A 265,742-nucleotide genomic window follows, 5' to 3' on the forward strand; every position below is an offset into this window, starting at 1 on the left:
TAAATATCATGCAGGACATGTGGGTTATACCATCAAGCGATATGCTTGCAAATCACTATTCTACAAAATAGTTTGTATTATTCTATGGATAATTCCAGAAGTTAATGCAGAAAGAACCAATGGCCACGTCTGTGGGCATAAAAATGAACCTCAACCTAAACTTCATGCTTTTCACAAACAAGAATTCAAAATGGACCACAGATTTAAACAGAAAATGTAGAACTATAAGACTTTTCAGAGCTAACATAGGAGAAAATCTTCAGGAAATGGGGCTTGGATGGGTGAAAGAGTTCTTTGCTATGACACCAGAAGCCTGATCCACAAAAGAAAAATATATCTTTAAATTGACTTCGTCGTAATTAAAAACATTTGCTTGTGGAAGATCTGTTAAAAGGATGAAAAGATAGGCTACAGAGTGGGAGGAAATATTTTGCAAACGCCTATCTGATGAAAGACTAGCATTTAGAATGTATGACGTGCTCTCAAAATCCAACAGTAAAAATACAAATAACCCATTCAGAAAATGAGCATAAGAGATGAAGACTACATTTCACCGAATAAGATATACATATGGTAAAAAAGCATGTGAAATGATGTTCAACATCATTTAGGCATCAGAGAAATGCAAAACCACCGTGAGCCGTCACTACCAGAACGGCTAAAATAAAAAACGGTGATGATGCTAAATGCTGGTGAGGATGTGGAGAAACTGGATCACTCATACATTGCTGGTGGGAATGTAAAAGGGTACAGCCGCTCTGGAAAACAGTTGGGTGGTTTGTAAAGAAAACTAAACAACTGCATTCTTGTGTATTTATCTCAGAGAAATGCAAAACTCAGGTCCAGACAAAAACCTTTACATGACTGTTCGGAGCTGCTTTGAGGCCAGAACAGGAAACAACACAGATGTCCTTCACTGAGTAAATGGTCAGACAGGCTGCGGTCCACCCATGCCACGGAATACTACTCGGCAAGGAAAAGGAACTGTTGATAACACACAGCAACCTGGGTAGATCTCACGGGCGTTACACTGAGATAAAAGACAACCTCAAAAGGTCACCATATGATTCCATTTATGTAACATTCCTTTTCTTCTTGGCTGAACCGAGTGGCTTGCGGGATCTTAGTTCCCCGACCAGGGATCAAATCCAGGTCCCCAGCAAGGGAAGTGCAGAGTCCTAACCACTGGACCACCAGGGAATTCCCTATGTAGCATTCTTTATTTTTTTTTTTTTTTTTTGGTACGCGGGCCTCTCACTGTTGTGGCCTCTCCCGTCGTGGAGCACAGGCTCCGGATGTGCAGGCTCAGTGGCCATGGCTCACAGCACTAGCAGCTCCACAGCATGTGGGACCTTCCTGGACCAGGGCACAAACCCGTGTCCCCTGCAGCTGCAGGCGGACTCTCAACCACTGTGCCACCAGTGAAGCCCTGTAGCATTCTTGAAATGACAAAATTATAGAGATAGAGAAAAGATTTGTGGTTGCTGGAGTTATCAGTGGATGGGGCGGGGTGGGTGCATGAAGAGTGGGTGAGAATATAATGCAGAAGTTCAAGGGCAATCTGTGGTGATGGAACAGTCCTGGATCTTGAGGGAAGTGGTGGCTGTGGGAATCTACACATGTAATAAAATGGCATTGGACCAGACTCACATATTGTCCAGATAACAATTTCCTCGTTTTGACATCCTATTATATTGTAGTTACAAAGAAGTAACCAGTGGGGGAAACTGCGTGAGGGGTACACGTGACCTCTCTGTACCACCTTTGCAATTTCCTGTGAATTTGTAATGATTTCAAAAGAAAAAGTGTGAAACAAACAAAAGCATCACCACCAACAACAAAAAAAGAAAGAACACTCATGCCCAAAGTCGTAAACAGCTCTGGCTGCCATAATAAAATAACAGATTGGGTGGCTTAAACAATAGAAATTTATGTCTTACAGTCCTGGAGGCTGGGAAGTCCAAGACTAAGGTGCCAGTAGTTTCGGCCTTTGCTGAGGGCTTCAGATGGCCACCTTCTTGCTGGGTCCTTACATGGTAGAGAGAGTGCGAACAAGCTATCTAAGGTTTTTTCTTATAAGGGCACTAATCCCATCATGGGGGCCCCAACCTCATGACCTCATCTACTCCAATCACCTTGCAAAGGCCCCACCTCCTATTACCATCACGCTGGGGGGTTAGGGATGCAACATGGGAATTTGGGGGGAACACAATTCAGACCAGAACACAGTGAATAAAGCCGTGTTTCCTGCGAACTCATTTAATTCCAGAGCTTCTCTTATCACTCACTGGACACCTCAGCAGAAAGAACAAGCAGACTTCCTCTTTCTTCTCTCCCTTCATCTCTTAGAGGGAAGGCCAAAGGGCACAGCCTCTTAAGCAGAATTCCTGCAGAAGGTGATGGACACTCAACCGAGACCTCAGAGAGCAGTTCTGATGGTCAAGGAGGAGGGTCTGGGAATAGTGCTTTATAAGAAAGCACGCTTGGAGACATTCAGAGAGGGTTACAATGAAAACGAGAAATGCCCGACGACCTCATGGCGAGTCACCATAATTTGGGAGAAGAGACTGTGAGAGTATAAAAAGTAATGAGAGGGACTTCCCTGGTGGTCCAGAGGGGAGGACTTGGTGCTTCCACTGCAGGGGGCATGGGCTTGATGCCTGGTTGGGGAACTAAGATCCCACAAGCTTCGCAGTGTGGCCAAAAAAAAAAAAAAAAGAGCCACCCAACAGGATGTGGGGCTGCTCCACTGAGAGTGGCCAAATGCAAGACTTTGTCCTGGCTGGAAACCTGGGGACTTCATGCAGAAGCCTCTGCCAGGGGCCACCATGTAAAAGAGAAATGCACAAAGGTGTGGATGGTAAGAAATTATACCTGGCTCAGAGAGCTGCCAGACGGCCCTAGGCCAGTCATCCCTGCCTGTCCCTGACCTCATGGGAGAATCTGCCCTTATTGAGTAAATCCCCAACATCACCGCAAGACATAGAAAAAATTCACTTTGGGGACTTCCCTGGTGGCGCAGTGGTTAAGAATCTGCCTGCCAATGCAGGGGACACGGATTCAAGCCCTGGTCTGGGAAGTTCCCACATGCCGTGGAGCAACTAAGCCTGTGCACCATAACTACTGAGCCTGTGCTCTAGAGCCCGCGAGCCACAACTACTGAGCCCGCGAGCCACAACTATTGCGCCCACGCGCCACAACTACTGAAGTCCGCACACCTAGAGCCTGTGCTCCGCAACAAGAGAAGCCACCATAATGAGAAGCCTGTACTCTGCAACGAAGAGTAGCCCCTGCTCGCCGCAACTAGAGAAAGCCTGCATGCAGCAACGAAGACCCAACGCAGCCAAAAATAAATTTAAATAAATAAATAAATAAATTTTTAAAAAAAAAAAATTTACTTTGTTATTAGCATGAATGCTAAATACAGTCAGCCCTCGGTATCCGGAGGGGATTGGTTCCAGGGCCTCTAAGGATGCCAAAATTCCAAACTCCAGGATGCTCAAGTCCCTCACATGAAATGGAAAAGCATCAATACAGTTGACCCTTGAACAACACGGGTTTGAACTGTGCAGGTCCACTTACAGCGGATTTTTTTTTTCCCACTAAATATGTGCTATAGTTCTATACAATCCGTGGTTGGTTGAATCTGAGGCTGTGGAGCCACAGATATAAAGGGCCAACTATAAAGTTCTACTCAGATTTTCCACTGCACAGAGGGTCAGCGCCCCTACCCCCCACCCCCGCACTGTTCAGGGGTCAGCTGAATCTGCATAGAACCTATGCACACCCTCAGGTATACTTTAAATCATCTCAAGGTTACTTATCATACCTAATACGATGTAAATGCTAGGTAAATAGTTGGCTGTGAGCGCAGCAAATTCAAGTTTTGCTTTCTGGAAGTTTCTGGAGTATTTTTGATCCTTGGTTGGCTGAATCAAGGATGTGGAACCTGTGGATATGGGGGGGGCGCAACTGTACCTTGTCTGCTTAGCTAAGAAACTGTGCCCAACTCACTGTCTGCCTGTGTCTAGAGAAAAGGGAACTGCGTGATCTTTTATGCGTGTGTATCTTGCTGAAAATTAATCTGAGTAAAAGATTTTTGGAAAGCTCAGGGCTGAAATGACATTTCGCTGGGTACACCCGACGTTTGTGAATGTTACGTTACTGAACGGGGCCTGCAACTTAGGAAGCATATGTACCTTAAAATTAAAACAAAAACAATAACAAAAATGAATGGCCAAGGAGCTTCCTCTCTCTGAAATGGGTTGGTTGGCAGATAACCTGGAGGTTCATCACCTGAATGGCATTTTCCTTTTCTCCAATGATATCAATGAATATGTTGGTACCAAAATGCAGTAATGTTTTATAATGAGTAGATGCCTACCTATTGTGATTATAGATAATTCCTCCTTTGTTTGGTTTTGTGTTAAGAGTTTACTTTTGAGAAGAAGAAAAGAGGTGTTTATTTCAAAGACCTGATATCTGAGATTAAAGGGGGAAGGGGAGGCGTCTTAAAAATTTGGAAAATGAACCCAGACAAAACTATAATTCAAAAAGATACATGCACCCCAATGTTCGTAGCAGCACTGTTCACAATAGCCAAGACATGGAAGCAACCAATATGTCCACTGACAGAGGAATGGATAAAGAAGATGTGGTACACATACACAATGGAATACTACTCAGCCATAAAAAAAGAATGACATAATGCCATTTGCAGCAACATGGATGGACTTAGAGATTATCACACTCAGCGAAGTAAGTCAGACAGAGAAAGACAAATACCATATGATATCACTTACAGGTGGAATCTAAAATACGACGTAAATGAACATACCTACAAAACAAAAACAGACTCACAGACATATAGAACAGAATGGGGGGTGGGGGTGGGGGAGGGATGGATTGGGAGTTTGGGATTAGCAGATGCAAACTAGTATATACAGGATGGATGAACAACAAGGTCCTACTGTGTAGCGCAGGGAACTATATCCAATACCCTGATAAACCATAATGGAAAAGAATATAAAAGGAAGGGCTTCCCTGGTGGCGCAGTGCTTGAGAGTCCGCCTGCCGATGCAGGGGACGCGGGTTCGTGCCCCGGTCCAGGAAGATCCCATGTGCCGCGGAGCAGCTGGGCCCGTGAGCCATGGCCGCTGAGCCTGAGCGTCCGGAGCCTGTGCTCCGCAACGGGAGAGGCCACGACAGTGAGAGGCCCGTCTACCGCAAAAAAAAAAAAAAAAAGAATATAAAAAGAATATATATATATATATATAAATAAAAATAACTGAGTCACTTTGCTGTACAGCAAAAATTAACACAACATTGTAAATCAACTACACTTCAATAAAATAAAAAATTTGGAACATGATTTGATGAAGAATCATGAGGAGTAAGGAAAGGGGGCAGGATCTGAAGGAGGAGGATGAGGGGCTGCCATGGAAGACCACCAAGTTCAGATTTTCAAAGGCTGGTTATTAGAATTGGACGATGCTTAACTGCAAAGGATGACAACATCAGGGAAGCAGCTCAAAAGTGAAATCCGCTAAGCGCAATGTGGGCTCCTGGGCTGGACCGTGGCACAGAAAACCTGGTGAAACCTGAATAAAGTACAGAGTTTTTAGTCAACAGTAATGTGAACATCGGGGGAAACTATGTGGCGGGGGTGGGGGTATAAGGAAACTCCGTACTCTCTTTGCAAGTTTTTTATAAACTGAAAACTATTCTCAAATGAAAGTTTCCTTTTTTTTAAAAAAAGTTAAGTTCGGGAGGAACTGAGCCTTGTTAAAAACAAAAGAATAACATTTGAAAAGGTATGTGTGTGCGGGTGCTCCGAGTTATGTTTCAAAAGGGCAGGAGTGGGCCAGGCCCCTCTTGGGACAGAGGGAGGGAAGTGACAAATAATCAAAAATATTTAGGGACACCCATGTTTGTAGCAGCATTAATAGCCAAAAGGTAGAAGCAACTCAAATGTCCATGGATGGATGAATGGATGGATAAACAAAATGTGGTCCTTTCGTAACACTGGAATATTATTCAGCCCTAAAAAGGAAGGAGATTCTGACACCTGCTACAACATGGATGAACCTTGAGGACATTATCCTCAGTGAAATAAGTCAGACACAAAAGCACAAATACTGTGTGATTCCACTCATGTAAGGTCCCTAAATGAGTCACATCCACAGAGACCGGAAGTAAATGGTGAGTGTCAGGGGCTGAGGGTGGGGTATGAGGAGTCAGTGTTTCATGGGGACAGCGTTTCAGTTTGGGAAGATGAGAAAGTTCTGGAGATGGACGGTGGGGATGCTTGCACAACAATGTGAATGTACTTAATGCCACTGGGCTGTGCACTTACGATGGTTAAGATGATAAAGCTTTTGCACAGCAAAGGAAACCATAAAGAAAACGAAAAGACAGCCTACGAAGTGCGAGAAAATATTTGCAAATGATGCGACTGATAAGGGCTTAATTTCCAAAATATACAAACAGCTCACACAATTCAATAACAAAAACCCCCAAAAAACCCAATCAAAAAATGGGCAGAAGACCAAAATAAACATTTCTCCAAAGACATACAGATGGTCAACAGGCACATGGAAAGATGCTCAACATTGCTCATTATTAGCGAAATGCAAATCAAAACTACAGTGGGGTACCACCTCACACAGTTCAGAATAGCCATCATTAAAAAGTCTACAAATAATAAATGCTGGAGAGGGTGTACAGAAAAGGGAACCTTCTTACACTGTTGGTGGGAATGTAAATTGGTGCAGCCACTATGGAAAACAGTGTGGAGGTTCCTCAAAAAACTAAAAACAGAGTTGTCATATGGTCCAACAATTACAGTCCTGGGCATACACACAGACAAAACTATAATTTGAAAATACACATGCGCCCCTAGGTTGATAGCAGCACTATTCACAATAGCCAAGACATGGAAACAACCTAAATGTACATCGACAGATGAATGGATAAAGAAGATGTGGTATACATATACAGACTATTTCTCAGTCATTTAAAAATAATGAAATAATGCCATTTGCAGTAACATGGATGGACCTAGAGATTATCATACTAAGTGAAGTAAGTCAGACAGAGAAAGACAAACACCATGTGATATCACTTACATGTGGAATCTAAAATATGACACAAATGACTCCCCCCCATTTTTTTGGGCCACACCGCGTGGCTTGTGGGATCTCAGTTCAGGGATTGAACCCGGGCCACAGCAGTGAAAGCCTGGGATCCTAGCCACTAGGCCACCAGGGGACTCCCTAAAACGAGACTGTTTAACCATGGTTTCCTTCTGTCTCCTCTGTTGGTGAGATGGCACTTGGACCAAGAAGGATCAGAGAAAACACGTTGAGAATGGCGTCGAAGCTCAGTGCAGGACGAGGGACATGTAGCTGACCTCAACTCCTCAGTACCTGGCACATGGCTGTCCAGGGACACAGATGGCACCAACTAAAGTCGCCAGATCGGACAACATTTGCGTCAGACACGGAGACAGTTGGCTGAGCCTGTGTGGAGTGCCTTTGGGGAGCCGGGGAGCACAGAGTGACAGAAAACAACAGAAGGGCAAAGTGATCCTGATTGGAAAAGAGGAAGGAAGTTAATCGTACAAACTCGATGTTAATCTCTGGCAAAAAATGGCTTATGGGCTGTGGGGATGGGAAATAGGCCGTGAATTCTGGGTTTCCCGTTTCCTGGAACAAATCAAGACTAAACTCTGAGAGATGTGCTTTGCAGCCCTACAGGAGAGTAGACAGAGTGAAGGTGTTTACAGCCACTACAGCAAATGGGTCGCTAATCCTCGTGGCTCTGGGCACAGTGGGGAGACAGAGTGGATACGGGCCCCTGGGGTATCAGCTAGGTGCTGGCTGAATCCCTGATGACATCCTTGTAAATTCCAGGGGGTATTAAGAACTGATGAGTGCAGGTTGGGCGACTTTAAAATTTACTGGGCATCCACACTCAAGCTTGTTGCGTAGAAAGAGGGTCTCTAGTGGAATGCCAAAGGGCTCTGTCCTTGGTCTTGCCTGAGATGAGACCATAGGAGGCTCGCTTATCAAATTCACAGATGACATGGAGCAGAGAAGCTGCCCCAGATTTTGTTTGGAAATAAAGACAGAGAGATGAATTAACACAAAGGTTTTTTTTGGGGGGGGGGTCGCCCCACGTGGCATGCGGGATCCCCGACCGCTGATGGAACCTGGGCCCCCTGCGGTAGAAGTGCTGAGTCCTGACCGCTGGACCGCCAGGGAGTTCCCAAACACAAAACCATCTTGATAGGCTACTATGGAGGAAATATCAAGAGATTCAGCAAAGATGGGGGGCATGGGAGGTTCCCACCTGTAGCAGCAGCACAGGTGAGAAAACCAAAGGGGTTTTTGGTGCCTGCAGGCAGGCTCAATAAACCAACAGTGTGGTGCACACAGGGCTGGGTCATCTTAGGTCACAGCAGTATCAGTGCGATAACCAGAGCTAGGAGGGCCAAACTGCTGGCCGGCCAAGCCTGCCCTGGAGTTTATCTAGGGCCTGGGCCAAGTTCAGTGAGTTCATTGGCTGGAAGCGGCACCTAGAAAGCTGTGTTCTAATAAGTACCATGGAGGGTCGGATGTAGGCGGACTGAGGCCCCCATCAGGGCCAACTCGGGCTGAGAGGGGTATGCCCTGGAGAGTTTATAGAACTACCTAGGGGTCCCAGCCGTGACTTGAGAGGAAGGGGCCGAAGGATGGGGGTGATGCTTGGAGGAAAGGAAGTCCAGGATGGCGGTCCCCATGAACGGCTGGCTCATGGGCGGGTGTGGAAGTGGGCTCTCCTGGGGGGTCCCCTATGTAACAGGTGACGTTAACGCAGACGAGGGATTTCTAGTTTTCCATAATAATTAAATAGCAACCGCCTGGGATTTCACAAACCAGACAGAACCACTGCTCCTGTTTTAGCACATTCCTTTCCATTCTTATTTCTGTTCATTTCAATGAGGTCACACGGTTGCCAACCATCAACCATTTCTGACCTACAAAAATGACTATTTCCCACGGTTTGACCTAATACATGGGTGAGCTCCTGCCCAAACTTAATTTTACATCCTGCCTTTCTGCTTAAGATGTGTCATAAACATTCTGCCAGCCTGTCAAATATATTGTGTAAAGCCTTTACAACAGCTTTCTTATGGAAATCTTTTGCAATGGCTGTAAAATCACTTATTAAACACGACCATTCCTCTAATGTCGTGTTCTTGGGGTATTTCCAACGTTTCCCGTGGTTGTAAATTAAACTGTGATGGACATCTGCGTGACATACTTCATCAGCAATGGATACTCTCCTGGGATAAATTCTTAGCAGCTGGGTCCCCCACCCCTCGTTTCCACAGTCCATCTTCCCCCACCATAGCACAGACTGTCTGGAAGCTTCCTGAGAGCAGGCCACTGTCTGGTCGACCACTCTATCCCCAGCTGCTGGGGAGCTTAGTGGGTCGCACTCTGCAAGCAGGGTCGAGGGTCTGGATTCTCAGATACTTTAGATCCACTCAAAAGAGCTCTTCTGGCGGCAGGGGGAAGGGATAAATTGGGAGATTGGGATTGACATAGACGCACTACTATATATAAAATAGATAACTAATAAGGACCTACTGTATAGCACAGGGAACTCTACTCAGTACTCTGTAATGACCCATGTGGGAAAACAATCTAAAAAAGAGTGGATATAGGTATATGTATAACTGATTCACTTTGCTGTAGAGCAGAAACTAACACAATGCTGTAAATCAACTCTACTCCAAAAAAAAAAAAAAAAAAGAGCTCTGATGAGCACCGTGGTGAGCTGGGAGCACGTGACCTCCCCCCACCAGGGAACTTGGACGTGACACACTTCCCAGGAGAGGTGGCTTCCCCTCCGCCCACACTCATTCTCTCCCTGCATTGTCCCCGGGGCTCCTACCCCACGCTCTCCGGGAGCCTCCTCCCCTCTGTGCAGGGCCCTCCCTCTGTGCCAGCGGGACAAGTCCTGGCCCTTGAGCCACGGCTGTGACCTCCTTGGCTGACTGCCCATCCAGACTTGCCACCCCGGTCCCTCCCCACCTGCTGCCTGTGCAGCTTCCCACACACCTGATCAGCGTCCCCATGGCTTCGGTATAAAGTCCTAACTCCCTGGCCTGCTTGTGCCGGACTCTCCAGGGTTCAGGCCCCTCCCAGGCCTCACCTCTTGCCACCAATTGCACCCTGTACCCCAACTGTGCTGTCATGCAGCACTGGGGCGCCCTGGAGGCCCTGGCCCAGGTGCCCCTTTGCTCGGCCAGCTTTGGGGCCAGGTCAGAGTCCCTCTGGGTTGCCCTGCCCTGCTCCCCACCCCCGTGGTCCAGGCCTTCCAGTGCGCTTCCGTTACCTGCCCCCCATCCCCCTACACACACTGCTTTCATCTCATTGCCTCAGGCCCCATCAAACCTTGACCTCGTCAGGGTGAGGGGCCGGTGTCACTCATCTCTGAGTGACATCACCGGCCATCTCTGTGCGCATGGCACAGGTACACAGGAAGACCTGGTCCCTGCCAGGAAGGTCAAGGGCAGACACCCAAGGGTGAGGCCTGCAGGGGTCGGGTGCGAGCCCGTCCTTGGCTATTTCACTTTAAAGACAACTTGTCATCTTTCCACTTAAGAAACAAAAAAATCTCCACGGAACAGACTGGGCTCTGCTGGAAGGTGGGGGAACGAAATGAGGGTCTGTCAACCCTCACGGCTCCTCTCTTGATGAACTCCCTGTCCACCGCGCCCCCCACCCCAGGTGCACTTTCTCACCCCCAGAACTGTCGTTTACTGAGCCAGCATCACCCCGACAGGACCTGTCCCGTCCTGTGCGCCCTGAAAGTTGACCTCCCCCTGCCCAAGCCCACTCTTCTCCTGGGGTCTCCGTGGCCCTCTTGCTACCCTGGCTGACTTCATGAGGACAGCTCTCCTCCTCTGCACGGTGCCCAGAGACATTCCCACCCTTGGGAACTGGGCAGACACAACTGCCCTTGGCCCCAGAGGGTGGGCTTTCCTAGCAGAGTTTATTTATTTTTATTTTTATCTATTTATTTATTTAGGCCACACTGTGTGGCTTGTGGGATCTTAGTTCCCCGACCAGGGATCGACCCCGGGCCTTTGGCAGTGAAAGCTCAGAGTCCTAACCACTGGACCGCCAGGGAATTCCCTCCTGGCAGGTTTTAAAGTTCTGTGTCTGCAAGCAGGCCAGACGGAACCCCACTACCCGACTGGAAGCGGGGAGATGGGCCAGGTGGCCTCTAGCTTGTCAGGGGAAAGATGAGGGCGGGGCCGTGAGTGGTCTCATCTCTAACCGCCCAGATCAGGACCCAGTCTCCCTCGGGCTCCTCCAGCCCCAGAATCCTGAGAGACGCAGAAGGCTCTTCAGAACCTTTCCACACTGCGAGGTGACCTCTGATTAAAAAGTTCTGATGGCACACTAAGGAAAAACTCAGATGCGTGGGGAGAAACCACACCCCTCCATGAAAACTGTTCGAAGCTGCTTTTTCTTCCAGGACATCTAAGAGTCAGGGACACTTCACGGCACAAAATATACGCTAACTGGAACTATTCATGTGAGACCTTTATCCCGGCAGAAATGGGCCAATCAGTCCCCATGATACGTCAAGCAGTCTAGCATAATTTCGGTGACAAGATGTGTAGAAAAATATTACTCTGATTTTGCATAAGGGAAAAAATGAGGTTGGCATGGGACAGTCAGGCAGAGAGCTAGATTTTAGTGCCCAAATCACTAGATGTCAATTAAGTAGCTGGTGTACTGCCCAGGAGTGAATTCTTAGTGAGTGTTCTTTTTTTAAAAATAAATTTATTTATTTATTTATTATTTATTTTTGGCTGCATTGGGTCTTCGCTGCTGCGTGCGGCTTTCTCTAGCTGCGGTGAGCAGGGGCCACTCCTCACCGCAGTGCATGGGCCTCTCACTGCGGTGGCCTCTCCCGCTGCAGAGCTTGGGCTCCAGCCGCACGGGCCTCAGTAGCTGTGGCCTGAGGGCTGTAGAGCGCAGGCTCAGTAGTGGCGCACGGGCCCAGCCGCTCCGCGGCATGTGGGATCTTCCCGGACCAGGGCTCGAACCCATGTCCCCCACACTGGCAGGCGGACTCCCAACCACTGCGCCACCAGGGAAGCCCTTAGCGAGCGTTCTTAAGAAACCTTAACCTCAAAGGTTTTTTTGGGGGGGAGGGGGCGGGTGGGCACTGGCTTAATTAGTCCATCGATAAATAAGGCACATCTCTGATTAATATCTAATGCCAAGATGGTGTTTTTTAAAATTATTCTTCTTTAATAAAGGTAAGAACTAACTGAGGCGAACTGCTAGTGGTGAGTCGTCTGAGGGGCAAAAAAAAAAAGAACAAAGCGGAACATTCTTGGGCATAAACCCAGCCAGCTGCATGTTATGGTCCTGAAGAACAAATGTGGTACAAACTCTTCACCTGCAAAGAGTCCTGGCTGATAAGAAACGGCCCTTATGAAACACTAGTAAGGGCTCATGAAAAAATGTCACCTATGTCACTGTTACCTGAATTTGATCCCTCAATTATTAGTACAGGAGTGAACTTAAAAATTTTTTTAAAGGAAAAATTAAAAGAAAAGGAAAATTGGCCAATATTCTTGCCATCGTTTACAAATGTCACTGTGCCCCGATCTTTATTTGCCTGGGTATATACGATGACAGTTGTCATCACGGTGAATATACCAACGTTCCACGTTTTGCATGCTGCTATGGTCTTTGTAAGTATTGCTTTAATCATTTCCCTGTTGTCAGATGTATGCATTCCAATCACACACACACACACACACACACACACACACACACACACACACATCTCAAAGGGACAGAATTGCGGAGGCAAAGGTTAGAAATGCTTTATGATTTTAGATATGCATCATCAAACTGCTTTTTCAAATGATTGTACCGACAAGGACAACCCTGCAGGAAAACAGGGGTAAAGAAAGAAAATCCTGAGAGGTGATACAACAAAATGAAAATTAACTGTAGCTGCAAGGGATTTTGGATGTTTTCCCCCATTTTTCTATTTTCCAAATTTTCTGCAATGGTCATATGACATTTATAATTAAAACAAAAAAAGTTAACGCTAGGAAGCTGGGTGCAGGGTATATGGGAAGTCTCTGCACCATCTTTTTTCTTTTTGGCTGTGCCACGTGGCTTACAGGATCCTAGTTCCCTGACCAGGGATCGAACCTGGGTCCCAGCAGTGAAAGCATCAAGTCCCAACCACTGGACTGCCAGGGAATACCTGCATGATCTCTTTTTTTTTAACCCTTCGTAAATCTAAAATTATTTCAAAGGATTCAGCAGTTGGATGGCCGGACGTTTCTTTAAATTTCTGATTAAATGGAAATTAGAGAGCAGAGTCTCTACCATAGGTCTGGTTTCAAGAAACGTGACAAATTTCCATCGGTGGAAAGGCTGTTGGATCTACACCAAAAGACAGGCAAATAAAAGTACATTTATCTACTTTAAGCTAACTACTGAAGGCATATGACTTTTAGAAATAAATGCTGGCCTTTTGTCATGAGTTGATCATCTCTGAGTGCTCACAGGCTGGAGGTGAGGCCTTGGGCTGGGCTCGGGCCTCCAGCGGGCAGCCACCTATCATGCCGTGTATGGAGTTCAGAAAACCCGTACTGACAAGGTAAGGACCACCAGGGCAGGCTCTGCCCCAGATCTCCCGTGTGACTCATTCATGTCCCACACCTGTACACCCCAGCTGGCTGGTCCAGAGCATGGGGAAAAGCTGGGGTGGCTCCTTGAAATGAGGAGTCCTGAGTGAAAAGGGGCTTGGAGGAGCAAGGGTCAGGAGAGTAAGACATGGAGACAGATGCCTGTCCTGCAGCAGGCATGGCAGGGCCTCCAATTCAGGGCAAGGGTGTGCTCCCGAGACAGGCTGGGGATGAGGAGTTCCCTGTACAGTGGCTGGGGATCCCAGGCTGCAGATGCCTCTGGGGTGCAGGGGACAAATGTGGTTGGAGAGAAGACACACCTGCAGGGCAGAAGTGAAGGGGAAGGTCAAGGAGGCCCAATCTGGGAGGTTTCTGCACCCACTCGTGCACTGGTTACGTCTATAAAGTTGTTGCGAACACTGAGTTAGTGGTTACCGAGCCGTTGCTTCTAGGGCAAATCTGGGGTTAGATTCCAAGAGCCTCTGGTCATATTTTCATCAAGCCATTAATACAGAATCTTGTGTGATGTGTGTTTCTGTTGAAAGGCGACTTACTGAATATGTATCTCTGACTCATTAACACTGAACTCGTGGCCAACAGCTCTGTAACTCACAGAGCTCGTGGAACACACGTGTTTTCCCCAAGAGGGAGCGTCGCAGCCTCCCTGGGCTTAGGACACTAGACAGCGCTTCAGCCCTAGGCTTGGGGGCCATTTTCAAAACAGCGCAATTGCCAACAGAAAGCACAAGAATGCAGAAAATGTGGCGCTAAATACACCACAAAAAGGATGCTTGTTTACAGAACAAGCTGAGACGGCAGAAGGCGGGAAGGGGAAGTCGGGAAGGAGTGCGCGGTCCAGCCTCAGCCCGGAGCGCTGTTGAATGGCGGAGAAAGCTCTGTGAGCACTGACTTGGGGGGATTCCAGACAACCTTTAGCCAGCAGGCGAATTCGTGAATACAGAATCCACAAATAATGAGGAGGGTACTGCATTTTCATGTTTTACTTAGGAAACTCCACGCAGGTGGGGATCTCTGTGTTGTCGGTTATGGGCACAGGGCCTGGTGCAGGGTGGATGCCCAATAAATATTTGTTCGAGGGAGGGAGAGAGAGGCAGGCAAGTAAGGGAGATACCTGGTCTGAGGTTTAGAAGAGGAGAAACGAGGAGAAACAAAGTGGGGTGGAGGGGCAGTCGGGGAGGGGATGCCTTGTGCTCAACGGTTCTGTGGTGGGCCTTAGGGGGCCCCTGGGGGTTATACTTTATCCTTGAAACTGAAGCTACAGAAAGGTTTATGCATGAGGTTATTAGTTCAGATTTGCCTCTGGAAGCAGCGGATGCAACCGGGCAGCAGACTGGAAGGGGCCGAGGGTGGAGGGTGCCAGGACCACTGACCTGGGGGTGGGGGACAGGCAGGGCAGACTTGGGGCCGGGGGCGGGGGAGCAGTGGCGGGTTTGACCCAAGCTGCTTGGGAGGACTCGGGGTGATGGCAGGTGGCAGCTAGACACAGGAGTGGGGCACTCAGGAGACAGGTCTAGAAGAGGGATGGAGATTTGGGTAGAGGACGGTACCCGAAGCCAAGGAGTTTACAAGATTCCAGGGCTAGGGAGACTGCTTTGCAGAGCTGCCTGGGGACTGAATGGGACAAGACACAGAAATTACAGCCCTGAGGGGCCCTGCTTTGTTGCAGGTAGTACCGGAACAGGAAAGGGGGGTGAGGAGTAGTTCATCTCAGAACCACTGGTTCAAACTATTATTATTATTATCAACTGAAATCTCTAGGTTGTTTTCTCACAGGCTGTCATTCAGTCCTATTTTCCCATCCTATATTTCCATAGTTGCTTATTGAGACCAGTGGTTGATTCAGATCCCTGGGAGACATCTGGCAGCATCTGGACACATTTTTGATCATTACTACCAGGGGTTATGGGGGGTGCTCCTGACATCGAGTGGGTCACCACCAAGGATGCTGTTCAGCATCCCAACCACGGAGAATCAGCTGGCCCCCAATGTCCATGGCGCCCAGGCCAGGAAATGCCGAGTTAGATCCAGGCATGGGAATCGAAACATTCCTTGCCCCGAAGCCCACCTTGCTGGCTTCGGCTAACTATTTCAGTCGCTGAGATTTGGGGGCCCCGATTCTATGACACAGAGATGGAGGCCACCCCTCCAGCTTTGATAAGCAAACTTTCCACATCTTTGCTTTTCTAAATGACATGGTAAGGACTTCCCCGGTGGTCCAGTGGTAGAGAATCTGCCTTCCAATGCAGGGGACGTGGGGTCGATCCCTGGTCAGGGAACTAAAAGCCCGCATGCCGCAACAAAGACCAGACACAGCCAAAATAAATTAAAAAAAAAAATTACATGGTAAATGACTGGTGGACAGAGCAGAGGATGGAACCCGGGGGGCCATCTCCCTCTAATTAACTCACTAATTAACGCCGTTTGGGAACTTTCACCCAACTAGTTATAAGCCTGGCTAAATGGTGATTAGCTCAGAATTATCTTAACATCTCTGTGTGCTTCTCACTTCTGCCCCCAAGAATGATGTCCAGGACCCGATCTGACGCTTCCCATCTCCCCACGTTCCACCCCGTTTTCCTGGTCTACTGACTAGACGGTCACCTGCCAGAAGAGGAAATGAGGCTGATGTGATACCATTTCTTCCTAATGATTCATGCTGGCTTTCAGGCTCATGACTTCAGCTCTGATAACCTACTCTTCTGGGGGACAGGGGGATGACAGCGGGTTGGCTGGTCTCTAGTTGGGCGACTGCCCTGGGCCAATTTTTCTGCTTCCTTCCCAGGCCTGGGACCACACTTACCAGACACCAGTCTTCTGGTGGAATGCCTGGAGATGTCAGAGGTCATGGGTATCTAAGACTTGCTTTTAAGTTCTTACAACCCTCTGGTGTCAGATGCAATGAGTGTAGAGAAGTCTTACCATTTAGCGATTAAAAAACAATCTGATTCAGAAATGGGTACAACCCTCTGGTGTCAGATTCAATGAGTGTAGAGAAGTCTTACCATTTAACGATTAAAAAACAAACAATCTGATTCAGAAATGGGTAAAGGGCGCGAATAGACATTTCTCTAAAGAAGATACAGACATGGCCAATAAGCACGTGCAAAGATGCTCAACATCCTTACTGCTAGGAAAATGCAAATCAAAACCACGAGGGGCTTCCCTGGTGGCGCAGTGATTGAGAGTCCGCCTGCCGATGCAGGGGACGCGGGTTCGTGCCCCGGTACAGGAGGATCCCACATGCCGTGGAGCGGCTGGGCCCGTGAGCCATGGCCGCTGAGTCTGCGCGTCCGGAGCCTGTGCTCCGCAACGGGAGAGGCCACAGCAGTGAGAGGCCCGTGTAACGCAAAAAATAAATAAATTAATTAATTAAAATGCCAACCCTGGGGAGGGTTCGGTTTTAAAAAAAAAAAAAAAACCACAATGAGATGCCACTTCAAACCCACTAGGATGGTACAATGGAAAGTAACAAGGGTTGGTGAGGATGTAGAGGAACTAGAATCCTCATGTGTTGACGGTGGTGCAGCTGCTATGGAAAAGTGTGGCAGTTCCTCAGAAAAGTCAAACATAGAATTACCATATGATCCAACAATTCCACTTCTGGGTATGGACCCGAAAGAACTGAAAGAAGAGACTCAAATAGATACTTGCACACCCATGTTCATAGCAGCATAATTCACAGTACTCAAAAGGTGGAAGCAACCCAAGTGTCCGTTGACAGATGAATGGATAAACAAAATGTGATATATCAGTAAAATGTAATATTATCCAGCCTTAAAAAGGAAGGAAATTCTCATACCTGCTACACCTGGGTGAGGACATCATGCTCCGTGAAATGAGCCGGTCACAAAAGGACAAATACTGCATGATTTTATGTATACGAGGGACTCAGTGTCGTCAAATTCTTAGAGGCAGAAAGTAGAATGGTGGGGGACAGGGGCCTGGGGAGCCAGTGTTTAATGGGGACAGAATTTGGGAAGATGAGAAAGTCCAGGAGATGGGTGGAGGGGATGGATGTACAGCAATGTGAATCTATACTTAAAAATGGTTAAAACGTTTTCTTAAAAAAAAAAAAAAGCACAACTAGAGCTGCAGGAGACACTCAAACAGCACTTAAGAGCTTCACTCCTCCTTCTCTACTGACAGCTGTCCTGCGTGACGGTTGGGACCCTGAGAGCTTCGTCGAGGAACACCCAGGGACCCCCATAGTGTTCTGTAAGTGGCCTGGACGGCACCCTGTGGTGCTCGCTCCTCACAGCTCCCTTAGCATTTGGCAAGGATGGGTCATGGAAATAAGGGGGGAAAATCGCTCCATTTAGTGTTGTGAGGCATTCCGATGAACTAGTTTAACCACTGCATGGGGGGGAGCGGGGAGGTGGGGGTGTCCCTGGAACTTTTCACCAAGAGTAAACTAGCAGTTACCATATGATCCAGCAATCCCACTCCTGGGCATATATCCAGAGAAAAGTCTAATTCGAAAAGATGCGTGCACCCCAATGTTCACAGCAGCACTATTTACAATAGCCAGGACATGGAAGCAACCCAAGTGCCCATCAACAGATGAACGGATAAAGAAGATGTGAGATACACACACACACACACACACACACACACACATACATATGAAATAGAATATTACTCAGTCATAAAAAGAATGAAATAATGCCATGTGTAGCAACATGGATGGACCTAGAGATTATCACACTAAGTGAAGTAAGCCAGACAGAGAAAGACAAATATCATATGATATTGTTTATATGTGGAATCTAAAAAAAATGATACAAGTGATCTAATTTACAAAACAGAAACAGACTCACAGACATAGAAAACAAACTTATGGTTACCAAAGGGGAGAGTGGGGGGGAAGGAGAGATAAATTAGGAGTTTGGGATTAACATATACACACTACTATATGTAAAACAGGTAAACAACAAGGACCTACTGTATAGCACCGGGAACTATACTCGATATCTTGTAATAATCCATAATGGAAAAGAATCTGAAAAAGAATACACACACACACACACACACACACACACATATTTCTGAATCACTTTGCTGTACACCTGGAGCTAACAGAATATTGTAAATTAACTATACTTCAATTAAAAAGAAATTCTATAGTGATTTAAAAAAAAAAAAGAGTAAACTAGTAAGAATCACACCTAAAGGATGACATTGACCACCAACAGAAATGGCCTTCCAACATGAGGTTGAAAAAGGGCAAATCTGGTCGGGAGGACAGAGGTATGACCTTGACACTTTGGTAAGAACACAGCTGGGAAAGAACATGAGGAAGACACCCCTGCGCTGTCCAGGCTTGTCCCAGAGCTTATCCACTCCCCTTTGCTCCATTTCACACTACTTTCTGGTGTCAGGAAGGAGGCACCTTCAGTCTCATCCACAGGGAGTTCAGACCCTAAGAAAGCATATGCCTCGTGGGTAAGTATTTCTCGTCCCTCTGAGTACAAGGCCAGATGCTTGTACCGGCCCCAGCAAAACCATTCCATCCCCTTAGGCCCCGCCAGGAAGGGCAGCCGGCTTTTCATCACTGGCGTGTTTTAAACAATTATGTTAATTCAACTGACTGTCCAGAAATCAAAATGACATGACTGAAAAACATGTCAATGAAAACAGATGATTTTGAAAAGATTAATTCAGGTGTAGCTACTACACATCTGAAATCTTCCAGAAAACCCCAACTGGCCTTATTATATATTATTACTATTTTCAAAACCTTCAATGCAGGAAACACAGAGCAAATGTTAGCAGAGGTGGCTGGAAGGAGGGCAGAGGAAATCAAACACTTGACAGAGGCCAGTGGGTTTCTCTTTCAGCAGATAAAAAGCATTCTGTTAAAGGCGGAAGGGAGGAAAGAAAAACTTGCACCTACAATGCCAGGAAAAAAAAAAACAAAACCTGTTTGCTTGCAATGGCCTGGGAAATTATTCAAGGGCGCTGCATTTCTGTCACAGGACAACCAAAATGGTGTGAGGGGTAAGTGAGGCTTAGCAAGACCCTCCATGGGGAGTTCTCAGTGTAAACTCACACCTGCGAGGAACTCCTGTCCCCCCTGCACCTGTGTCCCTCACCAAATTTACAAGATCAGAGTCATGGGCCTAGAAAGAGAACAGGAAAAGTCATGAGTCTATTGTAGTGGGTGGCAGACTCTGGCCTGTGGGCCAGCCACCTGTTTTTGTAAATAAAGTTTTACTGACTCCCAGCCATGCCCACTTATTTCCGCGTAGTCTGGGGCTGCCTTAGTAAGTTGGGTAGCTGTGACCGAGGCTGTGTGACCTGCAGAGACTATAGTATATACTATCGGGCTCTTTACAGAAAAAGTCTGCTGAGCCCGGGTCTACTGTATCTAATTGGTTTGTTTTGGAACCGAGGGCCTATTCCCAACAATCAAGATGCACCCAGCAGGGCTCATGGGGCATGGGAAGCTCCCATTTTTAATCCCCGACACACACAAGGGAATGGAATAAAGGAAGCAGCAAAGTGGCTTAACTGTTTGGAGTCATTACTGAATTCCAGAGCCCTGAAATAGCCCATGCTGGCAGCAAACAGGTATGAGGTGGGTTTCTGAGCATCTCAAGATCCTCACCGTCCTAAGAATGCCAGCTCTAACCAGCTCCTATATTAGGAAAATTCCAGAACCTTGCAAAACCTTCATTAGTATTCCTTTTAGTGCTGCAACGGTGTGAGCTCGAATATATTTGAATATATCTCATGTCTCAAGGTCAGGAAGAAAACACTTTCATGTACTTATGTAAGCTAGGTGCAGGGCTAGGCAGACGGAACATTCTTTTCCCTCTCTAAGGTACAAGAGTTGTGTATTTGATGAGGGTGGTATTGGAACGCACGGAGAAGGAGGAGTTATTCAGAGTACAGGCAACTAGCCAAACATTTTGACCCACTGTAACATATTAGGCACCTATTTATACTTTGTAGCAAATTATATTCACAGCAGATTCAGATTTAGAAGCTGCCAAGCAAGGAACTAGTTTTCCTGAAGATCTCCTCTTTCCTCTTCTTACTTACTGGGTTCCTGAGAGTGAGCCGAAGTTCAACACTTAGCTTTAAAATACCTGAAAATTACAATGTGTTCTAAAGAATGTAAGAATGAAGTACTAATAACCCCTGTAAACTTGTTCTCATTTACACGTCACTGGAAATAGAAAGTTCCTGAGGGGCATGGAATAGGGTCCCCCCCAGATTCATGTCCACCCGGAACCTCAGAATGTGGCCTTATTTGGAAACGGGGTCTTTGCAGATGTAATCAAGTCAAGGATCTCAAGATGAGATCATCCTGGATTTAGGGTGGGCCCTCCTAGATCCAAAGGATGGTGTCTTTATAAGGGAAAGAAGAGGGAGATTTGGACGCAGAGAGACACACCGATACAGAGACAGACAGACACACAGAGAGGAGAAGGCCATGTGAAGATGGAGGCAGGGGCTTCCCTGGTGGCGCAGTGGTTAAGAATCTGCCTGCCAATGCAGGGGACACGGGTTCGAGCCCTGGTCCGGGAAGATTCCATATGCTGCAGAGCAAATAAGCCCGGGCGCCACAACTACTGAGCCTGCGAGTCACAACTACTGAGCCCACGTGCCACAACTACTGAGCCTGCGTTTCACAACTACTGAGCCCATGTGCCTAGAGCCTGTGCTCTGCAACAAGAGAAGCTACCGCGGGGCTTCCCTGGTGGCGCAGTGGTTGAGAGTCCGCCTGCCAATGCAGGGGACACGGGTTCGTGCCCCGGTCCAGGAAGATCCCACATGCTGCGGAGCAGCTAGGCCTGTGAGCCATGGCCGCTGAGCCTGCGCGCCATGGCTGCTGAGCCTGCGCTTCTGGAGCCTGTGCTCCACAACGGAGAGGCCACAACAGTGAGAGGCCCGCGTACCTCAAAAAAAAAAGAGAAGCCACCACAATGAGAAGCCTGCGCACTGCAACGAAAAGTAGCCCCTGCTCGCCACAACTAGAGAAAAACCGCACGCAGCAATGAAGACCCAACACAGCCAAAAATAAAAATACATAAAATATATTTATTTTTTAAAAAAAGATGGAGGCAGAAGGATGGATAAACAACAAGGTCCTACTGTATAGCACAGGGAACTATATCCAATATCCTGTGATAAACCATATGGAAAAGAATATGAAAAAGAATGTATACATATGTATAACTGAATCACTTTGCTGTACAGTAGAAATGAATACAACATTGTAAATCAACTATATTTCAATTCAAAAAAAAAAAAAAGATGGCCAAAGCCAAAGATCGCCTCTGGCCACCTCTAGAAGCTGAAAGAGTCCATCAAAAGGAAGGATCCTTCCCTAAAGCCTTCTGAAGAAGAATGGCCCTGCACACACCTTGATTTCAGACTTCTGGCCTTCAGAACCACGAAAGAATATATTTCTGTCATTTTAAACCACCCATTTTGTAGTCATTTGTTACAGTAACCCTAGGAAACTAATACAGTTCCTCAAAAGTCAGAGTTATTGTGTCACCAAGTGCTTCATCCTTTTCTAAACATTTTTTTACCGTCTGGTGCACTGGGACCCGGGTGTGGCATTCTGACATTGAGGACCAGTTGAGGACCAGGCCCATTCATGAGTTGGGAAGACAGCTTATAATAAAATAGAGTAGAAACTACCAGAGTAAAACTTTGGATCCCATGGTGTGTGTGTGTGTGTGTGCGTGTCTATGCATGTGTGCGCATGCTTATGGCATCACTGTGTAAAATGGTAGTTTTCACTATGATCGTGGTCAAAACCAAACACACAATAGCGTCCCAGAAGCCCCCATATCCAGGCCCATCTACAAGGCGAACCTTCCAGACCAACAGAAAGCAACCCCAGTTTTTAAAAATCTCCGGGGACAGTGTTTAGTTTTACCATCTAGAAGGCCTTCAGATTTCACCTTAACTCCGTTTCTGCTTTTTGTTTGTTTATCTTTTGGCCTTGCCTTGCGGCATGTGGGATCTTAGTTCCCCGACCAGGGATGGAACCCGCGCCCCCTGCAGTGTAAGCGAGGAGTCTGAACCACTGGACCGCCAGAGAATTCCCTCTGCTTACTGACTAGAGATCAGTTGTCCAGGCAAAATCCATAGAGACAGGAAACAGATGTGTGCCTGGGGACAGGGAAATGGGGGGTGACTGCTACTGAGTAGGAGATTTCCTTTTCCAGTGATGAGAATGTTCTGGAATTAGTGGTGATGGTTACACAACTCTGTGACTATATTAAAAACCACTGACTCATACACTTTAGGAGGGTGAATGCTATGGTATATGAATTATAATATCCCAATTTAAAAAAGCAGCAGCAGAACGGCTGACCCTGTGGATGGCAGAGCTCTCCCCAGCAGGTGGAGAAGCTGGGGGCCTTCCCCTTGGATCAGAGCTCTGGGAATATTCTAGAAGAGGGAGAAACACCACAAGGAAGGTTTTAGCTTCCTGATCATAAGCGGGGAGGGGGTGCAGGGGGAACCTGGTGACAAATTTAGAAGCACTGATTTACCAGGTGTGACTTATAATTGGGCCTCGGATTTCTGGAGGAGACCACTGTGGTTGTACTTCGTTCAAAAAAGTAGATATATATTTGTTATGAAAGAAGTTATTTAAAAAAAAAAAAAAGCAAAGTTGTGTTTGCTGTTGTAACCCTAGGACCTGGTTCACAGAGGGTGCCGGGTAAAAATCTGCTCAATGAATTCATAAAGGAATGAACGAACACACGCAAACACTGCAGAAGCACTCCACACGCAATGACAGCCCTAGGAAATGAGGAGTGGTATTATGCTTCTAATTTGATAGACAGGAAACTGAGTATTAGAGAGTTTTAGCTGCACTTCCAATATCACGGAAGCAGAACTGAGCTCCCTGCTGCCACCTCTGTGTTCACGGTGCTCACGGCTATTAGTGCAGAGAAGGAGCTGCAGGGCAGGCCAGCGAAGGTGGGGTGACAGCGGCTTGCTGGGGAATGTTAAAAGCTTCCGTGGTAGAAGGACAGACGGAAAGGGAAATGAGATGGCGCAGGGGTGTGCATAGGAGGCTCCCAAGTCAAATGAGAAGGAAAACCAGGTGCACGAGTTTCCTATTGCTTCTGTAACAAACTACCACAAACGCTGGCTGAGAACAACAGAAATCTATTCTCTTTCGGTTCTGGAGGTCCGAAGTCTAAAACAGGTCAAGGGTTTCCCTGGTGGCACAGTGGTTAAGAATCCGCCTGCCAATGCAGGGGACACGGGTTTGATCCCTGCTCTGGGAAAATCTCACGTGCCGCGAAGCAACTAGGCCCGTGCGCCACAACTACTGAGCCCATGCGCCACAACTACTGAGCCCATGCAGCGCAACTACTGAGCCTGCATGCTTCAACTACTGAAGCCGGTGCGCCTAGAGCCCGTGATCCGTAACACGAGAAGCCATCGCAATGAGTAGCCCCTGCTTGCTGCAACTAGAGAAAGCTCCGTGCAACAACAAACGCAGCCATTAAAAAAAAATAAAAACAAAATAAAATAAAATGTAACCACCCACAATGCGCTAACCGTAAATACTCTAAATTAAACCTTTAGAACATTATTTTTTCAAGATACCATGGCAAGTCGGCTGTGTATTTGCTACTTTGAACGTAACCAAACACTACTTTAATCTCGGTGGAAACTATGAATCTACTTAAGAACAAAAGCAAAGAAACGCCAGTAGAATTTAGTTTACACCCAAGGCAATTTTAACCACACAAAAAATGAGCATAGCTGCAGGGGTCCTTTCCCTGAGACCTCCACAAGGACATTATTTTAATCACTCTGCCCCTCCCCCGTCAGCCACATTCCTCCTCCAAAAAAATTCCTACCAGCCGCTCCAGAACTGTGACTGGAATTGTTTTGCACCTGGAGAGAGGGTTTTCAAAACAGAGCGGCTCTTCGCCACTTTCAGGGGAAAAGTTTAACTAACAAAGAAACAGTGATTGGGCTGGACGTAACAAAGACCTCTGGGCTTAAAATGACTTAAGAGAGTCCCGATGAAAATATTTAGATGAAAATGTTTAAAAAGTCATCGATGGAATTTGAGGAAATGGAAACAGGACCCAGGATGAGTGAAGAAAAATGAAGGAGACCTTGACACAAGGATCAGAAATATGCTAAACACGTGGAAGGTAAACACCCAGGGAGGCACAGCTGGTGACCACAGCCCTAGTCCCGGGCGCTGGTGACATGGGCAACGGGCCCTGCAGCCAGCTGTAATCGTTACTGTGTGACAAGAATGAAAATTATACCACAGTTTCTGCCAGGAAAAACGTACATGCCACCACAACTTTCAGCGTGGGGGCATTCTCAAGTCGACTGAAGGAAAAAAGAGAAAGAAAGGAATCAAAGAATCCCTTTCTCCTTTCTCTCAGGTATGCCATTGAAAAGGGATATAAGCAATACAAACCCCAAACAAGTTAAATTTACAAGAATTAAATTTAGTATGCCTGCCGGCTGTATGCTCTTACTGGATTTAGAGCAACCTTTTTTTTTTTTCTTTCCCACTCAAAAGGGCTTGACCCATAGAGCTAGCAAGCTACTGATAAAGCATAAAACTCTGACCCAGTCCACACAACCAAGATGCTCAAACTTTCCAGACTCTTTATTACTTGGAATGTCAACTTAAAAATACAGGCCTGGGATGGAAGGAAGGAAGGAAGGAAGGAAGGAAGGAAGGAAGAAATAATGCCATTTGCAGCAACAGGGATAGACCTAGAGAATATCATATTTAAGTGAAGTAAGTCAGAAAGAGAAAGACAGGGCTTCCCTGGTGGCACAGTGGTTAAGAATCCGCCTGCCAATGCAGGGGACACGGGTTCGAACCCTGGTCCGGGAAGATCCCACATGCCGCTGAGCAACTAAGCCCGTGCGCCACAACTACTGAGCCCGTGCGCCTAGAGTCCATGCTCTGCAACAAAAGAAGCCACCACAATGAAGCCCGCGCACTGCAATGACGAGTAGCGCCCGCTCGCCGCAACTAGAGAAAGCCCGTGCGCAGCAACGAAGACCCAACACAGCCAAAAATAAATGATAATAAATAAAATAAACATTAAAAAAATCTTATCTATAAAAAAAGACAAATATCGCATATCATTTATATGTGGAATCTAAAAAAAAAATGATACAAATGAACTTATCTACGAGGCAGAAATAGACTCACAGACATAGGAAACGAACTTATGGTTACCAAAGGGGATGGCGGGGGTGGGGGATAAACCAGGAATTTGGGATTAACATATACACCCCTGTTGTTTACCTGTTTGTATATGAAGCAGGTAAACAAAAGGATTTACTGTATAGCACAGGGAACTATACTCAATATCTTGTAATAACCTATAATGGAAAAGAATCTGAAAAAGAATATATATAACTGAATCACTCTGCTGTACACTTGAAACTAACACAACTTTGTAAATCAACTGTACTTCAAAAAAATTTACAATTAAAATACAGGCCTGGGGGCATACCATATGCACGGAGTATGTAACATGTATTGAGCATTCACCATGTGCTAGGCGCTGTGCCATGCACCTTACACATATGATCCCATCAAATCCCCAACCAATCCTTATTCCCGGTTTAAAGGTGGGGAGACTGAGACTTAGTGGTGGAAACTGGCACCAGAACCCAGATCTGATTTGACACTCAAGCCTGGGCTCTGGACACTTCTCCGTACAGCTCCAGAATTACTCATTCACCCGGATACCTGCAAAATCATCCCCAGATCGCCCTTGGCCATAGGGCTGTTCACCTGTCCTGAACTCTCTCTGGTCAACAAGAAGGGACCCGCCCTTCCTCGCTCCTGGCTGGAGTTCCACTCTCCCCGAACGGAGGCAAAAGGGGGAAAAGCTGTGTTCTTCGCTTCTGTGGTAAAACTTCGCGAACACTTTTGACCCCTTCGGCCAGCCATCTCCTCTACCGCTTCGATCTCAACAGAGCACCAGGTAGAAAAGACAAGAAGACAGCTACAACAAACCGTGCAAGGACCAAGGGCCTCTCATTCCTGCACCGCACCATCTAAATTCTCCCACAAGAGAGAAACTGGAGAGATAACTAAGAAAGACCCAAAGCACACACACTTCGTATGTTTTTGTTACCCCAACGATCAATTGTCAGGAGGACGTCTGCTCCGCGGAATAAGTGCTGCTCGGAGGCTTCAAGTCCCCCCGGTGCTGGGTATTTTTATGGTTATCGCCACATCCCAGGTCCTGCCCCGGGGAGCTCCAGAACCTGGAACCCGTGTCCTTTCCCGGCTGAACCACGGAGGTTGCACCGCCCAAGCGCTGGGGGTCGGACAGAACCGGCGGGCATCGTCTGCACTCTGCATTCGCCAAACACAGCCCACATGCACGAAAGGGGCAGCCTGCACTGCAGGACCCGCCCGCCAGTTTGGACGAGCCCACGGGGGCCGGGCCCGAAGCCCAGGCAGCCCCGGGGGTCCAGCGCCCGACGCCGCCCCCGGGCCCCGACGGCGCCTCCTCGGGGCCCGAACCCCATTCTCCTCAGCCCCGCCCCGCCGGCCTCACCTCGGTCCCCCGCTGGTCACTCGCCGCCCGCAGCTTCGTTAGTGTCCCGGCCGCCTCTGCCGCCCGGCCTCCCGGGATCCACTGCCGCCCTCAGCCCGGAGCCGGAAGCGGGAAGCCGCGCGGGCGAGGTGCGCACGCGCCGCTCCGCCCCGGAGGGCGGACTAGAGGGTGTGGGCCCGGAAGGGGGCGTGGCCGCGAGGATCGGTCGGTCCCGGTAACTAAGGACTTGGGTTGAAGCTGTACCTGGGGCCTCAGGCAGGGGTCGTTCGCTCGGGTTTACGCGGGGCGAGGGGACTGAAGAGTATTTGCTAGGAGGGTGAGAGTGATCCTTGAGGGGCGGGTTAGTGGAGCAGGGGGGCTACGGGCGATCCTGAGGGGAAATCCGCGGGGTGGGGGGCTTTTTTGGGGAGGGGGTCAGTGGGGCGCTGGGGTATCTGTGGGACTGGGGGGCGCTTAGAGGGGATCTTAAGGAGAGATCAGTGGGGTTGGGGGGCGTTTTGTGGGGTCAACGGGGGCCTGGGTGATTAGCGGGACCGGGAGGGGATTCCTGGGAGAAGATAGCAGTACTGGGGGGGGGGCTTGGGGAATTGGGGGTGTCTGGATGCGGGAGTTGGGGTACAGTGGAAGCCTGGGGACATCTAAGGGGGATGAGTCCGGGGGCGAGAAGTTTGAGAGGGGAGAGTACAAGAAATGGAGAGAACAGGTCTGTCTCCTGTGAAGAAGTGGTAGCATAGATTACAGGAAATGAAGATTACAGGTCTTGGAAAAATGAGTCATATATCTCTCAAGTGGTCCCAGACACCCCAGTATAGGTACCACCAGATACCCCAAACACATACCAGACACCCAGGCAGATGCCATCAGATACTCACTTTCAGGCACCCTCAAATAGGTCAGACACCCACGTAGGTCTGTTAAATGCCCCCAAACTATTCAAAATCTGAAAAACATGCCAAATATCTCAAAAGTACCGGACACCTTCATCCAGGAGCCATCAGACATCCCCAAACAGGCTTTCAGACACCCAGAAACATACCAGAGACCCCACATGGACACTTTCAGACACCCTCCAACACAGATGCTATCAGATGCCCCCAAACAGGTGTTCAGAGTCTGAAACATGCCAGACACCCCCACACAGATGTTTTTAGACACCTGTAGCCACGCCAGATGTCTCTCCAAGTGTCAGCACCCCTCAGGTGCCATCAGCCATCCGGGTCCTGAGGCTTCTTGTCTAACCCAGGTCCCCCATAAGTGGAGGGGGTGGGCAGGAACCAGGAGAGAAGCCAAGCACCTTTCACCTAAGGCCGAAGTTGTTCAACCAGGTCAAACCAAACTCACCTCAAAACACACACAATCTGTGGTTGAGAGCTCTCAGTTCAGAAACTGGGTGGCAAAGTTCCCAAGTGACCTGCCTTCACTTTAAGTTTAGGCTTCATGATCAAGAGAGGGAGCATGTCCAGGGAGTTGGGGAGCCCAGAAGTGCAAGAACCCCACCCCAGTTGAGGCCATCAGATACCCCACCCCAACTGAGGTCAGAAGCCCAGACACAGGCATTTCGAGGTCTCGATGGAACTGTAAATGTTCACTCTCTGAATTGCTATGACTTTTGGACTTTATCCCAAAGGCAATGGGGAGCCATTGACGATTCTAAGCAGGAAGAATGGCATGAACCTTATTTCTATAGCCCCCTGGGTTATAGAAACCTTCAGGTTGACAAAGTTCTCCCTAAAACCTTTCCAAGGGGCCTATCAGGAAGGAGAGGTATCTCTTGTCTTCCTTTTATCCATCCAACCATTTTCTGCATGTTTTTGAGTCCTTATCATGGGCCAGGGACTCTGCTAAGAGCTAAGGAGCTATATGTCTATAGCTGCATTTCCCAGTCTTGGCACTAATGACAATGGGGGCTGGATAATTCTCTGTCGTCAGGGGCTTCTGTGCATCAGAGGATATTGAACATCCCTGGTCTCTTCCCATTAGATGCAGTAGCACTCCTAATCCTGACAGCCAAAAATGTCTCCAGATATTGCCAAATGTTCTTTAGGGGGACAAAATGGCCCTTGACTGACAGCAATTGGCCTCAGAGACGCTCAGAACCTACAGTCACCTAATGCCAGCTTCCTGGGGAGGTGGCCCTTCGCTTTGTTTTAGAGAGTGAGTAAGAGTTATGTGGCAGAGGGAGTTCCAGGAACAGCGCTGAATGAGCAAGGTGCAGGTGATGGGCACAGGCAGCCACAAGACTTCAGGGTGGCTGCGGCGGGCAATCCCGGTGGCTGAGTAGTGGGAGAGAAGGGTGGAGGGGTAGCCGGGGTCAGACCACGGAGGGACCTCAGAGGTCAAGGCTAGGAACAGGACTGTCTGGAATTGTGTTCCATCAGCGGGGCTGGTCTCTAGGAAAGCATCTCAGCTTTACCCTGGAGACGCACCTTCCATAATTACCTGGAGCGTGACTCATTCACTGTTCTGTTTAACTTACTGTGGGGCTGTTTCCTTAAGTCAGTAACATCTGGCTTTGAATACCTGCGATGGGAGGTAGGCTTGTGACGAGTTATACCTGGGCAGTGCCTGCTCTCCACCTGCTGGGAGCGAGACACAGCTGTTCTGGCCTCACATGCTTCCTTAGACAGGTGTGGGGCTGTGGTCAGAGCCCAGGGTTAGGGTCTGTGATTTAGATGCTAGCTTTGCCTCCTCAACAACAAGAAATAATGATGATGTCAGTAGGTGCTAGCATTGCCTGTAAGTACCAGGCGCCACGCTGAGTGCTAGCCACATCATTTCTGTGACACGAGCTCCAATCTTCCTTGACCTCAAAGGGTTGTCCCAAAAGTCAAACGATGTTTCCAGGAGGTGGAACTTGACTCCTGCCATCCTGAGAGTAGGCTGGATTGAGGGACTCGCTTCCAAAGAAGAGAGTAGGGAAACGGGAAAAATAGTAACCCGGCAGATGTTACCTTAACCAGGTGTTAAAGGTGAACATCTTCACGGATGTCATGTCAATAGCACGTTCCCCAGATCTGATGAGCCAGGAAGGTTCCCCAAATCCATAACCCCTTTCTAATTATAAGAAAACATGAGACAAACCCAGATTAAAGGACATCGTACAAGACACCTGGGTAACATTTCTCAAGACTGTCAAGGTCATGAACAATAAGAAGAGATGGAGAAATCCTCAAAGACCAGAGAGACTGGGAAGACAGGGTGATTGAAGATAATGTAGTATCTGAATTGGATCCTGAAACAGAAGGAGAACACTAATGGAAAAAAAAAAAAACCCCAAACTGGTGAAATCTGAATTAAGTCTGGAGTTTGGTCAATAGTACTGTACCAATGTTGGTTCCTAAATTGTGACAAACATATTGTGGTCATATAAGATATTAACATGAGGGGAAGCTAGGTGAACCACGTAAGGGGGCTCTCTCTGCACTTTTCTGTAAATCTAAAGTGAAAGTACTTCCCTGGTGGCGCAGTGGTTAAGAATCCGCCTGCCAATGCTGGGGACACGGGTTCGAGCCGTGGTCCGGGAAGATCCCACATGCCACGGAGCAATTAAGCCCGAGCGCCACAACTACTGAGCCTGCGCTGTAGAGCCCACGAGCCACAACTACGGAAGCCCACGTGCTCTAGAGCCCGTGCTCCGCAACAAGAGAAGGCACCGCAATGAAGCCCGCGCACCGCAACGAAGAGTAGCCCCCGCTCACTGCAACTAGAGAAACCCCTCATGCAGCAATGAAGACCCAGCGCAGCCAAAAAAAAAAAAAAAAAAAAAAAATTAAGAAAAATTTAAAAAGTTTCGGGGAGAAAAGGGATCTGCCGCCCACTGGAGGGTTAGGGGAGTCCTCAGATAGATAGTTGTATACTCTAAGTTAGGGTATAATGCCAAAATGCAGCAAAAGATTCCACTTACAAGTCCCAGGTCTGGTCTTTTTGAAGTAACAAAACATTTAAGTTATCCCTCCTGCCTGCCTTGCATTGCATTCTACGCGTGGTAATTCGTTGCTTTATGCTAGCCACGGACAGCAATCCACAACAGTTTCATGCTTATACCAAAGAATGGAATCTGATCCTTAGTACCTGGTATTTTGCTTGTAAGTCTACTGATAAAAGATTATTGGAAGCCAGTCACAGAATCTGAAAATAAACTCTAGTCTCTCGTTTACTATTTTAGGGCTTTCATAGAAGCCAAGGACTCATTGCAAAACATTTTTGCAAGGATGACCGCTTGTATTCCATCCAGCAACAATACATTTTTGCCTGGTTTAGAATTACCGGTAGCTTATTTCAAAGCGAAGGAAAACCAACTGAGCACGTGTCTGCTGTCTCTAGAACAGCTGGCAAAAATATGGTATGAAAGTGTTTTCATCTTCCTATTACTCTAAATATTATTGTACAGAGCTATTATTAACGCCGTTCTTTGGTGGGAAAACCTTAAAAATTGCCCCAAATATTGACATTAAGCGCGTCAAGTAACAGAGTGTCTTTGGTATATTAAACTTTTGGTTTTCATGTATCTGTAATTTAATTTTCCTTTAAACTATAAAATTTTGCCTTTGGTACAACTAAAAGAATTAAAAATTAATTTTATTAAACAAAAAATAGGGACTTCTCTGGCGCTCCAGTGGTTAAGACTTCCTCTTCCATTGCAGGGGGTGCGGGATTGATCCCTGGTCGGGGAGCTAAGATCCCACATGCCTCGCGGCCAAAACACCAAAACATAAAACAGAAGCAACATTGTAACAAATTCAATAAAAACTTTAAAAACAGTCCACATCAAAAAAAAAAAGTTAAAAAAATATTAAATGGCGTCATGTGGCAGTGGATTGGTGATCAGGGGCTCAGTCTCTGAGTTCAGACCCTGCTGTGTGACCTTTGGTGAGAACTTAACTCCTTTGGGCCTCAGATTCCTCATCTGTAGAAAGGGGGAATACTAGCGCCTATCTTACAGAGTTGTGAAGATTAATGAGGAAATCTGTTTAAAGGACTTGGTGTTTGGGATATTGTATCTGCTCAGTATAGTAATGTTACTCTCTATTTGTACAAAGTCTTCTGTGATTGTAAAGTGACCTTCAGGAAATGAGTCCCTGTTGGAACCCTCATCTTCAAGGTCAGATGTGTAAGGGGTTCATTGATCTGTTGGCTACTGTAAGTCACTTCTCTGGGCCTTCCTTGCTGCTGGGAAAGCTAGCTCGGGGATCGGCAAACTTTGGCTATAAAGAGCCGTAAGGTAAATATTTTCAGCTTTGAGAACATGCTGCAAAATACTCAACCCTGCCATTATAGCGTGGATGCATTTCTGTACTGTCCGTGGCCCAGTCCCGGACCTTTGACCTCATTCTTCCTCCTGCCAACCTCCCACTTGCCCCTTGAATTTGATGCCTCAGATACAGCTCCGTGGGGGCTTGATCCTGGCCCTCCAGGGAAGTCCCTGTATCCAGCAGACCTCACCCCCGACCCCCAGAAGAAGAGATTAGGAAGTCAACAGAAACAGGAAGTCACCTGCTGCTTAAAAGGACTTTAAGATGCTGAAGACTTGGCAAAGCCCAGGTGGCCTCAGCTGAAAACTGAGGCCATGTGTCAGAAAGCGGGTTGGAAATCTTCCAATGCAGAGAAAGCTCCGAAGGGGACACCCCTGAGAAGAGCAGGCAACAGTCCCACCACCAGCAAAAACAGTGCTCCGGAAAGAGGGAGGAATCAGGAAGAAGGAAGATGCCCATGTGTGGGGCCGGGCAAGGAGGAAATGCAAAACCTGTGGCTCAGGTCACAGGGAGGCACCTGCCCTGCAGGTGGAGGGACAGCTCTCATGGCACAGCCCATCCTGGGGCCAGTTCTCTACTGCACTCCGCAGTGATTCTCACTGGGGACAATCCTAGCCCCCAGGGGACACTTGGCCACATCTAGAGACATTTTTGGTTGTCATGACTCATGGGATGGGGGGGGGGGTAATAGGTATCTAGTAGGTGGAGACCAGGGATGCCGGTCAACATCCTCCAATGCACAAAACAGCTCCCCCTTCCCCCAACAAAGAATCACTAGGCCTCAAATAGCAATTGGGCCAAGGTTGAGGAACCCTGCACTAGCCTGAATTTGCAACTAACAAGCAGTTGCCGGTGCCTCTTCTCTCTCCCTTACAAAGCCCGATTTGTTTTCAAAAAGGTGATACGCTAAATCTCAGAGAAGGCCAGAGTCATCTCCCTCCAAGGCCTCTGGATCCCAGTACTTTTTCCTGAGCAGACACCATTACCCCCCAGACAGCCCCGGGAGGCAGAAAATTGCCTGTTCTGGGCTGATCACGCCTCCCCCAACCAACCCCAATTCATATGTTATAGTCCTAACCCCCCCTCAGTACATCAGAAGGTGGTCTTATTTGGAAATAGGGTCATTGCCATTTTATTTAGTTCAATGTGATCATACTACGGTAGGGTCAGCCCCTAATACAATGTGACTGACGTCCTTAGGAAAGGGGGAATTTCAGACGTAGACAGGCATACAGGGACAATGCCATGTGAAGATTATAGTTCTGCTGGCACAAGCCACCAGAATCCCAGAAGCCAGGAGAGACACCTGGGGTGGACCCTTCCCTAGCACCTTCAGAGGGAGCCTGGCCCTGCTGACACCTTGATGTCGAACTTCTTCAGAACTGTGAGACAATGCATTTCTGTGGTTTAAGCCAACCAGATGGTGTTACTTTGTTACGCAGCCCTAGCTAACTAATATACTGCCCGAGTCTGGATTTTGCCAAAGGATTTTTGCAACGACAAAAGCTGAGACTCAAAGGGAATTTGGCGGCGGCGGCGGTGGGGGGGTGGGGCCCAAGCTAACCAAATGGTCCCTGCTCTTAGGGATGGATTCCTGGTGAACATCCAGGAAGCCAGGGTTGGTTCGAGCTTAGAAAGGGTGAAATAGGACGAGGATGCAAAGAGAGAAGGATACCATGAGAATGATTTAGGGGAAGTGAAGGAGAGGAAGTGGCTGCCGTCCAGGGGGATGGGCTGGGCCACCAGACTTACCAGAGTTCAGAAAAGGTTTGCCACACAGCGGGCAGCTGGAGTGGCCAGAGAAGGTTCCTTGAGCCAGCTGGTGCCCGTTGACACATTCCTTCCGCTCTCGAGCATCCTGTCCTTTGTCTTTCAGAAGCACTGGGCTCTTCCCCTGTTGGGGACAGAGGTGGGCCTTAGAATGCCCTGTGCATCCAGTCTCGCCTCGAATCATAGAGATCTGGAGCCAGGGGCACCCTGACAAGCAGCGGAAGGCAGAGGGGGATTCCCCCCCCGCACCTCCGGCCCGGCCCCCTGACCTTCTCCTTCTGCCTGGTGACTCGACATCGGAGGGAACTCAGTCTGCGCTTCACCCTGGCACTCCTGTCACTTCTCTCCATCTTCCCCGCTCTGTCCTCGCTCCTGAGGGGCAGAAAATTTGGTGAGGAGAGCGCAGCAGACCCAGAAGGCCCTTCTGAGCCAGTCCTGCAGGTCGCTTCTGGGATCCACCTGGAATCTGTCTCCCTGAGGCCCCTTCATCCTGTTTCACCCCTGCTGTGGTCCCTAACTCTCTCCCCCCTTCTCTCACTCACTCATTCAGTGAACAAACATTTACAGAGGTTTGCAAATTTCAGGAACCTTGGGGACCAGGTTTACAGAGGGGAAGGTGAGATGGTCTCCAACTTGAGGTCCCTTGATGGGCCCTGTCCATCTCAGTCTCCTCCCTCTGATTCATGCCCCCTTCCTATCTCCATCAGCCTAAAATCCTGCCCATTCTTCCTGTGGGATATCTGTCAAACCCGGCTTCCCTCTTCCCATCCAATGCTCCAGCCCCAGATCGTGCCTCTCCTGGATGGCTGGCACACCCTCATTTAATAAATATGTATTAAGCCATTGACAAAGAAACCCAGCCCCCGCAGAATCTAGTCCCTGGCGGGAGATTCCATACCTCCAGTCTGTACCCCTCAGTGCTTACCATCATCGCTCACCACAGAGCTGTGCTCCTTTGCTTCCCAGGTGTGATCTGGCCTCTGCTGACTACCCCCCTCCCTCCCCTCCTCCCAGCCCCACCCCGACACTGTTCCTGAGGAAGGCACTGATTTCTTTTCCCCATCCTCATTTCTTCGTATTGGTGAACTCCTACTGTTCCATCGGAATCCAGCTCAAGCTGTCACCTCCTCCAAGAAGCCCTCCTCTGCCCTCCCAGGGCATATGAGGAGCCCCCCTACCACCCCTACCGTTGCCCTGGCGGTTCCAGTGAGAGGACGGGGCCCCCAGCTCAGGGCCCACGGTAACCTCTTGTGGGAATCCAGTGGCAGCCCGCCAGCAGCTCTGCGTACTCACTCGGACAGGAACTCAAACCAGGTGAGGTTTGAGTGGGCTTCTCCGGGGCTGATGGACAAGCGAGCCCTCTCCCGGGCCCTGCAGGATCAGAGGGGACAGACACAACAGCCCTTTCTTCCTCCCGCAGATGCCCCCTCTAGTGCCCCTCTCCCTCTGGGCTCCTGTGGCTAGGTGTGCCACCCGTGCCATGTCTGAGATCCCACCATCCCTCCACATGTGGGCTTATATACATGGTCATTGCGATGGGTTTTCCAGCAGAGGGTGATAACAGGTCTTGGTCAAACAAAATCTGCATGTCAGGACGTTTTCCTAACAGATGGCAGTATTTTGGGAAAGAGGTACCTTTTCCCATTTGGACAAAGGTAGTGCATGGACTGGTGGCGGCTTGCTTCTGCATCCTGCCCTTTCCCACACCTGGGCGTCCTCCCACCTCTCCTGTCACCGTTTTCCTCCCATTTCTCCTTGTCTTCACACCATGCCTGTTCACCCCTATACCTGTCCCCCTACACTTTCCCCCTACACCTGTCCTCCGCATCTGTCCTCACATACCTGTTGCCTCACATCTAGCCCCCTTTCCACTTACCCATGGTACTGTCGGAGTTCTTGAAGCACCTGCTGGACAATTAGCCTGCAATGGCAGATAAAAACAGCCCACAGCTGCCCCACATGACAGATATTCCCCAAGGCGAGCTGTGATTGCCTGACCCGGTCCCGGGTCCTGATGCAGCCCCTAAACTGGGTCCCCAGCCCCTCCCCATGCTGTCGAGGGGTCTGGGTCCCTCTCTGGGGAGAAGGATGGTGTGGTAGAGAAGATCGAGATTATTATAGGGGGACAGTGGCTGGTCACTTACAGACAGTGATGCTACACCCTGCCTCCCTCCTCCCTAAGCCTTGACTCCTTGGCTGTCCAGGGGGTCCCTCCCTGACCCAGAGGTGGACACTCACACATGATCTGGCTCCACGTGGTCCTTTTCCATGCACTCCAGCACCGGTGGATCCAGGCCTGGAATCAGCCCCCACCCCAAGAGGCACAGGCGTGAAGGGGGCCCTGGGGCAGGACCAGCCCTGCATGGCGCCCCCTGAACCCACCCCTGCAGAAATGGAGACTGTCCAGATGTGGCTTGCCACTCTCGGGGAGGAGAGGTGAAAAGAGGGCAGAGAGCCAGGGATGGAAGTGTCCCCGGCGTGTCATGAGTGCTTACGACTGGCTAAACGCTTTACACATATGCGGTCAGTGAACCCTCCAAGCGACCCTAAGGAGATACAGTAATTGTTCCATTCTCCGTGAGAAGGTTAAGAAGACTTAGAGACTTGCTAGAAAGTGGTAGATTCTGGTTTGGCCTGTAGGTCTGTCTGACACCAGAGGGACACAAGCTCTTCAGATAGAGATTCAGAGACAAAGAAGGAGATAAAGAAAGAGACAGAGCCAGAGGGAGAAGAGGGAGCCCTGCGGGTCATTGCAGTGTTGTGTCCACCTTGGCTGGAGGATCCTGGGGGTGGGGTGGGGGGGTAGGGGTGGGGGAAGGGCAGATGATGCAGGAATCCCCCCCACCCCCTCAACATTCTGCCCAGTTCCTGTCCAGGAGACCCTAAGCCCCCTCCACCAGCCCCACCCAGGGGACCCTCCAGCAGAAACCCCCTACTCCACTTAGTTTGAATGAAGGAAACCCCCAGCCTGGGCTACCTTGAACCGCTGGAGCAGGCACTTCCAAATCCGGAAAGATTTCCAGGGAGCTGATCTCATCGAAGGACACGGGAACCGACCGTGACCTCACTCTTTTTTCGGGGCTGTCACATTCCTGCAGGGAATAAGCATCTCGCTAAGCCTGGAGACAGCCCAGGTTGCAGGCAGGCTCGCTGGGTCGAGGGTCCCCAGCCTTCAGCTGCAGACAGGGGCTGCCCCCAGCCATGGGGCATGAGCACAGCGTTGGGACTCCATAGCAGCTGAGAGCTGGAGCCATACCCTCCCCAGCCATGGGCTGCAATCCTGCCAAGGACCACCAGCTCCCCACCCCAGCTGTGGGCTGCAGCTCTGGAATTCTGAGCCACAAATTCCAGCCGTGGCCAGTAATTTCCCCCCAGGTCATGGTCATGGGCAAAGATGCCCCAGGCAGAGGCAACAGCTCCGAGCATGCATTCCCCAGTTTGGGGCTAAAATCCCAGACCTCAGACGAGCCCTCCCTACTTCCAAACTCCAGTCATAGGCAGCACCTCCTTCCAGCTGCAAAGATGAGGAGACGTGCCTCTGCTCCCCAGCCCAGGGGTGAAATTATGGCCAAGGATCCCAGCCCAGCAAAGGACCTTCAGGTCTGGGCTGCAATCTCAGGACCCAGAGCTTCCCCAGTCACGGGCTATACCTGCCATGATAAAGCAGTCCCCCCAGCTATGGGCGAGGCACTCCTTGGAACCTGCAGAGACAGTGCCTGGGCCCACAGGTGTGTTATCATCCGGGGTGGCTGCAGGTTGCACCCACCTTGTTTTGTGCCTCTGGGGGGGTTCCACCCCCAGACAGACACCCTTTGGTCCAGGCCTGCAGGCCCTCTCCTGGCAAGTTCAGAGCAAGGCTGGCCAGTGTCCGAGGGAGACAGGGCCCCTCATTTGCAGCTGAGGCTTCGAGGCTGAGCCTGGTGGAGGAAGGGAGGGAGTCGGGTCTCTTCCACCTGGTTGCTGCCCCAGCTCCAGCATGTGAAGCATGGGGGCCTGGAGGGAACCCGTGGGTAGCCCTCTGGGGGGACAGGGCACAGAGAGGGGTCCAGCTCTCCCAGTACCAGAGAGGCGGGTGGGGAGTCTGGCTGGGGGATTTGATGCTGAAGTTCCATTTGCATCGCGGGCCCACTGTTTTTTGTGTTATGTGTTTTTTTACCTTTTTTTTGGCCCAGCGGCATGTGGTATTAACTTAGTTCCCCGACCAGGGATCAAACCCATGCCCCTGGATTGGAAGCTCAGAGTCTTAACCACTGGACCACCAGGGAAGTCCTCCCTCCCACTGTTTTTTTTTTTAACACAGACTGGATTTCTATCTGGGGGGACCTGTGAGGGGTGGAGGGGGCCGCTAAAACACCCCTCTCTACTGTTTGGGGCTGCCACTGTGGTTTGTGGGTGGCACTGAGCACGCATCTGTGTTTTGATCACAAGTGCATCTGTGGCTTTGTGCACGCAAGTGCAAGTGACATGTTTACGCGTCCCTGGGTTTGAGCAGGGAGAGGATGCATGCCCGCGTGTTGAACGTGGGCGTGTACGCCCAGGGTGCACGGGCGGGTGTGCACATCTAGGTGTGAGCCTGCCGGCTGGGTTCACACAGTTCCAGTCTGGGCTGGTGCACGCTCCTTCAGCGTGTGCGTGCTTACCCATGCACACGGATTCATGTGCCCTCGTGAGCTCTGTGTGCAGGCCTGCATCTCCGGAGAGGGCCTTTGGGGCTGCCTTCTGACAGTGCAGACACCTCTGGTGGCCCTTGAGCTAGATGACTGAGAGGCAGGGGGGCAGCGTAGCCTGGCCGCCCTGGGGGTGTGTCCCGGAAGGCATTGGGGGCGGGTGGGGCGGGACTGACCTCTGCCAGGTCTCAGAGCAGCTCCGCGACCTCTCCCAGCTGCGTCTTCGAAGCAGGCCCTGGGACCCTGCCAGGCTGGAGAAGGGCGAGTCTTCTCCGGATTCTTCGCTAGGGGGCCCACTGCCCCTGGCCCCCCTAGGCTGGTTTTGTGAAGGGACCTCAAGGCCCAGGTCCTGGATATACTCACTGCCCTGAAGGTCCCCCAAGTCCAGGCTGAAGTCCTCCGAGCTCTCGCCATTGCCGAGCAGCCCTGGAATTCCATCCTCCTGGAGATGGATGGGGAAAAGGCATTGACCCGAGGGCAGCAGAGGCCCCCAACTCGCAGACCCTGCCTATCCCCCTCCCATCCAACCTGGGTTCAGCGCCCATCTAGTGGCAGGTGGGGTAGAATGGGGGTGGTCCCCTCGGTGTAATGTCTAACCCAGGCCTTCAAGGCTTTATCCCCCCAAAAGGGGTCAGAAATCTGGGCTGGCAGACCTGATTCCACCTCCCTTACTGAATTTCTGTCTGATGGTCTTATGAAACAGACAAAATAACCTCTGTCCTGTCGGCTCACCCAGCTTGTTTTAAGCCCCACGTAAGATCATGCCTGTGAGCGCAATTTGTAAAAGCGCTGCACGGAGGTAAATTATCCTTGGTGCTACTGCTACTGGTGGAATTTCAGGCAGTGTCAGGGCTCGTAGTCTTTTTTTTTTTTTTTTTGGCCGCACTGCGCGGCATGCGCTATCTTCATTCCCCCACCCGGGATTGGACCCGCACCCCCTGCAGTGGAAGCGCGGAGTCTTAACCACTGAACTACCAGGGAAGTCCCAAGAGGCTCCTAGTCTTTTCCCGGGGCTGCTTAGGGTGTGTACCCATGGGTCTCCTGTACCCTAAGTCTCCCTCCCAGGCCTAGGGGGAGGCAAGTGAGGCACTCACCTCGGACACAAAATTGTAAGGGGTGCCCCAAAACTCAGGAATAAAGAAAATCATACTTTAATATAATATTAAAAAAAAGAACTCAATACAGTGCAAAGAGTTCCGTGATGAGCAAATTATAAAAATGTTAAGACATGACAGTTTCGGACCCCGCACCTCGCTTGCCTCCCCCTATTTCCGGCCCTGCTCCGTCCTACCAGAGGGTAGCCTGGAACCTCTGCGCTCCTAAATCCCCTGCAATAACTTCCGCTCCCGGACAGCAGAAGCCTGAGCTGGTGAGCACAGTGCAAAGGGCTCCAGGGTAGGCTGCCTCCCGCTTCTGGCCCGTCTGCAGCCTCACGTCGCAACCCACCCACGAGGCATCGATGTGCCAGGCGCTGTTAGACACGGAAGATACACAGGGGTGGACGATGATTGCCACATCCACCAAAGCAGCAACCAGTCTGCACCCAGAACTACATGGGTGTTAGCCCTAATCTCACAGAAGCTCCACCAGGGGGAGCTGTTGTCCCACTTTCCAGATCAGGAGACAGGCTCAGGGAGGAGAAAGGACCACACAGTCCTGGGCCACACAGTCAGTAACCCGCAGAGCCAGACCCAAACTCAGATCTGTCTGGATCCAAAGCTCTATCCTCTTTCTTACCCTTGTTACTCTTCTATTTCTTTTTCCCCTCTCTCCCTCCCAGTCATTCTATTTGTCATTTATTTACCCCCCAGACAGAGCACCTGCTTTTTCCTTTCCTTGGAGAACCTCTTCTCCCAAGCCACCCAGAGGCAGCCTGGTGAACTCCTATTCACCCGTCAAAACCCAGCTTGGGCATGCCCTCCAGGCTGCCTTCCTGACTCCTCCAGTCTAAATAAGGTGTCCCGCCTTTGGGCTGTCAGGATCTGCAGGACAGGGACTGTCCTTTTCCAGGCCTTTGTTAGCACTGTCCTCAGACAGGGTTTTGTGGGTAGGTGGGAAGTCCTCTACAAGTGCTCCAGGCAAAACCAACCCTGAGATGTGACCCCAGACATCTATGTGAGCTCAGGCAGCCCTTGATGGACTGTCCCAATTGGTGGCCTGAAGGGCCCACTGAGCAGACCTGGCCCCCTTCATGAGCTCTATAAGAGGCCCCAGGATAGGACTGTCAGATAAAATGCAGGACGCCCAGTGAAATTCCAATTTCATATAAACAACGAATTTTTTTTCTAGTGTAAGTAGATTCCAAACATTACAATATTCAAGTCTAACTGCGCATCCTTTAATTTTATCTTCTCAGTATTGCAATCCTATTTATCCCTGGACCATTTGGCCGGTCGTGGCCAGTCTTTACTAGGGGAGGGGTAACAGGAAGGTCCCTGCTAACACTTGGTGTGGGGAATTTTCAGAGAAGCAGCCAATTGAAAGTGGAAAACACCTGCCAGCCAAGAGCCACGCTCTTGGTCGGCTGCAGGTCTTGGCTTGCAGGACGCAGGTGGCAGTGTCCACACCTGCCGTGGAATGAGGGTGCAAGAGCTATGCAGGGTCTGGCTTTTTCTCTCACCTCCCCCACTTGGAGCTTTCTACAGTTTTGACACCTTCCTTCTTTTTTAAAATCGTAGTAAAGTATACATAACATAGAATTCACCATTTTAAGCATTTTAAAGTATACAACTCAGTGGCATTAAGTACATTTACACTGTTGTACAATCGTCACCACTGTCCTTCTCCAGAACTTTTTTTCATCTTCCTCCACATAAGGTTTGTACCCATTAAACAGTAACTCCCCATTCTCACCTCCTTGAGCCTCTGGTCACCTCGAATCTACTGCGTCTTATTGAATTTGCCTATTCTAGGGACTTCGTATAAGTGGAATCATACAATCTTTGTCCTCTTGTGTCCAGTTTATTTCACTTAGCATAGTGTTTTCAAGTTCATCCGTATTTTAGCATGGGTCAGAATTTCCTTCCTTTTAAAGGCTAACGTTCCATTGTATGGATGGACCATATTGTATGGATATAAACAAAACTACATTTTGTTTATCCATTCAGTCTTTGATGGACATTTGGGTTGCTTCCACCTTTTGGTTCTTGTGGATTATGCTGCTATGAATATGGGATGTACAATGTCTGTCTGAGTCCCTGCTTTCACCTCTTTTGGGTAGATCTGCAGAAGTGGGGTTGCTGGATGGTACGGCAATTCTCTGATTGGCTTTTTGAACCCTGGCCATAGCGGGGGGCTGCACTGCGTGGCACGTGGGATCTTAGTTCCTCGACCAGGGATCGAACCCATGTCCCCTGCAATGGAAGTGCAGAGTCTTAACCACTGGACTGCCAGGGAAGTGCCTGTACCCACTGATCTTTCTCACCCCAACCTCCCTGGCTGCTTCTTCTCTGCCTGCTGCTTCCTCCCTGTATCTTTCATATACCAGGGTCCCTCTTCTTCAGTCTCCGTCCAAAAAACCCACACCCCTGGCCCTGGCTGGTCCAGGTTCCCCTGGTTCTCCTATGACTTCAGCGGCAGCCTTCCCGAGATCACTCCAATCCCATCTCTGGTGCCTTGGTAACCTCTGCCAATTCCTGTCTCCTCTGCCACGGCCCCAAAAGTTTCCTTGCCTCTCTGGTTTTCATCCTCCTATAAATATAAATACATCAGGACAGCCTCTTGGCCTGGGCCGGGCCCTCCCCACCCCCTCTCCTATCTGGCCTCCCTCACAGGAGGCAGAAGTGGGAACCCCGCCAGAGCTTTGGGTGGAAGGGGATGGTGGGCAGCTGTGGCAGGTACAGAGATGGAGGGGGGAGGGAGGGGGCTTTGTCCTTTGCTGGGGAACTTGTATCTTTCCTCCAACATTTCCTGGGTCAGAAATGGGAGCTGGCCCACTGAGGGCCTTCCCAGGCTTCTCCCTAAACATTTGTATGTTGGCCCTGATGCCCCAGAGAGGATACAGTAAATCCAGGTTCCCGCTCCCAGAACCCTGGGGAACCTTGAGGGATGGGTCCCCCCTCAATGGCAGACCCAGAGACGAGATGTCCCAGGAATCCCACTCTACCAAAGGGCTTGCTGCGTGCAGATTGAGATAGTACATGGATCCACGTTTTTAAAAAATGTAAATAGTTATTTATCTCCTTGTATATTAAGAAAAAATAGCACACCAAAGCAACTTCAAGCATATCATTTCTCTGGTTCCATTTCATCGTGTAAAAAGGGAATTGATTTCAAACAAAAGAGCAAATAAATAACAGGGACAGACAGTTTTCGGATGGCTGGAATGATAGAAAGGCCTTAGTCAAGGTTTGCATCCCTCGCATGTCTTTTATTAGCTCAGTGTGACCTCAGGCAAGTTTCTAAACCTCTCTGGGCCTCAGTCTTCTCACCTCTAAAATGGGTGTGATGCTGCCTTCTTGTAGGATTGCTGGGCAGGTAGAATGAGATGACGCTTACACGTTGCAAGCCCTCGATCAATAGAAGTAGATATTGGTTGTTGCAACCATGGTTATTGTTTTTATACTTCAGGAGTCAGGGCCCTTCCTCTGGGCAAATTGATGACCCTGCCAGATGGAGCTAAGTGGAGTAGACTGACAACTAAGTCCAGCGATTATAATCAAGGATTAGTGAATGATCTAGAAAATGGGCTGGAGAAGAACTGAAGGGGGGCCAGCTGACCCTGTTTTAAGGGACAGGAATTCTGGTTTGGAGTTATCCTTAGAAAATCCCTTTTTTGTTATTATTTTAAGCCTAAATTTAATTTTTTTAAGTTTGAAAAATAAGATTTATTCTAAGCCAGATCATATAGAAAATTCCTTTTTAAGAAAAGGACAAACCCTGGGGTAATCATTGGTGTGCAAAATCGACTAAGGACAACTCAACTAGGACAGGTTAGACCATCTTTAGACAGTTTCCGTAACAAAATAAAACCCCAAAACCCTACTTCCAACCACATAAAATAGTGTCTATGTGACACGTAAATGATTTCTTGAGCTGGCTATATAGGTCAAGTTGCATATATTTTAAAATAATTTACATCTTATCAGTATATATATCTTTTTCAATGAAAAGTCCTACTGAGTGTTTTAAAAACAAAAAGACAGAAAGAAGGAAAGAAAGAAAGAAAGGAAGAAGAAGGGAAGAAAGGAAGGAAGGAAGGAAGAAATCAGGGAGGGTTTCCTGGAGGAAGTGACAGTGAGAGAAGCCCTGAGGAATGAGTAGGAGTTAGCTAGGTAGAGGCTCTGGGTGAGGGCATTCCAGGCCTTAAGAGAACAGGATGTTCAGAAGCCTGCTGGCTTGAGAGCTCACGGTGCTTTCGCCACAAACTGGCAAGATTTCCTTATGGCTGAAGGGGTTTGTGTTGGGGAGGGAATGGGGTTGGATCAGCAGGCCTGGTAGGCCAAGGAAGGATTTAATCTCTAAGTTCCAAACAATAGTGGTATGGAGGCCAGGGGGCTGTGATTTGCCTTCAGAAAGATTATGCAAGATGCAGAGCCCAGATAGGCTTGGACAGGGGCAGGGCTGTTGGAGCAGTGAAGACACTTGTGCAAATCACCTGGGTGAGCAATTACAGTGGCCTCCACCAGGGCAGTGGAGAAGGAAGGAGAGACATGGACAGAATTGAGGGTTGTACAGGTGAAGTGTTCACAGGGCTTGGGGAGGGAGGGGCAAGGCAAGGATGTTGCCTTCTGCTGCTTCCAGCTCTGGTGACCAACTAGATAAGGACACGATGTGAGTGGCAGGGCTTATTTGGTGGTGGTGGGGTAGAGCCTCCCCGTATATACCCAGGGCTCCCTGCTTCTCCAGGTACACGCTTCCTCCATTGCCGTCCTATCTGCCCAATTGCCTGCAGCCCAGCGTTCCCATTCCAAGAGGTCCAGAGCCCTGGAAGGTCCAGAGCTGAACTTAAGTCCTGGTCTTGTCTTCATGTACCCTGAATTCTCCCTGACACCTAGGCCAATTCTTTCCCTGCTTGGACCCCAGTATGCTCTTCTGTAAAATGATAGGGGCAGATACACAGAATTTCCTACATGTGGTTTGACTGTAATGGACCCTCCTTCCTTAGTGTGGTGGGCGTTATAAAATGCCACCCAGACCCCCGCTTCAGTGAGGATGGGCTGCCCCAGATGCTGGATGAGGGCTGCCAGCAGATGGCTGTCGGCTGTCAGTCTCCTTCTGGTAAGTCACGTCCCTTCCTGGGCAGTCCACAGGCCACTACTGATTGATGTGGGGACGTAATGGCTTGGCCATCTCAGCCTGATTTAGGACCACTCTGCAGGGCTGTTCTAGCTCAGAGGTGCCCATGGTAGCTTTTTCTTCCTTTTTCATTGATTGTTCTACCCACCCATGCACCCATCTAGCCACCCTTCCCTCCTCCCTCCCTCCCTTCCCTCCATTCTTTCATCCATCCATCCATCTCTTCTGTCAATCCTTCCTTCCTTCCATCCATCCGTCAACCCTCCCCTCTACTCATCCCACCCTCCCTCCCCTTGTTCCAGAAAGCATTCATTTCCTCATCTGTAGAATGGGATAATAACTACTCTGCCATGTCTTGAGGAGAGTTCCCTGAAATTATGCACACAATGTTCCTGCAGGTGCTAAAAATGTGTACTTGCTGCCACAGGCGTCATCAGCTCCTGCCCGTCTCAGCAGTCAGACACATGCCTGCTCATCCCCCATGGCGGGGAAGTCTGGGTCCTCAGGCCTCCAGGGTCCACCGCTGCTCTTGGTGGCTGAGTCTGCAGCTCCAGAGTCAAAGGGCTGGACATATGGCTTGGGCTCAGAGCCTGTGGGGAAAGGAGGGACAAGGTGTCACGGCTGAGTGGGAGGCCTGGAGAGTCAGGGCCTGAGTGCCGCATCTGGGCCTCAGTTTTCTCATCTGTAAAATGGGATGGCAGGGGAGGATGGTCCCAATGATCTTTTTTTTTTTTTTTGGCCACACCCTGTGGCTTGTGGGCTCTTAGTTCCCTGACCGGGGATCGAATCCAGGCCCTCGGCAGTGAAAGAGTGAGTCTTAACCACTGGACCGCCAGGGAATTCCCTCTTTAAGCCAACATACACGACACCACTCGACACCACTCGTGCTGAGCCTGGGACAGATATTTCTATTCAATCCCAGGGCTCTTTCTTCCTGAGCCACGGTCCCCTCGGAATGCTTCCCACTGCATCATTTTTGGAAGCCATCTCCAGCTGATCTGAGTTAGCTCATGAGAAGAAACCAATCTGTCAGGCCTGCTCTAGCAAAAAGCCCTCATTTGCTAGAATGGGTCCCTAAGACCAAATACAAGTACCCAGTGCCCACATTTAGAGGGTCTCTAATGGTAGAACTTCAGGCTGTCTCTGTCCCTATATTGTACTTTGAGTTCCAGGGACCCCTGGGTGGCGTGGTATAGAGGAGAAAACAAGGGGTTTGGGGTCACCCAGACTGTGTCCTTGCCTGGACCTGCCCCTAATGGCTGCAGACCTTTGGGGAAGTCACCTCTCTGAGGCTCAGTTTCTTCACCTGGAAGGTGGGTGTGATGGTGCCCACATTTCAGGGCCCGATCCTGGGGTGCTTGGTCACCTTCCTTGCCTTCCAGGTCAGGAGGGTGCCCTGGCTTGATCTTGGGCGTTGGATGGAGCCTTTTGCCGAGGGAGAAACAGGCACGCCCGACCCTCTCCCGCTGCCCCTTACACTGCAGCTAGAGCGCATCACCCCTGCGTATCCGAATCCCCACGGAGGTTACCCACCGCCTGCAGGAAGAAGGTCAAATGTCTTGGTCCAGCCACTGGTGTCCACCGGGATCTTCCTCCTGTGCCTTGTCCCTGCCGCTGCAGGACCCACTGCCTAAGAGCCCCCCATTCCTGTTGTAGGGCCACCTGCCTAAAGACCTCATCCTGTTCGCTCCAGAAACCTTTGTCCACGCCCCCATCTACGGTGCCTGTCTCCTGTGCATTGCACTACACAGCATTGCCTTGGCATCTGGACCCCCTTCACTCCTCCACACCCCCTGCAAAAACATCCTGGGTCCTGCTGCAACCAGGCAGCTGAGGGGAGAGTGCCTGGAGGTGAAGCTGGAGGATATGCGTGAAGGTGGAGGCGAGGAATCCGACAGAGGTGATACCCAGAGAGACTGACCAGCACGTTTGCGGTAAGAGCGATAGCAGCTTCAGAAAAGGCCAAGGTGGGGGTGGGGAGAGGGATGGCGATGCCTTTGGACAGTGGCAGTTAGGTCCTCATCCAGTCCTTAGCTTGGGTCCCCTGTGGCTGGGTGACCCCATGTCTCAGCTTGCTGGGGACAGTCCTGGTTTATGCTACTGAGTCAAGTAATGACTAACAGTAGCCCACTTTCACCCTCCAAAGGGTACAGGTGGGGCGATCTATTTTGTGACCACTCTGCCTATAACCGTTGCAGCTGGCAGAGGGGAAGGGGTGACGCTGTCCTTTTCTATCCCAACATGGGGTGAGCTGTCTGTACCCACTTATGTTCCCTCTCCTCCCAGCTGTGTAAATACAAACACTGCCCCAAGTTTTGGGGGTGCTGACAGTTGTATAATTTGGGGAGCCTTCTTTAAGAAAACAAATACAAAATTGTGAATGCAAAATTGCTGGGGCTTTTGGAAGGTAAAAAGAACAGCAGAAAATAGCCAAGGCAGAAATAAACACATTTCATAAACAGATGAATGAAAAGGTATCACATGGGCATAAAAAACTCAAGGCGTCTGGAAAACATTTTGGCAATTCTTCAAAAAATTAAGCATAGAGTTGCCATACGACCCAGCCATTCCACTCCTAGGTCTATACCCAAGAGAATGGAAAACATAGATCCACCCAAAAGCTTGTACATGACAGTTCACGGCAGTATTATTCTCAATAGCCAAAAGGTGGAAACAACCCAAATGTCTGTAAACAGATGAATGGATACACAAAATGTGGTCCATCCATACAGTGGAATATTATTCAGTCATAATAAGGAATGGAGTCCTGGGAGTTCCCTGGCTGTCCAGTGGTTAGGACTTGCGCTTTCGCTGCCAAAGGCCTGGGGTTCAATCCCTGGTTGGGGAGCTAAGATCCCACAAGCCGCACAGCACAGCAAAAAAAAAAGAAGGAATGGAGTTCTGACACCTGCTATACCATGAATGAACCTTAAAGACATGATGTGACATCACAGAAGTCAGCCACCAAAGACCACATGCTATGTGATTCCATTTATATGAAATGTTCAGAATGGGTGAATCCATAGAGGCAGAAAATAGATTAATGATTGTCTAAGGCTGGGGAGAAATGGGAAACTTTGGGGTATGCCTAAAGGATACAGATTTCTTTTGGGGGTGATGAAAATGTTCTAAAATGGATTGTGGTGGTGGTTGCCCAGCACACGGCTTGTGGGATCTCAGTTCCCTGATCAGGGATGGAACCCGGACCTGGCAGTGAAAGCGAAAGCACCAAGTCCTAACCACCGAACCGCCAGGGAATTCCCATCACTGCGAATATTCTAGAAACCATCACTACTTCCCCAGCCACTCTCCCAGCCTGGTTGAGGGCCTCTGTTCTGCTGCCCTCATTCAAATTTGCATCTCCCGTGAGGCAGCTTCTATGACTCAGGGAGATATAGGACACGACAAGCAGCCTGTGAAGGACGAGAAAAGCCAGATGCGGGGTTGGGTCCTGGAGGCTGATGGGAGCTTGCAAGGGGAGGGGGAGCCGCCTGGAGGAGCCACCCCATCCCTCAGCCAAGGCCCCAGGGGGTCTCAGGAGAGGATGCAGGGTCTGCCTGCTTCCCTGGGCAGGGACCTCACAGAGGCCTGAGGCCTCCTGCAGCCTGTAGAGGCCAAAGGCAGAACCTTATGCCTTGCATCTGTGACCCTAAGAGTCTGGGATCCAAAGGCTAAAGGTGAAAGGCCAGGGCTGAGTTTATTCTTTGCATGGAAGTTTCTGACCCAGGAACAGGCCTGGCTTGACCCTGATGACAGACTCCATTCTGATCCCAGTGTCACATGTTGAGCCTCAAACTTTGTGTCACAGACTGAGCCCCTAACCCAGTGTCATAGACTGAACATCAACCTGATGTCACTGACGGAGCCCTGACTTTGGTGTCATGGACTGACTCCTGATCCTGGTGTCATGGGTTGAGCCCTGATCCTGGTGTCATGGACTGAGCCCTGATCCTGGTGTCATGGACTGAGCCCTGATCCTGGTGTCATGGACTGACTCCTGATCCTGGTGTCATGGACTGAGCCCTGATCCTGGTGTCATGGACTGAGCCCTGATCCTGGTGTCATGGACTGACTCCTGATCCTGGTGTCATGGACTGAGCCCTGATCCTGGTGTCATAGACTGGGTTCCCATCCTAGAGCCACAACCTGAACCCCAACCCTCATCACGTGCTGAACCCTGACCCCAGGTACAGACTGAGCCTTAGTTCTGGTGACAGATTATCTCCTCCAAGCTCCAGACTTTGTCTCCAATGGCCTCTGCCTTTGTCTCCAGTGGTGACTGTCTGATATTCCCACCCGCGCTCCAATCTCAAGTTGTCAAGGCCAAACGCCTTGTTTTCCTTCCTCCTTCTGTGTCCCCATATCAGTGTGACTGCACCGTCTTCCCAGTGACCCTGCCAGAGACCCGGAGATGAGCCTTGCCTCCTTACTACCCCGCAGGACACAAAGCCCTGTCAATTTCACCTCCACGACATTTCTCTACTCCATCCTCTTTTCTTTTTGCCTCTGCTACTATCTTAATGTCAGCCTCCGTTATAGCTCTTTCTACACAACCACAACTCTTGTCGGGATTTTCCTGCACAAACAATTGCCAACCACAGTTGGCTTCTTCTGTCGCAGTAGCTGGTATGTCTTCTTGGCATGACATTTCAGAGAGTCACCCCCCTTCCTCTGGTCCTTACCCCTGGACTCCCCTTAGAATGACATTCGAGCCCTTTTCAGTCTACCCTCTCAACTCCCCCCACACACCTGAGCCCCTAACTCAGTATTCTCCTGTGTGCCTCTGTGCTGTTCCCACCACCCTTTTCCACTCTTCCTGCCTTGGCAACCGAGGACTTTTTCTCTAATCCTCTGCAGACCGTCTTAGCCAGAGGACTTTGGATTCGTCCGCACCACTTTTCTACTCCCTGTTGTACTTTAACTGGCTTACTTGTTCGCTTCTAGACCAGGAGTTTCACAGGCCAAATCTGACTCAACACCTGATTTTGTAAATAAAGTTTTAATAGCACACGGCCACACCCATTCGTGTCCGTATCGTCTGACTGCTTTCATGCTACAACTGCCGAGTTCAGTAGTTGTATCAGAGACCATATGACCTGCAAATCTGAAGACACTTACTCTCTGGCCTTTTACAGAAAAAGTTTGCTGTCCCCCGCTCCAGATCGTGAGGCAAGTTCTGGATCCAACCCACTTTTACACCCCCCAAGTCCCAAGTGGTAAAATCTTACATGTGTGGATCCGTTCCAATATGCCTTGTCTTGTGCTAAGCCTGTCATGTTCTTTGCATTCTTCTATCCTCACAACAGCCCTCTGAGTCCCCACATTATGGAAGGGGAAACTGAGGCTCAGAGAGATGTACTGACTCATCCAAGGTCATACTGGACTGGCAAGAGGCAGAGTTGGGATGTGAACCCAGGTATTTCTTGCTCCAAAGCAAGGGCTCACAACCACAGAGCTATCCCGTGGTGAGCAGATGAACGGATAGATGGGTGAATATATGGTTGGATGGAAGCGTGGATGGTTGTACGGATGAATGAATGAATTGTTGAATAGATGGACGAGTGGTTGGATAGTTGGCTAGCTGGCTGCCTGGCTGAAGGGAAAGTTGTCTGGCTGGGTGGTTGGATGAATGGATGGTTAAATAAATGGATGGATGGGTGGTTAGATGGAGGGGTGGATGCATCGATGCGTGGATGGATAGTTGGGTGGCTGGCTGGTTGGATGGATGGATGAGTAGATATTTAGGTGGATGAATAGGTGGGTGGTTAGATGGATGGATGGTTAGATGGATGGATGGGTGGATGGATGGATGAGTAGATATTTAGGTGGATGAATAGGTGGGTGGTTAGATGGATGGACGGTTAGATGGATGGATGGGTGGATGGATGGATGAGTAGATATTTAGGTGGATGAATAGGTGGGTGGTTAGATGGATGGACGGTTAGATGGATGGATGGGTGGATGGATGGATGAGTAGATATTTAGGTGGATGAATAGGTGGGTGGTTAGATGGATGGATGGTTAGATGGATGGATGGGTGGATGGATGGATGGATAGTTGACTGTCTGTCTGGTTGAACAGATGAATGGGTAGGTGGTTGGATGGATGGACGAGTAGATGGACCAATGGATGTATGTATGTGTGGATGCAGGGACGGATGAATGGGTGGATGGTTGGGATAAGTGGTGTGTCAGTGTCCAGTGGCAGTGATGCATTACTTGGTATTCTGAGGGGATGAAGAGGGGAGAAACGTAGATGGAAAGAGGCAGAATTGTGGCAGAGAAGCCAGGCAAGAAGGAAACCAAGTTGAGACACAGAATGCACACATTATATATACACTTATTATGTACTAGGGAATGAGTGAAAAAGTATGGCCGAAATGGGTAATTGAGCAACTGAGAGGAAGGGCCAGTGGGGCTCTGCCCCAGGGAACTTCCTGCAGGTCCCATCCCCACTTCCATCGTCTTGTCTGCCTCTCCAAATCCACTCCATTATTTTCCCAGGAGGTCCCATCTGGTGCCCAGACAGCCAGTTACAGAGGTTAAGAAGGGCACAGAAAGGCGAAAGAATGGAAGGACTCGGTTAGGGAGTCCCTCTCTGCGCCCCACCCCCATGCTTCTCGCCTAGGAGCCGCCTCTCAGCCTGTATTCAAGTTCTAGGCAGCCTCTTCCAACAGCAGCCCCTGCAGCATCAGCCATAAAAGGGTTTAAGAGTTACCACTGGTTCCCACAGCTCACTCCCCAACCCGTCGGCCTATAGGTCAGAGCTTCAACCTTCCCGGGCAGGGAGACAGGGTGGGCTGGGCGGCCAAGAGTGGGTAGACCTTCGTAAGGATCTGGGTCCCAGGTGGGATCCGTGGCTGATACCCTAATTCTCTAACATTACCATCCACTGGTGGATTAAAAAACCCTCCCCAAGCCCTCCAGCCGCCCACACTGGTAGCTTTGTTCACTGGTCAGAACACACCACAGAGGTAGCCTTGAGACACACCTGGTTTCAGATCCTGGCTCCCTCAGCATGTACTTGTGTGTGACCCTGAGATCATCACTCCTCCGTTCTGAGCTGAACCTCGCAAGGGCTCAGTAACTGACAGCAATTTCCACCATTATGACTGCTCTTCCGTTGCATCTCAGTCCGCACGCCACCGTCTCCCTCCCCAGCCCCAGCCTCCAAGTCCCCCGATATTCTCAATAGTCCAGTCTCCTCCAGCACGGTGCCTGGCGCACGACAGGTCCTCAACCAGAGCGTATGTAATCAACAAGCTAATGAATCTTCTTATTGACTGCTCTCCTGCATGGAAACTCATTCATGAACAGGTACTCGGCTTATGCAGGGGGTACAGGGGGCTCCTATCACGCTATCCCCCGTGCCCCATAGCCTTGGACACCATCTGGCTATCTTCCAGGACTAAACTCCTGCCGAGATTTAAGAAATGCCTTTTTGCAAAAGCAATTCACCCAGACCTTGGGGGATATGATACAAGGGTCTCTCCAGCCGCCACGTAGTAAACTGAAGTCCTGGGACCCAGGGGGCTACCAGCCAATGTGTGTGTGTGTGTGTGTGTGTGTGTGTGTGTGTGTGTGTTCTAGGGAGGTGTCTACCAGAATTTCTGGAAGTCTCAAACCTCCTTCCTTTTGCTGCCTCTCTGAACCTCTGTCCTGCAGCCATCCGGGAACATGTCGCGTCAGGAACCCCCAGGAAGCCACCAGGCTACCCCAGTTCTAGGCTGGATTCTCCTTCTACAAATTTATCTCCTAAGACATGTTCCTGGCTGAGCCTGGGGACATGTTTCCTCTGAGACAAGAGGGACCCCACAAGTCTGTGATGTTCTTTTGGGGTCCCAGGGAACCAGAGATCATGAAATTTGGGGCTGGTTCAGGCAGACTCTGTGCCCCTGGGCTGAGGAAAGGCTTGGGGTGGGATGGTTGGGCAGGCTGTCCAGGGAGCCCTGCCTGGGTGGCCGGTACCCACTGCTCACTGCCTGCCCCCTTACCTCTCTTGAAGGCCCACCGCTTCAGCCAGAGCTTGGAGAGGGCCGGCCAGGAGTGGTTGAGCGCTGAGCTAGCCATGGGGGCCGTGTGTGCGAGCATGTGAGTGAACAGCAGGATGAAGAAGGCGATCGGCTGGGAATATCTGCCAGGACGGGCCTGCCAGCAAGAGGGGCGGAGCCTGTCTGCAGGGGCTGCCAGATACATCAGCTGATGGGAGCTTGGGGCTGGGGCAGGGGGGGCCCCAGGGACTCCAGCCTTGGAGGAGGCCAAGTCCTTAGTACTAACCCCCACCTCCCCTGCCCTATAAGCTTTTCACCCTGGCTGGACAAGACATTCCCAGGAGGAGCTGAAGGGTGCAGTGAGGGGTCCTCAGGAAACAAGTATAGACTGGGTCCTGAGGTGGACCTGGGTATGCGTGAATGTCTGAGCGTTTGTGTGTGTGTGTGTTTCATTGTCTCTGTGCTTCTGACAGTGTATTTGTGTGTTAGCACAGAGTGTGTGTTTTCAAGTCTTGAGTGTCAACTTGTCTATGGGGGGGTGTGTATATAAGCATTTTAGGGGTTTTTCCCCCGGTTTCATTGCGACATAATTGACATACAGCACCGTATAAGTTGAAGGTTAGAGCATAACGACTTGACTTACATATGTGGTGCAATGATTACTACAGTAAGTGTAGTTAACTCCCATCATCTCATACAGATACCAAAAAAAACAAAAAAGAGAGAAAATAATGTTTTGTTGCTGTTGTTCTGAGGAGAACTCTTAGGATTTACTGTCTTAGCAACTTTCAAACACGCCATGCAGCAGTGTAAACTATAGTCACTATGCTGTACATTACATCCCCAGGACTTATCTATCTTGTAACTAGAAGTTGATACATTTTGACCCTCTTTATCCAATTCCCCCACCCCCACCCCCTGCCTCTGATAACCACAATTCTGATCTCTTTTTCTATGAGTTTGGTGGTGTTGTTTTTTTTTAATTTAATTAATTAATTAGTTTATTTATTTATTTTTGGCTGTGTTGGGTCTTCGTTGCTGTGTGCGGGCTTTCTCTAGTGGCGAGTGGGGGCTACTCTTGGTTGCGGTGCGCGGGCTTCTCATTGCGGTGGCTTCTCTTGTTGCAGAGCATGGGCTGTAGGTGCGTGGGCTTCAGTAGTTGTGGCGCATGGGCTCAGTAGTTGTGGCTCGTGAGCTCTAGAGTGCAGGCTCAGTAGTTGTGGCCTACGGGCTTGGTTGCTCCGTGGCATGTGGGATCTTCCCAGATCAGGGCTCGAACCCGTGTCCCCTGCATTGGCAGGTGGATTCTTAACCACTGTGCCACCAGGGAAGTCCCTGGTGGTGGTGGTTTTTTTTAGATTCCACATCTAAATGAGATCACACAGTATTTGTCTTTCTCTGTCTGACTTATTTCACTTAGCATAATGCCCTCAAAGTCTATCCATGTTGTTACAAATGGCAAGATTCCCTTCCTTTTTTTATGGCTGAATAATATTATCCACGCAGTTTTAAAAATCTCTGTGATCGTGTGTGTGTGTGTGTGTGTGTGTGTGTGTGTGTGTCTGTGTGTGTATCTGAATGCCCATCAGTATCTGTGGGGTTGGATCTACATGACTCATCTGGGACTTGGGGAGATCTGAATCCGGTATTTGTGGGGGTTTTTGTATCTGCCTGGGTTTCTTTGTGTCTACTTTTGTGTCTTTATCTCTGTGTGCATCTGTGTGGGTGCCAGCCAGCGCCTGTCTGTACAAGTGCTGCCGCCTGGTGGCGGAAGCCTCCTTACTTGCATTTTCACTAATGTCTGAAAAATTCCTGGCTGTCCCTTCTCTCTTCAGTGACCTCTCAGCCTCCACCCTCCCTTCTCAAAGGGTTAGCCACAAGTCTGTCTTTACCTATACATACCTACTCGACTTCATCATCCACTGAAGTCTTTTTTTTTTTTTTTTTTTTTTTTTTTGCGGTACGTGGGCCTCTCACTGTCGCGGCCCCTCCCGTTGCGGAGCACAGGCTCCGGACGCGCAGGCTCAGCGGCCATGGCTCACGGGCCCAGCCGCTCCGCGGCATGTGGGATCTTCCCGGACCGGGGCACGAACCCGTGTCCCCTGCATCGGCAGGCGGACTCCCAACCACTGCGCCACCAGGGAAGCCCCACTGAAGTCTTATTTCCATCCCCTCCAGTCTTTTAGCTCTCCCTGGGGCTAAATCTAATGGGCACTTTTCAGTTTCCCCTTTACTGGACAAGTATGACCACTTTCTTCTTGAAATCCATTCCTCTCATGCCTTTTCTTCTTCTGTCTGCTCCTTCTCAGTATCCCTTCCTGACTCGGCTCCTCTTCCTTTCTCTGCCTGACCTTTAAACTCTGTGTTCCCAGGGCTCTGTCCTTAGCCACTTCATGGTCTCCCCACTGGCCTTGATGACCCCATCTGCACCTCTCTCATCACTTCCGCTATCCTATTATGAGTAGGTGGCCTCCACATCTTTCACTCACAAAAAGACATAAAGACACACACTCTATACACCAACACCATCCGATACACTTCCCAGTGCATGTAGACAATGGCAAACATACACACGCAAATAGTCAGACATACGTTCACACACACACAATTATACACAAACAGCCACATACATACATAGAAATCCAGATACCGGCTCAGGGAGAGTTAAAAAATCACCTACTCTGCTGTGCTCCAGGGTTCAATTCCTCATCTCCCACCACATACTTTTCCCTGGACAGACTACAAATGCCTCTTGGATCTTCCAGACCTTTGGGTGGAGAGCAGATATGAGAACTTCAGGGAAATTAAAAGCAGTGAGAAGCCAGGAGGGACCTCCATCAAACTGATGGCAACAAAGACAGGGACCCAGGAGCCCAGGAACAGAGAAACGCAGCGAGTCAAACACAGCCGTGGAGGCTTGATAAAAATCTTGTGTTAAAAATACAACAGGGATACCTATTTCTAACGATGGCAGGCTACCTTATTGCAGATTTACCTTTCCACCAGGGTAAATCCAGCTAAAAAATCTGGATAAAATCAGAAGAAGAAAAAAAAAAAACACCTTCAATTTGAAGGCATTGGCAGCCAAGGTTTGAGGTGTCAGAATCCTAGAGAGGTGAGGTAGACATAATGCAATGCTGGGTGGGTTTTTTTTTCCTTACAAGCGAATTGTTGATATAAATGCAGTTCTTAAGTGTGAAGCAGACCAGAAAGGGGCTGAGAAACTGAGTGTAACTTCTGGCGATCTTCTGGGGCTGGAGAAATGGACGTTGGGAATTCAGGGCTCACAAAGAGGAGAGAGCTGGGGTCACCAAAGACTATACCCTAGGAGCAAGGGGAGACCAGAAATGGACCAACCTTCACCCAGACCAAAATAGCTTCAAGTCAGTTTAATCCCTGATTAAAGTCACCTGCCTTTACTTTCACTCCCTTCCAGAAGCAAAAAGTAAAACCTCTCTGGAGGGAAATAACACCATGAAGAACCACCAATGATATCTACAGTTTTTCATAAACGTTATCAGGCATTCAATAAAGATTGAAGCGCAGCAGAAGATAGAATCTCGTGACCTAAAATCAGAAGAAAAACCGACAATAGCAACAGACCCATAGAAGATACAGATACTGCAGTGAAAAGTACAGCAGAATGTGGCACAGGGATGGGGTTGGTCTGGTGTAAAACATCACGGGGAAGGGATATTTCCAAGTATCCTCTCCACGGGCAGTATCAAGGGTACCCACTTAGGGGAAAGTTCTGATATACAACCATCCCTCGGTACCTGCATGGGATTGGTTCCAGGACCTGCGGTGAATACCAAAATCCTCAGATCTTCAAGTCCCATAGCTGGCCCTCCGCATCTACGGATTCAACCAACCGCAGGTCATAAACATAGCACATGCTCCGCAGTTAATTGAATCCACAGGTGCAGAACCTGTAGATACGGAGGGTTGACTATGTAGTGAGTAGAAGTGGGAGGTGACTTCTACTGTGGTTAACCCCCCGATTTCTCTTATTTCACCAGGGCCAGAGTTGACCATGGTGTTGCTTGAGTCCTAGGTTAGGAACCAGTGGTTCCCACCTTGCGCTGTCGAGCTGATTGTGATGTTGTGGGGAGGGGAGGAAGGCTGGGTGGATTTGCATGTGTGGGAGTCATTAGAGGCAGAGGGCCAAGTGACCTTGAATGGCTCAGGTTAAAGTGTTCTGATTTTATTGTGTGCCTGTGCCAGAAGGAGGCTCTGATGGCATTTACCACTTGGATTGCCTCCTCTAACCTGACGCTAGTTCCTGTGAGTTGTAAATAGCCCCTTGGCCTGCCAAAGGGTGGTCTTCTGGTCCTGGATGGTAATAGTAGAAAGAGCTGGTGGAGAGTTTGAATGGAGGTGCAGGGTATGGAATGTGTTCCATCTTTTTTCTTAAAGATTCTCTTTTTGACGTGGACAATTTTCTAATTTTTTAAAATTTTATTATTATTTCTTTTTTTTTTTTTTTGCCGTACGCGGGCCTCTCACTGTTGTGGCCTCTCCTGTTGCGGATCACAGGCTCCAGACGCGCAGGCTCAGCGGCCATGGCTCACGGGCCCAGCCGCTCCGCAGCATGTGGGATCTTCCCGGACTGGGGCACGAACCCGTGTCCCCTGCATCGGCAGGCGGACTCTCAACCACTGCGCCACCAGGGAAGCCCTATTATTATTATTTTAAAATTTATTTTATTTACTTTTGGCCGCATTGGGTCTTCGTTGCTGCGTGCGGGCTTTCTCTAGTTGCGGCGAGCGAGGGCTACTCTTTGTTGTGGTGCGCGGACTTCTTATTGCAGTGGCTTCTCTTGTTGAGGAGCACGGGCTCTAGGTGTGTGGACTTCAGTAGTTGTGGCGCACGGGCTTAGCTGCTTGGCGGCATGTGGGATCTTCCTGGACCAAGGATCAAACCCGTGTCCTCTGCATTGGCAGGTGGACTGTTAACCACTGCACCACCAGGGAAGTCCCTGGACCATTTTTTTTTAAAGTCTTTATTGAATTTGCTACAATATTGCTTCTGTTCTATGTTTTTGGCTTTTTGGCCACGAGGTATGTGGGATCTCAGCTCCTGACCAGGGACTAGAACCCATACCCACCCCCAGCATCGGAAGGCGAAGTCTTAACCACTAGACCACCAGGGAAGTCCCAGAATGTGTTCTATCTTTATCAAAGTATCTGCCATCTTGGCAAGGATAGCCTCCATATTGGTGAGGGGATCTGTCATCTTGGTGAGAGTCTCCGCCATTTTAGTGAGGTCTTTTACCATCTTGTTGATGGGGACTGCCATCTTGGTAAGGGTACCCTTGGTAAGAGTACTCTCTTGACACAACGGTGTCCTGACCCCTAGAAAGGGCAGATTCCAGGGAAGCCTCCATGACAGTGTCCCATGAATCCATTAGTGAACCCAGCAGAGATTGGCTGAGGCAAGAAGAACCACGCAGCTGACCCAACAAATCACGAGCTAAACAATTGGATGAAATCAGTCAAAAGATACAAACTTCAGCTGTAAGATGAATCAGTACTACTAGGGATGTAATGTACAACATGATAAATACAATGAACACTGTTGTACGTTATACATGGAAGCTGTCAAGAGAGTAAATCCTAAGCATTCTCATCACAAAAAAATTATTTTTCTATTTCTTTTTTTTTTTTTTTTTTGCGGTACGCGGGCCTCTCACCGCTGTGGCCTCTCCCGTTGCGGAGCACAGGCTCCGGACGCGCAGGCTCAGCGGCCATGGCTCACGGGCCCAGCCGCTCCGCGGCGTGTGGGATCCTCCCGGACCGGGGCACGAACCCGTGTGCCCTGCATCGGCAGGCGGACTCTCAACCACTGCGCCACCAGCCCCTTATTTTTCTATTTCTTTAACTTTGTATCTGTATGAGATGATGGATGCTCATTAAACGTATTGTGAAAATCATTTCATTATGTAAGTCAAATCATAATGCTGTACATCTTAAACATAGGTAGGGCTCTATGTTAATTATGTCTCAATAAAACTGGAAGAAAAAAAGTCAGGAACTTGGGAGTTCCCTCGTGGTTTACTGGTTAGGATTCCGGGCTTTCACTGCAGTGGTCCAGGGTTCAATCCCTGGTCGGGGAACTGAGATCTCACAAGCTGCATGGCATGGCAAGAAACCAAAAAACCAAAAAAAAAAAACCCATGAGCTAAATAAGTCGCTATTGTTTGAAGCTACTATGTTTTGGGGGTGCCATGCAGGGTGCTGTGGTTATTCCCTGTTGCATAACCAATCACCCCCAAACCTAGTGGATTAAAACAACAACAATCATTTATTATTTCTCAAGGTTTCCATGGAACAGGAATTTAGAAGTAAGTGGCCTGACTGGGTGGTTTTTGGTGTGGGGTCACCCATGAGATCCTAGCCAGACATGGGCTGGGGCTAGGCCATCAAGAAGGCATCTTTGCTCACACAGTTGGGAAAACTCAAAGAGCTGGGGTTCCATGGGCATCTCTTTTCGTCTCTATGTGGTCTTTTCTCATAGTCTCTTCTGCATGTCATCCTCAGGGAAGCCAGATTTCTCACTTGGAGGCTCAGGGCTCCCAAGGGGAGAGAGAGAGAGAGAGAGACAGAGACAGAGAGAGAGAGAGAGAGAGAGAGAGAGAGAGAGAGAGAGAGCTATAGCCAGTTATAATTGGCCTTGTCTTTTACGATCTCGCATTGCTTCTGCTAGACTTTATTAGTTGAGGGACCCATGAAGGTCTGCCCAAGTCCAGGCACAAGGGACTCCACCTTGATTCCACCTCTTGATGTGGAGAGGCGAGATTCTGGAAGAGCATGTGGGCCTGGAGTCCATGTGGGCAGGTGTAGGGACAGGTTAAGATGATGGGTATTGGGAGGGGGTGCCAACTAGGGGGCCAGCTGTGTGGGTCACGCCAGTCTAAAGGCCAGGGATGAAGTAACAGCAACCCAAGCCAACATTTAACAAGAGCTTGTGTTGTGCCAGGCTCCAGTCCAAAGGTTTTACATCAACAGCTCATTTAGTCTTCTCAGCCACTCTATGGTGGGATGATGGTAGTGACACTTCCATCACTCCCATTGTCCAAATGAGGAAACCGAGACACAAGGAGGGTAAGTAACAAACATCTTAAACACAGCTTCTTCTCAAATCACCTCCATCCCCTCATTCGAGTGGAAATCAGCACCGTGTCCTGGATTCCCTCTTAGCCTGAACCCCATCTAGAGCCACCAAATGGTCCCCAAGTCCTGTCCCTGGTCCTCCTCCTGCATCTGTATCCTTCTTGCCCTGACCTAGTCCAGCCACCTTCATCTCCTGAGAGGGTCTCCCTACCCCCAGTATATCCCCTTCCACTCAGTTGCTTCTCCATGGAGGTGTGGTCCCAAGGGATCTTCTAAAATGAACCTCACTGCTGTGTTCCGATGCTTCTGTGGATGCTAAAACCCCACCCCTCTTGAGGAAGAGCCCACCTCAAGCAGAGTCCAAGGAGGTGGTTGCCATGTTTTTTACAAGTCTACCCCACATACTTGATAGAGATTGAGACCCACCATTAGTCCCTCTTTCTAGGTGTGGCACAGAAAGTTCCTGAGGTTGCACACTTGTGGCATGGGCAGGGATTGCTCAGGGAAGCCAGGTTTGGGGACAGAGACAGAATAAGAGAGAACAGGCAAGGCTGACAATGTTTCAGAGCACCTACTGCATGCCAGGCACTGTGCCATGATTTCACATGCAAGGTCTACAACGACCCTTTTACAGAGGAACAAACGGAAGCCCAGAGTGGTGACAGTGATGTCCTGACCAACACCCACTCCCTGGGATGTGAAACTTACATGTCAGAGACCTGCCCCAGACTATAACTGATGGGAAAAGTGGAGCTCCAGGGAGGATTTTAATTCACTGTTAAAGGCAAAGAAAGATTCGATTTTGTGATGGAGCTCCTCCGCCGTTTAAGTCAGTATTGAGTGCTGTGTCAGGGGCTGGGGGGCCAGGGTGCATGCGGGGAATGTCCCAGACTAGATACACTGATGGGTTTGCAGTTGACATTCCACTGGTGCTTCAAGGTCCAGTGAAAAAGCCTGCCTCTGCCAGGAAGCCTTCCCACAGGGACTCACTTGCGGTGGTGGCCAGAGAGCTCAAAGGTGGCTGGGAGTAGGGACGGCATTCCCTTGGCTGTCACTGATTGTCAAACCCTTTCCTTAGAACCGCGGGTGACCCAGCCAGTGGAATTCTCCGTGGAGAGTCCACTCTCTGAGTGCGGGCTTCAGGGCCTTCCCCGATGTGCCCCCTAGGCTAACCCCACCAGCTCCATCGTCCTTGGCCCCAGCCGTCCAGTCCAATTCACCCTCTCCTGGCTGTTCCTGGGCCACCTTCCCTGACCCCAGAGTGCCTGAAACCCGCCTGATGGCCTTGTTGGCAACCAGGGCAGGGAGGAAGCTGCAGGCCTGGGTGTGCCCTGCAGAAACCACAACCTTCCCTACTCTACCTCGCCCCACCCCAGGCAGCCGGGTGAGTGAGACTCCCCTCGGTGGGCCACCGGGAGGGCTCCAACCAGGAGGGCTGCCCGGGGGGAGGGTCCTCCTTCTTGGATGACCTTGGAAGATCAGGGTGAGGCTGTCCTCAGGACTGGCTCTCAGACCTCAGTCTTAAGCGGGAATTTGTTTTGAATGTCAAACTCCCCAGCGCCACTCTTCGGATTCTGTTTCAGGGAGATCTGTGACCTCTCTCTTCACGCCAAATCTCTAGTTTAAGAAGCAAAGCGCCCCTGGAGACTCTGCCACAGGGAGCCTAATCCACCAACCCCCCCACCCCCCCCCCCCCCACCATTCATCCCCTGTCCCTTGTTCCCTGTGCAGACTTTGGTTACAAGGGGCTCCATCTTTCTGTCTGGCTTTGTTGCCCATCATGGACCCCACCCCCCTGAGGTATAAGTTCTTGCGACCACAGACTTTTGCAGAAGAGAAAGCAGCCTCCCCCTACCCACTCGGGAAGTGGGCTGACCGGAAGGTGGACAGAAATCGTGGATGGTCTGTCTGTGGCCCCTCAGGCCTCCCCCGCAGACCCCACTGCCGCTCTGTCCCCGTTGGTCCACCTGTCCCCCACTCCCCAGTGATGGTCACTCACCAGATGGAGCCTTGCCCTCACTGCTGTGGGTATCCAGCTTGGCTACAAGCTCCTGCATCCTCCAGGACCCATGGCTTGGGCTTTGATCCTGGGGGGGAGCATCTGTGGGCCAGAGCCCAGGGTAAACCGCAGGGTGACCCAACTCTGCCCTAACTTCCTCTTCCACAATTGCCGCCTGCCTGGCGGGCGCCTCCATTCCCAGCCGGGGGCTGAGGCCGGGGTCTGCGTACAGCACAGGACTGGTTTTAGAAGAGGGAGCCCTCCTCTTTCGCCCAGACCTGTGCATGCAGGTGTCTCGAGGAGCTGGGGTAGGGGACGGGGCGGGGGGTGGGGGGGAGCCTCAGAACCCTCCCCCCACCCAGACAACTTCCTGCGGAACCAACTGCCGAAGAGGTACGGGGTGCTGGGGCCTCACCCGAGCACGTGGGTACACACACAGAGATGCACGGGGACACACCAGTCATGTGGATTCACGGAGACACAGGCACTCGTGCACACCCATGAACAGGCACTGGCGTGTGGGCACGCACAAGGTTCCATGGGGCACATGGGTCCCCATGGTGTGTTGGTAAAGGGTTAACAACCACCTCTCTTGACCACACACAGAAAAAGAGCCATGATGTGAGCATTTGCAGATCCCTGTGGTGTAAATACTCCCATCGTGGCTGATTTCAACTGCCAACCTGATGTTATTTGGTGTGGGGTTACGAAGAGATGCTCAGACTTGCCTCCCGCACGCCACTGGAGTGGGTACCCAGGCAAGTGGATTCTTTTGGAGAGACACGGGCCCCCAAACTCACAGGTGCATAGATAACTGTGGGTCTCGAAGACATGGGGGTGTGCAGACAGAGTGGTCTGTCTGCAGACACACCTGGGTGAGTGCAAGGCACACCTAGGCTCTTTTGCACTCAGAGACATGTGGGTGCATAGGCTCACACAACATAGTCATGGAGAGTCCGGGAACCACTCACGTGGGGACACACACCTGGATGCTGAGGCTAGAAGGAGCCTGTGACGGGACATGCTGGGCCAGCTGTCCTGGCTCACAGGAGCCTGTTCTTAAATGTTTAGGAATTTTGCCAGCTAGTTGTTAAAGACAGGCATCATAAAAATTTAATGATATGAATTTATGGTTAAATAAATTCTGTTCAGAACAAAAGTAAGAACCACTAAATCCATCACCTCGTACTTAATGCCACTGAACTGCATGCTTCAAAATGGTTAAAGTGGTACATTTTGTGTCACACCGTTTTACCGCAATAAAATAAAAACTCATCACTTCCTAATTATTTTGCTACATTTTTCTCTTACTTATGCTCTCTCTTTTTTTTAAACATCTTTATTGGAGTATAATCGCTTTACAATGGTGTGCTAGTTTCTGCTGTACAACAAAGTGATCAGCTATATGTACACATATATCCCCATATCCCCTCCCTCTTGCGTCTCCCTCCAGCCCTCCCTATCCCACCCCTCTAGATGGACACAAAGCACTGAGCTGATCTCCCTGTGCTATGCGGCCGCTTCCCACTAGCTATCTGGTAGTGTTTATATGGCCATGCCACTCTCTCACTTCATCCCAGCTTACCCTTCCCCCTCCCTGTGTCCTCAAGTCCATTCTTTACATCTGCATCTTTATTCCTGTCCTGCCCCTAGGTTCTTCAGAACCTTTTTTTTTTTTTAAGATTCCATATATATGTGTTAGCATATGGTACTTGTTTTTCTCTTTCTGACTTACTTCACTCTGTATGACAGACTCTAGGTCCATCCACCTCACTACAAATAACTCAATTTTGTTTCTTTTTATGGCTGAGTAATATTACATTGTACATATGTACCACATCTTCTTCATCCATTCATCTGTCGATGGACACTTAGGTTGCTTCCATGTCCTGGCTATTGTAAATAGAGCTGCAATGAACATTGTGGTACATGACTCATTTTGAATTATGGTTTTCTCAGGGTATATGCCCAGTAGTGGGGTTACTGGGTCATATGGTAGTTCTATTTTTAGTTTTTTAAGGAATCTCCATACTGTTCTCCATAGTGGCTGTATCAATTTACATTCCCACCAACAGTGCAAGAGGGTTCCCTTTTCTCCATGCCCTCTCCAGCATTTATTGTTTTAGATTTTTTGATGATGGCCATTCTGACCAGTGTGAGATGATACTGCATTGTAGTTTTGATTTGCATTTCTCTAATGATTAGTGATGTTGAGCATCCTTTCATATGTTCGTTGGCAGTCTGTATATCTTCTTTGGAGAGATGTCTATCTAGGTCATCTGCCCATTTTTGGATTGGGTTGTTTGTTTTTTTGATATTGAGCTGCATGAGCTGCTTGTAAACTTTGGAGATTAATCCTTTGTCATTTGCTTCATTTGCAAATATTTTCTCCCATTCTGAGGGCTGTCTTTTCGTCTGGTTTATGTTTTCCTCTGCTGTGCAAAAGTTTTAAATTTCATTAGGTCCCATTTGTTTATTTTTGTTTTTATTTCCATTTCTCTAGGAGGTGGGTCAAAAAGGATCTTGCTGTGATTGATGTCATAGAGTGTTCTTCCTATGTTTTCCTCTGAGAGTTTTATAGTGTCTGGCCTTACATTTTGGTCTTTAATCCATTTTGAGTTTACTTTTGTGTATGGTGTTAGGGAGTGTTCTAATGTCATTCTTTTACATATAGCTCTCCAGTTTTCCCAGCACCACTTATTGAAGAAGCTGTCTTTTCTCCATTGTATATTCTTGTCTCCTTTATCAAAAATAAGGTGACCATTTGCGTGTGGGTTTATCTCTGGGCTTTCTATCCTGTTCCATTGATCTATAGTTCTGTTTTTGTTGCTGTACCGTACTGTCTTAATTACTGTAGCTTTGTAGTATAGTCTGAAGTCCAGGAGCCTGATTCCTCCAGCTCTGTTTTTCTTCCTCAGGATTGCTTTGGCTATTCGGGGTCTTTTGTGTTTCCATACAAATTGTGAAATTTTTTCTTCTAGTTCTGTGAAAAATGCCCTTGGTAGTTTGATAGGGATTGCATTGAATCTGTAGATTGCTTTGGGTGGTACAGTCATTTTCACAATGTTGATTCTTCCAGTCCAAGAACATGGTATATCTCTCCATCTGTTTGCATCATCTTTAATTTCTTTCATCAGTGTCATAGTTTTCTGCATACATGTCTTTTGTCTCCTTAGGTAGGTTTATTCCTAGGTATTTTATTCTTTTTGTTGCAATGGTAAATGGGAGTGTTTCCTTAATTTCTCTTTCGGATTTTTCATCATTAGTGTATAGGAATGCAAGAGATTTCTGTGCATTAATTTTGTATCCTGCTACTTTACCAAATTCATTGATTAGCTCTAGCAGTTTTCTGGTAGCATCTTTAGGATTCTCTATGTATAACATCATGTCATCTGCAAACAGTGACAGCTTTACTTCTTCTTTTCTGATTTGGAGTCCTTTTATTTCTTTTTCCTCTCTGACTGTTGTAGCTAAAACTTCCAAAACTATGTTGAATAATAGTGGTGAGAGTGGACAGCCTTGTCTTGGTCCTGGTCTCAGAGGAAATGGTTTCAGTTTTTCACCATCGAGAAGGATGTTGGCTGTGGGTTCGTTATATATAGCCTTTATTATGTTGTCTCAGTCATGCTCTTGAGGTTATTTATATCTACTGAAACTGCTTGATGGAAATAGTATATAAAGGCGTTATATAATATTCCATATCTATATAGATCTATCATCTATCTATCAAGATATACATTTGCATACTGGACTGTATCTTTGCAATTCTGTATTTGGTGACATCACATTGGTACTTTGAAGTTGATCATGGTGAGGGTATTTACACCACGCAAATGGGCAAATCAGCGTCCTCCGCTCGAGAGCCAGCTGTTCGCCATTTACTAGCACACCACTGCACCTGCACGTGTGACACCTCATACATGAATGCAGGAGCCCCCCCTTCCCCCACAGGACACCAGAGACACACACAGGCACAGCAGGCTCCTGGACTCCTGGAAACATGAACCTGCAGAGATGCATCCAGAGGGGGGCAGGCAAGGAGATACTAACACAGACCACTGTGCTCACGCACACGTGGTCACACATGAGCACGTGCCATCACGCGAACACTCAGGATGGACATGAGGACATACACACAGAGTGCACACCCCTGGACGCACATGGGGCCACATAATGACTCACACACACATACATGCACACAAGGGCAGATGCTGGGCACCTGTGAGAACACACGTGGAGACACGGACACACTGGTTGTCTTGTGACACAACCCCCCCCCCACACACACAAAAGCCACAAGTACACAGACCCAGGGGCCTTCAACACAAACCCTTGCTGACTGAGAACCTCTGCTTGTCCTCTGGGACCCACACACGACGGTCCACAGAAACGTGCAAATGCAAGATACACCTGGAACCAAGGAGACACGAAGGCATACAGATTCACGTGCACGACACATCCTGCAACCAGTTGATTATTTGTTTAATGCAGCACGCATTGATTGAGCGCCTACTGTATGCTGGGCACTTTTTTTTTTTTTAATTTTTTATTATTTTGCGGTACGTGGGCCTCTCACTGTTGTGGATTCTCCCGTTGCGGAGCACAGGCTCCGGATGCGCAGGCTCAGCGGCCATGGCTCCCGGGCCCAGCTGCTCCGCGGCATGTGGGATCCTCCTGGACCGGGGCACGAACCCGCGTCCCCTGCATTGGCAGGCGGACTCCCAACCACTGCGCCACCAGGGAAGCCCTGCTGGGCACTTTTGTAGGCGTGGGATTATGGTGAAAAAGACAGAAGCAGCCCCCTGTTCTGGGGAAGCTCACGGTTCATTGGGGAAAACAAACTGTGAACCAGGAAACAGACCCGCAAGGTAACTTCAGATGTTGTTAACTGCTGTGACAGGAAGTAAACATCGTGATGTGACAGAAATTGGGTGGGGGTGGTGGCTGCTTTAGCTGGGCACAGGGGGAAGGGCGTCAGGGAAGACCATGGGAGCTGAGACCTGAGTGCCCAGGAGCCAGGCGTATAAATGAAGGTCTGGGGAAAGGGCATTCTAGGTGGCAGGAATTCCCTCCTCTTTCGTTCTCTTGCTGTCTCTCTCTCCTGTACCTTGATTTTCTCTCCACCTCTCTTCTTACTCTTCTCTTCCTGGGCTCCCCCTCCTCCAGAGTTTAAACTCTCTCAGGCTTGTCCCCTGACTCCACTGCCCTCTCCCTGCCACCCTGCCCTGCTGCCCTCTCTTATGGCCCAAGTGCTTGAGAAGGTTGTAGACTCTCAGTCTCCATCCTCATGGCCCCATGTCCTCCCTGCTGAGGTCCCCACTGACCTCCTGGATGCTGACCCCTCAGCCGTGTGCCCCTGGCTCCCCTCTCCCCACCCACTACCCTGTCTCACCTGCAGGAGGCTGAGGCTTTCCCCGCGCCCCCCCACCCCGCCCCCCGCCTGTGCTACCCTTTCCTGCTTGCCTTGGTGAAATATACATAACATAAGATTTACCATGCAAACCTTTTTTTTTTTGCTTTTTACGCGGGCCTCTCACTGCTGTGGCCTCTCCCGTCGCGGAGCACAGGCTCCGGACTCGCAGGCTCAGCGGCCATGGCCCACGGGCCCAGCCGCTCCGCGGCATGTGGGATCTTCCCGGACCGGGGCACGAACCCGTGTCCCCTGCATCGGCAGGCGGACTCCCAACCACTACGCCACCAGGGAAGCCCCATGCCAACCATTTTAAAGTGCACAGCTCAGTGGCATCAAGTTCCTTCCCATTGTTGGGCAACCATCCCCACCAGACACTTCCAGAACTTTCTCATCTTCCCAAACTGAAACTCTGTCCCCATGAAACACTGACTTTCCATCCCCTCCCCTAGCCCTGGAACCCACCATTCTACTTTCTTTCCTTTTTTTTTTTTTTTTTTTTTTTTTTGCGGTACGCGGGCCTCTCACTGTTGTGGCCTCTCCCGTTGCGGAGCACAGGCTCCGGGCGTGCAGGCTCAGCGGCCATGGCTCACGGGCCCAGCCGCTCCGTGGCATGTGGGATCTTCCCGGACCGGGGCACGAACCCGTGCCCCCTGCATCGGCAGGCGGACTCTCAACCACTGCGCCACCAGGGAAGCCCCTCTTATTTTTTTTTAAGATTTTTTTTGATGTGGACCATTTTTTAAAAAAGTCTTCATTGAATTTGCTTCTGTTTTATGGTTTGTTTTTTGGCCATGAGGCGTGTGGGATCTTAGCTCCCCAACCAGGGATCGAACCCATACCCCCTGCATTGGAAGGGGAAGTCCCCCACCATCCTACTTTCTGTCTCTATGGATTTGACTCCTCTAGGGACCTCATATAAGTGGAATTCGTCCTTTTGTGTCTGGTTTATTTCACTGAGTTTCATGTCCTCGAGTATCACCACGTTGGGACTTCCCTGGCAGTGCAATGGTTGAGAATCCGCCTGCCAATGCAGGGGACACAGGTTTGATCTCTGGTCCGGGAAGATCCCACATGCCACGGAGCAATTAAGCCAGTGTATCACAACTACTGAGCCCGCGTGCCACAACTACTGAAGCCCGCGTGCCTAGAGCCCATGCTCTGCAACAAGAGAAGCCACCACAATGAGAAGCCCATGCACTGCAACAAAGAGTAGTCCCCGCTCGCCACAACTAGAGAAAGCCCGCGCACAGCAATGAAGACCCAACTCAGCCAAAAGAAAAAGTTTCATCCTGTCGTAGCCTGTGCCAGGATTTCCTTCCTTTTAAAGGATGAATAATATTCCATGTGTGTGTGGAGAACATTTTGTTTATTCATTCGTCTGTCAATGGACGCTTGAGTTGTTTCCACCTTTTGGCTACTGTGATAACGCTGCTGTGAACACGGGTGTACAAATACCTGTCTGAGTCCTTAACTTCAATCCTTTTGGTATCTGCTGCTGGAGAGTTTTAAGCCCAGGCATGTGAATAGATCCTGCTTTTAGCTTTAAGAGATGGCTTTTTCTTCAGGATGTGGGTGCTATCACTTTGATAGCCAATAGAAGGCAGTGCTTCCCCGGGGCTTCTCTGGCTGAGCTAAGACCACAGAGAGATGAAAAAGGAAAAACCAGACCAGGGATAGAACACCCGAGGCCAAGGGGCCAGACCATGGCTGAGTTAGTGAGGGACATGGGTGTGGAACACACGTGGACCTTAGGTTTACCTTTCTTTCTCCCACTGTTCATAGAAATGTGATTGAGTGAAATACTTCTGTGCTGCAGAAAAATCCAGAAGGGCTAAAGATAAAATGTAAAAACAAAACAAAACCGAGGGACTTCCCTGGTGGTTCAGTGGTTAAGACTCCACGCTCCCAATGCAGGGGGCCCAGGTTCGATCCCTGGTCTGGGAACTAGATCCTACATGCACGCCAAAACTAAAGATCCCAAAGGCAGCAGAGAAGATCCTTTGAGCCACAACTAGGACCCGGCGCAGCCAAATAAATAAATATTAAACAAACAAACAAAAAAACCAAAAACGAGAAACCCAACAAATGTGGTAGAATGAATTTCAAAGCTACTTTTACAACTTAGGGCTAAAAACTGTTTTTTTGTTTTGTTTCGTTTTTTAAACTAAGACAGGAAACTTGGAAGGCATAAATGAAAGAAATATATGATTATATATAAACCTACAAAATTTTAGGGAATTGATATTATAAACAAAACCAATAAGTAAAAATCAATTAGTCTGAGAAGGGTTAGACTTTCATATATAAATATAAAGAGTTTCTACACATTGATAAGAAAAAGACAAAGAACGTAAACAGAAAATTTAGAAAGGATGTGAACAGGTACTTCTCAGACCCAAGAGCCAAAGTATATGAGAAAATAAAATCCCTGGGAGCCCAGAGAGTGCAAATTTCAGTAACAATGAGCTATCACTTCACACCCAAGTGAGGGGCAAAAACAACAACCAAAAAGAGGGAAAAACATGTATTTGATTATCATCTTATTGTAGTTAAATTGTGGTGGAAATCAGAAAATTTGTGAAATTCTACAGGTTTAACTTGTCTATGTTATGGAAAATCCAATATTTTCTAAAACTGAGCAAAAAAATTTTCAAACAATTGTCCTAAAATATTTAAAAAGTGATAACACCTACTGCTGACAGAGATGCAGAGAAAAGGGTACTGGCACATCTATCATATGTTTAGTTACTCTTCCTCTAACATGTATAGACCATAAACAATCACAGCTGAGGCTGCCCATTTGAAAATTAATAAACAGAAGTCTCATTAAAAATGGAGTCAGATAGAGAACAGATGTGTGGTTGCCAAGGGTGGGTGGGTGTGGGAGAGGGATGGATTGGGAGTTTGGTAGGCATCCTCTTTCTCTAGCCCTGAAAGTCACTGATTTCTTTGTCCCTATAGTTTTGTCTTTTCCAGACTATTAAATAAACGGAATCATTCAGCTTTTTAGCCTTGAGTCTGACCTTTTCCACTCATGCATTCAAGATTCATCCGGATTGTTGTATCAGTGATTCCTTTCTGTCTCTGAGAAGTACTCCATTGTATGATATATACCACTGTTTGTTTATCCATTCACCCACTGAAGGTCATTTAAATTGTATCTAGTTGTTGGCAATTATGAATAATGCCACAATAAACACTTATGTCAAAGTTTCTGTGTGAAGACAAGTTTTCATTTCTCTTGGGACAATATCTAGACATGGCATTGCTGGGAGTCATATGGTAAATGTGTATTTACCTCCATAAGAAAGATGTAAACTGTTTTACAAAATAGTGTTAATAATACACCATTTTGCATTCCCACCAGCAACATTTGAGAGTTCTGGTTGCTCCAAGCCCTTGACAACACTTAGTGTTGTCATTTACTAATTTTAGCCATTCCAGTTGGTGTGTAGTGGTCTCTCATTGTGTTAGGGCCCCTTTATAACATCAGAAAAAATTTTAATAGCTACATTGTTACCAATGTTGATTTCCTTCCTTTTTTTATTGAGGTATAGTTGACTTACAATATTATATTAGTTTCAGGTGTACAACATAGGGATTCAACATTTTTATAGATTATACTCCACTTAAAGTCATTATAAAATATTGGCTATATTCCCTGTGCTGTACAATGTATCCTTGTAGACTATTTTATTTATTTATTTTAAAAAATATTTATTTATTTATCTTTGGCTGCATTGGGTCTTAGTTGCTGCACGAGGGCCCTCTCCAGCTGCGGCGAGCGGGGGCCACTCTTTGCTGTGGTGTGCAGACCCCTCACTACGGTGGCCCCTCCCGTTGCGGAGCATGGGCTCCAGGCTTGCGGGCTTCAGTAGTTGTGGCACGTGGGCTCAGTAGTTGTGGCTCACGGGCTCTAGAGCGCAGGCTCAGTAGTTGTGGGGCACAGGCTTAGTTGCTCCGTGGCATGTGGGATCTTCCTGGACCAGGGCTCAAACCCATGTTCCCTGCATTGGCAGGTGGATTCTTAACCAATGAGCCATCGGGGAAACCCCAGGTTATTTATTTTATACATAGTAGTTTGTACCTCTTAATCCCTTACCACTATCTTGCCCTTCCCCCTTCCCTTCCCCAACTGGTAACCACTAGTTTGTTGTCTATATTTGTAACATCAGAAAATTGGATGATTGCTCTTGGGGCTTTTACTATCCCTGGATGGAAAGTGGAGGTGATAGGATCTGCAGGGGCTAAGAGTGTGGGGTCTGGATTCAATTCCTGATTCTGCCAATGATTTGCTGTGTGAACAAGCACCTACATCTGTCTGTGCTACAATCCCGCCTCTGTAACAGAGGTTTAGATGAGGTGATGCAGGTAAAGGACTCAGAACAGGATATCGTACACCGTAGGCACCAGGTGGGTTTTCTCTCCACTTCTGCCAATAGCTTTCCAGCCTCAGGGCCTTTGCACCTGCAGATCCCTCTGTTGGAATAGTCCTCTTCTGGTGCCCTTTTAACTACATAACCCTGTGTGTGTGCGTGTGTGTGTGTGTAGGCAAAAAGCTATGATTATTTCATTAATGCCTTTAATCCATTTGTATTTTTAAAGCAAAACCGTACCTGCCCCTTTACAAAGAGACCTACCTATATGCAGGGCACATAGTTTATTCAGGCAGGAGGGGCTTCCTAGCATACCTGTATACTCAGGCTTGCCAAATAAAATAGAGGCCACTGGACATTATATATATATATATAATATTTATTTAGTTTTGACCACACAGCGTGGCATGTGGGATCTTATACAATAGCTTCCCGGCCAGAAATCGAACCCCCACCTCCTGCATAGGAAGCGTGGAGTCTTAACCACCGGACGGCCAGGGAAGTCCCCGGACATCTTATATTTTTATTTGTGAATTGTGGCAACCCTATTCAGGGACCATTTGGGGTCCCCCTGGGGGCTGAATTCTGAGTTCAGACAGCAACACGAGGTAGGGAGAGGCTGGGTCCCTTCTCATGCCCACTCCTTACTGAGGACCTTCTCCTTCCCCTCCTGTTGAACCCCCGGAGAAACCACAGAGGACATGAGAGGCTCCAACAGGAAAACCGCATCTTAATATAACCCAAGAACCCAACGTTCTCACAATGAGATGCCCACAGAAGCACAGCATCATTTCCTTACATACTTCCAATTGTAAGCTGAGTCCTGAAATGGATAGCCCTGCCTGTCTCTGCTAGTTACCTGGACACGTGAGTCCTGTGCCTTCTTCCAGCCCAAGCTCCCTCTTGAGGTGTGTCTATGGTGGGGCAGGGGTCATCCTCCACTGCATCCTCCACTGCTGGGTGGGGTGCACAGAGGCTCGGGAGAGATGGTGCCAGAACCTGCCTCCTCATGGTTAGGGTCATCAATGGTGAGAGGTAGTGAGCACCCCAACACCAGGGTTAATCAAGCCCCCCCTGCTAGGGAAAGTTAAGCTTTGAACGTTTAGATGCTGATTCTGCCCTGGGCACCACTGAGAAAGTTTCTTTTTTTGGCCCATGAAGCTCGTCTTGGCTAAGAGAGCAGAGGAAATGATCACCTATGTCCACCCTCCGTGTGAACCATGAAGAATTACTAGTAAGTGCCTGGTGACCACTCATCCATCTCAACCATGGAACAGTGGTTAGGACAGCAGCAGGCTGTCCCCTGCCTGGCCCAGTCTCCTGAAACCCACCTTCCTGTACAAGACATCTTGTGTTATCTGTTAGGCATCTATTTTGAACCAGACATCGTGCCAGGTGTGGGAGGCCCCTGCAGAGCTCAAGTCTGCTGGGGAGACAGAGACACGGGTAAGAACAAAGCAATATGGCCTGTGCTCTAGCGGGAGCCCAGGTGGACTTGGACTTGGGAGTCCAGGAAGCCATCCTCAGGAAGCGATGTTCAGCAGACCCTTGAAGGATGGGGGAGGCTGGGGGACCCAGTGACAAAGCTGCAGGGGAACCCAAAGTGATTCCACCTGTCTGCTGCAAGCAGAACCACGAAGGGGAGAGGCTATAACGAAGGATGCTAGAGACAGAGGCCATGGTGTGCTGGGTTGGAGGTCGTGGGTTTGGAAAGAGTTTAGGCTTGGCTCCAAGGGCAATGGGGAGCCATGGGAGGATTTATGCTGGGGGCAGGTGGCAAGGTCTGGGGTTTGTTTTAGAAAGAAATCCCTTTGGCTGGGGCTGGGTGGGGGCAGAATGGAGAGAGGGTGCAACCAGCAGGATGGAAAGCGGGTCGGTGGCGGGGTGGGGAGAGGGTGGTTGCTTGGCCAGGGCACAGGAGGGAGAGAAACCGGTGGCTTTGAGGGGGATTCAGGAAGCAGAATGAGCTGGATTGGATGTAGATATGGAGGGAGGGTATGGAGTGAGGATGCCTCCTGGATATCAGCCTGGTTCCCTAGCAGACAGGCCCTGGGAGAGGCTCCGGGACTCTGCACTTGGGACGCATGGCTTCACTTCCCACCAGTCTATGGGTGTAACGTCCCTGCCTGCTTCCCGCCATTTGTCCGTTTCTATTTCCCATGCTTGGAATTTTCCAGCAACCCCTCTGGCCACCCTGGAGGGGAGAGTGCTGGGAAGAAGTTCCCCCACCCCAGTGGCTGGCCCACCCGACAAGGGAGAGGCTGCCCCGGGGCTGACGCTCTTCCTTTTCCTTCCTGGGGAGCCCACTGGCAGGGCGTCTTGGAACCTGGAGGAAGGGCGGGGCATCCCAGCCATGGGGACCTCTTTTCCCACGCCCTCAAGGACTTAGGGGTCAAAGAAGCCCAGGTCTGCGGTGAGGGGCCCGGGAGCTGGTTATCTGGACACGTGTGTGTGCATGTTGCCCTGGGGGTGTGTCTTGCGTGCTGGAGCACGTGTTTCTGCTGTGTGCATTCCTTCCTTCCTTCATTCGCCCATCACAGCTGGAATTGAAATGACAGCGCCAGCCTGACTTAAAGTGGTCGTCTTCCCATCTTTCCGCTACTCTGCCTCTCCCCCTCCCAGTCTCCAGACTCACTCCCTGTTTTATTTTCTCGATGGTCTGCATTTTCTTGCCACTTTCTGAAATCATATTTTTTGCACTCTTTAGATTGGACTTAATTAAAATTTTTTCATTGGTATATAGTTGATTTACAATGTTGTGTTAGTTCCAGGTGTACGACAAAGTGAATCAGATGATCACAGCTCTAAGGCTGGCAGATACTCTTCCGTACCTTCACTGGGTGCTTTATTACATTTTATGACGGCATGACTTAGTTCCTTCAGCCAAAAAATAAATTGAAAACATTAACAAAACAAAAACAAAACAAACAAAAAACCCAAAAGTGAATCAGTTATACACATACATATATCCACTCTTTTGTTTTTTAGATTCTTTTCCCATTACAGAGTATTGAGTAGAGTTCCCTGTGCTATACAGCAGGTTCTTATTAGTTATCTATTTTATATATATATATATATATATATATATATATATGTTGATTTACAAAGTTGTGTTAGTTTCTGCTGTATCTGAAATCATTTCTTGCTCTGCACACATTGACCTGCCTTCTTGAATGCAAGTTTTTTGGGAGCAGGGATTTTCATCTATTTCCTTTGCCCGCTAGGCACATAGTAGGTGCTCAATAAACACTTGTTAAAAGAAAGGAGGAGAAAGCCCTCATCCCCAGGGGAGTGAAAGACAGATAGTAGATAGGTTAATAACAGCAACAATGATCTCTAACGTTTACGCAGCTTTAAGGGATATTCATGGAATACGTACTGTGCACCCACACCATTTGGAACGGAGACACCAGCAGAGCATGAAGCCCACAGACATCCTTGTCTGGAGTGACCTTTCAAGTGGCAGGGGACAGAGAACAGACATGAAGACCGAAGGAGGTTAAGGGAGTGAGACTGAATATCAGGGAGAAGAGCTGTCTGGGCAGAGGGCGCAGCCCGCGCAAAGGCCCTGGGGCAGTGCTGTGCCCACCTTGTTGGATGAACAACAAGGAGGCCTGCGTGGCTGGAGCAGAGTGAGCGAGGCGGAGAGAGGCAGGAGGTGAGGTCAGGGAGGAGACAGGAGCAGGCCGTGCAGGACCTTGTGGGCCACGGGGAGGACTTGGGCTTTTACCCCAGGGAGGTGGGAGCCCTGGTGGGCTGTGGGCAGAGGAGGGACGCGACCTGAGTCGGGGGCTCACAGGCGCCCTCTGGTGGCGGCTACGGAGAGGACAGACTGTGAGGGCGAGAGTGGGAGCCGGGGTCGAGGGCTGAGGGGACTGCAGGGGTCCAGGTGAGCGATGCTGGGGTCAGACCGGGTGAGGGAGCGTGGGAAAAGGAAGTGGTTGGATTCTGGGTATATTTTGAAGACTGAGCAGGTGGTGAGATTTGAGGTCGGCTATAGTTCAAGATGGAGGGCAGACAGTTGGGGGGCGAAAGAACGTTTGGTGGAGGCAAGGATGAACCTGAGAGTTTTGGCTGCGAGGAATGTCAGATCCTGAGTGTGAGCGTGTTGGGTGCCAGACACTCCCGAGACCCCGACTTCGGGGTGCCGAGGAGGCGGGAGAACCCACGAGATGGAGGCTGGGGAGAGGCCTGGAGTTGCTTCCCTGTGAGTCGTCCCCCCCACCCCCACCCCCACCCCCACCCCCACCCCCGCCCCACGTGAGTCCTCCGGGCTGCTTCTCTTTACTTTGGGGATAAATATCGTGTGGGGTGGGCCTGGGGGAATGCAGGGGCGCGAGGGAGGTGGGGATGCAAGCTTGTGTGTGCCCTCCAGTGTAAGCACGTGTCCCCGGTGTGGCATGTGTGAGTGTGTCAGCAAAACACACCATCTGTCAAAGTCTTGCTCCCGCATCACCTTTCCTGACTCCCAAATCGAGTTTGGGTCTCCTGCCATGCCCCGACCCTGCCACCTCTGTGGAACTCTGGGAACCCAGGAACTCTGGGAACCCACATGTTCCCCAGACATTTCTCCCCGCTTCAAGTCTGTTTTGGCAGGTGGCTGGATTTGAGCTTTGGGCTCCCCTCTGGTCTCTCTACTCCTGCAGGGCAAGACCCGCTTGTTTGTTTGTTTTTCTTTCTTTTTTACTGACGTGTAGTTGGCTTACAATATTGTGTTAGTTTCAGGTGTGGAGCAAAGCGATTCATATATATATTCAGATATATATATATATATTTTTTTTTTCTGATTCTTTTTCATTATGGGTTATTCCAAGATATTGAGTATAGTTCCCTGTGCTATCTAGTAAATACTTGTTGCTTAGTTATTTTATATATAGTAGTATCTGTTAATCCCATACTCCTAATTTATCCTTCCTCCTTTTCCCCTTTGGTGACCATAAGTTTGTTTTCTACGTCTATGAGTCTGTTTCTGTTTTTTGAAATAAATGTACTTATTTTTGGCTGTACTGGGTCTCCATTGCTTCGCGCGGGCTTTCTCTAGTTGCGGCGAGCGGGAGCTGCTCTTTGTTGCGGTGCACGGGCTTCCCACTGTGGTGGCTTCTCTTGTTGCGGCTCACGGGCTCTAGAGCACAGGCTCAGTAGTTGTGCACGGCCTTAGTTGCTCTGCGGCACGTGGGATCTTCCCGGACCAGGGCTCGAACCCATGTCCCCTGCATTGGCAGGCGGATTCTTAACCATTGCACCACCAGAGGAGCCCTGTTTCTGTTTTGTATATAAGTTTATTTGTATTATTTTTTAGATTCCACGTATAAGTGATATCATATGGTATTTGCCTTTCTTTTTCTGACTTACTTCACTTAGTATGATAATCTCTAGGTCCATCCATGTTGCTGCAAATGGCATTATTTCATTCTTTTTTATGGCTGAGTAGTATTCCATTGTATATATGTACCACAACTTCTTTAGCTATTCATCTGTTGATGGACTTTTAGGTTGCTTCCATGTCTTGACTTTTGTAAATAGTAAGACCAGTTTGTTTTTTTTAAGTCCCCACTGGATCCCAAGAGCAGAGCACAGACCGCCCCCCTCCATACACAAGGTACTCAGTAGACATTTGTTGATTGAATCTGACAAGTGTATATGCAGCGGGGCACTGGGGGTAGTGGCATGAGCAAACAGGATGTGGGTGACACTGTGCTGGTCTGTGCATGGGTCTGAACACATCTCTGCATGCGTCCCGCATGTGTTTGCATGTGCCACGTATGTACCGGCATGTGCTGAGCACATCTGTATGTGTGCCCGAGGCTGTGTAAGGTGCATGCCCACCCAAGTCCCTGTGCGCCATCCCACACGGGTGTACCTTGCACATAGGAATCTGTGCACATCTGCCCAACAGGCACACGCACATACCTGATCACACCTGTGTGTGCGCCCATGTCGGTGTGTTGGAGCATATCTGTGAGTGTGTGATTACACGGGTGTCCACATGCCCCTGAGCACGTGGGTGTGTGTGTTTGCATGGGTGTTTTGGAGCGTATTCTTGCCTATGTGCTTCCTGATGCACAGACGTATGCTTGAGCATGTCTGCACATGTGCCCACACGAACACACGTGTGTCCCCAACATGCCTGCGTGTGTACCCAGGTCTGAGCGTGTCCATGCATGGTGCCCATGCGCCTTCAGAGCTAGCCTGTCCTGAGCTAAGGGATCTCCCGACGCCCTCAGATTGAGAGAAGAGCTTGACAGGCCCTGACTTCCTCTGTCCCCCAGCCTTGACTCTGAACCTTCTGGCTATCCCCCAAGCCAAACTCGCCTTCAGAGAACCAGGATGCACTGGAGGAAATTCCTCCCTGCGGCTTCCAGGCCTCCCTGTGGTTCCCATGGAGGGATCCAGAGCTGTCTGGAGTGGTAACAATCTTCTTGGACGGGGGCCCCGGCTCCCAGGGGGCAAGAGCTGGGACCACAAATTCTGGGATGTTCAGGGTCTGATTCTGCTGGCAGGATCCAGCTCCATGAATTCACTGCTGAGTTCACACGTGGAACTAGACGATACTTAACCAAACAGAGGTGATCTATTGGGCAGCCAGTGGGTACCTGGACGGTGCACCTGGAGGCCATGGTGCCAAACCCTCAGCACACCCTGAAGGGCATTGTCAGTAGTGTCCAAATTTCAGAGCTAGGGAGACCCAGAGGGATTTAATCCAGTGGGCCTTAACTGCAGAGTGACTTTGCCCCCAGGGGACATTGTTCAACATCTAGGGGTGTTTTTGATTGTCACTCCCATGGAGTGGGGTGCTACCCTCATCTAGTGAGTAGAGGCCACAGATGCTGCTAAACGTCCTACAAGGCACAGGACAGCACACTGCCTTCCCCATGGCAAAGAATGAGCCAGCCCCTAATATCAGCAGTGCTGAGGCTGAGAAACTCTCCTGTAAGTCTTTTTGGGGACAGACAGGATCCTCAAGCATGGGCTGAACTTAGAGATATAAAAGGTGTCTCAGGTGCGAAAGACTTGACAGATGCTTCAGAGCAAAAGAACAGATGAATAGCCAAGAGCCCACGAAAATATGCCCAGCATCCTCAGTGATCAGATGCTTAAGAACAAAAGGACAGATGAATAGCCAGTGAGCCCCTGAAAAGATGTGCAGTGTCCTCAGCCATCACAGATTAGAACCACCGTGAGGTACCACAACACACCCACCAGAATGGCCAAAGTGGAAATTTCCGACGATACCAAATGTTGACAAAATCATGGAGCAACTGGAACTCTCCGTACTTTTGCTAGTGGAACATTAGATGGTACAACCACATTCTATTGGTCAGACCAAGTCATGACGTCACACAACCGGCCCAGCTTCCAGGTCTGGGGAAGTGGATTCCTCTTCCTAACAGACTTGCAAAGAATTACAGTCATATTTTCTGATCAAGCCGAGTAGCCCTGTGCAGCCTCAAGACCAGGGGCTTAGGGTTCATGGTGCTTCCCACTGGAAGGAGGAACCCAGCTCAAAGGCCATGATTCAGGATTTTAAGTCCCTGGTAGACACAAGCATCCGGAAAACCCTGCCCTGATCATCAATCATCGCAGTGTGCTTTAAATACAGTTAATACCTACAAGCATTTTGAGTAAAGATGAATTTTGAACAAAGCTGCCTCCCTCCCTCCCCCCTCCCTCCCTCCCTCCCTCCCTTCCTCCCTCCCCCCTCCCTCCCTCCCTCCCTTCCTCCCTCCCTCCCTCCCTCCTTCCCTCCCTTCCTCCCTCCCTCCTTCCCTCCCTTCTTCCCTCCCTTCTTCCCTCCCTTCCTTCCTTCCTTGCTTCCTTCCTCTCTTTCTTTCTTTTTTTCATTTTTTAATATTTTGGCCACACCGCATAGCATGTGGGGTCTTAGCTGTCTGACGCCATTGAACCCATGCCCCCTGCATTGGGAGCATGGAGCCTCAACCACTGGATCGCCAGGGAAGTCTCTCTTTCTTTCCTTCCTTCTTTCTTTCCTTTTTCCTTCCTTCCTCCCTTCTCTTCCTTTCTTTCTTTCTTTTCTTTTCTTTTTCTTTCTTTCTTTTCTTTTCTTTCTTTCTTTCTCTTTCTTTCCTTTCTTTCTTTCTTTCTTTCTTTCTTTCTTTCTTTCTTTCTTTCCTTCTTTCTTTCTTTCTTTTCTTTTCTTTCTTTCTCTCTCACTCTCTCTCTTTCTTTCTTTTTTCTTCCTCTTCTTCTTCTCCCACCCTCTCCCCTTCCCCCTCCTTCTTCTCCGTCTTCTTTTTGGTTGTTCCTTTCCTCGGTTTCACTATTGTGTGAAAAAGAGTCACTGACCTCTGACGGAGGCGTCTTGGGAGAGTGGGAAGTTGGTGCTGACTCTCCAGCCCTGTTCCTGGCAGGTGGGTGTGGGTGACCTCAGGGCAGTGTTTGAGGACTTGGGAAGAATGATGCACTGACTGGTCAGGGCTTCCCAGGCAGGGTGTTCCCGAGCTAGGCCTTGGAGAGGTTCCCATGGCTGACACTTGTGCCTCAGCCACACCTAAAGGCCAGGGAACTTCCCAAAGTTCAGCCTCTGAGACAACAAAGGCAGCTCCTACCTCTTTGAATGCAGTCAGAACAATCGTGACATTTATTGAGTGTGGGCTGTGTGTCAGGCCCAGGGCTGAGATGCTATAAATGCTGTTTTTTATTTTCCTCCCAATAACTTGGACCCCTCTCCTCTTGCTCACAGCCCTCCAGACACACCAGCTACATTTTTGTCCTTTGCACGCACCTTTCTCCAGCCTCAGGGCCTTTGCACTTGCTGTTTTTGCTCCCTGGTACTCTCTTCCCTCCTAGATCTTTATGGCTAGTCCCTTCTCATTCTCTGTGTCTTAGGTCAAATGCTACCTCCCTTCCAAAGTGAACCCCCCACCACCACCCCATCACTCACTATCACATCACTTGACTTTATTTTCTTTATTATGTTTATGACACTCTTTGAGTTTCTTTCTTGTTACTGGGCTTATTTTTTCTCTCTCTGCAATTAGAGAATGGAAACTTGTGTGGTCAGGGTCCTATCTGGTCTATTTCCAACTGAATCTCATACTCCATTACTTACCATCCATGTGGGCAAGCACTTTAACATCTCTGTGCCTCCTTTTTCTGGTCTATAAAATGGGTATGATAATATTTCTTAATTCAGAGTAAAGCCATGGGAAGTGCTTAGAATATGGTGTCTGGCACATGTGGGCTCAAAAGTTATCCATTATTATTATCAAGTGCTCAAAAAAATCTTACTAGAAGGAGGGAAGGAAGGAAGATTCCCTGGGCATACAGCTCCATTAATGCAAAGATTCATTCATTCAACAAATGTTAGTTGAGAACCTGCTATGTGTCAACTGTAAAAGAGAGGCACAGACCGGTAAGCTCACACCGTAGAGGCTGAAGTTAAAAAATAATAGTAATCATGATACCAGTGAATATTTGCTGAGCACATACTATATGCCTGTCTCATTGAACTTTCATTCCCTCTTTGGGAGGTATTTTCATTTTCCAGGTCAGGTTGCCGAGGCTCAGAGAAGGTAGGTATTTCCCCCTATCATACAGTCCGTAGCTGGCTCAGACCCTCTCTATTTAACTCCCTTTCAACGTGCTGTTTTCCCTTGTCAAAACTGAGGTTTGTAAAACAAAAACAAAAACTGAATCAAAACAATCTGATATAAAAAAAATGGGTAGAGGAACTAACTAGACAGTTTTCCAAAGAAGACATATAGATGGCCAGGAGGTGCAGGAGAATGTGCTCTGCAGAGTTAATCATCAGGGAAATGCAAAACAAAACCACAATGAGATCATCTCACACCTGTCAGAATGGCTGTTATCAAAAAGATAAGAGACAGCAAGTGTTGACCAGGATGTGGAGAAAAGGGAACCTTCCTGCACTGTTGGTGGGATATCAAATTGGTACAGCCACTATGGAAAAATGTATGGAGATTCCTCAAAAAGTAAAAGTAGAACTACCATATGATCCAGCAATCCCACTCCTGGGTATATTCCCAAAGGAAATAAAAATAAAATATAAAAGAGGTATCTGCACTCCCCTGTTTATTGCAGCACTATTCACAATAGTCAAGATATGGAAAATCTAAGTACCCATCAATGGATGAATGGATAAAGAGATGTGGAATAAAAATACGCTATTCATCCATGAGAAAGAAGGACATCTTCTCATGTACCGCAACATGCATGGACCTTGAACACATTATGCTAAGTGAGATAAATCAGAGAAAGACAAGTACTATATGATATCACTTATACGTGGAATCTTAAAAAGCCAAACTGGGGCTTCCCTGGTGGCGCAGTGGTTAAGAATCCGCCTGCCAATGCAGGGGACACGGGTTCGAGCCCTGGTCTGGGAAGATCCCACATGCCGCGGGACAACTGGGTCTGTGAGCCACAACTACTGAGCCTGCGCGTCTGGAGCCTGTGCTCCCCAACAAGAGAGGCCGCGACAGTGAGAGGCCCGTGCACCGCGATGAAGAGTGGCCCCCGCTCGCTGCAACTAGAGAAAGCCCTCGCACAGAAACGAAGACCCAACACAGCCAAAAAAAAAAAAAAAAAAAAAAAAAAAAAAAATTAAAAAAAAGCCAAACTGGAACTTCCCTGGTGGTCCAGTGGTTAAGACTCCATGCTTCCACCGTAGGGGGCATGGGTTCGATCCCTGGTTGGGGAACTAAGGTCCCACATGCCATGCAGCACAGCCAAAAAAATTTAATAAAAAAACAAAACATAAATAAAAAAGCCAAATTTGTAAAAACAGAGAGTAGAATGGTGGTTACCAGGGGATGGGGGGGATGGGAGGATAGGACAGATGGTGTTCAAGGGTAAAAACTTGCAACAAGTAGTAAGTAAAAGTCCTAGGACCCTAATGCGTGGTATAGTGAATATAGACAACTATATTATATTATAATCATTAAAAATATGTAGATTTACATATTCACCATAGCCAAAAAGTGGAAGCAACTCAAATGGCCATTGATGGGTGAGTGGATAAACGAAATGTGATACACATACAATGGAATATTATTCCGTATTAAAAAGGAGGGAAATTCTGACACCTGCTATAACATGGATGAATCTTGAAGACATCATGCTCAGTGAAATAAGCCAGACACAAAAAAGAAAAATAGGGCTTCCCTGGTGGCGCAGTGGTTGAGAGTCCACCTGCCGATGCAGGGGACACGGGTTCGTGCCCCGGTCCGGGAAGATCCCACATGCCGCGGAGCGGCTGGGCCCGTGAGCCATGGCCGCTGAGCCTGAGCGTCCGGAGCCTGTGCTCCGCAACGGGAGAGGCCACAACAGTGAGAGGCCCGCGTACCGCAAAAACAAAAATAAAAACAAACAAACAAAAAAAAACAGAAAAGAAAAATACTGTGTGATTACACTTATATGAGGTCCGGAGAAGAACCAAATTCATAGAGACAGAAGGTTTCAGGGTGGGTACCAAGGGCTGGGAGGGGGGTGTTAGTGTTTCATGGGGACAGAGTTTCAGTTTGGGGAGATGAGGTAGCTCTGGAGATGATGGTGGGGATGGTTACTCAACAATGTGAATGTAACTTAAAGCCACTGAGCTGTGCACTTAAAAATGGCTGTAATGGTAAATTTCACTTTATGTGTATTTATTTTCCCAGAATTAAAAAAACAGAGCAAATCAGAATGGGGAGGTATTCTGGCCCAGGTTCCTGGGTCTGCCCCTTCAGGAAGCTTCTTTGATATCTCATTCTGGGATGTGACTTGAGTCTGGGGGTGTGGTCCAGAGCTGTACACCCATGGCTTTGCTGGATGTGTAAGGTTAGAGCTAATTTCATATTGACCCCCATCACCGCGGGGCTGAGTGAGTCAGCTGGGCCAGGGTTGGAGGCCAAATCAAAACTCCCAGGTCGGGGAGCTGGGGTTGAGCTCAGGAAGATGGTTCTGACGGAGGGTCCCAACAGGGTCATTGTGTGGACAGAGTAGGAGCAGGGCAAGTGCAGAGAGGAAAAGGCTTTTAGCCCCTCTGAGGAGCGTCTGAGACCAGCTCAGAAAATGCTCATTGACACTTCTTCCCACCACGGTTGGGAGGGGCACTGGACATCAGGGAAGTCTTCTTGGAGGAGGAAGCTACAACTGGACCAGCTTGGTGTAGCATATTGTGATATGATAAGACATATATATTTGGGGGACTTCCCTGGCGGTCCAGTGGTTAGGACTCCACGCTCTCACTGCCGAGGGCCCGGGTTCAACCCCCGGTCGGGGAACTGAGATCCCGCAAGCCGAGTGGGGCAGCCAAAAAAAAAAAGAAGTATGTATTTGGTCTTCATCCCTTGTTCTGGCACAGAGCTCCTAGAATGCCTGGAATTTCTCAAGTGCTGAGAGAGACAAAGGTGTCTTTTGTTATGTTAATGAAGTGCTTTTTGGGAAGCCTCCCAGGTTACCTAAGGATGGGGCTGATCACCAGGGGAACCAATTCTGTGATGAGAAGTTTGGAACTTTCACCCCCTGACCTCTGGGGAGGAAAGACAGGCTGGAGGTTGAGTCAGTCACCAGTGGGCAATAATGTAATCAACCATGCCTGTGTAATGACGCCTCCACAGACCGAAAAGGATGGGGTTCAGAGAGCTTCCGAGTTGGTGAACACGTGGAGGTGCTGGGAAGGTGGTGCTCCTGGAGAGGTCATGGAAGTTCCGCCCCCTCCCCCATGGCTTGCCCTGTGCATCTCGTCCATCCGGCTGCTCCTAAGTTACTTTTTATTTTTTCTGTATTCAGTAATAGATATATTAAAAAAATTTTTTCTCAGTGCACAGATTTCAAATCTTAAAAATAAAAACTAACTTTGGCCCTATTCTGAGACATATTGTGAGTTGACATAAAACTTGCCTTTGTTATGAATGTTGGTAGGCTAAAGTTCAATGAAGAAAGTTTTAGAATGGTTAAGAGAGATTTATCTAGAATTCATTACATTTTTTTTTCCCAAAGAAAGAAAATGAAAATGTATTCAGGTAATTATATAAATTTCACATTTTGACTGGGTAGGCAAGACACAAGAAGAAAACTTCCACCCCTATATTAATCCTGTTCTAACTTTTCTTTTTTTTTCTGTTTCTTTTTTAAATTAATTTTTATTGGAGTATAGTTGCTTTACAATGTTGTGTTAGTTTCTGCCGTACAGCAAAGTGAATCAGCTATACGTATACATAGATCCCCTCATTTTTGGATTTCCTTCCCATTTAGATCACCACAGAGCATTATGTAGAGTTCCCTGTGCTATACAGTAGGTTCTCATTAGTTACCTATTTTATATATAGTAGTGTGTATGTGTCAGTCCCAATCTCCCAATTCATCACCCGCCCCCCCCCCCCGAATTATCTCCTTTTATAATAAACTAGTAATCTAGTAAGTAAACTGTTTCTCTGAGTTCTGTGAGGGGATCCAGCAAATTAATCGAACCTAAGGAGGGGGTCGTGGGAACCTCCTATTTATACACTGATGGGTCAGAAGCACAAGTGACAGCCTGGACTTGCAATTGGCATCTGAAGTTGGGGGCGGGGCCAGTTCTGTGGGACTGAGCCCTTAACCTATGGAATCTGACGCCATCTCCAGGTAGACAGAATTGAGCTGAATTTAGGACACCCAGCTGCTGTGTGAGAATTGCTCGCAGAAACATCTTTGGGATAAGTGTCAGAATCATACCTATGTATATATCAGCTTTGACTATACTTGTGAGCTGTGTGCTCTCAGGCAGCTCATAATGTTCTGATGTTCCCAGCCTTAATCCCTGATGGAATCTCTTGGCTGCTGTGTTTGAGATTCTTAGCTAAGATGGGGTTGAAGCAGTGATCTGATTTATAGAGGCAAGCGGATTTTACGTTGCCACGGCTCCACCCCACCGAAGTGACTACCTTCTGGGATTCACATCTTTATGTAAGCCTCTCCTTTGAGTGGGAGCTGGGTCTGTGACTTGCTTCTTACCAATAGAACATTGCAAAAGTGACGGGATGCTTGTGATTATGTGCTCAGGATTATGTGATGTTAGGATGATATGATACTGTCTTCTGCTAGCAGTCTCTCTCCCTCTCTCTCTCTCTCTCTCTCTCTCTCTCTCTCTCTCTCTCTCTCGACCTTGATGGCTTTGAATAAACAAGCTGCCAAGTTGTGAGCTACCCTAGGAACATATGGCACGAAACTGAAAATGTCCCCTGTCCAACAGCCAGCAAGAAACGGAGTCAATTATTCCAACAATCTGAACAAATTTTAGGGGCTTGGAGGCTATTGTCCATGGAGATGGTGAGGGTGGGGGAGAAGGAAAACTATCGAAAACTTGTGCCCACTTGTTTTTTAAGGAAATTATTGTTTATTCACAGCTCATCAATGCAATTCTTAGAGCATGGGCTCAGATGGACTTGTCTCATGAAATTGATGACTTGGGACAGAAAACATACCATCTATCACTTTGCATTTTTTGTGACGACAACATCTGTCCAAAGGTTGACTCTGTATCTGACACATAGTAGGTGATTTATGAATAAAAAACTCACAAGGTGAGCTTACGAGACCAAGCTTCATGGAAAGTCATACTGGCTTCTTGTTTTTTTGTTTGTTTATTTGCTTGTTTGTTTTTCAATCTATGGCAAACCACAGGCAAGTCCCTGGCTTCTTGTTTTTTATTGTAACACTGTAAAAAAAATTATACATGCATATTTATTGTGAAAAAATCCAAGTGCAGATAGAAGGAATAACATAAAAGCCAGTTGTGATTTTATGTTAACATTTTGGCATACATGTCCAGAGTTCTTATCTATGTCTGTATAATGAATGTTTACACAGTCTTAAAAAGCTCATTTTTAAAATCATTTTGGATTTACAGAAAAATGGTAAAAGCAATACAGAGAGTTTCCATATATCCTGTACCCAGCTTCCCCTAAAGTTACCATCTTATACAGCTATGGTACTTCTATCAAAACGAAGAAATTGGCATTGGTACATTCCTATTAACTAAACTACAAACGTTATTTGGATTTCATCAGTTTTTCCACTAATGTTCCTTTTCTGTTCCAGGAATCAATCCAGGACCCCATATGGATATTCCACAGTCTACTGTGTCAGTCCTCTGTTATTATACAGTTAGATTTTTCTAAATGGTTCATTTTTATGTGTTATGTATTATGCTATGACAACCATCCGTATATACAATTCTTTGCATATACTCTTCCTTAAGAGAATTCTTTTTAAAATTTTAGGTTTATTGAGGTATTGTTTACATACAGTAAGATTCTCCCAGTTCAGTCTATAATTTTATAGGTTTTGACAAATACCTACAGAATTTTCTGTCATCTGCCCAGATTCCTGCAGGCTCTTTTGTATTCAACTTCTTCCCTCCACCCATGTCCCTGGAAACCACTGCTCTGATGTCTGTTACTACAGTTGTGCTTTTTCCAAAATGTTGTGTAAATGGAAGTGTGCAATATTTAGCTTTTTGAGCCTGGAGTCTTTCACTCAGAAGAATGTATCTGAGATTCATTCCTCTAGTTGCGTGTGTTTGTCATTTGTTCCTTTTTGTTGTTGAGAAGTAGTCTAGCGTATGGATTATGCCACAGTTTGTTTATCCTGTGGGGGGACATTTGTGTTGTTTCCAGTTTCTAGCAACTATAAATAAAGCTACTATAGTATACAGTGTATACTCTGTATACACAGTAGAATACATAAGGGTTTTTTTTTTTTTTTGTCTTGCCAAACTGATTGGCAAATACCGCATCTCATTTTAATTTGTAAAATTTTGATACCTAACGAAGTTGAGCATTTTTTATGTGTCTCTTGGCCATGAGTCTTTCATCTTTTCCTTATTGATTTCTAAGATTTCTTACGTATAAAATAATCCACTGGCAAATAGGTTTCAGATAGCCTTTTCTAGTTTTTCCTTTCTTTTTAAAATTTTTGAAGATGGTTTTGGCTCCCAGAATTAAAAAAAATTGTATCTAGTCAAATTTCTCAGTCTTTTTCTTTATTCTTGATACCTTTGGTAAATATTCCATCTTGTATTTTCTTCTAGTGGTGTGTTACTGCAATTTTTTTTTTTTTTTTACATTTTACTTCTCTATCCATCTGGAATTTATTTGGTTGTGAGGGTTGAAGTGAAGGTCAAATGTAACTTTTTTTTCCAAAAGTTTAGTCAGTTGTCCCAGATCCATTTTATTGAATAAGTAGCTGTTTGCCTTCTGATTTGAAGTTCCTCATTTATAAATACGAAATAATTATGTATATTTGGGTCTGTTTAAGGATCTTCTGTTTTTTTTCTATAAATCTGTATTTTTTGTTTTCTGTACCATAGTAGTTCTTCATAATATTCTTCCCATTCAGGAATATTTATTTGATTCATTTTTTATATTCCTTAAGATTTTAATGATTTCACTCACATCTATTCACATTAAATTTTTAATGATTTCGTTCACATTTTATACATATATTGGGTTGCTATTATAAAATGAGTCATTTCCCCATTATATTATTTGATAATTGCTGGTCTATAGGAAAGGGATTAGTATTTGTGTATTTTTTTCTACCCTGTTGCCTTCCCGACTTCCTGTTAACTCGAATAGTTTTTCAGCTAGATTTTCTAGGGCAAATAAGGCTATTACCTGTAAATAAAGATGATTTAATCTCCTTTTCTCTTGATATTTATTTTTTCTTGTTTTATTGTGATGGTTAGAACATCTAAATGTTAACTAATAATGGCAACACAGTCTTTCCTTAATTGTGACAAGAAAGCTTGTGTTTCTCTGTTAAACATAATAGACTGGTTGAGATAAAATAATGTGTTATTAGGAAAGTGTTATTTTTTTCATATTTAACAATTAATAGCTTATGGTTACCAAAGGGGAAAGGTTGGGGGGGGGAGGATAAATTAGGAGATTGGGATTGACATATACACACTACTATATATAAAATAGATAATCAACAAGGACCTACTGTAGAGCACAGGGAACTCTACTCAATATTCTGTAATAACCTAAATGGGAAAAGAATCTGAAAAAGAATAGGTATATGTATAACTAATAGTATAACTGACTCACTTTGCTGTACCCCTGAAACTAACACAACACTGTAAATCAACTATACTCCAACGAAAAAAAAAAAACAACTTTCACACACAAAAACACACTAGCAATAACTACCATTTACTATTCTTACTATTTGCTTATCACTTTCCTATGTGTTTTATAGGATGGTTTCATTTAATTCTTTCAATCCTCAGAGGTAGGTACTATTCTTATTCCCATTTTCACAGGAGGAAACTTAGGTTCAGAGAACCCGAGAAAAAACAGCTAATGGAAGAATCAAGGTTTAAAAACAGGGAATAGAACTTCTGAGCCCGTGTGTTTCATTGTATGCTAAAATGCCTTCCTGGACAATAAAAATGTCCTTGCATTAGTAAACTTTTATATGAGGAATGGATCAAGATTTTACCAAATAACTTTCTGACTTCTCTGGAAATGAACATCTACTATCGTTTCTTTCACTTACCGATACTGAATTTTATTTAAAAGATTTTTCAATGTTCGGTAGAGTGCTGGTAAATGGGGGGAAAATTTCAGAAGCACTTGCCAATTTATGTGGTGCAAAGACTCTTCCCACGGATGATTTCAAACTACCAACGTGATATCGCTGAACGAGGAGATGGAGAAATGCACCCTGATGCTTCCTGTGACCCAAATGCCAACATAGATTCATCCTTGCATTCCTGCATAAGCCTCTAAGGTCATGGCAAATGACTGTTTTTACACACACACACACGTATGCAACAGAGTGCGTATACTAAATTGTCACTTGACACCCCTAGTGGGTTGTAGGAGACCTTGTAATCAAGCACATTAATATTTCAGCAGCAAAGATGCATAAATATTCACATTCTGTGTCATAAATACTATAAAGGGGCTCACATCTCTCTGGGTCAAGTTGGCTGTCAACTTAGTTTTGATGCCAAACTTACGAAGAAAAAATGAACTTTGCGGAACTTTTTAGTTTTTCAGAATTATGGATAAGAGTCTGTGAACCTGGGTCGTATTTAGTACTTTTCCTCTTTATTTTTATTTTACTTTTTTGATGAGCTTAGTCTTTAAACATTTTTTCCTAGGTTGTCAGGTTTTGTATCAGGGTTGGGCTGTTTACAGAATGATTAGGAAATTTTCCGTCTAGCTTAGAAATCTTTATCTATTTCTTGACCTTTTGAAGATTGAACTTTTGAAGGTTGAATGGTGAAAGCATGTGAGATTTGACCTTTTGGAGAGGGTTTATTTTTGATAATATCTTTAGGTTTTATTCCTATCATTTTTTATTTATTCATTCAGGTGTTTTCGTCCTTCTTGAGTTAATGCTGGTAATGTATATATTTGTAGAAAGCTCAGTTTCACTGAGATCTTCAAATTTCTCAGCTTAGAGTTGTATGTCATATTCTTTTACTAAAAAACCCCCTCTATATCTGGTTTTAGATAATTGTATTTGTTTTCTCTTTCTGTTTCTTGAATAAATGGGCTAGAGATACGGTTCTTCAGTTCCTGAATTCCTTTCTTTATTCTAGTGTTTTTATGCGTTCTCACTGATGGAGATCTACTCTGTCACTCATTACAAATTCCTTCCTTGCTTGTTTTGTTTCTTTCTTTCTGACTTATTGAATTAAATGCTTCAGCAGTTCATTTATTTCCACAGTAGCACAGTGGAGGGAGGTATTCATCTCATGATGTGGAGGAGAGAGGAGAGTCAGGGAAAGTATACTTTAACTTGGGCTTTGATGGATGAATAGGAGTTTTCTAGAAGGAGAAGAGGTTCTTTCCAGTTGAGACACCAGCCACAGAGGAATGAAAGACCAGTTGTGTTCTAGAATTGATCATTGGCAAGGTGCAGTTGAATGGACAAATAAATGGCATCTGCAATAATTTATTTGTTAAGTTTATCATATAACACAATGAATTAATATATTTATGATATACTATAATATATTAATATATTTATTTGTGTGATTATTTGATTCAACTGGAAGCTCCACGAAGGCAGAGACCACTGTTTTCTAGTACCAACTTAAGGAACTGGTCCAACGTGGGCATCCACAAATATTTATGGAGGAAACAATTCCTAGGATGCCTGCTGTGTGCCAAACCTCCGTCCAGATGTGGGGGACACAGCAGTGAACACAGCCTATCTGTAGCTGATGGATGGTGCCGAAAGACCTCCGATGGCTGGAACATAGGGAGCCAGAGTGAGTGTGATGGGAGGTCAGCAGGGAGGCCCACGAGTGGCCTTGCCGGCCCTGTGGAGCCCTGGGAGGGACACCACGTAAAGAAAAGTCCCATGACTGCAGTGCTGAGAAAGGCCTCTAGGGGGCAGAAGTGGAAGCTCGGAGTTCAGGAAGGGGGCGCTTAGTAGTACCGGAAGGAGATAAAAGGATACGGAAAGTAGTGACGCTCTTTGCCAGCTGTGTGTGCAGGAGAACTACTTTGGACTAAATGCATCTCATTGTTTTTACCTTTAGTTGCTTTGTTGACGTATAACTGGCAAACAATAAATTGCACATATTTAAAGTAAAAAAATGGATGAGTTCTGACATACAGCCATCGTCATAATGAAGATAATGAGCATACATAGACTCAAATGAATAAATAATACCCATACATTTTGCCAAAATGGAATTGTACGATGCATAATTTTTGCAACTTAAAAAAAAAGTAATAGATAGCGTTCGTCTTTCCATGTCATTACCTGGAAAACAAGATTTATCATGCCACTTTTATTATTTATTTATTTATTTAGGCTGAGCCGGGTCTTAGTTGCGGCATGCATGTGGGATCTATTTCCCTGACCAGGGATCGAACCCGGGCCCCCTGAGTCTTACCCACTGGACCACCAGGGAAGTCCCACTACATTTTTTTTTAAAAACATCTTTATTGGAGTATAACTGCTTTACATTGTTGTGTTAGTTTCTGCTGTATAACAAAGTGAATCAGCTATATGTATACATATATCCCCATATCTCCTCCCTCTTGCGTCTTCCTCCCACCCTCCCTATCCCACCCCTCTAGGTGGTCACAAAGCACCGAGCTGATCTCCCTGTGCTGTGTGACTGCTTCCCACTAGCTATCTATTTTACATTTAGTAATGTATACATGTCAATGCCACACCCTCACTTCGTCCCAGATTCCACTACTTTTAAAGAGGGTATATTCCACAGCAGGACTTTGCAAATTTTTCTTTAAGGGAAGGAGAGTAAATATTAAGGCCTTATGGTCTCTGTTGCAATTAAAACCCTTCTGCTTTGGCACAAAAACAGTCACAGACAGTATAAAAGATGAATGAGCATGACTGTGTGCCCATAAAGCCTTGTACAAAAACCAACCCTTGTTCTATGACTTGAATCTTGTTTAGTGTTTATTTACCTAGTCCCCTGCTGATGGACAGTTGGGTTGTTCCTTCCCTCCCCCTGCCTTTCAAGGGATGCTACTGCAAACATGTGCAGAGCTCCTAGGGATGGCACAAGATAGAAGGGGGTTACATCCCTGAATCATCATCCATCAACCCAGAATACCCATTTTACAGATGCAGAAAACGAGGTCTAGAAATAAACAGGCACATACATGAGCAAGGAAGGACAAAAACATTGGGGTTTATTTGTTATAGCAGCTGGCACTATCCTAATACAGTCGTTCTCACCTGGTGGTCATTTTGCCTCCCAGGGAACATTTGGCCATGTCTGGTGACATTGTTGACAACTGGAAAGGAGAGCGCTACTGACCTTTGGTGGGTGGAGGCCAGGGATGGTGCTAAACATCCTACAGTGCACAGGACAGCCCCTATGCAAGGAATTATCCTGCCCAAAATGTCAACAGAAAACCTCTCCTAACTGAATGAACACCCCACTTGGAATCACTTTATTTCTTTTTTTTTTTCCTGTGCCCTTGAATATAGTCACATTTCTCAGCCAAGGAGAGAGAAGTGTCTTTCCATTTAGGGCAGGGCAGTCTGGGTGTGTGGGAACTTACTCAGAATGGAGTTGGGTTTTCAGCCTCTGCTTGTTTGGGGCTTTGCCTGTTGGATAGAAGGAGGACGTGACTTCAAAACTGACCTTTGGGCTCTCCTGGGATGGGAACATGCCTTGAGGTCTCAGATGGACCCACTCCTTGGACTCAGAGGTCGGGCCACTTGGAGAACAGCTGAGGCTGAGTTCTAGGAGTTTTCTTGGCTGTTGGTAATCTGATACGCGCTGGTGGGAGATGGTTATTTTATTACTGGGACCATTTATGATTTTCCAATGCAATTTACAGAAGGCTCCATTTTGTTTTCTGCTGATGGTCTCGAGAAAGAATCCTTGGCTGGTGTTGGCTGAACATTTGCTATATGCCAGGCTCTGTGTGAAGTGCAAGGCCTGTACCAACTCATTTAATCCCCATGATGACCTAGGAGTTGGATCTGAAATCGTCGTGATGAGCTGTGAGACTCTGGGGTATATGAGTACATCCCTCCTTACCTGTCTGATATCTCTGCTCACTTGCTCACTCAGCTTCAGCCCCACCAGCCTCCCTCTGTTCCTCCAACATGCGAGTCATCATCCTGCCTCAGGGCCATTGCACAGGCTGTGCCCTCTACCTCGTATGCCTTTCCTCCGCATACCCACACGAGATCTGCCGCCACTCCCTTCTGATCTCTGCTCGAATGTCGTCATACCAGAGAAGGCCTCCTGTTTAAAATTTCACCTCTTTCTCACCCACTGGTAACTTCTATCCCATTTTCATTTTTCTCCACAGCGTACATCCCAGTCCGACTGAGTCTGTATATGTCAGTCACGTAGTTTGCTTATTGTGTGTCTCCCTGCACTGCTGTATGAGAAAAAGGGAGTTTTAATGGCTCTAATTTCACCTCTAGATCCCCCGTCTCGGCCCACGGTAGGAGCTCAATATCTGCAGAATGAAGGTACAAGGTAGGTGCCGTTTTAACGATGAAACTATCGCACAGTTGAGGTCCAGAGACACGAAGGACTTGGCCAAGATTGCACTCAAATAAGTGGCACAGTGGACTTGAACGGTGCCCTCAAAACATCCCTCCCCCGTGCTTTCCATTTTATTTTATTTGTTTTTAAAAATTTATTTTATTTAAGTATAGTTGATCCACAATGTTGTGTTAATTTCTGCTGTACAGCTAAGTGATTCAGTTATACATAAACGTATATTCATTCTTTTTCTGATTCTTTTCCATTATGGTTTATCACAGGATACTGAATACAGTCCCCTGTGCTAGACAGTGGGACGTTGCTGTTTATCCATCCTATGTATAATACTTTACATTTGCTAATTTCAAATTCCCAATCCATCCCTCCCCCACCCCCCTCCACCTTGGCAACCACAGTCTGTTCTCTATGTCTGGGAGTCTGTTTCTGTTTTGTAGGTACGTTCATTTGTGTCATATTTTAGATTCCACGTGTAAGTGATATCATATGGTATTTGTCTTTCTCTTTCTGGCTTACTTCACTTAGTATGATAATCTCTAGGTCCATCCATGTTGCTGCAAATGGCATTATTTCATTTTTTAAAGTAAATTTATTTTATTTTATTTATTTTTTGGCTGCGTTGTATCTTTGTTGCTGCCCAAGGGTTTTCTCTAGTTGCAGCGAGCGGGGGCCTCTCATTGTGGTGGGTTCTCTTGCTGAGCACTGGCTTTAGGCGCGTGGGCTTCAGTAGTTGTGGCTCGCGGGCTCTAGAGCGGAGGCTCAGTAGTTGTGGCCCATGGGCTTAGTTGCTCCGCGGCATGTGGGATCTTCCCAGACCAGGGCTCGAACCCGTGTCCCCTGCATTGGCAGGCGGATTCTTAACCACTGCGCCACCAGGGAAGTCCATCCCCCTATATTCTTTTAGATACAGATTTTGATTTAAATTGGATCTGTAAATGATTTTCTTGGAGGGGGAGGGGTGGCCCTTAGACAACACTCCGTTTTCTTATCCAGAAATAAGGCATATTTATTTATTTATGCAAGTCCTGTTTTATGTCCCCTTAAAAAGTACTATAGTTTTTTTAAAGATATGGGTCAGAGCTATTGCTGTTAAAATTTTTCCTCTGTGTTTTATTTTATTTCACTTCGTAGATATGATGATGCTGTTCTGAAAAAAGTCTCTGTCTTATGCTGATTTTTGAAAAGGGAATGCACGTACATGGTTAAAACAATCCAAACAGGTAAAAAAGGATTACCAGCTCCTGTGCCTTCTCTGAGGGATATTTCCTGAGAGATCATTCACATCTGTGAATGTGTATATGTTAATTTGTGTTGCTATAGTCTACTCCCCTTTCAAAATGCAAATGATAGCACTCTATTTACACCATGCTTCACTTAATTCTTTTTGGGTAATAATATGTATCTTGGAGATTTTGTCGTCTCTGTACCTGTGGATTTAACTCATTGTTTTCTAAAAAGGTCACAGAACCCCACTGAATATTTTTCCATTATTATCTTTATGTTAGAAAACAGTTATTTTATTTTAATTTATTTTTAATCGAAGTACAGTTGATTTACAATGTTGTGTTCCTTTCTGCTGTACAGCACAGTGATTCAGTTAAACATATATATACATTCTTTTTCATATTCTTTTCCATTATGGTTTATCACAGGGTATTGGATATTGTTCCTTGTGCTATACAGGAGGACCTTGTTGTTTACCCATTCTCTATATAATAGCTTGCATCTCCTAACCCCAAACTCCCACTCTATCCCTCCCCCTTACCAACCACATGTCTGTTCTCTATGTCTGTGAGCCTGGGAAACAGTTTTCTCTCAATTATAATTTTTATGTATATATTTTTCCATCTAGATTTGGGTAACTGTCACTCTAAGCCAGTAGAAAAGAGTCCTGGACATTGCAACAATGAAAGGAAATGTTTCTGAGAAATAAAAATATTTTACATGAGTTTCATCCCGTCTTTCATCTCTCTTGAAAACTACATTGGGAGGAGGGAAGGAGGCAGAAGGAGAGGCAAACACCACAGTGTTAATCCTTTTAGATTTAGTTGGCAGTACTTCCTTAATATTTTTGTCTTATTCGGGTACAAATAGTTCGTCTCGGAAGCTTATCCATCTCCTAAGCATTTTATTTGTCAGGTCCAGTCACGATCTAAATTCTCTCTGAAACTGGTTAAGATGAAACCTCAGTTTGGACGATGGCCCCAGTAGCATCAGAAACCAGGGAAGCCCAACACTCAAAAACTCTCATGGGTTGCAGCTCAGCCATGATGCACATTTCAGAAAGTGTAGTTTCAAGTGTAGGTGCAAAATGGGGTCATGGAATGGACCTGAGGATTCAAAATCCACATCTACATCTATTGATAATGGAATGTCATTCAGCTATAAAAAAAGAATGAGGCATTAATTCATGCTACAATATGGATGAACCTTGAAAACTATTATGCTAAGTAGTGAGAGTCACAAGGTCACATAATATACGATCCCACTTATAGGAAATGTCCAGGATGGGCAAATCCGTATAGACAGAAAGTAGATTAGCAGTTGCCAGGGGCTGAGGGGAGGGAGACTGAAAAGTGATTGCTTAATGGGTGTGGAGTTTCTGTTCGGGGTGATGAAAAAAAATTTGGAGCAAGATAGTGGTAAAAGTTGCACAAATTGTACTGAATGTCACTGAATTGTACACTTTAGGATGGTTTCAATGTTAGATCCTATGTTATGTGTATTTTACCATAATAAGAAAAAGCAACCAAAAACGATAGCCCAGTGTATTTGAATAAGGGTCAGAAGTGAAGACTTTACGAATAACAGAGCTATGTGGAAGTGTTGAAATAAACCCCCACGAGACCAGGATGGGTAGACACCAAGCTGTGTAAGTACAGGATGTCTGTTTTCTTATACCAATTTCACACCCTGCCTTTATATCCTCAAAGTACCCCCAAAGGAAAAGTAAAACCCAGGAAAAAACATGAGAATATTACGAATTACTATAACTTGTCAATGCAAATCATATGTGAGTGGTATCAGAGGAGAAAGAAAAGAGAGAGAGAGAAAAAGGAAAATTTGAAATATTTGAATTGATGAGGCATTTTTGGAGAATGTAGAGGTCTCCCTGTTTCTTGGGGGGAAAATTAATTTAGGGTGATTCCAGGTTGTGCTGCAATGATTATCTTTGAGAATACTTCTTTCTACACCCATGGGAGGATATTTCTGCAGCATATAATTTCCTGGAAGTGCGACCAGTGGGAAAAAGCATCAATGCAATTTACATGTTGAAAGTCTTTGCCAAATCTCCCCCCTGCCACACCCCTTAGTTGAACTCATTTATACCAGTGTTGATGAGAATGGATTCTCACAAATCTTCACATTGTGTTGCCCATTCTCCTGACAGTTGGCAAACTCAGTGAAGATGACATGGGCATATCTCTAACTATGAAGAAGGCTGAACATCCTTTTATATGTTTGAATACCTTTAGTATTCCTTCTTTTTTTCTTGTCAGTGGGTCTGTTTCTGTGAGCTGCCTATTCATGTCCTTTGCCATTTTTATTTTGGCAAATAAGAGTTTGGGCTTTTTTTTTCTCACTGAAAAAATTAGTATTATATATTATGTAAGATCTTATAATGCATACCCTTTATCTGTCAGTTAAGTTGCATATATTTTCCTCACTTATAAAAATCTGACGTTCAACTTTATGCATGGATTTTTTATTTTACTATTCATATAACTTAATTTTTTCATAGCCAGATTTGTTGTGTTTAGATTTTATTTTATTTATTTAAATTTTATTTTTGGCTGCGTTGGGTCTTTGCTGCTGCGTGTGGGCTTTCTCTAGTTGAGGGGAGCAGGGGCTACTCTTCGTTGTGGTGCGCAGGCTTCTCATTGCAGTGGCTTCTCTTGTTGCAGAGCACGGGTTCTAGGTACGCGGGCTTCAGTAATTGCAGCACTCGAGCTCAGTAGTTGCGGTGCACAGGCTTAGTTGCACCGCGGCATGTGGGATCTTTCCGGACCAGGGCTCGAACCCATGTCCCCTGCATTGGCAGGTGGATTTTTAACCACTGTGCCACCAGGGAAGTCCCTATTTTTAGATTTGGGATTTGCATCTTGCTTAAAGAGATTTTCCTTACTTTGCAATTATAAAACAAAATTTCCAAATTGCAGTCTTATGGTTTCATTTTTGAATGGCTATGGAATTCATCAAATACATTTTTAGTAGCATGGAGATGTTCTTGTACCTTCTCTTCTTGGACCTGCGAATACTGTGATCTTGGTGACTAGACTTCCTAGCATTGAACCATCTTTGCCCTCCTGGCCCAAGGTCCACTTAATCCTGGTATAGGTGTTGCGTTCTTTCAATCTTCAGCCTGATTCTGTTGGTAAGTTCTCACTGCTGTGTTTTTGCCCTGTTGTTCACAAATGAAATCAGTTTGCAGTTTTCCCCCCCTACTCCTAAATGTAATGTATTAAAGCAGGTTTCCATGACAACACAGGAGTCAGGATTTACATTTGGTTTCCTGCTTTAATGTAACAGAAAACTGCTAGATTGAGGGAGATTGTCCCAGAGGGACCGGCTAAAGGAAGACCCCAGCAGGGTGGTGGTGGGCTTCCCTTAGCCCTCCTTGATGGACAACAAAAGTAGAGTATTTGGTGTTTATATTCATGAACGATGAAAAGATCTCTCTCATTACATCATGCCTTCAAAGTATGGTGTGCTTAAATGTCAGACCAAAGGCAATCTAAGAGAAACAAAGCCAAACAAAAAGTCCCAAACGGTTTTTCAAAACTTTTAAAACTTTTAATTTTGACATGATGTCAGACTTCCAGAAGAACTGCATGAATAGTACAATCAATCCTTATATGCACACTTTTAGCCAGATTTACCAATTTTATCACACTTTCTTTCACATCTGCTTTGTTCCGTCTCTGTCTCATTTTTGTTTTCTGAACCATTTGAGAGTAAGTTGCAGATATTATACTCCTTAACCCCTGCGTACTTCATTCAGTGTGTATTTCCTAAAGCCGGGGACATTCTGCTACGTCACTTCAGTACAATGATCAAAATTAATATTGATACAGTACCATTGTCAGATTGACACACCCTTTTCAGTCTTCCCCAATTGCTCCAGTAATATCTTTTATGACAGAAGAAAATCCAAGAGCAACTTTGATCATTTAGTTAAGCCAGCTTTCTCCTCCATGAAGCTTCTATTTTTCCTTTCTTTTATTATTGACAAGTGTCCTGCAGTGAGATACTGGCAGACCGCGGAAATACCCTGTTACTTTTCAGACTTCCAACCATCACTTAGCATTCGTGGATGGCTCTTGCCAGAACCAGTTATTTTGGAGATTAGCAAATGGTGATTTTCTACTTCCATTCTATTGATTTTAATAAAAGGCAGAGGTTGACTTTCAACTTTTAGATGATTGTATTTTTTGGGGGGAGCACGGTGGTTTACAAAAGAAACAATGAGTTTTTTTCGGGAAGTGGGTGTGTCTTCATTTCCATCCAGCAAGTCACAACTGCAATGATTCTCTTGACTTTATACACAACATGGAAGTCTTGCATCCTGAAAGATTTCCAGAGAGCATCACGTCCCCTGGAATTTCAGCAAATGCCACTGGCCTGGAATTGTTGGTGGCTTTTGGGGGCCCCTGTGGATCAGAGGGAAGCCCCTCAAGGAAGGGGAACAACATTGATCAGACCCACAATTCTTGGTACTCTGGGACTGCAGTTGCCTCTTGTCTGTTCTCCGTGGGTCCATTCTTGCCCCATTGTCCACAGTGAGATATTATTGGAAAGAAAATCTGATCGTGTTAACCTTTCGGTGTAAACCCTCTAATGCATCCCCGTTGCTTTCAGGATAAAGGTGGTGGTGGGGACAACCCTTCACATGGCATATCAAGATTCTACCCTGTCTAGCTCAGTTTCCCCTCTTTTCTTTCTGTGCTCCAGCTACAATGCCTGGTTCAGTTGTGAGAACACCAACCTGTCCTCCTCTGGGCCTTTGCACATGCTGTTCCCTCTACCTGGAACACTTCCCTGCTGCTTCCCGGGGCTGGTTTCTCCTCAACCTCAGATTTCAGTTCAAAAATCACTTCTTCGGAGGATCCTTCAGTGTCTCCCCACCCCACCTTATAACACATCTGATGTATAATTAATGGCCTTCTCCCCCACTGGATTGTGAGGTCTACAAGGAAATGGATGGTGTTTATTTTGCTCCCTGCAAATCCCCATTACTTACTGCACGTTGATTCTTCCATTCAACAAATATTTATTAAGCAATGGATATGTCAGGCACCGGGTATAAAATTGTGAACAAGACAGACAAGATTTCTGCCTTCCTGGGGTGGGGCGAAGACACAGGTAGGGATACTGGCGTGCTGTCAAGAACAGGGAGGGGAACAAAGGGAGGAAGGGCTGGGGAGCGTTTGCAAAGTGTGGTCAGGGAAGGCTCATTGGGACAGAGAGGTGAAGCCAGACACTGGAGGGACAGGAAGACAGGAATAGGTTTGAGTTCAGAGGACAGTGGGCCCACCTCCTGGCAAATTAATATTTGTTTAATAGATGAGAGAAAGAACGATTGCCCTCAGACAAGAGCTGTGCTGGGTGCGTTGTCATACTTTATTTCTACTGCAACTCCCCAAATCTGACCCGCAGGTGTTATTCACATACAGGTGAGGCTGATCCAGAGAGAGGACTCTGGGTCTGCAGTATTGAAAAACTGCGTGTGTCCATTTGTGTCATATCCAAGATCTCCACCGCCCCGTTTGCACTTTTGCGAGGTTCTGCACGTTCTCCAAGGGGTCATTTCTCCGACTTGAACCACAGACCGCGCGGAGGGGCCCAGGCCACCAGTACATTGAGCGCACGGGGCGCTCGTGCACGTGGCTGTCCCCAGGGGCCTGCGCTGGGCTGGGGAGTACTCGGGGTAGGACAGGGCGCCCGCGGGACTGGGACGAGGGGGAGGCGAGCACAACATTTAAGGGAGTAACAAAAAACCGAGTAACCTAGATAAACAATATTTTAATGCAATACTTTTAAAAAATCAAAATGAATTTTCCAAAGTCCCATGATGAACAAAATAGCAAAACGTTAAACACAGGATCCGTCTCGCTGGGTCGGGCATCTGGGGCGCCCCCAGGCTCTGAGACGGGAGTCACGGGGCTGGAAGGGGCGCTCCGGCTGGGCAGGGATCTGTGGCGCCCCCTCGGCTAGGGCGCGCCGGGGGCCTCCAGCGCGGGGCCCAGGATAGGGACGCTGGCGGGTGGGGCGGGGCGGCGCCTCCCCCCTGCCGGTCCTCCCTCTACCCCTCTCGGGCCTCTCCCGGGCGCCGAGTCCCTTCCGAATCCGGATCCGCGCCGCCTTTTCCCGCGGCCCGCACGGGGCCCAGCTGACGGGCCGCGTTGTTTACGGGCCGAGCAGCCCTCGCTCCCGCCGCCCGCTCGCCACCCGCCTGCCCAGGTGCCCGCCCGCCTGTCCGCGCGTCCGAAGATCTGAGCCCCCGAGCGCTCGGGGCCGAGAGCCAGGAGGCAGGGGCTCAGCGCCGGGCTCGGGGCCCTGAGGTCGCGGGACGGGGCCCGGTCCGCGGTGGCCCGGAGTCGGGGCCGCCTCCACCGGGCCGCGCTGCCGGATTTGCAGCGGCGGAGGCCGCGCGCCCCTCCTGGGGCTGTTTCAAGGACCCTCCCGGGCGGAGGCTGCGGCCCCTGGGCCGCCCGCGTGGAAGAGAAGGACGCGCGGCCCCCAGCACCTCTCGGGCGGCCGCTTTGGAGCATGCACCCCTCGGGCCGGCGCCGCGCGCTCTGATCCATCCGGACCCCGCGCTCCCGTAGCCATGGGCGCCGGGGGCGGGCGGGGGGCGGCGGCCGTGCCACTGCTGGTGGCCGTTGCCGCGCTGCTGGTGGGCGCCGCGGGCCACCTGTACCCTGGAGAGGGTGAGTCTGGGGGTCCGGGAGTGGGCGGGGACCAGCGCGGTGGGGAGGGACCCTTTGCCAAAATGGAACCCCTGCTGTGGACTGAGAGCCCTCCTCCGCCGGAGCGCGGGTGGCCGGGACTGTAGCTCCAGCCTCGTGGGGGGCGGGAAGCCGCTGACCTTGGCCTTTGCCCGCCTGGGCTCGCGGCTCCACGCTCCGCGTGCGGGCCCCGGGCTGGAGGAACCTTGCCCCAGTGCTCGCCCCTCCACGGGCGCCTCCCCCGAGCGCTCCTCGGACCTGTGCCGTGCCTGGACCTCCCCGAGCCCAACTGGCTCCGGAGACGGGACACGCGTCCTGAGTCGCCTCCGAGAAGTGGGGTTATTGGACACTCTCGGACAGCCAAGTTCCTGGGGCACAGACGGTTTGGAGCCAGAGTAGAGGGTGACGGACTCGGGAGGGGTTCCCTCGAGGGTCCCTGCTGGCAGGTGACGCTGCCTGGGGCGGGGAACTGTAGAATCCACCCCGCCTCTTCCTCGTATTTAGACCCATGGCTACCCCGACTTCAGGTCCATGTTTACACTCTTGGGTTCTGTTTCCAGATATCGGGAGGCAAACTCTAGCGCCTTGGCAACAGCGCGGTTGTAGTAGCAGAGGTAGTGTCGGCTTTAGTGATGACTGTAGTTAGTGTCACCAAATGCCACGGGCGGGTCGGTCTTATCTCTCTGGACCTTTTTTTTGGAGATTTTTTTGATGTGCACCATTTTGAAGTCTGTATTGAATTTGTTACAATGTTGCTTCAGTTTCACGGTTTGGTTTTTTGGCCGCTAGGCATGTGGGATCTTAGCTCCCCGACGAGGGATCGAACCCGCACCCCCTGCATTGGAAGGCGTAGTCTTAACCAGTGGACCGCCAGGGAAGTCCCTCTTTCTGGACCTTTGCGGCGGCCTCTTGAGGCTTATACCGTTGGTGGTCCATTTCGTAGGGAGTAAACTGAGGCTCAGGAAGGACACATAACTCACTTGCCCCAAAGTCAGTGCCAGAGGGAAAAACGAACCTCTCCAGTGGTGCCAGGGCCCAAGGCTCTGGACTGCTGCCCACGGCCCATGTCCCCCCTAATAACCTCCCTCCTCTGCCCTTTTACCTGTCAGCTCCGGGAGGTCTCTAACCTGTGGTCATTCCAGCCCCCAAAGCCTCCCTCCTGAGTGTCCCTGTGCTGGCAGCCACCAGGGGCAAATCCCAGCATCCTTCTTGGGCTTCACAGCAGGTCTTCCCGGCTGCAGGTCAAGGACGGAAGAATCGTTTAAGAGAATGTAGCTGGGGTTTCCCACCATGATGGCTGAGGCCCTGCTTTCAAAATATCTGTTGGGTTACTTCTTCAGATTTCGCCATAAAAGGAGATCAGTCACGAGGAGGAAGGGGTCAAGGAGGGAAGAAACCGAAGCTCCTCAGTTCCCTGACGGTGAGCGAGGGGCGTGAGAAACCACACGCAGGCTCTGGAGCTGACAAACCGGGTTTGCCGAGCACCTTTGCCAGTTAGGCACTGTCTCCAAGCACCCTGGTATACAGTGGGTGCTCCATGAAGGAGGGTGGCAAGTGGTTTAGGGTCTTGTTAAAAGAGTCCGAGACCAGTTGTTAGGCTTTGCGTATGTGTGTGTGGGCTCACCCCTGTATGTTTCCTTGCTTCTCTGTTCCTGGTAGCTTTGGTAATTAACGGTGGATTTGTGCCTGGGTTTTCAGGGGTCCGTAGATGGATTTTTCCGCTTCTTACTTGTTTACAGTTTCCGCAGGAGCAGAGATTTATGTTTCTTTCGTTCACTGCTACATTTCCAGAGCCTAGAGCAGTCCCTGGCACCTAGTAGGTATTTGATAAATATTTGTTCTAGATTCAACTCCTATCCTTCCTGTCCTCCCCAGGAGTCCAAGTCACAGCTGCTTTATTCTCCAAATAACTCCTAACTAACGAGAATATAAGCAAACACTCAGCGGGCGCGGTTCTATACACTTTGCATAGGTAATCTCAGTTAATCCTCACCGCAGTGCTTGGAGGTAAGGCTTATTGTCCTTTTGGAAGGTGAGGAACTTTGGCGAGATGGCAGAGCTGTGATTAGAACCCCAGTCTGTTAATAAAAGGTTTCTTAATAAAAGGTTCTTCTTTGGAGTCTGAACCTCCCCACCCCCGTGGTAAAGGTTAACAAAATACTACTGAATAGATGACATGTGATGCCCTTTGGAGGTTTAGGGAGGGGCGTGAAACTTTACAGATGGCTTATCTCCAACAGCAACCAATATGGCATTTTGGCTGGGGTGGGTGAGGGTGGGGTAGAGGGAAATCAATGGGATTTTTAAGGACTGAGGACTCAGAGATGTCACATGGTATGTGCCATCCCACTTCGTCCCCCCATGGAGTCTCTGTGGCTTGGCTGAACTGGGCAATGGCTTTCCCCTCCATTTCTCCTCGGGTTGATCCGCTCTGGCCCGAGATGACCCGAGGCATTGCAAAGTCAGAGAATGAAGGCAAAGTGGGATTAATTACAGTGAAAACCCACAGAGTTTCCGCGGGGGTGGAGGGGTGGGCAGTGAGTTGTATAGTTGAGGTGTGAGATGTTGCTTTCAGATCCCACCGGATGTTTCTCCTGTGTGTTCTCTTGTGTGCTCCGGGACCCTTAGAGCAGAACTTCTGCTCGCCGGGTCACCTCCCCGGGGTACCTCCCCGGGGTTCTTCCCAGGCTTTGCTTCCCTCCTGGTGACCCACCCCTCGCCCCTGCCCCACTTACTCATAGAGGTCATTGGGGTGAGCCCCCTGGGGTCCCCACCTCACTCCACTCCGTCGTTGACTTCCTTTCTTTTTTGATTAGAGCAGAACCTCTTGACTTCTCTGCTCTCGGCATATGGGGTTGGATAGCTCTTGGTTGCAGGGGGCTGCCCTGTGTATTTTAAGATGTTGAGCGCCATCCCTCATCTCTAGACGCCAGTAGCAATTCCCCTCTCCAAGTCATGACCACCAAAAGTGTCTCCAGACATTGCCAACTGTCCTGAGTTAAGAATCACTGCATTTGGGGAGATAACTTTTTCCTTCTCTAGGACACTTACCCACCTGGGTCCCCTGCTCTCTCCCCTCTGTTTGTTCAGGGATCTCCATCTACCCAGAAGCCTTTCTCTTTTCAGCCTGTAAACACTCAATACTCCCCTGGGCCCCATTACTCACCACTTACCTCTCGCCTTCCCCTGCCAAGCCTCCCCTCCAATGGGTCCCCACCGCCCTCGCTCTCTCACCTTTCACCCACTGCTCTGCCCACGGCATCTGGCTTGTGTCTCCATCGCTTTGCCCATGGCGCTAGAGAAGGTCATCCCTCACCTCCCAATTGTAGCCTCACCCCAGTTGACTTCTCTGGGTTTTGCCTTCCACTGGAAGGCACTGTCTCCTGGTGAGTTTTCACCTGTGTCTGACTTCGCCTATCCTCTTTCTTCCTTTCCTAGACTAAGATATTAGGCCCTTCTTCATAGAGGGCCATTCTCTACCCTTGACTCTCTCTGTCTCACTCAGTTTTTAATTTATATATGGTCAAAGCCTTTATCTAGAACAGGGGCCAAATCCTGCCCACCCACGCCAGTTTTTTTGTAAATAAAGTTTTACTGGCACGCAGCCATGCCCATTCGTTCATGCATCCTCGGTGGCTGCTTTTGTGCTCTCCAGGCAGAGTTGAATAGTTGTGATCGCGTGGCTCGCAACAATATTTACACTTGGGCCCTTTCCAAAGTTTGCCAACTCCTGATTTAGAACAAACTCCTTGAGAATCAGGAAGACATACCTCATAGCTTGTGTGGTCCCTGATACAACTTTGAATGAATCAAGGTAAATGAAGCGCCCGGGGATGCTGTGTTTTCCCCTTTACAGAGCAAGCTGTATTAAAGAAATTTATACCATTTGCTGTGCTGAATGTAGGGGTTCCGATGGCGAGAAAATAACCGTGATGTTCCCTCCTTGTGTGTGTGTTTGTGTGTGTACAATCTTTGGATTTATTTCTTTAAACAGTCTTCTTGGCATTGAATGAGGATTCCGTGCTCCTGGCCCTGTCTCTAGTACCAAAAGAAAGTGGTATCTGCTATGAGATGTTCTCTTGAGACCCGCCCTTATGTTAATTTCTATTAAGAACACATCGGGGTGGCTTGGGTTATGTTTTGCAACTTAAAAACCATATTTATGGGACTTCCCTGGTGGTCTAGTGGTTAAGACTTCCCCTTCCAATGCAGGGCATGCGGGTTCGATCCCTGGTAGGGGAGCTAAGGTCCCACATGCCTCCCGGCCAAAAAAGCAAAACATAAAACAGAAGCAATATTGTAAAAAATTCAGTAAAGCCTTTAAAAATGGTCCATGTCAAAAAAAATCTTAAAAAAGCCATATTTATGATTTTCAAATTAAAATAATAACAGGTAGTGCATTCTCATTGCAAAAAAAATTATGAAAGTATAGAGAGGAAAAAACCAGAGTCCCCCTTTGTCCCTAAAACCATTGCATTTCTGTCCTGGGAAATGACCATGCTATCAGTTTGGTGTATATCTTTATTTATTTATTAAAAAAAATATTTTTTTAACATAAGTACTGGCCAATGAATTTTTTTTCCTTTTTTTTAAAGTTTATTTTTTCTTCTGTGACTTTTAAAAAAATAATTTTGTTTATTTTTATTTTATTTATTTTTGGCTGTGTTGGGTCTTTGTTGCTGCGCATGGGCTTTCTCTAGTTGCGGCCAGCGGGGGCTACTCTTTGTCGCAGTGTGCGGGCCTCTCATTGCGGTGGCTTCTTTTGTTGTGGAGCATGGGCTCCAGGCACGCGAGCTTCAGTAGTTGTGGCACGTGGGCTCAGTAGTTGTGGCTCTCGGGCTCTAGAGCGCAGGCTCAGTAGTTGTGGCGCACGGGCTTAGTTGCTCCGCGGCATGTGGGATCTTCCCAGATCAGGGCTCGAACCCGTGTCCCCTGTATTGGCAGGCGGATTCTTAACCACTGCGCCAACCAGGGAAGCCCGGTGCGTATCTTTAAACATTTTTATTTTTAAAATGGTCATACAGTAAAACTGACTTTTTTTTTTGGTGCACAGTTTTTGCATTTTAGCCCCCGCATAGAGTTGTGTGTCTGTCCCCACAGTCGGGATACAGAAGTGTCCCATCCATCATCACCCAGACTCCTTCCGGCCATCCCTTTATCGTTATGCCATCCCTACCTCAAACCCCTGGCAACACTGATCCTTCTCCATCCCTATAGTTTTCTCTAGACTTTAAAAAGTATCTTATGTTTGTCTTTCTCTTTCTGACTTACTTCACTAAGTATGACAATCTGTAGATCCCTCCATGTCCCTGCAAATGGCATTATTTTGTCCTTTTTTATGGCTGAATAATATTCCATTGTATATATGTACAACATCTTCTTTATCCATTCATCTGTCGATGGACATTTAGGTTGCTTCCATGTCCTGGCTATTATAAATAGTGTTGCAATGAACATTGGGGTACATGTATCTTTTCAAATTATGGTTTTCTCTGGACATGTGCCCAGGAGTGGGATTGCTGGATCATATGGTAGCTCTATTTTTAGTTTTCTAAGAAACCTCCATACTGTTCTCCATAGTGGCTGCACCAATTTACATTCCCACCAACAGTGTAGGAGGATTCCTTTTTCTCCATACCCTCTCCAGCATTTATTGTTTGTAGATTTTTTGATGATGGCCATTCTAAGTGGTGTGAGGTGATACCTCTAAAAAAATGGTACAAATGAACCTATTTACAAAACAGAAATAGAGTCCCAGATGCAGAAAACAAACTTATGGTTACCAAGGGGGAAGTAGGGGAGGGATGAATTGGGATTGACATATACACACTACTATATATAAAATAGATAGCTAAGAATAACTTCCTGTATAGCGCAGGGAACTCTACTCAATACTCTGTAATGACCTGTATGGGAACAGAATCTAAAAAAGAGTAGATATATGTATATGTATAACCAATTCATTTTGCTGTAGAGCAGAAATTAACACAATACTGTAAATCAACTATACCCCAGTAAAAATTAACTTAAAATATTTTTTAAAGTATCTTATAATTGGATCAATCTTCTTAAAATTGAAAACCTGAGTACTCATAAGATTCTCATTATTCCTGGATTCCATATTTGTGAATTCCCCTATTCACTAAAATTTATTTGTAACTCCAAAATAAATAGCGCTTTAGTGGTTATTCCTGGACATGCACCAAGTGGCAAAAAATTGGAATCATCTGACACGCATGTTCCAGCTCAGATCAAACAAGGTGACATCTTGCCTTCCTGTTGCATCTCTCCCCTTGTGAATTCATAAATCCCCAAGGATTAAAACAAATGTCCTTTAAAAAATTTTTTTTAATTGGAAGTATAGCTGGTTTACAATTTTGTGTTAGTTTTTGGTGTACAGCAAAGTAATTCAGTTATACATATGTGTATATATTCCTTTTCAGATTCTTTCCCATTATAAATTATTGCAAGATATTGAATATAGTTCCCTGAGCTATACAGTAGGTCCCTGTTGTTTATGTATTTTATATATAGTAGGTGTGTATCTGTTAATCCCAAACTCCTAATTTATCCCACCTCCTTCCCTTTGGTAATCATAACTTTGTTTTTGATGTCTGTGAGTCAGTTTCTGTTTTGCATATAAGTTCATTTGTATCATTTTTTAAGATTCCACATATAAGCGATATCACATGACATTTGTCTTTGACTTACTGCACTTAGTACGAGAATCTCTAGGTGCATCCGTGTTTCTGCAAATGGCATCATTTCATTTTTTTTTTTATGGCTGAGTAATATATTCCGTTGCATATAAGCACCGCATCTTCTTTATCCATTCATCTGTCGATGGACATTTAGGTTGTTTCCATGTCTTGGCTCCTGTAAATAGTGCTGCAATGAACATTGGGGTGCATTTATCAGAGTTTTCTGCAGGTATATGCCCAGGAGTGGGATTGCAGGATCATACGGTAGCTCTATTTTTAGTTGTTTAAGGAACCTCCACACTGTTTTCCATAGTGGCTGCACCAATTTACATTCCCACCAACAGTGTAGGAAGGTTCCCCAAAAACGTCCTTTTTTGTGATGTATTTAGTGCCATGTTTTTCACACTTTCTTGTGCTTTTTGTTGGTGATTTTGTGGTTTACCGTGGTCCGCATGCATCGTTCTGAAGTGCTGTCTAGGGTCCCAAGCACTAGAAGGCTGTGATGTAGCTTCCGGAGGAAGTACATTTGCTGGATACGCTTTTCTCAGGCGTGAACTATATAGTGTTTAGTGAATCAACAATGTATATTAAATAAGGTGTTTTTAAACAGAAACACACACACAACAAGGTTATGGTATTGATGGAGTTGCAAATTAGCGTCCTTGAGAACACTGTAGAAAATAGCTTCCATAAACAAAGAGAATCTGCTGTAGGTGGTTTCCTATCACTGGGGTTTAAAATTTGTGAAACTGCGTTTGTCAGCATCCGTGTAGAATCCTTTTTGAATGCATCCGCCCTTTTTGTCGTATTTTCATCTGGGCACAAATCCTTGGTTACCTCTCGGAAAGTTCACGAGATGGCACAAAACCCCTGGCCTGTGTCTTGAGGAGGGGTCTCCCGTGTTCTGCTGACCCTGGTGCCAGGGAGCGCCCCAGTGGCTTTCAGGGGTTTAGGAACATATTTCGTTTCTGGCAGAGCGAGGTTTGCTGTTCTGTGTTGCCCAGTGCAGACTGGATATGAGTTCCAGTTGGAGTTCACGGCAGACGGATGAGGATTAAAATTTGATGTCAAATCTGAGTTTTTCTTTCAGTTCCTTAAGGGTGTGGTGTCCCGTCAGGTTTATAGGTTAGCTTATGTTTTGTGTTCAGAAAGAGCAGCCTGTTACCAGGAGGTTCTTGCTTCTCTCCTATGCCTTTGTGGTAATGTGGAAAACATAGGTACTTTCCAAAACCTGTGCTTGTTAACGGTGCGGAAAAAGGTAGTGGTTGGACACAAAGGGATAGAGGGCAGGGCTCCACCTGTTTTCTGATGGCCTTTCTTGATTTCTAATCTGTTTTCAAAGATGTATCCTGTTTCCTTACAGAAGATCAGAAAAGGGGTGAATTTTCACTGAGCTGTTCCTTCCTAATTATATCCAGTTACATTGTATCGAAGACATCTGCTACTTTTTTGTTCTTGCAAGACTTCTCTAGGTTTTCTTTCTGGTGTCTTCCGTGGGCAGTATCCATCCTTACTTGTATACACGAGGAGGTAGGACTCCTGAAATGTCATGGAAGCCCCTTATCATCTTGTGGTTTGATGTGTGATGTCCTTGGGATAACAGAACTGTGGAACTGACTGGAGGAATTAGTCTAGATGTTCCAGAGCTTTCAGACAGGCTTGTAGAAGGTGTTGGTGTCAGGATGACTGTGGGTCTTTGGTCCCCTCTCTGGTTCCCTGGCCTTAAATATTGTGCTCGCCAGAGGCACGCCCCCCTTCCATCCTTTTCTCCTCCTGGTTTTATCACCTACTCTCATCCCTTCTGCCAGCATCCGCCCCTTTTCCCAAGCTCCAGGTCCACATCTTCCCAGTGCCCACTGGACCCACATCTGGGAGCATCCCAAAGCCCCTACAGACTCAACATGCCCCAAACGGAGCCTGTTGTCCTTGCCACCCTAAACTTGTCCTATCTGGTCCTCTCCAGGTTCACTAAGAGAGGACCCTCACTTCTTCCCCCTCTCTTCCACCTCCCTGGGGACCAAGTCCCATTGATGCTAATCCCTGGTACCCACCCCCAGAATAGGCCCCCTAGGCCATGCCATAGATGTGGTTCCAGAGTGCCTCGTCCAGTACCTTCTCTTCCCTGCTGCCAGAGAGATTTTTCTACTTCCTGCTTTGGTCCTTCTATAGCTGCCAGCTCAGTCCATTCCCCTGGCAGTGGAGCCCTAGCCTCAGCTGTGTGGTGTGCAATCTCTCTTTGCCAGGCTCGTGACTGCAGTTCCTTGGGGCTCCCTCTTCTTCCATGTGCTTGCATTTGCTTCCTGTGCCCCAAGCACGCTTCTTCCCCCTTTTCACCCATGGATGCCTGCTTCCTCCTTATGGAACTGGCTCAGAGGCCTCCTTCCTCCCCTCTCTGGCTTCATCACCCACCCCATTCTCCTTCCCTTTCAGTACAGACTGGGTATATCTGTCTGGGTCCCCATAGACATTGGTCTGCACATTGGAGGTGCATTCTAGTGAAACACTGACTGCATGGGAAATGAAACCATACTCGTAAGTATGGGTTGCAGAAGGAATTGATACATGTTTGTCCAAAGCAGGAAGCAAAGTCTAGCCCAGAGCGGGCAGGTCCTGGAGAGGACAGGATGGCTTGAAGTTAGGAGCAAAAGGTCTGGCTGAAAAAGAACTGCTATGGTCTGAATGGCCACCTCCCTCCTCCCCATTCATGGGTTGCAACCTTAACCCCCAACGTGACTGTATTTGGAGAGAGAGCTTTTAGAAGGTAATTAAGGTTAAACGAGCTCATAAGAGGACGGCCCTAAACAGATAGGACTGGTGACCTTAAAAGAAGAAGGAGACAGAGAAAGATCTCTCCCTTTCTGCACGCATGCACCAAGGGGAGACCATGTGAGGACACAGTGAGAAGTCGGCCGTCTGCAAGCCAGGAAGAGAGCTCTCACCAGAAATTGACCATGCTAGCTACCTTGATCTTGGACTTCCAGCCTCAGAGCTGTGAGAAATAAATGCCTGCTGTTTAACCCCACCAGTCTATGGCATCTGGTTATTGGAGCCCAAGCTGACCGAGACAAGAACTGAGGTCAGAAGTGGCTCTGAAACACAGCATCTAGGAACTCAGGTAGAATAAATGGGTGTGGGTCTAGCTTTCTTTGAAATTCGTGGGGGCCAGTCCACCGTGCTTATGCGGTTCCCTCTAGCAACAATCAACAGCCCCAAAGAAGGCATCTGATGGCATTGATCCTGGGGCAAAGTGCTCAGAGGAATGGGTGGGGCAGAAGAATGGGAGCTGGAAAGAGTCCCTGCTGGAGAGGTGGCCCAGGTTGGGTAGACAGTACGTCTGTCCTACTTGAGGCCCTATCATATCCTCGGGGACCTTCTTTAAAATGCAGATTCTTGGGCCTGGCTCCCAGAGATATTGATTCATTTGGTCTAGAGCTGGGCCTAGGGATCTGAATTTTAACATACACCTGCCGCCCCAGGTGATTCTGATGCTGTCGGTCCACAGAACACACTTTGAGGAACCCTGTGTGATGGCTAAGGGCACAGGCGCTGGTGCCCTGGGGACCTATGTGATGGACTGAATTGTGTCCCCCCCCACCGCCCCCTGCCAAATTAAAGTGTTGAAGTCCTAACCCTAACACCTCAGAATGTGACCATCTTTGGAGATAGGGTCTTTAAAGAGGTAATCAAGGTAAAAATGAGATAATTAGGGTGGCCTCTAATAAGACTGATGTCCTTATAAGAGGAGATTAGGACACAGACACACACAGAGGGACGACCGTGTGAGGACACAAGGAGAAGACGGCCATCTACAAGCCAAGGAGAGAGGCCTTAGAAGGAATCAATCCTGCTGACACCTTGTTCTTAGACTTCTAGCCTCCAGAATTGGGAGAAAATAAATCTATCTTGTTCAAGCCACCTGGTCTGTGGTCCTTTGTTAGGGTGGCCCCAGTAGACTCATATACTGGGTTTAAATCCCAGGTCTGTCTCCTCCTTGCTTTGTGACCTTGAGGAGGACATGTTCCTCTCTGAGCCTCAATTTCTTTCCTCTTCTAGAAAATCTATCTGGGCGACAGTTTGCCTGTTGCCTGCACCCTCGGGATATTTACTGCCCTTCCGTTTCCAGCAATTTGCAACAGAATCCATCTCACACACTCTGGCTGAAGTCAATTTTTATTTTTTGGTTTTGGCTGTAACCCATGGCATGTGGGATCTTAGTTCCCCGACCAAGGATCGAACCCGTGCCCCCTGCATTGGGAGCGCAGAGTCTTAACCACTGAACCACCAGGGGATTTCTTGGCTGAAGTAAATTTTAAAGAGCCAGGCTTTCAGGCAGGTGGAGAATCTTAAGGGTATCTGGTACCTCGGTGTGCCCAAGTTCTAATTTATGAAGGGAATAAATCTGGGAATTGGTTCCATGTATCTTAGAGTGGAGAACTAATATACACACGTGGCCAGACCCCAGTTCTCATCTGTTCTTCATACCTTTCATCGTGCGATCGTCATCATTTACAGGTGAGGAAACTGAGGCACACGGAAATTGAGTTTATGGCTCAGGATTATACAGCTGACAGGTGCCCATGCTGGAGTGGGAAGCCAGATCTGTTGGGTTTCTGGCATGCCCTGAAACTGGTGTGGGTGGTGGCCAGACCCCTGAACCCAAGGCTTGTTGGCTAGCATGCCTGAATTTTGGAAGAAACCCTGTTAAGACTGGAAGTAATGCAGGGAGGAACGTGTGGCCCCAGATACGTCACCAGGGAGCGTTTGAAGAATGTCGAGACTAAGGAATGAGTACATTCAGGCTTGAAAGCAGAAAGAGTTTCAGAACCTTCTAGATACCTCTCTCCCAGATCCTTAGTACCTCTTTGCTGTTTTCATGATAGAGAGAAAACCAGGGGAGAGGGGACACTTTCCAAGATGGCTCTCATGTCAGTCTTCTCTCCTTCTGGAAAATTTTTAGATTCTTCTGGCCGAGGGGGAACTTCTAGACCAGCGCTGTCCAACAGAATGGTCTGCTTTGATGGAAATGGTCTATAGCTGTGCCATCCAATATGGCGGCCACTATCTACATGGTGCTCTTGAAATTGTGGCCAGGGCAGCTAAATTTTTACTTTTATTTAACTTTAATTCATTTAAATGTAAAAAATGTGAATGTAAAGTCTCATTTAACATTAGTTGATTGAAATGTCAAAAAAAATCAATGCTTGATTCTGTTATTGAACGACTCTTTTTTTTTTTTTCACGGTACGCGGGCCTCTCACTGTTGCGGAGCACAGGCTCCGGACGCGCAGGCTCAGCCGCTCCGCGGTATGTGGGATCTTCCCAGACCGGGGCACGAACCCGTGTCCCCAGCATCGGCAGGCAGACTCTCAACCACTGTGCCACCAGGGAAGCCCTTGAACGACTCTTTTGCTTGGAACAACTTGGGGATACAAAGAACCTACCTTTTCAGTGATTCATTTTGTGAAATCTGCGTATAGAGATTGAGTATTTCTGATAAAAATGTAGCATCTGAATTGAGACCTGGTGCAAGTGTATAAAACATGTGGCGCTGGGGAGGCATAGTGTGAAAAAAATCCCATAGATTTTTTTTTTTGTATTGCTTACATGCTGAAGTGAAGTTTTGGGATACATTGGGTTAAATTAAGAATATTTAATTTCACTGTTTTTTTTTTACCTTTATAGAGAAAATTTTAAATTCTGTGTGGCTCGCCTCATGTTTCTATTGGATTAAGGCTGCTCTAGGCCCTATACACCCTTGTGACCTACAGCGACAGGCTACAGCTCTTGACCTTCCAGTGAAGTAGGCAGAACTTATTGCACTGCTTGTGTAGCTTTTAGTTCTGGTGTTACCTCCTCCGGGAAGCCCTCCTTGATTGTCCTGGACTTAGTCAAATAGCTCATTTTCATGATCTCTTCTAGCTCCTGAAGCTGTCCTTGAATAACTGAGATCTCCTCCTCGGTTATACTTTCAGTTGACTTGGGTAGTTAACAGCAACTAGTAGTCTGTGAGATCCAGGGCAGACTCTGTCTTATTCCTTTTATTTATTTTTTTAAACATCTTTATTGGAGTATGATTGCTTTACAATGTTGTGTTAGTTTCTGCTGTATAATAAAGTGAATCAGCTATATGTATACATGTATCTCCCTATCCTATCGTCCTATCCCTCTTGTCCTATTCCTTGAAGCACTTCCAGTCCTTGGAACAGCAGAAACAGGTCCTCAGCAGATAGCTGCTGAAGGAGTGAACGAAAGAAACTGTCTTTAACAAGCTTCCTCCAGGTTGTCACTGCATGAACATTATTTCATTGTTTCCTTATTTAAGTCGGATTCACCTGCTTCTTAATTTGGTATGTTTTTAAAGGACAAAGATGGAGAAACTGTAACATAGTTCAGGCATAAACTTTGCATTTAATTGCTGGGTTGAAATCCTAGCATTACCCCTTAAAACTCAGCCTGTGTGAGTTCGATTTGCTCATCACAAAAATGGGCATGGACCACATTTCGTTTATCCACCTCCTCTGGGATTATTCTGAGAATTCATCAAGAGAATGTGCCTGCCAGAACATGGCCAAGTGCTTTACATGGTAATTGTTATTAGCTGTCACCAGGACCCCCCCATCCTCCCCCGGTCCTCAGGGTCCTTCCCTTCCTGTGTGTAGAGTGGTGATTAACCAGGTGTCACTTACTGAGGACCTGAAGCATCTTTCAGTTCCCACCCAGAGGTATTAAAAGCCAGTACAAGGTCTGACATCTATTGCTGGCACCATCTCTAACATCCTCTGGGTATTTTCTGTTCACGCAGTCAATTGCTCTATTGTCTTAGACCAATAGGGACACATACAGCTTTAATGAGTTGAGTTAGAGTCATTGGAGATTTAAAAAAAAAAAAGCAGTTCTTTGTGGTCCACTACGGTTATAGTTGTTTAATTTTTTAATAACAACTTTATTGAGATCTAATTCAATACCATACAATTCACCCATTTAAAGTTTAAATTTAGTGGTTCTTAGTACATTCACAGAACTGGGCAACCATCACTACAATCAATTTTAGAACATTTTCATCACCCCCCAGAGAAATCACATACTCCTCAGCTGTCACTCCTCATTTTCCCCTCTCAAAGCCCCTTGAAACCACTAATCTACTTTCTCGGGATTTGCCTATTCTGGACATTTCACGTAAATGGAATCATGCCACAGGTGGTCTTTTGTGACTGGCTTCTTTTACCGAGCCTGATGTTTTCAAGGTTCATCCCTGTTGTAGCAGGTGTCAGTGCTTCTCCCCTGTTATTGCTGAATTATCTTCCTTTGTGTGGACATGCCACATTTTGTTTATTCATCTGTCAGTTCATGGACATTTGGCTTGTTTCCACTTTTTGGCTATAATGAATAATGATGCTCTGGGCATTTGTACACACATTTCTACATTTCTCTTGGGTATCTACCTGGGAGTGAAGTTGCTGGGTTATATGGTAACTCTTTGCTTAACCTTTTGAGGGACTGCTAGTCTATTTTCCACAACAGCAGCTGTACCATTTTCCATTCCCACCAGTAATGTAGGAGGGTTCTGATCTCTCCACATCCTCGTCAACACTTGTTATTGTCTGTCTTTTTAATTTTAGCCATCCTGGTAGGAGTGAAGTGGTATCATTGTGGTTTGGATTTACATTTCCTGGATGTCCAACAGCTGGTTAATCTTTGAATACATATTCATATCTGATTTTGGTTCTGACACAGCTTGGGGAGGATGGTGGGCTGGTGTTCTTTGTACCTGTATCAATTTCACAATTTCGTGTGCGTGTGTGTGTAAAACATAGAGTGTGAGGCTCAGGCTTGAGAAGCCCAGACCTGTGGCTGAGTCTAAGCTGTATACTGCCAGATATAATACAGGACACCAAGTTAAATTTGAATTTAACATAAACAATGAGTAATTTTTAAGGGTAAGTATGTCTCAAACATCGCATGGGATATACTTATCCTAACATGTATTTGCTGCTCATCTGAAATTCATGGTTAACTGGGCGTCCTGCTTTTTTATTTGCTAAATCTGGCAATCCTGAATGTTACTGGTGGGTCGTATGTCCTTGGCTGATTGGCTTTGCCTCCTAGAGATCCAGTTTTCCCTTCTGTGGGGTGCGGATGAAGCTTGTTGGGAGGTGTCAGTGGCGTGGTACCTGTCCAGACCTCTGTATGTAGATGCTGTTGATGTGACTGAAGCTTGTTGGGAGGTGAAGCTTGTTGTAGATGCTGTTGATGTGACTGAAGCTTGTTTGGAGGTGAAGCTTGTTGGGAGGTGAAGCTTGTTGTAGATGCTGTTGATGTGACTGAAGCTTGTTGGGAGGTGTCAGTGGCGTGGTACCTGTCCAGACCTCTGTATGTAGATGCTGTTTAATGTGACTGAAGCTCAGCCTTGGGTGGCATGAGTGCGTGGGGCTGGAACTGCCGTCCTGGTCCCCTTGAAGCTGCCTCCCAATTTCTGAGTGAGTGGGTGTATGTGTGTGTGTTTGCGTTTTGGCAAGGAGAGGCTGTCTAAAGAATTCAGTTCTACTGAATGTTAACTCCAATATAAGGAACACAGGAGGAGGGAAAGATCCAAATAAGTATATGGAGGAAAGGAAATCAGAGAAGGCTTCCTGGAGGAGGTGACATTTGAACTGGATCTTGAAGGATGATGAGCTGGATTTCAAAATAGGGAGCTAAGGTATAAAGGACTTTGACAGTCAAAGGGGCTAGGGCTACCCTGTTTAGTCCAGTAGCCGTTAGCTACATGTGTCTATTTCTGTTTACACTATCTAAAGTAAAATCAAATATTCAGTTCCTCAGTCTTATATCAGTCGCATTTCAAATGCTAGACAGCCACAAATGGCTGGTGGCTTCCATAGTGGCCAGTGCATATATAGAACATCTCTATCATTGCAGAAGTTCTGTTGGACTTTGTTGGACTAAGGCAAGGGTCACCAAACTACCACCCCAGGGGGAAACACCAACCCACAGCCTGCTTTTATAATAAAGTTTTATTGGAACACAGCCATATCCACTCACTGTCTCTGGCTGCTTTTGAGCTATAATGGCGGAGTGGAGTAGTCTACACAGAGACTGACTGCAAAGCTGAACATATTCACTCTCTGAGCCCTAATAGAAAATATTTTCCCACCCTGGTCTAGGGGAATGAAGGCACGGAGCCTAGAGGTGACACCGTGATATGTTTGGGAGAAATAACAACAAAATAGCTGACATTAATTGAGCACGTACTGTGTGCCAGCCACTGCTTGGGTGCCTGCATTATTTCACTTATTCCTCTTCATAGGTCATGTTATAGGGAAGACTTGGGAAGGCCCCCTTGGAATTGGAGAGTAGCGGGCAGGCCTGTTTCACATGGTGCAGGGGGTGGTGGGGCAGAACCTTGAGGGCCGCGAGAGGAAAGTGCAGGGTCATGGGGAGACATAGAGGGTGTCAGAGCAAGGGAGGGACCACCTGCAGGAGAATGGGTGTGCAGGGTGTTTGTGCAGGGGAGATCAGAGTCTCTGGGACGCCCTTGCCACACCCAGGTAAAAGGTAATTAGACCTTGGCTGCCTGCCAGGAGGGCGGGTTGGGAAGGAGTGTTAGGAAAGTGGGAGAATTGACAAAACAAAGTCAGCTCTCCTTGCCCCATTTCTGGTTTTTTTTTTTTTTTTTTTTTTTTTTTTTGGTACGCGGGCCTCTCACTGTTGTGGCCTCTCCCGTTGCGGAGCAACAGGCTCCAGACGCGCAGGCTCAGCGGCCATGGCTCACGGGCCCAGCCGCTCCGCGGCATGTGGGATCTTCCCGAACTGGGGCACGAACCCGCGTCCCCTGCGTCGGCAGGCGGACTCTCAACCACAGCGCCACCAGGGAAGCCCTCCTTGCCTCATTTCTGATGTGGGCACCTTTATCCCCATAAATCCATTTCCTGAAGATCTTCCACACCAACTCACTGGGGACGGCTCCCCTTTCCCCTTCCACACCTGCTGCATTACTCAATCCCCTGTAATCCCAATGTCTTCGTTGCATCATATTTGATGCGATGCTTTTAAGGCTTCTAATGGGTACTGCCAAAGGAATGATTATGATGAGGATTTTCCTTTCAGGAGTAATTACTTAGGCACAGACACCTTACAGAGAAAGCCACTGAACTGGGCTGGCTGTAGAATTTACAGGGTGCGGTTCAGAACGAAACCTTGGGACCCCTCGCTCAAAAATAATTAAGGATTTCAAGACGGAAGAGCATTAAGCCAAGGGCAGGGCCCTTCTGAGCCGGTGTGGGACCCAGGTCACATGCCCATGTGGCTGGCCCTGCCACTAATTCTTATAAACCATCCGTGGGGTGTTTGTTCACCGGTCTTGCTCTCTGCTTGTTTGCCCTTCTAGTGTGCCCCGGCATGGATATCCGGAATAACCTCACCCGGCTGCACGAGCTGGCCAACTGCTCGGTCATCGAAGGACATTTGCAGATCTTGTTGATGTTCAAAACGAGACCTGAGGACTTCCGAGACCTCAGTTTCCCCAAGCTCATCATGATCACTGATTACTTGCTGCTCTTCCGGGTCTACGGGCTGGAGAGCCTGAAGGACCTGTTCCCCAACCTCACGGTCATCCGGGGCTCCCGCCTCTTCTTTAACTACGCGCTGGTCATCTTCGAGATGGTTCACCTGAAGGAGCTTGGCCTCTACAACTTGATGAACATTACCCGGGGCTCCGTTCGCATCGAGAAGAACAATGAACTCTGCTACCTGGCCACTATCGACTGGTCTCGCATCCTGGATTCCGTGGAGGATAATTACATCGTGCTGAACAAAGACGACAATGAGGAGTGTGGGGACATTTGTCCAGGCGCTGCGAAGGGCAAGACCAACTGCCCTGCCACCGTCATCAACGGGCAATTTGTGGAGCGGTGTTGGACGCACAGCCACTGCCAGAAAGGTACGTTGAGGTTTTGGGGGTTCTAAGCCATTTCTCGTGGCTTGTTCATTATAAAGCAGCTGGAGACATTCACTAGCTCAGGTGGTGGCAAACCGTTTTTGCAAAGACTCAGATGTTAAATACTTTAAACTTTGCTGTCTGTATGGTCTCTGTTGCAGCTACTCAGCCCTGCCATTGGAGCGGGAAAGCAGCCACCCTGCAAGGAGGCGCAATAAACAAGTGGGCGTGGCTGTGTTTCAATAAAACTTTATTTACAAAACCAAGTGTTGGGCCGGATTTTGCCAACTCCTGAGCTAGATGGTTGAATGTTCCTCTTGCTTGAGAGACCAGATGAGAATGGGCTTTACTGTCAAAAGCAAAACAAAACAAAAACAAATGTGTTTCTTATCTGATTCTAGAAGTATGACTGCTTGGGGTAGACATTTGGAAAAAGAACTGTGTAAAGGATAAAAGCAAAACACCGTTATTTCACAGTTTTGGGGGGATACTTCCTGCTAGTGGCTCTGCTGTATCTGAATTTAGTTAACTTTCTCTGTCGTTGGGCATTTAGATTATTTCTAGTTTCCACAAAGAGGGATGAACGTTTTGGTGTCGAAGCTTTATCGAACATTTTTTTTTTTTCCCTTCGGGTTTTGCTCTTCCAGAAGTGAAATTTCTGGGTCAAAGTTTCTTGATACCGATTGCCAAATGGCTTTCCGGAAACGTACCAATGGGCACTCCTCCTAGCATTGGCTGAGAGGGAACACCTTGGCTAGCTTTGAGTGTTGTTTGAAAAATCTTTCATAATTTACTGGAAGGAGGAGCTGGTGTGTTGTCATTGTTTCTATTTGCATTTCTTTGATTGCTATCAGGGTTGAACCTTTTAAAACATGTTTATTTATCATTTGGGTTTTCTCTTCCTGTTCATATCCTTTGTCCATTTATCTTTTAGTACCTTAGTGGTTTTTGAAGTATTAATCTGCATGTTGTTTTCATAGCGAAGACTGTTAACTCTTTACCAGTTATGTTTTCAGGTGTTTCTGTTCAGGTGTTTTTGACGAATATACTCTGGCTGTCAGTTGCCAGAGAAGCTTAAAATGTTTATGGAGTTCAGAGCTGGGTTTTTGCATGCCTCTCATTATTTTATGCTTAGAAAGTCCCTTTCTATCCATAAAACGAATGTTTTTTTCTTCCAAATTTTCTATCTTAACTTTAATTATTATCATTAAAAAATTTTTTGTCCCGGGCATTTGGGACCTTTTTGTGTGCGTGATTCAAAAGGGTATCCATTTCCCCCAAAATAACTAGTTGGGGTTTCAACCCCAGGTATTGCAGAAATTTACCTGTTCGTCATCGATTTGGGGTCTGTTTCTGGGTATCCATAAATATGTCTGCCCTTCCTTGCACCGTGGCTGTTACTTTTCTAATACGTATAGTTTTATAATGTTTTGATATCCAGGAAGTCTAGTTCCACACACACACTCGTTACTTGTTTATTGTTTTATTGACTCTTTTCACACGTTGTGAAATTCCCTGGGAAGACTTAGCAAATGTGAGATGGAGAAAGTGGGGGGGGGAGGGGGGGCTTAAGGGTTGTATCACAAAAGATAAGGGAAGGGAGAAAGGAAGGTCTTCTCACCTGAGCCCAAAGCTATGGGGAAGCCACACAGGGTGAGTCCTGAGTAGAATCTATAGACTCAGCAGGGAGGACTCCTTCGAGCCCCAGGGAGTCCTTCCATTCTGTGAATGCTGGAAGGGAGGAAACAGGAGGTGAGAGAGTGGAGACCTCTCTTTTGAGAGGGCGGTTGGTGAAGGAAAAGAGAATCTGGTGGTTTGTAGATATAGGAGGGAACGATGATTATTATATTGTGGAAAAATCTTGAGAACGTCGGTAGGTCAGGGACGCAGAGAAGCCAAGCTATGACCAAGAAGAAGGATCAAAGCTGGGACAGAGTCTTGGCTGAAGTGGAGGACCACCCGTGGGTTTGGAATTTCATAGAACAGGGAGACTTCGAGGTGGGGGTGGGGGTCGGGGTGTGGGTGAATAAGTTGGGTGGGAGAGACCATTCAGATGAATTTGGAGGTGAGGGAGTGGTGTTCTCTGATGGTGAGGGGAGGAGAGGCTGTGTAGGACCTACCATGTTACAAGGACACACAGCTGCAAGGAGAGCCCTGTTATCTTTGTTTTAGAGACCAGAGAGGTTACTTAACTTGCCTAAAGCCACACAGCTAACAAAAGATGGCTGGGGTTTGCACCGCATCTGAGACACAAAAATAGTGTGTGTGTGTGTGTGTGTGTGTGTGTGTGTGGTGTTGTGTGTGTGGGTGCCCCCTCTGTTTAAAGACGGGTGAGCTACTTCTAGCTGGGGTACCAGGGAAAACAGTGAATAGTCTTTTATCTCAATGCTCCGTTTTCCAAATTCAGGTTCTTGTTTGAAATGCTCCAGGCTTACATATCTTGAGATATAATTTAAGACATTCCTCTGTGGATTTATTTCTGTACTCATTTTAGTCAAAATATCCAGGATGGTATTATCTGCAAAAATGTCCCTGATGTTTTGAGCAGGTTTTTTTATTTAAAAAATTTTTTATCTTGTGCTTTTGAGAGCAGGACTTGTTTTGCCAGCACTGGGGGTTTCATCACTGAAGAGGGTGTGGTTCTGCACGTATGGCTGTGGCGGAGACCTGCCAGATACCTGTTCCTGGCATCTGGCATCGATGTTTGCTCCTGGTTTGTAATCAGTGGTGGTGTCCTCTAGGGGAAGCATTGTCCTGTCCTGGTCACAGATGTCAAGAAATGATTGTTTTTTGAACCTACACTCTTGTCTATCAAGTATAACTCAGCTCAGGCTTTTTTCCCTTTCAATTTCTTTAATTGTGGTAAAATACACATAACATAACGTTTACCATCTTAACCATTTGAAATACACAGCTCAGTGGTATTAAGTACATTCATACTGTCGTGCAACCATCATCTCCAGAACTTTCTCATCTTCCCAAACTGAAACTCTGTCCTCATGAAACACTGACTCCCCATCTCCTCCCCCAGCCCCTGGCCCCCACCATCTACTTCCTGTCTCTATGGATTTGACTTCTCTAGGGACCTCGTATAAGTGGAATCATGTAGTATTTGTCCTTTTGTGTCTGGCTTATTTCACTGAATATAATGTTCTCATGGTTCATCCATGTCGTAGCAGGTGTCAGAATTTCCTTCCTTTTTAGGGCTGGATAATATGCCATTGTATGGATGGACCACATTTTGTTTATCCATTCTTCTATCAACGGACACTTGGGTTGTTTCCCCCTTTTGGTTATCGTGAATAATGCTGCTATGAACCTGGGTGTACATTTCTGGCTTTTAAAATGCTTATGTTTCTTTAAATGTTTATGTTTCTTTAAATGCTTATGTTTCTTTGTTGCTGTGGCTTACACATCATTTCATGGGATTTTTGAAATCTAAACGGACCAAAATGAGCCTTTAGAAGATACCTCCCTGTCTTAGGAAACAGACACAGACCTGTGAAAACTATCTGGCAAGTCCTCAATTCCCCTAGAATCCTCTCCAACACCTCCTTGAGCCATTTTCTTGCACGATTGCCAGGTTCTGGAAACATCTAAGGTCTGGTCAACATTTGGGATGAAGGTGTTGGGTTGTCCTCTGAACCCAGTTTAAACATTCTCTAATATGTCCCTTTTTCCACCTGATCCCAAAACAATGCTGCTTTTGGCAGAGAGAGAAAAAGAAGGTTCTCAGTGGTGAAAGTATTTAAAAGGAAAGTCACCGCGGTGTAGGTCTTGAGATGCTTCTTCTCCATCACTCTGTCTACATATTTGGGGTGGAGATGCCAACGGAGGCCAAATGCAAGGAGCCTTGGATGGGCAGAGTGGAGATGGAGTCTTTGTGAGCTGGGTCACAAAATGTGTTTATTGTGAACCTACTATGTGCCAGGTATTGGGGTCCTCAGGGCCACAGTAGGGACAAGCCCCTGCATCCTTGGAGAGGACCTTCTGATGGCAAATATAGACATTGAATATGTGACTGAATGCACTTGTAGGAAGAGTTACAAGAGGGGGATCTGTGGGTGAAAGCATGGGATGGAGCCCTAAACTAGTCTTCAGAAAATATCTCCCCTCCCCCCACATAGGTGTGTCATAAAGACCCGAAGGTCAGCCTCACTGGAGCCGTTTCCAAGTGGTTACGAGAATTGTTTGGAGTCCTGTTTTGCCGGTCATGGCTCATGAGCTGGACCAAACCATTGTTTCCCCACCTGAAGAGTGAGGATAATTATGGCACCTGCTTGTCAGGGTTGCAGTTTTGGGGGCTAAATGAAATGATGCACGGGGTACACTTATCCCAGCCCTTGACACTTTGTGAATTTTCTGGAAGCTTCTCCTAGATGCCATGAGTCCACTACCCTTTCTGGGCAGACCAGCCACTGGGTAAGTGTCTGCCAAAGCTTGGCTCCATTTCTGACTTTGGTCTTGGGGCAGGCAGAGGAAAGCCCACCGTGTGACCTGCTGATGAGAGCTGGGTGCTCGGACCTGTGGCCCCAGAGGGAAGATCACTGTGCTTACCTGGTGCCTCAGCTTCTGAGGCTCTGGGGACCCCAAGCTCTGGGCTTTCGGTGGGGGGGCGGGGAACAGAAACCACAGGACTTGCTTGACCAGCTGCCCCAGGAAAACCCACTGGCATTTTTTTTTTTCCCCTGGGAGGCCACCCCAGCTGCTCGCTGCCAGTTAGAGGGGTGGGTGAGTCTGGGGCACGATGGGTGCCAGGAAACTGGGCGTTGATGCCACATACGGCAGGAGCAGGAGGCAAAGAGAGGTGAGTCTCTCCTTTCTGAGTTTGAGTTTCCATCCATGTTTCAGAGTCTCTGAAAGCTGAGGTGCTCTATTTATATTAAACACTACCTATTTAAGTGCATGTACATTCTCTCTTGAAGGGTTTGCTTTTATTTATTTATTTATTTTTAAAATTAATTTTATTTATTATTTATTTTTGGCTGCGTTGGGTCTTCGTTGCTGTGCGGGGCTTTCTCTAGTTGTGGCGAGCGGGGGCTACTCTTCATTGTGATGCGCAGGTTTCTCATTGCGGTGGCTTCTCTCGTTGCGGAGCACGGGCTCTAGGTATGTGGGCTTCAGTAGTTGTGGCACACAGGCTCAGTAGTTGTGGCTCACGGGCTTAGTTGCTCCGCGGCACGTGGGATCTTCCCGGACCAGGGCTCGAACCCGTGTACCCTGCGTTGGCAGGCGGATTCTTAACCACCGCGCCACCAGGGACGCCCGAAGGGTTTGCTTTTAGACAGAGGTTTGAGCTTCAGATTACAACTGTTCTCCCCTTCTTCCATTTTTCTTTTTTTTAACTTTGCCTTTGGTACTATAGTAATCGGAATCTTCTCGACAGTGAAGGCTCGTTTTGTGCCAGACACTGTTCTAAGCGCTTTGCTTACCATACTGCAGCAAGTTCTCCCAGCGATTCCTCCTTACAGATGAGGTCCTGGAGGCCCCAGGAGATTAAGCCACTTGCCCAGGGTCACATCGCTAGTAAGTAGTAGAGCTGGGATTTGAACCCCAAACCCAGGTATTCTGGCTCAGAATCTGAGCCCTTAACCGTCGTTGTGCTTTCCTAGCTCATTGTGAAAAGTTGGGGAACTGCAGAGAACAAAGAAAGCTGGGGTGGGGAGATGCCCTAGAATTTGCCCCTGCCGACATTCTGGCTGCTTTTTCCTATAGCCCTTCTCATCCCCTCTTTTTCTTTTCTTTTTTTTAAAATTAATTTTTATTGGAGTCTAGTTGATTTACCATGTTGTGTTAGTTTCTGCTGTACAGCAAAGTGAATCAGTTATACATATATCCACTTATACGATACGATATCCACATATATCCACTCTTTTCTAGATTCTATTCTATTCTATTTGCTGTATAGCAAAGTGAATCAGTTATACATATATTCACTTATACGATACGATATCCACATATATCCACTCTTTTCTAGATTCTATTCCCATAGAGGTCATTACAGAGTACTGAGTGGAGTTCCCTGGGCTACACAGTAGTTCTTATTAGTTATCTGTTTTATATATAGTAGTGTGTATATGTCAATCCTAATCTCCCAATTTATCTCTCCCACCCCTACCCCTTGGTAAACTTAAGTTTTCTACATTTGTGACTCTATTTCTGTTTTGTAAATAGGTTCATTTGTAGCATTTTTTTAGATTCCACATATAAGCAATATCATATAATATATATTTTAAAATTTTATTTATTTATTTTTGGCTGCATTGGGTCTTCGTTGCTGTGCGTGGGCTTTCTCTAGTTGCGGTGAGTGGGGGCTACTCTTCATTGCAGTGCGCGGGCTTCTCATTGTGGTGGCTTCTCTTGTTGCGGAGCACAGGCTCTAGGCACGCGGGCTTCAGTAGTTGCGGCACGTGGGCTCAGTAGTTGTGGCACACGGGCTTAGTTGCTCTGCGGCACGTGGGATCTTCCCGGACCAGGGCTCGAACCCGTGTCCCCTGCATTGGCAGGCGGATTCTCAACCACTGCGCCACCAGGGAAGTCCCTGGAAGTTTTTAAATGAACTTTATTTTTGGAGATGATCAGATTTTGTATAGCAGGAAAGAACAAGAGCTCTAGAGACTATGTTTCTGAGCCTCCCCTACCTTCCCCGAGATTGATGGTAAGTTGTCACGGGCGTCTGTAGAAAGAGAGAGATTGTTTCAGATTGGAGTGGTTGAAGAGATGTGGTTTGGTTTGGGTGGTAAATGATGCTTAGAAAGAGGGTAAGGGGGAAGGGTGTTCCAGATGGGTGGAAAGGCGGTGACAAAAGCACAGAGGTCTTGTGGGCAAGAGTAAGGAGGTTGCCTCATGCTGTGAAGAGAGGCTTGTGCCCTCGTGTGCTCTGAGTGCCAGAAGTTTACCTGCAGGTGTGATGGAGTGATCACAGAAGTTACATTTGGGGCTATGTTCAGGATGTGTTGTTTCCACTGATATTGAGTGGACAGTTGTGCTGAGCCAGGTATGTTGCTGGGACCCCAAAGTCCTTGCTGAGCCTGGGACAAAGTCAAAGAAATAACTCTAAGGAAATAAGCTAGGCAGGCAGAAAGTGTTTCAGTAGGCTCATGGATGCACTGAAGAATGGTAGACCAGTTAGCCTCATAGTCACCTGGCATCTTGGGGACAGTACTATCCAACAATTTATTAGTGAAGGTACAGACTTACAATTCTAACAAGTGCTTGGCTTCCTGGAGGAGACATAGGGATACCCATTTAGCTACCTTTTCACTTAGAGAAATAAATCGACCCAATCCTTTGGAAGAAGGTAGGGTGGGGTTAAATAATTATGGAAATGTGGCTGTCTGGTAACTTGGTAACTGCTCTGACGAGTTTTTCTTTTTCTCCCTCCCTGATGAAATTCATTGACCAGTTATTTCCCACTGTGACACCAGACCCTTTGTCAGAATTAAAATCTGTTCTTTGTGGCTGAACACCTGAAATGCCCCAGGGAGGTCCTGTGGACCTCAGCTCCTGTCAGGCTGGGAGCCCAGATGCTCTTTGTGGTCAGTACTTCTCTCTCCACACATCTGTGCCTGATAGAACATTCCCTTTCCCAGTAAAAGAGAACTGATGTGGGTGGTGGGGTTTGAAAATTGTATCCTTTATCTCTTCTCCCCTGTCTCCATCTCCCCTCTCCACTCAATCTCCCCACCTCCCCTTCCCCCTCTCCCCTCTCTTTGTCTTGGACTTAGAGTCTTTGCTAGCTCAGGCTAAATGTCTGCTCACACTTAGAGATAAATAATGTCGAGAGCGGGAAACAAACAAACAAAAAGAATTGCTTTCCTCTGGGACCCTGTTGTCTGTCATGGGTGGGGCCATCTGAGTAGCAGTACATTGCGCCACTTTCCTCCAATTCCAGGTTTAGGAAAGTGGATTGAGGTCTCCCAACCCAGACTCAAGTCACAGGACACAGAGGCACAGGATGAAGTATGGTTATCAAATTGGCTCTGGAGGGGCAGCTGGTCGATAAAACCCACAGCTGTCAAATGCCTGGAGGGTTTTGGGTAAAGGATCATTTGACCTTTATATTATACAGTTTTTTTTTGCATCTTTTTTGTCCCATCAAGGAGGGTCTCGGGTCTTGAATGATGGCTGCAGTCTAGGAAGGGGGTTTGATGGACAGGCTGTACCTATGGAGTGTTTCCAAGTGCTCACCTATGGAAGAAACTGTTTTCTTTGGAAGATCTAATAAGGACAGGGTTTCAAACCCTGGCACCTAGTCACTTTGACACCCAGTGTGTGAAGCACCAGCATTGTTTATCGACTACTTGCAACGCTTGTCCGCAAGCAAACAGGACTCTTGACACAGGTATCTCATTAGTGGTGACAAGGTTAAGGTTTTCATGTGCGCAGAGAAATCGGATATCATAGCAGGAGATATGCAAAGCAGGCTTGACATGAAACATTCAAGATTTCTTTTCTTTAAAAACAATCTTTTTCACTGTAGTAAAATACACATAAGATTTAGTATTAGTGACGTTTAGCACATAAGCCGTGCTGTGCAATCATCACCACTATCTAGTTCCAGAACTTTCCATCACCCCCACAAAGAAACTCTGTGCTTTTAGCAGTCACCCCCATTCCCCCTCCCACCAGCCCCTGGCAACCGTTAATCTTCTTTCTGTCTCTGTGGATTTACCTGTTCTGCATGTTTCATATAAATGGAATCATACAACCTGTGGCCTTTTACATCTTGTGTCTTTCACTACCTGTGGTTTGGAGCTTTTGCCACATTGTAGCATATACTGGGACTTTATGCCTTTTTCTTGCTGAGTAATACTCTATTGTATGGATAAACCATGTCTTGTTTATCCATTTACCGACTGACAGACATTTGAGTTATTTCCACCTTTTGGCTATTGTGAATAGGGCTGCTACGAACATTTGTGTACAAGCTTTTGTTTGAATACTTCTTTTCAATTCTCTTGGGGGGATATATCTAGGAGCAGAATTTCTGGGTCATTTGGTAGTACTATGTTTAAGTATGTTCTATGTCCTTGTATAGAGTCAAGGTTTCTTTCTTTTCCTTTCTTCCTTTTTTTTTTGTTTTTTCTTTTGGTTTTATTTTTTTAAAAAATCATTTTAGGGACTTCCCTGGTGGTCCATGCTCCCAATGCAGGGGGCCCGGGTTCAATCCCTGGTCAGGGAACTAGATCCTGCATGCCACAACTAAGAGTTTGCATGCCGCAACTAAAGATCCTGCACTCGGCAACCAAGATCCCACGTGCTACAACTAAGACCCGGTGCAACTAAATAAATAAATAAACATTCGATTATCAAAGAACGCACAGATTCAGAAAACCGCACAAACCAAATGTACACCCTAATGAATTTCTTTAAAGCAAACAACCTTATAACTCACCTCCCCCAGTTGAGCTGTAGTACTTTGCCAGCAATCCTGTCTCCAGAGACCCTACCATGGTTCCCATCCCAGACACAGCCCCCTCTCTCTCCCTAAAACGGTCACTGTCCTGTCTTTTCTACTGGTCATTTCTTTCTTTCTGTATAGTTTTATCACTCGAGTGTGACTCTCTAGACAATATAGTTTAGTCTTGACCATTAAAAAAAACGGATATATCTCTTTGGGCCTACAGCAGTGATTCCCTTGGTGATTTTGCCCCCCCACCCCCACCCCAGGGGACATTTGCAATGTCTAGAGATATTTTTGGATGTCGCAAGTTTTGGGGGGTGGGTACTACTGGCATCGAGTGGGTGGAGGCCAGGGATGCCGCTCAAACCCTACAATGCAGATAAAGCCCTCACCACCTAGAATGATCCAGGGCCAAATGTCTTAGTGCTGAGGGTGAAAACCCTTGTCTACAGGTTCCCCCTCCATCCCTTTCTTTTCTTTCCCTTCTTCCTGTTGGAGAACTGGGCGTTCCATCTGGGGCATGTCCCCCAGTGTGAATGTTGCTGACTGCTCTCTCATGGCACAGTTCGGCATGGTCCTCTGTCCTCTGGACCCAGAACCAGGGTCAGACTCAGGTTCTATTCCTTCAGTGGACTTTATTTAACACCTGCCCCACCCCCACCCCAGCACTATTTGCGACAGACCATTTTGAGAGGTGATCATTTCGGCCACTTCTTCTCTGGAGCATGGCTATGGGTGGTGGTGTGCTCTTCAATCATTATTTTTTTCTTTTTCAAAAATCTGAAAATCTTGTTATGTAGTCGAATAGTACTCACTGGCCTCCCTTTTTCAGTTTGTGATAAACAAGGCACAGACTGAACTTTGTAACAAAACTCTGTGTTCTTTACCAAGGCAAGTTTTGCTAAGAAAATTATTTTTATAAGCGAGGGAGGTATGAAGGTTATTTGCAGAGGAATTTTACAAGGGCGAGAAAAAAAAAAACCCAAGAAGTTGACCTCAGGATTTGTGGTTGTACAGAAGACAGCATAGTCAGAAGACCTTTAGAGACATGTCAGAAGTAAAGCAGTAGGTGAATCTGCGAAAGGAAAGATGTCCCACGTAGGGATGAGTTTGATGGAGAAAAAGCTGGAGAATTGTCTTAAAGAGGCCCGTGTGGTTCAGATGAGGGCGTAATTCTTCATGGATTTTCACAGTTTCGAAAGGATGTCTTTGTGACCCACAGGCCTGGTGCACGGCCTGACTTGATTTGAGGACTCCTGGCCATTGGGAGGGTTATATTTATGCGATAGTGTCTCCTATTGAGGAATGCTAATAACAGCAGTGGGCATTTGGTAGAATGAAAAATAGGAGATGCGGGACCTAAAGTGAAGGATATGTTGGCCCAAAGGTCTTGGAAGGAAGGAGGAAGGAAGCTAACATAGACCCAGTTCATAAGAGTTACAAATTCAGAATCAAAGAAGTCTGAAAATGACATCAATTCTTTCCCTCTTGATGAAAAGTGCAAATGTTGCCTATACAGAGGTCAACGAACGTCTAAGTTTTTCCTGACTCCATGAAGTAGCTCTAGGAAGGGGTCTAGCCAGCCGGGAGTGGACAATGTTAGTCAGTTCTTCAGAACCTGTTCTTGCTAGCTGAATAAGTGTAGCATGGCATTGTTTTGTAAGCAGATAGGGTAGGGGGTCCCTGGACAAAGAGAGCCAGGGATGGCTTTCTTGACACAAGAGAACCCATTTTGGCCTAAGCCCTTTTGTGATTTAAGCCCAGCTGTAATGCTTACCTTGAATAGGTCTCAATAATTAATAATTTTTTTTTTTGGCCGCTCAGCTTGCAGTATCTCAGTTCCCCCGACCAGGGATTGAACCTGGGCCACAGCAGTGAAAGCCTGGAATCCTAGTTACTAGACCACCAGGGAACACCCAGCAATTAATGATCTTAAGGGAGGGAATGCAGAAACAAGGGAGGAACAGTCAAGAAACAATAGTGCAGCCTTAGGGCAGGGTCCTGGTTCCTCGTAATATACATAGGTATATGTATATTATGAGTTCTGCAGGAACTAAAGCCCCCACCCAGGTGGATGATGTCCCGACTTCAGCCAACTAAAGCTTGGACTCTGTCAACCTTTGGCCCAATTCTATCCGGAATTCTCCTCTGCTCAAGTCCCCTCATAGATATGCATGTACCCTTAGCTTAAAACTTCCCCAATTTTGCTGTCTGGGGAGACACTGCTTTGGGAAAGATCCCCGGTGTTCTCCTTACTTGGAGCAAGTAATAATAAATTTCTTTCTTCTCCCGATCTTTGGCTTGGTTGTGTCCATTGGTTCAACACCTACCCAGAGGGGAACCCAGTTTTCGGGTAACAAATTGTCTATTTGTTTTATTTTAGAGGACGTTTGACTGGGGCGTTCCAGTTTGGAGGGCTTTGCTAGGCTTGGTCATAACCCTCATGCTCTTTTCCCCTTAAGGTCTTATCATCTTTCAGTTGCCACTGCTCCTGGGTGGGTGAATGGGATTCAGGGAGGGTAAGGATGTTGAGGGTCCCACCTTTGATGGTGGTGTGGGACCAACTTGGTGGCATTCTAGAGCTGTGCTGTCCAAAAAGGTAGCCCCAATAGCCACACGTGGCTAAGTGAAAATGAATTAAAATGAAATAAAAATGAAGCATTTCTCCCTTGGTCCTACTCACCACATTTGGACAACACAGACGTAGGACATTTCCATCACCACAGAGAGTTCTATTGGGTAGCACTGCTCTGAAGCATTTCATTTCATGGTTAAAGACAGCTCCAGAGTCAGACAAACCTGGTTTTGAATCTTGAGTCTATTGTGTGACCTTGGACTTGCTCTTCTCAGCCTCTGTTTCCTCATCTGTAATGAGGAAATGGTAAGGGAACCAGCCTCAAAGTTTTTTCCTTACTTTTAACTGATACCTCTTCTTTTTTTTTTTGCGATACGTGGGCCTCTCACTGTTGTGGCCTCTCCCGTTGCGGAGCACAGGCTCCGGACGCGCAGGCTAAGCGGCCATGGCTCACGGGCCCAGCCGCTCCGCGGCATGTGGGATCTTCCCGGACCGGGGCACGAACCCGTGTCCCTTGCATCGGCAGGCGGACTCTCAACCACTGCACCACCAGGGAAGCTCTGATACCTCTTCTTTTGATAAAAAATTTTAAAATCCCATTCCTCTTCTCTACTTTGAGTTTGATTTTTTTCCCCCTTAAAGATAAGGTATAACAATGAATTTTCTTTCGACCTTTGTAAGCCCTTGAGAGTCTCTGGAATAGAGGAAGGAGTGTCTTAGGAAAGTTGAACGTAACAAAGAGGCCATTATAGGGACATCTGAGCAAGAGGAACAAGGAAGGGGTAGGTGTGTCGACTGGGGGTGAGAGTGTCATCATGTCTATGGGTGACCAAGAGTGAGGAATGTGTCAGCTCCTTCTCGGCTTCTCCTCTTTCTCTGGGGAACAGGGAACAGAGTGCTTTCAGTGCAAGCAGAATAGAATGGGTGTGGGTAGAGAGGAAGTAGACGCAGGATGGATAAGGGAATGAGGGAGGGAACCTCAGCCTGAGTTTGTCTTCCTGGCTCAGCATTGAGCACCAAATTCAGTGCTGGCTGTCAGCTGGGATGCTTTGTTTTTTCTCCCTGCAGAAAAGACATCAATGTTTTCTCCCTCCCTAGCTTGGGTTTGGATCCTATGATGGTCTCCAGCTTCCAAGAGCAGCAAGAGATCAATGCCCAGCCCTCAAGTGCTTTTCAAATCTCTTTCTGCATCACGTATGCTAATGTTCCGTTGGTCACAGCAAGTAACATGGCTAAGACAAGCTTGAAGGAAGAGGGTGGATATAGATGGCACCTGTGGATTGGAGGGGAAGCATTTGTGACCTTTTTTTTTTTTTTTTTTTTTTTGCCACAAAATCCCAGGGTGGGAAACAACAATGGGACTCATGAAACATTTTAGCCAGGACTTAGAGCTTGATCAAACACCCAAGACTGTGTATGGCATAACTGAGAATCTAAAATGATTTTCCCTAGTAGTTATTTAATTTCCCGGATTCCAGTTGTTGAATAATCAATTCCTTTCCTAAAGACTTTTGATGTTTTCTTTATCTTTTATTAAGTGCAATAAAAAAACCAGGATCTGCTTCAGAGATATCAATTCTGTTTCATTCATCTGTGCCTCTTCAGTACCATATGCTGGTTTTATTACTCTAGATTTAGAACATGTTTTATTGATGGTAGATTCAGGTTTCTTTCCTATTACACTTTTTCAAAGTGTTTCTTCTTCTTGTTGAACTTAAGAATCTCCAAATCTACCTCCTCCAGTACACATGAAATCCACTGAAATTTTGATTAAAAAATTGCATTAATCTGTAAATCTATACATTAACTTGAGAAATTGATACCTTAATATTTTTCCTTTCCATGCAGGTATGTGATCAGTGTCTCTGTTTTTTCAAATCTTTTCATATGGTGCTTTTTTTTTTTAGATTTTTTTTTTTTTTTTTTTTTTCTTTTTTGTGTGGTACGCGGGACTCTCACTGTTGTGGCCTCTCCCGTTGCGGAGCGCAGGCTCCCGACGCGCAGGCTCAGCGGCCATGGCTCACGGGCCCAGCCACTCCGTGGCATGTGGGATCCTCCCGGACCGGGGCACGAACCCGCGTTCCCTGCATCGGCAGGCGGACTCTCAACCACTGCGCCACCAGGGAGGCCCCCATATGGTGCTTTTAAAAATATTTATCCCATATATTTCTTGCTGTGATGATTTCTGATCCTTTAGTGAAATTGATTCGTAGGTTTTAAATATTTTTATTCATTGTGTGCAATTTTATTCTCTACAATTAAAAAAAAAATCTCGTCTAAATGTTGTACCTCTCATTTCATTTTAAATCTTATTCTACTGACCAGGGCTTCAAGACTAATATTAAATATTTAACAATGGTATTATCTGACAATCAAGTTTAATAGATTTCCTAGTATAAAATCACCCCTGCTTTCCTGTGTGGTAAACCCTACTTGGTTGTGATGAATTATGCTTTTAATAGAATATTGAATTTGATTTGCTAGGTTTGCTTTGTTTTGTTTTTATGGATCTTTGCCACCTGTGATCGCGAGATAAACTGTGTTATGTTTTTGGTCTGTTTTATTCTGCAATCTCTTCATCAGGTTTTGTTATCTGATATCCTAGCCACATAAAATGAACGAGACAAGTTTCCATTTTAAATGTTTTAGAATTATGGCATCAGGACTAACACTTCCTTGAAAAACCGATTCTTTGTTAGAGAAATCACATGGTGCAATAAGCTTTTGAGGAAACCATTCTTTAGTAACTTAAAAAATTTGTATACCAGCTTGTTAGAGAATTCAGTCTAATATTTTTTTTTAACCTCTAGTGAGATCTTTTTGAGTCAACTTTTGTGATTTGTATTTTATTAGGGATCATTTCATTGAAATGTTCAGATTTAATAGCATGTTATTAAATATCTCGTTGGCATATTCTCCTTTACATCTATTTAGATTTGCCAGTTTTGCTCTTTTTATTTTCTTCAGCAAAGCAGATCTTGGATTTATTTATCAATTCTCTTTTCTCACATTCATTAGTTACTGTTATAATCTGAATTCTTTTCATCTTTAGATTATTCTGAGTCATGATTTTGCTTCTTTTTTCCCCTCTGGTGTGAAATGTTTAGATGACTCGGCAGGCACCTAAATGCTTTTTGGAATAAATTGGGGAATGAATGAGTGAAGAATTTAATACCATACTTTTTTTAATTTAAATAAGGAGAATTCTTTCATATGGAAAGAGCTAGTACTTTTAATACAATTAAAGCTCTTAAGGCCATGAATTCACCCCTGAACGTGGCTTTGGCTGCCTTCACAGATTTTGGCTATATAACATTTTTGTTTTCTAAAGAGTTTGTGAAGTTAATTTTGATTTCTTATTTTTGATAATCATTATCATGAAAGCTGCTTACTATCTTTTTTTTTTTTTTTTGCGGTACGCGAGCCTCTCACTGTTGTGGCCTCTCCCGTCGCGGAGCACAGGCTCTGGACATGCAGGCCCAGCGGCCGCGGCCCACGGGCCCAGCCGCTCCACGGCACGCGGGATCCTCCCGGACCGGGGCACGAACCCGCGTCCCCTGCATCGGCAGGCGGACTCCCAACCACTGCGCCACCAGGGAAGCCCCTGTTTACTATCTTTTAATCACTTTATATAAATTATCTCATTCTGTCTTCATAGGCATCCTAAGAATAGTCCTTGTTTTACAGCCTGGCTTAGCTCCAGAAGTGGTAAAGTGACTTGCCCAGGGTCATACAGATAATGGGATGGGGGTAGGGTAGGACTGGAATTTAGTTCATGGTCTTATTTCTGAACCACGGGCCTTTTTGACTATGCTACACTGCCTCTCCAGTTGAGTGAGTTAGGGTTTTAAAAACAATTAACTGTTCATTTTAATGGGTTGTCTCAATTTCCAGTTGATAGGGTTTAAAAAAAAATTTAACTTGTTGTGACCTGTCGAGTTTCTGCATTTTATAATTGCTTGTGGCTTCTTGGTAGCTGAGTGTCTGTTTACTCTGGCTTCTGTAATTGTTGTACACAAACTGGAAGAGTCAGTGAACTTAGAATCAAAGCTCAGAATCTACAATGCCACAAGGAAACATTCCCCTGGGACCCACATGCATGTGGAGTGTGAAAATAAAGGCTTAACTTCACTGGCAAAATGTCTCTGCCCTACGAGAGTTAGGAATTGTTTCTGCAGAGTTCTTATTCCATGCTCCCTCTGTTATCCCAGCTGCCTTGCCTCTCAAGACATCTGGAACTAGTTTTTCCAAACACACTTTCTCTCTCCTTGCCTCGTCATGTGCTTAGGGTTTTGTGATGCTGGCTTAAAAGTGTGAGGGCTGGGCCAGGGCTGAACCTGACCTGTGGGCTGACCTGCCGTTTGGCCCTCATTTCTATTTCTGGGTCTTGCTCTCAGCGTGAGGACGCTGAGAGTCAGTGTGACTTGCTGTGACGTAATGCAGTCAAACCTTTCCTTTAAAATGGCTTGTGATTCATCTTTATTTTTAATGGGACTCTGTGTCACGTTCAAAATATTACAGTAGGAGTTTTCATTTGAAATCTAATAGAGGTTTTAATCTGCCATCTGGAATCTGTGTTTCTTACACGTTTTTATTGTTCATGACTAAGAGTGGTGTTGGGGAGGGTGGGTTTGGCCATAGACTTTAATATCCACCCAGAGGATTAGGTCTGTTATCCAAAACCTCATTTTCTCTGTCTTGGCTGCAGCCAGAGACTGAGGGTGAGTTGCTGATCCTAAAGGAGTCCTCCCTTGTATTTATTTTCTTTTTCTTTTTAAACCAAAACCTTTTATTATTTTTGTTTTGCGGTACGCGGGCCTCTCACCGTCGTGGCCTCTCCCGTTGCGGAGCACAGGATCCGGACGCACAGGCTCAGCGGCCGTGGCTCACGGGCCCAGCCGCTCCGCGGCATGTGGGATCTTCCCGGACCGGGGCACGAACCCGTGTCCCCTGCATCGGCAGGCGGACTCTCAACCACTGAGCCACCAGGGAAGCCCTATTTTTTCTTTTTTAAATGTAATGAGTTTAGGCAGGGTTTCTCAACCTCAACACTACTGATGTTTTGACCTGAATAATTCTTTGTCATGGTGGGACCATCCTGTGTATTGTAGGGTGGTGAACAGCATCCCTGGCCTCCACCCACTAGATGCCAGTAGCACCCCACCAAGTGGTGTCAATCCAAAATGTCTCCAGACATCATTGCCAAATGTCCCCTGGTTGAGAACTACTGCTCTCAAGCAAATAACCTTGTTTCTTTCACCTAGTTCAAGAACCTTGTTTCTTTTTGCCAGTTCCCACTTAATCCGCTCTATGGGCCATGTCCAGCCCAGTCCCTTTCACGTTTCCCAAAGCAACAAGTGTCCTGACTTACAGTAAGCACTGCCTTGCATTTCTGTATAGCTGTACCACCCAAAGGGCATCCCTACATTCTATGGTTTATTCTTGCCCATTTCAAAACCTTTTATTATGTCTTTTTAAAAATGCATATCTGTATTTCATAAGTTACCTATGTTTTTTTCAGAAAAATATAGATAAAGGTATCAGGTTGCCCTAATATCCACTGTCCAAGAGCTATGACTTCTTAATTTTGATGCAAGATTTTCCATACTTTTCTCTGCAAACATTTATGTGTCAATTGGAATCCTATTATGCATTAAAGAAAATGAGATGATATGATGCCATATGATACCAATGTTGCCTGTTTTCTCCCCCTCTTACATCTATCAAGGCCCTTTCCATATAAATATGAATCTATGCCACATGTTTTAAAAATAAATTTATTTATTTTTGGCTGCATTGGGTCTTCGTTGCTGCGCGTGGGCTTTCTCTAGTTGTGGCGAGCGGGGGCTACTCTTCGTTGTGGTGCGCAGGCGTCTTTGCGGTGGCTTTTCTTGTTGCGGAGCACGGGCTCTAGGCGCGCAGGCTTCAGTAGTTGTGGCACGTGGGCTCAGTAGTTGTGGCTCGCGGACTCCAGAGCGCAGGCTCAGTAGTTGTGGCTCACGGGCTTTGTGGCTCCGCGGCATGTGGGATCTTCCCGGACCAGGGCTCAAACCCGTGTCCCCTGCATTGGCAGGTGGGTTCTTAACACAGTGCCACCAGGGAAGTCCCTATGTCACACTTTTAATTCCTGCGTTGGTGGACATTTTGAGGTTGTTTACAGTTTATCATTGGCATGGGAGAATGCTGTGGCAAAGATTTGTGTACTTATTTTCGTTTACTTTTCTGATTGTTTTCAAGTTCTGTTTTTCCGCAGCTTGATTGAGACATAATTGACAAACAATAAAATGCACACATTTGAAGAGTATCGTTCAAAGAGTTTTGACAAAATTATATACCCGTGTAACTACCACCCTGTTAAAGAGAGATTCTCCCCATCACCCCTGGAAGTTCTCTTGTGCTCCCACCCTGGCAATTCCCCACTTCAGACAAACTTGGCTTGGCCTCAAGCATACCCCTTGTCTGCAGTCCTGCTGTGCACAGACACCCCTCATCACTCACGTGGGCCCCCACTCTCCCTCTGACGCATCACCTACATTTCCAAACTCTCTTCCTCAATGTACGACACATCACGTTGGTCCCTCCACATAGGTTTTCAGAGGCTTTCATTTTCTTCCGGTTGGAATCAGATCTGGATACAAAAGCTGCCTCCTTCTGCAGCCCACATTTCCTGGGGGCTTACCCTGTGCCGGACGCTATCCTTAGAGCTTTGCAGGCAGACCTCGGAGATACTGTTGGTCGAGTTCCAGGCCCCTGCAATAAAGTGAATATCCCAATAAAGCCAGTCACATGGATTTTTTGGTTTCCCAGTGCATACAAAAGTTATGTTTGCTCTATACTGTAGTCTCTTAAGCGTGCAATAGCATTATGTCTAAAAAAAAAGAAATGCACATAACTTGTTTTTTTGGCTCTTCCCCTCGGCTTGCGGGATTTTAGTTCCCTGATCAGGGATTGAACCCCGGCCACTGCAGCGAAAGCACCGAGTCCTAGCCACTGGAACGCCAGGGAATTTCCACAACATACATAACTTAATTAAAGAATCCTTTATTGCTACAAAATGCTAGCCATCATCTGAGCCTTCAGTGATTCATAATCTTCTTGCAGTAGCAACATCAAAGATCACTGATCACAGGTCACCCTAATAAATATAATGAAAATGACAAAGTTTGAAGTATTGCAGGCATTACCAGAATGTGACACAGAGACACGAAGTGAGCCAATGCTGTTGGAAAAATGGCACCAATACACTTGCTTGAGGTAGGGTTGCCGCAAACCTTCGATTCGTAAAAAACGCAACAAAGCAAAGTGGAAGAAAGCAAAGAACAATAAGACAAGGTATGCCTGTATGCATGTTGATACATTTCATCTTCTCGATGACCCCAAATCGATGCTGCTGTTACCCACATTCTACAGGTGGGAAAACCGAGCACAGAGAGATTACGTAGCTTGCTCCGGATCACACACTTCTTCCACTAATCCTATCGTGAGCCCCCCACCCTCATGGCCTCATTTAACCCTTATTACTTTCTAAAGGCCCCATCTCCAAATACCGTCACGTTGCGGGGTATGGCTTCCACATGTGAACTTGGGGGGCACACAAGCATTCAGCTCATAACGTTGCAGGTGACAGTCTCATATGCCAAGGTATCAGGGTGAACAATTGAGAGACACGTCTTTATTCCAGCCCTGCCCTGTGTCCAGTCCAAGGCTGAGAGGTAGGGGATACACACGTGGAAGGTGGGTTGACTGTCCTCTGGGACCTGTGATTTTGGGGTGCAAATAAAACTCACCTTTATTTAGATCTTGGTTTTTAAAATTTTGGATATTTGTTTTTCAAAGTTAATTTGGAAAAATATTACACATATTTTATGTTTATGGGATGAATTGTGTCCTCCCAGAATTCATATGTTCAAGTCCCAAGCCCCACCCAGTATCTCAAAATATGACCATATTTGGAGATGGGATCTTTGAAGAAGTAATTAAGTTAAAATGAGGTCATTTGGATTCCAGTATGACTGGTGTCCTTCTAAGAAAAGGGAATTTGGACACAGACCTGCGTGTGCACAGAGAGATAGCCATGCGAAGACAGAGGGAGAAGACGACCATCTGTAAGCCAAGCCATGCAAAGAGGCTAACCCTGCCAACACCTTGAGCTTGGACTTATAGGCTCCAGAATCATAAGAAAACACATTTCTGTTGTTCAAGCCACCCAATCTGTGGTAGTTTGTTATGGCAGCCCTAGCTAACTAATATACACACACACACACACACACACACACACTAGTTGGTTTTCATGGATGAGTTTTGACAAAAGTGCACACCATGTAACCACCACCACAATCAAGATACAGAATGTTTCCATCACCCTCAAAAGTTCCCTCATGCTCTTAACAAAAATTTTTTTTATTGAAGTATAGTTCATTTACAATATTGTGTTAGTTTCAGGTGTACAGCAAAGAGATTCAGTTATACATATATTCATTCTTTTTCAGATTCTTTTCCGCTAGAGGTTATTACAAGATATTGAGTGTAGTTCCCTGTGCTATACAGTAGGTCCTTGTTGTTTATCTATTTTATATATAGTAGTGTGTTATCTGTTAATCTCAAACTCCTAATTTATCCCTCCCTTTCCCCTTTGGTAACCATAAATTCATTTTCTATGTCTGTGAGTCTGTTTCTGTTTTGTAAATAAGTTCATTTGTATAATTTTTTGTTAGATTCCACGAATAAGTGATATGATATGGTATTTGTCTTTCTCTGTCTGACTTACTTCACTTAGTATGATAAGCTCTACATCCATCCATGTTTCTGCAAACGGCATTATTTCATTGGTAGTATTCCATTGCGTCTATACACCACATCTTCTTTATCCATTCATCTGTCAGTGGACACTTAGGTTGCTTCCATGTCTTGGCTATTGTAAATAGAGCTGCTATGAACACTGGGGTGCATGGATCTTTTTGAATTAGTGTTTTCATTTTCTTTGGGTAAATGCCCAGGAGTGGAACTGCTGGATCATATGGTAACTCTATTTTTGATTTTTAGAGAAACCTCCATACTGTTTTCCACAGTGGCTGCACCAATTGACATTTCTGCCAACAGTTCACGAAGGTTCCCTTGTCTTCACATCCTTGCCAACATTTGTTATTTGTGTTCTTTTTTTTATATGTTTAATGATGCATGATTTTTTAATATCTCATTCAAAATCTGATTTTTTTAAGAAGCTACCATTTTGTTTTTTCCTGTTTATTATTAACATCTTTATTGGAGTATAATTGCTTTACCATGATGTGTTAGTTTCTGCTTTATAACAAAGTGAATCAGCTATACATACACATATATCACCATATCTCTTCCCTCATGTCTCCCTCCCTCCCAGCCTCCCTATCCCACCCCTCTAGGTGGTCACAAAGCACCGAGCTGATCTCCCTGTGCTATGCTTGATAATAGCCATTCTGACAGGTGTGAGGTGATATCCGATTGTGGTTTTAACTTACATTTATCTGATGATTAGTGATACTGAGCATCTTTTCATGTATCCAAGGCTGCATTTTTTTTTTTTTTTTTTTTTTTTTTTTTTTTTGCGGTACGCGGGCCTCTCACTGTTGTGGCCTCTCCCGTTGCGGAGCACAGGCTCCGGATGCGCAGGCTCAGCGGCCATGGCTCACGGGCCCAGCCGCTCCACGGCATGTGGGATCTTCCCGGACCGGGGCACGAACCCGTGTCCCCTGCATCGACAGGCGGACTCTCAACCACTGCGCCACCAGGGAAGCCCAAGGCTGCATTTTTTTAGATTAATTTTTATTGGCGTATAGTTGATTTACAGTGTTGTGTTAGTTTCAGGTGTACAGCAAAGTGATTCATTTTTACATATATCCACTCTTTTTTAGATTCTTTTCCCATATAGGTCATTACAGAGTATTGAGTAGAGTTACGTGTGCTATACAGTAGGTTCTTATTAGTTATCTATTTTATACCATAGTATATTATAGTTATCTATTTATATTATAGCAGTATGTATATGTCAATCCCAATCTCCCAGTTTACCTCTCACCCCAGGCTGTATTTTTAAAACTGTTCAGAAGTTTCCATCAACAGGGTTGTGTCCACAAACATCAAATTGTCAAATTTAATTTGTTTTAGATAAAACAACTCGGATGTCAGGTTCAAGGAAACACTTTGTCCTTGTGATGAAGGGCTCAGATGAGTTTAAATCTCAGCCCATTGTTAACTGACAACAGCTCTGTTTATCCTTTTGGGGCCTTTGCTTTCCCACCTGTAAAAGATAAAACTCCTCATGGAGTTGCATGGTAACACGCATAAAATATGTAGCACATAGTAAGCAGTCATTTATGATACCGCAGTTCAGATTAAGGCGTGTGAAGGAGAAAGCAGTCGTCTATCAACCATGCTTTAAAAAATAGTTGTCTAATTTGTTTTGTTAAAAACAAAACACCACATACCCACATACAGAAATGTATACTCTGTATCCATTCATCTGTCGATGGACATTTAGGTTGCTTCCATGTCTGGGCTATCGTAAATAGTGCTGCCGTGAACATTGGGGTACACGTATCTTTTTGAATTAGAGTTTTGTCTGGATCTATGCCCAGGAGTAGGATAGCTGGATCATATGGTAACTCTACTTTTAGTTTTTTGAGGAACCTCCGTACTGTTCTCCATAGTGGCTGCATCAATTTACATTCCTTCCAACGGTGCACTTTGCTAAGAGTCAGAATAAATAGATCTTTTAATAGTTGGGAGAAAATAAATAAAAGATAGCTTTCCTGGGCTGTTCAAATTTGCAGGGACTGGACAGCCTTGGTATGAAGGTACTGAATGTCAAGGATGATAGGGAAGTTCAGTGGGCTGTGTGTGTGTGTGTGTGAGATGGAGTTTCTATCTTTGTTGGTGATGTTCTGTCATTGGCAGTGGCTCAGAGCACTTGGCTTCAGGGCTTTAGTGGGGACATTTCTTGAAACGTGTAGTCATGTTTTAATTTTTTAATACCCCTACCTAGCACACGCCAGGGGACACAGGAAGCTACTGTAAACTGGGACTGCCACTTACTAGCTGTGGGATCCCAGTCAAGTTACTGGAATTCTCTTGGGGGTACCTCAGTTTTCTCATCTGTAAAATGGGAATACACTAGTCCCCCCTGCCCCCCCAATCCGTGGTTTCACAGCTCATGGTTTTGGTTATCTGTGGTCAACTGAGGTCCGAAAATAGTAAATGGAAAATTCCAGAAATAAACAATTCATAAGTTTTATTTATTTATTTATTTTTAAACATCTTTATTGGAGTATAATTGCTTTACGATGGTGTGTTAGTTTCTGCTTTATAACAAAGTGAATCAGTTATACATATACATATGTCCCCATATCTCTTCCCTCTTGTGTCTCCCTCCCTCCCACCCTCCCTATCCCACCCCTCTAGGTGGTCACAAAGCACCGAGCTGATCTCCCTGTGCTTTGCGGCTGCTTCCCACTAGCTATCTATTTTACGTTTGGTAGTGTATATATGTCCATGCCACTCTCTCACTTTGTCACAACTTACCCTTCCCCCTCCCTGTGTCCTCAGGTCCATTCTCTAGTAGGTCTGAGACTTTATTCCCATCCTGCCCCTAGGTTCTTCATGACCTTTTTTTTTTTAATTCCATATATATGTGTTAGCATACGGTATTTGTCTTTTTCTTTCTGACTTCACTCTGTATGACAGACTCTAGGTTCATCCACCTCACTACAAATAACTCAATTTCGTTTCTTTTTCTGGCTGAGTAATATTCCTTTGTATATATGTGCCACATCTTCTTTATCCATTCATCCGATGATGGGCACTTAGGTTGTATCCATCTCTGGGCTATTGTAAATAGAGCTGCAATGAACATTGTGGTACATGACTCTTTTTGAATTATGGTTTTCTCAGGGTATATGCCCAGTAGTGGGATTGCTGGGTCGTATGGTAGTTCTATTTTTAGCTTTTTAAGGAACCTCCATACTGTTCTTCATAGTGGCTGTATCAATTTACATTCCCACCAACAGTGCACAAGTGTTCCCTTTTCTCCACACCCTCTCCAGCATTTATTTTTTGTAGATTTTTTGATGATGGCCGTTCTGACTAGTGTGAGATGATATCTCATTGTAGTGTTGATTTGCTTTTCTCTAATGATTAATGACGTTGAGCATTCTTTCATGTGTTTGTTGGCAGTCTGTATATCTTCTTTGGAGAAATGTCTATTTAGGTCTTCTGCCCATTTTTGGATTGGGTTGTTTGTTTTTTTGTTATTGAGCTGCATGAGCTGCTTGTAAATTTTGGAAATTAATCCTTTGTCAGTTGCTTCATTTGCAAATATTTTCTCCCATTCTGAGGGTTGTCTTTTGGTCTTGTTTATGGTTTCCTTTGCTGTGCAAAAGCTTTGAAGTTTCATTAGGTCCCATGTGTTTATTTTTATTTCCATTTCTCTAGGGGGTGGGTCAAAAAGGATCTTGCTGTGACATAAGTTTTAAAGTGCATGCAGTTCTGAGTTGGCGTGATGAAATCTCGCCACTCTGTCCCACCCAGGACAGAAATCATCCCTTTGTCCAGCATATCCACATATACTGCCTGCCCATAAGTCACCTAGTAGCCATCTCAGTTATCAGATTGACTGTCATGGTATCCCAGTGCTTGTGTCAGGTAACTCTTATTTTACGTAATAATGGGTCCGAAGCATAAGATGAGTGATGCTGGCCATTGGGATATTCTCTTCTGTGCCTAATTAATAAGTTGAACATTATCGTAGGTATGTATGTGTAGGAAAAACATAGTATGTATAGGGTTTGGTACTCTCCTTGGTTTCAGGCATCCATTGGGGGTCTTGGAAGGTGTCCCCCGTGGGTAAGGGGGGGACTGTTGCAGAAATACATCACGTGGTTGTAAGGACCAAATGAGATAATGCAGGAATGATAGACAGTATAGTTACATTGTTATTACTGTACTATGTTGTAATTATAAACTGCAGTTACCTTGTTGCTATCATTTCACTTATATTGAACTTATAAACTGTAGTCATATTGTTGCTGTTTTGTAATCCCTTTTAGTTAATTTTAACAACCGAGACATGTAACATGTAATAAAATGCACAGATCTTAAGGGCTCAGTGAATTTTAACAAGTGTAACCACCACCGTAAACAAGATGACATCACCCCAGGAGTTCACTCACACTCTTCCCGGTTAATTCCTTGTTATCCAGACTTCTCATACCTTTCATGCAAAAAGTGCGTGGCCGAGCCTGAGACACAGCCTAAGAAAAGTTTTGTTGGAAAAGTTTGAGAGATGTTGGCAGGTCGTGGTCAATGAGATTCACTGCCATGAGCCATCAGGATTCGAAGACCAAGAATTTGGCGGCAGGGGGAAGGACAGGTGGCAGGCTGCTGGGTGGTAGATATACACCCAGACTTTGAACTTTATCAAGACAATGGGAAGAGTTTGAACCAGAACAGTGCTGACAGAAGCAATTTCAGGATCAGGAACTTTCTCCCCTCTTTGCTGAACAGCTAGAATGTTCCACGGAGATTCTTCAGTTTCCTCGGGCGCAGGCTGTGCCGATGAAGTGGGCAGTTAAGCAGGCTGGTGCGCCTCGCGGCTCCTGGCTCTCGTTCTGGAGGCCGCCCAAGGTCTTGGACCAGCCAAGGGAGTGAGTGCCCCGAGCCAGGCAGGGAAGCTGGAGGCTTTTAAAGGCCATAGCTCCGGCTATAGACATGTGTTCCTTTGGCGTTCACTTTGTTGAAAACACATTCCCTAGATAGTTTCTCTTCTGCACAGACCTCTGGGGTTCTTGGGCGTGCTGGAGAGGCTCACTGTGTGAGGAAGGGCCTGATTTAATCTGTCCTAGGGGAGACCATGAGCTAACGTGGATGGAAGGCAGTGTGCCGTGCTGTAAGCCAAACCCTTTGCGTGAATTATCTCACCAACTCTTTGGTGACCCAGTGAGGTGGACACCATCATCATTCCCCTTTTATAGAGGAAGAAATTGAGGCTCAGAGAAAAAACAGGAACACGCTTAAGGAGACCCAGCTGCTACCAAGATGGGTCGCTCCGCCCCTAAGATACAGCTCCACCCCACTCCCCCCGCCCCTCCCCTTCACAGCCCAACCTGGGTCTGGAGCTGGAAACCCTTCTCTCCTTATCCTTTTACCTGATCGGTCAGGGAAGCCTGTCTCTTTAACTCCTTAAATATCCTTCCAATCCGTCTTCCCTGTCCAATTTGCTCTTTAGTTGACTTTGGCTTTCAATCTACCTACCAAGTGCCAGTTACTGTTTTAGGCCCTGAGGGTGTAGCTGGAAACAGTAGAGATCAGAGTTCCTGCCCTCACGAGGCTGACGTTCCCTTGGGGAAGCGATAGATGCCCTTGATTAGCTGTAGGCCAATGAGCTATCACTTCACAGCCACTAGGATGGCTACTATCAAAAACACAGAACATAACAAGTGTTGGCGAGGGTGTGGAAAGACTGGAACCCTTGCGCGCTGCTGGCGTGAATGTAAAACGATGCAGCCTCAGTGGAAAACAATATGGTGGTCCCTCAAAAAATTAAACATAGGTTTACCATCTGATCCAGCAATTCCACTTCTGAGGATATACCCCAAATCTTTGAAAGCTGAGACTTGGAGAGACATTTGTACACTCATGTTCATAGCAGCATTATTCACAATTGCTGAAAGGTAGAGGCAACCCAAATGTCCATCGTTGGATGAATGGATAAGGAAAATGTGGTATATCCTTACAATAGAATATGATCTAGCCTTGAAAAGGAAGGAAATTGCGACATATGCTACAAATGAGGACTTCATGCTAATAAGCCCGTCACAAAAAAGACACAAATACTGTATGATTCCATTCATAAGTAGTCACATTGATAGAGACAGAAAGTAGGATGGTGGGTTCCAAGGGTTTGGGGAGGGGATGGGGAGTGAGTGTTTAATGGGGACAGAGTTTCAGTTTGGGAAGATGAAAAAGCTCTGGAAATGGACATGGTGATGGTTGCCCAACCTCATAAATGTACTTAATGCTACGGAACTCTACACTTAAAAATGGTTGAGGGCTTCCCTGGAGGCACAGTGGTTGAGAGTCCGCCTGCCGATTGCAGGGGACACGGGTTCGTGCCCCGGTCCGGGAAGATCCCACATGCCGTGGAGCGGCTGGGCCCGTGAGCCATGGCCGCTGAGCCTGCGCGTCCGGAGCCTGTGCTCCGCAACGGGAGAGGCCACAACAGTGAGAGGCTCGCGTACTGCAAAAAAAAAAAAAAAGATTGAAATGGTCAATGTTACGTTCTATATATTTCATCACAGTTTAAAAAATAAATTAAGAAAGGAAGAAAAGAAAAGCAAAAGAAATAAAGAAAGAAAGAAAAAGGAAAGAAAGAGAGAAAGAAAAAATGCCATAGGCCTCAGGGAAAAGCTGGGATTTCATTCCAGTGGGTCATGAAGCCCAGGAAGCCTGTGGCAGGCTTGCAAGTATCTTGTCTCACTTGGAGAGCTCTGTGCCCTTTTTGTCTTTTGCGTCTCCGGCATTTCCTTGGTGGCTGCAACATGGCAATCAGCAGTGACACTCAGTGGATGAAGGAATGAGGAATTTGGGTCTGTTTGGGGAAAGAAGTAGGCACTGTTAAGTGTGTTCAGGGCAAGGGGGGACTGGAAAGTGGAGGAGAGAGGTGGGTTCTGTGTTCCATCCCTGGTGGGCTTGCTGTGGTCTGGAGGGGGCGTGCACCACATCCTGGGATCCCACCCACCACTGTGGCCCAGAAGGGCTCTGTTCTGGGTTGGATTGTGTGCCCCCCAAAAAGATATGTTGGATTCCTAACCCCCAGGAGCTCAAGAGTGTGACCTTATTTGGAAATAGATTCTTTAGAGAGGCAACCAAGTCAAAATGCGGTCATTAGGGTGGGTCCCAATCCAATATGACTGGTGTCCTTATAAGAAAAGAAAATTTGGACACAGAGATGAATGTGTACAGGAAGATGATGTGACAAGGGATAGAGGAACGACAGTCATCTCTAAGTGAAGGACAGAGGCTTAGAACAGATCCTTTCCTCAGTCCCACAATAGGAACCAACTCTGCTGACAGCTTGATTTCGGACTTCTGGTCTCCAGAGCTATAAGATGGTAAATTTATGATGTTTGACCCACTTCATCTGTGGTACTTAGCAAATGGATACAGGCTCTATCTCTGAGAAGAAGTGGGTTGGAAACCTCAATACAGTTCACGCGATCAGGGTCTGGGGTTTACACTCCTGTCTCTTTTGTGTGTGTGTTTAATTTTTATTGGCGTATAGTTGGTTCACAATGTTGCATTCGTTTCTGCTGTACAGCAAAGTGAATCAGTTGTACATATATCCACTCTTTTTTTTTTTTAATTTTTTTTTATTTATTTATTTTTGACGTGGACCATTTGTAAAGTCTTTATTGAATTTGTTACAATACTGCTTCTGTTTTTTTTTTTTTTTTTTTTTTTTTTTTTAGCAGCTGTACGTGGGCCTCTCGCCGTTGTGGCCTCTCCCGTTGTGGAGCACAGACTCCGGACGCGCAGGCCCAGCGGCCATGGCTCACGGGCCCAGCCACTCCGCGGCACGCGGGATCCTCCCGGACCGGGGCACGAACCCGTGTCCCCTGAATCGGCAGGCGGACTCTCAACCACTGCGCCACCAGGGAAGCCCCTGCTTCTGTTTTATGTTTTGGTTTTCTGGCCGCGAGGCATGTGGGATCTTAGCTCCCTGACCAGGGATCGAACCCGCACTCCCTGCATTGGAAGGTGTACTGCCGGACCGCCAGGGAAGTCCCCAGTTATCTATTTTATATATAGCGGTGTGTATATGTCAATCCCGGTCTCCCAATTTATCCCTCCCCCCTCCAACCCATAACCATAAGTTTGTTTTCTACATCTGTGACTGTATTTCTATTTCGTAACTAAGTTCATTTGTACCATTTAAAAAAAATTCCACATATAAGCAAAATGATATTTGTCTTTCTCTGTCTGACTTACTTCACTCAGCCTGATAATCTCTAGGTACATCCATGTTGATGCAAATGGCATTATCTTTTCTTTCTATGGCCAAGTAATATTCCATTACACTCCTATCTCTTAAGTCTCCTAAATTTGGACTTGGGTATCCTGTCAACCCCCCAATCTGTGATGTCACCACCGCTTCTATTCTGAAAAGTTTTCCTTGTACCCTGTATATGAAGTATCTGGGGTCTATTACACCTTTGCTTAGAGGTGAGAATGTGACATAAATTTGTACAGCTATGGTCCACCTCATGGCCAGGTGGCTCACATTTCCTTTATTTATTTTGGGGGTGGGCGGCGTACGTACATAGCAGAAATCTGTTTTTAGAGCCATGTATGCTAAACCATCCATCTTCGCATTCCTTTTGGCCTTCATGTCCTAATGAAAATGATTGTAAAATGATCCTAAAAGGATCTTCCAGGTAATTCTTCCTTCCCATTTTTGGAAAGCACCCTAGCTTTGTTTATTCTTCTTAAAATGTAAAAAAAATGTAGCCAAGCGTCAAGAAAGAAAAAGGAGAGAAAGTAAAAGAAAAAGAGAAAATCCAGAGGCTCTTGGAGAGTTTTCTTGTGGGATGTTAAACCTATAAATTGATTTGGAGGGAAGTGACATCTTGATAATATTTTCTTGTATCTCTGTTTCCCAAGGGTTCTTTTGGTGGATGAGTAGGTGTGTCGATGGACAGATGGATGGATAGGTAGAAAGCCAGCCAACCTACAAATGACGCACATAAGAATTAGATTCTGTCTGAAGAAAAATCATAAAATAATTCTATTCTTAGAATAGAATAGAATGGTAGGTTGGCTGACTTTCTGCCTACCCATCCATCTGTCTATCGACTCACCTACTCATCCAGCTGTTACCCACCCATTCTTTCATCTAGACATCCATCTACCTACTTTATCTATTATCTATGTATCTATGTATCTATCATCTATTTATCTAACTATCCATCTATTATCTCTCTCTCTCTATCTATCTAATGTGACAGAGCTTTTAAAAAAAAGCACTCAATGAAATAATGCCATTTGCAGCAACATGGATGGACCTAGAAATTAGCACACTAAATGAAGTCAGACAGAGAAAGACAAATATCATATATCACTAATATGTGGAATCTAATAAAAATGATACAAACGAACTTATTTACAAAACAGAAACAGACTCACAGACATAGATAATGAACTTATGGTTACAAAAGGGGATGGGGGGCAGAGGGATAAATTAGGAGTTTGGGATTAACAGATACACACTACTGTATATAAAGTAGATAAACAACAAGGACCTACTGTATAGCACAGGGAACTCTACTCAATATCTTGGAACAGCCTATAATGGAAAAGAATCTGAAAAAGAATATATATAACTGATTCACTTTGCTGTGTACTGAAACTCACACAGCAATGTAAATCAACTGTACTTAAATCAGTTTTCATCCCCCTATTCCCCCCAAAAAGCATCGAAAGTGGTAATTTTTCAGAATATGGGACAGGGATTGTGTTTTCTCATTTCACTGCTACTTTATTAAGTGCTTGCTAATTCTAAAAGCCGTGCGGTCGGTTCCCTTCAATTTTCCAACGCTATAATCATAGCACCTGCAGATAGCGACGATTTGCTGCCCTTTACCAATAATTATGTCCTTTACCAATAATTATGTCCGTTACGGATGTTAATTAACCTCATTAGGGCAGGAGCCTTCGGAACAGTGTTAAATGACAGATTTGAATGTGGTTAGCCCCGCTGGCTTCTAATTGGAGTGGAATGCTTCAATTGTTTTACTTCAGAGGATAATTATATAATGGTTAAGACTCTTGACCTTCCTGTTTTGAGCCTCTCTTAGTAAATGGGATGCAATCAGGAACTCTTGACTGTCTCATATATCCGAGAGATACAGATGGCATTTGTCCATTTGTGAGGACGGCAGAATCAATGTGTTAAGCTGTTAAAATAGCCTTTAAGACCCAAGCCCGGTTTTCAAGTAGAGTCCAAATGGCCAAATCATTTCTGGGGCAGCTTTCCATGAGTGGGGGGTCCTGGTGGGCTCCAGACCTGGGAACTCTTGAGACCCCATGGGTAAGTTTCTGAGCTGCCCTACACAGTGGTGGCCAGAGAAAAACTGCCTTTGTGCGCAGGACTTATTGGGTCCTTTTGTAGCTCTTTCTTATGCCTTGAGAGAGGCCCCAGCTTTGGGACAGTCTGGTCCAGGTTTGCCAGTGGTTCTTCTAGGTGATGCCACCCTAATTCCTGTGTTGAAATAGGATCTTCGTGTGAAGGTACAGGTGTCAGACTACCATGTTCCAGGTATATTAAGAAACAGAAAAACACCTTTCAGGATGTTACGTTAATAGTTGGCGATAAATGATGGTTTTCAGGAAAAAAAACCCCCAACAAAACCGAAACAGTCATGCTGCTGGTACGGTTATCACGGAGGTGGACTGCTTTTCTAATCCATAATCCTGTGTGGCTCAGTGGAGAAACTGTTGTGTAACTTGCAAGAGAACGTGTAAGAACAGCAGTCCTCTTGGTGAAAGGGGAGACTGATGTCAGGAATCGTTCTGAGCCAGCTAGAATCGATAGTAAACTCGAAGTGCTTTGGAAAACACAAGCGATTCTTAGGCAGGAATGCAAGTTTTCCCTCGATTTCGAAGTGGTTATTTAACACGCAGCTCACTTTGTCCCAGAGGGGCGCTTCAGCAGCCAACAGTGAATGTATTAATTTTCTAATCGTCTCCGTCACTTATTTCCTGGTCGTCTAATCTTTCACACCCAAGCCTCTTGAAAATAAATGAAAAAAAAAATACATATGCTGGGAAACTCATGCCATTCTTGAAACATCCATATTTATCGCCTCAAGAGCAAAAGTTACAGAAAGTCTGATGCTTACCGCTGAGAGGAAAGGATCCTGCCTGGCCCTGGGGCTGGCTTTCCTTGTTTCATGGGTTTCCAAGGTAAGATTTGAACTGTTTACTAAAGGAAATGAGCGTAATAAGTCTCCTCTGGCATATATTTCCAGTGTCCTAGTGGAATTGCTGAGATGTTGCTTAAGGGTAGCAGAAGGCGGGGTGGGGGGCGGCATCCTGTCGGCTTAAGGGATTTTTTTTTTTAATCAGTGTTTTTGCAATTTGGAAACCTGTTAGGAGCAGGGGTAAAATTGGGCTGGTTTCTGGGATTTACCTCCGCTTTGGGGCATTTTTTTAAAAAAAGTGTTGCAGCCAGCCATTTGAAAGACATACTTTTCCCCTTAGCTTGTTTCAGAATTGGAAACATCGAGACCTTGGCTTTCATGCCACTGAGAGGGCATCTTCTCACTCTGGGTCGGAATTTCTCTGCCTTGGCGCTTAACGACGTTCAAGGAGGGATAATTCTCCATGTTGGAGACTGTCCTGTGCCCTGCGTGCGGGTTGTTTCCACCCTCTCGATGCCAGAAGCACCCATCGCCCCAGTTGTGAAAACCACAAACGTCTCCAGACATCACCAATGTCCCTTGTGGGGGGTGCAGACTCACCCCCCGTTGGAGGACCACTGGACGAGGATGATGGAATGCGGGGGAGGGAGGGCACTCTGCAGTTGTTTTCTATTCCTTTTCACGGCAAAATGGAAACCAGGGCCCAGTTGTCAGCCACGTGTGTGTAGAATCAGTGGTTTGGCATCGCAGTGCTGCCTGCTGACAAAAACCACATCTCCACCCTTGGGGGACCAAGGAATCTGAGGAAATGTGATTACAATCCAGTGCGGGTGGGTTTATGGATTTCCCAGGTGCTGTACGAGGAGACAAGGAGGACACAGAAGCGGGGAGCAAACAGGCAGATGCCCCCCCCCACCGCCTTGGAAGCCATCTGTTAAACACCTGATCAGTGACGTCGGAGACTAGAAAAGTCCAGGATGCCAGTTAAGTTTATTTGGTGCAGGGTGGGTGCTGAGAACTTGGGCACCCCTAAACTGATCTGGAGGAAGAGTCAGGGAAGGGGACTTTCAGCATTTTCCCCTGAGTACATCACACACAGTAGGGCGGAACACAAAAGAATCATCTCATACCCACGATGGCAACTGGCTCACGGTAACGCTGGATTGTCCGACTCAGGCCCGGCCACTCACTAGCTTTGTGACCGTGGGCAGTGACTTAACCTCTCTGTGCCTCTCTTCTCATCTGTTAAATGGAGATAACAGTAGTGCCTAAGGTTGTTGGGAGGAATAAATGGTTAGCCATCGGAACGGTGCTTGGCAGGTAGGAAGCGCTGTCCGAGCGTCAGGCAGTGCATGGGGACAGACTCTCCTTTCTCATGCTGCCCTGATGGGACAGTCACCTGTCTCTCCATGGTCTTCTTGTCTCTCCTCAGTCAGCTGTGACCTCCCCACCACCCCCTTTTGCCCCTTAACCTTGCTGTTTCTCCTTCTCTCCCCACTCCTCTGATGCAGTTTGGCCGAAGACCTTTTTCAGCCAGCCAACTTAGAGATAAGTGTAACCTGGATATTTCATGGAGTTTAGAATCTTCTGCACGGTCCCCAGGCCCCTGTGTAAAAGGCCCTGGTTTATTTGTGCAAAAGCCCACCGGTGATTGGTTAGCCAGGACCATCTCCACTTTCATACATGATCTTCATCAAAACACTCCCCGCTATATCGAGCCACAGTGCGTTTCCTTGGGACTGCACGTCTTTCTGCTTTCTCTGCCCCTCCCTGGGTACTGCCTAAGACCTGTATCCTCCGGCCGCGACAGTGTCTTTCTTTGTGCATTCTTGTTCCTCTGGTCCAGATGTGGCTTGGTTGCCCGGAGTGGGACCGTTGGCAAGTCTCCTCAGCTTCACGGAGCCTCTGTCCCCACAGCTGAAGACTCGGCGGCGGCACTCTTGGGCTGCCCGACACCTTTGAGCTGCCCATAAATGGGTTTTCAGAGCTTCTCTTGTTTACTTCGCGGCACGCCTCTCTGTGGGCTCTTGTGAAGTCACTGGGAGAGGAAAAACCAAGTGAAAAACAGCCCTGCTTGGTGTCAGGGCTTGAGGGTGAGGGGGAAAGACTGCAGTGGAGATTTGCATTAACTGGTTTGCACGTTACGAGATTTTATCTTGTGTGTGTGTGTGTGTGTGTGTGTGTGTGTGTGCGCGCTAGTTTGCTCTGGTGGTTCAGGCAAGGGAAGATGGGGAACTCTGGGTCCAATGGAGGACAAGGACAGGAAACAGATACAGCAGATTAAGGGCTCTGAAGCACCTGGGAACATCCACAAGCCAGTATTTATTAAGCACCATCTACCAGGTACATGGACCTCATAACGATCTTTTCATGGACCTAGGATTTGAACCGAGGGTATGGCTTCAGAACCTCAGCGTTTCCTGCTATACTCTGCCTTATAGAGGAAGGGTCCTTCTGCACTGGGTTTTGAAGGGTGAATAGGAGTTTGATGAAGAAGAAGCACATCCTGTACTGACTTCAGCCTCCTGTTCCTCTTAAAGCTGGCCAGAGGTCAATACCTAGAAGCCAGAATTAGGTCACTAGAGTGACCAAATTGTCCTGGTTTGCCTAGGACTTTCTTAGTTTTGGTACTAAGAGCCCTGCTTCTTGGGAAACCCATCAATCCCAGGCAAACCGGAAAAGGTGGTCACCCTAGGTTTCACCCAGCAGCAGACTCTTAAACCAGAGCCCGGAGACCTGTTGAATTCTCTTTGACTCATCCCCAACAATGGTCATCACCCCAAAGGCCCCCTCGTATCTTCATGCTGGGCTTCTTTCTCTAGACGGTTCCATCTCTTGGTTTGGGTGAGAATTAAATGAGGTAATTAATGCTTATGATGACCTAAGCAAAGCATCCGGCACACAGTAACCCCTGGGGTTTTAGTCAGTGTTGTACATTGACCTTCCTCTTTGCCCTGTGTGGGAGCTGGCACCACGTCCCTGGCGTGGTCAGGTTTCCTTGTAGCATAATTCCTCCAGCCTGGCTCTCCCCAAGGATGGAGCTGCCTCCCTGCAAGAGCGAGGGGAGGGCATAATCATCATCCACTAGCGAAGTTGCCTGTGTCAAGTGTCAGGACTTAGCAGAGTAAATAGGAAACAGGTTCAGGGCTAGGATTCAGAGCCAAGACCGCTCAAGGTCATCGGAGGCCAGGGATCTCCGTGGAGGCTGCAGCCCAAAGGGTCAAGCTGGGTCAGATGTTGGTTAAGAGTCCCTTCTCCTTCCTAGCGCCTCTGCCATCTTTCCTCCTTTCCCAGTGCTGTTCAGTGGACCACCGGGCACGCTGCTGGCTTATTGAGGACGTGGTCTCTGTGTGTCCTCCCTCCTTCAACCCACCCAGACTCCGATGCAGCCTCTCGCAAATGGTGTCATGCAGAAGAACCATGACTCTTTCTTGGGTGTTTACCACGCGCCGGCACAGGGCTATGTTTTCTTCTTCACCATGTTCCCCTAAGATGAGGCTCAAAAAACCTCTTTCAGTTTGCATCCTAATTCCCAACGGAGCTGTGTCTCGTGGTGTGAACATGGCATTGGAGGAAGAGCGGGGAAGCAGAAAGGGGAAATGTCCTCAGCAAAGGAGGCTCAGTATTTTCTGACTTGCTGACCATTTGTGCAAAGTGTCGTGCTTTGAGTCTTTCTCTGTCTTTGGAGGCGTGATGACGTGGAGCGGGTTCCTTTGCATCCTGGTTAGAAGCTTTTGACACTCTGGAAGAGAGGGTGCCCGAGCTGACTGGTGATGACATTAACATACGTGGACAGAAGCCCTAGTCCCGGGTTCAAATCCAGGTTTGACTACTTCTTTGATGTGTGACCTTGGGACTGCCTTAACACCTCTGTTTCCGCATCTGTAAAATTGGGATAGGACTTCCCTGGTGGCGCAGTGGTTGAGAGTCCGCCTGCCGATGCAGTGGACACGGGTTTGTGCCCCAGTCCGAGAAGATCCCACATGCCGCGGAGTGGCTGGGCTCGTGAGCCATGGCCGCTGAGCCTGCGTGTCCGGAGCCTGTGCTCCGCAACGGGAGAGGCCGCAACAGTGAGAGGCCCGCGTACCCCAAAAAAAAAAAAAATTTGGGATAAATAATATCATGTGATGTGTATGGTTGTTGGGTGGATTTCATGAGACAGTGTTTGCAAATTCCCTAACACAGTGCCCGGCATGAAGCTGGCCTCTGTTCTGTCTCCCTGGGCTTTAGCTATGGTAGGTTTAAAACCTCCAAACGTTTTCCCACCTGCAAAGGAAGTCATGGTCTAACCTGGGTAAGCCCAGCAGAGAGGAACAAAGACCTCAGGCCAGGTTAGACTCCCAGCTCCGTGACCTTGGGGAGTCTTTTAACTTGAGTGCATACAACTGGTTCCCTCCAGTCAGGCAAGCTGATGACCCATCGTCTTGAGGTTTCTGTCACCTCCAACCCATTTGTTTATTTGTTCAGTAAACGTGTATGGAAGGCGGGCACAGGGGGAAATTTGACCCAGGCCTTGCTTTCTCGGGCGCTGCGGTGGACGTAAATGACAAGGCCTTGGGAGGAATGAGATTAGGGGCTGCGGTAGGAAAGGAGGTCACCTCCTCCCTTCAGGGAAAATGTTTCCTCTCCTACCTGGTTTGCTTCTTAGACCGAATTTCCCCCTTCGGATGAGCGCGTAGTTTAATTACAGTGAGAAAACCCTTTCACCAAGTTACCATCCTTAAAGGGAGCTGATTCATAGAATGTTTGGCGAGGACGTTAATAGCTGACTGGCCGCCTGGGTCTTAGGAAGTGCAAGTGCCTCTGTCCTATGTATTAGCCATTGTTTCCTTAAAAAACCCGTATTCCCGTGTATCTCCTCCAGGATGCCTTCTCAGACATAGAGAATTCCGTCTCTTTACTCTGGGTCCTGTTTGACTATAACTAGGATTGTTAGAGATTTTTAATTTTGTAATATGATATACGACAGTAGCATCTTCTGTTGATCAAGGGTTTCTGGTTTTTCTAGGACCTGGACTAGTTGCTTTCCATGGTTACATGTGTTTAACTTTCTAATCAGTTGCTATGGAGGGAGGGTTATTCATTACGTCTGTTTTACAGATGGGGAAACTGAGGCCCAAGAATTTGCAGGACCTCACATACGGGCAGGGAGAGTTGGTTATTGAACACGTATCTGCCTGACCTCAGAGTCTGAGCTCTGAGCTCTACTTGGTATCAGTTCTGTCCTGCTCCCCACTGGACTGGGAGCCCCTTGTCCCCCTGTGTTTCACCAGGGCCCAGCTCAAGGCCAGTCAAACTAGAGAAAGAGCAAGTGTGGTCTGGCTGGGGGTCCTGTGATTGTCACACTTCTCACGTGTTGTCGAGATGGTCATGGGCAAAAAGGCAGCTATGGGAGATTCGTGCGAGGAAGTGCAAGGAATTTACTGGAAGGCAGGGGGTATCGGTGGATGTGAAGAGTCAGGAAGCCTGAGTTTGAAGACTGTACAATGTGGACATTAAAAAGTTACAGCTCTGGGGCTTCCCTGGTGGCACAGTGTTTGAGAGTCCGCTCGCCGATGCAGGGGACGCGGGTTCGTGCCCCGGTCCGGGAAGATCCCACTTGCCGCGGAGCGGCTGGGCCCGTGAGCCGTGGCCGCTGAGCCTGCGCGTCCGGAGCCTGTGCTCCGCAACGGGAGAGGCCACAGCAGTGAGAGGCCCGCGTAACGCAAAAAAAAGTTACAGCTCTGGAGCCAGACTGCCTGGGTTCAAATCCTGGCTCCATATCCACCACGACTTTGATGTGTGACCTTGAGCAAATGACCGAACCTTCTGTTCCCTTATTTACAAAATGAGGATAATTTTGGACCTGATGTGGTGAATGGGAGAATGCAGAGTCCCCTACTACAATGCCTGGTATAGGGCTGCCTACCATTATTGCTTCTTGAGTTTTTTTTTTTCCCCCCTTTTTCGTGGTAATATATACATAATGTGAAATTTATCATTTTAACCATTTTTAAGTGTACAGCTCACTGTCATTAAGTCCATTTACACAGTTTTGCAAACATCCCCACCATCCATCTCCAGAACTTTCTCATCTCCCCAAAATGAAACTCTGTCCCCATGAAACACTGACTCCCCACCTCCTCCCCCAGCCCCTGGCACCCGCCATCCTACCTTATGTCTTTATGGATCTGACTCCTCTAGGGACCTCGTATAAGTAGAATCAGACAGTACTTGTCCTTTTGTGATTGGCTTCTTTCACTGAGTTTCATGTCCTCAGGGTTCATCCATGTTGGAGCAGATGTCAGAATCTCCCTCCTTTTTAAGGCTGAATAATAATCCATGGCATGGATGGACCACACTGGGTTTATCCAGTCATGTGTCAATGGTGCTCCTTGGGTTTTAAAACCCAGCTCTGCACTGACATCTCGCACACGTGTACCCAGGCTGTGGGCAGCTAGTGGATTTTCCACCACATGCAAGTAAGTACAGGATAAAGCCCTGTTTTTCCACCCCCTGGCTGTGTGTGCCCTCAGTCAAGTCTCTAGGAGAAATGAGAAAACCCAACCCATTTTACAAGATGACCTTGGGGAATGGAATGAAACAAGACACTCAAAATTGCTCGGAAATGTCCAACAAACGTGGACCCCCAAGAGTCTACTTCCTTCTCACATCGAGCGGTTCTATTTAACTTTTTCTGTTGGAAGCCTTTCCCCGCTGGAGTTGGGTCGCGGATGGTGTCCTTTTTCTTCGTGAGTTCTTTCAGCAGCCCACGCACCCAGGCTAAAGATGATCTGACTCTAAAGGTGGGCAAATGACTGCAACCTTTGCTTCTGGAATCGTCCTGAGACACTCTTTGTCTCCAGGTATTAAAAACCCAGAAAGGAGAATTTAGCCTGAGTATTCCCCGGTGAGAGAAACAAAAGGAAAATGGATCTTTAGTAATAATTCTTTGCATACTTCATCGAGGGTGGGTTCTTGCAGTGCCCTATAGTGGTTTGAGGAAATCCTCAGCATTTGTTCCAAGGCTTATATTTTAAATGGAGCTGAGAAAGGACCCTCACTGCTGGCCTGGGGTCCCCCTCTGCTGTAGGAAGTCACTGAGGGACTGGGGCTGCTGGAGGCTGGCAGCGGGCGGCTGAGAAGCAAGTAGGAACTTCGCTCTAACTCTGCCTCGCTGCCTGCTAGGCTGGAAACATCACGAGGGCCGTGGCCACAGGACACCCATGGCCTGGCGTGTGGCTGGCTCGCTCTCAGCAAAATTCCGACAGGTGGATGGTGCTTCCATGCATGTGTGCAAGTTGGGAGCTGAGCTGGCATTGCAAGAAGTGGAGTGTGGGGATGACCAGAAACTGGGGAGTGACCTGCAGGGGGGCCTGGGGGAGGGGTGCTGGAACCTCTGAAGCTGTAAGTCAGGGCGAGGTGGACATTTCAGCCACCTCTGTCTTTGCCACGGGTGGCGCTCTAAGGCCGTGGTTCTCACCCGAGGGTGATTCTGGCATCTGTGGGACATCTGTGGTTGTGACAACTGAGGGCGACGCGGCGTTTCCTGGCATCTAGTAGGTGGGGACCGGGGATGCTGACCCACACCCCGTAGTGCCCAGGACAGTCCCCCATCACAGAGAACGCTCTGGCCCCAGACGTCAACAGCTGAGAAACCGTACTCTAAGACCACAGAGATGGCATTCTCAGTCTGAGATCTTTCTTGGTCCAAGTTGGTGACTTGGGAAAGTACCCCGGAGTTACCAGGTGTGAAACTGGCAAGGATAAAGGAAGGGGTGGTAGTGGCGTCCTGCCCTGCCTCCATTACCCAATATCCCCTCCAAAGTCCTGTTGGGCAGAAGGTGTGTTTGCTGCCTCTTGCCCAGACCACCTCCCTCAATAAGCTCTGTGGATTGGTCCAATTTGTGTCGATGGGCACAGCGTCCTACCCCATGACTGCCCACCCCATAGCTCTCTATCCGTGGGAGAGGACACAGCTGCTCTGCTTATAACTCTGGCCCCTGTGTAAATGTGCTTGTGCATGTTTTGGTTCAGAGGGTCACTGGGTTGTGTGCTTTGCTTTCGTCGTTAGTTAATTTAATTTGTTGCTAATAATAGAACCCGGAACTGACCTGGTCCTGATGCCCCAGGTCACTCATTGAGGAAGCTTGGCATGCACATCCTTCTTAAAGGCTGGCTTTGGAAAAATCAGAGGGTGGAATAAAATCCTTCCCTGGAATGGAAGGGCTGGCAGCATCAGCTCCTGAAAATGGAATTTAGCTTATTGCTAAATAAAGCAACAACTTGACCCCAAAGGGGTCAATTTTTCTAGAATTACCTGGTTGTTTCAAGGGCAGTTTGACTGAAGTCTCTGGATGGGGACCGTGGAGCACAAAACATAAAGCAGCACCAGAACAAACAAACAAAAACACCAAACCCCTCAGTATTTTTTTTTAATTAAAAAAATATTTTTTATTTTTGGCTGCGTTGGGTCTTCGTTGCTGTGCGCGGGCTTTCTCTAGTTGTGGCGAGTGGGGGCTACTCTTTGTTGTGGTGTACAGCCTTATCATGGTGGTGGCTTCTCTTGTTGCGGAGCACGGGCTGTAGGCGTGCGGGCTTCAGTAGTTATGGCTCGTGGGCTCTAGAGCGCAGGCTCAGTAGTTGTGGCGCACGGGCTTAGTTGCTCCGCGGCACGTGGGATCTTCCCGGACCAGGGCTCCAACCCGTGTCCCCTGCATTGGCAGGCGGATTCTTAACCACTGCGCCACCAGGGAAGCTCCCCCCTCAGTATATTAATGCACTATTTTTTTTCTTTTTTAAAATTTTATTGAAGTATAGTTGATGTACAATATTCCATAAGTTACTGGTGTACAGTATAATGATTCACAATTTTTAAAGGTCATACTCCATTTATAGTTATTATAAACTATTGGCTATAGTCCCCGTGTGGTACAATATATCCTTGTAGCTTAGTTTATACACAGTACTTTGTACCTCTTAATCCCCTACCCCTATATTGCCCCTTCCCTTCCCTCCATTCAATTTAAAAAATGCAATGGTCAAACCCATTTTAAAGAGATTTACAAGAAAAAGTAAGTAAGGCCTTTCCTCGTCCACTCTCTCCCCAGACATTTCTTGTTCACCCCGTGGAATTTTATGTGTACACGTGTGTGGCTGTTACACACATCTGCCTGCCCCCCTTTTACACAAATACCCTTTTTTCCCTGTTGCTCTGTGGCTCGGCTTTCTCCGTTAACAGCAGTTCCTGGAAGTTGTCAGAATCTTTTTCTTCTGTGACCACGGTCCTTAGTGATGTATTTAATCAACCCACAATCCATGGACATTTCCAGCCCTTTGTTATTATCCATGGTGAAGCTGCTGAGTGTCCTTCTCCTTGAAAGGTACAGCATTTTTTGTTTGGGGGATGCTGACGGCATCCCAGACCTTGCTCTGGCACTGGAAGGTGTGCAGGTGAATTTGTATTCAAAGATGGGGGGTGATGCAGAACATTCTGGATTTTAACCTGCAAATTATTCACGTGTGATTTTTATCCTCAAACCCACACAGCTCTTTTATGCAGTCAAATACATGACTTCTGCAGAGTCGATCTCAACGTGTGCACACTTTTAAGAGCGTAAGCTGGAGATTCCAAATAAATGTCTAGCCTCTGCAGGCTGCCCAGGGGAGGGAGGTGTGTTGTACATTCACTGCTCTCTGCAAGGCGTGCTTGGAGGAATTAAGCCTTAATTATGATGGCGATGCCAGGCTTGTGCTGAGACCCACGCTGGCCTCAGGTGGGTCATGCATCCAGGCTCCAGTGTGGGTGACATTACACTGGACGCTCCCACCTGGTCTGTGTTGTTTCCAAGGCTGTACGGTCAGCCCTGCTCTAAGGCTCGATTTGAAGACTTGAATTTATTCCAACACTATACAGGACCAATATGAGCGTGATGCAAATTTTGAGTTTGCCATCGTTAATCATTAGAGAAATGCAAATCAACACTACAATGAGAAAAAATCATCTCACAGCGGTCAGAATGGCCATCATCAAAAAATCTACAAACAATAAATGCTGGAGAGGGTGTGACGAAAAGGGAACCCTTCTGCACTGTTGGTGGGAATGTAAATTGATACAGCCACTATGGAGAACAGTATGGAGGTTCCTTAAAAAACTAAAAATAGAGTTACCATATGACCCAGCAATCCCACTACTGGGCATATACCCAGAGAAAACCATAATTCAAAAAGAGTCATGTACCACAATGTTCATTGCAGCTCTATTTACAATAGCCAGGACATGGAAGCAACCTAAGTGTCCATCAACAGATGAATGGATAAAGAAGATGTGGCACATACATACAATGGAATATTACTCGGCCATAAAAAGAAACGAAATTGAGCTATTTGTAATGAGGTGGATGGACCTAGAGTCTGTCATACAGAGTGAGTAAGTCAGAAAGAGAAAGACAAATACCAATATGCTAACACATATATATGGAATCTTAAAAAAAAAAAATAAAGGTCATGAAGAACCTAGGGGCAAGACAGGAATAAAGACACAGACCTACTAGAGAATGGACTTGCGATACGGGGAGGGGGAAGGGTAAGCTGGGACAAAGTGAGAGAGTGGCATGGACATATATACACTACCAAACGTAAAATAGATAGCTAGTGGGAAGCAGCCGCATAGCACAGGGAGATCAGCTCGGTGCTTTGTGACCGCCTGGAGGGGTGGGATAGGGAGGGTGGGAGGGAGGGAGAGGCAAGAGGGAAGAGATACGAGGACATATGTATAGCTGATTCACTTTGTTATAAAGCAGAAACTAACACACCATTGTAAAGCAATTATACTCCATTAAAGACATTAAAACAAAAAAATTTTTTTTGAGTTTGCTTCTGTGCGATCTCATCTCCGAGAAACACCAGGGGAGCTGAACTCTGAAAACTCCACCCAGGTGACACAAAACGCGGGCACGCACCTCAAACACCCACCAGCCCCCTCAGCGCTCCTCATGGGTTACGAGCCGCCACCATCTGCATCTGAGGTTCTGACTTTGCATCCGATTTCAGACAACCCTCCCTCTCCATCTTTTCACCATCACTCACAGGCTACAACCCTCCGACACCCACTTCCGTACAAGCAAACTTCAGGCTCTTTCAAGATCAAGTGTCTTATATCTTGCCGTGATTGTGTATTTCTTAACCATTTAACATGTGTAGAACTGTTACTCTTTTTTTAAAATTAGATTCTTGTTTTATTATGTGCCACTGACGATGTGCTTGACTGCTGTGGACCTAACCCCATTTTCCCAATAAATACGGTGAGCAGAAAAGGCTGTAATTCACTTCTCCGATAGTAACAGGGAGCTGAGATGTGGCATTGACCTGTGGCCCAACCCATCGCTAGGGAAGCCTCAGTTTTGTCACCCTTCAGGTCTGTGACTGGCCCCCATGTTTACCGTGGGCTGGCAGAATCCTTAGCCCACATGAGGACATTATTAAAAGCAGCAGCAACTGTTTGTGTGGCTCTCCCTCTCTGCTGGGCTCTGGGGTCTGGCAGTGAATTTAAAAATGCAAGGGGTCTGCTCTCCTGTAGCCCATGTTCCAGTGGGCCAGCCAGCAGTAAACATGTTCACGGAGAGATGGACAAGACAATTTCAGGTGGCAATAAATCCTGGAAGCAATTACGTCAGGGTGACAAGATGGGGTGAGGTGAGAGGGGTCTCTTTTAGATAAAGAGGTTGAGGGAGCCCCTCTGAGGCTAAGGTTTGAGCTTAGACCAGAAGGATGAAGGGGAAGTTGCCATGGGCGGCACGGGGTGGGGTGGGGGGCAGAGTGAATTCTAGGTGGTCAGGACAGCATGTGCAAAGGCCCTGAGGTTGCAAACAAGGTTTGGAGAAGCTAAGACACTTACCCAAGAGCCCAGAATCAGGGAATGGCAGAGCCCACCTTGGATCTTATTCTCTGGCCTTAGTTTCTAACCACTGGCACACCCTACCCTAAATAAAATACCAAGTGGGGTGTAAGGACCACCCCGGACCCATATTTTAATTGACTGTAGCTTTGTTTCTCTGCATGAGAATTTCTTTCCAATCTCTTTGTGCCCCATCCAGCTCTCTTTCAGTGTCTGTGTGTGTGCGTGAAGGGACTTAGCTACACCTCTTGCTTTGGGTCAGACTCATTTTAGTTTGAGCCCAAAGTTGCTCTCGGTCCAAATTCCCAACCTTTCCTGGCGTTCCATAATCACAGGCCTCGGGGAGGAATGCACCCCATAGCCCTCCAATTATGGTTTCCTTAGGAGGCTATTAAATCTTGATTTCTGAGAGGAAAATTGGGCATCTTGTGTTTTCCCTTTCAGTCCCAGTGTTCTGCTACTGTGGGAGAGCCCTTCTAGAAACTTCCAAGTGGTTTCAGAGGCCATTGCGATATCATTGGGAAGTGCAGTTATTTTATGGCATAGCTGGGCTTCAGAAGGAGCATGCAGTGTGTTTTATTTAGAGCCCTGGGCACTTCTTTTTTAAAAGCATGTATTTATTTATTTATTTTGGGCTGCGTTGGGTCTTCGCTGCTGCGTGCGGGCTTCTTCTAGTTGTGCTGAGCGGGGGCTGCTCTTCGCTGAGGTGTGCGGGCTTCTCATTGCGGTGGCTTCTCGTGTTGCCGAGCACGGGCTCTAGGCGCGAGGGCCTCAGTAGTTGTGGCACGTGGGCTTCCGTAGTTGTGGCTCGTTAGGTCTAGAGCGCAGGCTCAGTAGCTGTGGCGCACGGGCTTAGTTGCTCCGCGGCATGTGGGATCTTCCCTCACCAGGGCTTGAACCCCTGTCCCCTGCATTGGCAGGCGGATTCTCAACCACTGCACCACCAGAGAAGTCCCCCTGTGCACTTCTTTTAGGCTATTTCCTTTTGAGGAAGAGGGCGGTGTGGGGTTGATGGGAATGTGCAGAGACTGGGTTCAGGTCCCGACGGACATACAGAAGTGTCCAGCTGGGACCTTTCTGTGCTCAGTCGTGGGACTCCTGGAGGGCAGGGACAGCCCATTCGTTGCTGCCTCCCATGCCTGGCACAGAACAGGTATATATTTGCATTTGTTGAATTGGATGGAGCACAGCGACGAGCTGGATTTGCAGGATCAGCCGTCAGTCCAGGGTCACCAGCGAAACCATGTCTCAGTCTGTCCCTCCTCCCATACCTGGCAGATTTGTGGAGCGACATGCAAAAGTGAGGATGAACACATTTTACCCAAGAATGCCTCAAGGGGAAGGAAACAAATGTTTCTGGGGGCACGCTTTAAATGTGGTCATTTAGGGCTTCCGTGGTGGTGCAGTGGTTGAGGGTGCGCCTGCCGATGCAGGGGACACGGGTTCGTGCCCCGGTCCGGGAAGATCCCACATGCCGCGGAGCGGCTGGGCCCATGAGCCATGGCCGCTGAGCCTGCGCGCCCGTAGCCTGTGCTCCGCAACGGGAGAGGCCACAACAGTGAGAGGTCCGCGTACCGCAAACTTCCCCATAGGATGTTGGACACTGTTATAGCTGTTTTATGGAGGAGACTGAGAGAGGAGATGTCTGAAATTGTTGCTGGTGCTGATGACACCTTTGCAAACCCTGCAAGGGGCCAGATGCTGTGCCAGGCACATTTCAGGCATTATCCCATCTGACGCTCAGGACAGCCCAAGGTACTATTACTGTCCCCGTGTACACATGGGGAAACCAAGGCACAAAAAGTGGAGTCATGTAATGAGGAAATGGCTGCATCCACTCCAAGCCCAGGTCTGCCTGGCTTCATAATTCTTTGCCCTCCACCCGTGAGTGATTTGAAGCCGTGGATCCCAGGTGTGACGGGTGAGCCTCGAGAGAGCCCATTTGGACTATCTGAGCCCATCACACCTTCCCCATCCCAGGCCTGGAGGCCGAGGGACTGGGAAGCATGGTTGACTGTCCGTCTGTCCATCAACTCGATCACATGGCAAAGATGGAGGGGGAAACTGGCGTGACTAAGGTAAGGCAGAGGGTTCAGCCGGTAGATGGCATTTGGCTCTCTGGCTGTTCAAGGCAAGAAAGAAACTCTTTTAGCTTTTACAGAATAACCAGCTGAGGAAATGAACAGGTTAGGCCTGTTACAGCCCCGCTGTGAACTTGCTTGGAGTATGATTTGTAACAAAATGTCCTTGCGCTGGTGCACTGATTTCTGTCTCCCTGGGAGGCGGTCGAACTGTGTCTGTTCTATTCACCAGTTTGCGTTCAGCGCCCAGGGTGGTGCCTGCCACTGAGTAGGAGCTCAGAGCTGTTGACTGAGGGACCTAGAAGGAAGATGGTGATGGGATTGGCAACAGGGTGTGTTTCGCTGCCTAGTCAACGTTTTAATTAAGAAACTAAAAGTTAGTAGTCAGAGAACCTGTCTGTAGGGCTCAAAAGGGTTTCTAGGGCACCTCCATGGTGCAGAAGACAATCCACCTGTGAGTAAATACTGACGGGAGAGTGAGGGAGTGGCTATTGTGGATCCCGGTGGGGAAAGAAAATTCCTCCACGGTCGTAGTATGCATGTAAAAGAGGCTTTTTTTTTTTTTTTTTTTTTGCGGTACACGGGCCTCTCACTGTTGTGGCCTCTCCCGTTGCGGAGCACAGGCTCCGGACGCGGAGGCTCAGCGGCCATGGCTCACGGGCCCAGCCGCTCCGCGGCACGTGGGATCCTCCCGGACCGGGGCACGAACCCGTGTCCCCTGCATCGGCAGGCGGACTCTCAACCACTGCGCCACCAGGGAAGCCCAGAGAGGAGTTTTTTTACCAGTAAGCTTTCTCGCCATCAGGTGACTTGGTTTGGGAGTTGAAATGCTATCCATCTTTCTTAGAACTTTCTTAGATGATACCTTGCATTCAGTCGGATGGAAAAGCATTTGCACAGCTTTAATTTCCTTCATGCATTTCTCCCAAGTGTGTGCTGGGGCTTGGCATCGTAGATAGAAGCAGAGCCAGGAAGTTCCAGGTGTACGGGGTGTTTACTCAGGTAGATGGAGGGCTGCAAAGTGGAGCCAAAGACCCAGTAGAAGTCTGAGGATCCAGTGGCAAAGGCACAAACACATTCTCTTCTTAAGTCGAAATAAACATGGGCAGCAAATGGGTACCCCCACCCCCATCAGAGAACTCCATCTCTTTCTAGTAGAATAGCAGTGTCTGAAGTGTACACACTGGAGTGTCCCAAGAACAGCCACGGGGCTCCTGGAATGGACACGCCACACCAAGCTTCTCATTTCTCCTAGATGGAAAAAGAAAGCAGCCAGACTGGCTTTAGGAACCAACTCAATAAGGAAATAAGCCGAACGTTGTCTCTTTTTGGTCACGATGGAATTTAAAATAGGTGTTTTTTTCATTCTGATGATTCCATTTCATGGTGTCTCCACAGAAAGGCAGTACATTCTACTGTTTATTTTTGTCCTTTAGGAGTTGAGGACATTTTCTCCATTCCCTGTCACTGTACCTAAACTCTGCCAGCCCGTGGGTGTAGCAGCTCCAGGGAAACTGGCTTCTGTCGACCTGTACACTATTCAAGACCACCGTGTACTTGTTATGAGAAGCCATCAGTCATGTGAGTGGACCTTTTTATGGTTGAGATTGTCCCCAGGCAAACCCTTCTTGCAATTCAGACCTTCCACAGAGACAGATTTCAGACTCTGACATTTCCCATTCCCACTCCCTTGTTCCCATGGAGGCTGTGGTTCTTTCTCTCTCTCTCTCTCAACTCTCCCCACTAGAATATGGCTATACCTATTAACACAACATTGTAAATCAACTATACTTCAATTAAGAAAAAAAGAAAATGGTTATATCTAATTCCAAAAATGACACGGAAAATTTAAACCTGTGGGCAAATATGAATGAGGAAAATATGCAGAGAATTCAAGGCAGCAGGCATTATCCGGGAGGAAAGGGGAGAGAGGTTTTCCACTGGTGAAGGGACAGTCTTTAATGAGGGTAGAGTATTCATAGAACCAACTTTAGAGAACAAATTGTAGGAAATACAAGGAGAATTAAGAAACCTCAGGGGAGGGACGTCCCTGGTGGTGCAGTGGTTAAGAATCTGCCTGCCAATGCAGGGGACACAGGTTCGAGCCCTGGTCTGGGAAGATCCCACATGCAGTGAAGCAACTAAGCCCGTGTGCCACAACTACTGAGCCCATGTGCCACAACTACTGAGCCCGTGTGCCTAGAGCCTGTGCTCCACAAGAGAGAAGCCACCACCATGAGAAGCCCGCGCACCGCAATGAAGAGAAGCCACCACAATGAGAAGACTGCGCACCGCAATGAAGAGTAGACCTTGCCCACCACAACTAGAGAAAGCCCGCACACAGCAACGAAGACCCAATGCAACCAAAAATAAATTAAAAAAAAAAAAAAGGAAACCTCAGGGGAGTCACAAACATAGCCTTGATTATGTAGATAAACCTCAATTAGGCAACAAGGAGTTTGAATAATACAGTTAATAAGATCGTGGTAAAAGATATGGGCTGAACTTTGTATTCTGCAAACAATACACATTTTAAAGTGCTCTTGGAATATTTAGAAAAACTAATCATCTGTTAAATCTCAAATAAAAACAAAAACAAAAAAGATGAAACCCAACGCATTCCAAAAAGCAGACGTTGAACTGCCTAATCTCTGGCTGCAAGTACACGTAACTGGAAATTAATTTTTAAAAGCTTAACCAAACAAGCATGCAAGACAAACTCCCACCATGTGATAATTAAAAACAAAACACAACTCTTAACTTTGGTCAAAGGTGGATCTCAGCACTGCAAGGATAGATGCTTTAGAAGACTGGGGAGATGCGAATGCAGACTTAAATAATTATATAGAGAAATCACAAAAATGAGACTACGAATAATGAAACAAATCTACACAGGAAGAAGGAAATAATAAATTAGCAGGGACTAACTGATTAGAAAACAAACAGAACTGACAAGTTCAAGAGCTGGATCTTTTAGAGCTGCAATGTGCAATAGGGTAGCCATTAGCCACAGGAAAATTAATTCAGTTTCTCAGTCATACTAGCCAATTTCCGACACCCAGTGTCTACATGTGGCTAGCGACTACTGTCTGCACAGCACAGATACAGAACTTTTCTGTCAATGCAGACTGTTTATTGGACAGTGCTGTTTTAGCAGGAAGACTCTGAATATAGAGAGTCACACTATATATATAGTATAACTAAGAAAAAAAAAGGATGTGGGAAGAACAAGTACATAAAATAAAGAAGGAAAATGGAAATGTAACTTAAAATCCATGAAAAAATTGTAAAGCCAGCTCTGGTAATAAATAATTGGGGGAATATTATTAAAATAACTTCATTTACTGGTTTAAGTGCTTATTTTATTTAGGTTAATCATTTCCTTTTGCAAGAAATTAAGGCTCTGAATTTGCCCCTGAGAACAGCTATGCCCACATCTCAGAAGTTGTGCTCTCTTGCCATTAATTTCTAAATCCTGTAAAAGTTACATTGGCTCAAGAAGTAGAAAACACAAGTAGGCTAAAACTTAACAACTTAAAAAAAAAAATTAGCAATTTTTAAAATAATTAATTAATTAATTATTGGCTGCGTTGGGTCTTCATTGCTGCGCGTGGGCTTTCTCTAGTTGCGGTGAGCGGGGTCTACTCTTTGTTGCGGTGTGCAGGCTTCTCATTGTGGTGGCTTCTCTTTGTTGCATAGCATGAGCTCTAGGCACGTGGGCTTCAGTAGTTGTGGCATGTGGGCTCAGTAGTTGTGGCTCGTGGGCTCTAGAGTGCAGGCTCAGTAGTTGTGGTGCATGGGCTTGTTGCTCTGTGGCATGGGGGATCTTCCCGGACCAGGGCTCGAACCCATGTCCCCTGTATTGGCAGGCAGATTCCCAACCACTGTGCCACCAGGGAAGCCCTTAAAACTCAACAACTTTTAAAAAGTCATTGCTACAGTTAATTGCCTAAAATGCGTATGTATTACATACATAAATGAGGGGGAAGTTCTAAAATGTCCACAACAAACAAGGGCCCAGGCACTTTAGCAAGAGTGGTTTTCAGGAGCAGGCTGCGGTTGTTTGAGGTGTAACTTAGCAACTGCAAACAATCAATCATTTGCAGAAGCCCTGACATCCTGGACTCCACACCTCAAACCCAGATGGTCCAAGTTTGAGCACCTAGTTTTTCTTCTTAGTTCATCTGTGAGCCTTGTGCACTTGCCCAAGGTGGAAACTTGGGAGTCATCCATGTGATAAGTCCTGATGACTCCACCACCCTGATGGCTTCAGAAGCCAGCCTGTTCCTCCCTGTTCCCTCTTGCCTTCTTCAGCCACCCACCAGAGAGCCAGAAAATTGGCCCCAAATGTGGATCCGGTGGTGTCTTTTCTGGTTGAAGCCCTTCTTCGGCTCCTCCTGTGATGCAAAGTCCAAGCCCCTCGGCTCCCTAACCGTCCTGCCTGGCCTGATGTCCCATACCTTTTCCTCTGTACTTTGCCCTTCATCAACTCTGAACTGTTCATAGTTAAAGGCAGCCCTGATGATTCACACATTTGCATGTACTGTCCCTCTCCTGCTGGGATAAAGCCAGTCACCTGATTCCCTCCACTCCCCCCCCCCCACCCCGGCTATGAGCTTCACTGTGCTCCTGCTGTGTGTGCCTGGCACTGGGATGCAGTAAGAAGACAGACGCAGTAATAAGCCTCCCCTTCATGGGCCCTACCTGTCTGTCTCTTTCGTGCATCCTGGGAGAGTAGAGTCAAGGTCACCATCCCTTTCTGAATCCCAATGCCAGGAAGGTGCCAAATCCAGGTGGGTCAGAGTGGGAAACACTGTGAATTAAACCCCCAGTGTCACAAGTCCCTGATGCCACACGCCGTCCCAGTCTCCCTGGGAGAGAGAGCTGGGTTCCAGTTTGGCCCTGCTGCTTGCTAGCTGAGCTGGCATTAGCAAAGCCGCCTTCTGTGCTTAAGTTTCTCCGTCTGTAATGGAGATGGTGGTTTGAATAATAGGGTTAATAAAAGCTTATTAACCGATATGGGTTGAATGATGTATTCTGCAAACGGAATACACATTTTAAAGTGTATTCACGTGGAATGGGTTGGGGGGCGTTAGTGAATGCCCATTTGCTGCTTCGGTCTCCTGGAACTGCAAGTATAGGTGGACATCTTCAAATGCTGGGGGAACAGTGGCCGGAGGGCACCCCGAAAAGAAACCTTGTAAGTTTTATTAAGAATGTAATTTATGAGTATGGTCCTTGGTATTCTGGGCGAGTGAGGGGTCGAAACCTTGTGGGTAGGGTCCGACAGAGTGGGACTCTCCCCTTGCCACGCCCCCCTCACCCCCAATTTGGGAGACTGTGCTGTGCGACCCCTGGCGAGCCGCTGCCCCTCTCTGGGCCCCTCTCGAGTGAGGCCTGGGGCCAGGGCCCCCCTCGGCCATCCCAGGCGCTGCCTGCCACGCGGTGACCCGATCTCCCGGGCACAAGCCCAGCTCCGCGCGCGGCCCAAGCCACCCGGTGGCTGCTTGAGGCGGCCCGCACACTCGGTTTCACCTTTTCTTTAACTTTATCCAAAGTTCCATCCTCTGCATACCCGCCCTTCAAGGTCTGCACCCTCGAGAGGCCCTCCCGGAGCCCCCAGCGCGGACTGCCCGGCGGCGGTCACTGCCGGAGCGCCAGTCGGACGAGCGGAGCCCCGAGCGCCCGGGGGCGGGGCCAGCGCCCCGGCAGCACGCCCGCCCATTGGTTGAGCGCGAGGGCGGTGCTGCGGCCGCCGTCACTGCCTGGCCTGGATTCCCAGGAGCGGAGTGCGCCTCGGGCTTTGTGCTTCGCGGCCGCCACTGGCTCGCGGGGGCGGGGCTTCTCCTGCCCAGCGTCCGCCCCTCCTGAACACACACATAGATGCCTGGAACCAACCAATCCTGAGGCTGCCTTAGCGGGGAGGCCCCCACCCCGTCGGGGCTCCGCCTCCTTTCTGGCCTGCATACGCCGTATTTCTCCGAAGAGCTCCGCCACTCGAGTCCAAACGCATCTGGGAAGCGATTCTACTCGCGCCCGCGGGGGTGGCATTGTCTGGGGAGGAAAGGGGGAGCTTCCTAGCTTCAAGGACGCGACCTCCTGCGGTCGCCGCTTCTCAGGGAGCGCATACCCGAAAGGGCGTTTAGTTGACCACCCAGCCGTCAAAAGTTCACCTAGCGCTCCCCCCGCCAAATCCCACCATTAAATCAACTAGATTCCAAGGGGAGGAATTTCCCGACTAAGTGCTGCCCGCGCCCCGGGGCTCCGGGGATTCGAACCTCGTCTGTCACGGTCTGGGGCGGGCGCGGGAGAGAAAGGCTTAGGATGGAAACAAAAGTAAATTACGTTATGGAGTTTATAATATTCACACTTTCAGGGAGAGCCACGAGGCCCTGTGGTTAATGTGTCTGCAGGCCCATGACGCAACTGTTCCGTTTGGAAATTTCTGGAAAGCAGTAATTTTTGGAATAATAAATCTTTTTTTTTTTTACCCACGGGCTTTGGAGAGGAATGTAGCAAGATGTTATTAACATATGTCGTGCTATGGAAACATTTAAAAGGGGTTTAAAAAAAAAGTTTTTGTTTTGTTTTTACCATATATCTCCTTAACTGAGAAAAACCAAATTGATTTGAACTTAAAAAGGCAAAGAAACCAAAAGTGGCTGTGTTTTTATAAGCATGTTATTTACCGCAGGGCCTTTGTTTTCTCCCAGTATTGCAGCTTTTAACCTTGCTTGGTTAGAAATTGGTAACGTTTAATTTTGATGTAGTTTGCAAGTTGACAGAAAATTGGCAAGAATTGTATCTAAATTCACTAGTTTTACCCCATTTGTTTTATTATCTCTCTGATATATTTATGTACACATAATATACATATTAATTTTTTCCCCCCCGAGTCATCGGAGAGTCAGATGCACGCATCTGATGTTCCTTTGCCTTTAATTCTTCGGGGGTATTTTCTAAGAACAAGAAAATGCTCTTACACGACCTCTGTATGATGCTTAAAATCAGGGCATTAACACGGACGCAGTATTTGAATCCACAGTCTGTTATATAAATCTCATCTGTTGTCCCAGTGTTGTCTATCATCAATAATACTTCTACCTGGTCCAGATTCCAACCTCGGAGCACACTTGGTGTTTAGTTGCTTTGACTGTTGATTTTGTACTAAGGCAAAAAAAGATCTTAAGAGAAACTTTGTAAAGCTCTCGTTGATGCCTGGTGGCTATTCTGACACAGTCACTACAGGAATATTTGGGGGTAGAATGGTATAATGGATCAAAAACCTTTCTTAATCATCTAGCAGAGTTTCTGAAAATGTATTTTTAGTTTTCAAATTTTTATTGAAGTATAGTTATTTACAGTGTTGTGTTAGTTTCAAGTGTACAGCAAAGTGATTCAGTTATATTAAAAATGTATTTTTAAATAGAGGTCAGTTTTAGAAGGGCGTACACATACATAGGAAAAAATTTAAAAACTTGTGCTGATATGCAAGGATGTTGCTACCCACCCTCCACTTCATCCACATTCCCCTCCCCACAGGCAGTCACGGGGCACATTTCTTGTGTCCCTTCCAGACGGACATATGACCTATTTGTCCTTTTCTTTCCCCCTCATTTTAAGATGTAATTTCCGTACAGCAGAGTTCACCCGTTTTGGTGTAATGTTCTGTGAGTTTTGACTGATTATATAGTCATGTAACCACTTCCACAGTCAAGATATGGAATCGTTCCATCATCTTCCAAATTTCTGTGTGTCATTTGCAGTTCCAGCCCCTGGTTACCACTAATGTGTTCACTGTCCCTATAGTTTTGCTTTTTCCAGGATGTCATATAAAATGGGATCCTAGAATGTGTAGCTTTGGAGACCGGCTTCTTACACTCAATACCCTGCATTTGAAATTCATCCCTGTGTTGTGGAAATCGGCACTTCATTCTATTTTGACGGCTCCCTAGAGTTTGTTGCATGGAGATACAATGTTTATCCATTCCCCAGTTGAGGAATATTTAGTTTGTTTCTAGTTTGGGGTGATTACAAATGTAGCCACTATAAACATTCAAATACAGGTCTTTGTGTGTACATAAGTGTTTTGTTCTTCACTTCACCCGGGTAAACCCCTAGGTTCTGTGGTAAGGATCAGAAGTATATGTTTAACGTTATAAGAAACGACCAAACTGTCTCCCACACTAGCTGTCCATTTTGTATTCCCACAATGTACATCTCTTTCTTTTTCCACGAACAATCTATGTTCTTTAGACACTTTTTTCCCCTTAATGCTATCTTGGAAGTGACTACAACATCAAAATACATAGAGCCACTTCCATTTTCACAGCTGAGTACTATTCTACTTCCTCGATCCACATTAATTTATTTACACAGTCTCCTGCTTTGGACTTTTACATTGTTTACAGGCTTTTGCAGTTATAAACCCCAATGGTTAATGTCCTGTAGGGTAAAGAATATCCTCGTCTAGATGTCTAAGTGCACATATGGTCCTTGTCTGCAGGATAATTCGTAGCAGTAGAAATACTGAGGTCAAATTGCACCTGTCTCCTTTGCTTTATACCACATCTCTTGAACCAGTTGGCATTTCTGTAGATCTCTCTCTGGGGAAAGCATCGTTTGGTGAAGAACCTTCCACTTATTTCAGAGGGTCCAGCCAGAGGATGCTGACTCTGCTCCCTCCTTCCCGCTCTGCCGGTCTGCTTAGAGTTCAGTTTTCAATCTTCTCAGCGGGGTGTAGTGAAAAAGCCACTCGAGGTGAGAGTTTCAGGAGGGTAGTGGCTGCTTCTGCTAGTGGAACTGGAGACCAGGGGCTTTTGGAAACTTTAGGGGAGAATTGGGAGGAAATTGAGGCCAGCAGCCCACGGCAGCTTGGGTGGGGGGTGGGGGACGGGAGAGGGATGAACAAGGAACTTGTGTGTTTGGAGGAGGGAGGTCTGGGCGTGTGGATGTCGCATACACACACATCATGTACCTGTCCTGGGAAGGTCCATAGCTCCCAGACTGCTGGGCATTTTCTAGAGAAGGCTGCCATCGTCTCTGGCAGAAACAGCCTGGGTGTGGTGGCCCTCTGAGCCAGGGCTGCTGGGACTGTGGCTGTGGCTCATTTGGTGTCTATAAAAGGGCAGGGCAAGGTGCACAGGGAGAGGAGAGTCAGACGCCTCCTCCATTTTCATCTTGCCAGATGTGTGGTTTTCATAATTCAACTTGGGTGGGGGACACCCACAGTGGCATTTCTATTAAATAAGATAAAGTACTTGGAAACGGAATGGGAGACACCCAGAGCAGACTTATCATTATCAAAGTATAGTCTTCAAAAGTTAAAATACACAACTCTTATGCAAAGAAAAAAAAAAGCACCTGTCAACACTTTTAACCCTTTAGTGAGGGCACCGGCTGGATGGTAAAGCCAAAGCATGTATAGTCACTGAACTAGGATTGCAAAGTTAGATATGGGGACACTTAATGTCCCAGGGGCAATAAACCTGTCATTTTTGGAGGTTATTTCTTCTATGGGATAAAAAATGATTTACAACGTATCCATCTATAAGTTGACATCTGGCTTCCTGGAGTTGAGGCGCTAATAGAAATAGTGAATCAGGGACTTCCCTGGTAGCGCACTGGTTAAGACTCCGCGCTCCCAAGGCAGGGGGCCCAGGTTCAATCCCTGGTCAGGGAACTAGATCCCACATGCGTGCCGCAACAAGAGTTTGCATGCTGCAACTAAGGAGCCCTCGAGCTTCAACTAAGGAGCCTGCCTGCTGCAAATAAGACCCAGCACAACCAAATAAATTAAAAAATATTAAAAAAAAAATAAATCAATCACAGGTAAGTTTCACTGTATTGAAACTTACCTGTGATCATTTGCCTGGGTTGGCAAATGATCCAGCCCATTGCTTGCTTTTGTAAATAAAGTTTTATTGGACACAATGCATTTGTCCCCATAAGCCTTCTCTGGGCTGTTTTCACGCCACAGCGGCAGAGTGGACTAGTTGTGACACCGAGCATAAGCCCCGAACATATGCTTTGTGACCCTCCATGGGAAAATGTTGCCAGCTCCTTTGCTGGAGAATGCAGTTGTTCTCACATGGGCCTCTTAGGCAGGGCTCCAGAGGAAGATTGAATAGCCCTGTGGTTAACCTCTGGCCTTGTTTGTGAGTGTTGGATCGTTTTTCTTAGCATTGTCTAGGCCGGAAAGCTTATGTGTTTGGGAAGTTTTTGTGAGGTCTTTGCTGACACCTCTTTTGAACTTAAGGGCTGACCCTCAGATGCAGCCCCAGCCCAGGAAACAGGCCCTTTCCTGCTCGCACATGTGCTTTCCCAGAGGGTGGAGTCTTTGTGGGTCCTAAATAGTTGTCTGCTTTCTATATTGCTTCCTGCCATGGAGTTCCTTGGGTCCTCGTAGACAGATTATTAATGACAATGGAAATAATAATAATGCCCAGAGTAGCTAACTGATATCCAGCCTACACTGTGTCTATCAAAGAATCCAGTTCCTTACCTGCATCCCCTCTTTTAAGTGTGAGAAGGAGTTAAGGGTTTATCATCCCCATTTGACAGACAAGAAAACTGAGGCTGTCATGGATTCTTTAGAGAAAGCTTTGTGGCATGCCTGTGGGTGGAGAGCTGTATGCATGTTACTCCTCCCCCTGACTGGGTGGACCCTGTGGATGGCCGTGTCCTTCTTGAGACCCAGGAATGTGGGGTTCATGCTGCATCTCAGCTGAGCAAGTCTTCTCTCCTCTGTGAGATGGAGACAATGTTACTTACCCCGCTCCCTCCCGGGGTCTTTGTTAGAATTAAGTAAGAATCCAATGGGGGGGTGTATGTAAACGCCGAAAATCCTACACAGACATTGGTGGGGTTAACTCCATCCTGTTCCTATTACAGCTTCTTAATTCTTTCTTGATCCATGTAGAAAATCAGACTATGCACCTAGGCATGGATGCTCCAAGTTTTCCATGTAATTTTTCATGGTGTTTTGTGAAGCTCCTGCAACTCGGAGTTCTTGGATGAATTCCTGAGCCACTGGCTAAGAACTGGGGGCTTAGAACTGCTCCAAAGGCCTTTCTTTTGCCTCCTTTCTGTCTTTTCAGACCTGGGTCTACTGAGCTCCTGTTGGGTGCAAGGCCCTGTCCTAGGAGTGGGTGTCGTGGGATCCAGTGCACTGAATGGAGCAGGAGTGGCCCTGCCCCCTAAGCTCCCCTCCAGACAGACAGTCAACAAGCACCCAAGATAATTTTCGAGAGTGATAAGTGCTGTAAGAAAAATGTCATAGGATCATGTGTTAGAACGTGGTTCAAGAAGGAGAAAGTGACTTCCAGAAGGGAGGTCAGAGAAGGTCTTTCTAAGGGGTTGAGACCTGAAGGTTGAGAAGGAGCTAGTTATGGGAGGATAAGGGGAGGATGCTGCAGCCAGAGCAACAGATGCAAAGGTCCTGTGGTAGGGCTGAGCCTGGGTGTGTGAGGGGCAGGAAGGATGCTGGAGTGGAGACTGCTTTGCAAATATTTTCTCCCAGTCTGTAGGTTGTGTGTTCATTTTGTTTATGGTTTCCTTTGCTGTGCAAAAGCTTTTAAGTGTAATTAGGTCCCATTTGTTTATTTTTCTTTCATTACTCTAGGAGACGGATCCAAAAAGATATTGCTGTGGTTTACGTCAATATTTTGTAATAACCTAAAAGGAAAAGTATCTGAAAAAGAATAGAAGTATATATATATAAAACTGAATCACTGTGCTGTACACCTGGAACTAACACAACATTGTGAATCAACTATACTTCAATAGAAACATTAAAAATAAAAGTACCACGTGATCCAACAATTCACTTCTGGGTATATACATAAAAGGACTGAAAGTAGAGTCTTGAAGAGATATTTGTACACCCATTATCACAGCAGCATGGTTCACAGTGAGCAAAAGGTCTAAGTAACCCTAGAGTCAATTGACAGATGAATGGATAAACGAAATGTGGTATATACACACAATGAAATAGTATTACCTTCAAAAAGGAAGGGACCTTTTATTTTTTTTTATGGCAAAACCAGCTCTATTTATTAATCATGATTTGCACATTCCACATCTCTTATTCAATGACTCTTTTTTCCCCGGCACCTTTGGATCCTGACAAGCTTGGAGAGAATTAAAATTCCAAAAAATTTTGCCTAAGAACCTATACAAAGCTTGGATTCTCCCCTTTTTGACATACATGACTGACTTTCATTGTATAAATGTAAGCAGCTACAGTTATTCAAGCTAGCTCATCTTACTGTGTATAGATGTTTTCCTCCTTATCAAGATAGAGTCGAGCACCCACTGGTGATGTTGTCAACAAGAATTCTGCCTTTGTTAAAAAGGAAGGAACTTCTGACACCTGCTACAACATGGATGAACCTTGAGGACACGATGCTCAGTGAAAGAAGCCAGACACGAAAGGACAAACACGATCTGATTCCACTCATAGCAGGTCCCTAGAAGAGTCAAATCCATAGAGACAGGAAGTAGATGGTGGGGGCCAGGGGCTGGGGAGTCAGTGTTTCACGGGGACAAAATTTCAGTTTGGGAAGATGAGAAAGTTCTGGAGATGGACCGTGGGGATGGTTGCACGACAATGTGAATGTCCTTAATGCCACTGAGCTGTGCGCTTAAAAATGGTTAAGATGGTCAGTTTTACGCCTATTTTGCTGCAATTAAAAAGTAATTGGTTCCTTGTTGCACTAACCACACTCCACAGCCACGGGGAAGTGGCTACCGTGTTGGACAGTGCCAGTGGAGACCATTTCCATCATCACGGAAAGTTCCATCCAACAGCGATGCTCGTGTGGGAGTGTGGCTTCAGAAGCCTCTTCAGTTCCCTGGGTCTGGTTGGTGGGGTCCACGTGGGCCGGAATGTTCATTGCAGCAATCAAAGGGCCTGAGGATTTGGAGTGAAGAACACTCCCCAGCTTCCAAAACCACGTTCCAAGGTGTGCACGGAGTGAGCAAAGAAGGCATCCAGGGAACAGGCTCTGCTGTGGCCGAGGTCTTTCCAGCCTCAGGGAAGCCATCGGTCCAGGGACAAATTTGCTGGCAGCCTGGAAAGGGAGGGCTGGTCCTGGAAGCCCAGGTCAGATGCTGAGGGACCAATACTAAGGGGAGTCAGGAAGTCATGAGTAGTGAGACATCGGGAGAGAGGGGATGTGTTCCAAGCTGCTGCAGGAAGCCAGGGAAGAGTCCAGCCTTCAGTGGACATGTTCGGTTGCATCAAATAAGAAACTCCAGCCGCAAAATCCATGCACAGCCTCTGCCCGCCATCCGCAGAGCCCCCTCCTTTCCCATTCATGATCTCCTGCAGGTCACAGCAGAAATGCCACCTCCTTACTTCCAGCACGGTGCTTGCTGTTTATGCAGTTATACTTTTAAATAATGAATATGTCTCCTCCATTGGACCATGTGGTCCCAAAGGCAGGGTCTGTGGCCACCATGTTCCTGCAGCAGCTGTAATATCTAGATCAGTGCAAGCAAATGTGTGTTGAAGCAATGAATGACCTTTGGGCCATTTGCTTAACCACCTTGCGCCTCAGTTTCCCCATTTGTAAAATGGAGAAAATGGAGATCATTATCTATCTATTTATTTATTTTAAAGAGTTCTTATCTTTAAAAAAATTTTTTTTAATTAATTAATTTATTTTTGGCCGCATCGGGTCTTCGTTGCTGTGCGTGGGCTTTCTCTAGTTGCGGTGAGCCAGGGCTACTCGTCATTGTGGTGCACAGTTTTCTCATTGTCACAGCTTCTCTTGTTGTGGAGCACGGGCTCTAGGCATGTGGGCTCAGTAGTTGTGGCGCGGGCTCTAGAGCGCAGGCTCAGTAGTTGTGGCGCACGGGCTCAGTTGCTCCGCGGCATGTGGGATCTTCCCGGACCAGGGCTCGAACCTGTGTCCCCTGCATTGGCAGGCGGATTCTTAACCGCTGCGCCACCAGGGAAGCCCCAGATATATCTATTTACACCAGTACTGCAGCTGCGTGCTGGAGCTGGCTTGCTAAAGCCAACTGTGTGATTTTCAGGAAATCTGGTTCTTAAGCTGTTGTTAAAATTTAAATGACATCAACTTACAATTAAACAAATTATGTTGAAAACAAAGGTAATAAATACTCCAAACTCACCACTTCCTAATCATCTCACTACATTTTCCTATGATTTATGCTTTTGAGGTTATTTGCTACTATTGGATGTATACAATAGATATACTATTTAATGCTGTGATACTATGTATCTCTTACTGGCTCCACGTTCAGTAACTATAGGTGGGGTAGCTTGAAAGGAACCGTGGTGGGAGTATTTACACCATAGAAATTGGCAAACGCTATAAAGCAGAGCATCTCTGCCCCGCTCCCTGAAGAAGCTGTCAAGCATCTACAAGCACGTCACTGGCTTGGGGGCTGAAATGAGTTAATAGTTGTGCCTGGTACGTAGCAAGTGCTGTAGAAGTGAGCTGTTACTGTTATTATTTTGTTTGGCTTGCACTTCCTCGTCCAGATTCGCTGTTGTGCAGACAGGAATCGGGCAAAGCCACTGACCAGCTGTTTTCTTTCTCTCTCCAGTGTGTCCGACCATCTGTAAGTCTCACGGCTGCACCGCTGAGGGTCTCTGTTGCCACAGTGAGTGCTTGGGCAACTGCTCTGAGCCTGACGACCCCACCAAGTGTGTGGCCTGTCGCAACTTCTACCTGGATGGCAGGTGCGTGGAGACCTGCCCGCCCCCCTACTACCACTTCCAAGACTGGCGCTGTGTGAACTTCAGCTTCTGCCAGGACCTGCACAACAAATGCAAGAACTCTCGGAGGCAGGGCTGCCACCAGTATGTCATTCACAATAACAAGTGCATCCCTGAGTGCCCCTCCGGGTACACGATGAATTCCAGCAAGTGAGTCCTGGGTACGGGTTCCGGGGTTGGGGGCAGGCGGTAAAGAGGGGAAGGGGCATGGGGTTGGTGTTGGTGATGCTGCCTATTAAAACTGTGTGGAAAACTAGAGTTAACTGACTGTGAGTGAGGAAGCTGCTGGTGATTAGTGACACGCGTGGGTGTCTCGGATGCCATCTCTGCTTCCTGGTTTTGGTGCTGGCCTTTGGAACAGGAGTCAACAAACTTTCTCTTGCAAAGGGCCAGAGGGTAAATATTTTCTGCATCTTGCATACCGAAAATGTAAAGCTTTCTATGCTTAGCATTGAAAATAGAAGTCTTGGGCTTCCCTGGTGGCACAGTGGTTGAGAATCCGCCTGCCAATGCAGGGGACACGGGAAGATCCCACAGGCCGCGGAGCAGCTAAGCCCGTGCGCCACAGCTACTGAGCCTGCGCTCTAGAGCCCGTGAGCCACCACTACTGAGCCCGCGAGCCACAACTACTGAAGCCCGCGTGCCACAGTTACTGAAGCCCGTGTGCCTAGAGCCCGTGCTCCGCAGCAAGAGAAGCCACCGCAGTGAGAAGCCCGCGCACCGCAACCAGAGAAAAGCCCGTGTGCGGCAACAAAGACCCAACGCAGCCAGAAGCAACAAATAAATACAATAATAAAAAAAAAGAAAATAGAAGTTTTGGTTTTGTATACAGCCCTTTAGATGGTCCGATTGTTCCCACTGATGTAGCTGTCTGACTCTCACAACCAAGGTCAGAACTCAGATGTTTTAAATGTTTTCTCCAAGCTGGATCTGGGTGGTGTCCTGAGATTAACCTGGAGTGCCAGGAAGAAGGACTCAATTCTAGATTGTTCTCAAGGCTTTGTTGTCTTTTGAAGGACGATGCCATCAAACCATTTCCTACTATTTAGGTGAGAAAAAGCAAGGTTTTCTCTCCCCGACGGTGAGTCAGATTTCCTACCCACATCTCAGACTTTTTGTTCATGCTGTTAGCTTCTCAGATGAGCTATTTTGGTGTCTCAGGGCTGTAACTGAGTTTTAAAAATCTGTTTCCTGATTTTTATGTTGAGGGTCTGAAAAAAACAAACCAACCCACAAAACAACACAAAAACAAATCAGAAACAGACGTAGGTCTAAGGGCCTTGAGCTGACCTGCATACGTAAAAAACCTTCCTCTTCAGACTTGAAAATGAGCCAAGTGAGCAGGTTCTGGTGGGAAATTTTATTTCCCTGAGTGGGGAGGGTGGGAAGGAAAACAATCTTTATTCCGGTTCCTAGGAGCCTCTCTTTGAGTGTTTGTGAAACCTGCAAGTACAGTATGTTTTGTTTTACTCATTTTTGATAAAACCTATCAAGTGGCTTTGTTGACCAAAAATAGGCTTCTATAAATCACCTTTGCATGCCAGACAGAGGTATTTTTTCTTCTTTGGAGCCAGTTTATCAGTAAGATTGGGAAAATCATCATATTCCTCTTGATTTATTTGGTTTTTTTTTTTCACATTTGAGATAAAGCATGGATATTAACATCTTCCACTAAAAGACTCTGGCTTTAAAGTTTTTTTTTTTTTTTTTGATCATAACAAAGATCTGAAAAATAGAACAGCTTCCTTTGATGTTTTGCTGATGCCGGTGACCCCAGGATTGAAGCCCCAGGAAATTGACAGCTTGTCCTGTGATGCTTGGGACGTTTACTGAGTGAAAGAGGGGATAGTGAGGGATGTTAATTATGACCCATCATGGCAGTATTGTACTTTGTAGGTTAAAAAAATTTTTGTTTTCCTTCTGAAGCTTTTATTTTATTTTGTGAAAGACTTCAGTGCTGTCGTGTTTTCTAATGTGGTTTGTTATTAAAAAGGGCCAGATATGTTTTCTTCCATTCTTTTGGCTTATCTGGGAACTAGTTCTTTTTTTTTTTTCTTTTAATATGTATTTATTTATTTATTTATTTGGCTGCACTGGGTCTTAGTTGCGGCATGCGGGATCCTTCAGTTGCGGCACACGGGATCTTCGCTGTGGCATGCGGCTCTTTTAGTTGCATCATGCGGGATCTAGTTCCTTGACGAGGGATCAAACCCAGACCCCCTGCACTGGGAGCGTGGAGTCCCAACCACTGGACTGCCAGGGAAGTCCCTGGGAAGTAGTTCTTGATATTATTAGAGCAGAGGTCTGGGAACCCATGTGGGTTCATTAAGAAGCGTCACCGTCTATGGTCGTTCCCAGATACCTGGTGGGGTGCTCTTTAGTGAGATGAGGAGGATTAGATATTTGGGGTGCATGTTAAGGGTGTGGAGAATTCTCTGCCTCTTGATCTTCGCATGGCTGGTTTCTCCTTGTCAACCAGGTCACAGGCTTAAACGTCACTTCTTTAGAGACTCCTTCCCTGTATGACCTTCTTTCTGAACTAGCCATCTGGTTGCTCTTGGGCCCAACACTCCATTTTAACTCTTTTCATGCTATTTACCACCAGCTGATATTTTAATTGTCAATTTATTAATTTTCCCCAACGAGACCATATGCTTCACAAGTGTATCAGCTAGCTTATGCTGTGTAACAAACCACCCCAGCACTTAGTGACTTAAAACAACACTCATTTATCATTTCTAATGAGTCTGTGCATTGACTGGAGGTTTGTCTGGCTTGGGCTGGGTCAGCTCTGATGAGATGGTACAAGCTAACCTCTCATATCCTACATGGGCAGTTGGGACCTCTCTCCATGTGTAGCCAGGAAGGGCATGCTTTACTGGGTAAGTACTTCTTAAGCCACTGCTGTATCACATTTGCTAACCTCCCATTGGCCAAAGCAATTCATATGGCCAAGCCCAGATTCCATGGATGAGAAGGCAGACTCCACTTCTTGGTGGGAAGGGCTGGAAAGAACGTGTGGATTTCCCACAGGGAAAGTAGGTCGTTTGTTCACTCTTGTGTGCCTGTGGTTTATAACTGCCATTGGCAAAGGGCCAGATAGTAAATATTTTCAGCTCTGAGGTCTGTATGGTTGCAGCTACTCTACTCTGGCCTTATAGAGTGATAGCAGCCATTGATGATAGTCAAACCATTGGTTGTGGGTGTGTTCCAATATAGCTCTATTTACAACAACCAGTGGCCAGCTGGACTCGGCCTGTGGGCTGTAGTTTGCTTACCTTTGGCTTAGAGCATCATCTATCACATGATAAATGCTCAGTGAATATTTGTAGAACCAACAAAAGAACCCAAACATTTGATCATTATTCTGTTTCCACCCCAGCTGCTCTGACACCAACTGGGTGTACTGCAGTAGAGCTCAACCTCAACCACCTGGCATCAGACCCACAGGTTAAAGCCTTGGTTCTCCATCAGACCAACTTTACTTCACATGCCAGCCACAATTTGGGGGTCCCCAGGTCACCCACACTTCTGATTGGCTGGCTATAAATTTTTTTTTTTTTTTTTTTTTTAATTTATTTATGGCTGCGTTGGGTCTTCATTGCTGCGCGCGGGCTTTCCTCTAGTTGAGGTAAGCGGGGTCTATCTACTCTTTTATTATTATTTTTTTTTGCGGTGCGCGGGCCTCTCACTGCTGTGGCCTCTCCCGTTGCAGAGCACAGGCTCCGGACACGCAGGCTCAGCGGCCATGGCTCACGGGCCCAGCCGCTCCGCGGCATGTGGGATCTTCCCGGACCGGGGCACGAACCTGCATCCCCTGCATCGGCAGGTGGACTCTCAACCACTGCGCCACCAGGGAAGCCCGGCTGGCTATACATTTTGAGGCTCCCACAAACCCCCTGGGTTCAATAATTTGCTAGGACAACTCACAGAGCTGAAAAAAAAAAAGTCTATACTATTCTGTTGGTCCAAACCTATTGATGGTAGCACCTTGGGTTAGGGATGCTTGCAGCGCTTACCTGGGCATGTATCACTCATAGCGAGCTCTACAGACAGTCTCCCGTGGGGGCCCCTATTTATGGCTGGGCCAGCTCTGAGGTTCCTGTTATGATCCCAGAATGCACTTCAGTGAGAAACCATCAGGGAACCTCGAAGAACAAGATTTGTTACTCACAGGTCCTGGAGGGCCACACAGTGGAGTCGTGGGGAGCAGGAGTGGGGAGAGGGAGAGAGGGGAGAAAAAGAGTGGGAGGGAGGAAGGGAGAGAGAGAGAGGAATCCTTGGGGGGGTCTGCTTTTATTAGGGTATGAGGGTGGGGTGTCTAGGGTTTTATGGGTTCACTCTATGGTGAATTTAAAGCTTAAGAGCAGGAATTAGGGCACAGGAAGGGGGAAGCAGGGTCAGTCAAGTGGTCAGTTATCTAGGTTCCCCAGGGCTTTCTTAAAGAGCCCCCTTCATGGGTGGGGGCAGCCTAATTCCTTATCTGGTTGTTTTGCTAGTGGCTGGGTCGTAGACCCGGTGTTACATTTACTCAAGACAGATGTCTTTTTTTTTTTTTTTTTTTTTTTTTTTGCGGTACGTGGACCTCTCACTGTTGTGGCCTCTCCCATTGCGGAGCACAGGCTCCGGACGTGCAGGCTCAGTGGCCATGGCTCACGGGCCCAGCCGCTCCGCGGCATGTGGGATCCTCCCGGACCAGGGCACGAACCCGTGTCCCCTGCATCGGCAGGCAGATTCTTAACCACTGCGCCACCATGGAAGCCTGACAGATGTCTTTTGAAATAGATGCCTCAGCTGTCAGAAAGCTTCATGTCAGTCTTACAATTGCAATTACAATTACAATTACAGCTTTATTATTATGGATGAACAGAGGCTGGGAGAGTTCCAGACGCAGGGCTCCTATCCCCTCATGGAATCAGAGATATCACCCTTCCAGCATAGCTGTGTGTTCACCAGCCAGAAAAATGGACCGAGTTGGTGTCCAGAGTTTTCCTTTGGGTTTTACTACATAGGTGTTATTGGTTGAATCATTGGCTGTGGGTTTGAACTCCATCTCCAGCCCCACTTCTCTCTCTGGAGGTCAAGTGGTTGATGCAACCCTCCAAATCACATATTTGGTCTTTCTGGTGACCAGCCCCTACAAGTCACCTCATTAGCACAACAAAGATGCTCCTATAACTTAGGAAATTCCAAGGGCTTTTGAAGCTCTGCACCAGGACCTGGGACAAAGACCAGATGTGTTCTTTTTTGTTTTTCTGTTCTTTCAATTTTCTTTCTTTTTTTTTTTTTTAACATCTTTATTGGAATATAATTGTTTTACAATGGTGTGTTAGTTTCTGCTGTATAACAAAGTGAATCAGCTATACATATATCCCCATATCTCCTCCCTCTTGCATCTCCCTCCCATCCTCCCTATCCCACCCCTCTAAGTGGTCACCCGTGACCAAGATCTTTCTGAAGAATCGAATATGCAGGGGTGTGGTAACAACAATCACTGTTGTCATTTACAACCGTAGCAACAATGATACCACTAATAAAAAGTGATCATCATAGCAATGGACCAACGATTTTTAGTTCCTATGTGCTGAGTGCTTTAGGTGGTATATATCATTCAGTCCTTATCACTACCTGCCCCGTGAAGATTGCCTCCGTTTCACAGATGAGGACACAGACCTTGAGAACGTAACAGTTGGGAATCTTGAGGTTTCATACGACAGAACCCCAATTCAAACTGGCTCAAGCAAGATTAAAGGAGTTTACTGATGACTGTAACCAAAAAGTTCAGGGAATCGCTTTAGGTGCAGCTGTATCCAGGAGCTCAAGGGACGTATATGATCTGTTTCTTTCCATCCTCAGCTTTATTTCTGTCTCTGTTAGTTTTGGTCTCAGGCAGCAGCCTCTCCCTTGTCCCTTGCTCCATGCTAGCAATATAGCCATACCCTCTTAGATACTGCAGAAGGAAAACAATTTTTCCTTCCAGAAAGTTCTAGCAAAACCCTCACTGGGTTGGCTTGGGGGTGTGCCCACCTCTGAATTCCCAGCGGGATGGAAGATTGTGCTCAGCCTGCCCTGGATCCTGTGTCCTGCTTGGACCTAGGAGGGCTGTGCCAGCCAAGAACTGACCTCAGAGGCACTGCGTAGAGGAGGGCTGATTCCCAAAGGACTCCTGGGGGCTATAAATTTGAGGACATCAGGCTGCAGGAAGGCAAAGCCAAAGTCTGCCTCCAGTTACCCACTATCAAATGTGAGGTTGTGCTGTAGCCCGTAGGTTGTGTCGTCACATCCTATATAGTTGTCTGGTCACGTCAGACCCCACACAGAACAGCAAACATCCCATCACCTTGCAGGAGCAGCCTAAGTTCCACCAGTTGGGGTAGCAGCATCAGCTCAGCCACTTTCGAATAGTGGCAAAATGAGTTCTACGTAAGGTCCATGAGCTCTGCATCATTCCCGTCACCATGGTAATGCCGGGAGTCCCATCAGTTCCATGTAATGGCATGAGTCCTGTCTCCACAGGGTAGAAGGTGATTCTCCATGGGGTACAGTGTGAATCCTATCGCTTTGGGGTAAGGCAGGAGCCCCATCATTTTGGAGTAAAAGCATGAGTCTCCTGACCTTGGGGTAATGCTGTAGGACCTGCCACCCTGGAGAAACACCCTAAACCTATCACTTTAGGCAGTTGTTCTTACCTGGGGGTGATTTGCCCTTCCATCCCCCAGGGGACAATGTTTGGACAGCCTCCCACAACAGAGAATTCTCCGGTCCCAAATGTCACCAGCTCTGTGGATAAAGCATCCTGCCTTATGGTCACTTGGGACCCTGTGCAACACACTGTCTGCTCTGTGTGTGTGTGTGTGTGTGTGTGTGTGTGTGTGTGTGTGTGTGTGGTCCTGTGTGCCCTGACCTCTCTCTCTCTCCACTCTTTCTGCAGCTTGATGTGTACTCCATGCCTGGGCCCCTGTCCCAAGGTGTGCCACCTCCTGGAAGGCGAGAAGACCATTGACTCAGTGACATCTGCCCAGGAGCTCCGAGGCTGCACCATCATTAACGGAAGCTTAATCATCAACATTCGAGGGGGCAGTGAGTGCTCTGGGGGGAGGGGTTGCTGTCTGCTGGGATCCACTCTCCCTGCGAGCACGGAAGGAAAACAGTCCAGAGACTCATGCAAGGAATCTGTTTCCAAACCTGGTGGAGTTCACAGCTCAGTCCTGGCCTCACTCCCCCCGAGATTCTGATTTTCAAAGCTGGGAGTTGGGACATCAAGAATTTGCATTTTTAACAAGCAGGCAACATGCCCTCTTTTGCAGGTCTGGGGACCATGTCTCCAGAAATTCTGTCACAGGCAAAAAGGCATTTCTCTGTTTATTTATTTAGCGAACATTTATTGAATACTCACAGTGAACAAGGCAAAGTCCGTGCGTGGTGGATATTGCAAATAAACAAATTAACGTATAATGTAAACCCAGGCAGGGGTTCATGCTATGAAGGCAAGCAAAGCAGGGTGATGGAGGGAGCAAGGGTTGGCATCTTAATGTAATAAATATATTCAAATTTGCAGGCAGGACAATCTCTGTCATAACTACTCTGCCTTGTAGATGTATTTTGAGCAGGGCTCCTGAAAATCATTTTCAGCCTGTAGGTTAACTCTTCACTCTGGGGAATTCTGGAAAGGTTAAAATATTTTGGTAGAAGCCCACTGGATGTTCATTCTCTCCTTTCCCTAGACAACCTGGCAGCTGAGCTAGAGGCCAACCTTGGACTCATTGAAGAAATTTCAGGGTATCTGAAAATCCGCCGATCATATGCCCTGGTGTCGCTTTCCTTCTTCCGGAAGTTACGTCTGATTCGAGGGGAGACCTTGGAAATCGGGTATGTGGGCCTGCTGCTGTATCTGTGGGCTCATTAGGAAGTTTGTGAGTTATTGTAGAGAAACTTAGGTTTTTTTGCCAAGACATGAAAACAACTTAAGTGTCCACTGATGGTTGCATGGATAAAGGAAATGTGGTGTATATGTGTGTGTGTGTGTGTGTGTGTGTGTGTATACATATATATATATATATATATATACAGTGGAATATTATTTAGCCATAAAACTATCTTTTTGCCGAATCTTTCATTTGGAGTGTTCATTTGGATTATTCCAATGACTTTCTTGCTGGTTCTAGAACTACCAGGGCCATCCAACAGAAATATAATACAGGTCACATATGAGACTTTAAATGTTCTAGTAGCCACATTTAAAACACTTTAAAAGACATAGGTGAAATGGATTTTAATAATGTATTTTACTGAACCCATTACATTGAAGCTGTTATTTTGACATGGACTCAATACAAAAAATTATAAAGAAGATCTTTTACATCCTTTTTTTTTAATGCAAAGTCATTGAAATCTGTGGTTTTTTTTACTTCTGGTACAGTTCAGAATGGCCAAATTTCAGCTTACTAGCCAGATGTGGCTGGTGGTTTCAGTGTTGGATAACACAGATCTAGGTGCTGCCCTTTTCCCATTCATCATGTACTGCTGGCCCACTCATAGTTCTAAGACACAGGTCTAATCGAGTTACTGAGTTGTTATAAAACCTTCAGTGGTCCCCCTCTGCCTACCAAGGAAGGCCACATATTCTTGGTCTCGGTCTGGCATGCAGTATACTAGAGGGTTTGGCCCATGGCATCTCTTTGGTCTTGCCCGTCACCTGTTGGCCAGAACAGGCCACTTTGCTCTTCCCTGGGCCCAGTTGACGTGCCTCTGTGTCTTCAGTCTTTCCCCTTTTCAAAACCCATATCTCAATCCATCACAGTCTTACCCTCCTTCCCCACAAGACTGATCTCACATACCTTCCTGGCCCTGAAGACTTCCTCAACTTCCCCTGTCCCTCTAACCCTCCTTTCAACGTGTAATGAGTGTGTGTCAAGCAAGTGGTTAGGACTGGGGACGGAGCACTGAACAAGATCAACTCCAGCCGTGGCCCCGCCATCTTGGAGTTGGAGACGACAAGCTGATGAATGATTAGGCATGTGTGTGTTTCCATAGGAACTACTCTTTCTATGCCTTGGACAACCAGAACCTAAGGCAGCTGTGGGACTGGAGCAAACACAACCTCACCATCACTCAGGGGAAACTCTTCTTCCACTATAATCCCAAACTCTGCTTGTCAGAAATTCACAAGATGGAGGAAGTTTCAGGAACGAAGGGGCGCCAGGAGAGAAACGACATTGCCCTGAAGACCAATGGGGACCAGGCGTCCTGTAAGTGGTGATGCCCTTGTCCTTCCACGGACCAGATAACGTGGCTGCCCTCCCCCACCCCCACCACACTGGCCCCCAGGGGAGTGTCACTTCCCCCCAAGGAGCTAAAACAACTATGTGTGTGACAGGCTCTCTGAAATACTGAGGAAGAATGTACATGTTATCTCTTTGCCAAATATTAAACACAGTGCCTGATACTGGAAGATGCCACATAAACATTGAGTGAATGAATGAATGAATGTCACTTATCTTACATATGGCCTTGGCTCAAATGCTACAGCAGGGTCTACAGTTGCTACAGCTGGAGACTGTCAGCTGACTGCCCTCCTCTGACAGGTTTTCTCTTGAAGCATTGAGGTGTCAAGGCTTCCATAATGCCCTCATGCGAAGTTGGTTCCTTATGGCAGAAGCTGTGAGAATTCAGGGGAGGGAGAGAGCAAGGTTGGAACTTAAGGGGTGGAGCTTAAGGGAGGGCTTGCAATCTAGGCAGAGGGAATTACTCTCTCCAAGGCATTGTCCTTCCAAGGAATTGTCACTCCAAGGTACGATGAACTGCATGCTCCCTAAACCCACTTGGCATGCGTCCATTTGCACTGGAGTTATGTGTTCTGACGTCGGGCATGAAAATTCACACGCATGACAGAATTGTGTCAGGATAAATGCTATTCTTGAAAGTCCCTTTTTCCAGTAGCGATTAGCCACTTGTCCTTCTGTTGGTGCCGACCGTGGTTCTTTGGTGGAGCACGTCTGGCCAAGTACCTGACTTGCGGTCAGGGCCAACTTGCATGACCTGTTCTTGACTCTGAACACAGGAGGGGCATGTGGAAATAAGACCTCTCAGAGGAACAGCAGGTTGCCATCTTCCTTCTCGTGGATACTCTTGGAAATATGGGATCATCTGCTTTGGGTTGAAATAAATTATTTAATTCTGATACTGGTTTTTTTTTTTTTTTTAACCTTTCTAGGTGAAAATGAATTACTTAAATTTTCTTACATTCGGACATCTTATGACAAGATCTTGCTGAAATGGGAGCCGTATTGGCCCCCCGACTTCCGAGACCTTCTGGGATTCATGCTCTTCTACAAAGAGGCGTAAGTAGAGGGATAAAGAGGCGTGTTTGTTGTGTATGCTCTCAGAGGCTCCCCTCTGAGGTTCCTTTCTATCTCCTTACTTGTGGAATAAATATCATAGGTTCCTTGGTCAGATCTCACCAGTTGATGGTGTATGACGTCAATAACATTCCCTATTGTCAAAAGCCAGAAACCGAAGCAGGCAGGTTTCTTTTGGAGGTCCCGATTGGGCAATATTCCGTTTTGCTTCTTATATGTACATCTCACCAGACATCCTCAACAAAAAGTCACTTAGTCTACTTAGTAGGTGTCTTAAAGTTTATTTTTTTTATCTATTTTGTGTTTTTTCCAACATTTGAAGAATTGTGATAAAACATACATGAGATTGACCATCTTAATGATGTTTAAGTGTACCACTCAGTGACATTAAGTACATTCATGACATTGTGTGACCATCATCACCATCCCTCTCCACAGTTTATTCATCATCTCACACTGAAACTCTGTCGCCTTTCAATAACACCTAGTCGTTTTGAGTATCTGACTGCTGAAATTTAAAAGGAAGACAATGGAAGTGGTGATTGTGTTAATAGGAATAATTGTTCCATCCCTCAAGATTTTTAAAAGTATTTATTTACTTATTTATTTATTTGCCTACATAGGGTCTTAGTTGTGGCACATGGGATTCTCTCTAGTTGCGGTGCCCAGGCTCCCTAGTTGTGGCCCACAGGCTGTAGAGTGTGTGGGCTGAGTTGCCCCGCGGCACGTGGGATCTTAGTTCCCCAACCAGGGATTGAACCCGTGTCCTCTGCGTTGGAAGGAGGATTCTGAACCACTGGACCACTAGGGAAGTCCCCATCCCTCAAAATTTGCTGTGTGTCAGGCTGTGTGTGGAGAAGTCAACACACATCCTCTTGTGGAATCTCATCAATAACTGGTAGTTAGTATCATCATCCTGATCACTGTTATTATTATTGTTGGGAAACTGAGGCATAAGGGAAGCGGTCCCTTTCTCTTTGGCTATTCCTGTGTCTTTTTTCCTCGTGGTAGAAGATTATTGGTGAACAGGGTGCAAGCCTGTAGGAGGTAACTTCGCCCGGCCACATCTCTTTGGTCTTTAGAGCTATAGTTGAGAGATGGTAATCGACTTTTCCTATTTCGTCTTGAAAGCCCTTATCAGAACGTGACGGAATTTGATGGGCAGGATGCATGCGGCTCCAACAGCTGGACCGTGGTGGATATCGACCCGCCTATGAGGTCCAACGACCCCAAGTCGCAGAACCACCCCGGGTGGCTAATGCGCGGTCTCAAGCCCTGGACCCAGTACGCCATCTTTGTCAAGACCTTGGTCACCTTTTCTGATGAACGCCGCACATATGGGGCCAAAAGCGACATCATCTATGTCCAGACAGATGCCACTAGTAAGCATTTCTTGTGGATATGAATTTGTGCGTGAGTCAGACGTCTTGCATTTAACAGGCTGACCCGGTGATGTCCTATGAAATGCCTTTTTTTTTTGCATGGTTATTGGCTTCTAAAAGAGCCGGGCACTGAGGTTTATAATTTCAGAAGATCAGGCAGTAGCAACAAGACATCAGAGGGGAACATACATTTCTTCTTCCCATTATGGAAAATTTTCAAATATTTACAAAAATAGGAAAAAAAAAAAAAAGATTCCCCCCACCGCCACCCTGTAACCATCTCTCGGCTTCAACAATGATCAATATTTTGCCATTTTTGTTTCATCACTATGCCTTTTCCCCCATCTCCATTTTTTGACGAGTATTTCATAGCAATTTAGTTGTATTTTCATAAAGCATAAGCCCTATCCAACCACTGGGATAGGAGACATTTGGTGATACCTGGAGATATTTTTGGTTGGCATGACTGGGGAGGCGGGGTTGGGGACCAGGGATGCTGCTCAACGTATCACATGCACAGGACAGCGCCGCCCCCCCCCCCGGCAAAGAATTATCTAGCCCCCGCAAGTCAGTCGTTGAGAAATCCTGTCCGGTAGGATCGAGTCCAAACTTTATGAACCAGCCCCAACTTTATTGACTACTGCCCTCTCATCCTGTATCCTCCAGCAATACCTCCAGCAGGACTTATAGTTTCTGGAAACTTCCAGCTTCCAGGCTTTTGTACACACTGTGTCCTCTGCCTTGAGACACCCCACTCCCACCCCTCACCGACTCCCTCAGCCACGTCCGTTCTCGAGGGGGAGCTTTTGTGGAGCCCAAAGGGGGTGCCTTTGGGGGGAATGTTAGATGGGCTGCCAGCTCAGGGATAAGATTGAATGGCATCCCACTGCCGAAATTTGCCCCAGGACTGGGTTCAGTTGGGGCTAATGTTAACCAGCAGATGTGGCTTTGTCTATTCCCACGATTCTCCTTTTCCCCAGCGCCTTTTCAGTGCCCAGAACAGAGAAAGCTTGGCACGTCATTGGAGCTCTGTAAATCAGGGGTCCCCGACCTCTGGACCACAGACTGGTACCAGTCTGCCGCCTGTTAGGAAAGCTTCATCTGTATTTACAGCCGCTCCCCATCCCTCACGTTACCATCTGAGCTCCGCCTCCTGTCAGATCAGCGGTGGCATTAGATTCTCATACGAGCGTGAGCCCTACTCTGAACTGTGCACTCGAGGGATCTGGGTTGCCCGCTCCTTGTGAGAATCTAATGCCTCATGGTCTGAGGTGGAGCTGAGGTGGTGACGCTAGCGCTGGGGAGCAGCTGCAAATACAGATCATCATTAGCAGAGAGGTCTGACTGCACAGAGACCATAATAAATCAACTGCTTGCAGACTCCTGTCAAAACTCCATCAGTGAGTGGCAAGTGACACTTAAGCTGCATTTTACAGAGTAGACTGGACGTAAGCAACACACGTCGGGTGTCACTGTCTCCCATCACCCCCAGATGGGACCATCTAGTTGCAGGAAAACAAGCTCAGGGCTCCCACTGTTTCTGCGTTCTGGTGAGTTGTGTAATTATTTCATTATATATTACAATGTAATAATAATAGAAATAAAGTGCTGTAACGTGCTTGAGTCATCCTGAAACCGTCCCCGCCTCCAGTCCGTGGAAAAATTGTCTCCAACGAAACTGAACCCTGGTGTCAAAAAGGTGGGGGACTGCTGCCGTAAATGTTTGTTGCAGAAATGGTGGAACATGAAATCTACATAGTCTGTCCTACCCATGGATTGTAATTTTGTAACCCATGCTTTCACTGGGCAAGCATTGCACGTGTTGCCGGTTTTCTCTGGTGTTAAATAACACTGCAGAGAACATCCTCGTGATTTCTCGAACTTGGGTTTTCCCCCTCATGCCCACCCGATGGCTTGCACCCTCCTCCTCCTCCTCCTCCTCACAGCGGACCTGTCTCCTTTCTCCTTGGCAGATCCTTCTGTCCCCCTGGATCCCATCTCGGTGTCTAATTCTTCGTCCCAGATTATTCTGAAGTGGAAGCCTCCCTCTGACCCCAATGGCAACATCACACACTACTTGGTATTCTGGGAGAGACAGGAGGAAGACGGTGAGCTGTATGAATTAGATTACTGCCTCAAAGGTGAGTGCCGGCAGAGGCGGGGGAGGGGCCTGTTTCTTTTTCAAGTTTTTTTTTTTACATTTTTTTTAAATTGAAGTATAGTTGATTTAAACCGTTGTGTTAGTTTCAGGTGTATAACGCGGTGATTCCCTTACGCACATAGAGTCTTTTTCAGATTCTTTTCCCTTATAGGTTATTACAAAATGCTGAGTGGAGTTCCCTGTGCTCTACAGTAGGTTCTTGTTATCTATTTTATACATAGTAGTGTGTATAACATCTGATCCACTTTGTTCTCCTTTTGGGGAAGCATCTCTCCCCTTCTGCTTCCCAGCGTGTGCATATGGGTACACACACTCCGTTTTATCTCTGACGAAAACACACATACAGGCAGACCTCAGAGATACGGCGCAAGGCCTCCCGCAAGGAAGCGAATATTGCAATAAACTGAGTCATGTGAGTTGTTTTTCGGTTTCCAGTGCCTATAAAAGTTATGCCCACACTATACTGTAAGTGTGCGATAGCATAATGTTTAAGAAAAAATATACTTAAAATATACATATTACTGTATTTCTCTTTCTGGCCTATATGTGGAATCTAGAAAAATCACGCAGATGAACCTATTTGCAGGGCAGGAATAGAGATGTAGACGTAGAGAACAGACATGCGGACACAGAGGGGAAGCGGAGAGTGGGACGAATTGGGAGATTAAGATTGACACATATACACTACCATGCATAAAATAGATAGCTCGTGGGAACGTGCTGTGAAGCATAGGAAGCTCATAGGAAGCTCATGCCCTGTGATGACCTAGGTGGGTGGGATGGCGGGGAGGGTGGGAGGGAGGTCCAAGAGGGAGGGGATATAGATATACATAGAGCTGATTCACTTAATTGTACAGCAGAAGCTAACACAACTTTGTAAAGCAATTATACACCAATTAAAAAATGATTAAAAATATACAGGGCTTCCCTGGTGGCGCAGTGGTTGAGAGTCCGCCTGCCGATGCAGGGGACACGGGTTCGTGCCCCGGTCCGGGAAGATCCCACATGCGCAGAGCGGCTGGGCCCGTGAGCCATGGCCGCTGAGCCTGCCATGTCCGGAGCCTGTGTTCCGCAACGCGAGAGGCCACAACAGTGAGAGGCCCGTGGCCCGTGTACCGCAAAAAAAAAAAAAAAAAAATATATATATATATATACAGACTGCTGTATATAAAATAGGTAACGTAACCAACAGGGACCTAGTGTATAGCACAGGGAACTATACTCAGTGTCTTGTAATAACCTGTAATGGAAAAGAATCTGAAAAGAAAATACTGAATCAGTTTGCTGTACACCTGAAACTGACACAACATTGTAAATCAACTCTATTTCAATAAAAATTTAACAAAGAAGAAATCTAGACTAAAAAAAAAAACAACCCAAACAATGCACATACCTTAATTAAAGAATACTTTATTGCTAAAAAAAAAAAAAGCCCAATTACAATAGTAACATCCAAGATCACTGATCACAGATCACCATAACAAATATAATAAAAATGAAGAAGTTTGGAATATTGTGAGAATTACCAAAGCGTGACACAGACATACGAAGTGAGCAAACGCTGTTGGGAAAATGGCACTAATAGACTTGTTTAACGCAGGGTTGCCACAAACTTTCCATTTGTAAGAAAAACACAATAAGAGGAGGAGGTCTGCCTGCCTGTTCGCATTTCTAAACATCACAGCGTGAGGACACGCTCTGAAGACTCCTGTCAAAAACAGACACTCCCCATGTCTTGGCATCATTTCCCTCTGGAATTTTCTCCTCCTTCCCTTCCTTATCCACCTCCCCTGGTAGGGGTGTAGCTGTGTTAACCCACGCAAGACTTCCCTCCGAAGTTAGAAACACAGCCGATGTGTGGAGTGGTGATTGGCAAAGTCAGGGAAGAATTTTCGCCCCTAATTTTAGACCCTTAAGTTGTAAGGACCAGAGAAAGCAAAGAGTGATCATCTCTTCCCTCCTGGGCTTTCCATTCAAAATTTATACTAATGACACATTTTTTTCCAGTCTTTAATCTCATTTACTTAATGGGCTTCCATCCATCTACAGGAAAAGGGAAAAATATTTGAAGCCTCAAACTAGTGTGTATAAATTAGTTTAAGATTATTTTAAAAGTGGGTTTTAAAAAAGCCCATCAAACTGGAGAAACGGAAGTCTTTTTTTTTTCTTTAGTTATTTTGTTTTGTTTGAGTCTATATAAAGTATTTTTCCCCCAATCCCTAGACTCTTTTGTATTTTTATTTTTAAAAAATTTTATTGGAGTATAGTTGATTTACAATGTTTTGTTAGTTTCAGGTGTACAGCAAAGGGATTAAGTTATACATATACCTAGATTCATTCTTTTTCAGAGTCTTTTCTCATATAGGTTATCACAGGGTACTGAGTACAATTCCCTGCGCTATACAGTAGATCCTTGTTGGTCATCTATCTTATATACAATAGTGTGTGTATGTTCATCCCCAGCTCCTGATTTATCCCTTAGTTGTCTTGTTGTTGTTGATTGGTTGGCCTGTATTTATTTTTCTTTAGATGTTTTGAGTTACCGGTATCCTCAGACCTTGGGGCCACTGATGAGACGTGGCTGGGGTCGGGAGCCTGAGGTCTTCTCTGACCTGCTGTAGGGCTTTGGGCAAGTCACTGAGCTTGTCACTGGCTGCCTCCTTTTGGGGAGAAGGGGCGGGAGGCCAGATAATCTCTGGACGCTGTCCCAGCTCTAAGATCATGTGCTATATGTATGCCTGTGACCTCATCCCCTGCCTGAGCAGAGGGTTGTAAACGTGATTTATCTCCTTGGGTGCTTTATATAACTTGAGAGCAAGCAAAGTCATTGGCTCAGCTGTCAGCTGTAACAGAAACCGCCAGCTAGAACTGCCAGCAGCATCAGGATAGGCAATGTTTTCTTTTTCTCTTTCTTTCTTTCTTTCTTTTTTAGAGCAACGACTTTTATTCTGGAAGTCTGAATCTCTCATTACAATATGACAATTTGACATGGTTTTATTTGTAATGATGCCCAAGTTTATGTAATTAAAAAATAAACTTAACCAAGGACGGATATCGTGTGATGCAACTCTTAGGAGGTCCCTAGAGGAGTCAAATCCACAGAGACAGGAAGCCGGATGGTGGGTGCCAGGGGCTGGGGGAGGGGTTGGGGAGTGAGTGTTTCATGGGGACAGAGTTTCAGTTTGGGAAGATGAGAACGTTCTGGAAATGGATGGTGGGGATGGTTGCACAAGAACGTGAATGTCCTTAATGCCACTGAGATGTGCGCTTAGAAATGATTAAGATGGAAACTTTTTTGTCATGTATATTTTGCCACAATTAAAAAACCCAAATACACACACAAATTAATAAGCTTTCTAACACACACAAGATCAATAATTTACTAACCGTGCCCAGTAGTAGCTGCCTTTAGTATCACAAGTGGTTTTTTTTTTCCAGCTTTATTGAGGTGTACTTGATAAGTAAATGGCAAGGTATTTAAAGTGTAAATTGTGATGATTTTATATACATACACATTTTGAAAGGATTCTTCCCATCTAGTTAATTAATACATCTATCACCTGACATATTTATCTCTTTTTTTGGTGAGAACTTTTAGCTTCTCCTCTGATATCGAATTGTTTATTTCATTTATACAGTACAGTCTTATCAACTATATGGCTTTTTATTGTGGAATATATATAACATAAAATTTACCATTTGAACTGCTTTTAAGTGCACAGCTCAGAGGCATTAAATACATTCACACTGTCGTGCAACCATCCCCAGCATCCGTCTCCAGCACTTTCTTGTTTTCCCAAACTGCAAACTTTGTCCCCATGAAACACTGACTCCCCTCCCCCATCCCCTGGTGCCCGCCTTTCTACTTTGTCTCTATGCATTTGACTGTCCTAGATACCTCACTACACTTTAGTCACAGAAAATCCATGGGGCACCAAGTGTCATGCAGAAGGGGTGACAGGTGTCAGGAGCTATGTCCACGCCTGATCAAAAGTCCCTTCCTCCCCAGAAAAAAATCAGGACCCCCCCCCAACCTTTTACTAAGGAAATCTGAAGTGTTTTTTTTTTTAATTTTTTATCCATATTGCCATCAATAGCCCCTCTAACAGCTAACCCACACAGGTTATTCCATGTCTATTAATAAACGTTAAGAAGAAGTATTTTTTAAGGATTTTGCAGAGCTTCCGAGTGGGTACTCACCATTCACAGGAAGATACTTTGAACTCATTGTCTAGCAGAGCCACTGAAAGGGAGAGGAAGAGATGGAATTTCCCTTGCTCAATAGACACGAGTAGGCACCCAGGATCAGGGGCATGCCTTTTTGCCCTTAAGGAGTAACCTACATCCTCCAGGTTGTACCAGAAGTGACAGGCAGCAGGCATCCCCGGGACTGGACCTCAGGGGTCAAGACACACCAGCTGTGATACTTAAAAAAACAGTGTGGTATTTTTAAGAGCATGACCTTGAGAAGTTGTTCTTTTTTCCCTTTTTAAAAAATTCTCTTTTCTGTGCTTCTTGGAAAAAGTTCTTCCCGCAATTTCCTTTCATGTCTTTCATCCATCACTGTTGACATTGGGGGCCAGATAATTCTTTGAGGTGGGGGCTGTCTTGTGTCAGGTAAGATGTTGAGCGGCATCCCTGGTGAACACCAACATGTCACCAGACCGTGCCCGTTGTCCTGCAGAGGGGGGTGGGGGGCAGTGCTGAATCACCCCTGCCCTGGTGAGAACCACTGCTCTGCTCTGACTTCCGTTTTCCTGAACGAATTGTAGCTTCTTTCATTTGTGCTGCAAAGTTTGGTTGCTCAGTATAAACACTGGGTCTGTAAGTCTGACCCCTTAGAATTCCATTGGAATTCTGCTCTGTCCTCTTATCCCTTTATAGTTACCTGGTTGATTGATGATTCATTCATTCAACTGTGACTTGGTCCCCAGTCCTTTTCTAATGCCACCTCCCATCATTCTCTCCCTTATCCCCTTCCAGCTACACTGGGTCCTTGGCGTCTTCTGGCATGCCAAGGAAATTCCTACCTCAGGGCCTTTGCACTCGCTCTTTGCTGTCTGGATTGCTTTACACCAAGACATGTGCATGGCTCATTCTTTTACTTCCTTGGGGACTGCTTAGTGGTCACTTTCTCGGAGACATTCCCCCCCACCGACACCCTCTGTCCTTTCACCCCACCATCGGACCCACGGCATATGTATTTATTAGTTTATTGTGTATTCCTCCCACCCCCACGTACCTCGTCCACTGGAATGTAGGTTCTGTGAGGGCAGGGACATGCCTCGTCACCTTCAGCATCTAGCCCTATGGGGTTGTGGCGTCTGACATTTTCCTGCTGCACATCCACAGGCACCTTCTCAGTTGTCAGGACCCTCCAGTGAGAGATCTTATTTTTCCCAGTAGACCTTGAACCAAGACCCTGGCCCCGAGCTCTGTCCCCTGTGCCCAGCAGCTCTGAGAAGGCCCCTTGTGCTCTGCGTGTATGTATGTGTGTAGTGGGGTGGAACCTGAGCCCCGCTCTGGCTTTCTCCAGGGTTGAAGCTGCCCTCCCGGACCTGGTCTCCGCCGTTCGAGTCTGAGGGGTCCCAGAAGCACAATCAGAGTGAGTACGAAGAGTCTGCCGGTGAATGCTGTTCCTGCCCGAAGACCGACTCTCAGATCCTCAAGGAGTTGGAGGAGTCCTCATTCAGGAAAACATTCGAAGATTACCTGCACAATGTCGTCTTCATCCCCAGGTCAGCATTTGTCATTGGCTTGGGGTCTGGGGTCCTTATTTAGGGAACAAGATGAAGTGCAGACGCAGAGAGTGGGCAGAGTCCACGCTGAGCCACTTCCCTGGAGGGAGGGAGAGATCTTGCGATTTCAACAACTACCGTACCAGGAAGAGTGAATAATCGCCAAAAAAGGTGGGGGGGGGGGTGTTTTAAAAAACTCAACCTTCGCTTTCTTTCATTTATTTTTGGCTGCGTTAGGTCTTAGTTGCAGCACATGGGATCTTTGTTGAGGCATGCGGGCTTCTCTGTAGTTGTAGCATGCAGGCTCCAGGGCGTGTGGGCTCTGCAGTTATGGCGCACGGGGTCCAGAGCACGTGGGCTCTGTAGTTTGTGGCAAGCGGGCTCTCTAGTTGAGGCGCGTGAGCTCAGTAGTTGTGGCGCACGGGCTTAGTTGGGCCACGGCATGTGGGATCTTAGTTCCCTGACTAGGGATCGAACCCGTGTCCCCTGCGTTGTAAAGCGGATTCTTTACCACTGGACCGCCAGGGAAGTCCCTGAAGACATTGCTTTCTGATGTCTCATGAACTCTTTACCCCAGCCTCTGGCCTCATTCTGAGTTCTGAAACGATCTCCATTAGATTACCAACAATTGATTATTATCTAATAGATGATTATAGATAATAATCAATAATCGATAGATTCAATTGTTAGATTATATGACCGAGAAGTGCCTGCCTGGCCCCATGCTTGATTTGTGGATGAGTCTCAAGCTCAGTGCATTCTCTTTTTAAAATCTGTGTAACCTTCTTACCCTTCCAGAACTTTCCATGACCTCTTAAAAACTCCGGAGCTTCTCCTATTTAAATATTTTTCCTTTAGTGAGTGAAGGGGCTTGCTTGCTGATGTACTTCTGATCTACAGAGAGGGCTTGCCTTAAAAATGATTCTGTTTTTTTCATACTTCTTTACCTTTCCTGCAAGCAGAGACACTTAGGTAGAATGCAAATTTCTGTGGGTCACGGGTTAGTTTACCTCTCTCGGTTCCTCAGTGTATTCATCTGAGGAGTGGAGAGAAAAGTAGCTCCTGTTTTTTAGGATTGTGAGATTATACGAGTGATATGGGGATTCTCAACCTTGGCGCTATTGACATTTGGAGCCAGATCATTCTCTGGGGTGGGACCATCCTGTGCGTTGTAGGATGTTGAGTAGCATCCCTGGCCTCCACCCACTAGATGGCAGTAGCACTGCATCTTATGAATTCATGAATTTTTACAGTAACCCACTGAAGCACTTGCCATCTCCTTTTTAGGGGTCCAAAGCCTGTGGTTTTGTTTGTTTTTTGCTTATGAATGACTCTGCCCAGGTTTTTTGTTTGTTTGTTTTTTTGTGGTACGCGGGCCGCTCACTGCTGTGGCCTCTCCCGCCGCGGAGCGCAGGCTCCGGACGCGCAGGCTCAGTGGCCATGGCTCACGGGCCCAGCCGCCCCGCGGCACGTGGGACCCTCCCGGACCGGGGCATGAACCTGCGCCCCCTGCATCGTCAGGCGGACTCCCAACCACTGCGCCACCAGGGAAGCCCTGCCCAGGTTTTTAATCAAATGTGTGCTGAGGGCTTTCAGCTGCCCCTCCCTCTCCACACTTGACCTCCCCCTCCCGCCATGGACTTCACCAGAAGGCTACTCAGAAATGTCCAATACAATTGGCCATTTCCAAAGTATATCGACACCCCCCCCACCCCACATTTACATCAGGATAAAACAAGATTCTAAAATGCGTCTCTTCAAAGGCCCAGCAATGCTCCTGGGAGAGGTTTCCCCAGAACCATTAATATAAAACATTTCTTCTTTTCTCTTTCTTGCATTCTTATCTGGCCCTGAGTCCAAAAGACCACTAAATGGCACAGCCCAGGCCTGGAGGCAGTTACTGTTTTACCGGTTCAAACACTGCCAGACTTTAGGATAATGGCTGAGTCAGCTGTGAGGTTTAAAAGTAGTGTTAAGCTTGACATCCATGGGAATCCCAGATGACCAGGTCTCTGGGGGGGGGGGGGTGTTTTCTCTGCTTCCCCCCTGCGCCCCAGCCCCTGGCTGTGTTCTCCGCATCTGCTGGGGAAGGTGTGGTTCAAGTGATGGGAACAAGCGGTCCATGGTCCAGGGCTGTCCTCAAAGCGGCTGGTTTTGTTTTCACAGAAAATCCTCTTCAGGCCCTGTTGCCGAGGACACTAGGTACGACTCACCTGTGGGACGTAGGCGCGGCCCGTGGTGGCTGCACAGCGCGGGGCCAGTGGGCCAACGGGTCAGGAAGCATGTTGTGCCCCTTTGAGACCCCAGGGGGCTTCTGTGGTTTGATGCATGCATTGCTCAGCTCTGCCGCGACCAGGCGCTTCACAAATCCACACGTTAAGTGCCTTCACCCTGAAATGGGATCTGGGCGTGAATGTGGGGGGAAAAAATCCTAACTAACACACTCTTACTAAAACATAGACTCGAGGGCGTACTTTCTGGGCACCTCCTGGGTGCCGCCCAGTTTTTCCTCCCTGCATTTACTAACTACACATTTATTTATCTAGCTGCAGAACTGTGCCTGGTGCCCAGAGTCGAAACCACTTAGCGGCAGGTGGTGGGGAAGGCTGATCCGGGAGCGGAACATTTTTATTGGGGGTGACAGGTGCGGGATGACAGGTGTGAGTGAGCACAGGTGTGCCGAGTCCCTCAATTCCACTGAGGATCGTCAAGGATGCTCGCCTTTGACGTGTGTCTTAAAGAATCAACTATGCTTCAATATTAAAAAAAAAAAAAAAGAAAAAAGAAAAAAAGAATTAAGCAGGAGGCGTGTCCTGGAAGAGAGTACAGGCAGAGAGAACTTGGGGAAGGGCAAGTCGGTGGAAAGAATCCTGGACTCTTGGAAAGAACAGGAGAGACTGGAAAGGCAGGGTAGGGGCCATGCGGAGGGACTTTATTCTTCCAGCAGAGGGTTTATTTATTTATTTTTAGGCCGTGTGCGGTCCCGATCTGCCCTCTAGTGGTCGTTAGGAATATAATCTGTAGTAAAGAAAGGTCTAGAAATTTTGAGGCCTGGATCCAGACGAGAGTTTATCAATGTCAGACCTTTTGACATTTGGGGCCAGATCATTCTCAGTTGTGGGGACTGCCCTGTGTGTTGTAGAATCACGAGCTGTATCCTTGGTCTCTACTGCTTTGAAGCCAGTGTCACACCATACCCCAAATAGTGACAACCAAAACTGTCTCCAGACAGGCCAAACGTCCCCTTGGTGGTAGGACCATGAGCAGAGTCACTCCTGGTTGGGAACCACTGGTCTACTGTGAGATTGTGGGATAATAAAGTGCTGTGTATGTAGGGAGAGAGAGAAGTCAGTTGATGCTTTGTCATGGGGGTGTCTTTCATGACCACGTGGTCTTTTGGGGTATGATCCTTCTGGTGTATGCATATTTAGCCTGTTTGAGGCCATTTATGTTTCCCTTTGTTCAGATATCAACTTCTCAGTGGTTATTCATGAGGCCCCAGTGTCTCTGTCATATTTGGAAGGCCCATCTGTGCTTGCACAGAAATGTTCTGAACCTTGCTAATATGCGTGCATCTTTGGTTTAATAGCTTTGGTTTCCGTTCAAGAATGTCATTGGTCTTTTCACACAGAAAAGACCACAAAGAAAATCTTAGTGAGTGCTCCTGAAGTAGGGTTTGATTTCTGACTGCAGCGCAATAAAAACTAAAGGTAAACTTCAAAAGATTGAACAGAAAACTCTACTTCCTGGTGATTAAAAGTGGATCACTTAGGCTTCTGTTGGGTGAAAGTCGAAATGGAAACTTTCATTAAAAACCATTTGGAAGATAACGGAGACGTGAACATCACATACCTTCACTTGTAGAATATTGCCAAAGCTGAACTTTGTTGCAAATTAGTAGACTTAAATGGTAAATTAAGAAAAAGCTTTAAAATGTAAGGTATAATGTATTAGGAAGGGAGGGGAAAATCAATATAGCTTAACTTGTGGTACATGTAATCAAAGGGAGATACCCACAAATAACTAGAAGAAGGTGATGTAAAACTGAAGTCTGACAAAGATTTTACTATGTTGCAGTCTATGGATAATCACGAGCTATTAGATTTGAAACTTTCAGAGAGTTGAGAAATTTTAACTTGTCCAAGCTAATGCAAGAAGCAGCAGAAAGATATCCTAATAACCTTGGGAAAAGACTTTTAAAAAAAGTGTCAATTAATTTCTTCAAAAAAAAAAAAACAAGACCTCAGGCTTGGAGAGTTTTCTAGTTGAGTTCTTTCACACTCTCAAAGAGCAACTATTTTCTGTAATACAGAAACTTTTCCAGAGCATAGAAATCTATGGAAAATCTTCCCAGTTCATTTGATAAAACTAACATAGAACCCCTTAGCAGAACCTGACAAAGATGCTATGTTGGAAGAAAACCCAGAACCAGCTAATATGGGATTTTAGATCCACATGTCCTAAATAAAACACTGTGCTGGCAATATCATTTATCTCACAATGCAAGGATGGTTCAAGATCAGGCATTCTGCTAATAGAATCTAATTCATTAAGAGGTCCAGTGAGGAAAATCACAATAATATCATTCAATAGCATTTATTAAAAATTATTAATTTAGAGAAAGGGAGGGGGAGAGGCCTTTTATAAAACTAGGAATAGAAAACTTCTGCAAAAAGATAAATATTACCTAGATGAAACCAACAGCTGAGCTAACATCTTTCTTAAAACTATTTCTGTTAGCTTTGGAAGGAAGCCAATCTCATCATTACTAAGGAACATTTCTCTGGGTATCTAGCCAATGCAGTAATACAGAAATTAGAATTGTAAGGAATGGATTGTGGGAAATAAAATCATTGATATTTTCAGGTATTCTAGTGCAAGGGTAAGCAGACTACCTGTTTTTGTCAATGAGTTTTATCGGAATGTAGCCACGCCCATTTGTCTACATTGTGTCAGTGGCTGTTTTCAAGCTGCCATGGCTTGAAAGCCATTGGAAGTTGAATAGTTGTGACAAAAATCACATGTCCCGCAAAACCCTAAATATTTACTATCTAGCACGTATGGGAAAAGTTTGCCGACCCTTTTTCAAGTATGTTCCTTGAAAACCTAAGAAAATCAACCCTGAAACTCTTAGAATGAGAGTTTGGGAAAGTAGGTACAATAGAAAGAAACAAAAATGCAGTAGATATACTAGCAACAATTAAAACGTAACTCAGGGGAAAGGTCCCTTTCATGATTGCCCTAAAACCTTAGTAATCCCATCTAAAATTAGCTGTAAGGGAAAAAAAATTATTTAAATTGCTGAGATATAAACTTGCATAGATAAATGTGAAAGATTCTTTCAAATCATTTCAAGAAAACTCACTGGCACACAGCAAACCAGGGTGAATCGATAAAGGATTAATGTCCTTTGTGAATGAATGGAATATTCTACAGTTTTCCAGGTTTTCTGCAATGAACACGTGGTACTTTCGTAACAAGGAGGGAAAACCTTTACACTGAAAAAGAAAAAATGTAAATTCTGTCCTACTTCACACATTATGTTTTCAGGGAAATAGTTGAGAATGCTTCTAGTACAAGTGAGCAACGTGGATCATAAAACTAGCTTGGTCCCCATCATACCCATACCTAATAAAAAAATTGCCCAAAGGACACAGTGGCCAGCAGAATAATGAGTAAATTCAAACTTTCTTTATACCGTTTTTTTTGGATTTATATGTTTTTTAGGCTATTAACATTTTTCATCTATCTTTTTAAGGGGGAAAATGTGCCAATCGTGTAGACATTTTTTGAGTTACCGTTAGCAACCTGTGTGATAAGATTCTCTTACCAAGAACTGAAGTATAATCACTTAGATTATGCAGGTGTCCTAAAGGGTCATAGGATCAGAAGCATTTCTCCTGATTAAACTGGTGATGTTGTCAAGTAGCTTGGACCATTTGGCAGGGCTTCCTGAAAAGCTAGACTCTTACACGCTTTCGGCATCTTATTTTTAACACTGACCCTGGCTGGGCTATTAACCTGCAAAATGATAATCTGAAATCAAGCATGTTGAGGGGAATATTGGTGTGTCTCCTATGGATGGTCCTGGAGCCCTTTCCCCCCCTACTCCCCTCTTGGGGTGCACCTGCCTGACATGACACCTATGAGGGCATCCTGAAAACTGCTCTGGGTTGTAATTCCTGGAAATTAACATTGTAATCCACACTCCCCGTGGAATCTCACTGCACCGCTGTCTTTGGTTTCAAGCCTTTTATTCTCCGGCAACGTTTTTTAAAAGATGGTGGTTGCCTGACCGGGTGTGTCCTACTCTCGTGACAGGCCGTCGAGGAAACGCAGGGCCCTTGGTGATGTGGGGAATGTGACAGCGGCCGTGCCCACCATTCCGGGATTCCCCAATACGTCCTCAACCAGCGCACCTACGAGCTCAGAGGAGCACAGACCGTTCGAGAAAGTGGTGAACAAGGAGTCTCTGGTCATCTCTGGCCTGCGTCACTTTACTGGCTATCGCATTGAGCTGCAGGCTTGCAACCAAGATTCCCCCGAGGAGAGGTGCAGTGTGGCTGCATATGTCAGTGCCAGGACCATGCCCGAAGGTGGGTCAGCTCACATCATGGGGCCAAGAGCCCCAGGCTGACCAAGGAAAAGCCTTCCACCCTCTAGGCAGCGTATATGTGATTTTAACTTATTTGCCTTAATCATTTTTCATTTTCCTCCAGCTTTATTGAGATGTAATTGATGTATAACATCGTGTAAATTTAAGGTGTACAATGTGTCGGTTTGCTACACTTACATATTGCAAAAGCATTCTCTCAGTAGCGTTAGCTAACATCTCCGTCAGGGCACAGAATTACCATTTCTTTTCTGTGGTGAGAACATTTAAGATCTACTCTCTTAGCAGCTTTCAAGTATACAACAGAATATTGTTAACTATAACCACCATGCTGTACATTAGATCCTCAGAACTTATTCAGCTTATCAATGGAAGTTTGTACCCTTTGACCAACATCCCCCCATTTCCCTCACCCCCCTGCCCCTGGGAACCACCATTCTACTCTCTGTTTCTATGAGTTCAGCTTTTTTATCATCCACATATAAGTTAGATCATATACTATGAGTCTTTCTCTGTCTGGCTTTTTTCCCTTAACATAATGCCCTCAAGGTCCATCCATGTTAACCTATATTATTTTGTAATTATATGAGTCATCATAGCCATTATATAAACTTTAGAAAGGACACACGAGCCATAAGAAAAATAAAGTAAAATTAAGGAATACTTATACAGTGTGTTAGGGTTCTCCAGAGAAACAGAACCAACGGTGTAACTGAAAGTGGGGTCCGGCTGCTTGCTGCTCAAAAGCCAATAAAGGGGCAAGGTTGGTGGAAAGGAAAATTTGCTTTATTTTGGATGGTGGCAACTGGGGGGTGAGGGGAGGGCGGACACTTGTCCAAAGGCCGACTCCCTCCCAACGACAGTCAGTAGGCAAGAGCTTTTCTAGACGGAGGGAGGGGGCTACATGCAGAAACAGCACAGCCAGCTCTGACCGTCATCTTGAAATTGGTCATCAGTGGTCTGACCAGCGTCATCTTGATTGTTTTAAGTATGGTTAGTCTTTAGTTCCAGGGTTGGTTTGTTTCCATCACTTTGAGGCCAATTCTTGGAATTGTGGCGGCTTATGTCATGGGTACAGTCTGGTCATCATGTAGTTAACGTCTCCACCTGGCGAGGGTTTCAGTATCTACAAGACAGTTCACAGGATAGGGCTCAGAATATTATCTGTAGCCCTTGAGAAGGAACTCAAGGTCCCTGACTTTGCTTAATGACTAAATTATTATTATTTGGTCTCCTTTGACTGTTTTCCTTTGTTTCTGCATTTTCTCCCTTCTCTGATTAAACTTATTCTTTGGCTACAGTTTTTCCACAGACAAAAGGCAGGCGGAGGACATGGGGGACACAGACCATAGGGCACCTGCTCCATTTCAACAGGATGTGACATAGATCAATCGATTGATAGACAGACAGACATAAATATGTAGAGAATCCCATGAGACGAGCTCTATACGTCCATTCTCCAATATGGGAAATGGAACACAAGAAAGTTACGTACCCAGTTTAAGGTCACTCAGCTGCTAAGTGGTGGAGGTGGGATTTGGTCCAGGGATCGGGTCCCTGCCTCTAACCGCTGCCCCTTACAGCCAAGGCAGATGATATTGTTGGCCCCGTGACCCACGAAATCTTCGAGAACAACGTCGTTCACCTGATGTGGCAGGAGCCCAAGGAACCCAACGGTCTGATCGTGCTGTACGAAGTGAGTTATCGACGATACGGCGAAGAGGTAAGATCCTTGACGCCTGGGGATGTGCCTTCAAGGCTGTCATTGGTACCTCCTTTTTCTTCTTAAGTTCTGGCTCTAGTGCTTCTCTCATTAGGTGCTTTGTCATGAGGACTCAAAGCCTTGATATATGACTTTCCAGGGAGATGGGTCAGAAATGCCAGCGTACAAATTTTATTGTAGCTAAACTATCCCCAGGACTTACCGTGTGCCCTGTGCATGCTAAACGCTTAACACACGGTGTCTCATTTATCCTATTTCCACCATATCTAAGACGTGATAAGAGGCCCTGTTATTCTTATAGAACGCTAAGAGAGGAAAAGCTGTTGCCAATTCTAATTGTGAGATGCGTTCCAATTTCAGAAATGTCAAAATGTGAAAATCGTATGTCTCTCGGGACCAATGAAGTGCGATAAACCCTCAGAATAACCCAAATGAGCTTGGTACTGACTGAAGCATCCAGAATTTAAACATGAGGCATCCAAGGTTTATAAGAATAGAGTCAGGATTCAAACCCAAGACTATCTGATGTTCTAATCCAGGGGTTGGCAATTCTTTTCTGTAAAGGGCCAGATAGGAAACATGTTTGGCTTTGTGGTGAGACGGTGTCTGATACTCAACTCTGCCTTTGCATTGTGTAAGCTGCCGTGTAGACGATACGTAAATGAAGGGGTATGGTTGTGTGCCAATAAAACTTTATTTGCAAAAACAGGCAGCAAGCAGGCTGGGATTTGCTGGTCCCTACTCTTAAGCCTGTAACCACTGTGGGGCAGGTCTCTATCCCCAGAAAGGGCTTGGGGTCTACACCTGTCAAGAGAGGCACTCCTGGGGTGTGGACCTGATTAAGGATATTTCTCCCCTTTACTGGGTGACTTCAGGCAGATGTCAAGTTACCTACCTGAGTTTGACCCGGAGGGTGTACCCTGCCATCAACTGAGCCCTTTGCAATGATCCATTTATACCTCACAATGACCCTCTAAGGGAAAATCTGCTAGTGTCTCCATTTATGGCTGAGAGAATGGAAATTTGGGGAGCTGAATAGACTTTCTCAAGGTCATACACCCAACACTCAAACCCAGATCCTTGGGCTCTGAGGCCTGACATCGGCAATTAGGGGTGATTAGGTGGATCAGAGGTCATTTTCCATAAGGGGCCAGGGAGTTAATATTTTCAGCTTTGGGAACCATACAGTCTTGGATCAACTGCTCAACTCTGCTGTTAGAGCTCCAAAGCAGACACAGACAATACAACAATGAATGGGAGTAGTTGTGTGCTAATAAAACTTTATTTACAAAATCAAGCAGTGGACCGGATTCAGCCCGCGGGCCCTAGTTTGCCAACCCCTAACAGAAGTTGTAGCAAAAGTGTCCGACTTCTTGGAACTTTGAGGGAGAGTCATCCTGTAACCAGGTGGGCAGAGCTTGGCTTCCGCAAGCCAGAGAGGACAGACGGACCTCTCTCTGTTGATCCTTCCTGGGACCACATCTCTTGATGTCCAGATATTCAGCTTTGATGATGATTTAGAACTGAAATCTGCAAACTATCGTCTGTGGGCCAAATCTGACCCTCAGCCTGTTTTTATATGTCCTGCAGAGCACTGTCAAAAGAAACAAGGAAAACTGTGCACCAGTGTGAGTCCAGTGGCCAAGCCCAGCATCAGTATAGGAGGGGAGCCCTCAGGGGTGTATAAAGAGAGGCATGATTCATAAGGAGCCGTTATTGCAGCGTTGATTTAATATCTTATCCCAATCCCTGTTCTAAGGAAATAATTCAAATTTGGGGTGGCGGTAAAGCTTTCTGCATAAGATTTTCACCACTAGCAAAAAGTACATGCCACTAGCTGTCTGTCCATTGGAGAATGGATACATAGAGGATGGTATATCCATAAAACTCGTGGATGTACAGCCCTTTACAATGATGTTGGGGGTGACCATTGTCCAGTATAATGTAGAGGTTGAGATTACAGGCTCTGGATTTCAGATCTTCCAAGCTGTTATTCTTCATCTTCCACCAGCAGCCAAGAAACACCCCCCCCCACCCCATCCAAAGTAGCTTATGACAAAAGGGAAGCTTATCAGCTCCCATAACTGAACAGTCGAAGGACATCAGGCGCAGCTGGATCCAGAATTCCTTTGGATCTGTTGCACCTCAAGGGGTCCTTGCAGTGATCCCAGCAGCTCCTGATCGTCCTGTGATTTTAGCGGTTCCAATCTTCATATCCTCTCAGTGCCAAGCCTAGAGGGAGAGAGAGTCTGTGTCCCAGCATTTCCAGCCATGCTGAGGTCACGTGACACCCAATCGTATGACCATGACAGTGCTGTGTGCTGATTGGCTCAGCCCTGAGGGTTTTAAAATAACAGCTTAATTGCGGTAACTTCACATACCATAAAATATACCCATTTAACATACAATTCAATGATTTTTAATATAGTCACAGCTGTGCAACCATCACCACAATTTCAGAATATTTTCGTCACCCAGCAAAGAAAGCCTACCTCCTTAGCCATCAACCCCCAATCTTCCCTGCTCCCTCCTCCTCCAGCCCCTGGCAATCACTAATCTGCCTTCTGTCTCCATGGAGACAGGTCTCTGCTACTGAGGCCAGCTCATCCCCACTTGCCTGGAATTTCCCAGGTTTGAGCATTGAAGTCCTGCATCCCGAGATAATCTGGGTAAACTGGGACAGTTGTTACCCTACTGGCACTGGACCCAACCCTAACTTCTCGCAGCCGCCTTCACTGGCCTGTCTCTCTCATTCCTGGAGCCCAGGTGTTGCCGGTAGGAATTCTTACCACCAATCTCCACCATAACCTCTGCCCTGCATAGCCCTGGGACCTGCATGGACCCTGATCCTAGACAGACGAGCCCTATTTGCTCTTTAGGGGAACAGAGGGATAGAGGGAAAATTAGGAGTGAGAGGTTACAATACGTTAAAAGAAAAAAAAAACTTATAAGCAAAACTGGGCGATTATCTCCATTTTCCATGATTGTCTAGTATCGCTTTGATAAAGTAAAAAGTAATATTAAAAAAAGCTATTTTTATACCGTTTGTGCTGTTGGGATATGATTTTGCTAGTTTTACAAAATTCTCTCCAGCATTTGGTGGGAGGTCATTTTTTCCCCTTATTTGCTAGTTTAACAGCCAAAATCACCTCTAGCTGCATTGTTTTTGATTCTGCCTCTCCTTGAACCTTGCATTAGAGTCATTTTTCCCCTCACCACTTCCCTTCCCACCTTGGGGGACCCTGGTACCAGAGACCACCCGCATCCTGGAAAGAGCATCGATTTTCAGTTTTTGCGCACTATATCCTTTGCTGCAGTACGTTTTTGCAGCTTTAGCTGTTTTTTTTTCTCTTGTTTGCACAAACTTCTATAATTGGCTTCGTCACTCTTCATCAGATTTGCTTCTTTTTTGTTTTGCTTTTTTGGTGTCTATGGAGAGAGCTGCCTCTAGTTCCTTCCAACATGCTCCCTTCTCCATCCCCACCCCTCGAGGTACATGGCCAGCACTGTAGGATGTATTTCCCCTTTATCCCGGAGAGCAGCTACCTTTGATTTCTATATTTGCTTATTTGTCCCTTTCCACTTGGTGACTCATCCTACTTGGAAGAACCTTTGGACTAGACTTCCCCACCCCTGCCGCCAGCCCGATCTGTTTTCTTGCTGTTATTGTCACATGATAAGCACGGGAGTTTTTATGTTTCTCTCTCTCTGCACTCCTTCCTGAAAATTTCCAGTCCAGTTCTCTGCATGCACTATTAGCCTGGAGCTGTTTTGGAAAGTTTTCAAAATTTGGCGGCCGTTTGCAAGTTTCGTGGTCGTATTTCCCAGTAAGCCTCACGCCTTTCCTAATAAGCTCTGGGTTTCTTTCTTTTTACATGTTTATTGCTGGGGCATGTATGCTTTACTTATCTCCTCTCTTCTTGCCAGACACTTAAGTAGATCCCAACTCTTTTAATGGTGGTAAAATAAATCAAAAGGAAAGGAAGGTGTTTTAAAATTTGTCCTTAAGACATTAAGCCCATGTAACGGGTTGGTTCTTCGGTGATTTAGGTGATCTGGGTCCCTTTTTTCCTGACCTTCTGGAGTCCTGGTGAAAATGCCCCATGGTGGTTTCAAGGAGAGGTTTGGAGCCAGACAGTTCTGGGTTCGAGGGCTTCCCTGCCACTTATCAGCTATGAGATCTGGGACAAATCATTTCAGCTCCCCAATCAGGGGAGGGCAAGCTATTTATGTAAAACCTGTTTTTGTGCAGCTTGTGAGCTAAGAGTCACTTCCACATCTTCAAATGGTTGAAAAGAATCCAAAGGAGAATAGCATCTCTTGACATGTGTACATTTCTATGAAGTTCAGCTTTCAGCATCCACCGTGTTTTGTGGGCACACAGCCACATTCAGTTGTTTACGGATGTTATAGATTCAGGATTCAGGATCCGTCTCTGGCTGCTTTTCAGCTATGATGGCCGGGTTGAGTCGGTGACAGTGACCGTCTGGCCCCCTTGAAGCCAGAAATATTGACTCTCTGGCCCTTTACAGCAAACGTTTGCCAGACCTCCACCCCAAGCCTCAGTTTTCCTGTTTCTAACATGAGGCTAAGCGTGAGGTGGTTATAAGAATTAAATGACGTGATCTGAGCCACAGGCTTGGCTGTGGTTTAGGAAGATTGGCTGTTATCATGTATCAATGATAACCTCTCTGTCTGTGCCTTATCCATAGAGCTGAGGTTCTGTAATTCCTCGAGTCTCAAAGTCGCTTGCCTGTTGCAGCGTTTGTGGCTAACTCCGTCCGTGTCACTTCTGAGTGGGATCCTTGTTTTCTAGGAGCTGCATCTCTGCGTCTCCCGCAGGCATTTTGCTCTGGAGCGGGGCTGCAGGCTGCGTGGTCTGCCACCCGGGAACTACAGTGTGCGAGTTCGGGCCACCTCCCTGGCGGGCAATGGCTCCTGGACGGAAGCTACCTATTTCTACGTCACAGACTATTGTAAGTCTGCACGGCCACTTCGACTGGTAGGGTCTGTGCTTGCTGCCACACACAGCAGAACATTTCAAAGGATGGTTGGGGGAGCATGGAGGCTGTGGGTACTGGCTCTGTCTTGACTCCTGGGTCCAACGGCTGCTGCTGTGTGACCAGGGCAAGAGGCGTGCCCTCTCTGAGCCTGCACTTCTCCATCTGATCATGGATATAATACTAGGACCACCCCTGGAGGTGAAGGGACGTTTCAATGACATCACGAATGTCAAGTGGCTGGCACAGGGCATATCCGATAAACACATTAGCTCCGGTTACTGGTGTCTTCATCTTTGTTTTTAGATAGGCCATGCCCTCCGAGGGAGGATGTGGGCGCTTATCTGCTCGGCCTTGGGTGTGCTCTTGGCCTGGAGGCAGGAAGTGCCACCATGGGGTGAGCTGGATACACTGTGGACAGTAGGGTGAGGACAGGTGGGGAGAGCTGAGCTGGTTAGGGAGTGCTTCCTGGAAGTGGTGATATCTTGGCGGAAACTGGAAGATTGTATGAGTTGGGGCGGAAGATGTTCAGCCCGACATGTGGTAGGAACCCAGACACTTGGAAGGAAGGGAGATTCTAGCCCAGGAGGAGTGGGAACTTGGGTGGTGTCAGTGTTCTGACACCAACCGGACATATAGCACTACAATTCTGATGCTTTCCACTGGAGTTAGCACAGACTCTACAAATTAAAAAGAGCGTTGTTCCCACCAAGACTGCTCTCACCTCAGATGCCAGATGCAAGTTTTGGGGGTTCTCCAGGCCACCTGTACTTCTGACTGACTGGCTACAAATTTGGGTGTGATCACAGCCCCATCAGATTTGATCATTTGCTAGAATGGCTCACAGATCTCAGGAAAGTGCTATATGACAATGACAGTTTTATTACAAAGGATGTAATTCAGGACCGCCCAAATGAAGAGCCCCATAAGGTGGAGGCTAGGAGGGTCCTGGACACGGCTCCTGTGTCTTCTCCCCATGGAATCAGGACACATCACACCACCTCCTGGTATACTGATGTGTTCACCAGCCAGGAAGCTCCTCTGAGCTCTGGTGAACTGAGTTTTTATTGGGGTTTCACTACACAGATGTGATTGGTTGAAGCACTGCCCACATGATTGAACTCCACCTCCAGCCCCTCCCCCTGTCTGGAGGCCACCCCACCTCTCTAATCACACACTTGGTTTTCTGGTGACCAGCCCCCATCCCGAACCATCTCATGTCTTAGCATAAACTCAGGTATGTTCCAAGGGGATCATCAATAACAAAGACACTCCTAAGACTTAGGATTTTTCAAGGATTTGGAGGGACACCATGAATAAAATTCAAAGGAAAATATCAAAGTGGGAAAAACATTTGTAACATCATTGACAAACAGTTATATCTTTCATACAAAATGAGTACGTATATATGTCTCCTATGAGTTAAAGATATATGTCCTCACACAAAATAAGCAAAGGATCTAAATAACCTATTTAAAAAGAAATAGAAAAAATAGAATACGTAAGGAAGAAAAGGTCCAGCCTCACTCAAAACCACACCAAAAGAAAGAAAAGCAAGTCAAAGTGAGATAGAATTGTTAACTTATCAAATTTGCAAGGTTTTTGTTTGTTTCTGTTTTTTAAGTATGTACTTAGTGTTGTCCAAGAGTGCAGACACACGGGCATTCTGTTTCATGGTAGACAAGTCCTAAAATGTAGTCCTCTAATAGTATGTATCAAAAAAGCTTACAAAGGCTTTTACTATTTCAGCCAGCAGTGCTGGCTCTAGACGTTCATCCTAAGGAAATGACCAGAGATGTCCAGAAAAGATAAATGTTCAAGGAAATCCAGCACTGCTTACTAACAATAGCAAAACAGCTGGAGAATTAAATGTTTGACACATTAGATTACTTTAAAAAATTCTTTCTTAAATAACAAGGAGGCAAGCAAGGCACCTAGGGTGCAAAATTTAAAGAGGCACTCACCCTCAGGGGTTGACTCTGCCCTGGCATGGCCAAGCGCACGAGTTCCTCTCAAATTTTGCACTCTGGGTGCTTCCCTTCCCACACCCTAGTTCTGGTGGCCACTGGAATCTGAAGACTGTGGGATCTGGGACACAGAGACGGGGTGGGGCAGGCAGCATGGATCTCAGATTCTACCGTGAGATGTGTTGGGTTCTGAGCAATCAGTAGCCTCCAGCTTCCCCTGCCAAAGGATGGGGAAGAGAGACATTACCGACCACGGCACGTGACCAGACGGTTTCCATTTTTCATGTCCCATTCAATCAGCAAATATTTAGGGAGGCTTTCTCCATGCCAGGAGCCACCAGAGGTGGAAGGAGGAAGTTTGCTGTCAATTCAGGGAGGTCCAGGAGGATGAGATGTCTCTGGATAGAGATGGCCACCAAAGGCAGCATGGAATGGTGGTCAAGAACTTGCTCAGATGGCCCGAGTTCAAATCCCTGCTCCACCGTGGATCAGCTCTTGGACTTGGGCATGACCCCTCACCTCTCTGAGCCTCTGTTTCCCAATCTGTTAACTGGCATTGATCATAGCACCTCCCGCCTTGGCTTATGGGATGATTAATTAAGATCTCCCGGGCAAAGCACTTCAAACAGTGCCTGGCGTGTTCCTAAGTGTTCAGTAAACTACTATTATTAAAGACCTGAAGGACTAGGTTCCTTCTCTGGCTTCCCAGAACTCACTTTCTTCCTTGGCTTGGAAGAATCTGAATACGTGGATGCATTTCTAATTATAGACAACTCAGCCTTGTGTGTGAATTAAAAAGAATTAAGGCTACATAGCATGTCTTCCGTTGGTTTCGTTTTTTGGGACGCGACCCCCAGCAAACACAGGGCACTTCTGGTGAATTTTTCATCTGCCAGAGGTGCTGTTGGGATTAAAATAAGCTATTTAATTTGCAGGGTCCAGTGCAGAGTGAAAATGCAGGGCTCCTTCTTTAAAAATTATTAAGACTTTGCAGACAGGGACAATAGAGCATTAAACAGAGAGCAGAACCTTCTGAGTGTGCGGACCTGCCTGATGGCTTGGGTTGCGTGCCCGTGAAGGTGGCCTTCGATGGTGAAGGGAGAAAAGCTGGTGATGGGCAGTAGTCTGGGGTCACCGCAGGAGAGGTTCAGGGACTAGAGAAGGGGGACAAGTGTGTGTGGCCCGTTGGACATGTAGATGTGTTTTCCGGTGTGACCTTTGATGTGAACACATTTTGATGTGAAACCTATATTTTCTTATTCTATTTCAGTAGACGTGCCATCAAATATTGCAAAAATTATCATCGGCCCCCTCATCTTTGTCTTTCTCTTCAGTGTCGTGATCGGAAGTATTTATCTATTCCTGAGAAAGAGGTGAGCACAGAGGTGTTCTGGTAAATGGTTAACAAGCAGCTCTCTCGGGGAAAAGTATGCCTACATGTAGATAGAGTTATATCTAAATTTCCTGTAGGGACTTCCCTGGTGGCACTAGTGGATAAGACTCCATGCTCCCAATGCAGGGGGCCCCGGTTCGATCCCTGGTCAGGGAACTAGATCCCACATGCATGCCGCAACTAAGCGTTCACATGCCACAACCAAGGAGCCTGCCTGCCACAACTAAGACCCAGCGCAACAAAATAAATAAATATGTTTAAAATAAATAAATTTACTGTAAATCTTACTGATCTAAAGGATGTATAGCATGCAACTTACAGATAATTCTCATAATACAATATACAGTACTCGCTATCATAAATTCCCTACAGCCAGTTGATCCTCACCAAATGTTTTTGTCAATTTTTTCTCCCCTGAACCTTTGTATCTATAACCAACCTATGAGTGCAACTGTAGAACGGCTGTAGTTCCAAGATGAATCTTGATTGATATTTTGTTTACATTTAAGAGCAAGATAAAAATGAAATAAGGCATATATATTCATCAACAATAGGAATGACTTTTGCAGAATCAGATAATAATTTTTAAATACTGAAAGCATATTTTCTCAATTTTTGTGCCATTGGCAATGTCATGGCTACAGAGATGACACACATTTAAGCTTAATCCGCATTACTGACATTCTTGCCATCACTTTCTCAAGCCTGGATGTACAACAGAACAATAAACCGGTCTTGGTATGTAGCGTTTGCCTATTTACACCCGCTGTGAATATTCCCACCGTGGCCAATTTCAAGCTACAGCCATGACGTCACTGAACGCAGAGTTGGGAAGAGATATGCAGTCAATCACAGATATGTAGTATTTCTGCCATATGGATGCAATCATATAAATAAATAAGGTAATACAGAAGGGCTGAAGAGTGTCCAGTCCATCAAAGTAAGAGGTAGCATGATAATTGGTTTTGAATATTCATTACCTTTGCTTTGAATATAACGTATTTAGCTGTAAGCCTGTGTAATTTAATTTTAAATGGTGGTTGTATTTAACAACTGGCTTGCAGATTTCCTGAAAATTCAACAGTTGTTTCTTATGAGCTGGAATGAGATGGTTCCGGAGCAGGAGTAGATGAGCAGTTTTTAGATGTTATATTGACAACCATAAATTGTAGCTTACGAGTGAGCGGTTCCATGGTGATGCACTTAAGTGGCCATCTGATGGGCTTCTGCTAAAAAAATAAGGGTCCCCCATCCTCACCCCAAACTGTATCCAGGATTACGTGCATGCTGCTAATAAGGGTGGCTGTTTGCACTGGGGAGGCTGTAACCTCCCGCTAATGACCCACAGAGTTCTGTGAGGATATCAAGATGGAATGTCTCCATTTTTCTCATCCAGGCAGCCGGATGGGCCACTGGGACCACTGTATGCTTCTTCAAACCCCGAGTACCTCAGTGCCAGCGATGGTGAGTATGATCCCCTCCCTTGTGGGTGACCAGAATCCCGCTGTTCAGCTTCCTTTGCCATCACTGTCAAGTGACAGTCAAGAGCTGATACCCTGGGGGGCTGAGAAGAGTCCTTTCATTCAGTTGAGTCTGCAGACCTGCCCCTTGCTGCAGAAACCCTGTTACCGGGAGCAGTCGGACACCTGCTGTCTGGCACTTGTTGGAATGGGCTGATCTAGCTGGTCTGGGACCCATTTGTGGGCTTGGCTGAGAGGCCGTGAACTTGGTGCCCCAGCTGTGGGGGTATAGAGCTTGGATCCTGTGCCAGAGAGAGTGCCGAGGGTCAGAGCCAGAAAGTGGTGACCAAACTGGCCATCCAGGCTCGGAGGTGGGAATCAGAAGCCAAGGTGAGAGACTGGGGATCAGGGATGGGGCAGACAAGAAGCAAGGACAAGATGGGGAAGGTGGGAGGCTGGGTGTGTACCAGGGGCACATCTACTATTGCTGTCAGCTGACCATGGGTGTGATGCTGACGCTGATATGGCAGGATCAATGGCCATATTCCCCTGGATTGTACCAAAAGGCAGTGAGTGACCCCTGAAGAAAAGGCGTGGCTGTTCCTTCAGATGTGAACGCAGCTGTTGCACTTACAAGTTTCTAAAATGCTTCGTGTAGCAAATTCAGAAAGCGACTTTCAAGGCATGCGCACCGTTGCCTGACAGGATGCTGCCTTGGGGTACAGGGATGGTGTTTCTAAGGGTACCCGGGATTTGTTTTAAATAAGTCTGGTGAGACGTGCAGACCTGCAAGTGACTATCATGAGGAAGAAGTTTAGACTCACAGAGTCCGTTGAAACAGGAGGCAGGGCCACATGGGGAAGCACCAGGGTCGGCCAGGAAGCAGAGGGAGTGATGGAAAAATGTCGGCAAGAGGCTTTATTGTCTTTTCCATGGGAAAGGAGGAGTCAGGCAGGGTAAGACATAGGATGAGCTAGTTTGAACTGTTTCAGCAGGGTCTGGGGCATAGGGGCTGTCCTTGGTTGTCTGCAAACTGGCCCTGGGGTGATCAGGGCAGGGGGATAGTGGCCCAGAGTGTGAGAGCCTGATCACGGAGGGGGTTGGGGTGTGGGCTGTGGATTGGTTGGTCTGCATATGAAAAGCGGACTCACAGGCACGTCATTTACTGTCGGTAGGAATTGGCCACCCCTGGGGTGGGCAGTCCTGGCAGGTTCAGCAAGACCTCAAAGCATCAGAACAGAGAAGCTAGACAAGGAGTTTATTCCGAGTGGGAATATACACAGAGCCCAGGAGCAGGAGTGGGTGAAAGTTAATCCAGAGCATCCCCTGCCTGTTTGAGAATGGCATTGTTAACCGTATCAGAGATGGGGAAGCTGAACCTCAGGACCACCTCTCCACCCTACTGTCCTGTTTCCTTCCGGGGATGCAGCAATGGCCGAGAGCACAGGGGTACTAAGTGAAAGCTAGAAATTGGGGCTCATGGGTCTTTAAGGCCAGGAAGTTCTGGGCCAAGGGATACACACAGGGAAAGGTCCAAGCTCAGAAGCCTGAGGGGCCCCCCAGTGAGCATCTGTGAGTTCATTTGGGTGCAGAATGCTTGTCTGGTCCAATGTCCTTGAAAGAGCCATTGGTGACCGTATCGTGTTGCTCAGACTGCTGTGATCAGACTGGGTGGCTTAGTAAACAGTTTGATTTCTTCACAGTCCTGGAGGCTGGAAGTCTGAGATCAAGGGGTCAGCAGGGTTGGTTTCTCCTGAGGCCTCTCTCCTTGGCTTGTAGACAGCCATCTTCTCCCTGTGTCCTCACATGGTCTTCCCTCTGTGTGTGTCTGGGTCCTGATCTCCTCTTCAAGGACACCAGTCAGACTGGATTAGGGCCACCCTAATGACCTCATTTTACCTTGATCACCTCTGTAAAGACTCCATCTCCAAATGCAGTCACATTCTGAGATACCAGGGTTAGGATGTCAACAAATAAATTTGCTAAGGACACAATTCAGCCCATAACAGGTGCAGAGGAGGGCAGAAAACATCTTGGCTTTTCTTATGAGGACTATGTGTATTTGTCTGCAGATTATTTGCTGCGTAACAAACCACCCCAAACTTAGTGGCTTAAAACAAACACCATTTGGTGGGTTCGCCACCTGGGTTCTTCTGTTCTCACTTATGTGGCTGCATCCCATCTGCAGATCCACTGGCACTGGGTGGTCTCGGGTGAGCTCACTCACCTGTCAGATAGGGTCATCCCCTATCCCCTTGGTACTTTGCAGAAATAACAGGCTCAGCTGGGAATTAGCATCCTTTGGTAACAGGGCTCTGAAATCAGACAGAAAGGATGGGGATGCAGGCTCAGCTCAGCGTTTACTGGCCAGAACCCTGGACTCCTTCCCCAGTCTCTGCCTGTCCTGTTCCTGGCTCTGTGCCCACTGCCCGGCACAGGGTCTGGACCACAGGAGTCAGTGAACGTTTGGGAGGGAGAGCTCAGGTGGGAGATGGCCAGGGACCCCTGAGGGATCCTCCAAGCGTGCTGTGTAGATAAGTGAGGTGTAGTGTTTCCCTGCTCTGTGTACGTGCCGGATGAGTGGGAGGTGCCTCGAGAGAAGATCACGCTCCTGCGAGAACTGGGGCAGGGCTCCTTCGGCATGGTGTACGAGGGCAACGCCAGGGACATTGTCAAGGGCGAGGCGGAGACCCGAGTGGCGGTGAAGACGGTGAACGAGTCTGCCAGCCTGCGAGAGCGGATCGAATTTCTCAACGAGGCCTCAGTCATGAAGGGCTTCACCTGCCACCACGTGGTGAGTCCCGAGTTGGCTCCAGGAGCAGAAAAAGTCTTCCTGTAATACCTGTCCTTCCTCCTATCGCATAGAGCAGTGGGGATGCTGGGTGTGGACCTCCTGCCCAGCCCCGACTCTGCTGAACATCCAAATAAAGGTGGCCCTTCCCTTCTCATTTCTCAAATCCCATCCTCTCCCACCTCACTCAGAGCAATACCCTTTTCACTGTACCATTGCTTTCCAGAATCTTCCATCTCTTCCCTCTTCCTGGCTCCTTTGTAACCTTTAAACACAGTGCTCCACCCCTTCCCTGCTCCCCCAAGTCAGCACAGACTCTCCCTGCCTTTCTGTTCCCACCATGGCCCCTTAATTTCTCCTTGAGCCTGTGTCCTTTCATCTTTGCCCCACACATATTCAAGGAGCACCTGCTCTGTACTGAGCTCCATTCTCCTCTCTGGGATGCAGCAGATGTCTGTCCTCCTGGAGCTCTCAATCCCGCGGGTGGAGACAGAATCTAAACCCAGTAGATTAATGATGTTGTCCACGAGGAGATGATGCTATGGCAACAGGGAGAGGAGGGCAGAGTTGGGGAACTGGGAATGCAGCAGTGGCAAAGGTACATTTGAGCAAAGACTTCAGAGTGTAGGGACCGAGCTGTGTGGACAGCTCAGCCGAGGACAGTCAGCTCAGGCGAGGGAACAGAGGGTCAGGCAGTGGGAACAGCTATGCAAAGGCCTGGAAGTGGGCCTTTGTGTTCAGAGATACGAGGGTTTGCCTTGACATGTTGCTGTGTGGGGGCAGGTCTGTCTGCTTCCCCCCTCCCACCAGACTGTGAGTTCTGAATTCTCCCACTCCCCAACCCAACAAGACATTGACCTTGGTGTTTCAGCCAGGCAGACCAGGGCTTTCCACAGTCCAGTCAGGAGCAGGGCGCTGTGTGTGATGTAGGTACCAGACAGGGAGACCCGGGTGAGTGGACATCTTCCCACAGACCCTCATCCAAGAACTGCCCCCCTGCCCCCTCCCCCATGCTTGTTCCACAGGTTCGCCTCCTGGGGGTGGTATCCAAAGGCCAGCCGACGCTGGTGGTGATGGAGTTGATGGCTCATGGGGACTTGAAGAGCTACCTCCGTTCCCTGAGGCCTGAGGCCGAGGTGAGCTGCCTCCAGGTACCCGGTGGGGTGCCCGCTCCCGGCCTCCGGCACTGGTGTCACTGAACACAACCCCATGTTTCGACTTTAGAATAACCCCGGCCGCCCTCCCCCTACCCTGCAAGAGATGATTCAGATGGCTGCGGAGATCGCCGACGGGATGGCATACCTGAACGCCAAGAAGTTCGTACACCGGGACCTCGCAGCTCGAAACTGCATGGTCGCCCACGATTTTACCGTCAAAATTGGAGGTGCGTCTGGCTTTCTGCTTTGAAATGTATGGGCCAGGCCTTCTGATTTCAGGAGGAGTTGTCTATAGCAAGTGCTTCAGTCTTTTCTAATATTGGGAAGGGGCAGGGTTTGGACGGGGACCTAGTCCTCGTGCTGTAGTTTAATTGCATTTGTTCATTAATTCACTCATTCACTTCTTTAAGTAGTATTTGTGCCGGCCGCTGCAGGAGGTGTTACAGGGGTGAGGTTGAATGAGTCGCCGTGATTCTTCTGCTCTTGTGTAGCTTGCAGTTATTATTTGCACATTGCAATTTGTATCTGCACCACCCAGCACAGCAGCCACTGGCCACTGCGTTTAATGTAAATTCAGTAAAATAAAATAAAATTTAGTAAAATAAAATAAAATAAATTCAGTAAACTGATTTAAACTAATTTAAATTCAGTAAAATAAAATATATTCAGTAAAATAAAATAAATTCAGTAAAATAAAATAATTAAAATGTAGTAAACTAATTTAAATTAGTTTAAATTCAGTAAAATAAAATGAAATTAAGTAAAAATAAATAAAATGATTTAAATTCAGTAAACTAATTTAGATTAATTTGAATTCAGTAAAATAATTTAAATTAATTTTTTAAACATCTTTATTGGAGCATAATTGCTTTACAATGGTGTGTTAGTTTCTGCTGTATAACAAAGTGAATCAGCTATACATATATCCCCATATCTCCTCCCTCTTGCGTCTCCCTCCCACCCTCCCTATCCCACCCCTCTAGGTGGTCACAAAGCACCACAAAGCAACTCCCTGTGCTATGTGGCTGCTTCCCACTAGCTATCTATTTTACACTTGGTAGTGTATATAAGTCCATGCCACTTTCTCACTTCGTCCCAGCTTACCCTTCCCCCTCCCCGTGTCCGCAAGTCCATTCTTTACGTCTGCATCTTTATTCCTTTCCTGCCCTCTAGGTTCTTCGGAACAATTTTTTTTTTTAGATTCCATACATAGTAAAATAAAATGAAATTAAGTAAAATAAATAAATAAATTCAGTAAAGTAAAATAAAATGACTAAAATTCAGTGAACTAATTTACATTAATTTAAATACAGTAAAATAAAATAAAATAAATTCAGTAAAATAAAATAAAATATTAAGTCGAACTGGGAACCTTGAACAATATTAGACAGTGCGGTATAGACCACGTTCACCATCACAGGAAGTTCTACTGGGCAGAGCTGTTCTAGTTGAACAGTAAAATAGTTGACATGTAAATAAGATGATGGAGACTGGGAAGAGAGCGCTGAAGGAAGTAAAGAGTTCAGTTCCATGATGGAGAGGAAAGGCCTCTCTCTCCATAAGGAGGCGACGTTTTAACCAAGACTTAGAGGGTTAGAAGTTGACCTGAGAGATGGCGTCTCAGGGGGAGCTACAGCACGTGCAGAGGCTGTGAGGTTGGAAGGATGGCTGATGTGGTGTGAATAAGGTGAACGTAGAGGGGAGCAGAGCAGTGTGAGATGTGAGGTTGAGGAGAGAAGCAGGAACCAGGCTGGGAAGGTCCTTGTCGGTCATGGTGGGTCATCTCGATGTTATTCTACGTAGCCAGTGTGAAGCAGGAATTGACATCATCCTATTTATGTAGCTTCTCTTGGGCAGTGGGCTGTCAGGGTCAGGATGGAGGGAGGGTCCTGCAGGTGAGAGATGGTGGTGGGCCTGGGGACATCCAGGGCTGTGGAGAGGAACAGACTAGAGAGGGATGTGGAGGTCGAGGGGGCAGGACTCGCCACTGTCTTTTCTGTGGGGTGTGAGGAAAGGGGGTGGCCAAGGGAAGACCCAGCACTGGGTTTCTGGCTGGGCAGCTGCGTGGGTGGTGGGACCAGATCCAGTGGCAAATAGTAGGTGGGTTGCAGAGCGTGAAAAGTTCAGTTTGGGATGCCTGAGAGGTATGGGTTGGAAGGAAGCATTGCTGAGGGTGGGATTCCCAAGCTCCAGGTCAGAACATCACTTCTTTGCTACTTGGTGGTTCTTTTTTTTCCCCTTTAAATGGTGGCCCATCCTCTCCCTCCACATCCCCATGAGTACCCTCAGAATCCATTCTTACTGGATTTGGCTGTGACCCAGGTGAGCACACACCTGAGGCAGGTGAGCTCACACCTGGGGCAGGTGCCTTCATCTGAGGGCTCTACCAGGGGTGGGGCAGAAAAGATGGCAGACAGCTGGCCACAGGTTGAAGGCTAAGAGCATGTGAACTACTGTTTGTTGTCAGACTTTGGAATGACCAGAGACATCTACGAAACGGATTACTACCGGAAAGGGGGAAAGGGTCTGCTCCCCGTGCGGTGGATGGCACCCGAATCGCTGAAGGACGGGGTCTTTACCACTTCTTCGGACATGTGGTGAGTCATGTGTGGGTTGGTGGACAGAACACTGCACTTGGATTCCAGGTTGCTCTGCTAGTATGACCAGTGTGAGAGGGGTCACTTGAAAACTGCCTTCCTCAGGGCTTCTCCATCTAGAAAAAGAAGGGATGGCATGTCTGGGGACCCTAGCACAGCCACTGTGACATTTCAATGGACACTAATCTTACAGGCATTTCTGAGCTGCAGCATGAATTGTTTAGTGAACTGGCCAACCAGGTTCTAGTAAACCAAGAAGGGGTGTGTGTGTGTGTGCGTTGTGTGTATTTTAACGGCTTCTTTGTTACTATTCCCGACTGTCATTGGCAGGTCCTTTGGCGTGGTCCTTTGGGAAATTACCAGCTTGGCAGAACAGCCTTACCAAGGCCTATCAAACGAGCAGGTGTTAAAATTTGTCATGGATGGAGGGTTTCTGGATCAACCCGACAACTGTCCTGAGAGAGTGTAAGTGTATAAATGGGGTACAGTGTGTGAGGCGCTCATTCAAACGTCTATGCCCTTTGCCGGGATACTCAGGTTTGTGTATCGTGTGTCTACATGTCTTTGTGTTTGCAGATTTCTTCTTCGCGTGCACATTTGTGTCTGCATATTGTGTCTACATACATGCTTGTGTTTGTGTATTGTATCTTTGGATGTGTGCTCTACTGCGTTTCATATTTTTGGAAGGTTGTATAGGAAATTGCACCGCAGTTGTTACTTTGGGAAGGAAACTGGGGAGCTGGAGTGGAGGCTTAGGTTTAACTATCTATTCTTTCTACACTTAACATTTTTGTCAGGAAAATAATACAATGGTATATGTCAATTATATCTCATTAAAAGTGGAAAAAAGAAATCGCTGAGCATAAACACTAAAAAAAAAAAAAATTGTCGGGGGTATGTATGACATATTCCTCTCCCAATATTTGTCTTAAATTTTTGTGGTAGGAACAACTGGACAACACAAACACCAAATGCACATCATTAAACACTTACCAAATTATCCAGTGTCATAATAGCCCAATAAATGTAAAGTAAAATAAAGAAAGTACTATCTTCCTAAACTAGCAATAGAAGGAAGGAAGAAAGGAAGGAAGGGAAGGAGGGAGGGAGGGAGGGAGGAAAGAAGGGAGAGTTTTAATATTCAATTCTGTCAATGGTATGGTTAGATAATCTTTCTTATCGCCCTGTTGTCATAGCTACTCACAGCAATGTTATTTAAATCTCAAAAAAGAAAATGATCAAAACACCCACCAATATGAGAATTGCCTAGTAAATTGATAAAATAATATGAAACAGAAATTGACATCTCAGATGATGCTTATATTTTATAACTCAATGGATTAGCGCATGTTAAAATAAGTGTAATAAATGTGTGTAAATTACATTTCCAAATGTATCCAGATAGAAAAGACAAGAGGTTATATCTGAAGGAGAGTTGTGTGCAAGCTGTATTTTCTCCATATTCTGGGGTGTTTTCTAACTTTCTACAATAAGCATTTACTACATATAAATTCCCTTATCACTGTTTCTTAAGAAAAAACTTTGCCCTCCTGAAAAAAAATCCATGGAGGGAGGCCATTTTGATGCTTCATCCTCAAAAGAATAAGATAGCTCTTTAGAAAACGTAGTTTGAAGAAACATCATATGCAACAAAAAAAAAAAATATGAAGCAGAGTTACTTAGAAACTCTGAGTAAAATATTTTTAAACATCTCCTCATGAAGGACCTTTCCTTGCCAACCCAATTAGCAGCTAGGTGTAGTTCCAGGACCAGGGAAATTACATGTAGACCCTAGGGTGGGAACCTGCAAACTTTTCCTCTAAAGGGCCATAGTGTAAATATATTCAGCTTTGTGGGCTGGGTGGCTCTCTGCCGTGTAGCTGGAAGCAGCCGTGGATGATGCATAATTGGATGGGTGTGGCTGCGTGCCAATAAAACTTTATTTACAAAAACACTCGGGGCCATATTTGGTCCAGGGCTGAAGTTTGCCAACCCCTGCCCTAGAAGAAGTTACAGTGGGGAAAGGACGAGGTAAAATGGAAATCCCAAGCCCTCTGGGCCTGTCCTAGGTAAAGTCATAGTCTCCACCCGCCCGCCACCCCGCACCCTCCAGAGAGCGGGGGCTGGGCCTGCAGGACAGCCACTCAGAACTAGCCCTCTAGGGTCAGTCCACCCAGCTGCCCTCATCAGGTGCAGGGATGTACATATAGAGTGAGGAACCGAGAGAAAATAGAACCACAGACATAGAAAACAAACTTACAGTTACCAAAGGGGAAAGGGGGAGGAGGGATAAATTAGGAGTTTGGGATTAACAGACACACACTAGCATATATAAAATAGATAAACAACAAGGACCTACTGTATAGCACAGGGAACTATACTCAATATTTTGTAATAATCTATAAGGGAAAATAATCTTAAAAAGAATATATATATATGTGTGTGTGTGTGTGTGTGTGTGTGTGTGTGTGTGTGTGTATATACATATATATATATAACGGAATCACTTTGCTGTACACCTGAAACTAACACATCATTGTAAATCAACCGTACTTCAATATTTTAAAAAACGATGGGGACTTCCCTGGCGGTCCAGTGGTTAGGACTCCACGCTTCCACTGCAGGCGGCATGGGTTCGATTCCCGGTTGGGGAACAAAGATCCTGCAAGCCGGGTGGCGTGGCCAAAAACATAAAAATAAATAAATAACACAAATTAAAGAGTTAAAAGAAAAAAAACGGTGAACCATGGTCTTCAGCACGTAGCAACATCAGGAGAGGCCCTTCTGGATCTGGTTTGGGGAGGAGACAGCCCCCTTGACGCTCTTTATAAAACCACCTTTCAGCGCCCCTAGAATCGCTGTTTCTGCTTGACTGTCGCCTTCGCGGTGTCGGCACTTGTCCCCGTGGGTGTGGGCCACAGGCGAGGGGTGGGGAGGGGCCGATTGGCGGGACGGCGCGCGCCTCACCCTCCACGTGCCCTCTGTCCTGCAGCACCGACCTGATGCGCATGTGTTGGCAGTTCAACCCCAAGATGCGGCCGACCTTCCTGGAAATTGTCGACCTGCTCAAGGACGAGCTGCACCCCAGTTTTCCCGAAGTTTCCTTCTTCCACAGCGAGGAGAACAAGGTGCCCGAGAGCGAGGAGCTGGAGATGGAATTTGAGGACATGGAGAGTGTCCCCCTGGACCGGTCCTCACATGTGCAGAGGGAGGAGGCCGGGGGCCGGGATGGAGGGTCCGCACTGGGGCTAAAGAGAAACTATCAGGAACACATCCCCTACACCCACATGAACGGGGGCAAGAAAAACGGACGCATTCTGACTCTGCCCCGGTCTAATCCTTCCTAACGGCCCCTGCTCGGGGGAATGGTTCCTGTCTTCGCTTTCCTCTGGTTTGAAGGCCTTCAGAAAACTCAGGATTTTCACACGACTCAGCCACAGTGTCAAATGGAGCTCAGAGATCATGACTATCCATTTCTGTTCCTCTTCTGACTTAAAACACATTGGTTTGATTGCCAATTTGACTAGTCATCTGAGAGCTTAACTGTGAACCTAGATGGGAAAGGGGTTTCCATGGCTGCTGTCCTTTTGGACCACCAAGGTTTCAAGCCCGGATGTTACTTTTTGTTTTCTTTTCCTAGCAGATTGAAAGAAAGCACCTGTTTTTACAAAGTTTTTTTTTTTTTTTTTTTTTTTGCCGGTGTCTGAGCTACAGTGTAAAACATAAATCTTGTTTGTGGAACAAAAGTTAGAAAGAAAGAAAAAAACAAAAAACAAAATCCTGTCCTAGTAGAATTCCAAACTTTGCAGAGTGGGCTTCAGGAAAGTTTTTTTCATCCAGAAGGATGTTTTTTTTTCCTTCACAAAATCAGTTCCTCAAATTGACCAATAGCTGCTGCTTTTGTATTTGGGATATAGTTTTGCAGTCCTGGGGTGTGGCTCACGTGTGTACTCGTGTGTGCGTGTGTGTGTGTGTGCAAATCATGCGTGCTGAGTGGCCGCTTTGGGGATCAGCCCATGAAGGTTCTGCCCTTCTGGAGTGTGTGAGCCCCTGATCTGCTCCCCCCACCTCCCTTCCTTCTTACCTACTGGGACACTGTGCCCTCAAGAGTCTCCTTCAGTCCCAAGTTTAGCCTCAGGAGTCTTCTCTCCCTTAACTTTGGTGAAAAATATTTTCCAGGAGCCATGGGAGTGGTTTGGAGTGATAATGGATCTTTTCAAGACCAAACAAAGCCAGGACATAAAAAAAAAAAAAAAAAAAAAGAACTGAGATGATGAAGAGTTTTGAGAATATATTTGTAACATATTTAATTTAAAAAAAAAATCTCCAGCCTCAGCCTCATAAGTTATTGACCATTTCCCGGGGGGGCGGGTAGGGCATGGGGGTCTGTCTGCCTGTGTGTGGGGAGGGGGACCCAGGCACCAATGGCCTCTCTCCTTGGTCTTCAAGGCATCCATTTTTCTGGGACTAAAGCCACGTTAGCTGCTAACCCTTCTGGACGTCGTGATCAGGCCACACTGAGCATGTGGGTGATGGTGTTTGATGGATAGTTTGGTTTCTGGTAAGCTGAGCCCTGCCTTCGAACACACTTGTGGCCCTTGGATCTTCTGGTTCCCTGTACGTACCTCTGGAGCTTCCTCGGCTGTGTGCGCACGTCCTACAGGGATTGTGCAAACACAGCACCATCACATCCCAAAGTGGGACAGCACAGGTGGACTTTGAGAACACTAGCCATATGAAGACGTGCCTGTTGGTCCCCTCCGCCCTCAGGGCATCCGTCTGTCCTCAGAGCTGACTTCCCAGAAGCTGCTTTGCGCCCAGTGACCTCAGCTGGGCCAGGTGTGGGGCCCGAGCTGAGTTCTCAGGTACTTCACGATCTTGCAGTCCCTAAGAGAGTACAGTCCGGAGGAGAAACCGCTAAGGACCTTCACGCTACCAAGAACTTGCGAAGGAGCGTGATGCCACAGTCGCTTCCCTTTGGGGAAAGAATGACAGCTGCTCAAATAAGGAACACGGTGAACTCATCACTTTGGTTCATCCAAATCATCACTCACGGGTTATCCCTTGAGTGCATTTTCTCACAAGTTTTTGATTGCTTCCTTCTTCTCTTCTCCTCTTAAAGCGTTGTGGGCTTAAGAACAGGATAGAGATGCCATGGTGACCTCCGAACCTTCTCAATTCTTGATGAAGAACACAGGTAGACACACATCCTAGTGGCCTCTGGCTATCTTATTTATATGATTTGAGAAATGACAGCATGTCAAAATATTTCTGGGGAGCCTCAGTGATTGGGTACAAGGAGCACAGAAATTATTTTCGCCAAATTTATTTTGTACATAAAAGAGGGTCTGTACGTAAATTAAAAAGACAAAACACGTAGATCTAGGTATTTTGTTCTTTTCGTAGTAAATTTGTAGTGGCCGTATACTACACTAGCAGCAATTTTCACATTTTTCTAATTCAGAAAGGTTTTCTTATATTAGGGGAAAATTATTTATTTTAATATATAAAAATCACTGTAAAAAATCACTTTCATAAGAAATGGAGTGCATGTAAATTTTTTTTTCAAAGAAAAATAAACAGGTGAATGTGGGGTAAAGATTTTTTGTTTTTCCCAGCACAATCTACCTCAGTGTATTGTTAGGATGTGATTCAATAATGGACATCTTTGAGACTTCAGAATTCTTCCTGGATCCGATCTGAATCAGGGAAAAGTTGTATCAGCTGATTCTGAATGCCAGGGACCAGTAAGAATTTTGAGGGAGGGAGTTGGGCTGAAGTATGGCTTTCACGTGAGCATAGATCCTTCTTCTGGCTGATAATACGCTCCTCTGAATTTAATCTTCCTTTTTTTTTTTTTTTTGATCCTCCATCCATTGATACCGTGGCCCTTGAAATGAACCAAGTTTCAGGCCATCACGATGTATCTGATGTATGGGGGGCATCCAGTCCTGAGTTACCCTTCTTTGGTAAGGGAAGGTCCCCTGTTGGGGCAAAGACAGGCTTTGGTACAGAGCCAGCATCCCCATTGTCCCATGGCATCCCCCTGGTGTGAGCACCTAGGTTTATTTCCACTCCTTTCAGATTGAGATGCTTTTTTCGGGGGTTGGGGGTGGAAAAAACCACTGTCATGGGCACCTCACACACAAACACCCAATGCAGAGTCCCTTTATTTTCTGAGTGGGAAGGGAGCATGTTGAGAAATCTCAACCCCAAACCCACCAAGATGCTGAACACATCTTTTAGCAACAAAACCTTGGACCCCCTGTATTTTGGTTCAGTTGACCTCAAGCTGATACTGTTTGACCTTGGGGCACTTTGATAACCCGTGTGTAAGTCTGGGCAGGGCCAGCAGGGGTGGTGTCATACTCACCAAACCTCGCTGCCCTTCCCATACCTATAGGCACCACCCCTGCAGAGTCTCCTTTCTTCCACTTTCCCTGGAGAGGTACTGTAGAGTGCTGGGCCCACCCTTTGTAAACTGGAGTTTCCTAACTTCATTTAGCTGTCTCTGCTGCTGCAGTGAAAGAGGAAGCAGGCTTGGGTCACAGCCTCCTTTTGCATCAGATAATGTTGACTCTGTCACAACAGAACTTTAGTCCTAGAAATGGATGTCCTGGAGGATTGTAGTGATGGGTTACAAAAAAAGCAACAAAGCCAGCTTTGGATGACACTTTTTGTTGTTTGTTTTGAAAGGTGTCTCAGTATTCTAAAACCCCTTTTTATTTATGTGGCAAAATCCACATAGTTGTTTCTCTCTGGACCAGTGATGTCAAACACACGTCTGGAAATGTTTGTATACTGGGAGCTGTTCTGGGTGATTTTCTGTCCTTTTAAGCTAGTAAGAAGCAAGAAATGCTGCTGGTTCTCTGGATAGACGTTGAGCACAACTGAAAGAAAATGTGGGAATTGGTGCAAAGATCTGCACCAACAACGCCGAGACCATTGGAGACTGCCTCTAACTGATGGACAGATCTTCCACTCTCTCCAACCAGAGTGGATGGTCTGCCATGAAATGTGCTTGTTGGGTTGGGAGGTGTTTATTTGTAGCCGTCATAACATTGGTCAGTGGGCAGGAACCCATGCTCGCCATCTGGGTACATGATGGGATGTGCTGGAGTCCCCCAAACGACAATCTTTTCCTACTTTGTGGTGGGTGGAAGTTTGAGGTTCGGATGCCACTTGGCACCATAGGCGATTCAGAAATGATGGTTTTGTTGGGAGTGGGGAACATGGACATGCTGATTGTATATAAATGATACCTGTAGAATGGTGTCCCTTCGGAAAATCTTCTGGAATGTTCTTCAGAATATTGATTTATACCAGAGTTGAGGTTGGAGAGAAAGAACAGATGGGCATTTGTTCTTTCAAAGACATGAGAGAATGCAATGGACATTCAGAGGCTGCGCCTGGAAGTGAATGTTTCCTTAGGGGGTCTCCCAGAAACAGAGGGAAACAATGACTTTTTGAGCTCACTATCAACTTCTCATACCAGTCAAGGTCCAGAACCAGCCTCCAGCCACGTTTTAATCTGGATGTGGGCCCTAAAAATCCTTGTTCAAACTCAGACCAGGGATCTGGGGCTCTTGGTCCCATTTGAGAAGAAAGGAACTGCCTCCCCCAACCCAAAGCGTGTGTGTCCACACACACATTCAGGAATGGCTTATTTACTCTCTACCTTGTGGGCCTGGGGGTCCCAGGCCCTGCGTGTGAGTGGCAGACACCTCCCATCCAACGTCAGCCACGCAGGATCGAATGTGCCTCGGCTTATGCAGAAACCAACTCGGAGACGCAAAACCCACCAAGAGATCAATTCTTATTTTTTCAATGTTTTCCTTACAAGAGCCAAGTGGCACCATGTACAGAATTTGCCTTTTTTTTGTTTGTTTGTTTCTTGGAATATCAAAATTGCTCTGCATGTAAACTATGGGATAATTACCTGTTTATATGAAAATTCAGAATAAATTATCTGAGAATACTCTTGTTTCTGTGTGGTGTCCAAGCGAGGACCTATGAACTGGGTGGGGTTGTGACTATGGGGTGGGTGAAGGGAAATCTCCCGGGATGTTGTGGGTATCTGTTTTGAGAGGGAACAAACCTCCAGGTTCTTCATAACAGTGAAGCAGGAGGTTAAATATTGTTAGCAGCAGGGCTGATGATCCACTGACACATACCTGTAGAGCTGAACCAGTGCTTTAAATATTGAACTATTTCTATACTATTTGGTAAGTTACTGCTACCTCAAGGACCCCAGACCTCCCCAGGATCCAGATACTAAGCAGTTGACTACAAGAATACAAGGGGACCCCCAAGACACTGCTCCATGGCACCATGCTGGAGACTTAGATGCTAAGGTGTTGTATATGTCATCCTGGGAACATGGACCTGCTCCCCAGGGTGAGTGGTCAGTGCAGTGTTTGCTACTGTCCCGTTGCCCAGAGGAAGTCATGTAGATGACCCCAGAGTCAGCATGGGGGGAGTGGAGGACTGCCTGAGGGTTTACATTCGGGGAGGTGGGGGAAGCCTGAATGAACTGAGTCAATCCTGCAACAATTGCCCACATGTCTCACTTTACCCTTCTATGATTGAGGATGAGAGACCTTCCGTCATATGACCATAGTGAGGATAAAGTGAGGTAACGTTTATCTTCCATGCTCCCTCCAGGGTGTCCTTCCCACACCCCCATATCCCTCCAGGTTCCCCATCCTCCAAAAAATTGATGCCACTGCTAGGTGGTAGCCTGAATTGTGCCTCCCTGGGCTTGTGAAATTCAATAGAAGCCTTGTGGAAAAGGGAAAATGCTTTCCTCCTCGGGAAAGAATCTCAAGGATGCTTCAGCCTCAGGTGTGCAGGTGGGTGGGTGGTCTCTTTGCCCAGGTGGGCCATGCAGACTCCTCAAACTTGTGGCCAAGTGATGACAATGCAGCTTAGGGTCCCTGGGGCCCTGGCCCTGGCTCCGACTCAAGTGTGAGCAGCATGACAGATGAGACAGTTGTCACCAGCTTAGTATACAAGCAAAAGGAAGCACATGGAAGCTTTGGTATCTCTGAAGTACTCAACAGAAGAGAGAAGTGATACTCTTATCAGGAATAACAGGGTTGGCGGGTGGTCTAGACTCTGAGATGTGATGAGATCCAAGTATTCTAGCTGTTGATCTCCAACCTCCTTGACTGCTGGTGACCCAAACCCCCGGGTCATGGTTTCACCCCGCCCCCCGCCCCATGAAGCTGACTGTTCTGCCTGGGATTGGGTCCTCAAGGTGACTCACCCAGAATCTTCAATAGGAGGTCCTCGTTATAATCAGAGACTCACAGGAGTTGATGCCATGCTGTACCACCCATGCCACCTCTTTGGAACCCAGGGGCTCACTCTTCCAGCTACCAGGAAGGTTGTCTGCTGGGGGCTCACAACCGAGTCCTTTTTGCCAGAACTTTCCTCAGCTTAAGGGAGCTGCTTGGTCCAAGGTTATGTCCCCTCCCTAGGGGCAGCCACATCTGACAACCGGCCAGGGGTACAAATGCCTGACCCCTGTGCCTAAATGCATGGTATGGGTTCAATTGCTCCCCCCACCCCACAAAAAAGATACATTTAAGTCCTAGTCTCTAGTACCTCAGAATGACGATCTTATCTACAAAGCAGAAATAGAGACACAGACGTAGAGAACAAATGTATGGATACCAAGGGAGAAAGAGGTGGGAGGAACTGGGAGATTGGGATTGACACATATACACTACTGATACTATGTATAAAATAGACAACTGATGGGAACCTACTGTATAGCACAGGGAACTATACTTAATGCACTGTGTGACCTAAATGGGAAGGAAATCCAAAGAAGAGGGGATACATGTATATGTATATGTATAGCTGATTCACTTTGCTGTACAGTAGAAACTAACACAACATTGTAAAGAAACTATACTCCAGTAAAAATTAATTAAAAAAAAGAATGTGACCTTATTGGGAAATTACACTGCAGATGTAATTCATTTGGTTAAGGTGAGGTGGACCTGGAGCAGGCTGGGCCCCTAATCTGATATTAGTGGCGTCCTTATGAAAGGGGGAAATCTGGACACAGACATGCACACGGGGAGAACACCATGTGAAAATGAAGGCAGAGATTGGGGTAATGGGTCTGCAAGCCAAGGAATGCTAAAGATTGCCAGCAAAAAGTCACAAGCTAGGAGAGAAGCAAGGAACAAATTCCCTCTCGCAGCCCTCAGAAGGGACCAACCCTGCAGACACCTTGATCTCGGACTTCCAGCCTCCAGAACTGTGAGAGAATAAATGTCTGTTAAGTCCCCCGGTCTGTGGAGCTTTGTTACAGCAGCTCTGGTAAACTAATACAATGTGGGACAACTGGGATGAATCACCACCATTTTAATGCTCCGCAGGGGATCAGGTAAGGTGCTGGTTGCAGCTGCTTTGAAGTTGAATCTTTCCCTCATTCAGACTTACTTCCCTTACTTATGTTGATCCCAAGTTATCCCAGACAAACGTCCTCCATGTAAACCTCTGTCTATTGCTGTGTAACAAATACTCCAATACTTAGTGACTTAAAACAAGCAACAGTGATTATTTATCACGACTCCATGAGCCAGCCAAGCAGTTCTTTTAGTCCAGGCTGCCGTGTGTGATCTCTTGGGTCAGCTGATGGCTTGGCTGGGTGATGATTTGAGTTGGTTCACCCATCTGTCAGATGATGGCAGGCTGAAAGATCTCAGAGTCTTTTTCTCAGAGAACCCAGTCTACCACAACCAGAGATGTTGGGACCTCAAGGAGCTTCTTCTCATTGGCAGATTCAGGAATCGAAACAGAGAGGGAGAGTGAACTCCCAAAGGTCACAGAGCAAGTTACTCTGTCTCACACTAGGCTGTTTGATACGCCTATGGGTAAACGTGGCATTCCAGCATTGGGAGAGACAAAGAGATACCCTTGTGAGATTTCTGACATAACCCCTCCCTGGAGGTCCTGGAAATTACAGAATGCTGAACAGTAACCCGTAGAGGAAGGGAAAGGAAGGGTTCCCATGGTTAAGGGTATCACAGGGGTATGAACTGGTTCACCACAAGTCTTTAAACTTAGAGATCTGTGAATTGCCTGGTTTTTTCACCAGGTGATCTTAGACAACTCATTCTACCTCTCTCAGCCCCAGTTTCCTCATGTTTTAAAAGGAGGTCATCGTAGAACCTCCACTGTAGGGTTGTTGTGAGATTAAGTTGTATAAGACTGAAAAGGCCTTAAGAACATTTTTATCATTGATAAATACACACTTTCAAGCCTCAGGGAACGAGTACCATGGTGTGTGGTGTCATTGCATGAACCGCCCATGGTGGAATGCTCAGGACAACTCTGTGTTCCACAGATGGGGGACCCCAGCCTCAGAGAGTTGAAGGAGCATCACCAGGACACCCCTTTTCTGTGTCCTGTCACGTTGGGGATTATAGCTGTGATGGACACACTTTAAGGTGACCTCTGATCAATAATTCCCACTTTCTGGTATCCACAGTTTGTATAATCTCCTCCCACTGAGGATGGGCAGGATATATGACTGACTAACTGTGGGAAAAATGATGAGATGTCTCTCTCCTGTTTATGGAACATTGTATGAGTCCAATCTTAGCAAGTCGGAGAGAGAGATTTTACTGGTGGCCTTGAAAAGGCTATGAAAAGGACTACTTGTAAGGAACTGTGGCAGCCCCAGGACCTTAGAGTGGCCTCCAACGAATAGCTGGTACAAAGCTGGTGTCATCTGTCCCCAAACCTGGAGGTAATGAACTCTACCAACAGTCTGAATGCACCTGGGAGCCTATTCTTCCCCAGTCGAGCCTCCGTATGAAGATGCAGCCTGGTGGACACCTTGATTGCAGTTTTGAGAGACAATGAGACCTAGCTAAGGGGTGCCCAGACTCCTGCCTGGTCCACAGAAATTGTGTAACAATAAATGCGTGTGTTGTTTCAAGTTGTTAAATTTGTTACACAGCAATAGAAAACTAATACAAATTAGGAGTTTGGGATTAACTCCTAGTGTGTATACATAGATACATACTATTCTATATAAAATAGATAACCAACAAGGACCTACTGTATAGCACAGGGAAATATACTCAATATCTTCTAAGAACCTATCGTGAAAAAGAGTCTAAAAAGAATCTATCTATCTATTATCTATCTATCTGAATTACTTTGCTGTACACCTGAAACTGACACAACATTGTAAATCAACTCTATTTCAATAAAAATTTTTTAAATTTTTCATGAGAAAAAAAGTAGAAAACTAATACAATAGCAGAGTTACCCGATTCGAGGTATCGTGTAGATTAAGAGTTATTTTGTGTATGGGGCATAGAGGGTCCTTGCTAAGTGTTGGCTAATACTCATCACCAGCGTTGATATTGTCAGGATGCTCCTGGCAGAAGGCATCCTCATGTGTCAGTCTTTGTTTATATATACTATGAAATTATCACCACGATAAATTTAGTTAACATCTGTCACCATACATTGTTACATTTTTTTTTCTCGTGATGAGGACTTTTAAGATCTCCTGTCTTAGCAACGTTCAAATATACAAGAGTATCATTAACTGTATCACCATGCTGTACATTACATCCCCAGGAATTATTTATTTTATAGCTATAAGTCTGTACCTTTTGACCCCCTTCACTCATTTCACCCACCCCCACCCCTTTATAGGTTATTAAAAAATATTGAGGGGCTTCCCTGGTGGCGCAGTGGTTGAGAGTCCGCCTGTCGATGCAGGGGACACGGGTTCGTACCCCGGTCCGGGAAGATCCCACGTGCCACAGAGCGGCTGGGCCCGTGAGCCATGGCCACTGAGCCTGTGCATCCGGAGCCTGTGCTCCGCGATGGGAGAGGCCACAATAGTGAGAGGCCCGTGAATCGCAAAAAAAAAAAAAAAAAAAAAATATATATATATATATATATATATATATAGTCCACTGTGCTATACAGTAGGTCCTTGTTGTCTACCTATTTTATATATAGTGGTGTGTATATGTTAATCCCAAACTCCTAATTTATCCCTCCCTGTATCTTTGTTTTAAATTTTTTGCTTTGTCGTCTTTATTATTGCCCTCATTCTACTTGTTTATTGTGTTGTTCTGTTTATAATTTCTTAAGCTGGATATTGGTCTCATTTGTTTTCAGCTTTTATTTTTCTTTTCAATTGTAGGCATCTCAGGTTGTACATTTCTGACTATGAAAACAGAAATAAGAAAGTTATATACAGTATGTTAGAAGTGATCTGTTCTAGGAGGAAAATACAGAGAAAGTGGGTATGGAGTGTATTAGTTTGCTAGGGCTGCCGTAACAAAATACCACAGACTGGGTGGTTTAAACCACAGAAATCTTTTTTCTCACAGTGTTGGAGGCTGAAGGTCCCAGATCCAGATGCTGGCTGATTCAGATCCTGGGGAGAGCTTTCTTTCTGGCTTGCAGACGGCTGCTTTCTTGTTGCATCCTCACATGGCCTTTCAGTGGGAAAGAGAGTGAGCTATCTGGTGTCTCCTCTTATAAGGAAACAAATCCTACTGGATTTGGCCCCTGCTGAGTTCATTTAACTTTAATTACTTCCTTAGAAGCACCATCTCCAAATACAGCCACACTGGGGGTTAGGGCTTCAACATATGAATTCTGGGGGGACACAGACATTCGGTCCGTCACAGGGGGGCTGAGGGGTTTCCGTTTTAAATAAGATGACCACAGAAACAGTGACTGTTGGGCAAGTGATCATGATATTCACAAATGTCATGGCTATCATGTTTAAGAAACTTCCCTTGTTCTGAGTGAATCATTTTGTAGTTGGATTCTAGAAGATCGATTTATGGTTCTTAATGGGAGGATGAGAGAAATCAAGCGCTAATTGACTTAAATGTCTAATTGGTGATGGTGGGTTTCAGAGGATGGTCATCAGGCGAGGCATTTTAGTTAGTCATCAGGGGAGGCATTTTAACAAGAGCTTGAAGCCACAAAGAGATGAAAAGATGATTCTGCTGGCCAGCGCCAACAGACAGTTCACTGCAATCATTAACTGTTTTTGCTCTGTTATCTGGGTTGTGAACAAAGAAATGAGCCTGAAATGTAGATGCTTCTCATACATTGTAACCAGGCTGTTTGACACCATACTAGGATCCCAGTTTCTTTTGTCACCTCATGTCCATGGGGACCACCTGTTACCAAAACAAATGTGAATTAACGTCTTTCATACTGATGACTATAGAGAGCATTCCCATTTCTTGCTTTTACTTTGTTGCTATTTTGGGTTTGGGTCCTCTGATTAGTTGATACATATGCTGAAAGAAAAAGAAACTCCTTTCTGGATTAGTTAACCAATGTGTACTCTACAATCAGTATCTGCAGTTTACAAAACAAAGTATTGCCTCACTGGTTACTACCCTTGGTTCTAGAAACATTTTGGTCTGTGGGTTTAGAGTGGTGAAACACTGCCATCTTCAGGGCATATTTGGGAATTAAAAAGAAGGGTGTTCTACAGGTGTTTTTGTTTTTAGCCTTTGGAAAAATGGATCAAAGTAGCAGAAAATTCTAATTCAAATGGGCTAGAGAGATTACAAAATCATGATGATAAGGATCCTTTCAGATGTTTTGCTTCTCTTCTGTTTCTCTCTCTCTTTCTCTCTCTGTCTCTCGTAGCAGAATGCTTAAGAGTACTGATCCTGGAGTGAGATTGTCAGATTTTTAATCTCTTAGGAGCTGCGTGACCTTGGGCAAGTCATTTAATCCCTCTGTGCCTCCCTGTCTCAGTTTCCTCATCTGAAAAATCGCATCATAACTCAGGTTCTCTGAAAAGCAGACACCAAAACAGACCCAGATGTGTGGATAAATGGGCAAAGGAGCTCTCAGCGCAGTGCTGAGAAAGTGTAAGGACAATGGGGTGCCCCAGGGCAAAGAGTGCCTGTCAGAGGGGTCCTGCATTGGGCAGAAATGACCTGGCTCTGGTCCTCCCATCCATCAGGCTCAGGTATTAGTTGGGAGCAGACCAGGGACAACGTGGCTTTGGTGTGAACCCTGAAGCAAGTCTGAAGGTGCAGCAGCTGGAGGTGGTCAATTTATTGTACCCTCATGACAGGTTCTCAAAAAGGGAGATCTGAGCAGCGCATGACGGCTGAAAACAGGGATAATGATATCTTCCTTATAGGGATGGTGAGAGGGTTAAATGAGTTAATACCTGAAAGCCTTTAGCACAATGCCTGGTGATTGAAGTGTGAATTTATATGCTTTTCTATCACATTGGGGAAGTAGTGCAAATTCCTATTTTATTCACTGTTTGTTTATCAAGAAGGGAGTTTGGATTTGGATCAAATGCTAAGCTGATGGCTTCTGTTTGTCCCTCCCCAGGACCACTCTCCATGCTATTTCACCATGTTCTCTGCCCACAAAGGCCGACCTATGGGTACTGCAACAGGCACCCTTGCCCTCTGGCTTCAGTGGGTTCTGACAGTAACATTGCTCTTCATTGTCAAGGTGGAGACCTGGAAGGGTGGAGAGTGGGGAGAGGGAGGGTGGGGTAGTTATTCCCCTGGCTCATTTCTTGTGTTACCGAGTCCAAGCTCGTACTGCTCGCTGCACGGCAGGCCAAAATATCGAGAGATGAGTTGTTGGGTCAAGGAATAGCGACTTTATTCAGAAAGCCAGCAGACCGAGAAGATGGTGGACTAGGTCCCAAAGAACCATCTTGCCCAGGTTTGGATGCTCGTTTGTTTTACAGAACAAAGAGTGGGAGGTGAGGAGGTAAAGTAAAAAAGGCAGTAAGTTGTTGCAAATATCAATATTTCTTGGTTCTGGCCAGACTCTTGAGGGGATGTGTTAATTTCTTCCTTCCTGCAGCCATTCACAGGTGGGACTGGTCAGGAGGTTTCCTGTGAGCTGAAAAAAGAGGTATAATAGTTTAGCTTCGTGCTCTTCACCTGGGAAGCAGGGTTCCCAGAGATGGGCCATTATGTATAATTTAAGCTTATAGGCAACATCCCTTTGTAATAGAATACAAAGGTTCTTCCCTATTACAACACTGAAGCTTACTCTTTGGTCTCTTAAGTTGCTGCCTTTCTCGAAGCCATCCACCATACCATGAAGATACTCAAGCAGCCCCAGGGAAAGGTCCATGTGGAAGGGAACTGGATTAATTCACTTCCCCCTCATTATGGTATGTGATTGCCATTTTCCCCACATCTTGGCCATTACATGATCTTATTAAACTTAAAAAAAATTCTCATTGATAAATGATGAAAGGAATTTTGGTGTTTCACTTTATAGTTTTCTTTTTACGAGAGCCATTTGAATTTTTTGGTGAACTGTGTGTTCTTAAAATTTGCCCTTTTCTCTCATGGATTCTTGGTCTTTTTCTTATTGCTTGGTAGGAGTTCTTTAATATTAATAAATTAGCCTTTGTGATGAGTTGCATTTCCCTCTGTCTTTTGTCTTTGCCATGTGGGGTCTTTTTGGTTTGTTTGTTTTAATGAACACAAATTTATTACTTTTTAACTTGTGGCTTCTTGTTTGGTTGAGGGTGTTGGTTGCTGGTGTTTCTACCAATTCTTATTTTGGGACAAAGAGAGGAAGTATGCTGGGACTCTGTTTGTCACTTAGGTTGGAGAACCTGGTGGGTTGCCTCTTGAACACTTGTTGAGATTCTGATCATTGCTGGGGATACTCATATCTTGTCTTGGGAAGACAAGAGAAGCAGACTGGGGTGTGAGTTGCGTGAGGATGGTGTGGTGTTTCCTGGGTGTCCTTTTTTCTTTGGTGTGTAGGGGATTGGTTGTTCCTTTTGGGGGTTTCCATCATCATTTACTTTGGATGGATATGGATCATTTGATGAAGTTCTTCTGTCTCTAATGTTGGGATAAGTGGGGGTGGGGTGTCATAGGCTGAGGCTCCTGCCGTTTCTGGTCTGGAGATCTGGGGGGGGTGGTTATTGCTTGGTGCTCTTATCTTTTCTAGTGTTGGGTGGACTTGACACAGTTACTGGCTGGAGATTCTCTTGTCTCTAGTTTGGGGACAGGTTTGGGGGCATTAGATGGGGCTCCACTTATCTCTGGTTGGGGGCTGAAAGAGTCACTCTCTGGACTCCCCTTGTCTGTATTGTTGGTATAGGTTGGGTGGGTTACTGGAGTGAGTTGCCCATTCTCTAGTGATGCAGGGAAGCTGAAGGAGTCCCTTCTGGGACTGTTGTCATTTCTAGAATTTGAAGTGACTAGGGGGTGCTTGTTGGAATTCCCAACATCTCTCATTTTGAAGGAATAGTGGTGTTGCTTGTTAGGACCCTGTCTTTTGTGCTTGGGTTGACTGGGGGATTGCTACCTGAGATCCTGTTGCCTCTAGTGTTGGGAGGGGATGGGTGGTCACTTCATAGGGCTTCTGTCAGCTCCAGAGTTGGATGCAGACTTTGAGCATCACCTTGTGGGCTTCCTATAAGCTCTAGTCTTAGAGGGTGAGCTGGGGTGTCACTTGCTGTGTCTCCTCCAACACCCCTAGTTTTGGGGGGGTCGGTTCAATGAGTTTTTAGAACATTCTTTTAAAAAATTTTAGATTTCCAAAGAAGTTATAAAACCACACAGGGTTGTTTTATATGGTCAATATTTATTTATATTTACTCATGTTTTATGTTTCCTGCTGACCTCCATCTGGCTGCATCTTTTTATTTGTTTTATTTATTTATGGCTGTGTTGGGTCTTCATTGATGCATGCGGGCTTTCTCTAGTTCTGGCTGTATCTTTTTGTTTGTTTATTTATTTATGGCTGTGTTGGGTCTTCATTGATACGTGCGGGCTTTCTCTAGTTGTGGCGAGCAGAGACTACTCTTTGTGTGGTGTGCGGGCTTCTCATTGTGGTGGCTTCTCTTGTTGTGGAGCACAGGCTCTAGGCGCGTGGGCTTCAGTAGTTGTGGCGTGCAGGCTTAGTTGCTCCGCGGCATGTAGGATTGTCCCGGACCAGGGATCAAACCCACATCCCCTGCATTGGCAGGAGGATTCTTAACCACTGTGCCACCAGGGAAGTCCCCTGGCTGCATCTTGACTGCAACTTCATGAGGGAGCCTGAGCTAGAACTACATAGCTAATCTGTTTCTGAACTTCTGGCCTACATAAATTGTGAGATTATGTCTGTTGTTTTAAACCAATGAGTTTGGGGGCTCATTTGTTACACAACAGATAATTTATACATCCAGCAAGAGTTCCCAAGATGTCTGAGGGATAAGAGGTCAGCAAACGCTTTCCCAGAGCCACTGCATTCATATCTACCTATTATGGATTCTCTCGTGCACAGAAAGGTAGGAGTTACTACTGAAAGATTTCCCACAATGATTACATCCATAGGGTTTTTCTCCAGTGCGAGTTCTCATGTGTTTCTTAACAGATGAGAGATTATTAAAGGTTTTCCCACAGTCACTATATTTATAGGGTTTCTCTCTATTATGTGTTCTCTTGTGCACTGTAAGAGAAAAGCTACTGCTGCAGGATTTTCCACAATCATTAAATTCACAGGGTCTTTCTCCAGTATGAGTTCTCACGTGCTGCATCAGATGTGAGCTCTTCCTAAAAGTTTTCCCACAATCACTGCATTCATAAATTTCTCCCCCATATGGATTCTATTGCACCCAGTAAGGGAGGACCTCATGCTGAAGGCTTTCCACACTGATTACATTCATAATGATTCTCCCTTGTATGAATTCTCTTGTGCCTTTTGAGGATACATCTGGTGCGGAAAACAGGTAAACACTGGTTACATGAATAGGGGTTTTCTCCAGTGTGAGTTCTCACATGCAGTCTGAGGGATTACTGAAGGTTTTCCCACAGTCGTTGCATCCATAGGGTTTTCCCCCATTATGTATTCTCTTATGAACAGTGAGGTAGGATCTGCTGCTGAAGGATTTGCCACATTGATTACAATGACAGGGTTCTTCTCAGTATGAACTGTCTTCTGCTGAGTAAGGTTTAATTTTATGCTGAAGACTTTAAAACACTGATTACATTCCTTGAGTTTCACTCCAAGAAGACGTTTCTCCTGTTGATTATGAGATGAATGACAACTATAATTTACAATACTTTTAATATTCAATGCTATCATAGGAATTCTCCCTCCCAGGGACTCTGTTATATATAAAATTATTATAATTTGTGTGTTTGCTACACTGAGTGCTTGTATATGGTTTCTGCTAGTCTGAGTTCTTAGAAGCTAAAAAAGATAGATGTTTTGCCACATCAAAGCCTTTATCCTATTCACAGAGCATTTTCTGATAAGTTTAAGACCAATTTATGTTTGAAACACTCAATATCTGAGTCACATTTATGCAAACAATTACTTGTAGGAATGCTCAAAGAAAAAATAATTTTGGAGGTAACTTATACTTTACTCCAAATTCACAACAGTTTCATGGTATCTCTCCAGAGGTAACATTTTCTCTTGGGAAAATGACTCTCTTGGTAACTTTGTGGCTTTTCTAATTTATGGCATTTTTCCACTGTGGAAAATCAGAATTCTTACTATTGTGATACCTTTAGATTGCTCTTTTCTAAAAACATGCTGCTTAGAAGTTAACCCTTTGGCTTTAAGTAGAACCTCCAAATCTGAAAAAAATTGAAAATAAATTTAAGTTGATGAGAAAAGAAAAGGTATAAAGCATATATTAGTGAAGGCAGACCCTTCACTAGGGGATTAGGGTTTTTTAGGAGGTTTGCAATAAGAGGGACATGGGTATGAAGTTATAGGTATTCATCTGAAGCCAAAATAAGGTGTGAGATGATGAACAGAAAGTTAAAGAGAAAGGAAAAGAAAGTACACAAGGAAGCTCATACCAAATGGTCTTGGCCTTGTCAGAAAAAAAGGGCATTTTACAGTGTTTCCCAGGACATTTCCTAAGGTAATACTAAACTCCCAAGCCACGGGAGATATTCCTCACAAGGAGTCATATCTACCTTGTACTCACCTGGACAGGTGTCTGGGGTAATTCCTCTCTTCTCTGTCATCACTTTATCTTCTTGCTCCAATTTGGAGATCTGACTGGGTTTATCAATTTGATTACCAATATATGGAGAAAGCACACATGATATAGGGAGACTATGTAGGGGAAAACAGTGAAACTGAAGCCAACACTTCTGAAGATGAGCAGCAGGAGCAATGGAATATTTATCCCTAAATTTGAATAATATAGTAACCGCTTATCTTTCATGAAAAAAAAATGCAAGTGTCCTCAGTCAATATATCTAGGGTGATTTGGGGATAACTGGTTCCAGAAGCTCATGCACAAATTCAAATGCAGACTTAAAAGCCCCAAAACTTTTATCCATAGTCAGGGCATGGAATAGATCTTCAGTTCATAGGGAAGAGACTAGATTACCCATGAGGGTAGGGACCATATCTGTCTCATTCACCACTGTATGCCTAATTCCTAGCACAGACCTATGTACATAGAGGTGCTTAAGAAAAGACTTGTGAAATGAACCTATCTATGAAACAGAAACAGAATCATGGACATAGAGAACAGACTGGTGGCTGCCAAGGGGGATGGGGATGGGGGAGGGATGGAGTGGGAGGTTGGGGTTAGCAGATGTAAGCTTTTATATAGAGAATGGATAAACAACCAGGTCCTACTGTACAGCAGAGAGAACTATATTCAATATCCTATGATAAATCATAATGGAAACGAATATATATATAAAGAATGTATATATGTGTATAACTGAATCACTTTGCTCAACAGCAGTAATTAACATAACATTGTAAATCAGCTATACTTCAATAAAAAAAGAATTAAAAAAAAGACTTGTGAGAAGTGATGTCAGTAAAAATGGTGGAGCAGGGAACCCCCAGAGTCCAATACACCACAGAAAAACAGCAAATAAACTGGCAAAAACTGTCAGCATCAACTTTATTGAAAGTCTTGAAAGTTGTCATAAGTTTACAGCAATCAGGAAAATACTTAATCAAGACCAAAAGGTGAATCTGGTAAGAGAGCTTTGTGACATTTTCACTAACCCTCATCACCTGCTCCTCACTTTGGCAGCCACACTGAAATCAACAGTCTGCGTTCCTACTATTGGTGAGAGCAGAATGGATCTTGTGCTCAAAGAATTGTGGTTGTTTGTTTTGACCTATCTGGTGGCTCCTGAAGGACTGGCTCAAAGGGTTTGCTTTTATTTTGTCTAACTTCAAACTCTCCCAGGGCTGAGGTGGCAACAGGGAATGGAGGACCAGAGCATGGGCTGAACACATTTAAATGTATCAGCCACTGCTGCCTGGGGCAAGGGAAAATCATTGAAGCAAATGTAAGACTAACCAAAAGGTCTGGGAGCAAAAGTAGGGAATTAGATGCTTTGGGGAAAAAGGGCTTTGAAAAGCTCTCACATATTCCTAGGAATATAGAAGGCCATGCACATAGCCACAGCTGGATACAGTTGGGTACATGTTCAGGAAAGACCTGAGAAGGCACTAAGACCTCACCTCTGATTGACCTTCAGGCTCTGCACAAGCAAGAAGTAAAGGCTAAAGCAGAGTTGTAAACTGCCTGTTTTGAAGGCATGGTCCTACATACACACAGAGATCATCTAAAAAGACTGAGAGTTTGGGGATTCCAGGGGTTTAAGGGAATCTATGACAAATCACTAGCTGACCATTAAGCTAACAGAATAGAGATTTCAGTGGCCACACACAACAAACACAGACATTACTAAATTAGTTCAGAAATGTCACCAAACAACACCAATAGCAACAAGTAACAACAAGCCTTGGGATGGGGGAACCTTTGATTTATGGAATTGCCATATTATAATATTCCAAATGTACAGTTTTCAATAAAATAATTATGAGGCATGCAAAGAAACAAAAAAAGCATGGCCAATTACAGGAAAAGAAAATTAATAGAAACTGTCCCCTAGGAAAGAACTTAGTAGACAAAGATTTCAGATCAGCTATTTCTAGTATGCTCAAAGAGTTAAAGGAAACCACATTCAAAGAACTAAAGGAAACTGAATTCTCACCAAATATAGACCATCACAAAGAGAGAGAAATTATAAAAAGGAACCAAATAGAAATTTGGGAGTTGACAAGTACAACAACTGAAATGAAAATTCAGTAGAGCAGTTCATTAGCAGACTTGATCTGGCAGGAGAAAGAATCAATGAACCTGAAGATAGATCAATTGATACTGCCAAATCTGAAGATGACAAAAAAAAAAAAAAAAAAGAAAAAACAACAGAGCATAAGAAACCTTTGGGATACCATCAGACATCCAATATATGCATAATGGGATTCCTTTTATGCAGGAGAGACAGAGGAGACAGAGAAAGGGGAAGAAACAGTATTTGAAAAAAATAACGGCCCCCAAAATTCCCCAATTTATGAAAGTCATGAATCTACATATCTAAGAAACTTAAGAAACTCCAAACAGGATAAACTCAAAGAGATCCACACCGAGACACATAATAATCAAACTGTTGAAAGACAAAGACAAAAAGAGTATCCTGAAAGCAGCGAGAGAGAAGAAACTCTTCATGTATAAGGGATAATCAATAAGATTAACAGCTGATTTCTCATCAGAAATCATGAAGGCCATAAAGCAGTGGAGCGACATATTCAAAGTACTGAAAGCAAAACAAAAAAACCTGTCACACAAGAACTCTATCTCTGGCAAAACTATTCTTCAGGAAAATGAAAAGACAATCCACAGAACCGAAAAAATATTTGTGGACCATATATCTGACAAGGGTCCAGCATTCAGAATATATAAAGAACTCTTACAACTCAGCAACAAAAAGACAAATCAGTCCATCCCTCCCAAAATGGGCAAAGGACTTGAATAAATATTTCTCCAAAGAAGATATACAAATGACAAACAAGTATATGAAAAGATGATTGATCTCATTGTTCTCTAAAGAAATAAAAATAAAATCAACAATGAGATAGATAACTACTTTGCACATACAAGGATGACTATGGTAAAAAGAAAAGAAAAGAAAAATAAATAAGTGTTGGTGAGGATGTGGAGAACTGAAACTTTCATATATTGTTGTGGGAATGTAAATGGTGCAGCTACTATGGAGAACAGTTTGGAGGGCCCTCAAAGAGTTAACAGAATGACCATATGATTCAGCAATTCCATTCCTAGGTATACACTCAAGAGAACTGAAAACAAGTGTTCAAGCAAAAATTTATACGTGAATGTTTGCAGCAGCCCTATTCACAATATCCAAAAGGTAGAGACAACTCAGATGTCCATCAGCTGATAAGTGGATACTCAAAAAGTGGTTTAGATATACACAACAGAATAATATTCAACCATAAAACAAGGAATGAATCCATGCTACAGGATGGCTGAACCTTGAAAACATTATGCTAAGCAAAAGAAGCCACACACAAAGGCCATTTATTATATGATTCCATTTAGATGCAATGACTAGAAAAGGAAAATCCATAGGGACAGAGTAGATAAATGGTGGCCAGTGGCTGGGGCTAGGCACGATGATAATGGGGTTTATTTTTGGTGTGATAAAAATGTTCTGGAATTAGATAGTAGTGATGGCTGCCCAACACTGTGACATTACTAAAAGTCATTGAATTGTACATTTAAAAATAGTAAAATGGTGAATTTTTCTGATCTGTAATAACATAACATCTGTTAATGTTATATGAATTTTTTTTAAAGTCTTGTTACCTGAGTCATTAAATAAATGCAGGAATGATGTTAGGCTTACCGAGTGATACCAGGTTCCTGCAGTTCTCCAGCACCACATCTCTATACAGTGTTCTGTGAGAAGGGTCCAACAGTGCCCACTCTTCCTGGGTAAACTGTATGGCCACATCCTTGAAGGTCACAAAGTCCTAAACCATCACTAACATCATGGCTAGCCAAGGACCACCTTCACCAAAGTTGAGAGGAAAAGGGCCGAGGATGACAGAACTAGGGATGAGAAACCCAAAGCACAAGTTGTGTAGACGGTTCTAAGCTCTGCTCTCATTTGCTTCTCAGCTCAGCCCTCAACGCTCATCTCCTGTCTACTTATGCCCACTCCCGAGGTTCAATGCATCTCTAACATGCAGGCGATTTTCATTTCCTTTGAGAAAAAAAATGTGTGAGCTCCTGCAATCTTATTTCCCCCAATCTTCAAGTTTGAGCATAGGCCTGGGATACTGTCAAAATCAGAGAAACACTTGGTAAATGAATGAATGATTTCTCAATGGTCATCATCAATTTCTTGAGTTTAGGACACAGTCAAGTCTTTGCTTCAAAACTCTCAGCAGAACATGGTGTAGACAGTGACCCTGGAGGAGGCTCTACATTGCAGTAAATGCTGACATATGCTAACACTGTTTGGGTTGCCCCAAACCCTCCATCAGATGCCTGAAGACCTGATTTGGCTCTGATGCTGCAGGTCATTGAAGGATAACAAGTCCAACTTCTGGTCAAAGGAATAATGATTTGGAAACAGGAATATCTGACTCACCTGTAACCAGTCTGTCAGGAAGCCATTAGCCAACCCTTCCTCCTCTGTGCATCCTTTCTGGTGAGAGGCTGGGTATAGGGAAGACTGAGCTGGAGAAGAAGAAATGTCCCAAGAATCCAGGCTTACCCCCTGTTCTCACACTCACAAACCTGGAGGCTCCCTCACCTACTTGTGACTGACTGTATCCCCAACACACACACACACACACACACACACACACACACACACACACACACAGAGCTTTCGTAAGAAACCAGAGCACAGCCCTGCCTCACCCACAGCCAGAAGAGAGGGCCAAGCATCTTAATGCACTCAAGGAAGAGATTATCATTCCCATTTCACAGATGAAGAAACTGAAGTTCGAGGGATATCATTGTTATTTTATCAAGTTTATAGAAAGAATCAGAGGTACAATTCAAAAGCTTCTGCACATTCACCACCAAGGTGACATCTCCACAGACACTCAAATCACCACAAAGTCTCAAAGCCCTGAACCACATAATCAGGTACCAGAGACCTCAGGGCTCCTGAGTCTCCACTCCTACCTCACCTGCTCAGCCCCCTCCCCTGCATGTGCTCTGTGGTGCAGGGGCCTTAAACGCCTGGGCTGTGAGGATCCCACAGCCCACCACAAGTGGGGGACAGAACCATGGTTGCCATCCTGTGATTCAGACAGGAAGTTTTCCTGAACAACAGGGAGCAGAAGAACGAGGATGCTCCTCCTCTTTTCCCCACAGTGCACTCAGGACAGGGCTCTGGAATAAACGGGAAAGCACAAAGTCTTCACAACCAACTTCCCTCTCCAGGGTACTGAGGACGAATCTTTAGCCTGTCCACCATTTCCTCCTTCAAAATGCATCTGCCTCTGCCCACAATGGTGGCTACTTCTCCATCCACCTTAAAACCTCAGCTTCACTGAGTCTCAGGGCACATTCTTCCCATCTACGTGGTTGCTACAATCCCTCCTGTGTTTGTTTTGAGTGACTAAGGTTTGGGAGAATTTTTCATGCAGCAATAGATAATGAATACGTCCTCACTTTTAGTAGATGATCCTGCATCTCAAACCAGGGCTTGAACCTGTGTCCCCTGCATTGGCAGGTGGATTCTTAACGACTGTGCCACCACGGAAGTCCCTCAATGCGGTATTTTTGGTAGTGAAATAAATCTATCCTAAGAGCCGTTTTCTTTCCAGTTACCACCCAGTCTCTCTCCCTCGTCAGCCAAAGTTTTTTTCCACTTTATCTCATTTTCTCCCCTATAGCTCACTCAACACAGTACGTTCTGGTTTTCTGGTTTCTACCAACAACAATCCAAGGACAATGTCCTTGGTAGACTCCCTGGTGATATTCTTCTAGTAACACAGATGCAGACTGCAACTCTACTGATACTATTTCTTATCTATCAGATCAAGAAAAATCCTTTATTGAAAAGTCTGTCTGGAAAGGCACTCTCATACACAGCTGGGGTACAACTCCTACAGAAGGAAATTTGTCCCCATCAAGAAAAACTGCAAAATCTTTTACTTCTTTCTCCATCGATACCACTTCTAAGACTTTATCTCAAAGACACAGAGCTAGTAAAAGACACGTTTAAGACTCTTTAATGTGGCATTATTTATAACAGCAAATGACTAGAAATGACACAAATGACCATCAATAGGGAACTGGTGGAATAAACTATGGGCTATCCACATAATAAAGAATCATGCGACCATTAAAAAATAAGCATATCTCTAGGTATTCATAGAGATCATTTTCCCCAGTAAATATAAGGGGGGAAAATCAAGGTACAAAACACTGTATGGAATGTTTCCTTTCTATAAGAAGGGAAAGGCCAGGAGATATCACACACACACACACACACACACACACACACGCACACACACACACCCCTACCCGCTTATACAGGTATATGCAAAAGACATGCTGAGAGGATAAAACAAACGTATGTAAATGGTAACCAATAAGGGAAGAAGAATAACTGAGGAGACAGGAATTGAATCTAGACTTCCCTGAACACGTTTTTTTATATGTTTTTGACTTTGGAACTATATTTGAAAAATACAACTGCAATCCTCAAAACTGAAAACAAATAACTAAATGAGCCTAACTGCACATCAGCTTGGAAACAGGATTACAACACAGTTTGAAAAAGAATGCTTTCACCTGACTTTCAAACAAAGCACATTGCTAATTCAGCCAGTTTCCTACTGACGGACGTGTGAGTTGTTTCTCATCTTTTGCTTCTGCAAGTAATACTCCCATGAATAAACTCGTGTGTATATGTTGTTTTGTACTTTGGGAGGTCTATGTTCAGAGTATCTTTCCAGAAGTGAGACTGCCAGGTAAGAACAGCAAAATTTCTGAGTGTAATTTGTTATATATACTGAGGGAAAATATCATTCATTAAATACATTAATGTTATTAGGAACCTATATTTTTAATATAACATATAAGGGATTAATATAAAATCAAAGAAGAAAAAAACCACTGTGAAGTTACATTTCAATTAGAAATATCATCTTAAATTCATGATTAAAAATATATATAGGGCTTCCCTGGTGGCGCAGTGGTTGAGAGTCCGCCTGCCGATGCAGGGGACACGGGTTCATGCCCCGATCAGGGAAGATCCCACATGCCGCGGAGCGGCTAGACCCGTGAGCCATGGCCGCTGAGCCTGCGTGTCCGGAGCCTGTGCTCCGCAACAAGAGAGGCCACAGCAGTGAGAGGCCTGCGTACCGCAAAAAAAAAAAAAAAAAAAAAAAAAAAAAAAAAATATATATATATATATATATATTTCCTAGCTATATCCAGTGGAGAGGTCCTAGAAGCAATGATACTTCATCTGCCCCCACCCTCACCCCATTTAAGGGACCAGCTTGCACGCCCTCCATCCCACTCTGGGAGCGAGCAAGGGAACTGATTACTTGTTTTCTCTCCCTTGAGTCCCAATAAAGCCTTGCCTCAATTCCTCGTCTGACCTCTTACCGATTTCTATTGATTAAAGAGTCCAAGGGCCCTGGTCGGCAACAGAACCTGTCGTTATAAGTTGCACATAATACTCACCTGGTCACATAGAAAACCACAGAACAGCGAGCACAGGTAGAACTTGAGGCTATTTTCAAAACAAGCTTGAGCTCCAGAGATGAGTTGCTTGTCTGGGGAAAAAAAAAAAAAAGTACAAATATTGCTTTTGAGGCTTTTCATAGCGAGTGATACAGTTATTGGATAGAAAGACCCCCTCCCCCCATTCACCTTTTGTGTGTGTATGTACTGATTTAACGGTTGACCATGGCTGGGTTTTCCTGAATCCTAGCCAGCCATTCGCTCCCCAAGTGGAGAAGACAGCGTCACATTGTGTGCATTTGACTTGCTCAACTCACTTGGCTGCAGAGATTTTATGGCGACTCCGGACACTTTAAACATAGCTTGTCACTCTGGGACCCTATACGTGACTCCGCTGAATTGCAAACAATTTCCACAGTTCATTCAGGACTTTGGAGCATTTAAGGCTCTTGAGCTGGGTTTCCCAACCTGGGCGCTGCTGACAATTGGGGCTGGAAAATTCCTTGTCGTGGGGGCCGTCCTGTGCACTGTGGGAGGTTGAACATCATCCCTGGCCACCACGCCCTCTCTCCTTCCCAGTTTGCGACAACCCAAAGCATCTCCAGACATGGCTCAAAGTACCCTGGGGTAGGGATGGGGCGCAGAATGGCCCATAGGTGAGGGCGATGCGGGGGACTCTCTGAGGAGGTGGCAGCGCGTCCTGAGCTGGTTGAAAACAACAGCTTCTCCAACCTGAGGGAATGACCTGAGGCCCCAGGGGAGGTACGGGGGCTCCGGAGCCGGTGACCGGGGGCTGCGCGCGGCCCACGCCCCCTCCCCGAACTCCTATCAGAGCCCTCTGCCCGGCCGCCCGCCGCTCACGAAGTCCTGCCCGCCATTCGGGCTTTGGCTAGGACATCCCGACAACAGGAGACCAGCTGCCCTCGTCGAGACTCCAAGCTCCCACCCCCGCGCCGGCCCAGCCCCTGGCCCCTACCCCGACGCCACCGCACTTCCGCTTCCGGTCCCGGCTCTTGCTGAGTGTGCCGGCGGGGGCGGCTCCTGCGCGTCCCAGTCTCTGGACGAGGCCTTTTAGTTTGCTTAGTTTGTACAAGGTTGGGCTGTGGGCTGGGTCAGCTGTGGGGTGGGATCCACCTGGGAGTGACTGTGCCGAAGAGGGACGCCGTGGGCGGGGACCAGGCTGTGGGTGGCCCCCGGCCCGATGGGCGTGGCTCTCCAGGGGCGGAGCTGGGAGCGGGTGGCAGGTTTCCGAGACGAATGTGTGGCAAGGATAAGGCTAGGGTGGAGTGTGGGATGGGATGGGGCTCTTTTCTACATGGAAAGTAGAAGGAGGGAAACTTACACCGTGCAAACACTGATTTAAAAAAAAGCCAAGTGTCTATACGAATGTCAAATAAAATGGTTTACCGATCAAAGAAAATTACTAGTGACTAAGAGGGATGATGTACCGTGAAAAAAGGGTCAATCCATCAAGAAGACGGTAATTGCAACAGAACGTCAGTATACATGTATTAAAAACTAATATTACTGAAAGGAGAAATAGACAAATCCAAACTTCCACACCCCCTCTCAACATCTCCCTCCACAATTGATAGTATTATTAGAGAAAGCAAGAATAGACAAGTACCGAACAATGCCATCACACAACAGTATCAACTGACTTTTTTTTGTTTGTTTGATGTGGACCATTTTTAAAGTCTTTACTGAATTTATTACAATGTTGCTTCTGTTTTATGTTTTGGTTTTTTGGCTGCGAGGCATGTGGGATCTTAGCTCCCCGACCAGGGATGGAACCCACACCCCCTGCACTGGAAGGCGAAGTCTTAATCACTGGACTGCCAGGGAAGTCCCTCAATTGACTTTTGTAAGCCACTCAGTTGACGTTTGTAGGACACGTCACCCAACATCACACATTCTATTCAAGCACCCATGGAGTATTCACTAAGATAGATCATATTCTGGGTCATGAAATAAACTTCAACAAATTTAGAAGAATTGAAATCATACAGAGTATGTTCTCTGACCATATCTCAAATTAATTTTGTCTGGAAAATCACCAAACAATTGGAAATCTACACATTTGTAAATAATCCATGGTTCAGATAGGAACTCTCAAAGGAAATAAAAATAAATAGAACCAAGTGAAAATGAAGATACATGTCAAGATTGGTGAGATGCAGCTAAAACAGTGACAAGAGAAAGATTTACAATACTAAATATGTATATTAGAAAACAAGAAATGTCTCAAATCAGTCATCGAAACTCCCACCTCAAAGGAAAAGAACACTATAAACACAAAGTAAGCCAAAGAACAAAAATCAATGACCTCGAAAACAAATACAATTTATATGGACATGAAAAGGATCACGAATATCCAAGGTGTTCTTAAAGAAGAAGTAACGTGGAGAATGTATACTGCCGGATATCGACTTAGCATAAAACTACAATAGTTTAGAGTGTGTGGCTTGTGTGCAAAGATAAAAAAGATGGAACAGAACATAGAGTCTGCAAAAACACATGCTGATAAATGGAACTCTGGCTTATGTCAAAGATGCCCCTGCAGAGAAGTAGACAGAGGACAGTCTTTTAGTCAGTGGTGCTCCATAACTAGATATTTATATTAAAAAAAGAAGCATAACTCCTATTTCACAATATGCATAAAAAATCAATTTGCAGTGGATTTAAGATCTAAAGGTAGAAGGTAAAACACAAAACCTTAGAAGATGTCCAATATCTCCATTGTGGGAGGCAAAATATAAAAAAAAAAAAAATTTAACAGGAAATCAAAAGAACTAACCATGAAAGAAAAGCACCAAACATTTATTTTAATTTTTCCACAATATTTTTAATTTAATAAATTAAAAGGCAAAGACTAACTGTATCTCACAATCTTAACAGGTTTGGTGGAAACCTCCCTGGCGGTGGCTGGATTAGAAACATCAAGAGACCCAGCTTTCTTCTCCTTCTGGGATCCCTATTATGTGTAGATAGGCATGCTTTATATTACCCATAGTTCTCTTATATTGCTTTCATTTAAAAAAAATGTAGCTTTCTGTCTGCTGTTTTGATTGGATGAAAGGGGGTTGGGGAAGGGAAGGATTGGGAGTTTGGGATTAGCAGACACAAACTGTTATATGTAAGATGGATAAACAACAAGGTCCTACTGTACAGCACAGGGAACTATATTCAATATCCTGTGATAAACTGTAATGGAAAAGACTATGAAAAAGAATATATATACTGTATGTATAACTGACTCATTTTGCTGTACAGCAGAAATTAACACAACATTGTAAATCAACTTAAATTGAATAAAATTTTAAAAAAGAGAGAGAGACCCAGTTTTGCCTGTCTCTGCAGGCCTGGTCTATGGCGGGCTCAGTTTTGCCATGGTCAGAGTTTCCAATTTCCCAGAAGTACCAAACATTTAAAGGTTAATAAAATAAAGAGGCTACAATATAGGAGTTCCAGGGAGACGTATGTGAGATAGGAATAATACAGATAAATTCGAGAAATAAAAACACTCAGAAAGTAGAGTCTTAAAGGCACAGCTGTCAGCTGGACAGTGAAGTAAACACTGCACAGTGAAGTAAAATGAGGATTAAAAAGAAAAACTGTTGAATTTGGCTTAATAGAAATTTTCGACATCCTTGACAGCACGGATTGGGTGGTGTAGTTGGAACAGACCTGATTTCAGTGGGTTGAGAAAAGAATGGGGCGTGGGAGAGAGGAATATTTGAACAGTAACAATCCTTGCAAATGTTTGCCTTGAAGATTAGCAGAGAAATGGGAAAACAGCTATGGAGGAAGACTTTGGGTTTAGGAAGGACAGATTTTATTTTATTTTTTATTTTTTGGCAGGGGGTCCCAAGGAGGATGAGTCCAGGGAAGTGTTTATTATTATTATCATCATTATTGTTCTATTATTGCATTAAATTATGAGACCCAAGGTATGTGGCATTAGAAATACACTGGATTGAGAGAAACCTATAAATAAACAAATAACAACTAAACAACATAATAAGGCGTCTGTACTTAAAAATCACCATGGGGGCTTCCCTGGCGCAGTGGTTATTTTTATTAATTAATTTTATTTTAAAATTTTTTATTAATTTATTTTATTTTATTTATTTTTTAAAACATCTTTATTGGGGTATAATTGCTTTACAATGGTGTGTTAGTTTCTGCTTTATAACAAATGAATCAGTTATACATATACATATGTTCGCATATCTCTTCCCTCTTGCATCTCCCTCCCTCCCACCCTCCCTATCCCACCCCTCCAGGCGGTCACAAAGCACCGAGCTGATCTCCCTGTGCTATGCGGCTGCTTCCCACTAGCTATCTACCTTACGTTTGGTAGTGTATATATGTCCATGCCTCTCTCTCGGTTTGTCACAGCTTACCCTTCCCCCTCCCCATATCCTCAAGTCCGTTCTCTAGTAGGTCTGTGTCTTTATTCCTGTCTTACCCTAGGTTCTTCATGACATTTTTTCTTAAATTCCATATATACATGTTAGCATACGGTATTTGTCTTTCTCTTTCTGACTTACTTCACTCTGTATGACAGACTCTAGGTCTATCCACCTCATTACAAATAGCTTAATTTCGTTTCTTTTTCTGGCTGAGTAATATTCCATTGTATATATGTGCCACATCTTCTTTATCCGTTCATCCGATGATGGGCACTTAGGTTGTTTCCATCTCCGGGCTATTGTAAATAGAGTTGCAATGAACATTTTGGTACATGACTCTTTTTGAATTATGGTTTTCTCAGGGTATATGCCCAGTAGTGGGATTGCTGGGTCATATGGTAGTTCTATTTGTAGTTTTTTCAGGAACCTCCATACTGTTCTCCATAGTGGCTGTACCAATTCACATTCCCACCAGCAGTGCAAGAGTGTTCCCTTTTCTCCACACCCTCTCCAGCGTTTATTGTTTCTAGATTTTTTGATGATGGCCATTCTGACTGGTGTGAGATGATATCTCATTGTAGTTTTGATTTGCATTTCTCTAATGATTAATTATGTTGAGCATTCTTTCATGTGTTTGTTGGCAGTCTGTATATCTTCTTTGGAGAAATGTCTATTTAGGTCTTCTGCCCATTTGTGGATTGGGTTGTTTGGTTTTTTGCTATTGAGCTGCATGAGCTGCTTGTAAAGTTTGGAAATTAATCCTTTGTCAGTTGCTTCATTTGCAAATATTTTCTCCCATTCTGAGGGTTGTCTTTTGGTCTTGTTTATGGTTTCCTTTGCTGTGCAAAAGCTTTGAAGTTTCATTAGGTCCCATTTGTTTATTTTTATTTCCATTTCTCTAGGAGGTGGGTCAAAAAGGATCTTGCTGTGATTTATGTCGTAGAGTGTTCTGCCTATGTTTTCCTCTAAGAGTTTGATAGTTTCTGGCCTTACATTTAGGTCTTTAATCCATTTTGAGCTTATTTTTGTGTATGCTGTTAGGGAGTGATCTAATCTCATACTTTTACATGCAGCTGTCCAGTTTTCCCAGCACCACTTATTGAAGAGGCTGTCCTTTCTCCACTGTACATTCCTGCTTCCTTTATCAAAGATAAGGTGACCATATGTGCGTGGGTTTATCTCTGGGCTTTCTATCCTGTTCCATTGATCTATCTTTCTGTTTTTGTGCCAGTACCATACTGTCTTGATTACTGTAGCTTTGTAGTATAGTCTGAAGTCAGGGAGCCTGATTCCTCCAGCACCGTTTTTCGTTCTCAAGATTGCTTTGGCTATTCGGGGTCTTTTGTGTTTCCATACAAATTGTGAAATTTTTTGTTCTAGTTCTGTGAAAAATGCCAGTGGCAGTTTGATAGGGATTGCATTGAATCTGTAGATTGCTTTGGGTAGTAGAGTCATTTTCACAATGTTGATTCTTCCAATCCAAGAACATGGTATATCTCTCCATCTATTTGTATCATCTTTAATTTCTTTCATCAGTGTCTTATAATTTTCTGCATACAGGTCTTTTGTCTCCTTAGGTAGGTTTATTCCTAGATAGTTTATTCTTTTTGTTGCAATGGTAAATGAGAATGTTTTCTTGATTTCACTTTCAGAGTTTTCATCATTAGTGTATAGGAATGCAAGAGATTTCTGTGCATTAATTTTGTATCCTTCAACTTTACCAAATTCATTGATTAGCTCTAGTAGTTTTCTGGTGGCATCTTTAGGATTCTCTATGTATAGTATCATGTCATCTGCCAACAGTGACAGATTTACTTCTTCTTTTCCTATTTGGATTCCTTTTATTTCCTTTTCTTCTCTGATTGCTGTGGCTAAAACTTCCAAAACTATGTTGAATAATAGTGGTGAGAGTGGGCAACCTTGTCTTGCTCCTGATCTTAGTGGAAATGGTTTCAGTTTTTCACCATTGAGAATGATGTTGGCTGTGGGTTTGTCATATATGGCCTTTTTTATGTTGAGATAAGTTCCCTCGACCTACTTTCTGGAGGGTTTTTATCATGAATGGGTGTTGAATTTTGTCGAAAGATTTTTCTGCATCTATGGAGATGATCATATGGTTTTTATTGTTCAATTTGTGAATATGGTGTATCACATTGATTGATTTGTGTATACTGAAGAATCCTTGCATTCCTGGGATAAACCCCATTTGATCATGGTGTAGGATCCTTTTAATGTGCTGTTGGATTCTGTTTGCTAGTTTTTTGTTGAGGATTTTTGCATCTATGTTCATCAGTGATATTGGCCTGTGGTTTTCTTTCTTTGTGACATCCTTGTCTGGTTTTGGTATCAGGGTGATGGTGGCCTCGTAGAATGAGTTTGGGAGTGTTCCTCCCTCTGCTATATTTTGGAAGAGTTTGAGAAGGGTAGGTGTTAGCTCTTCTCTAAATGTTTGATAGAATTTGCCTGTCAAGCATGTTGTCCTGACCTTTTGTTTGCTGGAAGAGTTAAAATCACAGTTTCGATTTCAGTGCTTGTGTTGATCTGTTTATAGTTTCTGTTTCTTCCTGGTTCAGTCTCAGAAGGTTTTACTTTTCTAAGAATTTGTCCATATCTTCCAGGCTGTCCATTTTATGGGCATATAGGTGTTTGTAGCAATCTCTCATGGTCCTTTGTATTTCTACAGTGTCAGTTGTTACTTCTCCTTTTTCATTTCTAATTCTATTTATTTGAATCTTCTCCCTTTTTTTCTTGATGAGTCTGGCTAATGGTTTATCAATTTTGTTTATCTTCTCAAAGAACCAGCTTTTAGTTTTATAGATCTTTGCTATAGTTTCCTTCATTTATTTCTGATCTGATATTTATGATTTCTTTCCTTCTGCTAACTTTGGTGTCTTTTTGTTCTTCTTTCTCTAATTGCTTCAGGTGTAAGGTTAGGTTGTTTATTTGAGTGGTTTCTTGTTCCTTGAGGTAGGATTGTACTGGTATAAACTTCCCTCTTAGAACTGCTTTTGCTGCATCCCATAGGTTTTGGGGCATCGTGTTTTCATTGTCATTTGTTTCTAGGTATTTTTCGATTTCCTCTTTGATTTCTTCAGTATTGGTTATTAAGTAGTGTATTGTTTAGCTTCCATGTGTTTGTATTTTTTACAGATTTTTTTTCCTGTAATTGATGTTCAGTCTCATAGTGTTGTGGTCGGAAAAGATACTTGATACGATTTCAATTTTCCTAAATTTATCAAGGCTTGATTTGTGACCCAAGATGTGATCTATCCTGGAGAATGTTCCATAAGCACGTGAGAAGAAAGTGTATTCTGTTGTTTTTGGATGGAATGTCCTATAAATATCAATTAAATCCATTTTGTTTAATGTATCTTTTAAAGCTTGTGTTTCCTTATTTTCATTTTGGATATCTGTCCATTGGTGAAAGTGGGGTGTTAAAAGTCCCCTACTATGATTGTGTTACTGTCGATTTCCCCTTTTATGGCTGTTAGCATTGTCCTTATGTATTGAGGTGCTCCTATATTGGGTGCATAAATATTTGTAATTGTTATATCTTCTTCTTGGATTGATCCCTTGATCATTATGTAGTGTCCTTCTTTGTCTCTTGTAATAGTCTTTATTTTAAAGTTTATTTTGTCTGATATAAGAATTGCTACTCCAGCTTTCTTTTGATTTCCATTTGCATGGAATATCTTTTTCCATCCCCTTACTTTCAGTCTGTATGTGTCCCTAGGTCTGAGGTGGGCTCTTGTAGGCAGCATATATGGGTCTTGTTTTTGTATGCATTCAACCAGTCTATGTGTTTTGGTTGGAGCATTTAATCCATTTACATTTAAGGTAATTATCAATATGTATGTTCCTATTACCATTTTCTTAATTGTTTTGGTTTGTTTTTGTAGGTCTTTTCCTTCTCTTATGTTTCCTGCCTAGAGAAGTTCCTTTAGAATTTGTTGTAAAGCTGGTTTGGTGGTGCTGAACTCCCTTAGCTTTTGCTTGTCCGTAAAGGTTTTAATTTCTCCGTTGAATCTGAATGAGATCCTTGCTAGATAGAGTAATCTTGGTTGTAGGTTTTTCCCTTTCATCACTTTAAATATGTCCTGCCACTCCCTTCTGGCTTGTAGAGTTTCTGCTGAAAGGTCAGCTGTTAACCGTATGGGGATTCCCCTATATGTTATTTGTTGTTCTTCCCTTGCTGCTTTTAATATTTATTCTTTGTATTTAATTTTTGATAGTATGATTAATATGTGTCTTGACATGTTTTTCCTTGCATTTATCCTGCATGGGACTCTCTGTGCTTCCTGGACTTATTAACTATTTCCTTTCCCATATTAGGGAAGTTTTAAACTATAATCTTTTCAAATATTTTCTCAGTCCCTTACTTTTTCTCTTCATCTTCTGGGACCCCTATAATTCAAATGTTGGTGTGTTTAATGTTGTCCCAGAGGTCTCTGAGATTGTCCTCAATTCTTTTCATTCTTTTTTCTTTATTCTGCTCTGCAGTAGTTATTTCCACTATTTTATCTTCCAGGTCACTTTTCCATTCTTCTGCCTCAGTTATTCTGCTATTGATTCCTTCTAGAGAATTTTTAATTTCATTTATTGTGTGTTCATCATTGTTTGTCTACTGTTCTTCTAAGTCCTTATTAAAACGTTCCTTGTATTTTCTCCATTCTATTTCCAAGATTTTGGATCATCTTTACTGTCATTACTCTGAATTCTTTTTCAGGTAGGCTACCTATTTCCTCTTCATTTGTTTGGTCTGGTGCGTTTTCACCTTGCTCCTTCATCTCCTGTGTGTTTCTCTGTCTTCTCGTTTTGCTTAACTTACTGTGTTTGGGGTCTCCTTTTCGCAGGCTGCAGGTTCGTAGTTCCCAGTGTTTTTGGTGTCTGCCCCCAGTGGCTAAGGTTGGTTCAGTGGCTTGTGTAGGCTTCCTGGTGGAGGGGACTAGTGCTTGTGTTCTGGTGGATGATGCTGGATCTTGTCTTTCAGATGGGCCGGACTGCATCTGGTGGTGTGTTTTGGGGTGTCTGTGACCTTATTATGATTTTAAGCAGCCTCTCTGCTAATGGGTGGGGTTGTGTTCCTGTTTTGTTAGTTGTTTGGCATGGGGCATCCAGCACTGGAGCTTGCTGGTCGTTGAGTGGAGCTGGGTCTTAGCATTGAGATGGAGAGCTTGGGAAAGCTTTCACCATTTGATATTTCGTGGGGCCAGGAGGTCTCTGGTGGACCAATGTCCTGAACTTGGCTCTCCCACCTCAGAGGCACAGGCCTGACACCTGGTCAGAGCACCAAGATCCTGTCAGCCACACAGCTCAGAAGAAAATGGAGAAAAAAAGAAAGAAGGAAAGAGAAAAAAAGAAATAAAATAAACTTATTAAAATAAAAAGTAGTTATTAAAAAATTAAGAAGTAATAAAAAAAAGAAGAGAGCAACCAAAACAAAAAACAAATCCACCAATGATAAGAAGCGCTAAAAACTATACTAAAAAAACAAAGGACAGACAGAACCCTAAGACAAATGGTAAAAGCAAAGCTATACAGACAAAATTACACACAGAAGCATACACATACACACTCACAGAAAGAGAAAAAGGAAAAAAATATATATATCCTTGTTCCCGAAGTCCACTGCCTCAATTTTGGGATGATTCGTTGTCTATTCATGTATTCCACAGATGCAGGTACATCAAGTTGATTGTGGAGGTTTAATCCGCTGCTCCTGAGGCTGCTGGGAGAGATTTCCCTTTCTCTTCTTTGTTCGCACAGTTCCTGGGGTTCAGCTTTGGATTTGGCCCCGCCTCTGCGTGTAGGTCGCCTGAGGGCATCTGTTCTTTGCTCAGACAGGACAGGGTTAAAGTAGCGGCTGATTAGGGGGCTCTGGCTCCCTCAGGCCGTGGGGAGGGAGGGGCACGGAGTGCGGGGCGAGCCTGCGGCGGCGTGACGTTGCACCTGCCTGAGGCGCGCCGTGCGTTCTCCCGGGGAAGTTGTCCCTGGATCCCAGGACCCTGGCAGTGGCGGGCTGCACAGGCTCCCGGGAGGGGAGGTGTGGAGAGTGACCTGTGCTTGCACACAGGCTTCTTGGTGGCGGCAGTAGCAGCCTTAGCGTCTCATGCCCGTCTCTGGGGCCCGCGCTGTTAGCCGCGGCTCGCGCCCGTCTCTGGAGCTCGTTTAGGCGGTGCTCCGAATCCCCTCTCCTTGTGCACCCCGAAACAATGGTCTCTTGCCTCTTCGGCAGGTCCAGACTTTTCCCCGACTCCCTCCCGTCTAGCCGTGGCGCACTAACACCCTTCAGGCTGTGTTCACGCCGCCAACCCCAGTCCTCTCCCTGCGCGCCGACGGAAGCCCGAGCCTCAGCTCCCAGCCCCGCCCCGGCGGGTGAGCAGACAAGCCTCTCGGGCTGGTGAGTGCTGGTCGGCACCGATCCTCTGTGCGGGAATCTCTCCGCTTTGCCTTCCACACCCCTGTTGCTGTGCTCTCCTCCGCGGCTCCGAAGCTGCCCCGCCTCCGCCACTCCCTGTCTCCGCCCGCAAAGGGGCTTCCTAGTGTGTTAAAACCTTTCCTCCTTCACAGCTCCCTCCCACTGGTGCAGGTCCCGTCCCTATCCTTTTGTCTCTGTTTTTTCTTTTTTCTTTTGCCCTACCCAGGTACGTGGGGAGTTTCTTGCCTTTTGGGAGGTCTGAGGTCTCCTGCCAGCGTTCAGTGGGTGTTCTATAGGAGTTGTTCCACATGTAGATGTATTTCTGATGTATCTGTGGGGAGGAAGGTGATCTCCGCGTCTTACTCCTCTGCCATCTTGAAGGTCTCAAAGGTATCACCTTTTAAGTGATACACTGCAATAAATGAGCAATTATAGCTTAAGATTCCAAACTTTCCCTCCGTAATCCAATCATGAGATTCTAGACACCATCATCAATCTAAAATGCAAACCTGATCAGTTACCTTACTTTTAAAAAGTCTTAAATATCTTTTAAAAAAACTTTTATCTTTACATTGGAGTATAGTTGATTAACAATGAGGTGTTAGTTTCAGGTGTACAGCAAAGTGATTCAGTTATACATATACATGTTTCTATTCTTTTTCAAATTCTTTTCCCATTTAGGTTGTTACCTAATATTTGAGCAGAGTTCCCTGTGCTATACAGTAAGTCCTTTTTGGTTATCCATTTTAAATATAGCAGGGTACTTTTAATCTTTCATTTATGTCTTCAGCAGATATTTACCCTGTTTTCCTATCATAATTATTAACATTGCCCTTTTCATTCCCCAATATATCCCAGTTGAGAGGGACAACTATTTGGTCTCCCTTTTATAGAGCACACACATTATGTGCAAACTCTGGGGTAAAATCTGTGATCCAGAAATAAACTAAAGAGACTCACTGCCCCTGTTGAAGTTAACCTTACTGAGAGGAAAGAGTTATAAAGAGCGCACAGAATTTATAACACGCTGTATAGAAATAACTTCTGTGATGAACCGCAAGGTTTTATCCAGCCAACAGCAGTAGAATTAGAACGACGTGGCCTACATAATTTTAAATTTGGTGGAACACACATTGAGGAAAGTAAACACGGATAGAGGAAACTGTTTTTTAACCCTTTTATTTAACCGAAGAAATTTAATATTATCATTCAAAATGTAGCCCCATCAGAATGAAGTGCAAGATATGTTATATCCTTTTCTTGTTTCTGAGCCTTGAAAGAGTATTTTAACATTACAGCCCATCTAGTTCAAAAGTTAAATTTGATCTGTATCTAGATTTTATAAGATTTCCAGTAGCAAGAAAGATTCACACAAAGTATTTTTTAATCCTCTTTTATGGATGTCTATTCTAGAGTTTGACTCATTTTTCTAGAGCAGTTTTAGCATTGTTTCATGACAGAATTACTATGTTTATATAATGTCTTGATGTACTTTACCAGATGAGGGTAACCCAGAGACTTTCCTGGCGGTCCGGTGCTTAAGACTCTGCCCTTCCACCGCAGGGGGCATGGGATCAGTCCCTGGCTGGGGAACTAAGACACCACATGCTATACAGTGCAGCCAAAAAAAAGAATGTGACTCTCCAAATAACTCAAAATTTTTTCCCACTCATATTTTCCATCCCTTCTGTCTTCCTAGTGAATTTTGGTGAACTTTGACTCCGAATATAGCTTAACGTGATGGAAGTTACAATTTTTTATTATCTATTTGCGATTAATTGTATCAAAAGGAATAATTTCCCCCCTCATTGTGAAACTGCTCTCTCTTTTCTTTAAAAATAAAGCTATAGGGCATCCCTGGTGGCGCAGTGGTTGAGAGTCTGCCTGCCGCAGTGGTTGAGAGCCATGGCCACTGAGCCTGCGCGTCCGGAGCCTGTGCTCCGCAACGGGAGAGGCCACAACAGTGAGAGGCCCGTGTACCGCAAAAAAAAAAAAAGAGAAAAAAAGAGAAAAAAGCTATATATTTTGTTTTTGTTAGAGTGAAATTAAGCATTTAAGTGATTATGAAGGTGTTGATTCCAGCAAAAGACCGGATTAAAACTGCAAGACAGTTCAAGAGTAAATATCCCAACAAAAGCACAGTGTGGACAATATTGAAAAACTCAGGACAGAGTAAAAAGAGAAGTGGGATGTGATTAAAAGGGGGAGCAGAGGGAATTTGATGAGAAATTGATATCACAATGAAAATATACACAAACATGTTCCAAACGGATGAAAGACGTCAACCCATACATGCAATTAACTCAACATTCTTTAAGCAAAGAAAATACATGGGAAACAATAATGAGCTACACTATGGTCTAAAAATCAGAGTGAATATCAAAGATTTTAGAAAATGCAAAGGCCAAATAAGCAAGAAAATTCTAATTGGGGATGTCTAAACATAAATAAGATATAGATCCACAGAGCACCATTTTTTTTTTCGGTATGCGAAAAAAACTAGTTTATAGAGAGAAAATGTAAAAATAAAAGAATTAAATTATAGTGAAATAAAGACAGTAAAGTGACTGTTTATGTCAGAGGGTAGGGAAGGAGTAAGATGGTTGAAATCATCTCGAAGTTACCAGTAATTAGGTGAAATGTAGATGTACAAAATATTGAGTTCTTTTCAATGATTCTGTGATATAGACTTCACAGACTTGTTAGTAAATATTTTGGACATTCTTTTATTGA

General features: G+C 46.1%; 2 protein-coding genes across 4 annotated transcripts; one reads left to right on the forward strand and one right to left on the reverse strand.

The window, feature by feature from the left end:
* Positions 1–101,911: 101,911 nt before the first annotated feature.
* On the forward strand, positions 101,912–227,985 carry INSR (insulin receptor). 3 transcript variants are annotated; one of them, XM_065874766.1, is made up of 22 exons: positions 101,912–102,011; positions 119,115–119,666; positions 180,127–180,448; positions 187,230–187,378; positions 188,023–188,167; positions 189,332–189,546; positions 190,512–190,638; positions 191,788–192,038; positions 194,012–194,179; positions 199,736–199,937; positions 202,104–202,139; positions 206,259–206,533; positions 208,134–208,273; positions 213,090–213,249; positions 216,511–216,613; positions 218,030–218,097; positions 220,643–220,887; positions 221,910–222,020; positions 222,109–222,268; positions 224,509–224,638; positions 224,969–225,103; positions 227,631–227,985. In XM_065874766.1, exons 1-22 carry the CDS (start codon positions 101,912–101,914, stop codon positions 227,983–227,985), a joined length of 4,149 nt encoding a protein of 1,382 aa, XP_065730838.1. The 3 variants fall into 3 exon arrangements, with proteins under 3 accessions (XP_065730838.1, XP_065730839.1, XP_065730840.1); XM_065874767.1 differs by lacking the exon at positions 202,104–202,139; XM_065874768.1 differs by lacking the exon at positions 202,104–202,139 and having other exon boundaries at positions 216,514–216,613.
* A 14,924-nt stretch (positions 227,986–242,909) lies between these two features.
* Positions 242,910–249,771, reverse strand: ZNF557 (zinc finger protein 557). The gene is given in 10 exon segments (XM_065875139.1): positions 242,910–243,241; positions 243,244–243,297; positions 243,300–243,446; positions 243,449–243,577; positions 243,580–243,676; positions 244,157–244,239; positions 244,599–244,697; positions 248,365–248,488; positions 249,112–249,200; positions 249,741–249,771. Coding segments are annotated over 10 exon segments (1,185 nt in total).
* Between the last annotated feature and the right edge of the window lie 15,971 nt (positions 249,772–265,742).

Source organism: Phocoena phocoena, chromosome 3, assembly GCF_963924675.1.
Source record: "Phocoena phocoena chromosome 3, mPhoPho1.1, whole genome shotgun sequence".
In the NCBI taxonomy this organism is placed as follows: Eukaryota; Metazoa; Chordata; class Mammalia; order Artiodactyla; family Phocoenidae; genus Phocoena; species Phocoena phocoena.

Coding starts and splice junctions, on each gene's coding strand:
- INSR (XM_065874766.1), top strand. CDS start 101,912: ATGGGCGCCGGGGGCGGGCGGGGGGCGGCGGCCGTGCCACTGCTGGTG. Junction 188,168..189,331: donor GGGGAGACCTTGGAAATCGG/GTATGTGGGCCT, acceptor GTGTTTCCATAG/GAACTACTCTTTCTATGCCT. Junction 199,938..202,103: donor AATGTCGTCTTCATCCCCAG/GTCAGCATTTGT, acceptor TTGTTTTCACAG/AAAATCCTCTTCAGGCCCTG.